Here is a 288,358-nt window from a genome sequence, read left to right on the forward strand (position 1 = left end):
CTCTATCACCATGTCTATTCATCACTGAACTGCAGTTTCTAGTCAGGGCAAAAGATAAGAAAAAGAAATATAGTATAAAGATTAGAATAAAAGAAACAAAATAGTTATTATCCATGGATTAAATGATTATCTAAGAAAAGCCAAGGCAATCTTCAAACTATTAAAAGTAACAAGAGAGTTTATCAAGGTTGTTACATTTAGGATCAATGTATAAAAATCAGTTATGTTTCTATATACCAAAAACTATAATTAGAGAATGTAAAAAAAAATTGTTAAAATCCTGTCCACAACAACAAAAACTAAAGGTATCTAGGCATTCAAAACAACAATCCAGGCTTTCAGGAATAAAATTACAATCTTTCCTAAAGGACATGAATAAAGATCTAAATAGAGAGATATAATTATGGATAAGAATAATTCACACCACAAAGATGTCAATTTTCCTTCCAATTATCCTACAAACCCACTGCTTTTCTAATAGAAATGCCATGAGATCTTTTCAACAAACTTACCGAGATGATCCTAAATTTATAATAGAAGAGCAAAAGGCCAAAAATAGCCAAGGCAATTTTGAGGAAGACTAAGAAGAAATCTTTCAGGGAGATATTGATAAATATTATTACATTAAAACATTTTAAACGTCTGTATTACACAAGAAACCATTAAAGTTAAACAATAACAACAAAAACGCCATAGGCTGAGAGGAGCTATTCACAATGCATATAAGAAGCAAAGGATTAGTATTCAGAATATAGAAAGAACTCAAGAAGGATAACTCAACAGAAAAATGGGCAAAACATACACATATTAATTCATGGAAGAGGAAATATAAATAATCAATACACATATAAAAAATTTCAACAGGAAAATGTAGATTAAACTACATTAAAACTCAAAATGAAGAACATTCTATTAATACACTAGGACTATACTCTTATATTCTTCAGATAGTCTATATTCTTTAAAACAAAGAAAGGCTGAGGATCTGATCCAGATTAAAGATCAAAGACTTGTGACAATCAAATACTATACCTGATTTTGAACAAGGGAGAAAATTGCTATAAAGGACACTATTAGTCAATGGACAAAATTATGAGTGGTAGATTGGATAAAAGTATTATATGTTAGGTTAATTTTCCTGAAGCTGATCATTGTACTGGGATAATATAAGAGTTGTTCTTATTCTTAGGAAATATACATTGAAACATTTAGGTGTAAGGGGGCATAATGCAAACAGCTTAATCTGAAGTGACTTCGAAAAATATGCATATACAGAGAGAATGAAAAAGCAAATAAGGCAAAATGTTAACAATTGGTGAATCTGGGTAAAGAGTATATGAGAGTTCTTTGTACTATTTTCCCCACATTTCTGTAAGTTTGAAAATGTTTCCAAATTAAAATTTTCTTAAAAACCCAACACACAGATACCATTTTACATCCATCAGATTGGCAAAAATTTAAGAGTTGGATAATACCAAATGTTGGTGAGGATGTGGGGACAGCCTTAAAATACATCTGTAAGTTTTTTTCTTAAAAAAAAAAAAAGGAGGGCCTCCCTGGTGGCGCAGTGGTTGAGAGTCCGCCTGCCGATGCAGGGGATACGGGTTCGTGCCCCGGTCTGGGAGGATCCCATATGCCGCGGAGCGGCTGGGCCCGTGAGCCACGGCCGCTGGGCCTGCGCATCCGGAGCCTGTGCTCCGCAACGGGAGAGGCCACAACAGTGAGAGGCCCGCATACCGCAAAAAGAAAAGAAAAAAAAAAAAAGGAGACAGATATGGCAAATTGTTAACAATTATAAAGTTTGTAAAAAAAAAAAAACCAACCTATTTTTTGTGCATGAAATACATATTGAACAATTTAAAACAAAAAAATTTTCAAGAAAGACATAGATGGGTATTATCACTCTTTGGAACTCTACAATATATCCATAATTTCAAAGGAGATTCAATATTTAAAGCACTCTTAAAACTATGATCTAATAATAATATATAATATTTTTAATATCTGTAGCAAGAATAACTCAAGGAAATAAACTTTTTAGGTTTCTACTTTCAGAAGTTGATATAGGTGATTCCTTTTCCCTTAAATTGTTCTTTACAAATCATCAAGTATACACTGAGCTATATTTAAGGTGCTAGTAAGATCTCCAGTGTTTCTGCCCTTTTCCTTTGAAGTCTAAGTATTTTTAGAAAGAGCACTTTAAACTGTGATTAGTATCAATTCCTGCTGTGTGCAGTTAACACACTATGCTGTAACCTCCTTAAGGCATTCCACTACCAAAGAAGAAATACTTTTTTTTCTTCTTTGAAAGATTAAGCTTGTCAAGTTTCTTTAAAATGTTTGCTTTTTAACTTAACATCCATAAGCAGAAATTACATGGTTCATTTAACTTGAATGCACTATTATGAAACAAATAACTTACTTGTTTAGAAACTGCTTTACTTTAGAAAACAAGCTTATATTTCGGAAATAACTTAAAATCACTTTATTTTTTCTTTACCAGATAGGGTGCTTAACGATGCCAGGAATGAAAATCAAGGTGTTTTGATGCCCAGCTTTTCTAGAATTCGGCCACTTAAAACAATCCCTTGATAACAACTTTAAGATAATCTTATAAGAACATAAGAGAAGCTTGGAGGTTTGAAAGAAAAAAAATGTTTACCAGTTGAGTAAAAATGTTTACTCAGTTGTCTGTGATAAATGGAAATGGGCATGACGCAGAAAATATAAATATTTAGTAAACACTTAATGAGTAGTGAACACCCATGAGTGTAAGATGCTGTTTTGTACTTCTAAGAAAAATAGCAGACATGGAACCTTCGTAAAACACAGGGTAAACAGGACAAAGCGAAGGATAAACAATGTTAGAGACAATTATTAGCAAGCAGTGTTCAGAGATGCCAAAGAAATATGGTGCCAGGGAAGTTGAATCAAGTGTAAAGTGTACAAGTTCATAGTAAAGGTGTTTCTAGAAAGAGTGGGCAAAAAAAGTACAGAAGAAAGATGACGTTTGCAGAAAACACCTAAGTATGGAGTGTGTACATGTGGAGGGCACTGGCTGCTCAGTCAGAGCCAGGCAAACTTGGGTGATTCATCACTAGTGAATAAAGAAACACTTGCTTATCTTCAGCTACACATGACATACAGCACCTCACCCAGACTCCTCAGCTGGCCTTAACAGGTGTTTCCCAACCTTCTGATGGAGGCAGGAGACATTCCCATACAGCAAGGGCACAGAGTTTCTGGGAAACGGCAATCAATACATTATAAAATTTAGTTTATTTCCATGAAATAAGACTGGAGAGAAAATATAAATAATATAGATACAACAGCTCAAATAGAAGTAATTGGTGCTGTGAAATACTACTTATAAAATGTAGAATATATACTTGTTCCCATAGCTCATTCATCTATTAAATATTTACTACATGTCTATTATATGGTGGGCAAAGATTTCCAAAACAGTAAACATAAAAGAATTATTAAAGAAAAGATTGATGAATTAATGTCGTATTTGTATATATGCATACACATTATTGGTATATATAAAGATATAAAAGAATGCATATAAATCAATAATTTTAAAAGAAAACGGTCCAGAATATTAATCAGCCACAAAAAAGAGTGAAATAATGCCATTTGCAGCAACATGGATGGACCTAGAGATTGCCATACTGAGTGAAGTAAATCAGACAGAGAAAGACAGATATCATATGATATCGCTTATATGTGGAATCTAAAAAAAAGGGTACAAATGAACTTAACTACAAAACAGAAGTAGAGTCACAGATATAGAAAACAAACTTATGGTTACCGGGGGTAAGGGAGAGGAGGGATAAACTGGGAGACTGGGATTGACATATACACACTACTATATATAAAATAGATAACTAATAAGGACCTACTGTATAGCACAGGGAACTCTCTATTCAATACTCTGTAATGGCCTTCATGGGAAAAGAATCTAAAAAAGAGTGCATATACGTATAACTGGTTCACTTTGCTGTACACCTGAAACTAACACAACATTGTAAATCAACTATACTCCAATAAATTCTAAAAATAAATAGAAAAGAAAACAATCAATTTTTTGAAATGGGTAAAATATTTAATAGTCACTTCACAAAAAAAGGATATCAGGGGCTTCCCTGGTGGCGCAGTGGTTGAGAATCTGCCTGCCAATGCAGGGGACACGGGTTCGAGCCCTGGTCTGGGAAGATCCCACATGCCGCGGAGCAACTGGGCCCGTGAGCCACAATTACTGAGCCTACGCGTCTGGAGCCTGTGCTCTGCAACAAGAGAGGCCACGATAGTGAGAGGCCCGTGCACCGCGATGAAGAGTGGCTCCCGCTTGCCACAACTAGAGAAAGCCCTCGCACAGAAACCAAGACCCAACACAGCCATAAATTAATTAATTAATTTAAAAAAAGGATATCAAATGGCCAGTAAGTTTATGAAAAGGTTTTCAAGATCATTAGTCATCAGGGAAAAGAGATAAATTAAAACCACAATGAGGGACTTCCCTGGCAGTTCAGTGGTTGAGACTTCACCTTCCAATGCAGGGGGTGCAGGTTCGATACCTGGTCAAGGAACTAAGATCCCACATGCCTCACGGCCAAAAACACAAAACATAAAACAGAAGCAATATTGTAACAAATTCGATAAAGACTTTAAAAATGGTGCACATAAAAAAAAAATCTTAAAAAAAAAAAAACACAACAAGATACACTATCAACCACCAGTGCACACCAGAATGGCCAAAATTAAAAGGACTGACAAGCAACCGGGATGCTAATACACTAATGGTGGGAGCGTAAGTTGGTACAATCACTTTGGAAAATAGTTTGGAAGTATCTACTACTCTAAGTATATGTTTGCCTTATGTCCCAGCCATTCAAATATTGAGTATACCCAACAGATATGAGTACAGATATTTATGTTTGTCAAAAGACACGTACAAGAATGCTCATAGGAGCTTTATACATAATAGTGAAAAACTGGGAACAACCCGAAGGTCCAGTGACAATAGAATGTATAAAATAAACTATGACACCGTCATATAATAGAGTATTACACAGCAATAACTATTTTTATGCAAAATATGGATGACTCATAAATATAATACTGAGTGAGAGCCAGACACATACCATATGATTCCAATGATATAAAGATGAAAAGAGTAAAGTTAATTCATGGTGAACAGAGGCCAGAATAGCAGTTATTTTCACATTGGTGGAGGAAGGGGGCATTACACAAGAAAGCCTTCTGGGGTGATGGCATTGTTCTGCATTTTTATCTGAGTTGTGATTACATGGGTACATAAATACATAAAAAATAAACTAGCTGTACTAATAATAAGTAATAGCTGTACTTAATATTTTGGTACTTTGCTCTGTGTAAGCTATACCACAATTAGAAATGAAAGAAGGGAAGAGGAAAGGAAAGTGAAGAAAGAGAGAGGATAGGAAGCGGGGGTGGGGGGGTCATGAGAGCTATTACACCATGCCACTGCCTCAGACACTGAGATTTAATAAGGAAGCACCAAAGAACCTGTGGTAATTTCTACAATAATATTTTCTGCTTTGTTACCAAGCCCTTAAAACCCAGCATCTCCAAATGGTAGAATATTTGTTCTTTGGTAGGTCTAATCAGAATACAGTTTTATTTATAGGTCCATCTTACAAATGATTCATCTTAATACTATTTGTCCTTGAACAATAACAGGCTTCAGGGATAAAATTAATTAAACTATTTATCTAAATCTATGGATTATTTTCAATTAAAATCAATTACAGACATAAAAAATAATAATTTCTTCTGCCAAAAGAGTGAGCACTTAAATTACTTTAACAGTAATTATGAAATAAAGTTGATTTTAACATTAATGACAAGTTATGGCAGCTGAAAAAAAGCCAAAAATCACAATACAACAGAAATACAATACAACCTCTCATTATAGGATTCAATTAGACTAGAAAATCATGCAAAAAATAAAAAGTGATAAAATATTCATATATATATATAATTCATAAAAGTAAATGTCAAAAAGGACTCAATCATCTCTCTCACACACAAAAATATCCAGCTAACATATGTTGTATAAATTACTTCCAATTCCTGCTCAAGAAAGAAAACTCACACTTCTAGTATATAAAGAGGTAAATAATTACTATTTTTCTAAAATATAACTTAAGATGACAAACTAAAAAAAAATACGTGATCTCTGTCTTACCAGGATGCCTTGAATTTTGAAGCAATTGATTGGTTTATTTCATGGTATTTTTTTCAAAGAATTAATTTTGACAAAATTTGGAACACTACTATGGTTCATAAAAAAATTTTAATTGGACATATAGACTTGAATTTTGTAAAAGAAAAGTGGTTCCATTCACCATATTAAGAAAAAGCATATTCCCATAAACGCCCTCTGCCCACTTTAATTTTACTCCTAAACTCTTACAAATCAGTAAGAAAATACAAACACACCAATATTAAAATTGGCAAAGGACATTCCACAAAAGAAGAAATACAAATAAATAGCCAATAAGCATATGAGGCAATTTCTACTTCCCTAGTAATCAAATAAATACAAATCATACATGAACAAAAGGCAATTTTTAACCTAAAAAAAAAGAAAGATTTTTAAAATTATGAAAGAGAGATGAAACTATGAAGGAAGTTTTGGGGAAAGGAATTTTAATTCAAAGTGCAACCTCAGTACTGAGCTGAGGATAAATAGGTGAGCAAAAATATAAACTAAACTCTGGGTATTTAGAAATTGGTGAAATCGGTACCAACTTTATGCCAGTGTTTATTTTTCTGCTTAGGCATTTCCTTTTTTAAAAGTTTAGAAGTACTAAATATTCCTAGGTATCATAGTAAAGAATTCTATTTTTATTTTAACTTGGATAAAACTGTGAAAGACACTGATTTTTCTCTTAGCTAGACACCTCTGTGGTATAAAGCTAGGGTTTTCACAAGATGGCTATAACCCAAATACTGTTTCTTGTATGGTGGCATCTTACTCTAATTATTAGGAGAGTACATAAATAGAAACAGCTTGAGAAATAAACTTGCCAATCTGAACCTATAAAGTGAAAAGTGTAATGCAATTCACAAGGCCATATATCAGATGGTATTTTTCTCTGCACACTGATCGATGGTTGATGCCAGAGATTACTATACTACTCTGAATTGAAGTGTATTTCCCTTTTTATGAGGCTTCTGCTGAAAATGAAATGTCTTAATACACATAAAATTATATAATTAAGGTATTTTTGAAACATAAGAGAGTTTGCTCTGAAATCGCTAATAATAGAGCTAGAAGGAAGTAGTTCAATTAAACAATTGCCAACAATTTATGAAGAATACTTAGTTCCTGGGCCAGGATGGAGGAAAGGGACAGGGTGGAAAAGGGAATCAAATCTCCCCTCCCTTCTTCGCATTTAAGTGCAGTGCATTAGCTCTTGCATTAGCCCCAAGATAGTTCAGGGCCCAGAAATAGTTGGAGGTGCAAAGATGTAGGTAGCAAAAATACCCATCAAGTGATTTTCAGACTTCTGGGGAAGCTTTTTGACAGACACAGAAAAGAAGTGCATGTAATTCACCAGTCTCCCAATGTGGCCGCAGGGCCTTAAGTTTAAGCTTAGAAAAAGCAGTGTAGGGCTTCCCTGGTGGCGCAGTGGTTGGGAGTCTGCCTGCCGATGCAGGGGATGTGGGTTCGTGCCCCAGTCCGGGAAGATCCCACATGCCGTGGAGCGGCTGGGCCCGTGAGCCATGGCCGCTGGGCCTGCGCGTCCGGAGCCTGTGCTCCGCAGCGGGAGAGGCCACGGCAGTGAGAGGCCCGCGTACCACAAAAAAAAAAAAAGGCAGTGTAGTTAGTTCATGGTGGGGTGACCTTATAACTTATCGTTCAAACAAGGATCTTTTCAAGAGTACAAGGGGATGCTGGTAATAAGAGTGCCAGGCAGGGGAGAGGAGGAAGGGCCTCTGGAGGGGTGGGCTGTGAGTACAGAGGAAGGTACAGTTGCCCCATGCTCCAGGCTCCATGAGGAAACTTGGAAACTTCTGTCTCCTGCACATGAAAGGCAAGTTGAGTTTATCTTCCTCAGCTTCTTTTTTCTTCCTCACCTCTCCTCGTATTTGTCAAGATGTTTCTTGCCAAGTAGAGTTCAAAGCATTTTTGCAGTTCCAGTGATAATTAATCTCAGTGTTGGTGGAAATTCTAATAGCTCAACACATTCTTTAAATCCCTACAACTTCATATTGTCATTTTATTAATTTGCATATCAATTCCTAGATTGCTTTGTATTGGCCTCCTGCAGAATCGCCTTAACTAAGTTATATTCCAAGTCAACATTAGGGGTTTTAAGAAACACCCCTCACCCCAGGAAATTTGTTGTTTAGTATTATTTTAAGAAATTGTCAATAACATTGTTCCTTAGATCATAGAATTCTCTTTATAAGGATGCCCCAGAGAGAATTCTAATCTGAATAAAAAGTGTTGTAATTCTCTTTATGGGTCTCTTCTAAATTAAGGACTGAACTGTGTAACTTAAACCATTTCTTGTTTTATGAGAGTGTTAGAAAACTCAGCACCAAATTTGAGGCCCAGTCATACTAGCGGGTAGGTCATTATGATCAGCAAATTTAGTCTTTATTAACTTGGGTCCCACCTTTGTTTTTTCATTGTTGTTTTACTATATTTGTAAATTATGCTACTTTGTTACATTGTATGCCCCCTGGTAAACATTTGAAATCCTTACTGGATTAAGATAAGGTTACAAGAACAAGAAGGAAGGGGAAGAGAGGAGACAAAGTAGAGCAACTGTCTCCCAATTCTATTTTTGCTTTAACCGGTGTCAAAATCAACCCTGGTTCAAAATCAACCTGTCTCGACTCCGTCTCCTCTAAATTAGAGGGCCCAGGTACCTGTGAGAGGCTCCTGGAGGGTCAGAGGGTCACAGAAGATTCTCCGCAGCCTTGTTTAAACTCGTGGAATTTCCCATCCTCAACAAAGGTGACACACTAACCACCCACCATCAGCAGGAAGTACCCTGAAAGTTGCCCTCCTCCCAGAGGTGATGTGCTGAGCTGAGCTGTACACTTGCTCTCACCTGGTGCCTGCACGGCCAACACTGCACATCTTCAGGAAGACTTGCCTTGTGACAAATGCAGTTTATGAACAAGGAAGCATTTTTTTTCTTAGCGCAAAGCTGACTGGTCACATGCAGGAATGAGAACCACAATTACAGCTTCCCTAGCCCCAAGTACTAATCACACAAACTCACCAGCCCAGACAGTCATCAACTACCTGGCTCTGAGCAGTTGATTTGCTGGTTGGAACACGTAGGAGGTTGAATATGAAAAACTGCAGGAGGAAGTTATCTGTGGCAAACTTGCCAAATATGAACAATAGATGTGGGAATGAAGAAGTGATCAGAGGAAAAATATGTGTGACAAATCATATGATACATTCGTATCAGAGCCTTGTTAGAAATCCATTCATACCAGAACTTTTCATTTGTTGTGCTTTGTACTTTTTTTAGGACGTAAAGCCCAGCCTCCCAAAACTGTTCCTATTATTCTAGTCTGCATACATTTCATTTACATATTTATACATATAAGAGGGTTGAGACTTTACACATCTGCTGTATTCGGTTCTGTAGTCAACAATTACTTATGCAAAGGGTAAGTTTGGAATATGGGTTCAAATATTTATAAAAATTATAAATATAAAGAAACGAACTTTAAACTCAAGAGACCTCGTTTTGGCCCCAACTCTGCCACCAGGCAGCTGGGTAACCTTGGGAAGACCCTCTTGAGATTTTTATATCCTAAGCCCCATTGGGCTAGATCTGTGGTTCTCAAACATGGACAGGTGGGTTAAAATGCAGATTCCTAGGCCCTACTCCAAACCTACCAAATTTTAACTCCTGGACGTGGGGACAGGAATCTGCTTTTTTCTGATTTGGATATTTAAGAAACACATTTTGAGAAACACTAGACTAGAAGACCTCCTTACATACTTTTTAAAAATCCATAAAATTCTGCTTCATGATTAGCTCAAGTTCACTTTTCAACATCCTTTCCCCAAAGATCTTACCTAAAGAGTCCATCTGCCCTCTTGATTTCTTATCTGCCTTTCATGGACATGGAGACATGAGAAAACGATTGCAGGATTTCCCATTAGTCCTACCTGGATATCAATAATCTTGTAGTAAGCAGATTACCTAATAGCAATATAGTCATGATGCCTTCATTATCATTTTCTTTTGCAATGTGAATAAATCAAGGACAATTATACACTGGGGCATATTATTGTTAATAATACCTTTTTTATAATAATTGTAAATACACCGATTATCAAAGGTCTTCTGCTAGCTTCTCCATACCAGTAGTACAGAAACCATTTTTAAACACTTAGCTTTTAATTCTGGCCTAAATATTTAATTTTAATTATTACAGAAATATGAAACAAAGTTACATTTCTAACAGAAATACAGTTATATTTTGAAAACACATTTTTCCACTGTATAAATAGCAAAACATAGAAAAAAAGATTGATTTTTAAAAGCCAACTTCACCTAGAAAGCAATAGAGTTTTCACAAAACTTTGGGTGATGCTGAAGGAACAAAAATTTAATGCTCATGCCAAACATTCTATTTTAAAACCCAGATGTTTCAAAATCAGTCAAGGATGTTGCTGACAGCTGGTTTGATTCTCCACAGAACCTGATAGAAGAAAATTCTGTATCTCCTAACATGCTTTTGTAATACCTGAGAGAATGTGCTTTCTCCATCAAAAGGAGAGTTTCTACAAAATAAAAACATATTCCTTGTGAGCTTCACCCTTTGCATCACGAAGTTCTCAAGGATGCTACTCCCTTTAAAGTGTGCCAGATGTAGCCAGCCGGCAACTGGGCCCTGCAATGTTGACTACACTCTTGGCACCCGTACTGTCAGCACGTCTGTTTTCAATGTCCACGGCCTGCCACCCAGATCTACGGTAAACAGGCACTCAGGAGCCTGCCCCTCCCTGGCTGCTACATGTCATTGTGTTTAGGAAAACAGTGTTAGACAAGAAATCTCTGCAGCTGGGAGGGCTGCTCATCACTTCCTGGTGCACTGCTTCAGTGTCCCTTAGTGGTGCATCCTTCTAAACGTGGATGCATACCTACCTTCAGTTGGTGCACCACAGGGCAGTAGTTTCGCTGTACTGCTCTGGCCGTGCCGCTGTAACCAGATTATGGCAGGCACTGTAATGCCCTCAGGGCACTGTGGCCTGGGACCCTGCACTTCCAACCACCAGGGGGCTTTCTGGCCTGCAGCAGTCCACATTGCCTGAGGCAGCAAGTGCCAGAGAAACAATGCCCTGCAGGGGCAGCTCTCAACCAGTGACTTGCAGAACCTGCTGTTCTAATACTCCAATTCCCCTGCCCCAGAGATAGCACAGCTCTGACTTTTACAGTGACATTCAGGATTCCCTGAGGGGACTAACCTCCATTTACCTACAGTGGAAACAGGAGTGATCATTCCCCCTTTACTGGCTGGCTTCCCTTCCCTGCTCACTTTCTCACTCCCTAGAAGTATTTCCTGAGTTCTATCTGTACTTGAATCCTTGTCATAGCATCTGCTTCTGGGAGAACCATCTCCTAGGAACCAGCCCTCAGTTACACTAGCTTTCCCTGGATATGGTTTTTAACATTTGCGATTGGCTGGTGTGTAAATGTTGGAGATAACATTTGCATTTGTTTATGTCCTTCAACCTCCCCAGTAGCAAGCTGGAATCTGTAGACAAACAGAATATAAAATCTGGAAAGAGGTTGATTAAAATCCCTTCATCATCCCACTGGTTCATTTTTCATATTTGAGGGAACTGAGCTCCAAAGAGGTGAAACGATTTGCCTAAGGCAACACAAGCAGAAACGGCTGAACCAGGAGCAGAATTTAGATATTTTGGCCACAAGTTCAGGGCTGAAGACTCTATGCCTCAAACCTGTAAAGAAAGTAGTATGCTATTTTATGAAGTCAAAAGATACGTTATGACTACATAGAAGCCAGACATAGAAATTTTCTACACTTTTCCCCCAAATTTGTGTTGTTAGTAAAGGCTTCTAGGCTGCAAATAGGACTGTCTGCACATTCCTCAGTTGAATTTTATGATCTTAGGCTGCATTAGTGAAATGACGATCAAATATAAAGACACAGATGTATACATGTTAAGAGACTCCTCAAAACAGTATTTATGTGATTCACCCTTCATGTTATATGTCTAAGTTAAACGCATAACTCTTAAAGTTTCCTTCTTTTCCCTTTTGCAGCTGCGCAAGATGTACAAGCTTCCTACTCATAAGAGGTATAGAAACTCTAACCTTGCCAACCTACCTCATGACCTTGATGGCTCTACTTTTCATCAAGGGACACTCTCATTGAAAAGGGTAGAAATAACTACTTATCATTAGAACCAACTCACTTTCTGTATGCCTTACACACTGCTGTTTATTGTACTTAAACCTTGACCAACTTTCCTGGAAAATGATCAACTCCAATACATAATTCAGAGGACATAGACAAGAACAAACTTTATGATGGAAGACCAAATTCACCCCCTCCTACTATAAATGAGGAACCTAAGCTCCAGGAAAGACAACTGATTTTACTGGATTAACATAGCCAATAAGTAGAGATCCAAGTCTTCAGATTTCTGGTTTGGCTCTTTCCCCAAATTGTTATTAATCTCCTTTTATTTTTTTTAAATTCATCTACATGACTGGTACAAAAATACAAAGACTGTGATAGAAACAGCTACATTCTCCTCTCTGTGCTAATTAACCATCAGACTCCTTTAGGTGGCTAGTCCATCAGCCCTCTGATCCACCACCAGGCTTCAATGCTCAGGGAAGTTGACTGCAGCTACTCTGGGTTCCTGTCCATGACCAAGCCTTGGCTTTGGGGCTACAGAATCTCTTAATAATTCACATCGCGAGTTCCCAAATGAAATTACCCTAGGGATATTTTTATTTGTTAAATATTTGAATTTCCTCAATACATTGTGTTCAGTGATACTCAAATTTCCACTTAGGGAAAAAACACAACTGAAGGTGTGTGTTAGGACTTGAACATGAGTAGCTCTGATGGGAAAGGCGTCTGGTGGGGTACTAACTTCTGAGATTTTGCTCCACTGAAGTTGTACAAGTCAGGACAGTGTCTTTGGTTATCCAACTCCAAACACTGAAAGGCCCTAGAGACAACTGTCTTTCACATACAATAGGTAAGAGTCAAACTTGCCGATTCAACAGCCATCCATTTGTTACTCACAAAAATCCATTATTTTCTACATATAGAATTTTCTTAGAAATGTTACCTTAGAAATTTAATATTTATAATAGTGTAATCTTGGGCTTCCCTGGTGGTGCAGTGATGAAGAATCCACCTGCCAATACAGGAGACAGGGGTTTGAGCCCTGGTCTGGGAAGATCCCACATGCCGCGGAGCAACTAAGCCCATGCGCCAGAACTACTGAGCCTGCGCTCTAGAGCCTGCAAGCCACAACTACTGAGCCCGTGTGCCACAACTACTGAAGCCCGCACACCCTAGAGCCCGTGCTCCGCAACAAGAGAAGCCACTGCAATGAGGAGCCCGCGCACCGCAAGGAAGAGCAGCCCCCGCTCACCACAACTAGAGAAAACCAGCACACAGCACCAAAGACCCAACGCAGCCAACAATAAATAAATAAATAAATAATTTTTTTAAAAGTGCAATCTTTAAGTAGAATGTAAGGATAATGTCTTATGCTACTAATCTAATAAATATTTTTCAATTTCCTCTTCTACTTAAATATCATTTTATTCCATTAACTTGACCATGTTAAATTAAAAAAGGGAAGAAAAAGAAAGCACATCACAAAAACCAATAAAGCTACAAACATTTTTTTCTCCATCTACCCTGCTAGGATATCTGTGAAGCTAGAGTGGAAAGAGCACTGGCTACAATTCTGGAGTCCTGGGATATAGTACTCACTTTCATTAAAAAACTTCATGCCTCAACTGTTTAATCTGTTAAATGGAGACAACCAGACCTAACTACTTAGAATTATGTGGGAATCCCATGAGCTTCCTCTGTGAAATACGCTGCATCTGTAAGAGAAAGGCAAATGGTTGGCAGTGGCTGAGGAGGAAATATGGGTGTGTCCATCCAGCTACCACAATTCCCATAGGCATTTAGGTGGCACAGACTGAAGGGATAGGGGAAGAAAGCCGAGAAGGAGGGGCCGTGCAGAACAGCACAAGGATCCACAGAGTCCCCACTTTCGCCTCGTCACTTTGCACAGGGACATGGATGGGAGTGCCCCGTACCAGCTTCAGACCAGAATTCCGGAGATGGGGAGGAATGGACACCGAGGAGATTAGGATGGAGAAAAGATACGGAAAAGTGAATACTGCCACGTATCCACTCAATTTTGAAAAGACCAAAGGAAAAGGGAAAATAATTTACAAGTCTTCCAGAAAAGAAGTGAGGAGAGCCAAGGGATGAGTCAAGGGGTGATGGAGTTTACCGAAAACCTCACGGTTCTCACCAAACTTTTCACACACTGTTTCCAAGGAGCCTCTCAACAGCCTGGTGGGGAGCTAGGCAGGTTGGTATCATTCCCATTTTATTGATGAATACCCTGAGGCTCAAAGAGTTTAGATGATTTGCCCAAAGTTTTCTAATTTGGAACTGAGAAATACAGGATTAAGACCAAAGCCCTCTCATTTCTCTACTGCTGGGTTTTTTGTTTTGTTTTTTTCTTTTCTGCCATCACTGGTAATTATTAAATGGTGAGAAGTTTATACATTAAATTTTAAGTGAATTATCCTTACTCTATACCTGGGGTAGAATATATTCATAGCAATTAACATTCCTAAGAGCATGAAATATAATGTGAATATCAAATCAACAAAGACATTTCCTAAAATACATAAAATTTATTTTTTAAAAGGGACTAGACTTTTGAGCAACCAGGTGAGTCCTTGGATAAGCCTCAATACTCCATGTCAGTCAGGGATCTGGCAGTGATCACCCATTAGCCATGGATGACATTATCATTCGACTGAAAAGATTTGTGAACTAATAACAGCCCCTAGTAAGTTTGATGAACACTTTGGCATTTGTTCTGGAAAATTATAGACTCTAAGATTTCGAAATGAAGCAAAAGCGAATGAAGTTAACCGTTTGCTAGATGCCTTGCTTTTTATTTAAAGACTAAGAAAGTTATCACTCATACATGGAGGAATTCCAAACGCATGGCATCTACTCAGCTCACAAAATCCTAAGTGTGCTTTCTATAAGGAAGAGGTCATAAGAAACATGTAGATGAAAAAGGAATATACTGGGTTGGCCAAAAAGTTTCATAACATCTTATGGAAAAACCCAAACAAACTTTTTGGCCAACACAATGTAAGTGGATATAGAAGGCCGTACATATGAATATGCAAACTGCCAAGAACAGGAGGAAAAATATAAGGGGTGAGCCACAAAATCCCAGAATGAAAATGAATCAACTGAGCCAATAATATCCAAATGCAACATGAGAACTGGAAACATTTGGCAGCTAAGATATCCTCCTTATCTTTTAAGTACAGGCATTTTCAACACAGGGCATGGAAGACTTTATTGCCCCCTTCTCTCTGTTCCAAAAGCAATTTGCTTATATCTCTATGAGAGTAATTTAATTCAATCTAGCACCAGTTTGGTCCTGACCTAATTGAACTTCCCTACCCTATTCTGAATGGTCTTTTACCTTTCTGCAGTGCAAAGACCCTAACTTAAAATATAATAAAAAGAACATACCACTCAGATTTAGATGATGTCAGACAGGATCCCAGCAGGGAAGAGATGGCACACACAGAAGAGATGACTGAAAAGTGTTTAAAGAACTATTTACAAGATGTGGGAAGGTGAAGGAAAATCAATAAAGGGCAGTGGAGCAGCCCAGGGCTCCTAACAGCAGGAAATCATTACTACCTCTAGACAGATAGGCAAGGGGAGGGTGTGAGTACTGGAACTGGCAAGATGTGAGCTGTAGAAGAGGCTGTAGCTTTCAGCAGAGTAACAAAACCACTACCACACTCCAGTGCCACCTCCTGCTCCTGCCCTCTCCTCCAAAGCCTCCCATTGGCTGAACCCAGCTAGAAACCAGAGGGCAGGAGAGCTTGGTCCACACAGTCTATCAATCAGCTCTCAGGAGCACAGAGGAAGGTGGAGAGTGGATCTGGAAGGGCAAACAGAGAATATTCAGAGACTGAGGTTTCACACAGAGATGTTCACTGCAGCATTACTACTAATAATGAAAAATCAGAAAGAACCTAAGTGTCCAGCAATAGGGGAATGAGTAAGAAAATTATTTTACATATTTTAATGACATGAGAATATATTTATGATATAACGCTAAGTGAAAATAAAACAGGACACAAAAGGCATCTAATGCTGCCTTTGTAATTTCATCTTTAGTGCTAAATTATATGAAAATATGCACAGAAAAAGAACAGAAAGTGTTATTCATAAATAGTTATTAAAGCTGCCAAAATAGCTAAAGCAAATGTAGTCTACATCAACAAATAAAACGAGAGTCTCAATCATAAAAGAACAGTCCCTTTGAAGGTTCACTACTCTGACCACTTCCATGGAACTGGACAGGTCATTTGAAAAGTGGTATCAACCAATCAAGCCTTTTCAGGGAAGATAAAATGATATTTTTGGGATCTGGAATACAACTCATGTGAAGAACATGAGAATAAACTGGGCACATTTCTCTCTTACTTTCCATAGTTCACATGATATTTTCCTCCACCCCGCCTAACCTCAACCGGCAGCTCTTTAAACAAGGAATATAGAGAAGTCTGTATAATGATCACTTGAACCACTAAAAAGATTATGCCTCCCTCAACCAATATGTCACTCAAAATAAAAACAATTCTAAACTCTAAAACAAAATTTTGATATTCTGAAATAACATAAAACTTCCAGGCATATTCTGAATTTTTTTCTCTTTCTCATCCCTCCCTGCTTTGCTAATATTGTAAGCACATGCTTAATTTACCAAGTAAGTAATCTAGCACTGAGCACAGATATGAGTACATATGTGTGTATACACACATGCATGTGTGCACACTGAGTACATATAAGTACATATATGTGTGTGCATATAAAGACACACACTGAGTGTATGTATATATACACACACATACATGCCAGCACTAAGTACTTTACACATATATATGTCCATAGAATAGATGGATAGAACATTATCAAGTGGTCTTTGGAAGTCCTTTAGCAGTATCAATGTTGAGACCTCTCAAACATCATAAATCCTTCATCCCCCGTGAGTCTTAAGTTCCTGTATCTCTCAGCCTCTATCTTGTGCATGTTTGAACATTTATTTTTCTACCTTATTATAATGGCAAATGGGCAACTTTTCATTTTAATGGTGAGTATTGCACAGTCTTAGAGACAGGAAAATGAGACTCAGTTTCCCAACAACAGAGCTTGAATTGGTTTGCCAGCCCATACCCCAGGGCCTCACACACAGCAGGTGTCCACATATGTTAAATAAGTGAATTACATCGGTGCACTTTCACTCTCACATTTACTTACCTTCCTAAGTGTGACAGACACCAAAGACCATACATTAAGATGGCTTTTGATAGAGATAACATCTGCTCAGTTGCTTGAGTCACATGAAGGAAGCAAACCTGATGCTTCAATTACCATTATCACTGGATAATTGTTTTTAAAATTGGAGAAAGTCTATAATAAGCAGAACTGAGCAGACAGTGTGGTTCAAGATAAAGTAGCAAATTTCCAGTTGTACTCTGGAAATTAGGCAGTACTAATGACTATAGTAATTTATGCTTTAAAATAACTACAATAAATCTAAGTACCAGAACAGAAGTTTTAGCCTAGTATAATGGAAAAAGAAATTCACTCTCTTCTATGACCTACTGTAAATTAGTTTTGTGCATATAATAATACTCATAGAAATTAATGAACATTCTTAAATGTAATTTTAAGAATAACTCAAACACATAAAAGTCAAAATAAAATTCAATTTTCAGAGAAATGAGCACTAAAGACAAACTTGCCAGCTCCTATAAAGACAAAGATTATTTAAAGGGTTTTCATAATCCTTTTACATCAAACTCTCTAGATCTACATCTTTCAAGCCAACAGTATTTCCTATAAATTCAGACTTTGGTCACCAGCATTTTCTTTCCTCTTCTAGGGCTATGATTAATCTTTGCACAGAGTGAAAAATCCTCAACATTTTTCACCTTAGATTCCTTTGCATACTCTGAATAATCTCAGCAACAGGTAAAGACTTGGTGGCTTTGAGAGTAGATTGGAAATCAGGTGCAACAAGTTTAGCTAACACTTCAGGGACTGAGTCACTGATTCTCGGCAGTATTATCTCAAGTCAAATGTTCCCAAGAAAACAAGAATGCCTCATGGACTTCCCAGCACACATGAATTCTTCATTCTTGGGTATTCCCCTTCTCTAAATAGGACGTGGTAGTATGCAGATAATTAAAAAGGAGAAATGCGTCTTTCCTGGTCTTTGAAAGGGTGATTGCTCTGAGAGTAAATGGATAACTACATTTCTGTTGGATGCTTCTGTTCTTTAACTACCACACACACACACACACACACACACACACACACACACACTCATTCACACATTCTACCAACTGCTCATCCAATCAGCTTTAGTTTTCTCATGGTGTGGTGAAAATATTATGAGCTCTGGAGTCTGAAAGACCTGGGTTCAAATACTGTTCTGTCATTTACCAGCTAAATCAGCTTGGGTAAGCTACTTCCCCTCTTTCAGGTTCTGTGTTCTCAATTGTAAAAATGGGGGTAAAATCACCTACTTGGCAGAGCTATTATGAAGATTAGATGAGATACACTGAATATAAAGGCAACTGTCACATAATAGGTAATCAACAATTCGTGCCCTTTCACCTATGTATTCTTTTTTTTTTTTTCTTTTTGGCTCGTGGGCTCTAGAGCACGGGCTTAGTAGCCGTGCGTATGGGCTCAGTTGCTCCGCAGCATGTGGGATCCTCCCGGACCAGGGATCGAACCCATGTCCCCTGCATTGGTAGGCGGACTCCCAACCACTGTGCCACCAGGTAAGTCCCCACCTACATATTCTTAAATTTCTTATGTTTACTTAACTTATAGGAGAGGTTGGGAATTATTGGGCTGAGGAGAATTCCCCCCCTCCATTCCCCACCTCCGCACCCATTTTCCTTAGAAAACAGCCCAAACCCAACTGGCTGTCTTTTGCTCTTTGTTGATCCGTTCTTGGGTGGCATGAAGATAAAAATTGGTGCTCCCCTTTGTTTAACATCTGCTGGCTTCCTAAATTTGTGGAATTATAACCAGAGTATGATTACACACACAGAAAGCAACCAGGAGTCCTGCAGTGAGCAAGGAAGTCGATGCATAAATTCCTGAGGAGCTTCTCTGTGGGGAACTACATGATGATGCAAACACAGCCTCAATGCATCAACAGTTATCACCTAGATCTAGGACTGATTGTTCCCTTATGGGCATAAAAAAGAGCTTTAAATAAAAGTGAAATAACAAGGAAGGATACAATTAAGCACCGGTAATGCACTAGCTACTATGACTTCTAGGTCAAACTACTTGAAACTTCTTACAGGGTGAGATTAGGACAGTCACAATATGCAAAGTGGTAAAAGTCAAAACTTTGAGCCAATGCTGGATATTCAGTCATACTTGTCATACTTTGCTTTTATCTTGAAAATAAATATCCAAATTCTAGTTTTAGACTAACTTGTTTAAACATGTTTACTGACACATATGGGAATACAAATGTTCTTGTTTCCATCCAAAGTAGCCTCCAATGAAGGATTCCTGATCGATAATTGAGTGTATTCCAGACAAAATTGTTTTGGGGAGTCAATAGTAAGAGAGAATAGTTTTGTAACCCCACCTTGGAGCAACTACATTTTGTTTTGCATATAATAACAGTAAGATAATAGTTCTTGCAGATAATAGCAACCACTTAGTTCTCAGGAGGGGAACAGTGGGGAAGCAAGCCAACCTTTGCAAGTAGAGCCAAGAACGGCTGGCAAGGCCTGGGGCAGCCTCCCCTGCACAGGCTTGAAAAGGGCCAGTTCTTAGGTTTGCACATGGCACTCATGATAAAGGAGACACACTGTATGCCAACATCAATGTCAACAGTTTGGTTCTACTGTCAACTTTTTCTAATAGCAGAGGCAAAAACAATCAAGCTGTACTTTCATAGAATATTTATGAAATTCATCAGTATTATGAAAACATTTAAATGACAGATCATAAATAAAATATATTCCCCGTCTCAGCACCATTATTATGTCAGGCCCCATAAAAGGAATTCTTGAATGGGTACAATATGGATAGACTCTATAATGTTATTTATTTATTTTTTGGATAAAACAACAGAAATTTATTTTCTCACAGTTCTGGAGGCTAGAAATCCAAGACCTAAGTGTTGCCAGGGTTGATTTTCCTGAGGCCTCTCTCCTTGGCTTACAGACAGCTGCTCTCTTGCTGCATCTTCACATGGTTGCTCCTCTGTGCGTACATGCCCCTGGTGTCTCTCTGTGTATCCTAATCTCCTCTTCTTATTATGACACCAGTTAGATTTGATTGGGGCCCACCCTAATGGCCTCATTATTTAACTTTTTCTCTTTAAAGTCCCTCTCTCCAAATACAATCACATTCTGAGGTATTGGAGTTTAGCGCTTCAGTTATGAATTTTAGGGGGACACATTCATATACTCTATAATTTTTTTTTCATTTTTATTTATTTTTTTATGGCTGCATTGGGTCTTCGTTGCTGCATGCAGGCTTTCTCTAGTTGTGGAGAGCAGGGGCTACTCTTCGTTGCGGTGCGTGGGCTTCTCATTGCAGTGGCTTCTCTTGTTGCGGAGCACAGGCTCTAGGCACATGGGCTTCAGTAGTTGTGGCACGCGGGCCCAGTAGTTGTGGATCGTGGGCTCAAGAGCGCAGGCTCAGTAGTTGTGGAGCATGAGCTTAGTTGCTCAGTGGCATGTGGGATCTTCCTGAACCAGGGCTCGAACCCATGTCCCCTGCATTGGCAGGCGGATTCTTAACCACTGTGCCACCAGAAAGTCCCTACTCTATAATTTTAAAGACCATCTTATTATTATAAAGTATGAGTTGTGCAAACTTTAAACATTTTTTGAAAACATGAATTAAGATATTTTGTGTGTGTGTGTGTTTTGGTTTTGGGTTTTTTTTGTTTTTTGTTTTTTAGGTAGTAGGGGAAGTACTAATTGTACCAGGAACTCTGAAAGTATTCAGTATGTCAGTAACCAGACTATAGTGTATATTCCAGCTGAAAAACTAATAACTCAATCTGGGGATCAGACAGTCTCATAGTTGTTGGTTTATGAATCTAGGCAAAGATGTCCCAGAGAATAGTCATCAGGAAGTTAGATGAGTCAGTTGGGCTCCTGCCAGAGTTGGGTAGAGGCCAGGAATGGAGCGGTACAGTCTATAAGCCAAGAGAATCCAAAAGAAAGCTGAGCAGAAAGCAGAAAACCTGGTTTTAGTTGCACTTCCCCATTTGCATTGCATTCTTTGAACTTCAGTTTCCTCATCTATAAAATGAGGGTCTGGGCTTACTGCAGAGAGCCATTATGAGCTTCATGAGGGATAAAATACCAGCAGTAGTTTATAATCCTTAAAGTGTAAGGTCAACATAAGGTGAAACTTGTATTCGTTAACACGGAACCCTCAATGATAAATCAGCAAGTAAAACCAAAGGATTCAAGCAGCAGGACCTCTAGAGACCTAAGTGAGAGTTACTCCTTGAGAAATTCTGACACCCCACTTAGCCTGAGCAGCAACTGTAAATTCTGAGGGCCACCTAGCTAGCCACTTATATCTGACTTTGCACTCTACTGCCTGGGCTGAGACTGTGAGGGAAGAAGAAGGGTGTACCAACCATGTCCCCTTCCAGGTCATGCTGTTTCCTGACGAAGCTTGGGCAGAAGCCCCAGACTAAGGATCTAGACACGGATACTTTTGGATATAACATACACTTTAGAATTTCTGCTTTAAAATTGTTTTTTCTTCCAATAAGTTAACACATTGTATTTTAATGTATTTAAATAGTTTTTCTCTTCACTAATTAATATAGAAATTGTTAGTACCAAAAAGTAACTTGTTTTCCTGTGTATATTATAATTCCTGCATGTGAAATCTACAGCCTACATACACTCACTGTGGGAATACAAAGAAGGTAGCATTAACCACAGTGCTTTCAATTTGCAGTGATTAACTGCAGGACTCAAGACCACCAGCTGGAGAACCCTAGCCCCAACCATAATGAACTCCCTGACGGTCAAATTACCATGCCCCTCTGTGCCTCATTCTTCCTCAAAATAGGAATAATATTGATAAGATTACCTACCTCTCAGGGATGTTATGAATTAACTGTAGTGAGTTAACAGTTGTAAAGTACTTAGAACAGTGTCTGACAGACACAGTGTATGTTAAATAAACTGCATCTTTCAACAGAACCTTGATGGAAAACAAGGTTTTCATAGACATGGTCTAAAGTTATTATAAATCAAATGCCTCCTGTATTTTCTTGTCTTATTCATAGCACATGTTATTTTGCCTTTTGACCCCAACTTCAAGATAAAAAACTATCCAACTAGAGAACCAAACTACAAACCAATATTTTGCCAAGCTTAACAGTAACTTATTTTTACTCATTTAACTTCCATACAGGGGAAGGTAAAAAACGAAAGGCACTTGTTAATTGTTTCATTTTTCTGTGTTAGCTACAGGTTCTACCGGTCCTCGTCTTTGTCTATAACTTGCAGATGAGAGAACCTGGGACACCACAAACGGACTTAGGATTCTCTGCCTCACTTGTGTGTCTCGGGGTCTCCTGGTACTTTGTCAAAATGATCCCTTGTTATGAAGTTTCTCTGTCATTGCTTCACTCCCATTGAATAGGCCAATCCAGGAGACACACAGTGCTGTAAAGACAGCACTAAGCAAGTGCTCATTCTCTAGCATGAAGGCATCTCATAAACCTGAATCCACCGGGGTATTTTCATGAGGCATTTGCGTTGGCTCAATGCAGCTGTGTTTTAAGGGAGCAATCAAGTGAGCTAATGAGACTCAAACAATTGACTGGCCTTTCTTGCCAAAATCCCCACAAATGTCAGATATTTATACATACCTTATCTTGAAAACTCACTTTGGGACAAGATATTGAATTCACATTTCAATCCTCTCTTGGGTAAAAGTCCAGAATTCATTTTTCTAAAGTGAATATATGAAAAGACACCTGTTGCATATGCCAGGAAATTTGGCATGAAAATAAAGATAGGTTGCTCTTGGGCTTCCCTGGTGGCACAGTGGTTGAGAGTCCGCCTGCCAATGCAGGGGACGTGGGTTCGTGCCCTGGTCCGGGAGGATCCCACATGCTGCGGAGCGGCCGGGCCCATGAGCCATGGCCGCTGAGCCTGCGCGTCCGGAGCCTGTGTTCCGCAACAGGAGAGGCCACAGCAGTAAGAGGCCCGCGTACCGCAAAAAAAAAAAAAAAAAAAAAAAAAAAGATAGATTGCTCTTAAGGAAGAACATCTTGCTTTTAGAACACAGGCAATGCTGGACTCTTCCTGAAAGAGCCTCCAGAATCATTCTGACAGAGATTGAGTAGACACCAAGTTAGCTGTGTACCCTAAATAACAATCCTCTTTGGATCTGTAAATCTATCTAAAAAATGTCAAGAACCACTCATTTTCAGCCTGTAATTTTAGAGTATTAATATCATGTTTACCTATAACTTCAGCGAAGGTTTTCAAATCAATGTCACAACTGAAGCCCAATCTTTATTCCTAGGTGCCAAAATGTGATAGAATAGCTGAGATAATCTAAGGCTCTAGATATTTTAAATGGAAAATTATTTAAGCATAATCCTGAATACATGATTCTCTTTGGGTTTTTTTTTTTTTGATTCTCTTTGTTTTAAATGTCACTGAGAAAATAAAAGTTTCCATGATTTTTCTTTTTGTCCAGTATTGGATATAGTTTAAGATGATCATAATCTGAAGAAGATTTAGAGCCTTTTGATGATCTTGATATGAGAGAATAAAAATTCTCATTAATTATTCAGTATGAGTAAAACTTCTTCAGGAGAGAAAAAATTTTCTGCTCCTTCAAGGTAATCCTTCTTCTGACCTCAATGCATTTGATTAAATCTTCTATTTCTGCACTTAATGCATGACATGCTACTTTATTCGTCCGTATGCCCCTCCTCCACTAGACTACAAGTATCTTAGGAGCAGAGGTCATCTCTAATTTCATTGTTCTTTTTCCCAGTGCCTGATACAGAATAAGTGCTCAGTAAGTGTTTGTTGGACATAAGAAACTTCTCTTTAAATTCTGATTGAGAATCATTTCAATTAGATACAGAAAGGAATTTGCTGCCATAGAATAATGTATCATTAATCCTAGAAAAATGATTCTGTAGGTCAGATTGCATTGCTTTTCATGAACAGGCTCTCTAGATCTTCTATACAGTAGCTAAAACATGAAAGGGAGATTAAACAATCGTTTGATAAATTTTTCAAGGTAAACAGAAATGAATACAGTTCAAGATTCAAATAACCTCACCAGACACAATTTTTTTAAATAACGAAATCACTTTTTTCTGCATGGACATTCCTAAAACACAACCAATGCCTTAGGTGAACTAAAAGTTAACACAGATAAGTGTTTTTAATGTTCATAGTAAGATGGGCATTTTGAATGAATATTAGCAGTTAGAAAATAAATTTCAATATTGAGTATCTTTGCTACATGGCTCTAATCATGCATGAACAGTAAAGCAGTGATTCGCTGTCTCATCCTTATAAATAAAATTTATAATTGAAAGCTACAGAAGAAAAAAGAAATAAACCTAAGCGCAGAAGTACTAAAGGTCTCCAAAAGTGTTCACATCACTTGGTTACGGACTAAGAAGATAATGACTAAAAGTGTAGAAATAGAGTGGATAAAGTAATATAATGACAGAGATAAGTGGCAAAGAATTATCCTATACTAAACTTAGACTCCAAAATCACTTTAGGAGAGGGATTTCCCTGGCAGTCCGGTGGTTAAAACTTTGCCTTCCAATGCGGGAGCCGTGGGTTCGATCCCTGGTTGGGGAACTAAAATCCCACATGCCTTGTGGCCGAAAAACCAAAACAGAAAAACAGAAAGCAATAGTGTAACAAATTCAATAAAGACTTAAAAAAAAAAATGGTCCACATTTTTAAAAAATCTAAAAAAACAAAACTAAACCAAAAAATCACTTCAGGAGAAATGCCTCTAACTTCAAGTATAAAGTTTATCTTTGGCTTCTTAAATCAGATGTATGAAGACTTTTCAGTCATTCAATGCACAAAGGGCTGCACTTTTACAACTACAAAGGTATTTCCAGATACCCAAAGGTACTTCATGTCTTGACAGACCTGGTTACAACTTCTCCTGGACTTCTGGAGTTGTTTGACTCCACTTACAAAGTACAAAGGGATTTATGAATGCTACCACCATTACTATGCAGACAACGACAATTACAACATCACTGCCACAATCACTCCCCCTCCCACCACCTTTCATCTGTCCAGCACCTGTTTCGGGTTGGGCCCTGGGCCAGGTGGTTTACATAGATCGTATTTAACCGTCAGAGAGCCCCAGAGCGAAGTTCTATTGTCTCCATTTTACAGAGGAAGCTGAGGCTTAGCAAAACTTATCCAAATAGCAGAGACAAATGTGAAACTGAGTCTGCCCAACACCACAGTCCATGCCTTTTTCACTGCAGCGTGCTCTCAGAGCTATTTATTGAGCCTCTGTTATCTTCCAGGCACTGTGCTAGTCATTGTAAATATATATTTAGAAGTCTCCAGAACAATGCAAGAGGTAGGTCGCAGATCAGGAAATTGAAGTTAGAGCAGTAAAGAAACTTCCCCAGGAGCTCACCGCTAGTAAGTGACAGGCCTAAAATTTTAACTCCTGCTTTATCAGTGGTGAAACGACATAAACTTAAAAATTCAAACTCTTGCCTTTGGCATAAGCTAAATAAGGGAAATAACCCAGTATGTATTAACCAGTTTAGATGCAATATTAGGTAAAACAAACTTAGGCTTATCTAGCTATGTCCTTTATATTAGAAAATAATTAAACCTGTTTTGAGTTCTAAACACTAAACCAGCCACAAAAGACTGAAAACTAGAAACAATTAAGTGACGAAGACTAACACTCTGCAGTTCCAGAATGCTTTCAAATAACATTTTATTGTTCTTTTTCTCATGGAATAAAACAGTAGTTTATGCTCACAACACTCTAGTGATATAAACAGGGAGTAAGTTGTTTTCCCTTTATAGAAGGAAAAGGTCCATGCCAGGACAGAAAAACTAAGGGACTGCTGACAGTCCCAAAACTTGAACCTGAAATGAGGATGCTCTGCTTTCTGGCGCTGGCTGCATTTTTTCCTCCAAATGAAACCAGGTCTGCTGATTTCCAGAGGATTATGGAGCCCACCCATCACCTGAGTTTGGCTTCCCTGCAGAGAGCATTAATGCTTGCTTCTAGGTTTGGAGTTCAGTTCAGTTCGACGGTGATCATTTTTAGTTCACTGTACTGACCTTAGCGAAGAGCCCATTTCTAATCAAAATAACACTGGATGTCTTGATTAGGGAGAATAAAAAGGAAGAACTATTTTCTAGCAGAAAATAAACACACGAAATTACTACTCAAAAGAAAGTATAGGGCTTCCCTGGTGTCACAGTGGTTAAGACTCTGCCTGCCAATGCAGGGACATGGGTTCGAGCCCTGGTCCAGGAAGACCCCACATGCCGCTGAGCAACTAAGCTCGTGTGCCACAACTACTGAGCCTGCGCTCTAGAGCCCACGAGCCACAACGACTGGGCTCGCGTGTCACAACTACTGAAGCTTGTGCGCCTAGAGCCTGTGCTCCACAAGAGAAGCCACCGCAATGAGAAGCCCACACACTGCAACGAAGAGTAGCTCCCACTTACTGCAACTAGAGAAAGCTCGTGCGCAGCAACAAAGACTCAACACAGCCAAAGATAAATAAAATAAAATAAATTTATATAAGAAAAGAAAGTATAGGCAAGATACTAATAAGAAAAAGGAGAAACAGCTCCCATTTATTGAGCAGTCACTTTCCTGAGCACTTGACATGCATTAACTTACTTATTTTTATAACAACGTTTATTATGTCCCTTTTATGGATGAGAAAACTGAAGCACAAAAAGGATAATAACTTGCCCAGGATGACACAGTTCAGTGTCACAGTAAGTAGAACAGGGATTTAAACCCAGATAGAGAATCCACACTCTGAATAAATTGTTTACAAAATGAAGTATAATTCAAGGGCTTCCCTGCTGGCGCAGTGGTTAAGAATCCGCCTGCCAATGCAAGGGGACACGGGTTCGAGCCCTGGTCCGGGAAGATCCCACATGCCGAGGAGCAACTAAGCCCGTGAGCCACAGCTACTGAGCCTGCGCTGAGCCCACAAGCCACAACTACTGAGCCCGTGCGCCTAGAGCCCGTGCTCCGCAACGAGAAGCCACCGCAATGAGACGCCCACGCACTGCAATGAAGAGTAGCCCCCGCTCGCCGCAACTAGAGAAAGACTGCGGGCAGCAACGAAGACCCAACGCAGCCAAAAATAAATACATAAATAAAAAAAATTTTTTTAATGAAGTATAATTCAAAACCTAATAAATGACCGTGCCACTAATGGCTGGTAAGGAAAGTCTGGCCACAGCTCGCCATGCCCTCTCCACACCAGCGTGGTCCCTCTGATGGCAAAAGCAGAATGGACGAGAGAGGAGATGAGGCTGACCCAGAAGGGCGAGGCTCTGTTTCTATGGAAAATAACATATTAACATGTTTACCAAAACCAAGCTGAAAAAAACCTCTAAAGGTGAATTTTAGGAAGAGAGGCAGCCATGTTCAAATTATTTTATGTAAAGAAAGAAAGCAATGGTCACTGAATTTTAGAACACCTACACTGAAAGTCACAAATATTTGCAGAATACAGAAATCTGACATCAATAAACTTTGAACCATCATTGGAGTGGTAAAAGCTCTTATAGGAAGAGAAGCATTTTCCCCCTCCCCAACCCTGCTTTTTCCATTTCTCCCATTAGACCTTTGCATTTATAATAATGATGATGGTGGTGGTGGTGATGGCTTTACATTTACTGAGTTTCTACTTTGTGTCCAGAAGTGTGATAAGTTTTACATTTAATAACATGAATTATCATGTGATATTCATAACAGCCTTACAAAATTAGTATTACTCTTTCCTCCATTTTCCATATGAAGAAACTGAGACTCAGAAAGGTGAAGTAACTTGCGCAAGGTCACGCATCCAGGACATAAATTCACTTTCATTTGCTCTAAAAGCCCACAGTATTAATCGTGTATGCCCAGCAGATACGTGTGGCCATGACTGTCCCATCGTTATGTAGAAACAAAGGCCACAGTGAGTGCTGCACATTCCAGCTGAGGTCCACCACCTCCAAATCCTGGACAGAAATGAACGTACAGGGCAGACGGCCCAAGAGAGCCACATTGGCCAAAGATGGGCCAGAAACCTAAGTGCGCTTTAGCTGCTCTCTTTACTAGAAACAGGTACAATCTCTCAGAAGTAAACAAAATATTTATAAACATGATACAACTAGAAAAACATCCCAAAGACAGACCAGTAAGGTTAGTTCTCAGGACATTTGTTAGTACAAAGTTCATCATAGTTCTGAAGGAAAGAATGGAATGCTTCAAGACTGAACTAAAATACACGAAGCTCGAGGAGAGAAACAAAGGCTCCTATTTTAAGTTTTAATCTAAAAAGTATTTGCATTTGAATAAATTGTTTACAGCTGTGTATTATCTCATTTGATAGATACGAAATGATGCGACCAGGTCAGATAAGAACCACCACTATGGAAGTTTTTAAAATATTTACTGAGGTAATAGGAAAAATGCTTTTATGTTGGATACATCATTATTAAGTAACATATTTTGTTAGAAATTTCAATTAGTAGTTAAGCACAGTAAGTCTTTATGTGGATAAAAATATGTTCTATTACAACCAATTACTACTGGGAATGATAAATATGAGAAAAAATAAAATACCTTCTCTCTTAGCACGCCTCTCCCTATGCCCTCACACATAGACTGCCCCGAACCACCTGTTCAGGAAGTACTTCTCAGAAAGTACCATGTTCTTCCAAGTGTTGGTGATGCTCATAATGCACCTTTGCCTGGAACTTGTTGCTCGTCCCTTTTCTGTCTGATGAAAGCGCTTCAGTCATCCTCCTCCAGGAAACCTCCCTAGATCCCCTCCTCTATGCTAACATCTATCATAGCACTTATCCCACTGTTTACTTTTTGGGCTCCTCAAGACACTAAAAAGTCTTTGACGACAGAGACCATTCTCATTGTTTTTGATATCCCAGCACTTAGTTAATAAAATGTTTGCTAAATAAATGAAAATATGTTGCAAATTAAGACTTTTTTTTAGAAACAAAGGAAAAATATTTCTACAATGCAAATCTTGCACAATATTATTCTCATTGTTCATAAAGGTGTGTTTTAAAAACACACACAGAAGGATACACTGGATATTGCCAACTGTCCTTCATTACAAATATTTCACACACCTGTACCCCATAAATATACTGTTACCACCCAATTGATTATTGTTCAACGAATCCATCAGTTCAGATAGTATAATTGAATAATTATGCCTAAAGGACAAAATCCTCACAAAATCGTGGTAAAGAATTTAAAAGCACAATGGCAGTTACACTTTGAATAACTAGGTTCTGCCTGGTTCTGCCACTGATTCCAATGGGGACAAGCCATTCACCCTTTGGTCTCAGATTCTCCACGCATAAAATGGGGGTAACCATTCCTCCCACTTCTTCCTCCATTCGGGTCCTGTGAGGACAATGGAGATATAACAACTGCAAGAGTGGGACTCTTCACAATTCAGGCACCGCTATCAAGTCTTACGGAATCCCCAGGTGGAGCTCCGATCATCGTTCATTACGGTAATAACCAAACCCACATGCTCTCGTTAGCAAGTTGATAGTATAGACTCTGGTGTAAAGTCTTTGCCAGTCAAAATAAAGGCCACACGGGTGGGCACAAGTTCCTCTCGCTGGAGCTTGGTCTGAGCCAGAAGCCGCGAGGAACCCCGTCACTCGCAGCGGCCACCACATCCCCCCCCCCAACTTGGAGCCCGTTACGCTCCTAACGGGGGAAACGACCCTGGGCCTTTCCCCTTCTCCGAGAGGGGTCGAGCGGGCTGACGGTGGAGAGGACTCCAGGGTCGGCGCAGCAGGAGTAGAAAGGGGGCAGGAGGAGGTGAGACTGTTGGGGGGAGGAGGGAGCTCGGCGAGGGACTTACCTGGCCTCGCCGAGGGGCGCCGGGGGCGGGTGCGGAATGAACACCCCACAGTCAGACCGCGGAGGCTGCTGTTTCTTCTTGGACCGCCAGAAATGGAAAGAGGTGTGCTTTTTGGGGGTCCTGGACGGACTGGACTCCCCGTGGTCGCCCTGAGGTAGCAGCGACAGTGGCATCTTCTCGCCTGCCTCCTCCTCCGGCTGCTCGGATGCTGCCGTCTCCGCCGCCCGGCCCTTATGGAAGAACGCACCTGAGCGCCAACTGGCCCGCCTTTCCCAGCGCGCTGTCCGACCCCGCCCCCTGGTCGCGGGGACGCAGCACAGCGCGCGCCCCCACCCCACCGCGGCGCGGAAGGCACGGGGCGGGAGCGCAGGTGAGGTGCGCGCGCCGGAGCCCCAAGGTAAGGAGGACACGCCCCCGGGCCCGGGCCTCGAGGAGCGCGGCGGCCGCGGGACAGCGACACCTACTGGACGGGCTGGGAACCGCGTCTTCTGACGCTGCATCCTCTGTGGTGGGAGCCAGAGTCGGGTTGGGTTTTGACACCACCTCTGACGCATGTGCCATCGGTCGCCTGAGGAGTTGCTGGTCACTCTTGGGCTGCGCAAGGCTGACAAGAAGAATGCTTAGCCACGAGCCCCGCCTGAAGAAGGATGGGGAGAGGCGCATCCCGTGGCCGGGCTGCTCGGCAATTAGAACTAATCTACTCTGGCCTTCAGGTGTCTTGAGAAATATCATGTGAGGGGTGGCGTCTGTTCCTGTTTGTAATCACGGGTGCCAACTCCTCTCCTCTCCCTTCAAGAGTCTGAAAAATTAATTTGTACTTGGCGCCTCATAAAGCACAAAAGGATAAAAAACAGAAGGGAATGAGGCATATTCCCCAGTTCCTGAGGGCTTAATAGATCCTTCATTGTGAATTAATGCCAGTCCCACAGGCCTCTCCGACATCTGCTTTACTGTTAATGATTTCCTTTTTTAACCTCACAATCCTGGTTAAATAGCAAAGGGGACTAATATTTAAGCAAAAGAAGTCCATGAGCAATTCACTTTGGGCATTATTGGAGTATAAAGTGCTCAAGAACCAAATACTGCTTTAAAATTCAATGCAGTACAAGTCCCTCTTACACTGTAATACTTTCTTCTTTTCTCTTTGAAGACCCAACTTATTCATTCATTCATTCATTCAAGGAACATTCGTTTTTATTTACTTATTTTTATATTTACATTTTTATCAATGTAATCCTACATATAGTAAAAAAAAGCACAAACTATTAAGTATATAACTCAAATTTTTACATATTTATGTGGTTGGGGTATAAAATGTTTTTAAAAAGGACAGTTGACATTGACATTGCCTTAGAAAATCCTTCTGTATGTGAATTTTAAATATGCCATTATAAAAATATAGATCATTTCCCAAACTGCCTTAGTGCCTCTCCTGTCCCCTTCCACTGCCTTACCGCTCCCTTCTGTAAAAGTTTACCATTATTTCAATTTATATCACTAGAGATTAATTTTAACTCTTCTGGAACTTCACTGATGTGGAATCACAAGATGTACCTCTTTGTCTCTGGTTTCTTTTGCTCAATATTAGTCTATGAGAATCATCCATATTGCTTCACATAGCAGTTTTTCATTTAAAAAAATCATTGTGTACTCTCCCATGATATAAATATACCACAATTCACTTGTCTGTTCTACTGTGGATGGACATTTAGGTGTTTCCAGATTGGGGCTATTATAAATAAAGCTGGTGTGAACCTGTTTCACTATAAACATCCATTTCTTTTGGATATGTACCCAGGAGCTCAGCCTCTCGGTAACACGGTGGGCATATGTTCAACTTCAATCGATTTTGCAAACAAATTTTCCAAAATGGTTGTATCAATTTATTCTCCTTTCAGCAATGTTTAAAACTTCCAGTTTTTCTATATTTTCATCAACACTTGATATCAATTTTTAAAATTTTAGCCATTTTGATGGAGGTGTAATGTTATCTCACTGTAGTCTAAAGTTATATTTCCTCAAGAAACATTTATTGAGTTTACTGAGTACTAATTATGTGCCAGGACTTGACTTGGGGGGGAGGGGTGGTTGGTGACTGACAGACACATAGATGATATATGTCAAAGTGTAAGAGAATTAGTAGAGGTACGTGCCAGGCCTTATGGGAGTTTGGAAACATTACGAACCCAGCCTGGGAGTTTGGGAGGGAGGAAGAGGAGTGGTCAGTAAAGGTTTACTATAAAAGTAGCCCTTGAGTTGAATCTTATTTATTTATTTATTTATTTATGGCTGTGTTGGCTCTTTGTTGCTGCGCACGGGCTTTCTCTAGATGCGGCGAGCGGGGGTTACTCTTTGTTGCAGTGCATGGGCTTCTCATTGCGGTGGCTTCCCTTGTTACGGAGCATAGGCGCGCGGGCTTTGGTAGTTGTGGTTCGTGGGCTCTAGAGCGCAGGCTCAGTAGTTGTGGTGCACGGGCTTAGCTGCTCCGTGGCATGTGAGAACTTCCATTACCAGGGCTCGAACCTGTGGGCAGGTGGATTCTTAACCACTGTGCCACTAGGGAAGGGAAGCCCCTTGAGTTGAATCCTAAAGGGCAAAGGGATCAGCAAGAAAAAGGGAAGAGAAGGGAAGAGGGAAAGAGGGAAAAGAGAAGTAAAAGGGATAAAGGGAAAAAAGAGGACATCTTCTCAAGCACACTTGCTCAAATATTACAAGTTCAGTAATTCATTCTTTCATTCCTGACTCCTCCAAACAGATTCTTCATGCTATTCCCTTCTACCATCAAGGAATATGGAACATATTTCAGTTATCAAACTGTCCATATTGCACGGACATTATTTGTTTACGTATGTGTCTCCTATTAGCCTGAGAGAAACGTAAGAACATTTCTCATTTATTTTTACATTTTCAAAATGTAAATATCCATTCATTGAAATAATTAATCAAATGAATTGGTATTTAAACTAACTGGATACCTAGAATGCTTCAGGCACAGATCTTGTAGACTGTATACTTTGTAAGAGCAAAGGTCACATGGGTCTTTTTTACTATTATATCCCCAGTGACTAGCACGGTGCATGGCACAGAGTTGGCACCCAATATAGATTTTTTATCTGAGTGATATAAGAAATTAGAACTATGTATAGGAGGCCTAAGATACAGTACTTGTGATTAATCTAGTGAGGGAAATAGACACTTAAATACAACTTGATAAAATACAACTTGTACCATAAAACTTGATATGTTCTAACCAAAGTGTTTCACTGTTTTCCAGTCATTGCAAAAGCAGACAAACTTTGGCTTGTTTAAGCAATAAATTAACTTATCATGGCATGTGAGATGGCTCACAGACCATCCCACAAAGCTGGAGAGCCAGACTCTGAAGCCCAAACATGCCCAGCCACTCCTGAGAGCTGGTCTAGCAAACACCATACTTATCACCTCTCCGCAGTAGGGGCTACACACAGGCAGCTCTGCTACTGCCATCCCAAGAATCAAAGACTTATTCTGATCCCTCTTGACTGAAGATCAGCCCCACACCTTGCCCCCCTGCACACTAATGCTCACTTCTAAAAAAAAAATGTTCCGTACAGGTACATCTGATTGAGGGAGCTCAGATCCTTTAATGGCTTCTTAGCTTCAAGGGAAATTTGAGTTTTCTGGGTTCTACTTCAGAGAGATGGAATTCATGTGGCTAAAAATTTGCCAAACATAACATCGATACTCAAAAGAATCTAGGCAGCCAAAAGCACGTGAGATGGTCACTGCCGAAGGAAAGGGCAAAAGGCTATAGGAACACAGAAGAAGTGACTAACTCTGGATGGCTCAAGGAAGTCATCAGCAGGGAGGTGATAGGTTGATGAGCTGTGCTGATGAATAAGAATTTATCAGACGGAGAAGAGAGGGCTGGCAATCCAGAAAGGGTAAACAACATGGGCCAAAGCCCAGCATTGTGCAAGGGCATGTGTTGGTGGGGAATAGTGAGTTCAGTGAGGTTGGATAAAAGGGCATGGGGTGGGGCAGGATGGCAGGAGATGATGCTGGTACGATCAGGTGGGGCCAGATTGCTAAGCACTTGGTGAGCCATGCTTTTAAGGAATTGGGACTTAGCTTTGTAGGCAATAGGGACCCAGCTTACATTTTTAAATAGAGTGACATGAACAAACTTGGGTCTTACAACGTCCCTGAATGGAATGGAGTAGCGAAAAACTAGAAAGGTGAAAATATTTGAGGAAGACCAGTTAAGAGGTTGCTGCAAGAGGTCAGGGGAGAGGTGATGAGAGTCCACACCAAGGTGATGGGGTGGAAATGGACTGAAGGGGATGAATACAAAATCATGTAGGAGATGGAATACCAGGAATTGTAGTAAATAAAGAAGAAGTAATCAAGAATGACAATGAGGTTAGATTTCTAGCTTAAGTAAATGGATGAAGGTGAAACCATTAACTAAAAACAGGAAAGCAGGAGAAAGATCAGGGTCTCTGGGCATGAAAATAAATTTGGTCTTGAACATATTGAGGCTGAAGTGCTTGGAGGCTATATAGGCACAGATGTCTAAGAATTCATTGAAACATATGGTTATAGAGGCCACAGGTCAGGGCTACATACATAGATTTGGACTTCATCACTGAATAGGTAGAAGCTGATACCATGAAATCAGGTGAAATTACCTAGGGCAAACGTGTAGAATAAGGATAAAGGAGGAGCAATGACAAAACCCTGAGTAACACTGACATTTAAGTGCTTTGCAGGTAAGGGGGAGCCTACACACAACAGAGGTCAGACAGTGCAGTTAAAGAGGTAGGAGGTTGTCTGGGGCAGAGTGCATCCCTTTGGCAAGGTCATGTGATGCCTATCTTCAAGATTTAGTAGATAGATAGAGGCTGGGTCCTCTATCTTATTATGCCCTTTGCACTCTTCTCCCTCTATCCAGCAATCTCAGGTGCATGTAACATCTCCTCTCATTCTCCAACAGAGAATGAGGCCAAGAGGCCAGCTCTCTCTAACCTACACTGATTTTTTTTTCTTTCTTTAGCCTTCTGTTATATTTTCTATCTGAATTTAAGTTGACATTGAGGTAAACTGTAAAAATGCCCATAACTCTCCACTCTTCCCATAAAGAAGTAGAATCCATTTACTCCTTAAATCTAGGTGAGTTATGTGACTTATTTTGGCAAATGAAACATGAGCACATGTGATGCAAGCAGTACTTGAAAAGAACTTGCACTTTGGGGCTTAATCCCTTGCCTCTCTTGGAATCTTGCTGCTATATGAACATACCTAAACTAGCCTCCAGGATTATAAGAGATGTGTGGCTAAGTCACGCCTATTACCCCCAACGAACAGACAGTGAACCATCAGAAATATGAGTGAGATTATCTGGGACAAGCCAGTCCCCAGTCAAGCCACCAACTGATCCCTGACACATGAAAGAGCCATTGGAGATCAGCTAAGCCTGTCCCAGACCAGAACTTCCCAGCAGATTCATGAGCCAAATAAATAGTGCAGTTTTAAGCCGCTAGTTTTTTGTCTAAAAACATTTGCTTAAGAAAAAGCAGTGACCTGGCACAAGGTCAATAAACAGCCAACTCAGTTATGAGCACCTTTTGTATCTTAACCTCAGAGATGTGCAATGAATGTAGGCAATGGAAAAATCCTGAACTACCACATAAAGACTCAATTATGTCCAAACTACTTGGTAAGAAAATGCATCTGTTTCTATGAGACAACATATTCTAAATTTTAAACAACTGACTTACAAAATGCAGCTAATTTGTAATTTGGAGACTTCAAAGATGTGACTTGATCTTCCTACTTGAACAGACCAATACTCTAGTACCTGTATCAGTTTTCTCTTGTCTCTTGCTGCATAACAAACCACCCCCAAATTTAGTAGTTAAATTGAACACTGTCTTTCTAATATACTACAAATACAAAATGTTTATTATATTAAGGCTACTTTGAGGATTCCCTGTTCCATCTATTAGAATTATTTTTAAGTAGATTTTTAATTTATCTAATTCAGCAAAACACTCTGTAACTGATTTAGGCTAAGATGCATCATGTTAGAACTCTAAATAAAACCATAATGCAGGTAATCGTTTTATCTGTGAGATTCAGTGGTAAGCTACCTGAGGACAGGAACTGTCTGGGTCTGACGTGTCAGGCAGCAACGAACCCCCAAATTTTATCCTAGGATATTCCTAGATTCAAGTAGCTAATAGAGTCCTCAGTTGTGAAGTAAAATTAAAACTCACAACTACTAAAATATTTACTACCTTATCAATAAACCATATCAATGAACCAAAAATTTACTTGCTTTTAATCTTATGCAATAGAGTATATACCTCTAGTTTGACATAAAATGTATCTTATAATTCATTTACCCTATTCTTAGTATTTTTGAAAGGTTCTTTTTTTTTTTTTTTTTTTTTTTTTTTGCGGTACGCGGGCCTCTCACTGTTGTGGCCTCTCCCGTTGCGGAGCACAGGCTCCGGACGCGCAGGCTCAGCGGCCATGGCTCACAGGCCCAGCCGCTCCGCGGCATGTGGGATCTTCCCAGACCAGGGCACGAACCCGTGTCCTCTGCATTGGCAGGCGGACTCTCAACCATTGCGCCACCAGGGAAGCCCAACATTGTAATTTTTAATAAATATTCAGTCAGTAAGCATGGCTCAGAGCACTGCTAAGTGCTAAGTGGGGCCCACAACATCCTTTAGGAATTTAACATCTAGTATAACAGGTAAGACTAAATATTAAATGATAAGGGTCAAAATTTTAAAGTTGTTGCTCTAATGTGAGCCTTTAATCATTATTTTATCATTAGCTTACTAATCTAATGCATAAAAAGTAATACATTTTATTTTGTCTCGTTCCTTGGCTGCACCTTCGTCCACCATTATTCCTCTGCTCCTAAATAACTATTCAGGACAACACCCACACCTGATTTACATTCAGATTGCTTGGAGGCGGTCCCATCCTACAACTAAGACATAGTAATCCACATACCACCCAGGTTAAGCATTGCCCATCCGTAGTAAATTGAGAGCATTATATAATTCTTCCAGATGAATGAGGACTTTGCGAGAGAAGACATAATTATTATATAGAGAAACAAAAATAATATTTATTCTCATATGCAATGCTTATTAAATTATATGAATTACGTATTACTGGAGTTTTTCCTCATATTTGTCTTGTTCCAGAAAAGAATTTGAGGTAGATGAGTAAACTATAGATAATTCATAAGCAATGGGCTATGTAGGTTGATTTCCCCACTCAAAAACATAGATTACTTCATACACTATAGTGACAGCATAATAAAAGTCGCTTAAATGTTTAAGCAACCAGATTCAAACACTAGTTATGGGTAATTTATACTTGGGACAATCTAGCCCATTAGTCACTACTATATTTAGCACCCAGAGCAATTCATATCAATGTGGGCGAATTATTCTGACTAAATGGATCAGTCAATTCAATTCAAAAGTTAGTATAATTGATTTTCCTCCTACTGAATTGATATTGGCTGTGATGTTTCCATTACCTGAATTATGGCATTCCAGATCAAGCCCATAGTACTAGATCTTAAACCTCAACCCCCTCAAAAGCACCGTCTTCCAGTCAGTCACTACTTCTCCTTCCCACCCTTCCTTTCCATCCCACACCATTATCTTTCTTGTCATTTCTCAGTTGACTCTAGTAGCTTTTCAGATGCTCCCATTGCCCCCATCGCTGGCCAAAATACCCTTCATGCCATGGTCTGAGGAAGTTTCCCAAACCACAGATCTGATCATATCACATCCTTAATTGAAACCCTTCACAACGGCTCCCCTGTGGTTACAGCAGGAGCTTTAGAACCTTCTTGACTTAATCTATTGGAAGAAATAATCACGACTCAAGGCACACATACTAGTTCAGGGTGTGCATATATATGCATGATACGCATAACTGAAGTAAAAGTTTTATGAAACAAACTTACCCTTGCTTCTTGTGACGCACTCTGATCTATTCTATTCTTCTGTTCTATAAAATTCTATTTCACATAAAAAAATTATTGCAAACCACTAAATTGATCTCACAATCCACTAATAGGTCATAAGGTACAGTTTGGAAAATCCTGGTCTAGGGGATATAGTTCAAACCACTTACCTCGGTTTCCAAGCCTTTTTCTGCTCTAGCCCTAGGTGACAATTCTGGCTTCATTCATTTATCCATCTAACCAGTAAGTAGCGGCCCAACGCCCACTACTGTCAGGCCCTATGTGGGGAATTAAACAGTGGGTAAAGGCTCAGTGCGGACCAGAGAAAAGAGCGCAGACCAGTAAAAAGTCTATTACCATTCCGTGATAAAAGGAAGGCAAGACTCGCCGGTCGCAGGGAAAAGGCGGAGGCGGCGGCCACCACGGCTCGGCCGGGGTTCCCAGCGCCACGTCCGCCGCACCCCCTCCCCGTCTTCCGCGCCCGCGAAGCCTGATGCGACTCCAGCCGGACCCGCTGGCTGCCCCTGTCACCGCCACCACACCCCACCCCCAGCACCGCGAGCAACCTGATGCCGGACCGCGCGCCCAGCGCCCACACGGCTCGCACGGAGGAGGCGCTCCGGACCCTGTTCGCCAGTGGCCTCCCTGTGGACATTCAACCCAAAGAACTCTACCTGCTCTTCAGGCCGTTCAAGGGGTATGAAGCGTCCCCGATCAAGCTCACATCGAGGCAGCCTGCCGGTTTTGCGATCTTTGACAACGGGGCAGGAGCAGAAGCCGCCCAGAAGGCATTGAACTGTATTCGCTTTGATCCTGAGAACCCGCAGACCCTGAGGCTAGAGTGTGCCAAAGCCAACACCAAGACGGCCAAGAACAAGCTGACGGCTATGCCAAATCCCACCAACGCTCACCCCTCCCCAGGAGCACACTCAGAGCTGATGGGGGCCCCTCTGATCCCCGCATACCCAGGGTCCTGGGCCCCCTACCCTCTGTACACCACAGAGCTGACCCCAGCCACCTCACCTGCTGCGTTCACCTACCCCACTGCCACTACCGCTGCCGCCGCTGCCCTACATGCTCAGAGGATGCAGATCAGGTGGCGCTTTCCCATTTTCAGGATGAAGAAACTGATGTCCAGAGGTGCGCTGGTACCCTTCCTCTGATACCACCCAGCAAGGTTGGAAGTCTTGTCCGTTCTGTTAGTTCTTCAGTCTTGTCACCACAGCTCGAGGCCCCCGCCCCACTGGGGAGGAAGCCGCCCTGAGCTTCCACTGCCCCCAGGCAGCCCGTGCAGAGCTGCTGCTTCCCTCCAAAACCTGAGAATTTTAAGCCTGACTCAGTGCACTGTTTCCTGTTTCCTTCCTCTCCTCTTCCTCAGCCCTGTCCTGCCCCAAAACCCCTCTTCAAGGTGGGTTCCTTCATGGCAGGATTCAGGGGCCTTATCTCTGGGACACCCAGACCCAGCTCAGAGGCCTCCCTGGGACTGAGCGAGGCCTGACCTCCAGTCCAAATTTGCTTCCGTAGCTCCATCTCAAAGAAACGACGCGTTTTATTTTGCATGTTTTCTGGCATGGATTAAGACACTTAAACTTGGGTATATGTGAGTGTACCGTTTGTTCTCACATTGTGTCACCATAGCAACAGGTCCTGACCACGAATGGTTCATCATTCCCAGCCCCTCTGTCCACACCCCTCCCCGCACCCACCCTGCTTCAGTGAGGACCAAGCCCTGCAGCCAGTTCCGCCCCACAGGAAGGACCACCCAGCCAAGGCAGAGCGTTTCCCTGGTCATTTCAAATCGGGGTCCTCTGCTTCCTCCTCCTCAGATGGGCCAACAGCCGTTAAGAAAATCCTTTCTCGGGACTTCCCTGGTGGTCCAGTGGTTAAGAATCCCCCTGCCAATGCAGGGGACATGGGTTTGATCCCTGGTCCAGGAAGATCCCGCGTGCCGCAGAGCAACTAAGCCCATGTGCCACAACTACTGAAGCCAGTGTGCTGCAACTACTGAAGTCCCCGCCTAAAGCCCTGGCTCGGCAACAAGAGAAGCCACTGCAATAGGAAGCCCGCACACCGCAACGAAGAGTAGCCCCCGCTCGCTGCAACCAGAGAAAGCCCACGTGCAGCAACGAAGACCCAAAGCAGCCAAAAAAAAAAAAAAAAAAAAAAAAATCCTTTCTCTGCCCGTTTTGCATACCTCTCCACATCACACCCCACCCCTGCTGTGACTCATCATCCTTTTCAAACTTTGAAACCAACCAAAACGTGAAAGTATTTTTGTACCTTGTGTAACAAAATATTTATGCCACATAAAGGAGAAAAAAAAAAAAAGAAGGTAAATACAGGCTGTTAAGGCAACACATAGGAGAGATATTTGGGCCATTCTTGTGGGGAGTAGGACTTCCCAGAGGAAGAGACCTCTAAACTAACACCTAACAGGTAAGTAGGTGTTAACCAGGAAAAAGGAGTGGTGAGAAGTAGAGTCCCAAGCAGAAAAAATAGCTTGTATACCCCCAGAGGTGATAGAGGGCAGGATCTTTATTAAAGTGAAAAGTGTTTCTGTGAGGCTGGAGGACAGAGCTCAGGGAATATGATAGAAGATAAGGATGGAGAGGTATTACTGCCCCATGGAGGGTGTTGAAAGCCACACTTGCTCTTTTAGGCCAGGGGTTTCCAGATCTGTCCGAGGGATCCCAAGGCTCCTTGATCTTGCCTCTGCCTGCAGAGGCAATATCAAGGCCAAGCAGGCTGGGCTCCCCGATCCCCTTCAACCAGAATAGCAGTGACACAATATCAGCTTTGGGAATATGGATTCCCAATAGTGGGAAGTGTGGAAAATAGATTGGAAGAGGGCCAAATGGACAGGTGTCCCAAACTAGGGGAGTGGCAGAAAGAGGAGTGGGAAGAATTCAGAGTCAAGAGAAAGAAAAGGCAGCACTGGTGACTGAATTCTTGAACAAGTCCTCATCTTTAAACTTGCTGTGTCTTTTTTTTTTTTTTTTTGGCTGTGTTGGGTCTTTGTTGCTGCGTGCGGGCTTTCTCTAGTTGCGGCGAGCGGGGGCCACTCTTTGTTGCGGCGTGCAGTCTTCTCATTGCGGTGGCTTCTCTTGTTGCGGAGCCCGGGCTCTAGGCATGCAGGCTTCAGTAGTTGTGGCATGTGGGCTCAGTAGTTGTGGCCCGCGGGCTCTAGAGCGCAGGTTCAGTAGTTGCGGTGCATGGGCTTAGTTGCTCTGTGGCATGTGGGATCTTCCTGGACGAGGGATCAAACCCGTGTCCCCTGCATCGGCAGGCGGATTCTTAACCACTGCACCACCGGGGAAGTCCCAAACTTGCTGTGTCTTCTGTTCCCTTTGCCTGGAACAGCGGTTCTTAACCTTACTTTTATTCTTTTTTCACAATGAATCTCTTAGACAGTCTGGTGAAGTCTGTGGAGCCCTTCTCAGAATAATATATTTAAATGCATAAACATACATATTATTACATAGACATATGTGTTACTACAAAGAGATAATTGTATATTCCTATACAATTATCAGAATGTTAGGAAAACAAATTTGTGTTATATAGTATGCAGTAAATAATAAGGTCTTGCAATAAGTCTAATTCCTACTGTAATTTCAAAGTAGCAATATGTGTAAAATAATGTTTCAAGAATCTGAGTCAACTGCAATATGAATATATCTATGTTGAATATATCTATGTTACTATTGGTGACAAGTTACAAGTATTGCTAATACTACTCCAGTTTGTGACCTATATTTATAATGGAAAAGAATGCTAAATTTCAAATTGGAGGTTAGTGAAAATAAAGACGTACTCATTTTCTTATCCAAATTCTTCAGGCTCCGTAATTTGAACCATGGACCCCTTGGTTAAGAGCCCCTGGCTTAAAAGCCCTTTCTTTCCTTGTCCACATGTTGTATCTATTTATCCTCTAAGATTTATTTTATACGTTGCTACTGGTTCTCAAAGCTAGGTTCCCATAACAGTTGTACATATTCCTACTACAGCCAGTTAGGGACTATTGCAATCATTTGTTTACTTATCAGTTCTCTGCCAAACTGGAATGTGAGTTTCCTGAGGGAAGAAATTATTTCTGATGCATCTTAGTATCCTGAGTACCTGGTACAGCCTGGCACATAAAAGCCTATTAAGTGAATGAACACACTGTTCTGTGAGAACACTAATCATTTTATAAATTGCTGGGAAAGTGTGGAGAGGGGGCAAAAAGGATACTTTATTCGTATCCGTCTTTCTGGAATACAGAAATTTCATGTTATGGTTTGATGAAAGATGAAAAGAATGTTAGAAAATCTGCCTAGAATAAGGCAGTGAATAAAATCAGTGCATAAATGGTGGCTAGAAATGTGTGGCAAGCAGAACATGAAAGCTTCTTGTTTAATTTTGCCCTTTGCTCTAATGGCAATATAACTGAGCTCTTCTAGGGAGAAATGGAGATCGTGGGACAAGAAGCAGTCTTGGATACCTGTGAGAGGTGAAGAATTGGGCTGCCTGAAGCTTACTTCTTCACTTCAGTCTCTCAGTCATGGGAAATGGAGGTGAGTTTACTGTGAAGCTTAATTTTCAGGTCTCTTCACTTACATGGGTCCTTTCTAGGGCCACCTAATTTTGTATTTGTAATTTCTTTGTATGTGTGCTTTCCAAAGAGGACCTCCCAAATTGTATGAGGTTAGAATATTAGAAAAGTGTTATAGAATCATGCCCAGCACATAGTATGTTCTGTAAATGTTAACTATCTAACTAACTAACTAGATAAGCGCATGGGCTTAGTTGCTCTGCTGCTTGTGGGATCTTCCTGGACCAGGGATCAAACCCGTGTCCCCTGCATTGGCAGGCGGATTCTTAACCACTGCGGCACCAGGGAAGTCCTAAACCTACTTTTTAAAGTAAAAAATTAGTACTCTGTGTAATTAAATGTGACTTTCATTTAAAATTTTATTTAAAAAACATTGCACCCTGAAAAGATGTGAAGAAGATTTAATTGCATATTACTAACTGAAAGAAACCAATCTAAAAAGGCCTCACACTTGATGATTTCAACTATACAACATTCTCAAAAACTCAAAACTATGGAGACATAAGAGGATCAGTGGTTGCCAAGTGTTCAGAGGAGGGAGGGATGAATAGACAGCACAGAGCGTTTTTAAGGCAATGAAACAACTCTGTATGATACTATAATGGTGAATACCTGTCATTATACATTTGACTAAACTCATGTTTAGCCTCTCTGACTAAATCAAGAGTGAACCATAATGTAAATATGGACTTCAGGTGATACAGATGTGTCAGTGTAGGTTCATCAATTGTAACAAACGTACTGTTGCAGGATGTGATAGTGGAAGAAGTTGCGTGTGTGTGGAGATGGCATATGGGAACTCCGGACTTTCTGCTCAATTTTGCTGTAAACCTAAAACTGCTCTAAAAATAATTAATTAAAAGTATATATTGCCCCTGCTTTTAAGTTTAGCATTTAATAACTGAGGGACATGAATTATATTTTTGAAAAAGAATCTATGGAGCTCTGCGTTTTGATACATATAACATAGAGTCTGTGCATAATATAGTAACCATTAATAAACTATGAAATGAAATGCTTTAAAAAGTGCCATTTCAGTCACGGCTTCTACTTCTGAACTTCTAAGACATTTTTTTCCTTGACCATTCTTTTCACCTTGTCTTGCGTTCTTGCTGAATCTCTGTGTAATATTGTTTCCCACTCTATATTGTAAACAGCTCTAAGGCAGAACTGTGACTGTTATTCTTGTATTTCCCCTACAGTCCTGGGGAGAGGGCATTTCGAGCAGAAGGAACAGCATCAGCAAAGATGCAGGATGTGAGGCAGAGGTCAGAGAGAGACCAGGGAGCCAGACAAGTGATGGGTGATGAAGCTGGAAAACTGGATTAGGTTAGTCCAAGAAATTTGGGTTTTATTCTGTAGGCAGTGAGGTTTTGGCTTTTGTAAAAAACAGGGCAGCGACATAATTAGAACTGTGCTAAAGAAGATTACTCTGGCAGAAGATTGTTAAATGGGTTGGTGCAGGGGAAGGGAGGCACAGAGCCTGATGAAGGACGTAAAAACAACAGCTCCTGTTTATTGAGAGCTCACCATTTACCAAGCACTGTGGTAAATGTTTTATGTGCATCATCCTCCCTAACCTTCACAACGAGCCTATGAAGCAGGTGCTATCATTATCCTCATTTAACCGTGAGGAAAATGGAGAAATGGAGGCTTGGAGAAGTTACATAAGAGTCAGGTTCTTGGGCATGTGACCTGTCGTACGCACAGCGCTTGATTTAATGCTCTGCTGTCGCCATCTTCAAATTCCTTTCCTTAACAAAGGGCCCTCATTTTCATTTTGCACTGGTCCTGTGGAATTATGTAGCCAGTCCTGGTTAAATAATTTTTTTTCTGGGGCCACACAGATAATAGATGTCGGATATGGGATTTAAGAGCACATCCTCAGCTATGCTATACTGCACTAGTTTATGATCGAAGAACAAACACAGGTGAAGGAAAGGGAATGGATTTGAAGGAAATTTTGTCAGTACTGACAAGGTTTAGAAAGTGTTTGATTTTTTTTTCAAATTAAAATAATTTTGTTGTGAAAACTTTTTTAGGATTTCACAAAATCTCTTGAGATAACTTGAACTTGCCTATTGGGAAACAGTCTATTACATCACTGAGGGTGCTATTGACTGGCCTTGCTGGTTGGGGAGCTCTGAGCTTTGTGTCAGGTTGATTGTGACACCTGGTGACAGCAACGTATTATTGCAAGGATTTATTTTGCTGTTTCAAGAATCAGGCTGTTCAGTTTGGTTTTGTTTTTTTAAGACTTTCCCTTCAATTTTATACATCCCAGACTATTTTTCTTCTGCACACATTGAGAAAACAGATTGAAAAACTGCTTGACTAATTTTTCCCAGTTTTTAATAGGAGCTATTTATAGAAAATATTCCTATGGGAACAGCCAAATAATCTAATTCAAAGATTTTTTAAGAATAATAGTCATTTGGGGGATCAAAAATTAAAACACAAATGCATACAAGTTATGAATGTATATATTTTTTCCAAAGAATATTTGGCATATTGTTTTGATTCATTCCTATACAATCTATGTAGGCAAGTAGATAGAGAGTACTGAGTAACTGGAATCATAGTCTTATAACACAATATTTTCAACAAAAACCCACATTTTATCTGTAGCAGTCCTGGAATTACATATGGTGTTATATAGTTGACATGGTAGTCATAAGAAAACTGCTCCAAATTGTGATTTTAAAATATATATTCATGTAATGAAATTTGGGAGGTTCCTTTGTTGCTGCTTAAGAGTTCTTATTTTCACTTTACCAAGCACCTAATTATGTGAACTCAAGAAATGTTTAAATGACTGAATGAAGACTTGTCACAGTGAATGAAAGGCTGTCACTGAAGCTAAAAGAGTCTATCCATCCGGCTCCTGGATTCATTTTAGAATGTCAGTTAAATAGACACAAATGGGATGTCTATGATTGTTCAGCATTGAAAGCCTCAAAATAATATTTGAATCCTCCAAATGCTCTCTCACCTCACAGGACAGAACACCGTATAAGGATACTTTCCCGACTTTCAAGTGTGTGTCCTTAGAATTGCCTAAAGGTAAAAACTTAGAACTATAAATATGGTCACAATCACAGTCAAATGTGTATTATTCAGTATAATGCATTCTGGCCTGGTTGTTTTGGTCTTTTGTTCAAAATGAATATTTACGTGCAAAGAACTGAGGTAGGCAGTGCCTTAGAAACATGAAGAGCTATAGAGGAGTGTTATGCTCCAAAGCCTTTAGCATCCAGATAGGTAATCTAAAGTCTAAATAAGTGATAGTGTGGGGACAGTGAGAAACTGAAGAGGGCATTCCCAGCCTAAAAGGGGGCAGCTGCAGCTCCACTCCAGCACTTGGTTGCCATGTGGGAATGTGGTCCCAGGGTTGTCAGATTCCAGGATAAGTCAGAAATCCAAATTTTTGAAAGCTGTCACCATTTTTTTTTCTTTTTTTAGAGTTTAAGAAACATTTTAAAGGACAGAGTGGATATCTGTCACTCTTGGTAACTGATTGAGAGAGACGATATAACATTAACAAATGGAAATGATGGAGGACAAATATAGAATTCCTCTTATTTCCAAATTTTTGCTCAAGGAGCATAATCATGAGATGGGAAAGAGTACAACAACTGGACCATATCCAGAGGAGAGATATGTCATGTGAAGAATGGCTGAAAGAACTGACAGTGTTTATCCTGAGTGGGTTATGAGGCATATCTTTTCATAGCTGAAGTGCTGTCTATCAGAACAAGAGTTAGCTACTTCTATTGTAGGTTGGGGGTGGGGTAGAGGAGGGACAAGGGGAGGAAGGAAATAAACAGGGTCAATTCTTAAAGGTTACAAGAAGCTGGATTTTAGCTCAATATAATCACTTTCTACCCATTAGGGTTCTCCATAAATAGTTTCTCTGCCCCCTCTCCAAACATTTTATTAGGAAAAATTTTAAGCATAACAGCAAAGTTGAAATAATTTTACAGTGAACACCCATATGCTCACCACCTAGATTCTACCATTAACATTTTACTGTACTTGCATTATCACATATTTATCCATCTATCCATCCTTCTAGCCATTCGTCCACCCATCTAATTTTTTCAATACATTTCAGAGTAAATTCCATTTAGTTTTGCCTACCATTGGAAAGTGGGGGCAACTTTATCCCAAGAGCTTTTTTACAGAGGCTAATGGCTGTCTGCTGGGGATGCTATAGAGAGGATTTCTGCATTAAGTAAGTGGAGTGGACTGGACTGTGGCTTTCAATTTTTTTTTGACCGTTACCCGTATCAAGAAATGTATTTCACATTCCTACACAGTGTAAACCATGTACATAATAAAGTAAAAACTTCAGGAAACAATATTTACCTTTAATATGTGTGAAGCATGACAATTTTTTTTAACTTAAAAATTGCTAGTCATGACCCACTAACTTGATTTGATGACCCACCAATGAGTTGTGATTCACCACTGTAAAATCATTGGGCTAGACAATCTCCAGGAGGGTTTGCCTTTTTTTTTTTCGGCTGCGCTGCACGGGCCTGTGGGATCTTAGTTCCCCGACTAGGGATTGAACCCATGCCCTCAAGCAGTGAAAGCATGGAGTCCTAGCCACTGGACAGCCAGGGAATTCCTAGAAGATTCTTCCTTTAAAAAGAATCCTGTGGCTAATACTAGGATTTTCCTAGTCTTCCCACTTATCAGGAACCTATCATGAGTCTCAGCACAGTAGTATTCACTTGGCATGCATAGCGTTATGTTGAAAGCCATGTGTAATGAAGAGAAAAACGCTAAATGCCTGCTAAGACTTCTGGATAGACCTAATGCAAACACTTTTTAGGAGTAAGTTGACTAATTGCTTGTCGTTTTCACTAACAGGAAGACATAGGTACGTACAATTGGAGGGATGGCTGGGCTTCAGTATTCAAGTGTTTTAGTCTTTTGTTAAATGCGGCTCTTAATCCGTGCTGGGGCTCTGACAAAGTGGAGAAGATCAAATGAGAAAATAGATATGAAAACACTTTGAAAACCAACGTTTTCTTAATTTTACTGTGTGAAGCCAGGACAGGGATGCTGCGATGAAGCTCTAGTGAGGCAGTGACTCAGTATTTGTAAAACTCTCTGCTCTCACCGAACTGTTATATTAACCTCCCTAAACAACAATGACTATGCCAAAAGCACAGGACTCTCGGAAGAGGGTAGAAGCGGGGAACTTGCCAGCGGTTTGACCGAACATCCACGCTCTCTACTCTGTCCGCGCATGCTCAAGCGCGGTTCCGGCCTCCTCACGGGGTTGGGCCGAACTGGGAGGGCGGAGGGCGGGCCACGTGGGGTCCCGTGACGTCATCTCCGGGCGCCGAGGGTGACTACACTTGCGGTGGGCTTCCAGAGGTCCGCGGCGCTGCGGGCTGTCTTCGCTGGTTACGGGAGGGCGGAAGTGCAGCAGGTTTCGATTCCGACCTCCGCGCAGGTGCCTTCTGCGGCTGCGCGGGCCAGCGGGACTCCAGTCTGGCGCGTCTCTGCGGGACTGTGTGTCTGGCGCTCTCCGCCGCCGCCCAGCCAGAGCCCGAGACCCGAGCGTCCTCACCGGTGCAGGAAGGCGTAGGAGAAGCCTGAGCTTCTGGTAGGGTATGTGTGTGTCTGTCACCCCAGTGTGAAGAAATGCCCAGAGGAAAAGGGTTGGGGAAGTGCTAGGTAGGTGTGGTTAGAAGGAGGGGCGTGTGCGGCGAGAGGAGCGCTCCCCCGGCCGGTGGTGGAGGGTGAAGGTGGCTCCTCCGGGGGAGGTGGCGTTGGCCAAGCGCCGACCTCGGAGCCCTAGTGCCGGCTGGAGGGTGTAGCCTGCGCGGTCTCTCGGGGAATACGTCCCTTCCTTACTAAGGTGGGAAGCTTGGGTCTCGTCGCAGGCTCTAGAGTTTAGTTCGGGACCTGCATTTTTCGTGGAATAGTTATTTAGATCATAGTTATTTTTACAGGCGGTTCGATTCTATCCGAAATCGGTGGGGTTTCTCCCCAGTTTATCTTCTTAGACGCATTCATTGTCTCATTTTAATAATAATATTTAGTGCCAACAAAGCCATTTTCCCTTGGCAGAGCACTTTCACATACTTTATAGTTTGGATTATTTTCAAGTCACACCTGAACTTGGGGAACCTAGGGAAAGTGGATTGGTTCTAGATTTTTCTGAGGGATGGGGAGGCACAGCATGTTTTCAGCAAGAATCAGAACCCAGAGGCTATCAAACAACACTGAATTTCCAAGGCCTTCCTGAGTTTACTTGATAAATTTTAGTCTTTTGGACTGTGTGTACTTGGATCTGAACGGATTTATTTTGTGATTTCCATAAAGGGAGTTGTTGGTTGAATTTTGAATTTGAAAGTAAAGATGTTGGGCTGAGGGTAGCAGTGGAGGGAAATTTTAGAATTTTATATTGGATTTAAGTAGGTGCTTTGATCCTCAAAGGTATGCTGATTAAAATTGTGGAAAAGTGAACAGAATGGTACTATATGGTTAAGAGTTTTTAGGATAATGTACAAGCTTCAAGTGTAGGTTCACTTTATTAATTTAACAGATACAAAGTGCTAGTTATGTTCCAGGCACTGAACAAAAAGTAAACAAAACAGTAAACAGTGAGGAAGACAATAAAAATCCCTGCCATCATGAAGTTCACTTTGAGGGTTGAGGGGGGAGACATTAATTTAAAAGTGAATTAAAATATGTGTCAGGTAATGAAAAGTGCTATGGAGAAAAAATAAAGTAATGAAGGGGAATGAGGAGTGCTGGTAGCATGCATGGGAAATTATAGTGGTGGCCTTAGAAAAGATGACATTTGAGCAGAGACCTAATAGTGATAAAGAAGGGTGCCAGTGGATGTAGTGGAGAGGGCCATCAGAGCAACCACAGAGTCCCTGAGGCGGGAGCACATCAGCAAGTTTGGTTGGAACTGGGGGAGCAAGTTGCGGAGAGAAGTAGATAAGCAAGTCAGAGTGGGGTCAGGTCACATAGGGCCTGCTAACACCTTGTAAGACTTTAGTTTTTACTTTGAATGAGATGGTGGGGTTTTGAGTAAAGGAGTGAACTGATCTGACTTGTGTTTTAAAGGATTTTTCTGATTACTTTGTTGCCTCTCTGCAGCAAGGGCAGAAACGTTGAGACCTCTGTTTGTAGGCCATTGCATTTATCTGGGTTAAAGGTCAAGGTGACTTGGATCAGTGTGGTAAGAGTGGAGGTGGTGAGAAATGGCCAGATTCTAGATTTATATCTAGAATTAATATTTATATCTAGAAAATTTTATATCTTTATATCTAGATATATATCTATATATTTATATCTAGAATTATATTTATATTAAATTTATAAAATTTATAGAATTTATATCTAGAATTATATCTAGAATTAATATATATTAATCTAAGCTAGAGCCATCAAGTGTGAAGAGGGGTCATGGATGACTCCCAGATTTATGGCCTGAGAAGCTAAAGAATGGAGTTAACCACTCAGTGATGTGGGGAAGACCACAGAGTAATAGGGAGAGGAGGGAGGAAGATCTGCAAACATTTTCAGTTTTGCACTTGCTGAATTTTCAAATGAAATGTCAGTATACAGTAGTATATATGAAACTGGAGTTCAGAAGAGAAGTCTAGGCTGAAGATGTAAATATGGGAATTGTTAATGTGTAAGTGATATTTAAAGCTCTGAGAGATCTCCAAAGGCAGGGTTCAAGGACCGTGGGGCACTTCAGCATTTGGAGATTGGAGGGAGTTATGACCTATCCCCCAGGGTGGAGGTGGGGCCGTTCCTTAAAACCCCTGTTCAGAACCAATGATCCTCAGTAACCAGATAGAAGGAAGTAGAAAGCCAGGTCATTAGCTGAGAGAGAGTGAGGAAGGAGATGTGAAAATTTGAGGAGGGGGAGTTGATTTAGGACAGTGGAAGAATAAATGGACTAGGGAAGTAAGAGAATACTGGACAATACTAAGAGCCCACTTTTGAGGTCAGTGTTCATGAATTTAAAGGGAGACCAGCCAGCATATATATTTTTAGATGTTTACAAATTTACTACTGGTAGGTATTTGATATTTTAAGTAATTTCTGAGTAGTTGGGGATTTTGTCAGCAAAACAGCTTCAGGTAATAGGTTGGCCTGTCTTGGTTTGTAGTGTAAAAGGGACTGTTAACAGTGCATTATATTGGGTTGGCCAAAAAGTTCCTTCAGGTTTCTGTAACAGGTTACGGAAAAACCCAAACGAACGTTTTGGCCAGCCCAATATTTTTTATCATACTCACTGTGCTGTTTGCTAAGTGTTGTTGGTTGGGCACCTGCCTCTCTTCCAGGCCATGAATTAGATGCAGAGAATACAGCAGTCAAGAAGTAGTCCCTGCCCTCAGGAAGCTTACTTCTAGTACACTGCATCATGGGTTGGGATTTCTATTCTTCCAAAACATTGCCTTCAAGTTGGATGCATGGTGTTGATATCGTAGTATATGTATGAGAGGGAAAAATAGTGAAATTCGCTGAATATGAAGTGTGATTGTACAGATTTAGGAAAGAGTTTAGGTGGAAAAGTTTCTTAAGTAGCTAGTATAACTTTTGGATTTACACATTTTATTTATTTATATATTTTCCAGTTGTTTTAACAAAAATTCCAGAGCCTATTATGTGCTGATTATGCTAACATCCTGGATACAAAGGTATATATGACTCAGGAGTCATATATATGGTATATATGCTGTCAAGGAACTGATGTGGGGAGGGGCAAGAGACAGATAAGATACACAGCTGCAATGCATTGTTATACCATATAACAATAAAGATATAATAACAGAAGCAATTAGATTATAGTTTGCTTAGTGGAAAGCTTCCCAAGGAGTTAATGTTAAGCTGACTCTTAAAAGAGGATTAAGAGTTGGCCAAGAGAAGGGGCAAATGGTATTCAAGCAGAGGGGCCGTGGAAGCACAGGGAAACCATGTATTAAATACATTTACCATTTTTCCAGTGGTTGGTTACTAGGTGCTAAATACCCAACAACCCTGTGAAATTAGAATTATCTTCAGTTTATAGATATGAGGTTTAGAGATGTCAGGTTTGTTGTCCAAGGACGTACAGCTTATATGTGGAAGTCAGGGTTGAAACCTATGTCAGTCTGATTTCAGAACCCCTCAACTACCTTACTATATAGGCTGCTGTAAGCATTTAAATCTTCTTTGTCCTTGTTCTTTGTCCTTCAGCCAGTCTTTTTACCAACTTCTATTCATTCTTCCTTGGAAAGCCCTCCTGTCTCTCATCAATCCACTGCTACCAGTCTAGGTCAGGCACTCATTATATGCCTTAGTTGCTGAAATTGCTTCCTGGCTAGCCTCTCTCTGGCTCTGGATCCCCTTTTGTGCACTGCTACCAGATAATTGTTTTTATTTCACCATTATAAAACCTTTCTAGGCTTGTTGGAAGAAATTGAAAACCCACAAGTTTCTATTTGGTGTACTTCATGATCCAGTTACATTTTATATTTACAAATTTGACATTAAAAGAATAATAATTGCTTTTCTTTCTCAGCACATGCTGTGTCCATTACCATGTCAAATACTTTATAGATTTTTTTTTTTTCTAGAACAACCTGGTGACTTTTACAGGTAAGGAAATTTAGACTTAGTGAAGTAAAGTGACTTACCTAGGATCAGGTATGATAGTAAAACATGTCACAGGTCAGCTCTTTCATTATCTACTACTCCTCCCAACACAAAGTTTCCTAAAAAGTTGGTACACATACTGCTCCTGCCACTTCCTGCCTTTGCTGATGCTATTTTGCCTTGCTTGGAATATTTGTCTTCTTTTTGTCTGTCCATATTCTACTCATTCTTCAAGTTCAATATCTTTTAAGATTCTTCCCTGAACACTATAGGTTCTGTTAATATTTAACTTCTTCCCCTCCTGCATTATGAAAGCTCTCACAAAGTAACATTTAGTTATAACCATGGACATTTTGGCATGGGAAGGGATGTTTGGCAATACGTATGGTATGATGGAAAAAATATGAGATTGGAAATCCTGCTGTAGGAGAGGAGAAGTAGAGGCACAGTGAGGTAACAGAGATTCTGTCTGATTCATGCATAGAAGAAAGGTTATTCTGAGCAGGGTCCTGAATGATGTGTAAGTTGGAAGGCGAGGTGGGGAAGGCTACTTTAGGGTAAGGAACCACCGGCATGAGCAAAGCCATGCAAAGGACATGAAAGTGCGTGGTATGTTTAGCAGATTTGTAAATAATACCTTCTGGGCAATGCCTGAGGTTTTTAAAAAGTTGTTATCACCACCATCATCATCATCATCTTGTATGCCCTCAGCACCTGCCACAGAGCTGGGCATATCAAATGATCAAATATTTATTGACTCTTTATTGAATGTTATTAGCAATGTTCAATGTATAATTTTTAGTTATTTTCCTTTACTCTCATAATTCCAGTTTACACTAAATAATGCTTTTGATTATTCTAAGTTCTTTGAACATTTTTTGAGACATGTTCTGGTTGGTTCTATAAATTATGATGATAAATACACTTTATAGTACTGTGTTATAGGCATTGTTCTAAGTGTTCTACATGTATTAATTTAATTTTCATATCTATCTTATATGGTCAGTGCTGTTATTCCCATTTTACAGATGAGAAAACTGAGACACAGAAGTTATAGGTGAAGGGTTCACTTTAGATAAGCGGTAGACTCTTTTGGGGCTTGAGAGAATGATGCAAGTATAGTTTCACTTTGGCTGTGTTTCATTAGTTGTATATGTAATTTTGAAATGGTTACTTCCGTGATCTCTTTAAATAAATAATAGCTCCACATTTAGAATTTGTTGTACTGATTTTTGCATTCATTCTAAGGAATGCCCATCACGGAGTTTTTGTTTTTTTTTTTCTTTTTCTTTTTCTTTTTGCGGTATGCGGGCCTCTCACTGTTGTGGCCTCTCCCGTTGCGGAGCACAGGCTCCGGACGCGCAGGCCCAGCGGCCATGGCTCACGGGCCCAGCCGCTCCGCGGCATATGGGATCCTCCCAGACCGGGGCACGAACCCGTATCCCCTGCATCAGCAGGCGGACTCTCAACCACTGCGCCACCAGGGAGGCCCTTCACGGAGTTTTTTGAAGTGAATAATCTTTATGCATTCTTTTTTTCCTATAATCTTTCTTTGTTTTGGAGCAGGTTCATTTATACCTGCAAGGATCTAATACTCTTTGTTTTATTTTCAGTTTGGCTTTGGCTGGAAAAGAATTTAGCCTATATGTACTGCTTTAACCACTGGAAGAATGACAGATGACAAAGATGTGCTTCGAGATGTGTGGTTTGGACGAATTCCAACTTGCTTCACCCTCTATCAGGATGAGATAACTGAACGGGAGGCAGAACCATATTATGTAAGTATGTTGATGGTGGCAAATGGGATACCATAACTTTGTCCATTTTTGTAAATAAAGCTCTAAGAACCTGGAGGCTGGTTTTCAACATTTTATATACAATTAGTATGTGCTTATTGTGGAAAAAAATTAGGAGACAGATCTATGAAAAGAAGGAAATAAGAATTACCTCTAATCCTACTACTCAGAGGAAGAAAACACTGTTGGCATGTTGATGTGGGACCTTCTTGACGTTCTTTTTCTTATGCATATATAGTATATGATAATGAATCATAAGTTATGTGTGGTTTTTTAACAGGAAGCTATTTTGAAAATGCTAGGTTCAGACTTGATTCTTTTGTATGTAGGTGGTTCAAAGCAACTATTTAAATTCTTTTTGCAAGCTGAGTGAACCTATGAATGTGTGTGTGACTTCATATGTTCATGAGCTAATATAGATTATATGAAATATATTGTTTAATAACATAAATCACTGTATATAGGCCTGTAGGTTTGAGTTAGTGTATTATCTGTTCTAAAAAAAAAAGAGTATCAATTATCTTCTGATTTTAGTCTGCTTTTTTTTCTTTTCTAATTGCATATATGATCCAAACGTAAGCATGTGTCAGTCAGACATAATAGTATCTTGCCTTTTTACTGAATAGTCCCTAGTAGTCAAAGACATTCTCAATTGTTATTTTAGTTTTTTTTTTTTTTTTCATCTCAGGTACACATAATATTGTTTACTCAGGAAGATCTGGAGAAGTGGAAATGTATCTGTGGTTCTGGATTATTTCTTGTTTTGCTTTTTAAAAATATTAATTAATTAATTAATTAATTAATTTTTTGGGCTGCATTGGGTCTTCGTTGCTGCGCGCAGGCTTTCTCTAGTTGTGGCAAGTGGGGGCTTCTCTTCATTGCAGCGCACTGGCTTTTCATTGCAGTGGCTTCTCTTGTTGCGGTGCACGGGCTCTAGGCGCGAGGGCTTCAGTAGTTGTGGCTCACGAGCTCTAGAGCTCAGGCTCAGTAGTTGTGGCACACGGGCTTAGTTGCTCCGCGGCATGTGGGATCTTCCCGGACCAGGGCTCGAACCCGTGTCCCCTGCATTGGCAGGTGGATCTTAACCAGTGCACCACCAGAGAAGTCCTCTTGTTTCACTTAAGTAAAGCTTGCGCTTGGCTTTATTCCTGTCTGTTGGAGGGGCAGCAGTATTCCACAGCCTTCTCCAGCTGTGGGAAGTCAGACTGCTGGAAGAAGCTCCTTCAGGGGCCCATTCACTAAATTTTTGGGTAGAGGAACTTGCATTTTTCTCTGCACATTCTCGAATCTGGCATAGGTCATGCAACTGGTAGATACTCAGTGCATGAAAGCCTCTCCACACCCATGTTAGGGGTTTGTTTTAAATTCTCTGGGTTTTCTTAATGAATGATAATTTCAGAGAAATTGGGCAGTCTTTTGTACTAGTATTTAGGTAGTCGTAGCTGATTATATTTATAAATTTGAGTCGTTTTAATTTTGGAAACCTCAACAGTTTTCTGCCTTTAGAAAAACTTCCATGGTTAAAAACGAGGTGTGATCATAGTTTATTTTTAGAGACATTTCATTTGTTAGATGTATTTTTCCTCTTCTCCCCCTGTAGCATGGGTTAAGATATCATTTATGTTTGTTTCCAAACTAGCTTTTGCTATTTTAATGAAAACTTTTAACTTTGCGTAGCTTTCTAATAGTATATGTGTCCAGTTGGTCAAAGTGGCAAAAACTAAGAAATATATAATTTAAGACTGTTTACTTTTAAGTCAGAGTATGATGTTTGACACACTTTCTGCAGTTAAAAAAAAATCCAAGTAAAGAATATAACATTTTTCCTTCCTTATATATGAATCTGTTTAAATATGAAAAGACTGTTGTGAGACCTAAAGGGTAAGTTTTTTCTGTCTGTTTCTAATCGAATTAAAAATGGCAAAGAGTAACGGGGGATAACTGTTGGAGGAAGAGGATTGTTTTGTCTAATAGTAATTGATTTTTTTCTTGAATTCTTCCTAATTCTTCACCCAAAAGAAACTCATTACATAGTCATTGTGATTATGTTTTTGCAGAATATTGGGTGATAGGCATATAATAAATATTAAACAAAGAACTGGATTTTAAAACCATGCAGCATAATTCAGATTTTGTTCTTTAAATACATACATACTTAATAAACACATACGTACTTAAGTATAAGAAAGACAATATACAAAACCACTAGCAGTGGTTACCCTTAGAATTATTATAGGTGAGCATTTTAGTGCCAACATGATTTTAGTTCACCTGTCTCTTGGTTGTAAATTAAACTTGAATGTATTTTTTAATTGCTTTGAGTTATAATAATGATAACGTTTTAAAGATTCTGGATGAAATGAGATGAAAATATCATAGCCTGAGAGCCAGTAGACCTCTTCCCCAGACATTCTCAAAGTTCAGGTGAAGTAACGTAACAGGGTTGTCACCAAGGGTTGAAGAGTCCATTCACATTCACATGGAGGTGCAGGAAGGATGGGTGAAAGGGAATGTAGTTTATTTTTATTAATGTTTATAGCTTATTTCTTAGAAACTAGATTTTAAAATATCCACTTGTACCAAATTTATAAATTATTATTCATATAGTCTTCTGGAATTTCCTGTTTCCATTGGAAAAGCATGTTAATATTAGACATATTCCTGTCTATTTGTTGGCTCCGTATACATCTTTCAGCCATCATCCTATATGTATATCATTGAGAATTACATCTTATTTTACAGGGAGTATTAGGAAGGAAATTTGTTAGAAAATAGGCAACTTTAAAAAAAAAAAGGCAACTTTTCAATTTTTGTTGTTTCTGTTATATTCATTTGAACTGTTGCTTTTCATTTAGATTATCCAGTATGAAACATACGTACTAAAGTGCATTCATAGTTTGTGACCTGTTACCAGAGGAAATCACATAGATACGTGGTCATTGATTTGAGTGGACCCTAAACATTTCCCAGCATTCCTTTTATGTTTCCTTAGCTGTCTCTGTTCTTCTCTGCTAGGACTATTTCTCTGAGTCCTGACCTCATCTTTCTTGACAGGTGACCTCACTTTCTACTTCACAAAGGAAATAGAAACCATACAGTAGGACCTTCCTTAACTTTCTGCCACCAAGTCTGTAAAACATATCTGCACTCAACATATTTTTACTTTTTCTCTCTCCTGTTTTAATGGAAGAGGTGTCCTTTCTTCCTAGACAAGGCCCAGCCTTCCATCTATGTTCTGGATCCCATCTCCTGCTTCTCTATTTACTTTACTTTCAAATTTTTCTATCTACTGACTTCTTCTTTGCAGCATTTATATTGTCTCAAATCCTTTCTATCCTAAAACAACCCTCTGTTGACCCCATCCTCCTTACAACTGCTTGCTTTTTCTTCACAGCCAGACTTTTTTTTTTTTTTTTTTTTGCGGTATGCGGGCCTCTCACTGTTGTGGCCTCTCCCGTTGCGGAGCACAGGCTCCGGATGCGCAGGCTCAGCGGCCATGGCTCACGGGCCCAGCCGCTCCGCGGCATATGGGATCCTCCCAGACCGGGGCACGAACCCGTATCCCCTGCATCGGCAGGTGGACTCTCAACCACTGCGCCACCAGGGAGGCCCCAGACTTATTAAAAAGACCGTCTGTACTCATTGTTTCCTTCCCATCTCCCACTACTTAATTCACTGTAATCATATTTCACCCTTCTGCAACAGAACTGTTCTTGTCACTGTCACTAATGACATCTTTTTTTTTTTTTACCAGCCAATTTGATGTCATTGGCTGTTTTCTCCATTGCTCTGCAGTGCCTCATTCCTGGTTTTGCTTCTGTGGGCCCCTTTGCCAGGGGACCTCTTTTGCTTGTTGCTCAGTGTTGGCATTCGTTGAGGCTTTGCCTTTTTTTTTTTTCTTTTTCCACTTCACTGTTCCCCCCCCCCCCCAGAGCTTTCACTCGATTTTTATATCTTTGTTGAGCATTTTTATCTTGACAGCTCCCCAGGATTTTTCTCCTGGTCTCCAGACCTATATGTCTTTCTGCTGGATAGCCTCACTTAGATGTCTTGAAGGAACTCAAACTGAGTGTGTTTGAAACTGGACTCATCATCTTTACTCCAGAAAACCTGATTATCTGCCATCTTCCCTTCCTGTTTTATCATCCAGCTAATTAATTACTCTTACAGTAATTAATATGGGACTCATGCTTTGATACTTCCTTCTCCCGTATCCCTGACATTCATTCATAACTTAGTCCATCTGATTTTACATCTCAAATATTTCACGCTTTTCTGATTCCTTTCATACCCACTGATACAGCCTAGTTCAGGCCACCATTTAAAAACTAGTGTATTGGGCTTCCCTGGTGGCGCAGTGGTTGAGAGTCCACCTGCCGATGCAGGGGACACTGGTTCGTGCCCCGGTCTGGGAAGATCCCACATGCCGCGGAGCGGCTGGGCCCGTGAGCCATGGCCGCTGAGCCTGCGCATCCGGAGCCTGTGCTCCGCAGCGGGAGAGGCCACAACAGTGAGAGGCCCGCATACTGCAAAAAAATAAAAAATAAAAAATAAAAAAAAATAAAAAATAAAATAAAAACTAGTGTATTGGGACTTCCCTGGTGGCACAGTGGTTAAGAATCCACCTACCAGTGCGGGGGACACGGGTTCGAGCCCCGGTCTGCGAAGGTCCCACATGCTGCGGAGCAAATAAGCCCGTGTGCCACAACTACTGAGCCTGCGCTCTAGAGCCCGCGAGCCACAGCTACTGAGCCCACATGCCACAACTACTGAAGCCTGCATGCCTAGAGCCCATGCTCCACAATGAGAGAAGCCACCGCAATGAGAAACTCGCGCACCTCAACAAAGAGTAGCCCCCTCTCACCCCCGTGCGTAGCAATGAAGGCCCAATGCAGCCAAATAAATAAATAAATAAATTTATAAAACAACAACAACAAAAAAAAACTAGTGTATTGTATAGTATTAACTAATTTCCCTGGTTTCAGTCTTGCCCATTTTCCAGTCTGCAGTTGGAGTCATCTTTTCAAAACACATATCTGACATTGTCACCTGCCAGCTAGAAACCTTTAGTGGCTTTTCATTGTCTTTAGGATCCTTAATATAGTTTACAAGGTTCTTCATGATCTGGTCCCTTGCTTCTTCAGTACTGTTCTGTCCTAAACCTCTACAGTCCTGTCGTATTCAACTTCTTATAATTCCTCATGTGCCAGTCTTTGTCCTTTTGTATTCACGCCATGCCTTCTTGCAGTTCCCTCTGCTGGAATGAGCAGCAGTATCTCCCACCCCTACTCACACCCAGACATCCACACCAACGCATGTTTGATTCATTCCTGTTTTCCTTTTGACCCTTGCCTTAAAATTGACTTCCTGTCGAGGCTTCCCTGAGCTCCTAGGTTGGGTTAAATTTCTTTGCTACTTGCTCCTATAACGTTCTTTACTTCCTCTTTGCATGCATCATATTTGTAATTTTGTCTTTACTGTCTGCCTCTCAAGCCTGTAAGCTCCCTGAGAGGAAGAATTCTTTCTGTCTCATTCCGTGCTCTATCCTCATCACCTAGAGTGATGCCTCACACATTGAAATGGGACAGAATTCTGGTGTATTTTAATTCTGTTTTTGTTTTTAGATAAGTGAATCTCTAATTTTATCATTGAAAATTGTTGGACAAATAGGATTTGGTGTAAACAAATAATATTACGGGCACTTTTTTTCTGAAACATAAGTAATCTATACAACTATGTAAAACATGTATTACTTATAAGCTGTACAGAGAAAAAAAATGAATCACTTGTGTCATACTGAGTACTTGACAGTGCTGAAAGAGGAATAAGGGAATGACAGAGTCCACGTAGTGGACAATGTCCCTGGGGGGGGGTTAATCCTTTTTGTATTAAAAGAACTTAAAGAACCTTGAAGACATTAATCAAAGTGAAATAAGCCAGACACAAAAGGACAAATATTTCATGATTCCATTTAGATGAGGTACCTAGAATGGTCTAATTCAAAGAGACAGAAAGTAAAAAAGTGATTACAAAGGGCCGGGGGGAAGAGGAGAACGGGGGAATTACTGTTTAATAGGTACAGCGTTTGAGTTTGGGGTGATGAAAAGTTCCGGAGGTGGACAGTGGTGATAGTTGCACAGCAGTGTGAATGTATTTAATGCCACTGAACTATACACTTAAAATGGTTAACCTGGTAAATTTTACACTGGGTATATTTTACCACAGTTTTTAAAAACGAACTTGAAGTAAACCAATTTGATACACCGAAGAAAAACCTTATGTGATACAATCTGGATGTAAAAGGCAGGGTGATGTCTTTTTGCTGTTATTTTCTTTCCCTTTTTACCTATTTAAATATTTACTAGATAAAGTATCTATACCTACTCTAGTTATTTCTTAGTGCTACTATGTATAGATATTTATGTTAGTTACAGATTACTCCCACAGGCTAATTCAGGACAGAAGATTCCAGCTACATTTTAGTGTACCTTCTGTCTGAAGAATGAGCATTCTTTTACAATTTATCACTTTTGACCTTTTGTCCCACTTAACCTTTTGCATCTCCGATTCATTCAGCAAATATTTATTGTATGCCTGCTATGAAGCAGGCACTGTTTTGGGCATTGGGAATGTTAGTTAGCGGTGAACAAAACAGATGAAAACCCCTGTCTTAATGGAGCTTACGTTCTAATGTTCCTCATTCCTTATTGTAAATAAGTTTTTGTTTCATGAAAACCATTTGTGAATTTTTCAGCAAATTTGGTTGAACCCTATGCATGTAGTACAGCTCTTTCCAAAATCAGGAGCTGATATCCATACTCATTTAGTCCTGATATATCTTCCTTCTTATGATCTCCATAGGGTAATATCATTCTCTACAGAATAGATAGCTATGCAATGCCCAACAGACATTTTAAATTAAAGTCCTTGACTTACTAACATAGAACTATTGGACTAATAGAACATACTTATTTATTTTTTAAAAATGGCTAATTTACCATGCTATTTTAATTTCGTAGAGACTGTCCATGATACTTCTGTACTTGATTCTGTCATTTCTGACTCTAATGAATCATTTCTTTGCCATTTATTTAATAGAATATGGTTTTGGCAAGTTATTTAAGCTGTATGTAAAATAGAGGTGATAATAATTCTGCCTGTAAAACAGCTAGTGCTTTTCCTTATACATAGTAAGTATTAGTTTCCTTTTTTTTCCCTTCCCTAATCACATTCTAGTTGTTTCTTTATAAAAGAGGAACTTACGTTCTATTGAACCCACACAGCTATCCAACACCTTGTTCCCAGTATTAGTACCTTTCTTCCATACTGGAGCATGCCAAGTACTACCTATACCCCTGTACCCTGTAGCTCCTAGGAGTACTGTCATGTTCCCTTACCTAACTGGGGCCTGTTACCTTGATCTCCAGTGATTAAGTATTAGTCCCTTTAACCAGAATATTTCTCTTTGTATATATTTCCCAGCCCGCTACATAATTCTACTTGATCTACTGATCAAAAGACATAACCTTGAATAAGCAGCATGAAAAGTGATGTGGAGTTACACTCACAGAAGCAGCTGAAAGAGAGTCACAAAACAGTTTTACCAGCAAAAGAAGACAGAAGCTTAGGAAAACAAGAAATGGCTAGAGAGTCTGCTGCAAAGGAGGAAAATACATGAATTTTTGCCAGTTTCCTCCTTTTACCTACTTGTAGGTTCTTTAAATAAATTCTTGCTCTCTTATGTTTTCTTTCTGGGTACCTTTCCTAGGGGAAAAACGCTGACAGCCTTCATACTATTCCAGTTGAGGCTTTACCAACCTCAGTGTTCTTTTCCAGACTTTTCTCTCTCCAGAGTCCAAGTAGGTCCAGCCTCCGTAAGGACAGATTGAGGGAGTTGATTGACAGTGGCAGGATCATCAGTCCACCAGCATTACACTCTAAGCTTGTACTTTATTGCATTTAAATATTTAAATGTGTAGCTCAAAAGTCAGTCATCTAACTTACCTCTCTCCTTGAGATTTCTTCATTAGTAATCACAAAAATCTGTTCTGACTTCCAGACCTCCCCCACTTTTCCATTCCTTCTTTCTCATCTCATGTAATATTTCCTTAACAGATTTCCTATCTAGAATCTTACCTTATTGCAATTTTTACATACGATGGCTAGAATATTCCTCAAGTACTATTTTTCATCACGCCATTAATGGTATCATAGTGGGCTTCACTGTTTATCAAATGAAAATTTCTATTTCACCTTCAAAGTTCTTTCTATGGCTGCCATGAAGTATTTTTGTAAGTATTTTTTATGAGTTTTTTTTGTTTTGTTTTTAGCCTCCACTTTATTTTAGCCTCATAGAAAAGGATAGATTATGTCCTTGTCTTGGTGTTCTTCACTGCAACTAAGCCAGTACACAGTAGATTATCAAAATGTGATGGACCAATTGAGAAGTCCTGATTGATAAGTCAAGGTGTACATTAGACTGAGTTAATTATCTTCTCAGAAGTTGAATTAACTCAGGTGAATCATATTAATTTTTAAGTTAAATTTGATAGAACTAGTAAGTAGCCTAAATAGTATGACATCTGATTGCGTTGTATTTTTATTTGGAAAAAAGTATTACAGAAAGATTGCATATAAACTTGTGTTGTTTATTATTCTAGGCATTTATCTTATAAGCTATACATAAGTAATGACCTCATAAGAAATTTTAAAACATCTTAGCCTTTAGCCTTTGATTTTCTATAAAAAGCAGTTGACTTTGTGTGGAGTATTCAAAATAATGCAAAGAAAATGGTTGTTTTTCAGAATATTCAAAATATATTAAAAAACCTATTTAGTATATTTCTTTTTGAAAAAATAGTAAATAAATATGGTTTACAAATTTTCATTTCAGTTGCTTTTGCCAAGAGTAAGTTATTTGACGTTGGTAACTGACAAAGTGAAAAAGCACTTTCAGAAGGTTATGAGACAAGAAGACATTAGTGAGATATGGTTTGAATATGAAGGCACACCACTGAAATGGTGAGTGAATTTTTCTGCATTATTAAGCGTTGAGTATATACTAGCTTTAAGAAGGTATAGTGCCTTGAAGCAGTTTTTTTTAAAGTTCTATACAAGAAGTCACTAGTCTAGCTCTATAATGCAGTGAATTTTAAACCAATGCTGGAATATTTTATTGGCAATATTTCTGTCTTCTATTTGGATGCATGGGAGACTGGACAGATTTGTATATTTTCAACAATAGATTTTTTATATGGCATAATAATAGTATATTTGGTTATGGAGTTTTTGTTTTTTATTTTTTATTTTTTTAAACGTGTATTGAAAACTCCCTTATGAATAAGTCACTCTGTGACACTATTCAGTTTTGTTTCTATCTCTAAACTCTTTTTACACAGAACTTTATATACACATGATTCCCTAAAGGGGCATCTTTCAAACTGATTGTCACATATAGTTGACCGCTGTGCCATAAGCATATGTTGTTTAGCCTTGGTTTAGTCTTTAAATTATATTGATTTCCTTTTTGTGTGAAAAATAATTTCGGTAGTATATCGGAATGCCATTTTTTCAGAAACATTTAAAATAAATATCCATTTTCAGATACATAAATCTGGGCTTATCCATGTATAGATGATGTAATTTTGTACTTCCTCTGTAACTGGGAACTTTGGTCATTGTGCTTCCAAAAATATTTAATGAAATTGAAGAAATTACAGGGAGAATGTTAAAAAATGACTCAAGACATGCTGAGATATCGGTGTTGAAATGCTGCCTTATAGATGTAGTTGAATGAGAAAGATACAGGCTGAGTCAAGCTTTAAGTGAAATATGAAAAATATAAATAGTTTAATAATGGACTTGCTCTTTGAGTCTGGGAAGAATAAAGAATGAAGAGTTTTAAAAGAGACTTAAAGCAAATAAAAGGAAGCTAGTAGGTGTGTAGTAAGCGCAGCTGACTTGAATCCAAGGATTACTTAGAAACAAGGAGTCAACTTTTAGAACTCACCTTGTGCTGATGAATTTCCAAGAGTGGGTAGATTTCTCTTAATGATTTAGCAATATGCAAGGTGATATCTTGTATTGAGTTATGGGTCACATCACTAACCTTTTTTTTTCTTTTCTTTTCTTTTGTGTAACGTTCATTTTTTAGTCAAAACAGAATACTGAGCTTCATAATCACATTATCAGCCTCATTATGACTCTTCAATAGTTCTAGACCTCTGGCAGCATAGATAAGTCAATGTTTTCTGTTTCTTTTTATTTCTCAGAAGAATTGGAGGTTTTGGAATGGGAAGGTGGCTTAAAAGAAGTATAAGAGGAGCAAGGAACAGGAGAGTAGAGGGAGAGGAAGGAGGGGGAAAGATTGTGGGTGAGTAGCAATAGGATACCTCTGTGTTCTTGACAGTTCTATCTGTGTTATAGATGGATGTTGAAATTGTATTGCTTTTTGTGTATTAGTTATAGATTCCCTTAAGAACTCATGTGACTGACAGTGGGCTTTTCAGTTTTATCATTGTAAAGCATGGGTTCTCAACGAGGGCCCTACTGACATTTTGGACCCAGATAATTCGTTGATGTAGGAGAGCTACTCTGTATGTTGTAGTGTTTTTAGCAGCAGCCCTGGTCTCTATCCACTATTGCCAGTTGCACGCCCTTCAGTTGTGATAGTAAAAATGTTGCTAAATGTCCTGGGGCAGGGGGTACAAAACCACCCCCAACTGAGAAACTCTGGAAAAGATGGGAAACCTCAATTTAGCTTTTATAGTAAATGATTATTAAGTCATCATCTTTCAGCTGCCGCTTTAATTTATCTTGTGTGGTGATTATTTTTGTATTTGCTGTGATTTGTCTTCTATAGGTTTGTATTCTATATATGATATCAGTAAACAACATTTGGACCCATTCCTCCCTGTTACGACAGAGTGATGATTTTTGGTTTCAAGAGACGTGTTCCTACTTTGTCATTATTTATCCCTTCTGAAAGTCTTTTATTAAAGAGTGAAATTATTTTTCCTTTTAGAGAGCTTAGGTGAAAGCAATTGTGTTCACATATCTTCATTTTAGTTTTTGGGGTGTTAGCTTTTTATGCATGATACCACTTTCATAGCTGCGTCTTGCTGTGCACTCATTGTATTTAATGGCTTTTGATACAACTTTTCCTGTAGTGTTGTTAGGTATTCCATATATTTGAGGAATGAATAACTTATCGAGGCATGAATAAAATTTAGGACCTCTGGGCTAAGTTCTGATCTTTCTCTCTTTGCTCCCAACAATAGCAATTTTCTCTTGTGTGATAAGAGTTATCTTCCTGGAAATAGGCTGTCAATATCTACCTGGCATTTAAGCAGTGGGCTTCATAGGATAGGATAATCATTGTAGGGAAGCAGTTACCACTGAAGTTTTGTAGGACTTGGACTTTTGAGACCATAAATGTGTCTTAAGTGTAGAGAAGCATTTATTTCAGTAGGATGATAATATCTGCCTTATACTTGATTCTTTGGAGTTTTAAGTAAATTCAAGTGAGAAAGGAAATCAAACACCAGTTTAGATAATTCATAAAAGAAGGAAGAAAGCATAAATTGATATTCCTTCTCTCTCTGTAACCCTTCCTCCTATTCATATTAATTATTATTACAAATATTTAATCATCTGTGAGATGCTTGAGCAGGTGCTGTGTACCTTAAGCAGTAGCTCGTAAGAGGTGCTAAGTAAATGTTTGTTGAATGAAAAAATGAATCTAAATAAGTCTCTTTTTTTTATTAAGAAAACTGAGGCTCAAATAAATAACTCACTCAAATGAGCAAGTAGGACCATATTTTGAGGGCTCTTTCTACCATACATGCTGATATTCTGTTTCTTAGTTGTTGTTTTCTCTGATTCTGTATGTTCTAATTACTTATGTTAATTTGTCTATATTAGAATAGAAAAGTATTTAAGAACAGTGGTATGCACATAATGAATACTCAATATGTTGTTGATTTGTAGAGAGATGCCAAAGAGGCCTTATCTGATTAGTGCTTTTAAAAATTATATGGGAAGTGGAAAGTGCTGATCTTAATTCAAATTAAGGGTCTCTTTTTAAAGAGTGATTTGAGTTGATTAGTCAGCAGAGGGTGCTCTAACATTGCATTTTAAGGGATAAAGTTTCTTGTTACATTAACTTAAGTGTTCAAAAGTTGTCTTTGTTACTTTTATATTAGGCTTATCTTAAGAGAAAAGTTCTTGGTTCTTCTAAAGAATACTTTGTTAGTATACCCTAATGCTAGTTAGATCTTAGGCCTCCAGGTACAAAATTCAGAAAAAGGTTCTTTGTCAACTGTAAAATAAGTGTCTCTACAAGGATATTATTATTTTGTGTAAATTGACTTATTTTCAGGACTGATTGTTGAAAATGTTGAAACTACCTTTGGAATTAAAAAAAAAAGGCAGCAAATACTGATGTTGATATTAAATGTAGGCATAATACAGTGACCCAGAATTTAATACTGTACCTATGTGATTTCAAAAGTAAATTTTAACAAAGTAATTTTAACATCTTAATTATAAATATTGTGCAGGCTCTTCTCTTATGTCCAGTCATTTTTCTGAGGTTGTGCATTTTTAGAATTTTATAAATTATTCTGTAAACTAGATTTTTTGAAATGTGGTTTACGTAGCATTTTATACATGTAGTATCCCTTTAGTTGGTTATTTCTGTACTTTTTTCATCCATAAGAATAGGCTTAGAAAGCTGAGAAACACAGCACTGGCCTGTAATTGTCTGTGTTTGTACTATAGACAGAGTAACGCAAAATAGATTGTAATCATTAAATTACTTTGGTTTACATTTGAGTTAAACCCTTATTCATTAGAATGTAATCCTGTTTTCAGTGAATCACTAGTTTAGCAAACTTATGAATAGGATGCATTTATTTCAGTGAAATGGAGTGGGACAATAGTTCTCTAGTATATAGGGAAGATGGCTTTCAATACTGATCTTAAAATACTGGTTTGCTATCTAACTGCAGATGTTTAGACTAGAATGAGCACCCTTGGCTGACCTCAAAGCATATCTGTTACTGCCATGCCATGTGCCAGTATGTATATGTATTTTAGCAGTAATGAAAGGGTAAAGAAGAAACAACTTATGCAAAAAAAAAAAAAAAAGAAAGAAAGAAAACGTTAATTCATTAGAAAAGGCTAGAGCAATTTAAGGAAGAGAAAGAAAATGAATAAAATATGAAAGTACACACATCACTAAATATTCTGGTGCAGTTAATTTTTATAGCACGGTAGATTGAACCTTTACCAGTTTGGTCCTCTTCTGGGGTATTCCAGGTTCAAATCCTCACTGCTTCCTTTTCTTTTAAATTTAGGTTAAAATGGCAGGAGTAGCAATGTAACAGCCAAATGGCTACATTACGATTTACTCACAGTTATGGCTTACATGGTTTCTGTGTTATGGGTTAGGAGCCTTATAACAAAACTACATGGAATATCTGTTTAGAGGAATTGTGCAAATTAGTACTTTGAAATCTTTGACATAAATCAGATTATAGTGTAAGAGAAAGTCAGTACTTTTCATTTTTGCTAGTTCTGTTTTTTAGATTTTCTTGCATATTAATAGATTCATCAGAAATAAGCAATCTTGGAACCAGTTAATTCAGGTGGTGTATTTGTTTGGACTTAGTATAATACTTGCATCAAAATCGTTCTGACATAAGCATCTGCATTGATGATCCACGTATGGTCTATATACCTTGACAATAGATAGAAGTGAATAGTTATTTTACTCCTAAATTTTTCTGGCTTAGTTTCATTTCTAAAGATTGTTACAGGATAATTGTTAGCTATTGTATTATTTAGAATGCTCTTATGTTAATATTTTTTATATTTTTAAATCTTAAATATAAGTTTTAGAAATTATCATACTTAAATTTCCATCCTAACCCTTAGTATATCAGGAAAAAGTCATCATCATTTACTATTTGAGACCAATGAACTTTAAAATATATGTGTGTGTGTGTGTGTATATATATATATATATATATATATTTAAGTCACTTTATAAATAACTTAGAGAAGTATAAAGGAATGGCATATAACAACTTTATTATAGAAATTTTAATAAGCATTTAAATATAGAAATTCAGATTTTCACTCCATGTTTTCCTGGTTTCAAAGATATATATATACCAGAAGTGGGCAATGTCCTCAATGCAAGTTACTGCTCATTAATTGTCAAACATTCAAATAGACCTGTATGAGGTTCCAGCTTGTCATTACTTCTGGCTCTTCTTGCGTTTAACGGCAATGCTTTACGAAATTTAAAAAGCCCTAGATTGTGATTTTGTTGTAAAATAATTTCTTTATTACATGAGTAAACATCCTGAATGAGCAGTCCGATTGTTTTTAATTTCTACATCATCTAATTCCTTCCAGTCATCTTTGTGTACAAATCTGGCTTTAATATTTGCCCACTTACTGTCAAGTAAATTGCAGTGTACAAATGGCATTAAAGATGGGAATACTGATACACATCCTTTTAGCAAAATGGAATGGTCTAGGTTCTAGTCATGAAATACTGTATGAAGAAATCCTTTCTTTTGAATGACTAAGTGGATAAGAATGCCATATGTCCTTAGAAATACATTGTTTATGCATTAGTTCTTGAGTTTTATAAAATTCACCTAGGATATCATCATCTAAAGACTCATAGTCTGAGATTTCACTTATATGATCAGTTTACCAGTGTCATTAAAGTCTAAAGTACTGCTGTTTCTTTGCAAAAATCTTTTGATTTATCTAATTATGTAACATCTTCCTCTGTCAATATAGGTGGAAAATAAGACATTTTGAATTTTCAGCTGTATTAATGAGAGATAAAAGCAGACTCCAAAGATGGGGTCTGCATCCTTATTTTATGCTTTTTGGAATATGATATAATGTTTTAGGTGACAAAGTAAGAAAATGGAAGAAGGATGCATTATTATATCTTTCTTCTAGGCATAACATTATTCTTCCAAATTCTTATTATTTTAATCTTTTTTTTAGTTAGGAATAATTGGTAAGTAATGATGAAATAATCCCTAGAATGATGAAATAGCAAAATGTTTCAAGATAGAGGAAAAAAATAAGATCACTAAGATACCACAATATATCTTAGATTTGTAAAAGGGTCCAGTGAATTCATATGGCAGTTACTAGACAGACTAAGTTTTTTTCTTCTTTTTTTTTAAGTGAGTTTTCTCTGTGACTTTTGGAAGACTTTTAAGAAAGAATAAAAGGGGGGACTTCCCTGGTGGTCCAGTGGGTAAGACTTCACCTTCCAGTGCAGGGGGTGCGGGTTTAATCCCTGGTCGGGGAGCTAAGAGCCCACATGCCTCACGACCCAAAAAATAAAACAGAAGCAATATTGTAACAAATTCAGTAAAGACTTTTAAAATGGTCCATATCAAAAAAAATCTTAAAAAAAGAATAAAAGTTATAAAGTATTAATCTTAAAATAGAGCTGCTCAGAAAAGAAGTTCAGAACCTAAAATTGGGCTCATTGGATCTTCATGGTATACCAAGCGTTAACTATTCTGTGGATCTTTTTTTTTTTTTTTCTTTTTGCGGTATGCGGGCCTCTCACTGTTGTGGCCTCTCCCGTTGCGGAGCACAGGCTCCGGACGCGCAGGCCCAGCGGCCATGGCTCACGGGCCCAGCCGCTCCGCGGCATATGGGATCCTCCCAGACCGGGGCACGAACCCGTATCCCCTGCATCGGCAGGCGGACTCTCAACCACTGCGCCACCAGGGAGGCCCTATTCTGTGGATCTTTGATTTATGCATTCAGCAGCTATTAGCTACTTTGTTCAAGATTCTATGCACTTGCGGGCCTTTTTTTTTTTTTTAATATTGAGGGTAAAAAAATAGCTGATTATTATGAGTCTTTTTATGTTTAAGTTGTATTCTAACTCAAATACTTGTTATTTATTTTTAAGGTTGTACTTTATTTTATGTGACTGTATAGATTACTTTAAGATAATATTTGATTTAACTTTAGAATTTGTATATAGTTCCATTTGTGAATGGTGGAGAACGTGTACAACACTTGAATTGCTAGTCATCTTATGGGGTTACTGGTGAATCTATCCAATAGGTCAACTACATAACTTGCTAAAGGGATTCTATAATTATATCTGCAGTGCCACATAGAGTTTGGAAAGCAGTATGCTCTATTAGTTTAAGTACCATATTCATTCTTAACCTAGTTGCACATAACTCAGAGGGACATGAAGACTAAAAAGTCAAATTTGTAAAAGTGCAGGGCATTATGTAGAGCCTGTGCAATTTTAAGAGGTCAGAGAGAAAGATCAGAATTGGATAGAATCTATAACTTGTTTATAGTGCAATATTTTTGTTTTTTTTTAATTAATATTTTTATTTCAGTTTTTAACTGAGACTGGAGTTTTTCCTGGTTAGAGAATTTCCTAAAGGAAGCATTCTGTAATTTAGTTAATTCAAGATTTACTTCATGTTCATTCCTAGTTATGAAGGATTTGTGTTAGATACTGACTTTCGATGAGAGAGAAGTTTGAGGGTTTTTTGTTTTTTTTTTTACACGGGCCTCTCACTGTTGTGGCCTCTCCCGTTGCGGAGCACAGGCTCCGGACACGCAGGCTCAGCAGCCATGGCTCACGGGCCCAGCCGCTCCGTGGCATGTGGGCTCTTCCCGGACCGGGGCACGAACCCACGCCCCCTGCATCAGCAGGCAGACTCAACCACCGCGCCACCAGGGAAGCCCAGCTTGAGGGTTTTATTAAGAGATACAACACATACATGACTAAAACTACTCACTGTTTTATTTTGCTAGCAGGGCATTCATCTTAAATTCATTCTAAATAAATATATGATCTCTAATGACTGATGATTTTTCCACAATTATATTATGTAGATGTAAGCAAACATAAACAGTATTAGCTAATATTTGAATCTTGATCAGGTCATGTATTTGGGTCACTCATTTGGAAGGAAATTAGATGTATTTTCAAAGTTTTCCACTCTTAAATCTAGGAGTAATTCACTAATGTATTATATAGGAAAGAACGGGACTGTACATAAAACCAGACAGTCTTCTTTTTGTCTTTGTTGGGAGGATTATTTATTCTGATTCACTGATTAAGCTGCTTTAGATTCTTTAAAAGGATGTAAAAAATAAGGTTTGTCCACTGAAATCTGCAAGGTTTGTATTATTAACTTGTTTGTTACTAAATAATTTGCTTCACTGTGAGTAATGGTTATATTAGGAAATGTTCTCTCATTTAGGAAGTCCCAAATTTATTATTATTTTTTAAAAAAACTTTAGAATTAGGCTGCAGAAGAATATTCAGAGACTTTGGAAAATGTTCACCTATTGTTATATGAAAAAAGCAGGTTATAGCAGTCTGTAAAGGATAAGCCTAATGTATATTTAGATATGTATGCATAAAGAAAAGACTGGAAATTTATATACTGTAATGTTAATAGTAATAAGTACAGAATAGGTGATTGCATATGCTCTTTTAAGTGCTCTTTTCAGTTCTTAACATTTTCTAAAATTTTAAGATTTTTTTTAACATCTTTATTGGAGTATAATTGCTTTACAATGGTGTGTTAGTTTCTGCTTTATAACAAAGTGAATCAGCTATACATATACATATGTCCCCATATCTCCTCCCTCTTGCGTCTCCCTCCCTCCCACCTTCCCTATCCCACCCCTCTAGAAAAAAACTGGTTGCCCAATATGAATGCTTGGATGATAATTAGATGTGGCAGTACTGTGACATAACAGTGCTCATGGCTGATAAAAGGTGCCTTAGTACAATTTCATTATGTATATTGAGGATTCCCTGGGGAACGGTATGGTTAGGAAAAAAAAAAACACCTGATGCCTAGAAACTATGCCATATTAGCCCAGGCAAGTAACTGTGTAAAACATTGCCTTTCTGTGATTTGTGGTTAAAGTCCCCTGATATTTGATGTTGAAACATGCTGGAAATTTATTTTGGAGTTGTAGTTTAACTTTAAATATTTATTTTATCTTAAAGTATACTCTTTCATTTTTAGGCATTATCCAATTGGTTTGCTCTTTGATCTTCTTGCATCAAGTTCAGCTCTTCCTTGGAACATCACAGTACATTTTAAGGTATAGTTTAAATAGCATTTCCCATTTGTCCCACTTGTGGTACTACTTAGTAAGTAGACTTAGAGTAGAATTTTTTTTAAGTTGTTTATTGCTTTTCCCATGATACTTTTTACTTGCTAAGCTGCCATTAGTGTTTATAAAATGCCTTCCAATTTCTTCTTAACTCTTGATGGAACCATTTAAACATTTAACGTATAAGTGCCTATTCTTTGTTGGAGCTGGATACACTGTGTTTAAAATTTATAATATTTTGGAATATTTATATTCATTAAAAAAAATCTCAAATAGGAAGAACAAAATCCTGAGTGCATGTGGGCATGGGAATGGGGAAGGAGGCAACCTAACACTGAGTAACTCTAAGGCTCTTTTGATGGAATGAAAAGAAGTGTTAGGAGACAGAAATACAAAGACTTGATTTAAGTCTGTTTTGAGAAATATTAATTCCTGTAGTTTTTAAGAGTCCAGGCTAGGTTTATTGTAACCTAATTTTGTCTCATTATTTTATAAAAATCTCATCCCTCTTTCTCACTAAACACCCTGATTCTCCATCCTCCACCCCACGAGCAAGTACCGCTGAAGGATTGAACCCCCTCTATTAGTTGATCACTAGGCAGTGATTCTCAAATGGTGACATATAGTGGGAGGGAGACATGCTAAGAGTTTGAAAAGTCATTTAGGTGTCTGATTTGCTTTCCCATTAGGGTCACTTATTCAAAGTCATTACCCAAAGGCTCACCCAGTCTTCCTAAGTTACTTTCCTTTCCGTTTTACTGAAACTGGATTTGTGGGGCGTTTGCATTTATTTCCCTATTATTTGCACTGATATACTTTGCACAGCACCATGCTACCACAGATGTTAGTTACCATGGAACCATACAGAGTGAGGACATGGTTCTAATATGCATGAGTTTCAGTTACTATGAAGAACAAGGACTGCCTGTATGTATAATAATTTAAATTTAGAATGGTAGGAAGGTAAAACTACTCCAAGCATAATAAGTGTTCCATATTGCCTAACAGGTCTTTCCCATTATGTTGAAAAGCATTTCCAGTAATTGTGTGTGTGTGTAGAATGCACTCTAAAAGACTTTGAAATCTAGGTTAAAATATATCATAGTTACCCACTTATTTATTCATTCAACAAATACTGAGAGCCTGCTGTGTGCCAGCCAGGCACTGTTCTAGGAGCCTGGGATATATGAGTGAATGATACAAAAGATACTCAAACAAATTTTATGGTACCTAGTTGGCATTGCCTGCTAGGCCCTCTGTAATTATTGGTTGAATTAGTTGATGGATTGTAATAATGATAGGAAAGGCTTAGAATTCTTATGATTGGTATAGTGTTATGGTTCTCAGAGTGCTTGATAGACCCAGATCCCTGGGGATTCCTATTTCCATAATAATATTAAGATGCTATTTGCCCTTTCCACTGTGTTTAAATTTGTACTGATCTGCAAAAGCGATGGTGAGCAAAACTTTTGGCAGCTTAGCACAGAGCAAGGCCCTGTACCAAAATGTGCTAGTGGTCGTTGTATTCTTCACCACCACACACTAGGACTGTCCTGGTTGAAGTGGTACAAATTATTAATTATTATTAATCTGGACTCTTAAGTACATGTCTTTTTACATGTGGTGAAATGGGAATACACATAAAGCACTCCTGCTGTGTGCCAAATACGATGGTTGTCTTAAGGAAAAGCATTGTGCCCGTGTTTACTTTGAGAGCTAAATGAGCCACTTTTCTCATGAAACACCATTTTTTATTTGAAAGAGTGACTGACAAACTGTGGTTTATTCACACTTGGGTATTTGTTAGTTTCTTGAAAACAAACAAAGTGACCTCTCATTGCAGAGAAAACAACTGACGGTATTTGTTTCCAATGATAAGATTTGCACTTTTAAGTGAAAATTAGAATTTTGGAAAACATGTATCTGTCACCATGAGCTTGACAGCTTTATTATTCTCAAAGAATTTTCTGATGAGATTGGTGGTCATTTTAACAAATTGATTTTTAAGAAATTTTATATAGTGAAATGTGAAAACATTTGGAGAAGGCCTACCTTAACTCAATAAACAGATACTTTCCAAATGATCACTGCATTATGTTGAGAAATTATGCATGTGTTAAAGATCTGTTCAAAGTGCACGGCTGGCATCAGGAATTTTAATGTAACAGGTCAAAATGTTTATTGATGTGTTTTCAGATTCCACATTAATGTAATAATAAACTAATTGAATTGATGTAGTATCAAAAAAGAATATCTATAAATCTGAAAAGACTCAAAATACTACTTTTTCCAACTACATATTTTTATAAACCTGTATAATTACATACTTTAATCAAAACAACTGCATAGTATTGAATGTGGAAGCAAATAAGATAACTCCATCTGCTTCCCATTAAGCAGACCTTATAAAGATATTTGCAAAACCTGTACAGCAGTGCCGGTCTTCTCCCTAAATTGTTGTTGTTGTCCTGGAAAATATAGTTATTTTTTACAAAAATACAGTTTTTGTGTTGACAGGTAATGGGTTTATTCTTGATATTTTAAAATGAATTGCTCTTTGAGATCCTTAGTAGGTCATACATTGTCTTCCCCGATGGAAAGTTTATTAGAGAAATTAAATAGAAAGGAGAATGTTAGAGGATGTTTTAAATTTGCTCCAACTACCAGCGTGTTTCTGTCAGCTGCTCTTACTCTTTCTGACCCTGGCCTGTGTTGGAGGAAAATTATTGCCCAGATTTCTTTCTCCCTATACTAAGTTCCCTTTATTGAGGGTTATACGACCTGGTTTACCACAAAGGTCGTCCTCAGGTATTTTATTGATAGCTTATACGGACTGATGCAGGCCCACATCCCCTTGTAGTACCTTATGGCTTTTGATTGATTATAATGAAACTGAGTAAGCATTAAATTTGCAGGTAGAAAAGCAATGCTTTTAGATTGAGGAAGCAGGTTTTCTTTAAGTTTCTAGAAAATACTTTCTCGTCAACAGGTTACATTTATCAAGTAACAACTTTCAGTTGATGCATCAGTATTTTATCTTTTATGATTTTGTATTGAGTGTGTCAGATGATGTGTGTGCTTTAACCAGACTGCTTAGAATTTTTATTTTAGAGTTGCTTTCAAAGATACTGATTTTAATTAGATTTTGTGCAACACTGAAGTCTCCAAGAGATGCCCCCACCTCCATCATACACATTTGGGTCAGTTCATAGTTCACACTGAATTCTTGGGGAGAAAACCTGTTAAAAATTTTTCGGAAGGACATATTTTTTCTAATTTTTAACTGACTTTGATGCTTGTCATTTGAATAGATTCATAATGTTTATAGTAAGTGAATTTTAATGTCTAGAACAGTGCTTTTCAAAATTCAACGAACATACAAATCACATATGTGTCTTGTTAAAGTGCAGATTTTGATTCTGATTCCATAGGTTTGCGTTGAGGGCAGAGGTTCTGCATTTTTAACAGGTTTGCAGTGCTGTTGATCCACCAGACCATGGGCTGAATAACAAGAGTTTAGAAAACAATGCAGATTTAAAAGTTAGTGTTGGACTTCCCTGGTGGCGCAGTGGTTGAGAATCTGCCTGCCAATGCAGGGGATACGGGTTCGAGCCCAGGTCCAGGAAGATCCCACATGCCGTGGAGCAGCTAAGCCTGTGCACCACGACTATTGAGCCTGCACTCTAGAGTCCACAAGCCACAACTACTGAAGCCTGCGTGCCTAGAGCCTGTGCTCCACAACTACTGAAGCCTGCGTGCCTAGAGCCTGTGCTCCACAACAAGAGAAGCCACCGCAATGAGAAGCCCATGCACCAGAACGAAGAGTAGGCCCTGCTCGCCGCAACTAGAGAAAAGTCTGTGTGCAGCAACAAAGACCCAACGCAGCCATAAATAAATAAATATATTTTTTTAAAAAAGTTAGTGTTGTTTACAAAACCAAAAGGTTGTAAAGGATGATTCAGAAAATTGTTTTTGTAGGAATTTTTATATTATTTTTTGAATTCTGAGAGAGAAATATAATGCAATTGTAAAGTGTTAACTACTTTAAAACATGTAGATTTACTTTGCTTTCTTTTTCTGTTTACCAAAACAGGAATGAAAAAGGTATCTTCTTCATGGTTTTCTTAATTAACTTCAAGGACATTTTTGATTCCTAAATCTGATTAGCCTCCTGAGAAAATTATTTTATTTCTCTTTCCTCAGCTTTTATGTTAAAAAATTCAAGCCTGTATTAGAAAGATTGAGAGTCGAACACCCACATACCTTTCACCTGGATTTGCCAATTGTTATTTTGCTACCTTTGCTTTATTTCTCTCTGGTTTTTTCTTTGATATTTCATTATTCCTATAGGCATTTTGCTTGCAAAGCTGCATTATAATCAAAAGGTTGCTCACAGGGTGTGCAGTTTTTAAAGAGGGAAGTTAGTAGTGTGACTCAGAAATTTAGTAACATCAGATGAAGAGAGTGGGCTCTTTAAAATGCTCAGGTCTATTGCATATCTATCCTAAAAAAAAATTAATGGAGTAAAAAAAACCCAACAATAATTCGGTGTTTTTCTTTTTCTCTTAATAAAATGGTGCTAAACTGATTTATTTAGGTTTTGAAAAGAATAGAAATTTAAATTTTAATCTTGACAGTGATTATTAGGGGTCAGAGCTCACATTTGCTAGGCAAAATTGGGTCAGCATTAAGGTAGGTGTTTCTGTGTAAAACACTGCTGAATGATTGTGACCAGACAAACTTAGGTTTTTGGATCAAGGCACTCTATCTTTTCTAAGGTGCATGGGAAGGCACTACCACTGGTCCTGACTATACTTGTAGGACTGACCACACCCTTTTTCTGATGGACAAGTTTTCTTACTAGGCCAAGAGCCACTGTGTCTCTCTCTAAGGTAATTTACCATGTCCCTGCTCCTTCCACCGTGTGTTGATGACATAGATCTGAGGTAGCTTTCCTTGTTCTTAAGTGCACTTCATGGTCTCTCCTATGCTTCTGCTGCCTGTACTTCCCAGCTCTATATATTGGTGGCTGTCTTGAAGTATTTTATCAATAGTGTATTATATTATCTGTCTATCACGGTGGGACAGGTCACCAGAAATGTAGCAGCTTAAAACAGCACACATTTATTATCGCATAGTTTCTGTGGGTCAGGCTTACCTGGATCCTCAGCTTAGTGTCTCACAAGGCTGTAGTCAAGGTTTTGACTGGCCTGTATTCTTGCCTCGAGACTTGAGAATCTGCTTCCAAGTTCACTCAGGTTGCTGGCAGAGTTCATTTCTTTGTGATTGTGGGACTAAGGGATATATCTTCTTGTTGACTGTTAGCTAGAGGCTGTACTCAGCACCTACAGGCTGCTTGAAGTTCCTTGCCATGTGGATTTTCCCAGCATGGTAGCTTACTTCACTGAGTCAACAAAAAGAGCCTCTAGAGCTAGTCTGTTAGCAAGACCAGAGTTATATAACATGACATGACTTAATCACAGGAGTAGTAGCCCATAATCTCTGCCACATTTTTTTTTAAATTTTTAATTTATTTTTGGCTGCTTTGGGTCTTTGTTGTTGCGTGTGGGCTTTCTCTAGTTACGGCGAGCGGGGGCTACTCTTTGTTGTGGTGCGTGGGCTTCTCATTGCGGTGGCTTCTCTTGTTGTGGAGCACGGGCTGTAGGCATGCAGGCTTCAGTAGCTGCAGCATGTGGGCTCAGTAGCTGCGGCGCACAGGCTCTAGAGCGCAGGCTCAGTAGTTGTGGCGCACGGGCTTAGTTTCTCCACGGCATGTGGAATCTTCCCGGACCAAGGATTGAACCCCTGTCCCCTGTACTGGCAGGCGGATTCTTAACCGCTGTGCCACCAGGGAAGTCCCTTTGCCATATTCTTTTGATTAATGCAGATCACAGGTCCTACCTACACTCCAGGGGAAGGGATTACAGAAAGGTGTGGACACCAAGAGGTTGAGATCACAGAGGGTCACACATACTTAAAACTTTATGAAATAAGGTTTGTTTAGTCATTAAATTTTGTATCAAATATTTATTGGAGTTAACATCTGCTTTCATCTCTGACAGAGTAAGTGGATTGTATTTTTCCTCTAGTCATAAGCAGCTATAAAGCCAGACAAAGTATATGAAGTAGAGCTGTTTTCAGGCACTGGATGTAGAGAGAAAGAGAACAAACTAGGTGAGCCCCACATTTAGCCCATCTCTGTGCTTCAGGATAATTGGCTAACTACGTCATGGGGAGTGGAACTCAAGCAGAGCAAGGAAGTTCTACTGAACTGAGGGTGCAGAGATGGGAGTTCTGGGCTGCTGAAGCAGCTGGAACTTGTTAGACAGGTTGTTGAAGAAGAGGGTACGTACAGAAGTATGAGTTCCCCAAGAGTGCTTGGCTGAGGGTTGGGCTGCACACATGTAGGTGATGTTCCTTAAGGCCTAGTAGAGAGTGCATGTTGGGGGTTAAAAGTGGGAGAAATATCATAATACCTGGAGATGTTGGATTTCAAGAGTGGAGAAAGACCTAGTTAATATACCGGATATTAATCTTAGATTTCTGAAAGGCTGTGCTTTTGGAAAGGCTTGGCAAGTTATGGCCTGTGTGCCAAATCTGGCCCACTGACTGTTTTTATATGTCCTATGATCTCAGGATGGTTTTTATATTTGTTAGTGGCTGAAAAGAAATTAAAAGAAGAATAATATTTTGTGACATGTGAAAATGATGTGGAATATAAATTCTAGTGACCGTAAATAATGGATGGATGCAGCCAGCCATGTTAATTCATTTACATACTGCTTTTGGACTACAACAGCAGAGTTGAGTGCTTGCTATAGACATTGTATGGCCCATAAATAATACATTTACCATCTTGCTCTTTAAAGACAAAGTTTAACTCCTCTTACAGAGTAAGGATTGCTCTGGATCTGCCCTGATAAAGCCTAAAATTAAGCCTTTTTAAGATCAAGGAGACGCTCCAGGCAGAACAAACTCAACAAGAAAGACAGTATAATCTAGAATCCTTACACCATATTCACAATGTTTAGCATACAATCGTCTATTACTAGACATGCAAATAAGCAGGGAAACTTGAACCATATCAAGGGGAAAAATGCTGTCAGTAGACATTGACCCTGAGATAACCCACATTTAGAATTAGCAAAAAATGAATTAAAGCAACTATTAAAAACTCAGTGACTTAAGATAACAAAATTGCAGAACTGAAAAGAACAGTATCTGAAATTAAAAGTTCACTGATGGACTTAACAGTGAATTGGAGATGGCATAAGAAAGCTGCTGTGAACTTGACAGATCCATAGAAATTATCCAATGTAAAGAACTGAGAGAAGAAAATTAGAGGGAGGTGGGGACAGAGTCCCAATGACTTCTAGGATAATATCAAGCAGTCTAACATACATGTAATTGGAGTCCTAGAAGGAAAGGAAGGAGGGCATGGGTCAGAAAGAAAATTTTAAGAAATATGATTTGACTCACATTTCCTGGTTTCAAAGCAACAGTAAACACAACTACATGGTACCAGCAACTAAAGTACAAGCAACGAAAGAAAAAAATAGATAAATTGGACTTCATCAAAATGAAATACTTTCTGTGCTTCAAAGGAAGTGAAAAGACAACCCACAGAATAGGAGAAAATATTTGCAAAATTATATATTTAATATGGTCTGGTGTCCCGAATATATAAAGAACTGTTAGAATTTAGTAATAAAAAGGTAAATAACCCAATTAAAAATGGAAAAAGGATTTGAGTAGACATTTCTCCGAAGAAGATATATAAATGGCCAGTAAGCCTATGAAAAGAAACCAAGCATAATTATTTAGAGTTGCCAAGACATGGAGAAAACCTCAGTGTCCATCAACAGATGAATGGATAAGGAAGATGTGGTATATATATACAATGGGATACTACTCAGCCATAAAAAAGAATGAAATTTTGCCATTTGCAGCGACATGGATAGACTTGGAGGGCATTATGCTAAGTGAAATAGGTCAGAGAAAGATAAATACTGTATGATGTCACTTACGTGTGGAATCTAAAAAATAGGATAAACTAGTGAATATGACATAAAAGAAGGAGATTCACAGATATAGAGAACAAACTAGTGGTTACCAGTGTTGGGGGAGAGGAGACATAGAGGTGGGGGAAGTGGGAGGTACAAACTCTTGGGTGTTAGATAGGCTCAAGGATGTACTGTGCAACATGGGGAATATAGCCAGTATTTTGTAATAACTGTAAATGGAAAGTAACCTTTAAAAATTGTATAAAAATAAAAAATGAAAAAAACCCACAAAACCTCAGCATAATTAGTCATTAGGGAACTGCAAAGAAATACCTCAGTGAGTTACCCCTTCATGCCCACTAAAATAGCTATAATCAAAATGTTGGACAATAACAGGTGTTGGAGAGAGTGGGCTAATCGGTACTTTTCATATGTTACATGTTACTGTTGTGAATGTAGAATGCTGCAGCTGCTTTGGAGAACAATCTGGCAATTCCCTCAAATGCCATATGACCCACCAACTCCATTCATAGTTACATACACAAGGGAATTGAAAACATATGTCTACCCATCAACTTGTACATGGTTGTTCATAGCAGCTTTAGTCATAAGAACCAAGAAGTGGAGGCAATCCAGATGCTTATCAACTGATGAATGGATATACAAAATGTATATCCATACAATGGAATATAGTTTGGCCATGAAAAGGAACAGAGTACTGTTATGTGCTATAGCACAGATGAACCTTGAAACATCATACCGAGCCTGAGCCAAAGGAGGCAGACTCAAAAGGCTGCACTTTATATGATTCATTATATGAAATGTCCAAAATACGCAAATCCATAGAGACAGAAAGTTGAATACTGGTTTTCAAGAGCTGGAGGGAGGACAGAATGGGGAGTGACTGCTTACAGATATGAGGTTGGTTTCTTGAGCGTTGAAAATATTATGTAATTAGATAGCAGTAATGGTTGTACAGCTTGTGAATAGAGTTGTCCCTGGGTGTCTGTGGGGGGTTGGTTCCATGACCCCCCTCCCCATAACAAAATCCGCTGGATGCTGAAGTCCCTTATATAAAATGGTGTAGTACAGTCAACCCTCTGTATCCACAAGTTCTGCATCCACAGATAAAACCAACTACATTTTGATCCGTGGTTGGTTGAATACATGGATGAAGAAGCTGCAGGTATGGAGGGCAACTGCATACTGAAAACTACTGAGTTGTAGTCTTTAAAATGGTCAACTTTAAGTGAATTGTATATGAACTATATCTCAATTTTTTTTAAAGAAATAATGATGAATAATTTTGCAAATTTGGGGGAGAACACAGTCTGTGTGTTAAAGAAGGTCAGCAAATCTAAAGCAAGTAACTATATAGAAGACCACATCCAAGCACATCGTAAACTGCTGAAAACCAGTTATAAACAGAAAATCTTGAAAGCAGCCACCAAAAAAATGACACAAGAGAACAGTAGGTTAATGATGGGTGACTTCTCATCAAATAGTGAAGAACAGAAAAAATGGAATGATGTCTTAAAGCACTGGAAGAAGCTACAGGCAGGAATGAAGAACACTAGAAATGGTAAATAAGTGATAAATAGAAAAAATTACCTCTTTTAACTTCTTTAAAAGAGAAATGACAGTTTAAGGCAAGAATAATTTAATTTTAAGGAAGGGTTAATAATGTCTGTAAGTAAAATATGTGGCCGCACTTATCTAAAGGATGAGGCCACTAAATCTTCAATTAGCTATGGGTCAAAGAAGAAACCACAAGGGAAATTTTTAAAATATTTCAAACTGAATGATAATGGAAACACAACATATTAAAGTTTGTGGGAGTCATCCTAAGCAGTGCTTAGAGGGAATTAAAAACTTTCTATAGTAGGAAAACATAATTTCTGATACCAGGAATGAAAAAATGGGATATTTCTACAGATCCTATAAACATTACTAGGATAGTAAGAAATATCGTGAACAACTTTATGCCAGAAAATTTGACAAATGGACAAATTCAATGAAAAGAAGAGGTAGCAGATATGAATAGCCCCTGAATATATGTAGAAGTTAGATTTGTAATTAAAAAAAAAACCCTCACAAAGTAAAATTCCTTGCCTAGTTTCATGATTGGTGAATTCTATCAAACGTTTAAGGAATAAATAATGTCAATCTGTAGGCTTTTTCCAGAAATAGAAGGGGAGGGAATATTTCCCAATTTGTTTTACAGGCCAGAATAACTCTGATACCAAAACCTATTAAAGATATTTAAGGAAAATTGCAGACCAGTATTTCTAATGAACTTAGGTGCAGACACTCTCAAGAAAATACAAGCAAATCGAATGTAGCAACATATAAAAAGGACAATACACCATGACCATGTTGAGATTGTCCCACAAATACAAGGGTGACTCAACTTCATTATCAATGAATCGATTTAATTCATTTCAGCATATTAGCAGAAAAAAGAGAAATCATGATTTGATGAATAGATGCAAAAAAAGCTTTTGACAAAACTCAGTACCCGTTTTTCATCAAAACTCTTAGCAAGCTTAGGAATAGAAGGGAATTGTCTCAATTTGACAAAGACTAAATATGAGAAGCCTACAGCTGAAATCATGCTAAATGGTGGTTTACTGAATGTTTCACCCTAAGATCAGGAAAAAGGCAAGAGTGTCTGCTTTCACCACTTCTACATAGTTTTGCTCTACTGCAAGATACATATTCCTAAAAAGTACTGTGTTGTTAAAAATCAGAGGAAACCCCAAAACTTCATTAATGACAAATGAAAAAGATAGGAACCTAATAAAAGCACAATTTTACGTATGTTAAATGGTTAAGGAATACATAAGTACTACAATGAATATGGCACTCTGTTGAAAAAGACTGGAAATTTGCTTGTTGAAATGAGCATTGGAAAGGATTGCAGCTTGTTAGGTATTGTGAAGTGATAGGAGGAAGGTTATCTGAAATCAGACAAAATTGTAACATAGGATGTGGATGAGTGTAGCTTATAGTATGATTTGAAGTAGTGGATCCATTTCTGAGGTGTGTGTGTGTGTTTTGTGTGTTCTGATGTGGTTTGGTTTAGCTGGGTGCATTTTTTGTCTTCACCTACTATTGTGGACAATGTTTACAAAAGTAAACATGAAATTTACATCGTTCAAATTGTTCCCTAACATATCATTCACTTTGGAACACATCCAAAAGATCTAAACAGACATATATATGCACACACACATATATATGTGTATATATATGAACAGATATATAATATATGTATGCTATGTATATGTATGTTCATATGGGAATAACCAATTAGCACATGAAAAGGTGCTCACCATCATCAGTCATCAGGGAAATGTGTATTAAAAACCAAAATGAGATGTTGCTTCACACTCAGTAGAATAACTGAAATTAAAAATACAGTACCGAGAAAAAAGGAATTCCCTGGTGGTCCAGTGGTTAGGACTTGGCACTTTCACTGCCCTGGGACGGGTTCAATCTCTGGTCAGGGAACTAAGATCCCGCAAGCCACACAGTGTGGCCAAAAAAAAAAAATTCTGACAGTACTAAGTTTGAGGAATGTAGTAACCAGAACTCTCTTACATTGCTGGAGGGAGTGTAAAATTGTACTTTCATCTTGGAAAATAGTTTGGCAGTTTTTAAATAAAGTTAGACATAAACTTTCTTTATGACAACATTTCTATTTCAAGGTATATACTCAAGAAATATGAAAACATGTTCTCAGAAGACTTGTACACTAATGTTCATAGCAACTTTCTTAATAATAGTCAAAATTTGCATATAATCTTAATGTCTACTAACAGGGTTTTGGATTAACAGATGATGGTATATCCATTCAATTGTACACTATGCAATAAAAAGAAACTAACTATGGGTACATGCAGTAACAAACATGAATCTCAAAAGCATGCTAAGTGAAAGATGCTAGAGTACACAGTACTGCACATTGTATGATTCTTTTGATTTGTGATTATATTATAGGCAAACCTAATCTCTGGTGATACAAATCAGATCAGTGGTAGCTGAGGTTCAGAATGGGGGAACTGATTACACAGGGCACCAAGGAACGTTTTAGAAGGTGATGGTAATGTTCTGTATCTTGTTTGGGCTGACAGTTCCGCAGTATCAAAATTCATCTAACTGTACGCGTAAAATTTCTTCATTTGGCTGTATGTGAAATCATATCTCAATAAAGTTACTTATTTTTAAAAGTTTATTGGGATGACACAGACTTGAGAACAGTCTTGGTCTCTGTCTTGTGGAGCTTTAAGAGTATGGTGACATAAGAATATAAATGATATTATAGAGTTAAGTATAAGGACTTTGTGAACATGACCTAGACTTGGGGAGTGAGGGAAATTTCCTGAAGGAAGTAATATCAAAACTGAATCTGGGGCCTCCCTGGTGGCGCAGTGGTTGAGAGTCCGCCTGCCGATGCAGGGGATACGGGTTCGTGCCCCGGTCTGGGAGGATCCCATATGCCGCGGAGCGGCTGGGCCCGTGAGCCATGGCCGCTGGGCCTGCGCATCCGGAGCCTGTGCTCCGCAACGGGAGAGGCCACAACAGTGAGAGGCCCGCATACCGCAAAAAGAAAAAAAAAAAAAAAACTGAATCTGAATTTTGAGGAGGATTTTTTTGGGGGGTAGGCATGTAGGTGGTTGAGAGATAGGCAAGGAGAGTGTGCCAGGCAGAAGAAATAGTTTGTGTAAAGGAACAGAAAAGAGAGTATGGCTGAAAGAATGTCTGAACAGATGACATATTCAGGATCGTTGGAGCAGAGAGACTGTATGTGGGAGAGAAGGGAAAGAGAATGGAGTATGTGAAATGCGAGTAAGACATTATGCTGGAGAGGTTAGCAGAGAGAGAAATCATTCGAATGTTGAAAGCATTAGAAGTTTGATTTTATCCTAAAAGTAGAGCGGAGCAGCTGAGTGAGAAGATCAGATTTGCATTTTAGAAAGATCACCATGACTCCAAATGTGAAAAATGAATTAAAGAGGGTAAGGTTTTGGGCATGGGATCCAGTCACGAGGTTTTTCAGAAATTTCACATAGTTGTTAATTTGTACTAGGAAAGTGGCATTGGGAATGTTGAAAGTGAATGGATTCAGATCTATTTAGGATGTAGATTCAACAGAACTTGATTGGATGTGGGAGATGGGGAGAAGGAGGAATCAGCAGTATATGGGAAATGTTTTTTTGTTTTGCTCTATTGTCATAATAGAGCTTGTAATATTATTATTAATAGACTGAAAAGGCTTTTTTTCCCAGTAACTTTGTAAGTAGTTTCAGTGTTTCGTTTAGTGTTATTTGGTTATCTCTAATGCGTCTGGACATACTGCAGACTGCCTGGATTAATATTTTAATTAAAGGACACAGGTAATAATATATAAGTAAATGGAACCTTTCAGGAAAAAACTGAAATTAGATCTAGTTTATTAGGATTCTGACTTGGAAGATTAATGAAAGCAAGTAAACATGGTGTTAAAGTCGCTGCCTTTATTTGCAAGAATTTGGACTGAAAAGATACGCACTTAAACACAACTGCTCATGTATATGAGAAGAGATTTAGAAATGTAATGTAACAAATCAAGATTCTGCTTGTAATTTTATTGTGAAGCTTTCAAAAAAAAGATTTCCCACCCCAGCCCAAGCTAATCATGGAAAGAAGAGCATTTCATGAGTAGAAGCTGTGGGGGCTTTGGTTGAGACATCTGACACTGTATTCATTGCCACAATTAATTCAACTGCTGTGGCTGCCTAAGCAGTTATCTCCGTTTTTCTGTTACTGCTCTCATGCTTCCCCTGAGTTCATTTCATTAAAGAGTTCATCTGGAGATAGGGCATTCTCTGTTGAAGGGTAGGTGTACAAACATGCACTCTCTTAACAGACCCCCTCTTTTGCTATAAAGACTAGGCATTTGGAATTGTCAGCTATCAATTATAGGTGTCAGCATTGGTTAAGTTTAGAAACCTGCAAAGCAGTGGAAGTCTGGGAAAAGCAAAACCTCAGTAACTTCTCTGGTTACAAGAGCCATTGAAGGAATTAGCAGCCTATGCTGATGCAACACTAAAAAACGGCGGGATTTTTTTCCTCCTGATTTTTCAAACCAGTGGTTTGAGAGATCCTAACTCCTTTTTTTCATAATCAGCTTGTATACAATTTTAAGAAATTCTAACGGTATTTAAGCTTAAATAGGTCATAAATTAAAGTACATGAAGACAATATGAAGACAATATTTTCTTTGGAATATGAACTTTTATATTTTCTGCCACTCATTCATAACCAAAGTGGATAATTAGCAGGGTAGTGAACTGTACAACAAGGGTCCCCAGCCTGTTAGGAACCGGGCCGCACAGCAGGAGGTGAGTGGCGGGCAAGCAAGCGAAGCTTCATTACCCCCTGAACCCACCCCGCCCCGCCCCCCCCACCTACCCAAATCCCTTCCCGGAAAAACCGGTCCCTGGGGACTACTGTACAATAACTGAAAAAGCCCGTCTAGACTTCCCTGGCGGTCCAGTGGCTAAGACTCCGCCCTTCCACTGCAGGGGATTCAGGTTCTATCCCTGTTTGGTTGGGGAGCAAAGATCCTACATGCTGCACGGCCTAAAAAAGTAAAAAATAAAGAAAGCATTGGTCTGAAAAAGCCCTTCTAATTTTATAGATCAAGTATAACAAAATTGGGGCCTCCCTGGTGGCGCAGTGGTTGAGAGTCCGCCTGCCGATGCAGGGGATACGGGTTCGTGCCCCGGTCTGGGAGGATCCCACGTGCCGCGGAGCGGCTGGGCCCGTGAGCCATGGCCGCTGGGCCTGCGCGTCCGGAGCCTGTGCTCCGCAACGGGAGAGGCCACAACAGTGAGAGGCCCGCGTACTGCAAAAAGAAAAAAAAAAAAAAAAAAAAAAGTATAACAAAATTGAAGTTTTCTTAAATCATAATACTAATTATTATCATATTGCTAATCCATTTGACTGTAATAGAATTGATATGATGTACACTTAATTGTTTGTCCTGGTCAGGAATCCAGGGCAAATCCCTTCAGTCTAGCTAATTCAAAGCAAATACAGCTGATTGTAAAGTTGCTTAAGGCAGGGACACTCTCTCTGCTGTCCATATCCTCTCTCATCTTTTAGTTTTATCTGTCCCTCATATTCTCCTTTTGCCTTTTCATTCATAAGACATTTTATATTTTCTCCTATTCTTTGCCTTTGTGTGCCTGTGTTGGAAAGCATCCATCTTAATTCTTTATGGACTTCTAGTTCAAGAGCACCATGAAACTGGAATCCATTTGTACCTAGAGAGACAATTTGATTGTTTCAGCTGTTTACTTCTGCTCTAGGCAACTGTGACCAGCGGGTAGTTATATAGTGGCTTACCATTTACTCAGCAGAAACTGTGAGGCTGGATTCTATGAAAACAGAAGGACGTGTGACTGATTATTTGCGTTTAAAAAATATGCTTTAGGAGATAGCCATAGGTAGTCAAGTGCCTTTTCCTTTGGTAGGAGGGCATCTATGGTAAATTTCCTAATCATTCAGGAGCTTTCCATGACTTGGATAATTGAATGTTGTCTATTAATAACATGAGTAGGCTATAACTCATGCTATTTTCTACCATTATTATTTGACTCCATTTTTATTAAAGGACTTACAGAACAATGTCTTTTTTTGGTAAGATAATGTTCGAATATAATCATTAAGTACATATTTAGGTCTTAGGGAGGAAGTGGTATTGCATGGTGGTTTAAGAGCTGGGACTGTTGAGTCACACTAATTCTAACTCCACCACTAGCAAGCTGTGCAATCCTATCCACTCCCAGAGCTTTATTTATATATGTTTTATCTGTAAAATAGCAATAACAATAGTGTGTACCTCAAGAGTTGTTAGGAAAATTAAGTGATTTAATCCATATTAAAGTCTTAGTACAATGTTTGTCACATACTAAGTGTTCAATTAGAGTTAGCTATTATTGTTAATATCTTTCTTTTGTTTGGTGAAAAGTACATGTCATCTCATTTACATAACTGCTTATTTGTCCAACGATCATTGCCTCAACTGCCTAAAAGATTCAGTGAAGGTAAAGAATGTAAATTTAGCTATTTGACCTTACATTTTAACAGCTTTGTTAAGCTCTGATTGACCTAAAGGAAACTATGCATGTTAAAAGTGTACACTTTGGGGCCTCCCTGGTGGCGCAGTGGTTGAGAGTCCGCCTGCCGATGCAGGGGATACGGGTTCGTGCCCCGGTCTGGGAGGATCCCATATGCCGCGGAGCGGCTGGGCCCGTGAGCCATGGCCGCTGGGCCTGCGCATCCGGAGCCTGTGCTCCGCAACGGGAGAGGCCACAACAGTGAGAGGCCCGCGTACAGCAAAAAAAAAAAAAAAAAAAAAAAAGTGTACACTTTGATAAGTTTATACTGCAGTTTATGTATTTGTTTACCTGTTGACACTTAGGTTGCTTCCTGTGTTGTTACTGCTACAAATAAAGCTGCTGTGAACATTCATGTACAAGTCTTTGTGTAGACATATGCTTTTATTCCTCTTAAGTAAATACCTAGTTGTAGAATGACGGGATCAGATGGTAGGTGTCTGTTTGCTTTTTTAGAAGAAACTACCAAACTGTTTTCCACAGTGTTTGTACCATTTTACATTTCCATCCACATTCTTGCCAATACTAGGTATGGTCAGTCAAAAAGCTATTTTTAAAATTCTTGCTCTTTCATATCTTTTTTCATGTTTTATAAATGCATACCATATCACACAAGGATTACTTGGAAAAAGTGAAGAATATGCCAGACAGCTAAAGATTTTTAAGTTAATTTAAAAAAGTATTTGGAGTTATACTAAAATCTCTTTATTGCAAAGGTAAGAGGTGGTTTGCTTAAAATATTGGAAAATTGCAGGAGATAACAGTTCTTTGAAGAGCTAATTTTGTAATGTGTGTACCTGTTTTATATGTGTATTTCTTCTTCCTTTGATAGAGTTTTCCAGAAAAGGACCTTCTGCACTGTCCATCTAAGGATGTAATTGAAGCTCATTTTATGTCTTGTGTGAAAGAAGCGGATGCTTTAAAGCACAAAAGTCAAGTAATCAATGAAATGCAGAAAAAAGATCACAAGCAGCTCTGGATGGGTTTACAAAATGGTAAATATAACAATGTTTAATTTCATAATACCACATTTTGAAGTATGAAGTAACTATAATCCTGTGAGTAATTGGTACATCTTAGGGTTGGTGGTACAAGTTTAAATTCCAGCCTCTGTGCACAGAATTTCACAAAGAAGCTACCTTTGGTCATACCTTTCTTACATTGTACCCTTCTAGCATCCCTCTCTTCCTGGATTCCCTAGCATTAGACAGATTGCTTTGCCCATAATATAAGACAGTATAAACTTCCTGTGTTTAGCTTCTGGAAAAAGTGCCCTTAGTCCTAGTCACGATCCTTCTGGAATTGCAACTGAATACCCTGTGTATGTACCGAAATACCTCCGCCTGGGTAGGGCACAATCTCTTAAGTCTCTGCTTTCTCAGAACAGGAAGCCTTGCTTTTTGCTCAGATTCTCTCTCTCCTGGCTGAGATTTAGAAAATACACTCAAGGAAAAAGCTGAGGGGAATCTGCAATTTACTGATGTATTCTCCTTCTCTTAGCCATCATAGTTCCTTAATCTTGCCTGCATTGATTGCCCTCCAGTGCCTACACACAGTTCTGTATGTAGGCAGTTCTCACTTTGCATGGGTCAAATATGCATGAATTTCAGTTAACATGCTTTAGTTAAATAATGCCAGTTCCCCAACAATGTGGCTCAAATTTCATTGGTCATGGTGTATTAACTGTGAATAATCACATAAAGTACAGTTACGTAAGAGTTAGCTCTTCGGTTCAGTCATTATGTAACAACAGATACACGTCATGATCAGTGACCAGTCACTTTCTTTGAGTGTCTGTCAGTGAATCGTCGTTATGCCGCTGTTATTTAATTCACTCACAGACAGCAAAGCATGCAGTTGTGTTGCCTCCTTGTGTCCATTGATAAGCCCACATAACATTTTGTAAAACTGGATAATTGAAAGAGGGAATTAGCCAAGAAAGATGAAAATGTAGCAAAGAAACAAAAAGTGATAATGCTGGAAGTGAAATTTGAATAGAAGGTAGTGGAATTATAGAAGACATAGCTAACTGTGGGGCTGTTGACACTACCACCATTTGAGAGACTTTAGATATGCCGCCCCAGGAGCTTAGTGAAGGCAAACTCTTCCACACAAATGAGGGAAGTGGTTGTGATGAAAAGGATGAAGTTATCCCAGAGGGAGTGATACTGGCAAAGATATCACATTAAAGGAACAGGGATATCTCATGGTGTTGAAAGTGCAAGTAACATGCTTGAAGTTGATCCAGACTTAGAAAGGAGTATGATAATTTGCCAAGGTTTAGGAAAGATGCTTGCTTGTAAGAAAGCAGGCACTATTCAAACTGTGCTTAAGATTTTTACAAATAAAGCACTTTAATTCTCCATGTTTCTCATGCTTTAATTAGTGTACTGTTAAACACAGTACTAAATAAATATTAGTTTTATTTACTTTTTTCATTTTCCTGTACATTATAACCATCAGAGTTTTTAATATTTTGACAATTTTCTAAAAGATCACAAAACAATCATAAATTTTCCCATTAACTCTTAAGATCACTTTGCATGGTTTTATGTTGCATGGTCATTTTTCCAGTCCTGCACTACTGTGCAAAGCAAGGACTGTCTGTATTTTGTCCATCTTCGATAGTTGTTTTTGGACAAGGAGTTGGTACAATATAAGCTGCTCTTTCATGGCAACAACTAGAATAAGAGAAGACCCCTCTTTTCCCCTTAAAAAAATTTTTTTTAAATGTGATACAGTTTTATCTTTTGGACTGTATCATTACCATTTCACAGAGTTGTCTGTAGTTATTTAGTATTTATTAAACTTTCATTATGCAAAATACAGGGCATTATCTGTGACTTCATTAGTACAAAAGGTACGTATTTTATGACAGTGTGTCCTGTAAATTAAATTTTCACATTTCTTTTTAAGTTTCTTAGATTTGACCCAAGTTACATGGAGTTGCTCCTTAGTTTCATATTTGTACCTCTGATATTTCTCAATTAGATTGTAAGGTTTGCAAAAGGAAGGCACCAGGCCTTTCACTTCATTTCTATTACTGAGTACACCTATTCTTATTAAGTGATCAAAAGAGTTTACAACCGCTTAAGAAGGTGTACTTTTTCCTTTTCCTGGCTGGCTATTTGTAGATGAAGTGACATTTTAGGAGGCTTGTGAATAAGAGGATTGCTTAAATGGAAGAAGACAGGAATGTTCTAAAGAGAGAAGAGATCTGAGAGTAATTTGTCTTCAGAATTTAAGTAAATAATTTAGATGAACTTTTAAGTAGATGTTCTTGAAATCTATTGTGAGCATGGTGAGTCAGCTATAGAGAGCCCAGGGATTCAGCAGAGGATTCTAAAATGATTGAACTGTTTCAGTTGGGGCATTAGAGGATTAGTTATGGAGGGTGGTGGGTAAGAGTTGTGGAAATAACCAAGATGTGGTTTTTAGTCTCAGCTCTTCTGGTAGCTCCTTAGGGCAAGTCACTCAATCCCTTTTAGCTTCAGTTTCTTTATCTGTAAAATAAGAGAATATCTGCTATGTTTTCCTATAAATGTTTTTAGAAGCTTTAACGAAACACTAATACAGTTTATGTGAAAGTGTTTGAAAGGAAGTAAAGCTGTCTTGATAAAGAGAATTATTGAGAAGTCACTTTGAGACTCTAGAACAGGAGTTGGCAAAAAGTGTGGTCATGAGCCAGCCACCTGTTTTTGTAAATAAAGATTTATTAGAACCCTGCCACAACAATTCATTTCTGTAACATCTGTGGCTACTTTCATGCTACAACAGCTGAGTTAAATAGTTGTGATCAAAAAAACAAACAACCCAGGGCTTCCCTGGTGGCGCAGTGGTTGAGAGTCCGCCTGCTGATGCAGGGGACACGGGTTCGTGCCCCGGTCTGGGAAGATCCCGCATGCCGCGGAGCGGCTGGGCCCGTGAGCCATGGCCACTGAGCCTGTGCGTCAGGAGCCTGTGCTCCGCAACGGGAGAGGCCACAACAGTGAGAGGCCTGCGTACCGCAAAAACAAACAAAAAAACAACCCAATCCAAAAATGGGCAGAAGACCTAAATAGACATTTCTCCAAAGAAGACATACAGATGGCCAACAAACACATGAAAGGGTGCTCAACATCACTAATCATCAGAGAAATGCAAATCAAAACTACAATGAGTTATCACCTCACACCAGTCAGAATGGCCATCATCAAAATGTCTACAAACAATAAATGCTGGAGAGAGAGTGGAGAAAAGGGAACCCTCTTGCACTGTTGGTGGGAATGTAAATTGATACAGCCACTATGGAGAACAGTATGGAGGTTCCTTAAAAAACTAAAAATAGAACTACCATATGACCCAGCAATCCCACTACTGGGCATATACCCTGAGAAAACCATAATTCAAAAAGAGTCATGTACCACAGTGTTCATTGCAGCACCATTTACAATAGACAGGACATGGAAGCAACCTAAGTGTCCATCAACAGATGAATGGATAAAGAAGATGTGGCACATATATACAATGGAATATTAACTCAGCCATAAAAAGAAATGAAACTGAGTTATTTGTAGTGAGGTGGATGGACCTAGAGTCTGTCATACAGAGTGAAGTAAGTCAGAAAGAGAAAAACAAATACCATATGCTAACACATATATATGGAATCTAAAAAAAAAAAAAAAAAAAAAGGTTCTAACGAACCTAGAGGCAGAACAGGAATAAAGACACAGAGGTAGAGAATGAACTTGAGGACACGGGGAGGGGGAAGGGTAAGCTGGGATGAAATGAGAGAGTGGCATGGACATATATACACTACCAAATGTGAAACAGACAGGTAGTGGGAAGCAGGTGCATAACACAGGGAGATCAGCTCGGTGCTTTGTGACCACCTAGAGGGGTGGGATAGGGAGGGTGGGAGGGAGACGCAAAAGGGAGGGGATATGGGGATATATGTATATGTATGGCTGACTCACTTTTGTTATACAGCAGCAGCTAACACAACAATGTAAAGCAATTATACTCCAATAAAGATGTTAAAAAAAAAAAAGTCAAAAAAAAGTAGTTGTGAAAGAGACCATGTGGCCCACAGCTTAAAATATTTACTCTCTAACCCTTTTAGAAAACATTTGCCAGCCTATAGAAGGTTGATTAAACCAACAGCTTGTATTTATCATTGATCTAAAGCATGACTCACAGCGTCACACATTCAGAACTTGGTATAACTTAACATATCAGACTTAGTCTAATAACTGCCTTCATTGCTATTTTTTGTATATAAAAAATATATTTTTTTCTAAAATTCCTTTTTTCCTATTTTTGTCTTAGCTTATATTCTTGCTTGGATATATGACTATTTTAAAGTTATTTTTATTAATTTAACTTTTATTAAGTTACTTTTCAAATTGAGTTTCATTAAATCCAACTTAAAATGGTATGTGGTTAAAATATATTTTGTTCCTTCTTTTAGCTATAAATTATTTTTGTAGCTCTTATGTTTGGTTTTATTGGTACTGCTAATGATTAAGTTTACACACTCAAAATCCTACATGTGGTATCCTGTGGAGACCTTGATAGTTTATTTTCTACTTTTTTAAATTGAAATATACATTTAGAAAATCTTTGGTTGGGTAGAGGTTGTTTGTAGAAAATATATTTTGGGGTAAAATGTTGAATGTTACCTACATTAAGGTAAATTGGTGAAAGGTGGGTATAGTAGTTCATTCTGTTCCTTCTGCCTAGAATAACCTTTCCCTCCCTTTTTGTCTATTTAATTCTTACTTAATGTTTTAATGCTCATCTGTCTTGTCACCCTCTAAGTGAAAACTTCCCTGTTTCAATTTTTTTTTTAGCCAACAAACTATTTATTGAACGTCTAATATGTGCTTGACACTATGCTAGGAGCTAGTGATCATCCAGCAGTGATAGAACAAACATGAATCCTGTTTTTGTGAAGCTACAGCCAAGTGGAGGCAGATCTATTTATATTTTCATGCTCTCACGGCTCCTTGTCCATTCATATGCATTCTTGCTCTCATAATTCACTCTCTGGTATAGTTATGGTTTATGTATTCTGCTAGAATATAAATTTCTCTTGGCTAGAGTGTATCATGCATTTTCTGTATCCCCAGCACCTAGTATATTCTTAGGCATAGAATGGACAAAATAAATATTGACTGAGTGACTCCTTTATTTTAATCCTATCTAGTACAACAAGGAAATACTGTTAACAGCTTTTTATAACTAGGTTAATACTAGTATAAAATTGAGGAAGTACCTTTAAAATTTTTAATTATGGAAGTGGATTTTATGTTTAAGAGTTTTTCCATACAAAAGAAAGTCTTACAGATCTGTTAGGGCAAAGACATTTCACCTGTTGGTTAGTGTAATTGTAAACTGGTCAGAATTGAGACAAAGCAGATGGTAAATTTATTTCATTCAGAACTGCACCTGTACAGCATAGCAACTAAACGATTTAAACAATTTTTGAATACTTTCAAATGCTAATTTTAATTTTTCAGATCTCTGTGAAAAAGAAATAAGAAAAGCTTTTGAAACCAAGAAAGCTCATTTAAGACATACTGTGCCTTTCAGTGTTTTTTATGGGTTTTCATTTTAGATATAAGAGTATTTAACCTCCCTGTGAAACAAAGGTAATGACCACAAAAAAAGAGAAGAAAGTAGCATTTTTATTATTTATGAGGCACTTGTCACTATATTTGCACGCTATTTTCTATTAAATGTCAGGAGGTTTTTCTTATAAGCTAGAGATTTGAGGAAATCTCTAAAAAATATTTTTAACATAATATATGACTTAGTTTTCAGCTTTGGTTTTCTGAGTATACTAAAAAAGAAAAGATGGCATCAAATAAATTCCATAGACCTTCAAATAAATGCAAGTTTTCACCGTTAAATATTGAAAATTTCCATTGTTTATAAAGTATGGTTAATCCTTTTGAGCTAAGTAATTTTTTAGAGAAATCCGTTATTTGGTAGTGTACCATTTTAACTTAAAACTGGTTTTTAAGAGGAAATAGTGGTTAGCTTAAGATGAATTTTATGATAAGTCATAGCATTTTGAAAATACTTTTGTTTGGTGGGTGATGCAAAAGAAACACAATGCTTCTAACTGGCTTATATGACAGAGACAGTTGGGTTGTGATTGCACTGCTTTGTTTTTATCAGTTGCAATATAGTAGGATAAGTAATGGACTGAGAATCTCTTGGTCCGAGAAGGAGCATTGATCTTTCTTTGCTTATCTCCTATTGGTTGTGTGGCCATGGCAGATCACTCTTCTGAGATGGAGTTTCCTTACAAATGTCAAGGTGATGATACCTCACAAGACTCAGATTCAAAGACTGTCCAGTGGTAATCACTTACACCTGAATTCTGGTGATTAGATATTCTTGATTCCAGAGGATTTCCTGGAAGAATAATTATTGTTTATTTCTCTCTCTCTCTCTGTCTCTCTCTCCCTCCCTCCCTCCCTCCCTCCCTCCCTCCCTCTCTCTCTCTCTCCCTCCCTCCCTCGCTCCCTCCCTCCCCATCTTTCTCTCTCTACCTCTCCCTCTTTCCCTCTCTTCCTCCCTGGTCCTTTCAAGCAAGACTTAGGTAAAAGGCAATAGATAACTTTCTAAAAATAAATGTGGTGTCATAGAAAGACTACTAAAACAGAAAGACAAGAGATTTTTGGACTTAACTCTGTATCTTGAAGCTTCCATTTCTGTGCTGTTATCACGGTGTCAGTACTGTTCTAATGTGTAGGTGGTGTGGAAGGAGATTCTTAAGTAGAACTGTCAATAGGAAGCATAAGTATTCTTCTTGAACCTTTTGTCTCAGTGAAAGGTCACTATTTGGTAAGCTTCCTTTCTTTAGAAAAACTCAGATGTTTATCAGTCATGAGAACACCGGGATCACATTGTATAAATAAGAGCAAAGAAAATACTGTAATGAGCATCCACATACCTATCACCCATCTCAGCAGTTATCAGTATATGGTCAGTCTTTTTCATCTGCTCTCACCCCTCCCCCACTTTGAGTTTATAGAAATTTTCATTCTTTAATCTAGCGCTATGAATATTACTCACAAATTTATATTCTTCACAGACTTTATACTCTGTTATTTAATCAAGTCTTGGAAAGAACAATCATTATACGAGAGTTATGCCCAGATCCTGATAGTATGGATTAGCCAATTATAAGAATCTACCACATGCCAGGCACTGTGCTAGGCATAGGGGGCGCTGGGGTGAGTATGACAGCCATGGTTCCTTCCCTCAGAGTTCACATTCTGGTGGGGGAGGCAGACATTAAACAGATAGTCTTTAAATAATTATTACATTTGTATCTTGAGCTATAGAGGAAGGGATAGAGAGCAGTGTGGTTGTGATGAAAGTGTTCCAGGCACAGGGAATGATGTGGGTTAGGCTGAGAAGGAGAAAAGAGCTTAATAAATTCTAGGGGCTCTAAGAAGGCTATTCTTTTTTTTTTTTTTTTTTTCAAAATCAATATTTTATTTAAGGGGTACTTCTACTTCCTTTAAGCAAATCTTTAAAGCCATGTTACTTGGACTTCCCCCTTCAAGCCTCCTGTGGTTCTTCTTTGTTTAATCAGTGGTTCTCCAAGGCCTCAACTTTCTTTATAAGGCTCCAGAAGGCTATTCTGACTAGAGCACGGTGATCAAGATTGAGAGTGGCAAGTAGATAACACTGCACATTGGATAGAGGACCCTATCTATTCAGGGTCTGGTAGGACATTTTAGTGATATTGAACTTAATCTCCAGGAGTGAGGTGAGGTAGATAGGGGACTGCTGAAAGATTATAAGCAGGGATATAAAGGAATCAGATGTTCTTTTTTAAGTTATCTCTGACTACTGTATGGTTAATGAATTAGAAGGGAACAAATATGGAATTAAAAGGCCAAGTACGAGTCCATTCCAGTGGTTAGGTAGCAGATGAATTTTTCTGACTACAGGGCAGTCTTGAAGGTAGAGAGAAGTGGACAGTTTTGAGAAATATTTGAGATGTAGACTTGCTAGGACTTAGTATTTGGTTGAATATGGTGGGTAATAGAATGAAAACTGTCATAGTTGGTTCCCAGACATTTTAGAAACTGTTGAGTGTGCCTAACTACACTCATCCAGCTTATAGACACACCCAGAAGGTGATCTTTATCGTTACATTAAGATAAATCATTTTTTTGGTATCCAGTACCTTAATACTGTCATAAAAAGAAACATGGTCACTTTGATGCTATAAGTATTTTTAAATTTATGCTGATTTCTACTAATTATTGTTTTACTTTCTGAATGCTCAAAAACATTCTAAAACTCTGCTAAAGATTGACGTCAGGCTTACCAGTTGATAAAATCCATTCATATTTTTAGGTTGAAACATTTGCCTGTCTGCTGACCTCAGGCACCTCTCTCGTTTTCCATTGTTTCATAAGATTATTGGCATTGGTTTTGTAATCCTATCTTTAGGTTCTTTTAGTGTCCTCTGAAGTAATTTTCCTTTGTCTGAAGACTTGCATTAATTTAAAGCAGAGTACCTACTGTTATGTCTGAATCTTTTGAAGCATCATTTTTATTTTAGCTAAGTTTTCACACTTTCTTCTTTGAAAATCATTCTCTTGTTGAAGAAAATGGAAACTGAACAGAAGTTGGATAGTTTAGCTTTCTCTCTGTCACCTCTTAATATGATAACCATCTTTCCCAATAATGTTCTCCATGCGTTCGTTCTTTCTTTGCCAAACATGGTTTATAAAGCTCGTTTTGTTTTTCCTCCCTTTTTTTTTTTTTAAATAAACCTCATCTTGTGCTTGGTGTTGACCTTCCTGCCACTCTTCTTACATACTTACATACTCCTTTTATTAGTCAGGATTCTCCAGAGAAATAGAATGAATACACACACGCACATACACACACACACACACACACACACACAGAGATTTATTATGAGGAACTGGTTCATGTGATTTTGGAGTCTTACAAGTCCCACAATCTGCCCCCTGCAAGCTGAAGACTCAGGAAAGTCAGAGGTGTAATTCACTCTGAGTTTCAAGGCCTGAGAACCAAGGATGCTGCTGGTATAAATCCCAGTTCAATGGTAGGAAAAGATGAGATGTCTCAGCTCAAGCAATGGGGCAGGAAAAAGTGGGGCAGATTCCTGTTTCCTCTGCCTTTCCTTTTGTTCTCTTCAGGTTCTCAACTGATTGGACGATGTCCACTCACATTGGGGTGGGCAGTCTACTGAAATGACACATATTTATATGCTAATCTCATCCCAAAACACCCTCACAGGCACACCCAGAAATAATGTTTAATCTGGGCACCTGTGGCCAGTCAAGTTGATGCATAAAATTAACCATCACATGCCTGCTTTAACTTGGTTCATCTTTTATGAGTGTCATTTTAATGTTAATTCATTGAACAGTTAATTATTGAATCCATACTGGAGATAAAGTAGTAAAAAAAAAAAAAAAAAAAAAAAGACTGAATTTCCTGCCCTTATGCAGCTTAAATTATCATGGGGGAGACAGACAATAAGTATATATAAAAGTAAAATACATTATGCGCCTTATGATGACGAGGAGTGCTGTGGGAGAAAAAGCAGGGAAAGATGAGAAAGGACTGTTTTGGGAGAGGGCGTTGCTGTTTTTAATCAGGTGGTCTCAGAAGGCCTCACTGATTGGATGACATTAAATGAAGACCTAAAGCAGGACCATACATTTATCTGGGGTTCATAATACCTTCCTAGGCAGAGGGAATGTCAGGGGCAAAGCCCCTCAGGTGGGGAAAAATGCTAGGTACTTTTGAAGACTTAATCCTATTAGTAGCTTTTACCAAAAGTGAGAGAGAACTAAGTTGTTTTTCCCTAGGATACCGTTTTCCTCTAGTGTGCTTGTCATATTTCCCCTCTACCTGTGAGAACAATCTATAGTATAGTCTCATCATTTAAAAAAAAAATTCTTTGTAGCAGAAATGTCACTTTTCTATTATCTGTTTCTTTCCATAAGTTTCATGTGACAGAAAGCATCCTTTTGGCAGTGATCTTACCCTATTTTGAAAGCAATAAACAGTGCTGAGAATAGAGATCATTAGGGATTGGGCCTGTTTTTATTAAGGTAGTTATAAAAGACCTGTTTGAGAAGATGATATTTAAGCTGAAATCTTAGGGATGAAAGGGAACTAGTCACATTAGGGAATGGCATGTTTTAAGAACATGAGGCAAAAAGTTTGGTATATTTTAAAAAATAGAAAGAAGGCCAGTGTGTCTTGGCCAGTGACCAAGAAGGAAGAGTGACATGCAATGAGGTTAGAGAAATGGGAAAGATCTAGGTGATATAGGGCCTTTCAAGTCAAGGAAAAGAAATTTTTTTTAATTTATTTATTTCATTTATTTTTATTTTTGGCTGTGTTGGGTCTTCATTGCTGCACGCGGGCTTTCTCCAGCTGTGGCAAGTGGGGACCACTCCTCGTTGTGGTGCGCAGGCTCCTCATCGCAGCAGCCTCTCCCATTGCGGAGCACGGGCTCTAGGCGCGTGGGCTTCAATAGATGTGGCATGCAGGCTCAGTAGTTGTGGCTTGTGGGCTCTAGAGCATAGGCTTAGCAGTTGTGGCACACAGGCTTAGTTGCTCAGTGGCATGTGGGATCTTCCTGGACCAGGGCTCAAACCCGTGTCCCCTGCATTGGCAGGCGGACTCAACCACTTCACCACCAGGGAAGCCCAAGGAAAGAATTGTGATATTAAGTGCATTGCAAAGCCATTGGAGGATTTTTAAGCAGGAGAGTGATGAGATGCAGAATATGTTGGAAGAACATTGTAGCTGCTGAATAGAGGGTGGGATAGAGGGAGCCAAGAGTGGAAGTGGAGAGTCTGTAGTAGTAGGTCCAGGTATAAGATGATGGTGGCCTTTAGGGTGATGATGGTAGAGATGGAGAAAGGTCAGTAAATCTGGGGTTTATTTTGGAGGTAGCATTGACAGAATCTATTATTAGATGGGGTGTTAGGTTGTTACTAAACCGAACTTGAGTCTGCTCACCCACACACAGTAAAGCCAATCTACTGACACTGGGTTGTGGTGAAGGAAAGTACATTGTTTACTGCAGGGCACCAAGCAAGGAGAATGGGCAGTTCATGCTCAAAAGACCCAAACTCACCGACGGCTTTCAGGGAAGGGGTTTTAAAGGCAGTGTGAGGGAGGGGCTGCAGGGTGTGTGATCAGCTGTTGCACAATTCTCTGATTGGTTGGCATCAAGGTGAAGTTCCAAGCATCATCAACCTTCTGGTTTCAACCAGACTAGGATCTGTGTTCTTGTGGTCAGCAGTTTCCAACTGGTGGGGGCCTGCTTCCTTTAAAAACAACTCAGGAATGTGTGTCAGGCCTTTATCTGTATCTTTCAGGGACCTGGGAGTTGGGTGACTGTGCTGTGTGGTGGATTTATAGTCTAAATTGTTACCAGTTTCCCAGCCCAACAGCTATTCTTTATTTCTACATCTTCACATTTCCTAATCATTAACTCTTGAGTCAGCCTTTTGAGACACAATGGAGGCCTGGGAGACTAAAGCAAAAGCCTTTTACTTCAAAGGACAGGGACACAGGGGCTTGTGTACGGTTTCAAGTTTAGGTTGAAAGAAAGGAAAGAATCATTCCTGAGTTCTGACTTGGGCAGCTAGATGGATAGTAGTGCTTTATACCATGATATGAAATAACTAGACAAAAAATAGGTTTGGGATGGGGAACAAAGCCAAATTGAGAAGGTCAGCCTTGAAGGCAAAAGTTTGAAATGTGGGCTTCCCTGGTGGTGCAGTGGTTAAGAATGCACCTGCCAGTGCAGGGGACACAGGTTCGAGCCCTGGTCCGGGAAGATCCCACATGCCGTGGAGCAGCTAAGCCTGTGCACCACAACTACTGAGCGTGCACTAGAGCCCGATAACTACTGAGCCTGCGTGCCTAGAGCCTGTGCTGCACAACAGGAGAAGCCACCACAATGAAAAAGCCCACACACCGCAACGAAGAGTAGCCCCTGCTCACCGCAACTAGAGAAAGCCCGTGTGCAGCAACGAAGTCCCAAGGCAGCCAAAAATAAATAAATTAAATAAATTAAAAAAGAAAAGTTTGAAATGTCTCTGAGACATTCACGTGCAGATGCATTGAGTTAGATGTTGATGGAATTAAGTATTGTGAGTGTGTGTCAGTAGATGAAGAAAGCTTAACAGATTTGAATCGAATGCTGCAGCTTCTAATTTCATAGTCATTTACTTTAACAATAAGTGCCCTGTTTATTATTTTATCTTAAAAGATATGACAGTTAATGTCCCAGTGAAGGCAATGAATATGGAGCAATCCCATATATTCCTAATGTTTGAGAGTTCTTTATATCCACTAACCGTGTTTTGCTTTTTTTTCTGCATACAGCTGAGATAGTCGTTTTCCTTATTGTTTTGTCTGCATTATAGTAAGATGAATAAGTTCAGTCTGAAGCTGTGTGTGTGGCTTCAGGAATCTACAACTTTGTGAGAAATTTGCTTAGAGAAAATTTGTGACCTGCTTGAGCATTCAAGTTTTACTGTTGAACAAACAAGCATTTTACTATATTATGCTACATGTTTTAAATCAATCTCTTGGTGTTCTAACTTTCTGTAATTAGAAATAATGATAAAGGTCTAAAAAGTTTATGCATTTGTGTTTTAATATAAAATCATAAAGATACTTTGCTTGGCTTCTGGAGAAAGATTGCTCTCGGGAATTACATGATTTGAATGAGTAAATAAATTTGGTGATAATTTGGATCATAGCTTGTTACAGTGCTTTGGGTATACTTGGCAGTGAACATCATGGATAATAAAACTTGGTGAAAACATTTAGACAGTTATTTCATAATGCACTACAAATTATACTAACATAAGTTTATTGAAAAGAGTCCATTAATTACAGTGAATGGTCATATGTTCCAGAGTTAATCAGTGGTAGAGAGAATACATTTTTTGTGTATGAGATTCAGTTGATAAATGTACAAATCTATGAGACTAGATTTATACCTCAGTCTAAACTCTGAACAGTACTTGAAAATATTTTTAGTGAACTCTTAGTGTTGCAGGAATACAAAGGTTTAGTTTGTAATGTCATTTTAAATAAAATTCCAAATTATCTACAGTAAGAAGACTACTTTATGAGATCTTTTATTTATCTGGTCCAGTTAAAAAAACTAAAAAAATGTATGCCTTGTAACGTACTGTCACTTTTTTGTAAGGTAAGTTTGGGAAGGTTCAAGAAGCTTTTTCTTATGAATGTTGGTACCCTATATAAAGGAAATGCAGATGAACATCTGTCAGATATTGATCCAATATCAATATCCGGATATTGATTTTCACTCTTGGACTCATGACCTATTATTATTATTTGAATTTACAGTATGATTCCTCTTTCTTCTTAAAAAAAAAACAAAACACAGTATACACACAAACACAAAACACACATATATACACAGGTATATATGCATATATAGTTTACCTTTGTTTTTATATTTTTATTTTAGTTTTTAATTTTTTAAATTTAGGTATAATTGACATGTAGCATTATATTATTTTCAGGTGTACAATATAATGATTCAATATTTGTATATATAGCAAAGTGCTCACTACCACAATAAGTCTAGTTAACGTGTCATTTTACATAGTTGTAAAAAATTTTTTTTTGTGATGAGAACTTTTAAGATCTACTCTCTTAGCAACTTTCAAATATGCCATACAGTATTATGAACTGTAGTCATCATGCTGTACCTTACCAGTTACAAAATAACTAAAAATAACTAAAATACTGGCTGCACCAGTTTACATTCCCACCAGCAGTGCACAGGGTTTTCTTTTCTCCCTGTCCTTGCCAACACTTGTTATCTCTTTTCTTTTTGACAGTAGCCATTCTGACAGGTGTGAGGTGATATCTTTTTTTTTTTTTTGGCTGTGTTGTATCTTCGTTGCTGTGCGCGGACTTGCTCTAGTTGTGGCGAGCGGGGGCTACTCTTCGTTGAGGTGCGCGGGCTTCTCATTGCGGTGGCTTCTCTTGTTGCGGAGCACGGGCTCTAGGCTCGCGGGCTTCAGTAGTTGTGGCATGCAGGCTCAGTAGTTGTGGCTCGTGGGCTCTAGAGCGCAGGCTCAGTAGTTGTGGTACACAGGCTTAGTTGCTCCGCTGGCATGTGGGATCTTCCCGGACCAGGGCTTGAATGCATGTCCCCTGCATTGGCAGGCGGATTCTTAATCACTGTGCCACCAGGGAGGCCTGTGAGGTGATATCTTATTGTGGTTTTGATTTGTGTTTTCCTTATTAATAGTGATGTTGAGCACTTTTCATCTACCTGTTAGCCATCTATATGTCTTCTTTGAAAATGTCCATTCAGATCTTCTGCCCATTTTAAAATTGGATTGTTTAGGGGTTTTTTGCTATTGAATTGTATGAGTTTTTAAATATATTTTGGATATTAACCTCTTATCAGATACATGATTTGCAAATATTTTTTCCCATTCAGTAGATTGTCTTTTCATTTTGTTGATTTCTTTCGCTGAGCAGAAGCTTTTTACTTTGATGTAGTTCCACTTGTTTATTTTTGCTTTTGTTGGTTTTGCTTTTGATGTCAGACTGAAAAAAATTGCCAAGACCTATGTTAAGGTATATGTGCATATATATTTTAACTTATTTTGTTTTTAAATGAATCTTTTGTTTTGAAACTTAATATCATAATTCTCCTCAAGAGAATGGAAAACCCCAAGTGTACTTACTTTTCGTAATTTTTTTTTTGTTTTGTCAATTAGCTCCTGATCACTTTTCTCTAGAGCAGTGTTTCTCAAAGTGTAGACAATGGGACAGAAGTATCAGTTTTAGCTAGGAACTGATTAGAAATGTATCCTAAACCAACTGAGTCAGAAACTCTGGGGCAGATCCCAGTAACTTGTGGTCCAGCACCCCTCCAGGTGATTGTGATGCACTAAAGTTTGAGAGCCATTCCTCTTGAGCAGGATTTCTCATTGTTGGCACCATTAGATGTTTTGGACTGGATAATTCTTTGATGTTGGGGTGGTGGCAGGGAGGGGCTGTCCTGTGCACTATAGGATGTTTGGCAGCATTCCTGGTCTCTGCCCACTCACTAGATGCCAGGAGCACACTACTCCCCGTTCTCAATCATCACATTAAAAAATGTCTCCAGACATTGCCAGATATCCCCTAAGCGGCAGAATCACCCCATTTGAGTACCACTGCTCTGAGAGAGGTGATGTAGAATTTTTTTTTTTGGATTTAATAAAGTTTTATTTTTCAAAATATACAGCTGGTGGGACCTGTTCATGCATCTTCACCAGCAGCTGGAGCATCTCCACCCTTGCTATTTCTGGTGTACATTACTTGAGCTCTGTGCTTTGAAACCAGTTTAATAAGTCCTTTACTAAGCAGCTCCTGCAGGGCTACCCTGGCCAGGGAGCCACGAATCTTCAGTCTCTCAGAGACGACAGCTGGAGTTGTAAGCTTATAGTTAGGAACTTCTTTACAGAGTTTGTCATACGTTGCTTTGTCAAACAAGACTAGGTTATTGAGCTTGTCCCGAACTTTGCCTTTGGACCACTTCTTCTTTTTGGCCTTGCCCCCAGATTTGTTCACTGGGCCTTTGTCTTTCTTGGCCGACTTTCCGGCATCTTTCTTCTTCTTGTCATCCTTGGGCGGCTTTTGCGCTTTGCGGCTAGTTGTGAGGCAGTCACACGTTGCTGTTTCCTGACACTAAGAACCGGGGAAAAGGGACGGAAAACAATTTTATGGATCCCGACAGCTAACTTCCCGGCATTACTGACAGCGAGACGTGCTCCAAGTGCGCAAGCGCCGCAGCTGTGCTCCGGAGTCCGTGATGTAGAATTAATGCATAAAACTGCTTCTCCATTAAAGTAGCAGTGATCATTTATTGAATCCCCAAGTTCTGTCCTGGGTACTTTACATGAATTATCACTGTCATCACAACAGCCTTGTAAGATGTGTTTGAAAGTCTAAAGCGTGGGCCAATATATTTATGAAGTTTCACATCTGTTCCACCAACTCAGCCTTTGAGAAATACTATGTTCAGTTGTTACAGTGACTCATTTAGGCTGTATTTGGAACTATATTCTTTAAACAAAAGGACTTTGACATGTAAACAAATTAAAAATTTATTTTAATCAGTTAACTCTTCTTGTATAAACATAACCATGTGAACTTCTTATTGTAAACTTAGCTATAATTGTTTCTGGATGATGAGGATTATTTTATTTTTGTTGAGGTGACTACTCAATGACAAATGAATCAATAGTATGCTGTCATTTCAGTAAGACTGTTTACATTTTTAAAAAATTCATTTATTTTATTTTTGGCTGCGTTGGGTCTTCGTTGCTGCATGCGGGGTTTCTCTAGTTGTGGAGAGCAGGGCCTACTCTTTGTTGCGGTGCGCAGGCTTCTCATTGTGGTGGCTTCTCTTGTAGAGGAGCACGGGCTCTAGGCGCACGGGCTTCAGTAGTTGCAGCACACGGGCTCAGTAGTTGTGGCTCGCGGGCTCTAGAGCGCAGGCTCAGTAGTTGTGGCACACGGGCTTAGTTGCTCCGTGGCATGTGGGATCTTCCCGGACCAGGGCTCGAACCCGAGTCCCCTGCATTGGCAGGTGGATTCTTAACCACTGCACCACCAGGGAAGTCCCTGTTTACATTTTTTGAAGTAACATGTGTCTTCCATATTTTTCCTTTTCCTTCTTTTGCTGCCTTTCCTCTCCCTCTCCAGCTTTCTGTGTGGCACTTGATCTAGTTCTGAGTATGTTGATAACACTTCTTTCCCTCTCTTACCTCTCATTTAAACTTTTACCTACTCTCTGACCAATTCTTTCATTATCTTTCTAGGGTCTGGATGACCAGATAAACATTTTAGCTCAACAGTCTAATTAATGCGGGCCAGTGTGTTACCTATTCCCAGGTACCCATTTCATGTACTTTTTAACAAAGACCTAGAAATTACTTTATTGAGAATTCTAGAATTTCCTCCCCCTCCACTCTCCCAGTCCTATCCCCGTGACATTCTATTTACTCTATCTGTGGCTGTGATAACGAGTTCTTGATGTCACAGTTCTCCATATTAATGATGTTTTTTCTGAACCAAAGAAGTAACTGCCATTCTATAGCAGGGCTAATTTGTTATTATTCATTGCATGTGTCTTTTATTGCTTTAGAAACTGTAAAAGATTCAGAAATCCTTTTATGTGAAAATTACATTTAAATATTAAACTATTCCAGTGTTTTAATTAACATTCAGAGAGTTGCACGATTTTAACCCAAATGCTGGAAAACTAGAAAAGAAGCAACCCATAAAAAATGAGTGCAAAATAAACAAATTTGTGTATCTAAGATACAGGGTGTTCAGTCAAGTCCTGATCATTATCTTCAAAGTGGCTTTCTACTTAAGAAGCATTTCTTCCCACAGGGTCCCTTTAGGATCCAGACTATCTCTGGTTCCTGGGCTTTTCTCCATCTAGCTTATTTCTATCTTTCTCTGTAGAGGAATATCAATGAACTATCCCAAATGGTATTTTTAATTGGAGTTTATTTGCATAAAAGATTTAACCAGATTCAGATTTCGCTTTATTTCACATTACCATAAACCACACTCAGAAGTACACTTCAAGATATATGCCTCTTTTTCTTTTTTTTTTTTTTTTTCCGTACGCGGGCCTCTCACTGTTGTGGCCTCTCCCGTTGCGGAGCACAGGCTCCGGACGCTCAGGCTCAGCGGCCATGGCTCACGGGCCCAGCCGCTCCGCGGCATACGGGATCCTCCCAGACCGGGGCACGAGCCCGTATCCCCTGCATCGGCAGGCGGACTCTCAACCACTGCGCCACCAGGGAGGCCCTTATGCCTCTTTTTCTTAAACTAGCTTCTTGTTTTTGTTAATAAACTCAGATTTTTTTTCCTACAAACATATTAACCTGCACTTAACTTTTCGCTTATTTTAAGGTGAAATTATTTTTATGTGGGTTTTTAAAACCCTATAAAAACATTTTTGCAAGAAAAATAATGTATTGCTATTTGTCCACTCAGAATGTAAGGAAGGAGGAGCAGAGGAAGAAAGGCAATCAGTGGACATCTAATATCTGGGAAGGAGGAAGAGAAGAGGGCAATAGCATAGGCTCAGTGAGTGAAGGAGAAAGGCTTTGCATACAGAAGTTTCCCCCCAAAAGTGGCGGGGGAAGGTGTTGGTGGTGATGGGATGAATTGGGAGATTGGGATTGACATATATACACTAATGTGTATAAACTAGGTAACTAATAACAACCTGCTGTACAAAAAATAAATAATATAAAATTCAAAAGAAAGTTTCCCCCCAATATTTTTATCAGCATTTATTTTAAGGTGTTATTACACTCAGAATAATATTCTGTAGGATTCAGATATTTGAGTGTAAATGAATCAGTTGAGAAGATTGGTAGAATAATTTCAACTTTTAATAACTTTATTCTTATTTCTACTGGAATTCTTAGAAATCCTGATTAACTTTTAGGATACATTATGTATATCACTTATTACTAAAACCTACTGAATACATTTAAAATAATAGTATTTATTCTAAAATAAACTCACTACAGGAAGTAATATAGTTTATAAAATATTGGGTGGGCCCTGTTTTGGGGGGTATGTGTATAATTTTACAAATCAACTTTGTTTTGATAGTGAATGAGTTGTTATAATAAATACATTTTGTAGTAATTGCCACCTGAATAATCCTAGTAGCTAAAAGTTAAACTGTGGTTGAATTTTCCAGTTTTACTCATCATTGTCCATGGTAGCTTTTAAGAGGTAGTTCCTAACTGAATGATGTTTTCAATTATCAGTTGCATTTTTCCTTGTTCTCATTGAAAAATAATGCCTTAATGTACATGTTGAAGTAAATTTTTATTTACTTAAATGTTTATTAAGTATTTATTTCTGCAGCAGCTACTGCTAACTGTTCAGTTTGTGATCTGTAACTGCCAAAGGAGACAAGATTTGGTAAACTATTATACTTGACACTACCAAGAATTTTGAAGTATAGGACTGTGGAATTTTTGATAATATGAACATTCTGTTCATTAATAGTTTCTCAGATTCCTGTTAATCATACATCATTGAATTGACTCAACTTGGAGTTTTAACAAGCAAGCAGTGTTTTAATTTATAGAAATGTAACTGAAAGTTTTCTGTGATATGGTAGCATCCCTGAGAATCTACTGGTCTGGTGACCTCAAGCAAATCATTTACCTGCTTTGAACTGCAGCTTCCCTCAGTAAATTGCTTTGAAAATCAAACAACATAATATTCATTTAGGGTTTTAAAAAAACAGTTAAATTCTGTTCAGGTATGTTATTAATAAAAAATGATCTCTGAGGTTCTACTATAATCAGAACCCATGACTTTTCACTCCAGCATCACTTGAGTTATTTTAATACCACTTCTTTACCAGCCTAACTTTAAAAAAATTTTTTATTTTTGGCTGTGTTGGGTCTTTGTTGCTGTGCGCGGGCTTTCTCTGGTTGTGGCGAGCGGGGGCTACTCTTCGTTGCGGTGCGTGGGCTTCTCATTGCGGTGGCCTATCTTGTTGCAGAGCACGGGCCCTAGAGCACGCGGGCTTCAGTAGTTGCCGTGCGTGGGCTCTAGAGCGCAGGCTCAGTAGTTGTGGCGCATGGGCTTAGTTGCTCCATGGCACGTGGGATCTTCCCAGACCAGGGATCGAACCCGTGTCCCCTGCATTGGCAGGCAGATTCTTAACCACTGCGCTACCAGGCCCAGCCTAACTTTTAACATGCTTTTTACTTAAGCATCTGTCACTTGGTCACCTGCATTAGAAGAGAAGTGGGTGGGGAGGACTTGAAGCATCAGGTACTACTAATGCACAATAAAGGACCAACTGGACCCATTAGAAATTGTGATAACTTTATGTATGTCAATTTGGCTTCCCCAACTACACATTAAGTAAAGGAGAGTCTGTGTACTTGTTTTATATTTTGGTTTTTAATTCTCTATAGCTCCCAGTACTCAATTAAGTACATAATGGGAGTAAATAAACACTTTAATAGATTTAACTCTATGCAGAACCTACAAAGTAAAAACTTAATTGAGTACACTGTTACTTCTATCAGTTGTTTTACTTTTTCTTTTCTCTTCCTTGCCTAGAATTAAACTGGAGATTCATAATATGAACTATTTGCAAATGGGGGACTTCTTTTAAAGAGGCATTTTTCATGTAGCCACCTTGGACAGATGAGATGGATTTGAAATAGAACAGAATTTACCTGTAATCATATTACATTTACTAAATTCCTGTGATGTCCCAGTCCTGGATATGCCTTCTTAGTGATTCTTCCCAAGAATTAGATAAACATTATCAACTTTAAAAACGAGGAAAAGAGCTTACAGGGCTAGTAAGAGATGGGACCAGGATTTGATCCTAGATCTCTGATTCTAAAGTCAGTGTATTTTCTATCTGGAGGCTGTTAACTCTGGCTACATATTAGAATCATCTGGGAGTTTCCAAAAAATACAGTTCCAGGGAATCTGAAATAACTGGTCTGGAGTGGATCCTTGACATTAGTATTTTTTTTAAAGTTTCTTAGGTGGTCCAGGTAGGCAGCTAAAGCTGAGAAATGTTGCATTATATATTGCATCTCCAGTGACCGCTGGTGCCCCACCCACCTTTTTAAGCTTTTGTTATTTGTCTATGAATAATTATTAATAAAATTTTCTCATTTACAGTTTCTCATCAGAAGCATGAGGAATTTGTATTAGAATAAAGATAGAGTATCCTGCATAATAAACATTGCAAAGATAATAGTTAATATAATGGAGTATCTTTTTCTCCATTGGTCTTTCAAGAGTTAAAATAGATTTTTGTTTTTGTCTTATGACTTTGGAGTGCTCTGAGTGAAGTAAAAATGGGCTTGATTACATGTTGAATTTGTTTCTGGCCCTCTGAATTTAGGAAAGTGATAAACTGTAACTTAACCTGAGAGGAAAAATATTTTCTCAATTTACAATAGTTTTGAAAGGTAACAAGTCAGGTAATCTGGTTAAAAATCTATAGGTGATTTACACAGGAATACATTTAGTTGATTAGCACTGGCCTGCCACTGGCTATAGCTCTTTAAATCTCTTTTTGGCAAGCAAGCTACTTTAAAAATTGTCTTTTAGAGTCAGTGAAGACTTGAATATAATTGAAGGTCATTCTTCCTTTTTTCAAATTTTTAACATGAGCACATAGAATAAGTTGGGGGTTTTTTATATTATGATTTTTTTTGAATTTTGAATCCCTTTTATGTTGTTACTGGCCCAATTTGAAAATAAATTTGAAGTAAATGTTTCTTAATTGGTTGAAATACAGTAATTGAATTCTGTCTATTAAAATAAAGTCAACTACTGGGATTGACTCTTGGAATGCATTTTAATTGGGGGAGAGAGACAGTAACTAATTAAACATGTAAATAGGGTAATTTCAAAGAACGGTAAGTGTTTAGAAGAAAACAATAATACTTTAGCTAGAATTATGAGGAAATTCTCCCCTGAGGAGGTGACACTCTGTTGAGACTTGGATGAAGACAAAAAAGCAGCTACGTGATGATTAGAAAAGTGGGGGATTCCAAGCCTCTAACTGATATGGGGATAAGCTTGGTGTTTTCTAGGGACAGAAAAGAAAAATAGTGTGATTTGGAGCTTTAGTAAGTAAGCAGATTGGTAGGCAGCGAGATCTCAGAGGGATGCAGGAACCATTGCATTCCAAGGGAGTGGGAGGGGGCTGAAAGGAACCAGCTTCCTGGGAAGGAGGTATTTCATTACCAACATTGTGGTTGCTTGCACGCAGAGTTTGAGTGGCGAGCCAGTCTGCCCCATTTGTAGCCAGTAAGGAGATGCAGTGGATTTTTTCTTTTAATAATGATTCTAGTACTTAACTTCAAATAATCGTATTGTTAAAGTACATTATAAAGCATTATTCCTTATGGCCCATTAGAAAAATGTTTGGAAATTTATTCATTCATGGTATGATTCAATTTATGTTTTAAAAGAGCATTCTGGATGTTGTGTATTATGGATACAAGTGGAAGGGCAGAGACCAATTAGGAGGCTGTCACAGTGGTTCAGATGAGAGTTGATAGTGGTTTAGATGAAAGTTGTAGCAGTGAATACAGAGGGAATTGAACTGTAAAAATATATATTGATTCCTCTCCTTGATGCCAGTTTTCTAGACTGTGTGTTACAGCATCTTTAACGTATTCCGAGAGTGAATCCCAGTAATTGACTTTATTTTAATAGACAGCACTTCTTTTTTAGGGCAGAGGAGTATGGTAGTTCCTCCTTATTCATGGTTTCGTTTTCCACAGTTTCAGTTTCCTGTGGGCATACGTGGTCTGAAGATATTAAATGAAAAATTCCAGAAATCAGTAATTCACAGGTTTTAAATCGTGCACTGTTCTGAGTAGCATGATGAAATCTTGCTCCGTCTCACCTCAGCATGTGAAGTATAGGAGATGATTCCAGTATATCCACACTGTACGTGCTACCCTCCTGTTAGTCACGTAGTAGCCGTCTCAGGTATCACATCAACTGTTGTGGTATTGCTGGGCTTGTGTTCAAATAACCCTTATTTTACTTAATAATGGCCCCCAAATGTTAGTGATGCTGGCAATCAGGATAGTCTCTTACTGTGCCTAATTTATAAATTAAACTTTATTACAGGTATGTAGGTATAGGAAAAAACACAGTATGTATAGGATTCGGTACTATCCGCTGTTTCAGGCATCCACTGGAGGTCTTGGAACGTATCCCCCATGGATAAGGGGAGACTACTATAAATGTCTTCTCTCAGTTTATTCTGAGACAGTGATGCTCCAGGTCAAAGATTTCCTCAGATCCAGGTTTTATTGCTCTTTTGACTCACTCAAACCACAAATTCCCCAGGGTACAATCCTATTGCCAAGATGAGTGTTTACAAACAGGATTAAGAATTGACCTTCTCCTGGTTTGGTTCTCCTCTCAGCCTTAATACAGAGGCCAGCCTGCTGGTCCTGCCTACTTCTGTCTTCATGACAAATTTCCAGGTGTCCTTGAAGCATTTTCAGGACTTCTTTGAAGATATATCACAGTAACTTTAAACCTCAAACAGAAGTTCTCATGGACATGTGTGGGTGTAGTTCTGTTAAGAAGCATCCAAGCACCCGTGGACTTGCTGCTGTACAGAGAATGCTCCCTTCCCTGGGTCAGCCCTAACTGTCCTGTTAACATATGACTCAGAGGACAAATGAGTTTGAAGATACAGGTCACATATTTAACACACCTGTGTTTGGTACCCTACCAGTAATTATTGTTTTTTTTCCCCTCCTATTTTGCTTCACAAAGATGTTAACTATATTACATGTTAAGAAATTAATTCAAATAGGTCTGTACTTGGATATGTTTTCTGCTATAAATTTTGAAAGCCTCTGGTCAAAACACCATGTATATTACATGGCCACCTGTAGTACTGATTTGAATAATACTGTTGATAAATGCAGAATTTTGTGAGGAGTGTGTTCCCTTCAGTAGTGATTTTCAACCATTTGCTTTTCTCTTTAAAGAAATGCTTAAAGCCTGTGTTTGATGGGCCATCATGATCTGACACTTATTTAGGGTGCTGTAAATCTGTTCTTTTTGACATCACAGACTTAAAGAGCAGGAAGTGGATGGTGTGCATGTGGAAGCCATTTCACCCCTTCCCTATGGTTATATCCCAGCCAGCGATACCACATTACTGAATTGAGGCTGCGTCACAGTCCCTTAGATGTCCTCCATGTTTCCTGTGGGATCTTGTAGACGAATACATTGTTTGTGGCATTTGAATATTAAAAATTATTTTGCCTTGAGTTCTTAATAAAGCTTAAGTGGAAGAGCAGAAACATCCTTTAAGATTGCCACTTTTTTCTGCAGCTTTTTCCATGTGAGGAATAAAGAATACAAATGTAATCAATTTATTTTTCATGCTTCTTAGGAAGATCCGATTTGGTTTAAAAAATTTTTTTTTCTGGATTTAAAAAAAATTTCCAAGACCAATATAAAAGCTTAATTCAGCAGAGAGTGAGAAAAAAAAATTGGTGGCCACCAGGATTTTGAGGAATTCTGTTTTTAATATCTTTAAAAAAATAGATTGACTTTCTATAGCACAGCTATAGAAAACAGAAACCAACTTATCAATCATATTCTTTTTTTTTTTTTTTTTTTTTTTTGATTGTGTTGGGTCTTCGTTTCTGTGCGAGGGCTTTCTCTAGTTGCAGCGAGCGGAGGCCACTCTTCATCGCGGTGCGCAGGCCTCTCACTATCGTGGCCTCTCTTGTTGCAGAGCACAGGCTCCAGACGCGCAGGCTCAGTAGTTGTGGCTCACGGGCCCAGTTGCTCCGTGGCATGTGGGATCCTCCCAGACCAGGGCTCGAACCCGTGTCCCCTGCATTGGCAGGCAGCTTCTCAACCACTGCACCACCTGGGAAGTCCCAATCATATTCTTAATAGCTCTGGCAAGAAGTACGTTCAGTTACCTTCTTTCCTCCCATTCTTTGTATAAGCTAAGTGACTGCTAGTTTTAATTTTCTTCTACTTAGTAGTTTGTTTTGTTTTAGAATTAGAATTAAATTAATGTGAAAGCTGTTGAAATAGATGTTCATTTACCTAACTTTACAGTTTAAAAAATGAGCAGCTAAAGACCATTGAGCTTCTTTTACTTGTAGGTACTGTTTTCGTGGCCAATGACACAAATAACTAAATTTACAACTTAATTATAATAACTAATAACATAGTTCCAATATTCAAAGTATTGTTTGGTAACAGGTTAATATGTACTTGATTCATTACCATGTAAGAAGTTAGCAATACATCCTTACTCCAATTTTATTTAATTATTGACTAAGGGATAGAAGAGCTCCTGATGTTACAAAACCCAGTGTGAAAGACATTTGGTTATAAACTGAAACTCAGCACTGATTTTCTTTTAATTTCTTTTATTTGTGTCTTTCTAGTTAATAACTTTGACTTATAAAAGTTAGATTATTCTTGGTTGGAATGTTTTTGGTATTGTTGAGGAAATGCCTATTTTATTTAAGAACATAACATTTTTATAAGAAGATAAAGCTAATCTTAATACAGATTTTTATTATGTCTTTATTCCTTTAAAACATAGTTGTATCAGACTAGGTCCAGTCAGGAGATAGAAACCACACAGAGGGTTAAATAGGTTAAGTATTATATACTGAATGATTAAACTCTGGTAAAAGAGTAGCTGAAGATATAAGAAAATCACATCTGGTACCCTAGGGCTAAAGAGGAAGGTCACACTTAAAAGGAGCCCCTTCCCAGGGCTGGGTTTAGAACTCATTGGAGAACGTATATTCCAGCCCATTGGGTTGGTAGAGAAGTTCACTGTTTTGCCCAGATTGGAGCTGGTCTGCAGTGGCTGGGAAGTCAGGAAAATCTGGAGTGCGGGCCACCAGCAACAAGTGACACAGGAATGCAGAGGGACTGGCGTCTTTGTGGGAAACTGTAGGCCAGCCACCCATATGGGCCTGCAGAGGAAAACAGGGTGCTAATTTGGGCAAGGGGCCTTCAGTGTGTGTGTGTGTGTGTGTAGGCAGGAGCCCCTTTCTCCTGCAGTGTCCTTTCAGTACCCTCTACTGAGAAAGCTTAATGTGATTGTCACGCTAGAAATGCTTAAAGAAATTGTGTCCATTATGCCTGTGTATATATTGAAGGGTGAATTTGGAGCTGAGTGTCAGTAAATTGGTAATGTGCACAGTAATGTTTCTTTTTCCAGTTTACTTTTTTGCAATATAGGTACGTGAAAGCTTTTTACTAATCACCTTTCTGTACCTTTTGTTTGTGTTTGCTTTCCTTCCTTTAGCCCTATGAACATTTTGAGTCAGATAATTCTTGGTTGTGGAGAGCTGTCCTATGCGTTGTGGTATGTTTAGCAGCATCCCTGTCTTTTACCCACTAGATGTTAGTAACACACACATATTGGTGACATCCAAAGATGTCCCCAGACCCACAGGGGAGCAGAATCTTCCCTGGTTAAGGACCACTGCTTTAGCCCATTTTTTTCCCCCTGTTAGAAACAGTATAAGTTTTTCATTTAATAGAGGTTTGCTTGTGGTTTTTAATAAGTTATATTTTGATAAAGAAGGTATCTTAAATAAGTACAAAATTTTATTTTTAGAAGAGGTATTAAAACTATTTAACTCCTTTTATTTCATCTGTAAGTGAATTAGGGCAGAATTTTCAGTTGATTTGTTTCTAGTCTAGCTATTAAGTTGCAGACCTAGGATTAGAATCCAGAAATTTTAATGAAAAGTTATATATGTAGTATTCTGTTATTCATTGATTCAAGAGCATATGTTGTGCATGCACTGTGGTAGGTGTTAGAGATTTAATGATGAGGCAGTGAGTAAAATTTTAGCAGCGCATGAAGAATCACTTTATTTAGCTATCACATTCTTGCTTGATACTTGAAAGTAGAAAGATGCTTTTTAAAAAGCATTGACTGAATAATTGATTCATACATGAAAGAATTGTGGTTAAAGGAGCTACTCTTAGCATTAAGATGCAGTTTTGTGGTTGCAACTGTTGAAACGGTTGTGGGCTTTGAATCAGAAGACCAAGAGTCTTGTCTTGGTTCTTAACTAAACTCATAACAAGCTGGACCTTAGTTGTCATCTGTGAAATTGCCCTGGACTGACTGGGTTCTAAATTCCCTATCCTACCAGTTCTGTTGTAGTATGTGTCTTTCCCCAGATTGGAGTTGAAAATGAGATTAGAGAAGGCCTAGAGCCTGTCACAGTCATCTAAGAAGAAACAACTAAACTTTGTTTTTTATATATAATTATGATGGCTTAAGCAGTATGAATAGATTGCCAGTAAATTGGGTTGAGATGGGTCTAGTAGTAGAGAATCTACCAGGCTGACCTGAGATTCTGGAGTATTCATGTACTTTACAGAGATTTGATTCTGAGATAAATTTCTGTGTATAAAAAATATTTTAAGGTAGAAATCTGGGTGAGTTAAAGCCATTAAAAAACAACACACACGGGCTTCCCTGGTGGCGCAGTGGTTGAGAGTCCGCCTGCCGATGCAGGGAACACGGGTTCGTGCCCCGGTCTGGGAGGATCCCACATGCCGCGGAGCGGCTGGGCCCGTGAGCCATGGCCGCTGGGCCTGCGCGTCCGGAGCCTGTGCTCCGCAGGGGGAGAGGCCACAGCAGTGAGAGGCCCGCCTACCGCAAAAAAAAAAAAAAAAAAAAAAAAAAAAAAAAAAAACACACACAGCAATGGGCAAAAAAAACAGTTGTGTATTATTTATCAGATTAAGGGGCTTATATCCAGAATACATAAAGAACTCTTACAATACTCAACATCAAAAAGATAAACAACCCAGTTAAAAAGAGGACAAAGGATTTGATAGACATTTCTCCAAAAGAAAATATATAAATGGCTAGGAAACAAATGAAAAGGTACTCAGCATAATTAGTCTTTAGGGAAATGGAAATCAAACCATAAGGGGATACCACTTCATACCCACTAGAATGACTATAATAAAGAAGATGGACAATAATGTGTTGGCAAGGATGTGGACAGATCAGAATCCTCATACATTGTTGGTGGGGATGTAAAATGGTGCAGTCTCTTTGGAAAGCAGTTTGGTAGTTCCTCAAAACATAGTTACTGTATGGCAGATAAACAGTTACCGTGTAACTCGGCAGTTCCATTCTTAGGTAGTATGCCCAAGAAAATTGAAAATACGCATCCATACAGAAACTTGTACATGAATATTCATGGTAGCATTAATCATAATAGTCAAAAAGTGGGAACAACCCAGATGTCTACAAACTGATGAATGGGTAAACAAAATGTGGTATCTCCATACAATGACACATTATTTGGTAGTAAAAATGAAGTTCTGATACATGCTACATGTATGAACCTTGAAAACATAGTAAGAAAAAAAATAGATGCAGAAGACCACATATTATATGATTCCATTTATATGAAATCTCTGGAATAGAATAGAGATTAGTGATTTCCAGGGGATGGGCGAGGAGGGCATAATTATTAATGGGTACAGGTTTCTTTTGGGGATGATGAAAATGTTCTGAAATTAGATATTGGCAACTCTGAATATGCTAACAACCACTCAGTTAACACTTCAAAAAGGTGAATTTTATGGTATGTGAATTATATATCAGTAAAGTGGGTGTTTTTTTTGGTTAAAGCAAGCCTTACATTTTTTAAAAGGAGTTTTTTTTTTGGCGGTACGCGGGCCTCTCACCGTCGTGGCCTCTCCCGTTGCGGACACAGGCTCTGGACGCGCAGGCTCAGAGGCCATGGCTCACGGGCCTAGCCGCTCCGTGGCATGTGGGATCTTCCCGGACTGGGGCATGAACTCGTGTCCCCTGCATCGGCAGGCGGACTCTCAACCACTCCGCCACCAGGGAAGCCCTAAAAAGGAATTGTTTAATCAGTCTAAGATTTAACTACAACTGACAGTTATTTAAGTGTCAGTTTCACATTTCTTTCAAAGCCTGTCCTATAATTTTATCTTTTTTCTGCTTAATGTGTACTGTGTTTGGTATTTTTACTTTGTCTCTTTAAACAATTTGTGGTTAAACTTTAGGTCACTTGAAGCTGTGCCCTTATAGTTTAGACAGTAGGAATAGGACCAAGGGAATCGAGACATTCATCTATACCTGATGTTTTTTGCCGTGATGACACCAGTAGTCATAATCTATTTAGGGTTTCTCCTCTGAGAAAAAGTGTCTATGGAGATATCTAGGAAAAGGAAGCAACAATAACGTAGAAAAAAAATTTATATCTTGCTTTATGTTTAGTTATGGAAAGATAAGTTTAAGAAAAAATAATATAGAAATAATGCCCTTTCAGAAACTTCTACTAGAATGGATGCTTAACAACTTTCATCTCTTCATATGAGGTATTAAATTACAATGTTCATTTTTATGAATAATTTATCATTACAGACAGATTTGACCAGTTTTGGGCGATCAATCGGAAACTCATGGAATATCCTGCAGAGGAAAATGGATTTCGTTACATCCCTTTTAGAATATACCAGGTAGGAAGTAACATTTTTAACACTACCAACTCATGAAAGCCTCAGACATCCTACTTCTTGAAGCACTCTAGTCCAAAGTCTTTTCAGTTTGCATGGTAACTGAATAACATTTATTAGGGTTTTCCAGATCTCTTCCTTTTGGTGGCAGTCAAATCAGAGACTGCACTGTGAAAATATGTGACTCATTTAGTTGGTGCTCTTTATTTGCAGATTTTGTATTTGCAGATTAGCCTGCTTGCTAAAATTTATTTGCAACCTCAAAGTCAGTACTCAACAGTACTACCCTGGACATGTGCAGAGTGATGAAAAATTTGATTTGCCCATGTGCACATTTTCAGTGATGCTGTGCCTTCTTGTTTCTGCTCTCATACTGTAAACAAGTGACATTTCCCAGTCTATTTAGTGCCGCGTTCTTCACATTTTTGTGCTTTTTGTTGGTAATACTGATGTTAAAAATGACTCCCAAGCATAGTGCTAAAGTGCTATCTTTATACAGAAACATACATAAAACAAGGTTATGTATTGATGAGTTGAAGACATGTGACCAGAGACTTGCAGTAACCCTTGTAGTCCCCCTAAGAGCAATGGTTCAGTATTTGTTAATTCAGTGTTTGCAGTAACTTTATAAAACATAAGTATCACAGATGAGAATCGACTGTATTTGTTTTAGATGATGGGTCCTCAGTGTTGTACAACAAAATAAATAGTAGCGTCTCATAACTGTACACTTTCATGGGGTTAAGAAACTCCATGTTTCTGTAGAGTACTTTAAAACTACCATGTGTTTCCTATATAGCAATACTGAGTAAATTTTCACTGAATGAATGGTATCCAGAAAGCTAGTTGCCTACGATCATAGAAAAAGCAGTTAAGAATAGGAATTAGAAACACAGTATCACAAACATAGACTCTCATCTAGCAGGCCCTCGATTCAAACTCAAAGAGATTGTGTCATAACTTCCCTCAGTAGCCATTTTTACTATCTCACAGTCTTTACTCATAGTTACTTCTCCAGTTACTTTTTAATCTTTTATAGCGCCATCATATTAGTGTGTGTTCAAAGAGGAAAACAAACTGTCCAATTGAAAAGTAAAAAACAAAAATCCCAATATACTCAAAGAATAAAAAGTTTTTATGACTTACATAAGGTTGCTTCCCATTTATTTCATTAACATAGTGGCAGATAGCCTGTGTTTAGATCATGGATTCATAATATGTACAATAGAAATAAAATGAGGAAAATGCCCGATGGAATGAGACCAGATGATCTAATCAGCCACACACCTCTGCTTCCTTTTTTCAGGAAAGTAAAATTTTAATTCCACGAGTCTTTGTTAAGCACAAATGTTACCCAGTGGGTTTGGCAATACCATAATTTATTTATTTATACTTTATCTTGTATCATGAAGAATCTGAGGCAATTTACAAGAATATATTTTGTATAGTCACAAAATAGAAAAAGTTTGAAATTTAAAATTAGAGCCACCAAAGATATAAAATGGAAACCCGGCATGAAATGACCTACGCTCTGAATAAGTGAGATCATCAAATTTATTAAAATTGACCTATAAATTTGACCCCAAGCTTCCTTGTAGCCAGAGCAAAGGGGAAAGAAATGTGATGAGATATAATTTTGTTTTTCATTTTATATATGATGAAAACCTACTAGGTCATCAGGAAAGCTAACTTTTCTTGGGCACCACCTAGGAAAGAAATTCTCACGTGGCCTCATTTTGAAGGGACAGGGCAATATCCTTTATACTTTACCTACGGTAAAAATATAATAATAGTTTCAGTAAAGCTGCTTCCTAAAGTGTCACTCAGCGGTAGCTAAAGACAATGTGTCATAAGCCACGGATCATCCACAGTATAATAAAGACTTGGCGAAGTAATGCAAAGGCTAAGGCAGAATAAAATTTTAGGTTATTTTATGGAAGAATGTGTTTATCAAATAAGAAGGAAAGTAATTGATGGAGCAAGGCAATTGAGGATTGGGATTAACCAGTAAAGTTTTTAGCCCAAGAGAAGAGAGGTTTGCAGAGACCTGTTAAAGAAAAGGAAGGGAAACATTGTTGCTGCTCACATGAGACAGTCTCAGTCTTCTCTGTATAGGCAGCAGAGCGGTAGAACAGTTTCGGCAACTGTTATGTTAAACAGTGGGCAAATAGGACAGTTACTATAGCTGCATAAAATAATGTGAGAAAGGTGGCAGGAAGCCTAGTTGTATGGAGAGAAGTGTCTCACGTTACATGAATTGGTACTGACCACCTAGGTATTCCCTAAGAGAACTTCAGGAGTGATTTTACAGAACTAGATTCATTAGTGATATGCTTTAGTTATTCCACTGAGGAAAGCCAAAATTGAGTCAGATTTTATGGACTAAGTATAGTACTTATAGTGGGTAGGATCCTTTATGTGGTCTGTAAATCTCATAGGGAGAGGCTGCGTCTTCACCATCACTGAGATAGATACTGGTGATTAAAATACGGATTAAAAACAGTAACAGGTTATTACAGAATTTTAGAGTGGTCCTGAAGTTTTCTGAGTAGATTTCATTTCTTTTTCTTTTTCTTTTTTTTTTTTTTTTTTTTTTTTGCGGTGCGCGGGCCTCTCACTGTTGTGGCCCCTCCCATTGCGGAGCACAGGCTCCAGACGCGCAGGCTCAGCGGCCATGGCTCACGGGCCCAGCCGCTCTGCGGCATGTGGGATCTTCCCGGACCGGGGCACGAACCCATGTCCCCTGCATCGGCAGGCGGACTCTCAACCACTCTGCCACCAGGGAAGCCCCATTTTTTTTTTTTTTAATGCAGCAGCCCACTTTGGGGTTGAACTTGGAAGGGGTGGGTAGATGGGGATAAGCGAGATTGACTCAGGTGGCTTGACTCTGTCCTCCTGGGGACCAGTGGTTATAGCATCACATATTTATGGAAATTCTAAAGCACAGTTCGAAAATCTCTTTATCTAGGCCTGGACAGGTTCATTGATTTGCCCAAGTTAGGTAATTCTTGATCTAACTAGCATTGTGGATACACTAATACACTCAACATGCTAGTGATATCTGAAGGCAAGGTTAGTTTTTTTTGTTTGTTTGGGGTTTTTTGTTTTTTCCTTTTTAAATCTGTGTAGTAGGATTTAGCACAGTGTTACGTACACTGTAGGTGCTTCACAAGTACTTACTTCGTTGAATCGTGGAATATTAAAAGCACCAAAGATCACATAATTCTGAAGCTGAAAAAAAGACTTTATAGTTCAAATCATCCAAAACTGAAAGAACTAGCTGGCTTTAACAAGGATAGTGCTGTTGTAGTAGTTGAAGAAAAAACACTTTTAAAATTAATTCAGATGGTGGGAGAATAGTAGGAGCAAGTGGAAAAGAGCCGTTGGAAGGGTTGCATCCAGAAACATGCATGATAGATCAAGATCACAGTTTTGCCTTATTCACCTAGTCTGACAATTTGTGACTTCATGTAAACCTCTCTGAGCTCGCCAAGTTGTCAGATATTTGAGACATAAAGGCCAAAGCAGTTTCCCTTGAAAAACAGGTTTCCTACTAAGAGCACTGCACTAGAAGGGAGGCCTGTAAGGCTCTGTGGGGGGTGTGGCACTGACTAGTTGCGTGTCCACAGGTGCTTACTGTCTTGCTGGGCCTTCGTTTCCTCATCCACAAAATGAAAAGGGCATGACTGAGTGAATTTACACATCTGATCGGAATTGTTCTTTAAAGAAGCCATATTACAGGTTTATCTAATTATACCAATGATATTCTTTTTCAAACACTTTATACTCCTGATTTCAGAGCAGATTTATTATTTTTACAGTAAGCACAGTTCTTTCCTTTATGGCAGTATTTACCATTCTTTTCTGGGGAATATTGTCAGATGTATCCATACCTGTTACTGTCATATCATAACATAAAAGGATTTAGAGAGAGAATGTGAGAGAGAGAGGGAAAGAGAATGTGTATATGTGAGAGAGAATGGTTTTCATAAAGTTCTATAATTAGATAGAAAGTGGGAAGCTAGAGAATTCTCAAAATTTGCTTGACAAAACCTGGCTGCCAGGTGGTGACTGTTAGGGCAGAGCTTGCTGCCTGATCTTTCCTGTCAAGGCAGTGGCAGCTTTGCCTCAGACAGGGAGAGACAAGAGCCTCAGGGTTTTTTGTTATTTATTTATTTATTTTTGGCTGTGTTGGGTCTTCGTTGCTGCTCATAGGCTTTCTCTAGTTGTGGCGAGCAGGGGCTACTCTTCATTGTGGTGCGCAGGCTTCTCGTTGCGGTGGCTTCTCTTGTTGTGGAGCACAGGCTCTAGGCATGCGGGCTTCAGTAGTTGTGGCTCACGAGCTCTAGAGTGCAGGCTCAGTAGTTGTGGCACATGGGCTTAGTTGCTCTGCGGCATGTGGGATCTTCCTGGACCAGGGATCGAACCCATGTCCCCTGCATTGAAAGGCGGATTCTTAACTGCTGCGCCACCAGAGAAGACCCTGAGCCTCAGGGTTTTATTGGTTCTCTTTATTGACTTTGCTGTTGGCTTTACCCTTATCTGGTTTGGTTTTCTTGAACTTGATTAAAATTTTAGACATGAGATGCATAAGTGAATATAAAAATTTAGGAGTCTTAGTTTTTGTCCATTGTCCATTCTCTGGCTTTTTCCATTTCCCTATTTTGTATTTTTGAATCTTCATTCATACCTTGATGAAAGGAAGATGGGATCTGCTTTCTGTTTTCCTTAATTATATGATCTAAAGGTAATACCATATTTCTGCTGTTGACTCCTTTACAGCTGATTAGTTTGTGTGGTTGGGATAGTCTATTGATTAAGTGTAGCTTTTACTTATGTGGCATTTTGATTAATCTGTACTTTTCATTTCTTTAATATACTAGATATAGATCTCTGGACTATTTGAGACCTTAAATTAGTAAGTAAATTTAAATAAAACCTGAAAATCCAGGTTTATTAATAAGACAAATAAAGGGCATAATTTTACTAAACTTTTTTACTTTGCAGCATTCTAATAGAATTCCTGTATAGCAGGGGGTGAAAAGGATAGGACAGCAAGCATGCTTCAGTGAGGCCCATTTTATCTTTGGAAGCCTCAAAACCATCTTAGGATGTAGGGATCATTATCTGATTTTACATGTCAGGAAACTGAAGCTGAGGAATTTTAAATCACTTGCTCAGGGGCACACATATGAAATGTGGAACAACTAGTATCCAGACATAGGTAAGACTAACAAAGAAAATATAATTTTATTTATAAAAATTAAGCTTACACAATTTTCAAGACATAAGTATCACATAAAGTGAAGTCCACTTTGACCAAACCTAGAAAATCTCTAACTGGTGATATTCTTTAAAGGTTGACTTTTATACAGATTGTTGGAAAACTTTAGTTCTTTTTCATCTGTAATTTGATTACCGCTGGCTCAAAATGGCTATAAATCCAATGACGGAATTTTAGTGGTAAAAGTAAAATAGGTCCAAAAGTAGTTTAGAGATCCATTACAGCCCCCAAAATGCGTCATTTCTGTCATTTACATAACAGTTTACTTTAGCGTCTGTGTTTCAGGTCTGTGTTCCTGAAATCCAGGTGCTTCATATTAGCCAGTATTCTAGAGATGAGGTTAATGGCAGGAAGTGCTTCAAAAATGTAACTAAAATGTTATTGAGACAAGCACAGGTAAACAGATGTGATTAAGGAGGGTATCTGTTAAAAAAGACTTGTAAAGTGACTGTGAAGTCCTTAGGCATTGGTATTTAGGTTGTATAGTAAAAATTAGGCACATATTTTCTGTTTTTCAAGAAGCAATGGATTCATAAGTGTTATCCTGCCAATATGCTACATGTAAGAAAAGGTTGTCTCATTCATTCATTCAAGTTCATTTGTTCACAAACATTGCATGCTATGCCTAATACTGTGCACAGGGGATGCAAGTGGTTATTAATATGGTACATCATGCTTTAAAAGTTTATAATCTAGAGGTGGAAAGAAATTAATCAAATAAGTATACAAACAAATTTTAAATCACAACTGTGGTTGGTTCTGTGAAGGAGAAGTATATAGTGCAATAAAGCCTAATTCCTATAAGGGGAATTTGATCTAGCTTAGTAGGGCAGAGAAGCCTTCTTTGATGAAAGTGTCATGTCTTTTGAGGTCTGACAAGTGGATAGAATTAAGGTAGGCAAAGAGTGATGAGAGGACCTTTGAAGGCAGAGGGGACATTGTAAGTATGAGGACAGCCTGTTGGTCTTGAGCACAGAGTTGAGGGCAAAATAAATATTTTGCTTATTTTTCTTTTGGGTTATTTATCTGATTTTACAAAAATTATTTTTATAGATATTAACCATTTTTCTATCAAACACTTTGTAAAAAATAATCACAACTATAAAATTTGTCTTGATTTTTTTATGGTATCTTTCTGTAAAAAATGTTTACAAACCATTCCATTGGTTTATTTGTATTTTCTTATAACAATATTATTTTTATTTGATTTTAGTCTTCTGATATCTGCTGGGGCAATTCACCCCTTACCTTTTTTTCAGTCTTTTCATGCTTAATAAGTGGAAATACATTTCTGTTTTAATTTTGGTAGAATTCACCTTTTTATATCAAATCTTCCTACATAAGAACATGGAACATCTTTTTTGTTTGTTTGTTTTTGTTTTTGGCTGCATTGGGTCTTAGTTGCAGTGTGTGGGCTTCTCATTGTGGTGGCTTCTCTTGTTGTGGAGCATGGGCTGTAGGCGCACGGGCTTCAGTAGTTGTGGCTTGTGGACTCTAGAGCTCAGGCTCAGTATTTGTGGTGCACGGGCTTAGTTGCTCTGCGGCATGTGGGATCGTCCCGGACCAGGGCTCGAACCCATGGACCCCTGCGTTGGCAGGCGGATTCTTAACCACTGCACTACCAGGGAAGCCCAGGTACATCTTTCTTATTCAGATTTTGTTTTATGTTCTCAAATAGGCCCTGTGCCTTTCTTTTTAATTTATTTCTAGGTGTTTTTTAGATTTTGTTTTTCTTTATTTCATTTCCATTTCTAGATATTTATTTATGGCATCAACCCAAAAAACAACACCTCTTGCTATAATTTTTTCAGCCATTTCTTGTTTGCTTTATCACATTGCTAGTATTGCATTGCCAAGACAGTATTGAATAATAAACGTTACTAGCAGGATTCAGCCTTTTTTCCCAGCTTTTTCCTTAGCCTTTGGGGATCCATAGACTCGTTGGTCCTTAGGCTCATGTCCACCCAGAGGGGAGAATATTGCAGAGGGTTTGTAGCTCCTCCATGTAGGTCCTCCCTGCCTACTCACCCCAATAGGTGCTTTAGCTCAGGAGAGCCACTGTGTTGGGTATGAGATAGATTTGGGAGTAGAAGGGAGAGAGGGGGAAGCGTTAAGCTTCCGTGCTCGCAGAATCCTCTCCATGTATAGTTGTTATTATGCTGTTTTTTCATGTAAAGAATTATATGGCAGTAATCCTTGGGGCAAGGTATCTAATACTTAATTCACATCCTAGCTGTGGTGGTACATGCTACAATGAATATTAAGACATCTGTGCTTAAAAACAGGATTTGTATCTCATATGTAAAGACAAGAAAGTACAGAATGGATGCTCAGTTCTCAAAATAACTTCACTTCTGATCCAAGTGAAGGTAACAGTTATAAAATGATACATAACTTGCAAGTTGAAGGCATATCATTCATTTTCACCTTTCTATGTATAAATTTAAGGTCAGCTTATGACGTTAATTTCTTTCCAGAGTATTTTTTTCTCTCTCTCTTTTTTTTTTTTTTTGTGGTACGCCGGCTTCTCACTGTTGTGGCCTCTCCCGTTGTGGAGCACAGGCTCCGGATGCACAGGCTCAGCAGCCATGGCTTACGGGCCTAGCCACTCCGCGGCATGTGGGATCTTCCCGGACCGGGGCACGAACCCATGTCCCCTGCATCGGCAGGCAGACTCTCAACCACTGTGCCACCAGGGAAGCCCTCTCTTTTTTTTTTAAATAGATCTTTATTGGAGTATAATTGCTTCACATTACCATGTTAGTTTCTGTTGCACAACAAAGCGAATCAGCCATATGCATACATATGTCCCCATATCCCCTCCCTCTTGAGCCTCCCTCCCATCCTCCCTATCCCATCCTTCTAGGTCATCGCAAAGCACCGAGCTGATCTCCCTGGGCTATGCTGCTGCTTCCCACTAGCCAGCTGTTTTACATTCAGTACTGTATATATGTCCATGCTACTCTCACTTCGTCCCAGCTTCGCCCTCCCACCCCATGTCATCAAGTCCATTCTCTATGTCTACCTCTTTATTCCTGCCCTGCAACTAGGTTCATCAGTACCGTTTTTTTTTTTTTTTTTTTTTTAGATTCCATATATATGTGTTAGCATACGGTATTTGTTTTTCTCTTTCTGACTTACTTTACTCTGTGTGACAGACTCTAGGTCCATCTCCCTCACTACAAATAACTCAATTTCATTTCTTTTTATGGCTGAGTATATTCCATTGTATATATGTGCCACATCTTTATCCATTCATGTGTCGATGGGCATTTAGGTTGGTCAGAGTATTTTAAACATTTATTAAACAGCTAAGGAGAATGCCTTCTTTAGTAAACGCAGAGAAGAAGTTGAGCCTCTGTACTGTGCTTATATCTTTATGTTCATCACAGTACCATACACATAATAGGTGCTCACTAAATACACAAACTATATAACAAACTAAGGAAGGTCTCATTATCTATGAAGGTGGCGGTCATTCTGGTCTCATAATAAATTAGACTGTAACATTCATACCATACATTTTTACTACAGAATTCTGGGCTGGATTTTCTGTTGAGTAAACTATCATTCTCTACTATTGCCCTAAAGTAGAACAGAGCTATATGAGATATATAATAATAATAAATCCTATTTGTTTAGCACTTTATATTTTGTAAAATACCTTCACGCTACCTCATTTGATCTTCACAACAGCTTTGTGTGGACAGAACAAATACTATTGTCTTCTTTTAAGGTGGAAGTTAATGACCAGATAAAAGACACAAAGCTAGTGAGCAGTGGAGCAGGGACTAGAGTGCAAATCTATCTCTGTATAGTATATACATGTGCCCATATTATAAAGGGATATCTTTTTTGCAAGAAGATGAATGTTTATTGAGACTTTAGCAGTTGGATATGAGATTAATGTTTTACAGGCATAGGTTGGTTCAATTAATGAAGAATTAATTTGGAACATGATTTGAGTTTTAAAGGATTAAAGAAATAGAGTCCAGCATTCTTTTCTATTTGCATTTGTTGCCTTTGCTTTTGGAGTCAGATCCAAAAAATTATTTGCAAGACCATGTCAAGGAGCTTAGCACTTTTCTTACCATTTACTGATATCTACAAGCTTACTGTTTTCTTCTAAGAGTTTTATGGTTTCAGGTCTTACATTCAAGTCTTTAATCCATTTTGAGTTAATTTTTGTGAATGGTATAAGATAGTGGTCCAGTTTCATTCTTTTGCATGTGGCTGTTCAGTTTTCCCAACACCATTTATTGAAGAGATTATCCTTTCCCCATTGTATATTCTTGGTGCCTTTGTCATAAATTAATTGACCATATATATATCTATGGGTTTATTTCTGGGCTCTCTATTCTATTCCATTGTTCTATGTGTCTGTTTTTTTGCCAGTACTATATTGTTTTGATTACCATAGCTTTGTTATACAGTTTGAAGTCAGGGGGTGTGATGCCTCCAGCTTTGTTCTTCTATTTTTTTTTTTTCTTTTTTTTTTTTTTTGCGGTACACGGTCCTCTCACTGTTGTGGCCTCTCCCATTGCAGAGCACAGGCTCTGGATGCACAGGCTCAGCGGCCATGGCTCACAGGCCTAGCCACTCCGCGGCATGTGAGATCTTCCCAGACCGGGACATGAACCCGTGTCCTCTGCATCAGCAGGCAGACCCTCAACCACTGCGCCACCAGGGAAGCCCTTTGTTCTTCTTAAGATTGCTTTGGCTATTCAGGGTATTTTGTGGTTCCGTATCACAAAATTTTAGGATCAGATATTCTAGTGGGTTATTTTTTTTTTAGATACAATTCACATCCATAAAATTCACCCCTTTAAAGTGTACAGTTTTAGTATTTCACAGTTGTGCAGCCATCACCACTATCTAATTTCAAAACATTTTCATCACCTCAAAAAGAAACTCCATACCCATTAGTAGTCACTTCTCTTCCCTCCTCTCCCTGGCCCCTGGCAACTACTAATTTACTTTCTGTTTCTGTGGATGTGCTACATGGACATATAAATGGAATCACATCATATGTGTCTTTTTGTGTCTGCCTTCTTTCATGTGGCATAATATTTTCAAGGTTCATCTGTCTTGTAGCATGTAGTACCTCATCCTTTTTTTAACTTGAGTAACATTCCATTGTATGGATACATCACATTTTGTTTAACCATTCATCGGGTTGATGAATATTTGGGTGGTTTCCACTTTAGGGCTGTTATGAAGAAAGCTCCTGTGAACATTTATGTACAAATTTGGGGGTGGGCATATGTTTTCACTTTTCCTGAGTATATACCTAGGAGTGGAACTGGTGGGTCATATGATAACTCCACACTGAGCCTTTTGAGGAACCTGCCATATTGTTTTCCAAATCGTTGCACCATTTTACATTCCCACCAGCAGTGAATGAGGGTTTCAGTTTCTCCATGTCCCTGCCAACACTTGTTACTGTACATTGTTTTGATTAGTTATCCTAAGTGGATAAAGGGGTATTTCATTATGATTTTGATTTGCTTTTCCCTAATGACTAATGATGTTGAGCGTCTTTTTATGGGCTTACTGATGGTTTGTATATCTTCTTAGGAAAAATGTCTCTTCTTTGCTTATTTTTAAACTGGGTTGTCTTTTCATTATTGAGTTGTAAAAGTTCTTTATATATTCTGGATCCTAGACCTTTACTAGATATATGCTTTATAAATAGTTACTTCTGTTCTGTGGGCTGTCTTTTTACTTTCGTGGTCATGGCCTTTGAAACACAAAAAAGTTTTTAGTTCTGATGAAGTCCAGTTCTTTTTGTTGTTGTTGTTATTACTTATGCTTTTATGTTATCATATCTAAGAAAACCTTGCCTAATACTAAGTGATGAAGATTTCCTCTTATGTTTTCTTCTAAAGTTTTATAGTTTCGGTTCTTTGATTTAGGTGTTTGATCCATTTTGAGTTAATTTTTTGTATATGGTGCAAGGTAAAGGGGTCCACCTTCATTCTTTTGTATGTAGATATTCCAGTTCTCCCAGCATGATTTGTTGAAGACTTCTCTTTCTCTCATTGGATTGTCTTAGCACTCTTGTTGAAAATTAGTTGTCCACAATGTGTGGATTTGTATCTAGAGTCTCAATTCTATTCCACTGATTATATGTCTATTCTTGAATTCTGTAGCTTTGTGTAGTAAGTTTTGAAATCAAGAGGTATGAGTCCTCCATCTTTGTTCTTTTTTTAAAGATTATTTTGGCTATTCTGGATCTTTTGCATTTCCGTATGAATACTAGGATCAGCTTGTCAGTTTCTACCAAAAAAAAGACAATTGGGATTTTGATAGGAATTGTATTCAATATGTAGATTAATTTCTGGAGTATTGCTATCTTTTTTTTCTTTTTGGCTGCACCACGCAGCTTGCAGGATCTTAGTTCCCTGACCAGGGATCAAACCTGGGCCCGCAGCAGTGAAAGCCCATGTCCTAACCACTGGACTGCCAGGGAATTCCCTGGAGTATTGCTATCTTTACAAACAATATTAAGTCTTCCAATCAGTGAACACAGGATTTTTTCCCATATATGTAGGTCTTCAATGATGTATTGTCGTTTTCAGTGTACAAGTTGCCCGCTTCTTTTTTTTGCGGTACGTGGGCTTCTCACTGTTGTGGCCTCTCCCGTTGCGGAGCACAGGCTCCGGACGCGCAGGCTCAGCGGCCATGGCTCACGGGCCCAGCCACTGTACGGCATGTGGGATCTTCCCGGACCGGGGCACGAACCCGTGTCCCCTGCATCGGCAGGCGGACTCTCAACCACTGTGCCACCAGGGAAGCCCTGCCCGCTTCTTTTGTTAAATTTATTCCTATGTAATTTTTTCTTTTTGATCCAGTTTTTATTATCATTTTTGGACTTTTTGCTAGTGTGTATAAATAGTATTGATTTTTTTGTGTATTGATCTTGTATCCAGTAGCCTCATTGAACTTGTTTCTTACTTCTAACAGTTGTGGGGGATTTTTTGGTTTGGTTTTTGTTTTTGCTGCTTCCTTAGAATTTTCCATATAGAAGGTCATGTCACTACAAATGGAGATAGTTTTACTTCTCCCTTTCCAGTTCGAATGCCTTTTACTTCTTTTTCCTGCCTCATTTCCCTGACTAGAACCTCCAGTACAGAGTCAAAATAAAAGTGGCAAAAGCAGACATCCTTGTTTTATTCCTGATCTTAACAGGGAAGAAAGCTTACAGTCTTTCATTACTGAGTATGATGTTAGCCTGTAAGTTTCTCTTATATGCCCTTTATAAGATTGAGTTCCCTATATTTTGTTGAGTATTTTTTATCATGAAAGGGTGTTGGATTTTGTCAGGTGCTTTTTCTGTGTCTATTCAGGTTCTTATGTGTGTTTTTCCCCTTTTTTCTATTAATATGATGTATTGCATTGCTTGATTTTCTTTGTTGAACCAACCTCGTATTCCTGGTATAGATACCAGTCAGTCAGATTATATAACATATGTAGCTGGGTTTGGTTTGCTGGTTTCTTTCTTTCCTTTTCTTTTTTTAATTTATTTACTTTTTAAAATTTTTGGCTGCTTTGGGTCTTTGTTGCTGCACGTGGGCTTTCTCTAGTTGCAGCGAGCAGGGGCTACTCTTCATTGCTGTGCGCAGGCTTCTCTTGTTGCGGAGCACGGGATCTAAGCGCATGGGCTTCCGTAGTTGCAGCACGCGAGCTCAGTGGTTGGTTGTGGCTCGCAGGCTCTAGGCGCCCAGCTCAGTAGTTGTTGTGCACGGGCTTAGTTGCTCCGTGGCATGTGGGATCTTCCTGGACCAGGGCTTGAACCCGTGTCCCTTGCATTGGCAGGCAGATTCTTAACCACTGTGCCACCAGGGAAGTCCAGGTTTGCTGGTTTCTTGTTGAGGATTTTGTGTCTATATTCATAACGATTGTTGGTCTATTCTTATCTTGTATGTCTTCATCTGATTTTCATATCTGGGTAATACTGGCCTCATAGAATGAGTTGGGTAGTGTTTCCTCTTCTAGTTTTTGGAAGAGTGTGTGAAGGATTTGTGTTAAATCTTGAAATAATTGGTAGAATTCACCTGGGAAGCCATCTGGTTCTGGGTGTTTCTTTGTGGGAAGTTTTAAACATTAATAATTCAGTCTCTCACAGTTATTGCCAGTGTTCTCATTGCTTTTATGGAAGATAGGATATTTGAAGTACTTCATCATTACTGATGACATCACCACTTCTAATAATTCTTAACCTCCAAATTTAGATAGGTGGATTTTGTAGAAATTTGGGGAAGAGAATAAAGACTGTGGAGTTTTCTAAGGTTTTTTTTTTTAATCTGTTCTTTCTAATTATTTCTAAATACAAAAATTTTAGCTTAGCATATTGCTTAAGAACATGAATATTGCTATAAATGATAGATGATTATTACTTTTTCTAAAAGTTGTCTATCCTTGATTATTTTGGAATTTTTTTTCTACATGGGTTCTCCAGTAAAGAACTTTGAAAAATTTGTAGGAATTGAATCTGTAACTTTCATTAATATACCAGGTGGTTAAGATGGAGAAGTTTCATTTAGGCAATTATATCCCAATTAGCTGTGATTTGGGGCATTCACTTCACATCTCTGGACCTCAATTTTATCATTTGTAGAATAGGGATAATAATATTTCATAGGGTTGTTAATGAAAATTAAATGTAATACTTTTTGATATTATGCCTGGCACATAGGAAATAATTTGCAAATTATTTGCTGTAATTATTATTAGATTTTATTGCTGTGAATTATTTTATCAGTGATGATAGGGATTGCCATACCCCCTATGACTAGTGTAACATATGTGACACATAGTTCACTCCATTTATCAGTATATTTCTGGTCTTAGTGTAGTCTTCTCTGTGAGGCTCTGTCTGGTCCCCAAAATCTATTACTCATTACTGCCAAGTACTCACATAACCTACTCTTTCTGTTTCAGTTCCCTGTTTCTTTACCACTTTCTTTCAATTTTCTAGACAAAATGCCTTGGAATCTCTTTTGATTAGTTTCTTAGAATTGTACAGCACCAGAACCATTTGCATTTATCACTTTCTTGCCATTTGCACTAATTTCAGTTACTGTTAATTTGATTTTCATGAGACAAAGCTAGACTCCTACCAAATAACATCATGTATTGTTCCCCTAAACATGCTTGATATTTTTATTTTCTTACTCTGTTCACTCCTGCTAGGAATAGCCCCTATTCCCAGAATGCTTCTTAACTCAGCTCAAATGTCACTTCCCCCAAGAAGTCTTTCTTGATTTCTCCGTATGTGCCCCAACTCTTCATACCATGTAGAAATTATTTCTTCTTTCTCTGAGTTTTGTTTTAAAACATTCCCTTCTGCCTCTTATTATGGCAAATGTAATTATACATTAGGAGGAAACCTTAGGAATCATCTAATTCAGCCCCCTAATTTTAGAAAGCTTGCACAAAACTCTTGCCCAGATGTTCAACTGGATAGTTAATGGCAGAGACAAGAAGAGTAGAACTTGAGTCTTGGATTTCCAGCCTGGTTCTTTTTCTACATGCAACACTGTAATATAGACATTTGTTAAGCTATTTTGCAGTATTTCACCATGGATCTGTTGAAGTCTATGTGATTTCTCTGTAAGATGTAACCTGTGAATTACTGGAGGTCGAGGAATTGTTTCATTTCTCTCTGTATCTTTATAGAGGTTTCTCAGAGACTGTTTCCTGCTAGAATGAATGAATGAATAAAACTTTGCTTTAGAATTAATTAATATTCTTAATGTAAGATTCTAATGATATTCCCTTAGACACCTTTTAAAAGAAATTGGTAAATTGAGGCCTGTAGGGGGCAGCCCAACACAGCAGATTTTGATTGCCCTTGCTAAATAAGCTAGTTACTACTCTCTGGGATTGTTTTAGTCTTAAATTGCTTCCTATGTGGATTTTTGAAAAGAAAGCAACTATTAATTATAAGCTTATTTGGTGGGTATATTTTTTAAAAATTATATTGTATAAGAATGGGAACTTTTTGATGCAGGTGGTTTGCTGTTTTGTTTTTAAGGCATTGGATATATATTAGAGCTTCTTAAAAATTTGCTTTGTTTATTAATTCCAAAATAACACAGATAATATAATGGCAAATGTTGTCCCTAATTTATTGTTAAAGAAGTTAAAATATGCAAATTAATAGTATTATCCCAAAGTACTAAAGTTATTATTAAATGAAGTCAACATTTTCTTATTACTAATTTGTTACACTAAGCTAGGTCATTGTTTCATTTAATATTTTCAAGAATAAAAGACATTGCTGGTAATTAAAGTAAGCTATAGAGAAACACCAGTAATAGCTAACATTTATTGAGTACTTTGTGTGCCAGGTACTATTTGAAATACTACTTTACATGTATTAGTTCATTTACTTCTCACTAGAGTCCTCTGGGACATATGCTGGTACTGTCCCTATTGTATGGATGAAATAATTGGTTGGTTATTGAAAATTGCCTAGGGTCACTCAGGAAGTGGAAGAGCTGGGGTTTGAACCCAGGCAGTCTGGCTCCAGAGCTCTCACTCTTAATCACTATTCCTTTGATACATTGTTGAGTTCATTGCTTTTATTTTCTTACTCCTTTCTATCACAACTTTCCATTTGAGACTGTTTTCCAGTTTTTACACACATCAAGTTACTTATTACTCCACCCTTTCTGTTGCTTCCTGCCTCAGTCCTTTTCTTCTTCTTCTTCTTCTTCTTCTTCTTCTTCTTCTTCTAATAGAGAAAAGGCATGGACAGAAAGTAAAAACATGACATCCTCCCTTTAGTGTGAGGAGACTGAAACAGATAGCTAAAGCTGTGCGGTTTTCTTTCTCTTTTATTTACAGAATGTTCTTTTTCCAGTTACCAATTAAGCGATTTTTAGTGATCACATTAAAGCATAAACTCTCAAATTTAGGAATAGAATAAACTTCACTCCCCTACTTAAGCATGTAGTACTATGGGGTAATTTTAAGAACTGAAAGATTAAATACCTCATTTTACAAAGATAGACAAATTTTGATAAGATGGTCTTAATTATTTCACTAAAAATTATATTTTAGATCCCTCCATAAAAAAATTCTTAGTTTAATAACATGCTTATATTTCATTATGGTATTCTAATATATGTAAAAATTAACATTACAGTCAGTTATTTGTGTGTATTTTCTTTCTCATTCTCTCCTTTTGATAATTTCAACTCTCCTTAAACACTCTTTGAGAATATGAGTAGATATGGTAAAAATAAGTTGAACTCCAGTCAGTTTGAAATTTGAAAAAAGCTTAGGTTAACTGTGAGATGACATAAAAAATTATAATTTGGCTAAAATGAGAATAGAGTTGTTTCATACCTAAGTATTCAATAGTATTTATATGACAAAATAAGATCTTGGTGTATAACTCTTAAGAAAATATTTTCAATTCAAGTTTACTCCTTGGTTTATTATTATTTATTTATTAAGGCACCTCATATTACAGTTAATATTTGAGTTTCTTGGAGGAATTGTCAACCGTATGCCATGGATAACCTACACCTTAGGATGGTCAGCTGCTGCTTTAATGGGTTGATTTACAGCCTTCCCATCTTTTTCTAACTGACATGGCTTTTAGTTTCCTGATTTACTGCTGGCCTAATGAGGTCTTGGCAGATGTTAAGCTCAGTCCCTGTCTAAAGAATGTTTTTTTCCTTCACAAAGTTTTCTACTACCCATATCATCTATGTGTGTGTGTGTCATTATCACATTTTTCTTTCAGTCCCTTTCCATCTAAGAGAATGCCAACATCCAGAAATGATGCCCTATAGGGTGATCATTTAATCTATTGACAATTTCATGGTGTAAGAAAATTTGCTTAATCACTTATCTATTCCAATAATGAAAACTACCTTCTGATTTTTTTTTTCCTGTTCTTCTCATAAATGATTTTCATATAACAGGCCAGAACACACAACACCTGTCCGTTAAGAACAGAATTACTAGGCTTTGATTCTTAGTAGTGGTTCCTTCTTTTGGGTAAATATGAGAATTGCTTTTGGTCTAATTACTCATACTTTTAAAATAACTACTTACTAATAATTTCAAGTAGGTAATGTATGTGTGATTATTTAGGAATATTAAAAGGAAAAACCAATCTAAAAATACACAGGCTAATATCTTATTCTTTATTTCTGGCCTGAACCTAGAAAATTTTGTTTGGTATTTTATATCCTGGTATATTACTCTTTGATGAAGTTTGTGTCTTAGTTGTTGGGTCATACCCATTTTTTTGTTTTTTTTTTAATTTTGTTTTTAATTTTCAAGGTTTTGCGGGGGTTTATATATTTTTGCTTCATGATCCATGCAGATTGTTTATAATAATAAGACAAGTACTGAGGAGATCATGTAAATACAGAGATATATGTGTAGATATATTGATGCATGCATCAGTTGTATTGCTATTACATATAGATGCAGATCTTGATATATACATATTTGAAATTTCTAAATTGTTGGCTAGGCAAGTTGCTCCTTTTGCAGATCGATTGTGATATATTAAAATATTAATTCTCAGTTAAGAAATATCTAAACTATACTAAACAGTCAACTGCATTATCTTTTGATGCCTTGGGAGCATTTTATAGAATATATCTTGTCTCAAACAGGATGTGTCTCTCAAAGGTCTGTTTCAAAAAATCTTGTAAATGTAAAGGAATGTCAATGCTGGTTCAAAGAGCCACTGTTTGTGTTGCTTAGAGTGGGTAGTGGATAGGGAGGGCTATCTAACAATGGAATGATGAGTCTTGATCACAATTAAGTTCAACAGGATTGGGTCTACATTTGGAAACCATATATGAGTAGACCATATGTCTACCTTGGGTGTGATCTTTTCATGAAAGTCACCTATCTGTTATGTTGTGACACAGTTATGTACACGACTTAAATTAATTAAAATCGTATGAATTGTAAAATTCATACAATTGTGAAATCGTATGAATTGTAAAATTCATACAATTGTGAAATCGTATGAATTGTAAAATTCATACAATTGTGAAATTGTATGAATTAGTAAGCTGAGGATTTCAAATGATTATTGAATTCACTGATGAGTGATTTGTATATTAGATGTGTGGTTGAGTTAATGTGCACAAAACTTTGAGAAGTCAAACTTAATATGTTACTTATTGTTGAACTTCATTAACCGTATTTTACACCATATTAAATCTGTCTTCAAAACATTCGTGTAAATGGATATTACATTTCAAATGTAGAAAATTAACATACTAAGAAAGAACATGTCTTCAAAACTAGAGACTCAAAATGTTAAGAATACATACTACATTGGATTTCTGTTTGTCTAGATATTTCAAAGCATAGGTAAGAGAAACGTTGGTTATTTCATGTATATGAGAAGAAAGAATTTCTCCTGCTAGTTTAAAATTTGAAAGAAATAATGTATTTCAGTAGGCACTTCTGTCCTTTTAGTCTTTCCTCCCTTTCTTTTCTTTTCCTCCTCCATTTCTCTTTTTCTTCATCTTTCTATCCCACCTTCTTTTACAGAGCCCCTCCTTTTCTCTGCCTCACTAATCTGAGAAGTTTTTACTATGTAATAAGCATTTCCTATTTTAATTAAAGTTTTGAAGTTTACTTTTAAAAGCAGAGCTTTACTAAAGGAAAAATACCTCTATTAGCTTACATTTAAAATCCTTTTCATCATGATGAGGGTAATTATCTGTTACTTCTAAGAAGTAAGCCACAGCTAATTTCTGACTGCATACATGTTTAAAGTAACTTAGAATCACCTTGGGACAGTTCTGACGTCTGCTTGTGTAATGCAGCATTCGTACTCTTCACTAGGTGTTCATTTTAGCTACAGATGCTTCATATAAAACAGGGTAGAGTAGCTTTCAAAAGGATCCACACATCAAAGTATAACTAGAACTCTGGTTTTTACGTTGCTTAAGGAATCCTTAATGGAGTAGAACTAACAAATTTGCTCTTCCCTGTAACACATTATCGTTTTAAAAACTTTTTTACTTCCATGCCTTCCTGAGTCATATCACATATAATTGAATAGATTTATTACTTTGGAATGTTTTAACAATGTCCACATTAAATAATATAGTAATTTATGTTCTGTGTAAAGAAGGCTTCCTTTAATTGTAATTAATTCTGGGGAATAATGATCTGCTTTTGGAACAATAAATAAAATTCCTTAAATAAAGAACTATTTTTTAAGTTGAAATACACACTCTTTCACCCATTTTGTAGTTCAGCTGGTAAGTCTTCATAAGTGTTGTGATAATAGCTTTTAGCCACAGTTTATTCTCTTCTGCCTCAGCACAGTCTTCCATTTCTCAGCTGGATAAACTGTCACTTAAGTTACACAAGAATTAATCTTTGCTGTCTATGGTCCTCTTAGACCCTTATTTAAAAATCACCACTTCAGTGTACTAAATAGCAAAATGTTTATGCTATTTTAAAACTCCCATTGTGGAAAGAAACCTGCAATTCTGACTTGCTGAATTGGTGGTATTGGAAAATTATCTTGAACTAAAATTCTGATGGGATATATTAGCCTACTTTGGATTCTATAGACAGTCCTTTCTTCATATATTGTGTTCCAAAAATTTGAATCTGTAAAGGAGATAGGACTTGTATTATAAGTAAAAACAATTCCTAGGATAGGCTACATAATTAGTAATGAAATTGAACTATGATATTGGTACTGTAAAGCCTAACCTGCACTTAGAATATCGTTCCTTTACCATTCTAGATTCTAAGTCAAGAATCTGTGAGAGGAAGAGCCCCTCTTATTGCAGAGTCCCTCCTCTCCATTCGGGTCTCAGCAGTGTGGGTTGGAATCAGAGGTTCCAAGCTAGCAGGAAGGAAGTAGGTAGATGAGGAGTTCCTCTCCTACCCTGACTGGTGGAGTGGGTTCTGGGAAAGCTCAGAAATAATAGACGTAATGAGTCTACAAGCTGGGCAACAGTTGATCAATAAGGACATTTTTTATGATCCAGACACCCAATTTGGTAAGATAGATTAATTCTGTTTTATATAACCCTTTATTATTAAATTCTGAATTCATTTTAGTAAGCCCCACCCACCCCACCCCCCTGCCGCACGCCCATGCTTTAAACTAGGTTTTATAATTTCAAAACTTTCGGGCTTCATTTTTTTATTTTTATTTTTTTTTGGTATGCGGGCCTCTCACTGTTGTGGCCTCTCCCGTTGCGGAACACAGGCTCCAGCCGCGCAGGCTCAGCAGCCATGGCTCACGGGCCTAGCCACTCCGCAGCATGTGGGATCTTCCCAGGCTGGGGCACGAACCCCTGTCCCCTGCATCGGCAGGCGGACTCTCAACCACTGCGTTACCAGGGAAGCCCTCGGGCTTCATTTTAAGCATCAGAACATGATTTTAAATGAGTTAAACAAATTAAGGCAGAGTTATTTAGATTCCCACAGGCAACTTTAAAATGGCACGATGCTATACAACTTTTTAAAGAAAAATTTATAATTTTTCTGAATTGATGAGGACAGGGATATTTCTCTGATCCTTATTGTTTGGAAACTCTTGACTTTAAAAATTTTAAATTTGTAGGGGTGGTATAATTATTGTTTTTTAAGAACTCATGAAACAAGCATGGTTTGATGAATAGTTGTAAATCAAACTATGATGAATCTGAATTATCACCCCAGAAGGACTCCCCCCACTGCCCACCCAGTTGAGGACTTTTTACATTATGTTTTCTTTTTAATAATAGCTTTATTAAAGTATAATTTTGATATCATAAAGTTCACCCTTTTTTTTCTTCTGGCTGTGCCGCATGGCATGCGGAATCTTAGTTCCCCAACCAGTGATCAAACCCAGGTCCCCTGCAGCAGAAGTACAGTCTTAACCACTGGGCTGCCAGGGAAGTCCTAAAGTTCACCCTTTTAAAGTGTACTATTCATTGATTTTTTAAGAATATTCACAAAATTGGTGCAACCATCACTGTTATGTAATTTCAGAACACTTTTATCACCCCCAAAAGACCCCATACCTGATTAGCAGTCACTCATTCTTCCTTCCTTCCTTCCTTCCAGCCCATGACAAATTCCCCCTCACCTCCAGTTCATGGCAACCACTAATCTACTTTCTCTCTCTGTCTCTCTATGGATTTGCCTATTCTGAACATTTTGTGTAAATGTAATCTTAAAGTATATGGCCTTTTGTGTCTGGCTTCTTTCACTTTCATTATATTTCCATGGTTCATCAATGTTGTAGCATGTTTCAGTACATTCCTTTTTATGGCCAAGTAATATTCCACTGTTTGGAGATACCACATCTTGTTTATCTATTCACCAATTGATGGTTATTTGGATTGTTTCTACATTTTGGCTGTTACGGATAAACGTTGCTGTACTAGTTTTTGTGTGGACATATACTTTCAGTTCTCTTGGGTAGATACTTAAGAGTGGAATTGCTGGGTTATGCGATAATTCTATGTTTAATCTTTTGAGGAACTGCCAGACTGTTTTCCAAAGCATGTGCACCATTTTACATTTCGCTAGCCGAGTACGAGGGTTCCAATTTGTCTACATCCTTGCCAGCACTTGTTATTTTCTATCATTTTAATTATAGCCATCTTAGTGGGTATGCAGGGGTATATCGTTTTGGTCTCAGTTTTCACTTCCCTAATTACTAAAGATGTTAAACATCTTTTCATATGTTTAGTGGTCATTTGTATGTTATCTTAGGAGAAATATCTTCAAAGCCTTTGTTCTTTTTTAGTTGGGTTGTCTTTTTATTACTGAATTATAAGAGCTCTTTATATCTTCTAGACACTAATTCCTTATCAGATATATGATTTGCATATATTTTCTCCCATACCGTAGATTTTATTTTCATTTTCTTAATAGTGTCCTTTGAAATACAGAGATTTTTAATTTTGATTAAATTCAGCTTATTTTTTCTTTGGTTGCTTGTGCTTTCAGGTTGTCTTGCCAAATCCGAGGCCATAAAGATTTCCTTCTATGTTTTCTTTCAAGAGTTTTATAGTTTTACTACATTGTTTTTCTTCATATGTTTTTTAGAGTAGTCAAGGGCTATGTTTTTTTAATTTCTTAATCAACAGATTACTTTCAACAGTGAGATCTGTAAATTGTTTATCACTAGTTTTTATTTGCTACTTGTAAAAAATTCACAAGAATTTATGAAATCTGCTTTTGATGATACTTCAGTAGGATAATTTTTTAAAATTATTTGTATCAGAAACAAAAATATCAACATTCCCATATTATAAACTTTATTTAGCATTCACTGTAAAACCTACAGACCTTGCTCAGAGGACTGAGGATCTTTAGAGCTTCACTAGCTCCTGGCCCAAGTTTAGAAACACTTTTCTAGTGGATAAGACACTTGACTGGACATCAAGAGAACAGAATTTTAATTCTGAGGTCAACACAACCTCTTTTACCCAGATGTTTCTTCTTGCTACTTGGATTTCTATATTTGTCCAAATTAAATGTGCTGCATAGTTATTTTATGTAATTATACCATAAAGATAGAAATAATCTGCATATAAAAGTATCCTTTGATTCTTTAGTCAAAAACAGTTTATTAATTACATTACTCTTATAGTAGCCTACCTTTTAGTATGGCTTTTAGGTAAAATGAGAAAAGATATTTTAAAGCTCTTATAGATAATGAAATTTAAACTATGATTCCCCAGGTATGGTTTTGAAATCTTTCCAGAGAAACCTTAGAAGAATTAAGATAATTATTACTAAACACATCAATCCTAGCTCTTTTATAGGAAGCTTCTCAGTTGGCCACTCTACTAATAATTTCAAATAAAACATTTTAAAGCCATATAACTTGTTTTATGAATTAGCTCATAAACAGCATCAAATTGATCTCAATCTTGAGTAAGAGGGATATGGTACTTCCCTGTAACACATTTTATTCAGTGAAAGGATATGAGGAAGACACAAACTGTTGCCTGTATTTGAAGAAAATTTGCCTTAATTATTTATGCGGCAAAATATATTTGGTATTGTCTAGGCAGAAATATAATAAATATAACAATTTAAATAAGACAAAACATAAACTTCAAACCATATGTGTGGATATAATTCTGATGGGTGCTTTCATTTAATCATAGTCTCAATTAAGACACTGCTGCTTTGAGGATTAAGTGTCCCTGACTATAATAATGACAGCTTTTCAAATGTTAATTATTATTTTTCAGCGTTGTCGGGAATATTAAAAGTGGACCTCAGACTCTGGTAGCATAACTACAGAAAGTGCTTATTTTCAAGTCTCCTATTTCCCTACATAAAGGATAAAAGTAGTCTGATTAAGTGGCACAGACTCCCCCCTCCCGCTGTCCTCCCTGTCCCCCTACTTCCCACCACCAAAAGGACTGTTTACTGTAAAGGTCTAAAAGCATTCATTTGAAAATGGCCTGTTCTTTTTACTTAATGAGGTATTGTAATTGTGTATATTCTTAAGCTAATTTTAACATGAGGCTTCTTTTGAAAAGCATGTGATGCAAAATTTGACATGCATGAATATATCTAAGGCCAGATATGCATGTGACAGTTTGAAGCATATCATGTGTCATTGTTGGTAAAGTCTGTCAGCATATCCTCTGTAAACCCCTATTTTCTTTTTCTTTGTGCCACATATTTATTCTAATGAACAAGACTTCAAAGGGGACAACTCATGGTTGGATACCAATTATTTTTTATTCTCTCTGTTTTTGGTTCTGTAAAGACTAGATAGCGTTACCTTTCTTTGGTCCACATTTAACCGTGGTTTTAAAGGGAGAAATGAAAGGAATTAATCATTGTTAAAACACCTGTTGCACTAGGTGTTTTGTGTATCTCATCTTCTTTAATTGTTACAACAGTCATTCAAAAATATATATTATTCCCATTTTTCACATTTAGAAACAGACTCCCAAAGGCTGATGCAATTTGCCTTAGGTACCCAGTCAGTTGTGTTGTGAGATGGGATTCCAACCAAGCCCTTGCTAATTCAATGCATTTGACATTCCACGCTTTATGTGCTAAATTTGTAGGCCATTTTGCTCCCCTTATCCACTAATTTCTCACAGGTACTGTTATATTCCATCTGCCTCTGAATATTTTAGTGGGGAGGGGCATATGAAAGGGAAGGATTGGTACTGTACTCTGCCTGAAATAGCCTTGTCTCTTTCTCTGTTTAAAAAAAAAAATTCTCCATTTCAAGTTGGAAATGGAAGACCTATATTCTCTCCTTTGTTTTCATCTTCTTTGGAAACTCCCTACAATTTTATTTAATACATTACATTCTACCACACTTAGCGTATTTTACTTTGAACCTACTGGTATATCTTGCACACTTATAAAGTGAAATTATGTAACCAGTTTTTTGTTTGATGTTTGTTTGTTTGTTTTTTACTTTTGTTTTTGCTCTAGCTGCCAAAAAGTCCAGAGTTAAAAAGTTTATGCTTGGGCTTTTAAATTTTCTCATAGCACTTTGAACATATTTCTGTTATCACTTAACACGGTTACAATTATTTGTTTATGTGTGCATTGTTCCTCTTTGTCTCTACTAGCACAAGTGATACCTTCATAAGTGCTCAACAAATGTATAAGGAATGAAGATTTCTGATATATTTACCCCTGCCCTCTGGGTGTTAGAGATCCTGGACATGGGTACTACTACTGGGATAATTCTTTTTGTTTGTTTGTTTTGTTGTGTTGTGTTGTGTTGTGGCTGGACTCTTGACTGTCTGGGTCTGGGCTGTTTGGGGGCAGGTGGGGAGACAGCCATGAGGACTGTGCCTAGTTGCCAAGACCACAGGGCTTCACTGGTCTAGGCAAAAATTTACCCAAAACACATGAAATCAGCCTAACTCTCTAAAAGTAGGAAGTAGGAAGTGCATCTAAGAAGCCAGAGATGAGAGCTGCCAGTGGGGTGAAGTGGAATCATAGTCAGGAAAAGAAGATGTGATCAGAAACTGGGAGATTTGGGAACAGGCTAGGAAGCAGAATTTGAAAGGATGTGGAGGGAATGTTTCTGGATGGAGGCTGTGAGCACTTTTAGGGGGTGGGACTAATTTTTGAGTTACTGGATTAAAGGAGAGCTACTCAGGGCTGGTCAGAGAGCTCTGTGAGGGGAGTAACCCTGCTCATTTTCTGCTGAATACCTTTAACAACTGCCTGATACAGTAAAAGAGATGAATTAAAGTAAGAATAAACAAATGAATTAAGGAAACAAATCTATTTTCAGATCACACAATCTATCCACATCCCTTATATCCGCTCTCTCTATTTTCTTTGCCACCACACAAGTTCTTATCCTCATTATTTCTCAAGCTAACCGAAGAGACTCCCCAATTCTCCAATCTCTTCCAATTTTAATTTATGTTATAGACTGTAGCAGGATTAGTCCTTTTTTCCCCTCATTCAGTTTCTGTAAACTAAAAACAAAAACAGTTCACCCAATTCTCCCACCCCCACACTCCCCGCCTCTGGCAACCACTGATCTGTTCTCTGGATCAGTGAGCTTCAGGTCTGTTGGTTTGTTGGTTTGTTGTTTTTATTTTTTGGATTCTGCATATAAGAGATGGGATCATTCTATCCAAGACAAAGATGTGTTAATAGTTTTTGTTGTTATTATACGCATGCTTTTGCTATAAGCAATCTCAAATCCTTTTTTTAAAAAAACATTGACAGGAAATAAATGTAGTATTCTTTGTTGCAATTTATTTATCTTTATATCCTTGTAATGCCTGTCACATTACAAGGATTAATGGAATATCAGTGGCCACATGATTCTCAAAAGTAAAGTATTGTGGTTTTTTTCAACGGATATAAGGAAAGTTTTATTGGTGTTCATCATGTCACCATTTTGGCAATAATGAAGGCTTCACTACTTATTATGTAAAGCTTTTAAAATATAGTAAATTTAGTTATTTTAAAATTGTGTCAGTGAAAATGCACTGATTTTGATGGCACTAGTTGGTGGAGTTTTTAATATTGGAAGTAACTTTACAGTTATATGTGTTTTATTGGACTTATAAAATCTAATGTTTCCAGTGCCTTTCAGTTCAATTTATGCTAGTTATAAATATAGTAGGTTTGCATAAAAATCAGAGCAATTTTTTTCACTTCTTGATACTTTTATAATTTATTCCTTTTCCATATTTAATTCTCCTAAAACACATAGTACTATCTATATAGTCAATGAAATAAATCTAATTACATTCTCTATTAATAAGTAGACATTGCTAATTCGTTATAGTTCAGTATAGCTGATTTTTTTTTAAAAATCTAAAAACCTAACAAGTGAACTCCTTTGATATACTTAAGCAAGTCTTGTAAATCAAGTTTTATTTACAAATATAGTAAACCAATTATCCTGACTCATAGGACTTAAAAGCAAAACATACAAAGTAGCTGATGATATCAAAACTTGTTGCTGTACCTGGAGAAATACAACATATATAAAGTATCAATATAATATTTATTTCCTCAGCCCAACCAAGGGCTTAGAATACCAGTCTAAGGCTCACTGGACCAAATGTTATGGATTCAGTTTACAGCGAGTCAGATCAGAGATCCTGAACCTGGGTACTACTACTGGGGTGATTCTATCCAAGCAGTTGTAACAAATGGGGTCCCTTGTCATCATGAGGTACTGCCTGATGTATCAATAGGAGACCCACGCACCCCCAGCCTTTTAATTAAGGGCATTTATAAGTTTCACAAACAAGTGAATCATCACGCATCTACTGGGCATCTTTTAGGTTGTATCCTTTCTGAATTTTTATGTTTTTCTCTTTCATAACTTTTAATCTCTTTGTTTCAGTGAATAGAATCTCCTTTTCCTATTGGATATGATTCTTTCCTCTTTAAGGTCACTAACTCCATGGTCCATGAACCAAATGTGTCCAGCTGTAATTTATCATTTTCAGCAAACTAACATTTCTAACTCATTATATTGATACAATATGTATTACCAAAACAACAAAATCAGCCCTAATGCTATGTAGTAACAGTGTGATGACAAGATTAGTATATCTTCTTATCCATATTTTATATTACAACTCAATATAAAATACATGTTAGTGTTTAATAAATTTCTTTTGACTGTCAAGTCATGCTTAATAAGAACAGTTACAGCACTTATTGAGCAATTACTGTTCACTAGGCATCCTTCTAAATGCTTTTCATAAATTAACATGTATAATCTTCACATGGAGTTGTAACAAATGATACAGAAACATCTGTATACATACTCTTCACCCAGTTCCCCACACTGGTGACATCTTCTATAACTATAGTAAAATATCATAGCCAGGAAAAGTGACGTTGATACAATCCACAAACTTTATTCATATTTCATTAGTTTTGTTCCAACACAAAGGCTACCCTTTTATAGCTCAGCCTCCAACCTCACTTTCTCCTTTCCCTGACCTCTGACAACTACTAATTTGTTCCCCATTTCTAAAATTTTATCATTTTACTAATGTTATATAAGTATAATCATACAGTACATAAGCTTTTGAGATTGGATTTTTTTCACGTAGTGTAATTCCCTTGCACTCCATACAATTTGTTGCATGTATTAATAGGTTTTTACATTATTATTACTGAGTAGTATTCTGTGGTATAGATATACCACAGTTTAACCATTCACCTGTTGAAAGACATTGGGATTGTTTTTACTATGAACATCTGTGTACAATTTTTTTTGAGAACATAAGTTTGCGCTTCTCTGGGAGTACTCAAGAGTACAATTGCTGGGTCATATGGTAAATATATGTTTCGTTTTGTAAAACACTACCTTACCCTTTTCCATAAGAGCTGAGCTATTTTACATTTGTACTAGCGGTGGTACGAGAGATCTCGTTTCTCCACATGCTCACCAGCATTTGGTATTATTACCATTTTAAAATTTTAGACATACTGGTAGGTGTGTAGTGATGTTGTATTGCTTTCATGTGCATTTCCTTAGTGGCTAATGACATGTCAAACATCTTTTTTTATTATTAATTAATTAATTAATTTTATTTATTTATTTTTGGCTGAGTTGGGTCTTTGTTGCTGCGCATGGGCTTTCTCTAGTTGCGGCGAGCGGGGGCTACTCTTTGTTGTGGTGTGCAGGCTTCTCATTGCGGTGGCTTCTCTTGTTGCAGAGCACAGGCTCTAGGCATGCAGGCTTCAGTAGTTGTGGCATGCAGGCTCAGTAGTTGTGGCTCACAGGCTCTAGAGCGCAGACTCAGTAGTTGTGGCACACGGGCTTAGTTGCTCTGTGGCATGTGGGATCTTCCTGCACCAGGGCTCGAACCCACGTCCCCTGCGTTGGCAGGCAGATTCTTAACCACTGCGCCACCGGGGAACCCCTCAAACATCTTTTCATGTGCTTTTTTGCCATATGTATTTCCTCTTTGGTGAAATGTCTGTTGGTGTCTTTTGCTTATTTTCTAATTGAATTCTTTGTGTTCTTTACTGTTGGATTTTTAGAGTTCTTTATATATTCTGGATACAAGACCTTTGTTGGATATGTAGTCTTGCAGATATTTTCTTTCAGTCTTGTCTTTTCCTCTTCTTCACAGACTCTTTTCTAGAGCAAAAGTTTATTTTGATAAGGGTCCAGTTTATCAATATTTCCTTTTATGGATCTTGCTTTTTGGTGTTAAGTTCTAGACTAGTTTTGAATCTAGCCCTAAAGTGACTTTGCTTTTTTTACCCTGCCATATAAAAACATTACAACATAAGCTGAATTTCAGGATTCTGGACCTTGTAGCATCTAGACAAGTGAACTTAGAGAAAGCAGATTAAAACTAAAAAGAAATAAAATTTGAGTCTGCTAAAGTGGGACAGTATTGAGTTAAAATATTCGTTACAGTGCTCTAAAACCGTTGATCGTGGTGGTGTTGCAGTGGTAGTGTGTGTTTTAGTGTGTATTTAGGTGGTTGTGTGTACCATGATTGTACTCTGTATATATTTTACCTCAGAAACTCTGCAGTGTGGATATTACCTCCATTTATACTCATGCATATGTGTGCAAACTTGATTCAGTAAAATCTTACAAATTTAACTTAAAATTTTTACAAATTTAGTTCCTCTGCTTCTGTTCAGTATATCTCCAAGGTAAATCAACAGCATAACTTTTTCATACAGGAAAAAGTTATTGTTACAGTGATGAGGGTGCCTGAGTAAATAAGGGATGGGGCACAGCCAGCCAGTAGCATCCCAATTTTATATACATTTGATGTGTTTAAGAAATGACTAACATATTTAATTTAAAAACTAGCAAGGGCAGTTTCAAATATGACTTTACCAAGTCATATTATTTCTCATGAGAAAGTAATTCTGTTTCTTGAAAGTCCCTGAAATAGTTTGCATATTTACAAATATATGGCTAGATTAAGTGTTGTGGTGTAGTTCTATTACAGTGGCTTTCTTATCTATCAGACTAAGGTTCAGATTACCATGGATGTTGTTAGCATTATCTGGTTTTATGTATACTAAATCAAAGTTTAAAGAATTCATATTCTTGGAGTTTTTGTATTTTTAAAATTCTTGCTATATTCAAAGGGAAAATAGCTTTTAAATACTTCCTAGTATAATTTAGTCTTCTCTGCTTAACTCCAACTTAGGTTTAATGAGATCTGTTAAGAAATTTATATGAATTTACCCTTCATTCCCATTGCCCTTCAGAACCTCTGTACAGTAGTTGAATTCCTGATCTGTCTGTGGAGGGCTTTTGTTTTAAGGCTAAGTAACTCTCAAAATTGAGTACTTTTCATAGTCTTTGGTGTAACTTACTCAGACACTTAATGGCTCTTTTCTAACATACTAAATTTTTAAGAATGAGAATATAAGTTTTTTTAATATGATTTTTTAAATTAATTAATTAATTTATTATTTATCTTTGGCTGCGTTGGGTCTTCGCTGCTACACGCAGGCTTTCTCTCGTGGCGAGCGGGGCTACTCTTCGTTGCGGTGTGCCGGCTTCTCATTGCAGTGGCTTCTCTTGTTGCGGATCACAGGCTCTAGGTGCGCGGGCTTCAGTAGTTGTGGCTCACGGGCTTAGTTGCTCCGCGGCATGTGGGATCTTCCTGGACCAGGGCTCGAACCCGTGTCCCGTGCATTGTCAGGCGGGTTCTTAACCACTGCGCAACCAGGGAAGCCCGAGAACGCAAGTTTTTAAAGGCACTCGAATAAATGTTAAACAGAAAATGTTTATTAGATTTTTTATTGGGGTATCTTAATAAAAGTTTTTATTATTTGAAAAACAGCAGTTTACTTTGATGAGAGTTTTCTTGGTCACCATTCTACAGAATTTACTTAGAATATCTGTTAATAGTACTGGGGCTTTCCCCCTCCCCCCAAGCAAATAGCATTATAAACGTTGTTGAAGTTATACCTTTATTATAACTGCTCCACTTTGGGAGAGAGTTGAAAAAAGAGAAGTACAGGGAAATTACAGGCCATTTTTTCTAGGAATGGGAATAGGGGAGAATTTCTGTTTTTTAATATGTGGCTATGACTACTCAGCCTTTCCTGTTTAGCATATTTTTTCAAATTATTATAATATGTATTATATTATTAGAGCTAAGCCACCTCATAGTTCTGTCACTAAGTAAGGGGCGAATGAATCTTGAAAAGATTTATTTGGCTTTGCTGAAAACCTTAGTATTTTCAGATCAGAGCATGGATGATACATTTTAACTTTTTTTAAATTGGGGGTACAGTCCTGCCCCTCCTTTTCTACTGACCGGGTCCTAGTTGTCATCACATAGGCTTGCATTACTCAGGCAGCCTCTCACCGATCATCCTGATGTTACCTCTTCACCAAGTCATTGTACACAGAGCTGCTTTCCATTAGCCTTCAGAAAAAGCCTCTTTCATCACGTCACTTCCTTTGCTAAAAAGTCTTAAAAGCCTCTTCATTGCCTGGAAGATAGAAAGCCCTAAGTGGGTGGTGGCTATTTTAAATTATTACTGCAGTCCCCTATTCATTTCTTTTTTCTCTGAATTCTTCTAACTTTTATTATCTTCACATAGTTAATCCTTGATTGTGCATGATATCATTCTCAGTTTCACCTGTGGGAAAAGTATGAGCTTCCTAAATTGAAGGATATCGATCACACTTAAAAAAATTTTTTTTATTGGTGTATAATTGATTTACAATGTTGTGTTAGTTTCAGGTGTACAGCAAAGTGAATCTGTTACACAAATACATATATCTACTCTTTTTTGGATTCTTTTCCCATATAGTCCATTACAGAGTATTGAGTAGAGTTCCCTGTTCAATCATACTTTTCAAAAATGAAGAGTTCAATTAGTGAAGTGAATTGCATTGTATTCAGTGCATATTTGTTAAAATTTTAGTTTTTTTCATACTTTCCGTATATGCTCAACTGTGTTATTGTAACACCGTTTTTAACATTTATTATGTATTCACTGAACACACAGTGTAAAGCCAGGAGAGGTACTCACATGCTTGCACCACATCTAGCTTTTCTTACATCGTAGTTTATGTCTGCACTTAAAATCAGATGATTTTTTACCAAATCTGGTAAAAGTTATCTTGAAGAAGTTGAGATATACCTCTGTGATTTAAAAACAAACAAACAAACAGGGACTTCCCTGGTGGTCCAGGGGCTAAAACTCCACACTCCCAATGCAGGGGACCCGGGTTCTATGCCTACTTGGGAAACTAGATCCCACATGCATGCCGCAACTAATGATACCGCATGCTGCAACTAAACATGCCGCAACTAAGACCCAGAGCAGCCTAAATAAATAAATAAATTTAAAAACGAACAAACAAACCAACCAAAAACTTGTCTTTAATGGCTAGGTATTTGAAATCATTTTCTTATAAAATATAAGGTATTACTCTGTTCCTGTAGGTTTTTATGATTTTTCATTCCAGGAAGCTTAAAACAAAAACTTAGCATCTTAAAATGAAATAGCAGTTAAGACTTGTGGTGGGTATTATTCTCCTTATCATTTACTTATTCTGTTCTTGGCAGTTCTCCTATTCCCAGAATAAACTTAAGAGGTATGGAATGTCCCAGATTTCCAAAGAAACTGGGTGCAAGATCATAGAACTCATAAACGACAGTGCTATTTATTCATAGATTGGCTGATTCCAGAGCCTCTGCAGTCTGTCATGGGGAGGCTTCATCATTGTTGTCGTGCTTCTAGAGAGGGAGCTTGAAAAAATAAAACCTAATTTTTTGAATGGGTAAGACGTTGAAAATATTAGCAATAAATTATGACATAGTGCTAATAACAATTGTCAGAGGAAATACATCTACTATTTTGAAATTTGTTGAACCTATAGAAAAGATAAAATAATAAAACAACTAAGACCATATAATACCCTTCACCTGGATTCACCAGTAATTAACATTTTTTCACATTTGCTGTCTCTTTCTACGCACATACTCTTTCTCCCTCCCCTCCCCCAACCATTGGACTGTAGGTTTCAGACATCATGGTACCTTACTCCTAAATACTGGATCATGAATTTCTTAACAATAAGGATATTGTCCTTATAAACATTATCACTCCTAAGAAATTTGACATTAATTTAATAATATTATCTAATGTTCATTTCGTATTTCCCCATTTATTCCAAAAATGTCTTTTATAGCTGATCTTTTTAAATTTCTTTCTCCAATCCAGTATTCAGACTTTGTGTTTTGTATTTAGTTGTTATATCTTGTCAGTCTCTTTTAATCTTTTTGTATTGTTTTTATTTTTTTAATGCCTTTGACTTTTTTGAAGTGTTCAGGCCAGCTGTGTTTAGAATGCTGCACGTTCTGAATTTGTTTTATTGCTTCCTGTGATTAGATTTACTTGAGTTTGTGTTAAGCATTTTGGGCCATAATACCACATTTGTGATGTTATATGCTTCTGATTACACTATATCAGAAGACAGCTAATGCCAGCTTTAAATTTCTGATCTATTAGTTCATAATTCGCAGCAACAGAGACTTAATTGTTTGAAATCTTTTTTCATTTTTCAAATAGACAACAACTGAACGGCCTTTCATTCAGAAGCTTTTTCGTCCTGTGGCTACAGATGGACAATTGCATACACTAGGAGATCTCCTCAAAGAAGTCTGTCCTTCTGCAGTTGCTCCTGAAGGTAGTATAATCAGCAACATTAAAACATTTCTTTCATTTCTCTTTGTTACTGAAGTAACGTAAGCATTCTATATTTATAAATAACATTTATTAGTTACTTCAGGAAGATATTTTCGTTATCTTGTAAGGAAAAATCTTTTGAAATTAGAAGCACTTGATATTTAACTTATTATTTTATAAATTATTGACACTAAGAGAATAAGAATTTCACTCTCTTTAGCAAACTAAAATATACTTTTAAAATTACTCTCATATTTCTGGGGCCTTGCATCTTTCATTGGTGAATTCAGTTCTGGTAAACATTATTTTTAATCTTGCATTGTGTTTCTTCATTATAAAGGAATAAGAGATAGTAAAAAAAAAAAGGGTCTTGCCTTTGGTTGATATTTTAAAATTCAAAATATTGAATAATGGATACGTATTTTGTTTGAATTTTTTGCTACTCTTTAATGTTTTACTCAACATTGTTCTCTGAGGCTTTAACATTTCACAAGTCCAGTCAAGAACTTGTCCTGTTTTGTAGTCCTCATTTTGTAGCTTAGGTTAAGATTGTTTTCCTGTAAGCAGAGGAAAAATATAAAAATCACAATTCTCTTTTCTTAACTGCAACATAAGGAACACTAGGAAAATGCAGAAAACTAGGGGGGAAATGCTATAGACCCCTAACTCATAGAGGCCACTATTGACACACACATGCAGATATACACTTGAATATTTGAGAGGGGGGGGTGGGTGTATAAAATTATATGTCCTGCTGCTTTTTTCACCTAACATAACATGATAGTCATTAAAAATTCTTTAAAGCTATGTTTTTAAATACCAGCACTATGGTCCTTTATATCAGTGTACCATAATTTGACCATCACCCTGTTACTGGATGACTTGTCTTATTATTGGTTACACTAAGCTGTAGGGGAAATTTCAGTGGCATATTGCTGTATTTGTTAATATATTGCCTAGGCTTGGATTTATCATATAGAAAAACATTTAAAACTTGCCACTTTAAATCCTTTATGGGAAGAGGTAAGGCATTAGTAAATACAACGGTAATACTTCAGTAGATAATGCTGTGTTTCTTATTAATATATCCTAAGTTGTGGTGATGGCAGTATTGTTTACATGACTTGTAACTATATCACACAGTTCAAGAATCCTATAGTATCTATGGAAATGGTTTGCCTATTAAGTAGAATTAGAAATAGTAGGATTGAGAGGAATGTTGATATTCTAGCCTAAAGGACTAACCAAAGACTATGGAACTCAAAATGTGTGCTATTTGGCCTGTGAATATAACTCTTTTTCTTAATTAAATATGCTTGCGTTTCCTGGCATTCCTATGTATATCTAGCACTTTGAAAATACACAAAGGCTCAAAAGGAGGGGAGAAGAGGGGCATCTGAAATCCCATGAGAACCAGTTCCAGAAGGGATCGATAAAAAGAATCATTGACCACTACCCAAAATTACGAAAACTGAGCAAGTTTCATTGGTTTACGAGGTTACTAAATAACCTCTTCGTTCTAACCTCCTATAACTAAACCTTATGGTTTACTAAAGGTAGTAAACTGTATGTACTGTGTCATTTGTCACCACTGTGCTATACTCGTCAAGGTTTTTGACACTGTCACGCACATCCTCATATCTCTAATCGGAGGATAATACTATCTTATAATCCTAATCTTCTTTATTGCTACGTAGTTTTCATTTTCATTAGGAGTTTGTGTTAAATAATCTTTTTGCCATTCAGTGATTTTTATTTTTATTAAATTTATAGAGTTGTGCAGCCATCACCACAATCTAGTTTTGGAATATTTCCATCACCTCAAAGTTCCCACGTGCTTGTTTGTAGCTAATTTCTGTCCCTGCTGCTACTTACAGACAGCTACCGGTCTGCTTTCTGTCTCTGTAATTTACCTCTTTTGGATATTTCACATAAAGGGAATTATACAGAATTGCAACTGATTGTTTTCACTTAGCATAATGTTTTTGGGTTTCATTCATATTGTAGTATAAATTAGTAGTTTGTTCCTTTTTATTACTGAGTAGTATTCCATTGGGTGTATGTATCACATTTTGTTTATTCACCAATTGATGGGCATTTGGGTTGTTTCCACCTTTTCACCTTTATGAATGATGGTGCTCTGAACATCCACATACAGGACATATGTTTTCATTTTTCTTGGGTAGATTCCTAGGAGTGGAATGGCTGGGTTGTATGGTAAGTTTATATTTAATTTTTTAAGAAGCTGCTAAACTTTTCCAAAGTGGCTACACCATTTTACAGTTCTACCAGCAATGAATGGGGATTCCAGTTTCTTCACATCTTCATCAATGTATATATTTTTTGTCTTATTATAGCCATCCTAGTGTTGTGTAGTGGTATCTCACGTTGGTTTTTTCAAATCTCCCTAATGACTAATGATGTTGAGTGTTTTCATGTGCTTATTGTTACTCATGGATATATTTGATGAAATGTCTTATGTAAATCCTTTTCTCATTTTTTCATGGATTATATGTCATATAATCCATGAGTTTTGAGAGTTATTTATATATTCTTCATACAAGTACTTTACCAGACATGGTTGGTAATTATTTTCTTCTAGTCTGAGACTTACCTTTTCATTTTCTTTTAATTAATTAATTTATTTATTTATGGCTGTGTTGGGTCTTCGTTTCTGTTCGAGGGCTTTCTCTAGTTGTGGCAAGCGGGGGCCACTCTTCATCTCAGTGCGCGGGCCTCTCACTATCGCGGCCTCTCTTGTTGCAGAGCACAGGCTCCAGACGCGCAGGCTCAGTAATTGTGGCTCACGGGCCCAGTTGCTCTGCGGCATGTGGGATCTTCCCAGACCAGGGCGTGAACCCACATCCCCTGCATTGGCAGGCAGACTCCCAACCACTGTGCCACCAGGGAAGCCCTTCATTTTCTTTTGAAGAGTAAAAAATATTTTATTTTGATGAAGTCCTATTTATCAAGGTTTTTTATACATGTGTTCAGTTAAATAATCAAATATTTTTTCTAGTAGACAATACACTTGTATAGTTCTAAAATCTAAAAGTTTATAAAGGAATTTAGTGAAAGATCTCTATCTCAACTCCTATACATAAAACCCTGACTCAGTTCCCCTCTCCAGAGACAACCAGTGTTGCCATTTTCCTGTAAATTCTCACAGAGATGGTTAAGTAAACTTTTTAGTTTTGAACTCAAGTTATAGAAATTTAGACCGGGATATTCCCAGTAACTTTAGGAATAATCTTATTTTTCCAATCATTTGATCCATGCTATAAGGGTTTTGTGTGTGTTTTTAAAATCTATTTAATGTCTATTTAGCTACATTCTTGAAGATTCGGGAATATAGACTAGCTTTTCCATTTGAAGTATAATTAAGAGATTAATCATTTTTATTGCTGTCGGAGATGGGACCCACAGGCTGCCCCCACTGCAAGCATTGGCCTTCAGTTATTCATTTCTCTGCACTGTATTTTTCTTTCATTTTGAGTACTTTGCAGTATTTTAAAGAACATTGAAAAAATGCTTTTATCAATTAAGAGTAAATTGAAATTTAAGCTAAAGCTTAATGTTGAAATGGCTACCTGATTGTACTTTTCTTAGATGTTTTTTGACAATCTTCTTTCCAGAACATTGTCATGTAAAATGTACTTCTGTATAAAATCCTTGACTATTGAGTGAGAACATCACAATAAGACTAAAAACCTTAATAAAACTGTTCTACTGTAAGGCGCTAGCCCCCCCAACTGGCAGCACAGTTATCAACAAATCCACAGAATGATGAGAGAAAACCTTAGTGGAGGGAGAGCAGGAAGAAATTGGTTGGGTGTTAATTTTGTATTTGACATCTTTAAAGAATCATATAACTGTTGAACCTTAGAGTTATTTTAGTTCAGTCTCTTAGTTTTTTAGATGATTTTCTAAAGGTCTCTTAGCTGCTTAATTGTAGAACTAGGTTTAGAACTCAAGTCTCATCTCCTGGTCCATTGGTTTTTCCACTTTACTATGCTACCATTTATTTTCATTTTCACCTTTTCAATCTTTTTACTTTTTTGTTTATTTTAAGATAACATTCTGGGGGCTTCCCTGGTGGTGCAGTGGTTGAGAGTCCGCCTGCCGATGCAGGGGACGCAGGTTTGTGCCCCGGTCCAGGAAGATCCCACATGCCACGGAGCGGCTGGGCCCGTGAGCCATGGCCGCTGAGCCTGTGCGTCTGGAGCCTGTGCTCCGCAACGGGAGAGGCCACAACAGTGAGAGGCCCGCGTACCGCAAAAAAACAAACAAACAAAAAAAAACATTCTGAAATGTTTGCTTTTTCCTAACTCAGTTTATTCTATGATTTGTGTTTAGTACCTAATCTGGCCTACGTGCAAGACCTACACTTTCTTTCAGTGTTCCCTGCCGTGATACTAGGGACCTGAGCTTCTGTTGTTACTGTAGTGTTCTTGTGTATAATTCTGGCTACTCTTCTTGTTGACTTTATGAAAATGCTGTCTGTGACATTCTGACATGTAAATGAAAAGCAGTCACATGGTTTGAGCTGACACATTTGTCAGAATGCGCCTTTGTGCTTTTTTGCCATTCCTACACCCAGATCACAGTACATATACAAAGTTACTGTGGTCCTGCACAAGAATGGCAAACACATTTGTGAGGCTTTTTTATTCCTTTAAAGACTCTTTATTCTCTCCTAAATTTTTTTAAACATTTTTTTAAAATTTATTTATTTTTGGCTATGTTAGGTCTTTGCTGCTGCGCGCAGGCATTCTCTTGTTGTGGCGAGCGAGGGCTACTCTTCGTTGCGGTGCGTGGGCTTCTCATTGCGGTGGCTTCTCTTGTTGCGGAGCATGGGCTTAGGCGCATGGGCTTCAGTAGTTGTGGCTCATGGGCTCAGTAGTTGTGGTTTGCAGGCTCAGTAGTTGTGGCTCGTGGGCTCTAGAGCACAGGCTCACTAGTTGCGGCCCATGGGCTTAGTTGCTCCGTGGCGTGTGGGATCTTCCTGGACTAGGGCTCGAACCCGTGTCCCCTGTGTTGTCAGGCGGATTCTTAACTACTGCACCACCAGGGAAGCCCTCTCCTAAATTTTTAACCTGCCCTACCTGCCCATCCATTCCTAAAGAATACACAAGGTGACTCCCCTTGTTTTTTGTGTTTTTTTTAAAGGGAGGGCGGTGAGGTAGCCACTCACAGCATTAATCCACTAACCTGCCTCTTAGACGGATATCTTTTTGTGACAGACTTCTGTCACATGTTTGTATCCATCAGAGAACATACACATACCATACACACACTTCATTGAAATGATGTAAATAGTACGTATACTTTTGAGGTACTCTTGATGGTACCTTTCATACCAGGAGGAGGCCACATTTCTAACACCAGTATCTTATCTTTGGAAAAACTTTTATTTGCCTCTTCCTTTTGTCACCTCATTGGAAAATAACTGTCAGTCATTTCAGGATCTATGGGGAGTATTCAAAACATCAAGTCACTCTTTCAGTAAAAAACTTTACTGTCTGGTTCAGTACACCTGTGATATTGTCCGTTGTGAAGCATTTTGAAACACCTGCATTCAACTTAAGTTGAAAGTGAAAGACTTTAAGATTGGGTGTGTATGGATAAGAACTAGCTGTCATCACATGATTACAAGAGAAAGTGCTTCATAAAAGTTATGTGGCACCATTGTCTACTATTCCTTACAACAAGTGATTCATGCATGAAGGAATTTTGCCTTATTTCATCATATGAAGGTAGAATGTACTAATATGCATGAAGATGTGCTTTAGGTCATTATTCTTGTAACTAATGATGAGCTGCTTTATGTGTTTCTTTTTTTTGTTTTGTAAGTGGCGAGATAAGTTAGCCAAGGTAACAGGAAGTAACCAAAGGTGAACTCAGGTAAATTTTTTTCTGTGGTGTCAGCAGTAGTTAAAATGACTAAGAGAGCTAAGCTTCTGTAGCAGGCTTGAAGTGAAATTTCTTTCTTTGTCCATTAGAAACAACATACAAAAATTTTTAAAAACCTAAAACTAAAAATCATAGCTTTTATTCTTTTACTTTGGAGAGTACAAAAATCTTATAAGCTTTGCCCAATCATGTTTCATTGTTCAATTTTCTAATGTAATGTATAAAAACCTAGTAAGTTAGGGTTATAAAAATAATAATGTCCATTCTCACTTTTATAAGTTTATTTCAAAGTTCTGGTTGATCATTCCTCTATAACAGTTGGGCTCTTGTAATCCTGAATTTATATTTGGTATTGTACAAATGGAGTGTGTGTGTAGGGAAAGGCTTACCTTCAGTGGCAAATTAGTCAGGGTTCCCTGCATCTCTCTTACCAGCAAGTTCAGTCTTCTTGCTGCTTGCCTTTTTCCGTTTCTGCCCTGCTTCCTGGGATTTTACTCTTTGAGCCCCTTCCCAACTACTGTTTAACTTTTGGGTTCCATTTGATGTTGTAGCTTTCATTATTCGTCAGTTTCTTCACATCATACTGTCTTCTGACACTGGGGTTACTAAGATGTCCCTGCTTTTGAGAAACTTTAGTCCAGTTGGAGTGGACAGAAAGATGCACAGCTGTGATATGTGTAGGAATGGAGATACGCAAAAGATATTAGGAAGATTTATTGTCTTATCCATTCCAGAGTAGGCAGTAAAGACTGAGCTAAGTCTTAAAAGATGAGCAGAAATTAGTTGCAAAGGAGGGACCAGGTCACAGTGTCCCACTGTAGTAGAATCTTTCACTAGCTACCTAGGGGCTGGTTGCTCAGGGGTAATGTCTGGTCTGAAATGCTGACCTAAAATGTCCCTACTCTATTTCCTGAAAGACTAGCTTTATTTTTCTACTTTTCTCCCATAAATGTGGACAAGACTTTCAATGAGGTCAGAGATGTAGGGGGAAAGTATTGAGGAACTAAGTGACTAAAATTGATCTTTTATTTGCTTAGTACAAATCTTTTTATTTGTACAAGTCTTTTATTGTACAGATCTTTTATTTGTCAGTACATTAGAGTATAATTTTAACAACTGAGGCTAGGTAGTCATAATATCCCATTTAAGTAGTCTAACTTGAAAATTATACTGCTTTATTTTTGACATGCTTTATGAGAAACCACAGAATAGTTTCTATAAAAAGTAAGGAAAGATGGTGCATTCACATTTTTTTCTCCTTGGCCCCATAGCATATGATTAGATTGTTTTATAAAGTAAATCAACTGTTTGTTGTAACAGCTTTTTTCAGACATAAAGCAATTAGAGAAAAGAAACTTCTAAATCTCACATTATTCTTCCAAGGCGGATCCTTCAATTTGAACTTCAAATTGGCACTTTTGTCAGCATGATGACACTGACCCCCAAAGAAGTGGCATTTCAATTTGCCAGTTCATGCCACAGAAACATAAAGCCTTCAAACCCCAAACTTCATCAGAATGAGGGTTTAGGAGTAAGAATAATAATCATTTTACAGTTTCAGTAATCCTTTTTTCACTCATTTAAAATTTGTTTTCATTCTACTATCCTCTTGTACCTTCATACAAAGGTATGATTGATTGATTTAGAAGATCATTTAGTAGTTGCTTTTTTTTTTAATGGTTCTTACTCAATAAAATAAGGGTGTTACCTGCTATGCACCTGATAGGATGGTTGGAGGGTTTAAATGAACAAAAGATTTGTTTAAGTGAGATTTCATAATCTAATATTTTTCACAGTTTTACAATTAACATTTTTTTGTTTTCTTATGGTTTTGTTAGTATTTTTTCACAAATAACTGTACTCATAAGAAACTTACCAAGTGGAGTTAGCAAGAACCAGTTTTATTTTTTCTTGTTGTCATTTGTTGATAATCCCACTCTGCAGAGATAAGTACGTGTTGATATTCAGCCTCTGCACAGAAGATATAGATGTAGGATGAGCTCTAAATGTAAACTGATGTTGGAACCGCTTATACCTCAGGTTATGGCAAGAGTTCCATGCTACTGAGTTTTTAACTGTTTTTAGAAATTACCTTCTGGATGTGATTAGGAATACTCTGGTAAGACATAAGTAAGCTTATCTCCATAGTCACTGCATCCAGCTGGACTAGCATATACTTGTTAAAACATGTTAAAAAGGAAAAATCTTAAGGCAAGAGGTCCGGAAGTGTTGCTGCTAGTGAAAGCTTTTCATTTAAGACTATAAGCAACGAATCACATATTTATTTGAAGTTTCAGCTATTCACAAGTAACCCTGGAAGGCCCATTTGTAACTCCACTGAGGTACCGTGAGCCTGCCATGTGGGACTGGGTCATTGGGCTGCAGTCTCATCCTAACACTCTCTACTCTACATTGTTTTCTCTCTCTGGGTGTAAAAGAAATGATACAGTGTCATTCACAGTGGTAATACAAGAAGTTCTTCAAATGTAGCCCTCATCAACAAAGATCTACTATATTCAAGTCTGGACGGAAGTAACTTATAAGGCTTATTTTAAACTTGGTAGTTATAATATATTTTCTTAAATGTATCATTATGTCATCAAATCTAAACTGAATCGGACTCTTCGCCTTGTTTGTTTGATTCCCCCTCCATCTCTGTGCTTTGTCCCAACACATGGGTAACATGAACTAATTTTGGTGGTACAGAATCTGTTAATGACTTAACCCATTGACACATGTCTTTTCTAAAATGAAAGAAATAATAAACTGATTATTTTCATTATTCTCCATTAGTGAAGATGGGATTACTGGGCCTGTCAGGAGATGCCTCTGATTTCCTTTATCTAGATCCCAAGAAGTTAAATGAATTAACTTGACTCTTTCAAAAGTGGGAACAGATCTTACACAATTAATATTTCATCTTTAGCACTAAAAAACAATTCCCTCAACAAAATAATAACACATGCAGGCAATTAAAAGCAAGTCATCTCTTCATTAAAACAAGTCCTGTGAGACCTTAATCTGACCATATATAACAGTGTAATTACTGCCTGTATTTTAAATAAAGCAATTAGTTTTGAACTATTCTGTAACTCATAATTGACAAATATTAATGGGCCCTATTACACCCAACTAGAATTACTGGATCATTTTATAAAATTAGTTCAAAAACATTTGAACCTATATTTTCAAAGTTTTATTTTTGGGGGCAGGGGTTTCTTGAAGTGAACAAGTTTTAATTTCTAACTTGTACCACACTTTTATCTTATCAGGAGGCATTTAATCAGTTTATGTAAATGGTCTCACAGTCACTTAATACAATGTTCTTTTTATAATTATAGCTAATTTGGGGGGGTTAAGTTTAAATTTTGGTTTATTATCTCCTCATTAAGAAATATAAAGGTTATAAACAAGTCAGTGAAAGAATTAACATAGACATGTTTTGAAAAATCTTACACAAAATGTTAAGAGTCAAGGCTTTGGTAATATTTTGGACAGAAATAATGAAAATATATATAAAGATAAAATTTACGCATGGGAAAAGATATTTGGTATATATTAACTGTGATATTCTATGTTCATTAAAACCTATACTACTAAATGAGCATAGATCCGGAAGAAGTTAATGTAAGTATTTTTAAATGGGTTTGTATTTCTCTGATAAACAGCACTCTCCTTCTGTTTGTGATCATAGGATAAAAGCTCTGTAAGCTTGTATATGTTCATTTTTACTGCTACATCATGTAGTGTGCTCTTAAGATTGAGATCTCATTCCCCAGGAAGCATTTCTGTCTAAGATTAATTGCCCTTTTAAAATCAGCGTTTGATGTATTCCTTTGGCTATATCCTGGCTTGGTTTAACCCTCTTTGACCTGACCTCACTGACTATTATCGCTGAGGCTGAGTCAAAATCCTTCAGCATGATGTATGCACTTCAGATTTCAGCCTGTGGTTTTTCATGTCGATGGACTCAATTAGTTGGCGTTTTACTAATGAACATATCAGAAGTTAAAGAATTTGTCAGAGCAACATTGTTCAGAATAGTGACAGTAAAAAAGTTTATCTCTGTTTTTCAGAAGTATCAAATATTTTTCAGAAGTTTTACCTTCAGCATCACACATTCCAAGATAGCAAATCAAGGCATTTTCTGCTGAGCTATGTAAAATATAAATGTGAAGCCACAAATCTAAACACAGTGGTTACAACCTTTGGCCTTAGATTTCTATTATTCCATATTCACAAGTGTGAACTAAGAAAACAAGTTACCAATCTGAAATGTTCTGATTAAAAGCACTTTCCCTTAAAGATATATCATCCATTTCTCTAGCTTCCTTTAAATTCAAAGAAGTTTCACATATTTAGTTACACGTATTAATAGTAAGAGTGAAACTCATGCATCTCTCTAGAATCTCAAGTAACCTGTTTTTAAAGACATATAGGTCATATTCCTTGTTAATAATTGGCTTAAAAATAATGACTAAGGGCTTCCCTGGTGGCGCAGTGGTTGAGAGTCCGCCTGCCGATGCAGGGGACACGGGTTCGTGCCCCGGTCCGGGAAGATCCCACATGCTGTGGAGTGGCTGGGACCGTGAGCCATGGCCGCTGAGCCTGCGCGTCCGGAACCTGTGCTCCGCAATGGGAGAGGCCACAACAGTGAGAGACCCGCGTACCACAAAAAAAAAAAAAAAAGGCTAAAATGCAGATTGGGATGGAGAAGGCTGTGAGCCATTGCTAATAGAAATCTCTAAAAAGCAGATTCATCACATACTCTTAAGTTCTCAAATAATGATATACTTTAAAATGTATAACAAAGATTTTGGAAGTTTTTTTCCCCCCCTACTTGAATTTTTCATCTTTAAGATAAAATAAGAACCATATCTAAAGTCTAACATCACCATAGTACAGTAGGGCTCATTTGACTTATCCAGGATGTGCTCTGCTGAATATACATATTTAGAGCAGTACTAGATTTATCCAGAGGGTTTACAGTGCTTAATGACTTTTTAAAAATGTCATTCATTTTGTTATTTGCATAATGATAGAGTGTTTGGGTTTTTTTGTTGTTCTCATCTCTCTCTCTTTTTTTTCTTAACACATTCATAAAATCCGTGTGCCACACTGCATAATAATGGGTCTCAGTAATGCAGAGTGTATATTAACATGAGGCCAAATTCTCACAGCCCATTGCATGCCAGTCACTTAATTCAGTCCACAGTTTTTATATATGTTTTGGTATATCACTCACTTTATTGAATGCCTACTATGTCCAAGCCCTGTGCTGAGTGCTTTATTTGGATATCCCATTTGATCCTCTCTGCAACCCTGGAGGTTAGAATTCTTTACCTACATTGTAGGAGGAGGAAACTGGGACTCAAAAGGTTAAGTGATTTGCCTAAGAATTAAAAACTAGTGTATTATGCTGGTTTAAACTCAAAAAGAGGGCTTCCCTGGTGGCGCTAGTGGTTGAGGGTCTGCCTGCCGATGCAGGGGACACGGGTTCGTGCCCCGGTCTGGGAGGATCCCACGTGCCGCGGAGCGGCTGGGCCCGTGAGCCATGGCTGCTGAGCCTGCGCGTCCAGAGCCTGTGCTCCGCAACGGGGGAGGCCACAACGGTGAGAGGCCCATGTACTGCAAAAAAATTAAAAAAAAAAAAATTTAAACTCAAAAAGAAATATTTTGCTGTTTAGGCATAAAAGACTCATGTACTAGAACTGGAAGACATGTTACCAATCCTCTGTTTTAGACCAGTGCTTTACAAACTGATCCATGGAGTTGAATCACAAACTGCCATGGATCGTAAGTCAGCAAGCAGCAGGACTTGGGAGACAGGCTTCAATCCCACATCAACCAAAGCTGCCCCACCTTCACCTGTGTTATATATTGTGGTTCTGCATAAGATTTTGTTTGAAGAAAAATTCTATACCCATATTATTATATGATTTATTTAAGGGAACATTTAAAAAAAGACTTTACCCCAGAGATTGATTCAGATCTGGAGAGGTTATATATTTTAAAAAATCTTTCAAATGATTCTGATGGTCAGTCAGATTTGCAAACCATAGATCTAGACAGACATCTTCATTTTATATATAAGGAAAGAGATGAGTTCTGCCTAGAGTCCTTCATTATCAGAATTGGAATTCAAGTTGCCTCCCTCCCAATTTGTGTCTTTTTTTTTTTTTGCTGTACGCGGGCCTCTCACTGCCGCGGCCTCTCCCGCTGCAGAGCACAGGCTCCGGACGCCCAGGCCCAGCAGCCACGGCTCACGGGCCCAGCCACTCCGTGGCACGTGGGATCCTCCCAGACCGGGGCATGAACCCACGCCCCCCGCATCAGCAGGCGGACTCCCAGCCACTGCGCCACCAGGGAAGCCCTGTGTCTTATTTTAAAGTTCATAATTTTCATTAATGACTTGTTAACTAATATGAATTTTCTTTTCTTTTTGTTTCTATATGTAATTCTTACTGTTTTAATCATACAACCAAAATCTGTCTAAATATATTTTTCTTAAAATGTCACACAGCTCTAAAATTCTCACTTTAAAGTAGATGCTAGAATTAAGTTTGTTTTTATTAGGGTATTGGTGATAATAAAACATTATATGATATGTTTACATTTTTATCTTTCATAATACTGAGGCTTATAAGTAAGATGAATATAAGAAATGAAATTTTATTGTGATATTCTGTGTATTGATTTATGATCTTTTTAGATTTAACATCTAACTCTTAAAGTGAATTTAATTGCTACTCAAAGAAAATGCTTGTCTCTGATATTTTTTTCTGTCCTTTTCCTTAATTCACAAACTCAAAGTATTTATGAATGACTGTCCTTATATTTACAAGATGAATTAAAAGAGTTGTTTTTTTAAATTGCTATGTGGACATTCTACAAAATAATGACATGTATTCTTCAAAATTGTCGAGGTTAAGAAATGCAAGGAAAGGCTAAAAACTATCCAAGTTAAAGGAGAGTATAGAGACCTGAAAATTAAATGCAGTGTGTGGTTCCTGGACTGGATCTTAGACTGGAGAAAAAAATAATTAGGATAGTTAATAACATGTGAAATTATTACATAATAGTATAATATCAATGTTAATGTTTTTTATTTTGATAACTGTACTATGGTTATATAAAAGAATATTTTTATTAGAAAGTATATACTGAAATATTTAACGGTAAAGGACTCTGTTTCTAATTTACTCTCAAATGATTCAGAAAGTAGTTATATATATACACAGAATGATAAAGCAAATGGGGTAAAAATGTAAACAGTTGATGACTCTGGGTGAAGAAGAATTCTTTGTGCTATCCTTGTAACTTTTCTCTAAGTTTGAAATTATATCCAAATCAAAAGTTACCCCCAAAAGTGCCCTGTATGTGAAAATTTCATATAGAATGAGTTCACTTGATAACTGTCTCAAACGTTTGCCTACTTTAAAGCATCAGACTAACGTTTTTAAAAATCTGAGTGGGTGGGATGTGGAGTACATATTTCTCCTGAGTCATTTACTTTGTAGTGACATATTTCTTATACCCAAGTATTAAGTTCTAGATTTCCATTTTGAAACACGAAGATATATTTACCAAAAACACGATTTACTTTAGTAGCAGTATCATCAAGTGTTTCCTTTCTGTTAGGGGAAAAAAAAATCTGCTAAATTTTTACTATTTAGTCTTGTTAGTTTTGATATTGCCAAAATGTCCAGTCATGCTTTGTTGTTATTTGTGGTAGCATCAGTTTTGGTGATGGCATATATACTTCTTGGCTTATTTGGAAACATTTTGACTTTTTGTTGTTTTAATACCCAAAACAGTCTTTATCGGTAGCGCTCATCTACATAGTAGTGGTAGTCATTAGAAACTATTTTCAAAACATTAATTTTGGTAGTGTGTTTTACCAGCAGCAAAATGATCCAAGCTCTGAAAACATTTATTGTCAGGCACCACGCTAGACACTGAGGATACAGTGATAAATATGAGAGAAGTTTCAGTTAATAGTTTCAAGGAAACTGCTCTCCCATTCTAAGAATCCTTCTGGTGAGAGTTACATCATCAGAGAAAGTCAGAAAACCAAAAAGATAAATATACACAGGTGAAATATTTGGACAAATGTAAGCAGTGACAAAATTATATATTTAAAATCTTAAACTGATGTGTTGAGGGATATGACAGTCTAGATCACTTGCTTAGTTGTCTGTGTTTAGCGACACGTTTATGTTCCGGATTAAAAGTGGCCCCAGGTTAAACCAGAGAATCAGGGCTGCCTATTCAGGTTTCTGATAACGGGATTTATTGGGTTTGTTTTACAAAGTGTTTGAATTGTGCTTATGTTCTCCAGCTTCTGCTGTACAGTTCTTAAACTGTCCCCTTGTGGAACAGGGTTAGCCTTTTGCCTTTCAGACACACAATGCGTCAGTGTGCCATATTGTATTTGCTCCCACATTTACATGCTGCTTCAGGCAGAGTATTTTGGATATTCAGCTCTATTTCATAGTATCCAAAGGTGACACTGCTTAAGGAAGAACTTTACAGATAAGGAACTTTGACTCTTACACCACTGCTCTTTCTTTTTTTTTTTTTTTGACTCAGTGCTAAGTAGGAGGAAGATTCTGAGACTATTAAGGTATTTCAAAGAAATATATAAGAATATAAAGAGAACTACAGTGAAAATGTTTTTAAATATTCTAAGAAAGATTTAATACAGTGAAACCTTGGCAGTCTAGAACTTACAAAGTATGAATCATTCCAGATAGCTGAGGGCTTAGCCATTTGAATATCAACATTTTAAAATCTTCTCGAAGTACTAATACTGTGCTTTCTATAGTATTCTGTATATAGCTTAATCTTTTAGTTATAGATGATTCACATCATTATGGAAACCAATCATTGTATTAATACTGTGATCACAACTGTGTAAAAAGTATGTATAGATGCAACAAAGATTGGTGGACAAATCAAAACAATGAGAAATTTTTTTTAAGTTAGTAGTATTATAAGGTGACATCTTTTTCCAAAATTGTTTTAAGCTATGACACAGTGATTCAGGGTTTTTTGGAGACATTTATTTGGTTATCTTTGGGGTTGATAATATGTTTGTTAGGTCTTTATTTTTGGCATTCTTTTAGCAATTCTCTAGTGGTTTTGTGTCCTCTCATTGTCAATCTGTTGACTGTCACTGCCCAGGACTGCACTGCCTCTAATAGGGAGTTTAAATATTTCTTTAAAAGGGTCTCTTGTTTCAGGTGCCAGCCAGGCCATTATCACCATACATCATCAGCCCATTTTGCCTAGACATTAGAGCACTAGGGATGCAAAAGTCATTTTGAACAGAGCAGAAAGGAAAAATAGGGTATTTCCCTCTCATACAGTTCCATGAAATCCCTGTTTCCTTGCTGTCTTCTGTGTCCAGGAAGCTGAGAGATTTAGATGTTGTAGACTGAAGAGACTAAAAGAGACAAACCAAGAATTGTGCTAAAGGAGTGATACAAAGTTTCTTGAAGGTTCTTTGTTTTGTTTTATTTTGTTTTCTGTTTTTAGAAAAAGAGTTTGGTTTTACTTTCTTTGTTTTTTCTGTAGCAACCAAGCATGCTTCCGTTTTCTTTAAAGATCGTCAGTATATCATACAAAAATCATAAAAGACACAAAACTAATCTTAAATTTAATTTGTAATAAAATTTGAACTTCAGAGAAGAGTGTGAATTTCAGCAGCCTTTTAATTAGCGAATGGGTGTTAACAAAAATCAATCAGGTTTCAGTACTCTGAAACAGAAATCCCTGAGTCAGACTCCCAGTTCCTTCTCATTAAAACTTTAACTCTTCCTCTAATAGTCTCTAAAATTTTCTCATACATATATGGACAGCTTTATTGAAAATTAACTTACAGCTCCCATCTGTGTTATTAAACATCTTCCTAAACACTGCTCTTATTCTTGATGACTTCTAGACACATTTCTGTTTTGTATGTTTTAAATATGTATTGACCTACTTCACCCGCCTGTCATTTTTAATAGCCGTATAGTACAGTTTTTAATGTGTAACTAAAATAAATTTTGGTCAGTGGGTACAATGGGCTGTTTTCTCCACTGTGGTTTCATTAACGTCAATCTTAGGTAAGCACAGTAATTAAGAAAGAATGAATACTTTCACATATAGCAACAGAATTTTTATCAGAATTCATTGTAACCCTCAGGTTTCTGTTTTGGGTGATACATATTGCAACATTTGAACTTTCTCCATGTCCACATTTCCTGCTCAGGAAACAGACCAGGTTTTTAACCTGTTAAAGCAGTAAAATCCATTTAATTCACTGAGGATTCTCAAAGGCAACAGATTATTTTTTCTTCAACTGTTTTGACTCTTATCGATTATTGTTGGATTTCTTTCTTGGAATAGATGGGGAAAAAAAGAATCAAGTGATGATTCATGGAATTGAACCAATGTTGGAAACACCTTTGCAGTGGCTGAGTGAACATCTGAGCTACCCGGATAATTTTCTTCATATTAGTATCATCCCGCAACCAACAGATTGAAGGATCAACCATTTGCTTGAACGGAATCACCCTTAAACAGGATTTACCAGAGCATGTCACCTTTCTGCTTCAATCAGGTTTGGTGGAGGCAACCTGACCAGAAACACTGCTACAAGCCAAACAGGAAAAAGATTCCATGTCAGATAAGGGCACTTGGGCTGGTCTTACTTTGCATCACCACTGCTTTCCTCCGCTGCCGTCATTAAACCTCAGCTGCGACATGAAAGACTTTACAGGACCACTGCAAGTCTTCTGTTTTCTTGTAAAATATAATGAAGCTGAAGCCTTTGGCCTAAGAAGAAAATGGAAATATGTGCCACTCAATTTGTATTTCTGATTAACAAATAAACAGGGGTATTTCCTAAGGTGACCATGGTTGAACTTTAGCTCAAGGGAGTGGAAACATTGGTTTAATTTTCTAGAGAATTAGACTTAAGAAAGTAAAAGAGAAATTCTGTTATCAATAACTTTCAGTAATTTTTTGTAAAAGATCAAATTACAGTAAACCCATCTTTCCTTAATGAAAATTTCCTATGTTTACAGTCTGTCTATCGGTATGCAATCTTGTAACTTTGATAATGAACAGTGAGAGATTTTTAAATAAAGCCTCTAAATATGTTTTGTCATTTAATAACATACAATTTTGTCACTTTTCCAGTACTTTCTGACTCACATACATTAGATCACTGTTTTTACTCTGTGTGTTACCTTTCAGACTGGTCATCATTGGCATGGAATGGGTGTAGGGCATAGGATAACTTGTCTCAGGAGCTGTCATAGAATTTCTTGCTGACGATTTTAAAATCTGTGTTATTTACACTAAAAGTATAAATAATGTTGCCATTTATCATTGCTGTTTTATCACTGTAAATCTGTCAAATCATAGTATCTTTAAGCATCTGTATAATTTTACATTTTTTTGGAAAAACTCATTCCTTTTCAAGCTAGTGTTTTTCATTGGCCTCAGGTCTAATGTTTCACGGTGGTCCCTGGTAGCCAATCTTTGAAGTTTAAAGATTACCGATCTCCAGACTGCAATAGCTTTTCCTTAACTTTACCAAAAATATTCAGAGGTTACTAGAGTTCTTATTCAAATAAGGAAATTTTTGCTGCACTTTATTACCACGCTGCTGGGATTCTACCAGCTGAACGTACTTGTGCATTACACTTTGTTTCTTGTGAGCTAGCTTGCTGTTCATATTGAATGTTGACCCATTTGAGTATGCTAAAAGACAGTATCATACCATAATGGTTTTAGATTCCAAAATAAAGATGAATGTTTTTCTCATAAAAAAAAATTGTACGAATGTGAAGTGAGATCCTGCTAGTGCTCACTGCTTCCTTTTTCCTTTTATGATTTTCACTAATCAGCAGCAGACTTATCCACAGAATGAGATAAAGTTAGTCAAAGATCAAATATTCTGGAATGGAAAGTATAAGCCTCAATCAAAAAGAAAAACATAGGGAACCAACATGATCAGAAAAAAATAGAAGCAAGTAGCAAATACTTGGCTAATGTCAATAAAATGAAAAGTGCCATTTTAGTAAGTCAGAAAAAATAGTAATATTTGAGTTACTTAAGGATTAAAAAACCCACTGACTTGTATTTTTTCAAAAGAGGTTGATCTGAATATGATTGTTCACATTAAAAGTGTTTATTCATCTATTCAGTTTGGGGATTTTCCCTCTTGATGTTTTGACAGACTGATGTGAGCTTCAGTGAGCAAAAGGATCAAAATGCCAGGAGTGCTAAGCTGTGAAGAAGATAAGTGTGGTAAGAGCAGTAAGCCATAGTAGTTTTCACAGACAAGACTAATGTATGGTCTCTGCAGTGGGCTCCAGTGAGCTACTGATCTTTACTTCCAGATTTGAAAGTAAGTTTTATCAAGCCATTTCCCATTTTTACCTACTTGTTCATTATTACACCAGCATCATAACTGTATTATTCTACTCTAGTCCCAGGTAAGTCAAGCTTCTGATACCCAGAGAAAGAATAAAAACAGAAATTAGTGCTGGCTTAAATATCTATTTTTGTTTCTTTTTATTTGAATATTTAAATTTAATGGTTTATTAAAAAATTAAATTAATTTTGTGTCTGTCTTTATTTCTAGAAGTTGAAAATGAAATTTACTATAAATCAAGCTACCTGTTGGGGAAATCATTAAAGTTTCCTTATTCTTAACACCTGTCATAAAAGTTTCTCAAAGAAATAAACGGTAGGAGGGTTAAAGGAGAACATATGAAAGAAAACTGGAGAGGACCATAAATCTCAATGTGCTTGTTTAACTCATCCTGGGCAGTGAGCATCCTAAGAAAATGAAAATGTGTTCTTAAGTTATTGGCATTGTTTAACTAGGAAGGAATAAATTCAGCCTAAATAAAGTAAATCATTGCTTGTCCTTCATAATGTTGTTTTTCACTTGGATGACCTAAGTTCATGGATAGAGTGAACTGACCAGGACTTTATGTACCTAAAGACCCAAAGTGGCTTGCTCACAGTGAAACCTGACCTACTAGTCTTCAGAGCATGGTGATGTTCAGAACACATTCCAGTCAGTCGGACGTGAATGCAGGATGGGCTGCTCCTATTATGTTTATTCCCCCATTCACTGGAAGCTAGGTGGGAATGGATGGTTTGCTAAGAAAACAATATACAAGATTTGATATTGAGTGACACTTTTAATGGTTATCTTTCTAGGATATGTTTATATTTTGTAGGCTATATGATGCTAACATTTTTTCTTTCAATTTTCAGAAATTTGGTTTACGTGGGTCATGCCAAAGAATGACAGTCTCATGTTTTATTTATCATACTGTTGATATTTAGGTCTGAGGTAAGTTGGGTTTCCTTTTAGATGTGCCAACACAGTTGAAATAGAAGTGTAGGATCTTGGGGTTTGATAGGAAAAAATCAAGTATGACAATATTTATAGTCCATTCCATTCATGGTCAATCACTGGGGTGGAATCAGTCAAAATACTTACCTGTCTCTTGAGTTCTGTCATCCACTTAAGTTTTTATAAATACAATCATCTCTTGGTCTGAAAGTATTAAAAATTACCGACACGGGTGTTGGAGAGAAGGGAGTCATGCCTCTTTTCAAGTAATTTGAGATTAAATGATTCTTTGTAATAAAAATTCATTTACCACATAGATTTATTTGTCAAATTTTCTCAAACATGAATTACAGATTTGATTCTCCACACTTATTGGCAAATGTAATACTACTGTGGAATCTAGTAGTCACAATATAGGAACCATAGAGTGAAAAAGCACTCTATTTTTAGATCCTTTAGGTGGTTCGTTAAGTATTTAAGTTTTTTAATATTTAACTATTCTTGTCAACTGACAATATGTTGGAATGATCACCAGTGAGATAAAGACTAATCTGAAGATTTAGAAATGTCAACATGTTTCAACATACTAATTGATTCTTCTGAAAGTGATGAATTTGGCTTTCCTTCTATAGCTTCCACACTCCCATATCACAAGAATAAATAAAGCAAAACCAGGCCTTTTCCTCTTTGTTTACCATGGTTCTTAGTAGAGGGTCTTGCACATAGTTGGTGCTTTGCAGCTATGTATAAAAAAGAAAAAAATTAACAGGATTATTTAATGATGCTTTAAAATCAATGTTATGTTTTCCTGTTAAAAATACCAGCTATAAAAATAGGAAGGACCTTGTTGTTTAGAAATCAATATACAAAGTGCAGTGAGTGCAGGTTTGCAGTACTGGTGAAGACTGGCTTACTCAAATTGGCTACTTTCAGCAGGAACCACTGTGGATCCGAACCTTGCGTCAGTCCACATTCATTTTAGCTGTAGCATAGACCACAGCACAGATCTTCTGTTTCAACATCACTCTAATTTAAGCAGCCCCTAAAGTTGGAGCTATTCTCATCAAGCATCTAGAGGTAGTTATTAATTCTGGCCTTTTCATAAATGAGTGGTTTGTGTCTTGCTTTTGCCTTTAGACCTTACTTCTGAAAATGTAATACATTTTTAGCAAGGGAAATGTGTTAGACCTGTGAGCAGGGTTCTTCAAACTGAGGTAGACTCTTAGGACCATGTTTATGAAAAGCTTTAAGAGAAATATTTGTCTTTCAGTCTTTGATATTCAGTGGAAGAGGTATCTGCTTCATGTATTATTTAGAAAATACTGATGAACTTTTCCTTCGTAATGTTTACTGTGGTTTATAATAAATATTTGTATGGTATTTGTTTCTCACACTGAGCATAAACTCCATAAGAGCAGAGACCAGGTCTGTGTGGCCCAGGATTGTATTCTCAGGACCTAGCACTGCAACACAGCGGACTGTACTACATACTTGTTGAATAAAAGGTTGGAAAAGTGTGTAGTACATCTCCCTTTTAGACTCCAAAGCATATTGATACATTAAAGACTTTGAGAAGTTCTAAGGTTAAGAGACCTATTTGATCTAGCATTTCCCAAATTTTCTTGATTATAGGATTTTTCCTCCAGTACCACATCATATTGAACTCTAGTTTGGGAAATACTACATTAAATCGTTATATCCTAATGACCTAGAGTTTAGAGCGTAAGGCTTATCCCTCTTTTTCTGACAACTCCATTTGAAAGTGTCTCTTAAGCTTATGACCCCTCCAAAAAATATCTCGAGTCTATTCATTCCATCCTCTAGATATGTTCCATTTTTGTCAGTATCATTCTTGAAATTCATTCACCAAGTGTATAATGAGTAATATATGCCAAGCTATGTGCAAGAAATACAAGAGGTTAGAATTTGTCATGGTAATGCTGGGTGGATAGTCTGGCTGCACAGCAGTGCCATAATTTGACGGCACATACAGAGTAAGATGTAGTAAAAGGGCTGGGAACCACAGGGTCTCTTTACAAGACTTCCATCCAAGTATAAAAACTAGGCAAATGGTCAATCCTTAGGTGTAAAAGTAAGCAGGAATCAGAAATGAATAATTGCTCTCAGGGAGCCTCCATAAAGGTAGGCAAAAGAGCCATGGAGCTGAAATGTGGCATTCCAGGAAAATAATTACTAGAGCTCCAAATGGAAAGGCCAAGCAGAGAGGCTGGCTGTATAGATGGGTGGTTTTCTGTGGCACTGGTACATGTGGCAGGCATTTCTTATCTCTAGGGAGACACTGTACTTGTTTGGGATGTGGTGACTGTATCTTTGTGCTGTCTAATGCACATTCTCCAAGTAAGCTATGTTGCTGAAAGCTTAACTCCATAATTTGGATGTTGATATTCTTGTTACTCCAAACTGTTGGGTTTTAGCTTTCTTTTACAGAGACAGTAACTCAGTGACCTGTTACCTGTATCTGATCTGTTGTGTGCAGGCCTAGGGAAAAATTTCGTGCCCTGACTACTAGCCTTTTTCTGCGTAGGCCATCTCAACTATGCCCCCCTAAAGAATTTGGTCATTCCTAAGTGCCAATATTTCAATAGTTCCTTTTGTCATGGTTTTGAAATTAATTATCATGTAATATGAAATGTCAACTTACCTGATGTCTCTGATGTTCCATAGTGATGCTAACATTCAAGTGTGACACAGAAAGTTACTGATGATACTGCTGACGTGTGAAGGTATCAACTGGAGCCAACTTTAGATGAGGGCTAGCCAGGTTGGGGCAGAGGTTGGGGAGGAATATAAATATAAGCAAATCAGGTAAAAGTTAAGTTACTTTTGGGTTGTACCATGCATGAAACATTTGAATAAAAAAATAGAAATGCCAGATAGGTTGTGATTAGCTGTAGTTCAACTCTAATTCGGATGCATGGTGGACACCTTTCATTCTAGGCAGAATGAATACCGTTCATTAGCCTTAGAGCATTTAGGATATCTTAGTAAAAACCAACTCTGATTGCTAATTCTGTGTTCTGCATATTCTCCCAGATCTTAAAGAATTCTACATGATTCATCTATTCAAACATTTGTTGAGCAAGTAGGGTAGTGGATATTCTGAGAGAAAAGACGTGGTCTCTGACCTTAAGGGACCTCTGTAAGAGGAGAGAAGACAGAAGTAACTACAACATAATAGTTGGATATTGCAATGAGAATGTACAAATAAACCACTGTGAGAAAAATGGAGCTGAGAGAATGATTTACTTTGAGCGAACTAGATGTTATCTTGCTTGACCTCTCAGAAGCATTTGACAGTTTATCACACCTTCATTCTTGAAACAATTTCTTCACTGGACACCACACCCTCCTGGTTTTCCTCCTACCTCAGCCCCTTTCTCAGTTGTCTTTGATGATTCTTTCGTTTCTTCACTCCTAAATGTTGCAGTACTCTAGGGCTCAGGCTTTGGTCCTCTTCTCTAGCTACACTCAAGTGTGTGAGCTCATCCTATGGCTTTTAACACCATATGTTTTCTGCAATATTAACTTCTCCTGAGTTCTAGACTTCTACCCAACCACTTACTTGACAAACATCTTAGATGTCTAATAGTTCAAATTTTATTGAGTCAAAGCAGAACTCTTGATTTTCTGCCCATACCTGTAGCTCTCTCTTTCCCATCCTAATAAATGCAACCCAGCCCCAAAGCCTAGTATCTTTTTATTTTAAATAAATTTATTTATTTTTGGCTGTGTTGGGTCTTCGTTGCTGCGTGCGGGCTTTCTCTAGTGGCAGCTAGCGGGGGCTACTCGTGGTGGCTTCTCGTTGCGGAGCATGGGTCCTAGGCGCGCAGGCTTCAATAGTTGTGGCTCGTGGGCTCTAGAGCGCAGGCTCAGTAGTTGTGGCGCATGGGCTTAGTTGCTCTGCAGCATGTGGGATCTTCATGGACCAGGGCTCGAACCTGTGTTCGCTGCATTGGCAGGTGGATTCTTTTCTTTTTTTTTTTTTTTTTTGCGGTACGCGGGCCTCTCACTGTTGTGGCCTCTCCCGTTGCAGAGCACAGGCTCCGGACGCGCAGGCTCAGCGGCCATGGCTCACAGGCCCAGCCGCTCCGCGGCATGTGGGATCTTCCTGGACCGGGGCACAAACCCGTGTCCCCTGCATCAGCAGGTGGACTCTCAACCACTGCGCCACCAGGGAAGCCCTGTAGTGAATTACTGATCGGTTATTTTTTTGAGGGATATACTGTTTGTTGATTCAAAGGGACTTCTCAATCTTTTCTACAAGTGTTTTTAGGGTATTAGTATGATTCATTATTAATGGTCTAGATATACTTTTTAAATGTTAACATTTAGCAAAGTAATGCTTTTTTTCCACGAATAAGATCTTTTATTTGTCATCATTAAAAGTGTAAATTTTAAGCAGATTCTTGTACTACTGGCTTATATCCATCAGCTCATTAGACTTTAGCACCTGTCTCATCCGCAGCAGCTTTTCCAGAACTACTACCTTCACCATGAAACTCCATGAGTTTTCCCAATTCAAACTTGGGCTTCTTCAGCATTTTTACTTTCCTAACAAAGACATCATAGAGTAGATAAGTAGACTGGCAAGCCTTTTCTATGTCTTTTCAATGCTGTCTGGAATCAATTTATTGATCACTTCTTTCAAGTCATTTGTCTTCACCTCTTGGGTCATGGTTTCCATCATCATCTTCCAGATTTGGCAGACCTGTTGGTGCTGGGCATAAGAGGTCTTCCGAATCTGATTGTTACATTTTTTTAGTAAAACCCACACAGAATAGACGAAGCAAATATCCATGGGTAGTCTTGACACCAATGTGAGCTTCAACCATGGTCTGCCATTTTTTGACCATGGAGCACATTTTGTCATGGGTAAGATCCATGCCATGGAAATCAGTCAGACAATTTTTTACCCTGAACATCTTCAGTAATTAGCTTGAATTTTCTAAATGCAACTTCATCACCCTGCAGATCAGCAAGGCTCACTTCAAAAACAGAATCCGTAAGGTCATCAGATGTGATTTTGATTTCTTGAGTTTTTGTGACTAGTGTTTTCCCAATATTTCTTATATTGACACATAGCTAGTGCTTTCACATCATACCAATCTTTTTTAGAAAATGAATCAACCACTTTCTTCTTGGCTCCCTTTTTGCCACTTTCGTAAGGTGCTTGTTCTTGCCAACCACTGTGGTGCTGCTCAGAGAGCCAAAAAGCCAACGTAATGCTTTTTAACAGAAAACTGCAATATAGTATAAGCATGCTGTTTACAAAATAACTATAGGACTTATTTTTTTAATTAATTCCTAGTTTTGAACGCATAAACTATGATGAATGTCTTCCTCTTTCAATCCCATCAGCATACTTCTGTCACTTCATGTAAAAGCTTATTTGAGATGATGTTAAAAGCCAGGACTAGCCAGATGGAATAGCCTGCCTGTCACCCGACGTGGGTCAGATCCCGCAGAAAGCAGAGGCTCAAAGATAATCAAGCATAGATCGGAAAAGGAGATTATTATAACCTGAAGACAAAATTCAAAATTTTCTTCCTCTGGAATCGTTTTTAAAAGTTTCTTTCGGGACTTCCCTGGTGGTCCAGTAGTTAAGAATCTGCCTTCCAATGCAGGGGACGTGGGTTTGATCCTTGGTCAGGGAACTAAGATCCCACATGCTGTGGGCAACTGAGCCCGCGCACCACAACTACTGAGCCTGCATGCTTTAGAGCCCGCACACCACAACTAGAGAGCCCACACGCCACAACTACTGAGCACGCGTGCTCTGGAGCCTGCGTGCCACAACTAGAGAGAAGCCTGCGTGCTGCAACGAAAGATCCCACATGCTGCAACGAAGATCCCGCATGCTGCAACTAAGATCTGACTCAGGCAAATAAATACATTAATTATTTTTTAAGTTTTTTTCATTTGTAATACTTTGTACACGTGCAAAATGCAAAAGGTTCCAAGCGTGTACGGTGAAAGTCGCCTCCCTCCCACGCTGTCTTCACAGAGCTCCCCTCTGTCAACCAGTGTCTTGTGTCTATTTCAGAAAACAGCTTTACTTTGTATGTTTAATATTTCATATTAATATATATAGTCTGCGCTATTCTTAATAGCTACATAATTGGATATGATTTTTCCATAATTTTCCCCAAATTTGAATTTTTCTTCATAAAGAAAGTTACATGCAAGTGAATATATTGAGCATTTAGGACCATTAAGGAGGAATGTCAGTAGATGCCTCCAGGGAAATTCAACATCCCTCTAAACTTGTTTCCTTATATTTGTAGAGACCGTATCAAAAACTTGAAGCCCCTGCTAACTCTCCATTCTTATAATTCTAGGAGCCCCTGCTGGGTTTAACAGGACGCTAGAACAGAGCAAAGAGGAGATGCCATTCACTCCTGCGTATCAGCAGACCTACCGGTTAATACCGTCAAGAAATGCTCCAGGGCTTCCCTGGTGGCGCAGTGGTTGGGAGTCCGCCTGCCGATGCAGGGGACATGGGTTCGTGCCCCGGTCCAGGAGGATCCCACGTGCCGCTGAGCGGCTGGGCCTGTGGGCCGTGGCCGCTGGGCCTGGGCGTCCGGAGTCTGTGCTCCGCGGCGGGAGAGGCCACGGCAGTGAGAGGCCCGCGTACTGCAAAAAAAAAGAAAGAAAGAAAGAAAGAAATGCTCCAAGGCACTTCCATGCCCGTGGGTGAACATTAGAACCATTCCAAACCAATGCTAACATCTGCATGCTTTCCAGAAGACCTCTGATGATGCAGAACAATCATCACCATGTATAAAATGCAAAGCCAATGGGCACCTGGGAGACCTCACATGACAGTAGTGGTTCTGGAGTTCAAGTGGAGTTCCAGCAGGACTTTGTCTGTTTATCTAGTCTCTCATCTATTCAGTACACATTTATGAACATTTACTGTGTTCCAGGCACAGTTCTGCTCCTAGGGGTATGAGAAGAGAGACAAAGTTCTTGCCTTCGGGGAACTTACATTCCAGTGGGGAATAGCTGGCTCCACCTCACCAAAGCCAGCCAGCCTTTGTCTTCCTTCCTCATTCTGGTCATTGCTTCCTCTCATTACCAGCTCCGCCCCACCCTTCCACCCCCACTCCCCACACGCCTACCCTCTCTAGTCAACCTGCAAACCTGCCTGCTCTGCTCTTCGTTTCATCACCCCGGATGCCTTGCCTGTGTATATGCATCTATTCATCTCCCATGTGTCTAAGTGTCTTCTTTGTGTCCAGCAGGGTTGGAAGCTCATTGTGGGCACTCCATAAAAGTTACTGAATGAAGGCCCGGCTCTTGGCATTAAGGAACTTTTTTTAAAGTAAGCTTTTAATTTTAAAACGGTTTTTTATTCACAGAATAGTTGCAAAGATAATGTACAGAGTTCCCGTATACCCCTCAGCCAGCTCCTCCTGTCATTAGCATCTGACATTACAATGGTATATTTGTCACAATTAATGAACCAATATTGATACGTTGTTATTAACTAAAGTTTATATCTTACTCAGATTTCCTTAGCTTTTCCACTGATATCCTTTTTTGGTTCCAGGGTCTCATCTAGGATGCCACACCACAAGTTGTTGTTGTGTATCCTTAATCCCTCAGGTCTGTGATAGTTTCTAGTCTTGTTTCTCATGGAGTTTTGACAGATTTGAAGAGCTCTAGTTAGGTATTTTGTAGAATGCCCCTCTAGTTGGGTTCCCCTGATACTTTTTTTATGGTTGCACTGGGGTTGTGGGCTATTGGAGGAAGCCAGCAGAGGTGAAGTGCCCTTCTCACATCTTGTCGGGGGTACATGCCATCCACATGATGGGACAGTAAAATCAATCTTGAACACCTGGCCAAGGTACTGTTTGCCAGCTTTCCTCACTGCAGGTGACCCTGTTCCCCTTTTACCTACTCTGTTGCTTGGAATCAAGTCACTAAGTGCCTTCCGCCTCCCCTCAAGGGGGTAGGGGATGGGGAGAATTAAGCTCCACCTCCTGGAGGGTAGTATTTATGTACGTCATTTAAATTCTTCTGTAAGAAAGATGTAACTCTCCCCCTCTTGATTTATTTAGTCAACCACTAATATCAGTATGGACTCTCATGCATATTTATTTAAAGATTTGGGTTATAATCTGATATTAGGCTATTTATTTTGCTGCTCAAATTGTTCCAATTTTGGCCATTGGGAGTTCTTTTTAGGTTGGCTCCTGTGTCCCTTTGACATGCCCTATCCTTTTGTTTTTTGAGTATTTCTTTACTTTCTGGCACTACTGTATATTTCCTGCCCCAGCCTTAGAATCAGCCATTTCTCCAAGGAACCCTGGTTCCTTTTATTGGGGAGGCCTGTTTTTCAATCCAGACCTCAGCATCACTTACCCACCCACTCAGTCAGCCAGTCAAGGAATACATAGGTATATTCTTCTCTCACGCTGATCATTGAACCAGATGTGGGATATACAGTGGGGAACAGAGCATACAAGTCCCTGCCTTTAAAAGCTAGTGATGTGGCCTACGAGACAGACAATGAGCAAGTCTCAACAAAGAAATACGTAATTATAACTTTGATACATGCTTCAAAGGGAAGGGACATGGCCCTCAGATGAAAAATAATCTAAGTCAGGGACCTGGGTTGCATCAGGTGGCCAGAGAAGCCCCCCATGGGTAGCTAACATTTAGATAGAAAGTTGATGAGAACGATTCAGCCATTCAAAGAGCAGAGGGAGGAGTGTTTTCAAACTGCAGGTTAGTAGGTCATGGCTAGCTTTTTAAAAAAAGGACAGAACATACCAGAAGTATTATGTAAAACTAATGTTGCCTTTATTTATAGGTTGATGTATTTACTGGTTCATGGTATAAAATATTTCTTACTGGGGAGTATTGTCAAAAAAACACGTTGAAAGCAACTGTTTTAGGAGAAAATAAAGGCAGATTGAAAGCTCTGAAAAGAGAAAGAGCCGTAGCATGCTTGAGGATCTGAAAGGAGGCCAGTGTGACTGGGGGGTGAGTCTAGGGTGTGAGAAGAGGCTGTAAATGTAGGGAGGTGCGCAGCCCTCGAACAGGGCCAGGGCCCAGGAAGCCTCGGTATTTTCTTTAAGGAGCAATGGGAAGTCATTGGAGGGTTTCAAACGGGGAAGTGTTGACATTTAAGAAGATCTTTTAGGCTCCTATGTGGAGAATGGAAGGAGAGGGCAAATGAGGAAGCCGGAGCCAGTCAGCGAGAAGGGTCGTACAGAGGGAGGCCCAAGCAAGAAGAGTGACTAGGACGTGCGTTCACATTCCATTGTCAGTCTTGTACTCCCAGCCACTAGAACAGTGCCTGGAACACAGAAGACCTTCAGTGTATACGTGTTGAATGAATAAGTTACATGACTGTAGTAAAGACGGAGAGAAGTGGTTGAGTCAAGACATGTTTGGAAACTGGCAAGTCTTGTTGATAGATTGGGTCTGGGGGAAGTGGACGGGGAGAGTGAGAGCCCTCCCTCACACACTGCACCCCACCAGTGCTCACGTTTGCTTTCTTTCTCTGCTGTTGGGCTACTTTGGGTAGTTACAGGATCCTTTAACTGTTTAGACTGTGTTTCTACCTCTGTGCTTAGTCATAGTGGCCAGAAGTGGAAATAACAGAATTTTTCAAGAGAAACTGAGATTGAGTAGAATCACATAAACACACAGATTTTCAGACCCACAGATTTTATAATCTTTGATGCCAAATCTCTGAAATTCTGTGAGCACCAACCACTAGCAAATAAAGATCCTCAGAGGGGCACCAAACTTCCTGGCGTTTTAGCATTCTGACAGGGAGCTGGCTGGGGGCCGGGGGTAATCGTGCATAGCTATGTGCCGAAGACCCTTCTCCCACCTGATTTTATGTCATATTAAAATATATTGTGGCCAAATCCTTTCCTGATACTCCTTTTCTTGACAGTGCTGATGCCTGCGGTCTGCAGCTGGCTGCCCACTTGGCCGCTAGCTTCCTCAGCAGAGGGCAGCCGCCTCCTGTCACCGTGGAGGGACTGGGACAAGGACAGGCCTAGACAGAGCCAACATGGAGCAGAAAACAGGAGGAGCCAGACCCCAGGAACAGAAAAATGTGAGTCGTCTCTGGCAAGTCGGGCACCAGAGATGGGCGTGCTCCAGAAATGCTGATTAATTTTGAAGGATTGGTCCTTTTGGTCAAATGGGTTTCATGCTCTTGACTGAGAAACCAAAGCAACCATCAGATGTTACTGGAGGGATGCCAGTGGTGTTTGCATTGGTTAAGAATTTTCTTATGACAGAATAACGAACTAAAACGGGCTTAAGCAAACAAAGGGATTGTGTTAGCTTACAGCCTGAAAACTCCAGCACGCAGTCTAGAATTTAAATCTTCCTCACGATACCAGCTCCGTGTCCGTTTTGTTTAGAGCACTGCCTCTTCTGTGTGTCGGCTTCATCCTCAGGCTGGCACTTCTCTTGGTGGCACAAATGGCTGAGGGAATTTTGAACCTTGTATTCTCCAATACACCATTCAGGAGAAGGGGGATTGTCCCCGCTGGTAAACCCACAGAGGGCTGAGGAAGCTTTTTTTTCAGAAGCCCTAGGGAACATTTCCTCAAATCCCACTGGCCTGAATCGGGCTGTATGCCCACGCCTGAACCAATCACCATGGCCAGGTGATAGATACTCTCTGGCTTAAGCACATCAGGGCTACCCCTGGGAGCTGGATGTATCCAGCTGTTAGAGAAGGGGGAGACAGTGAGGGGGTGGGTGGTTCCCTCAAGGCAAAATGTGGGTGCTGTGGCGGGAAAAGGGGGGAGAGGGACGCTAGGGAGGCAACCTATGTATGTTTACTACATCAACATCATTAGTATCGTGATAAAGGCCAAACTGGAGGCAGTGCAGCCATAGATAAGGAAACCTTTGTTCAGAACCCCAGTTCTGCCTGCTTCTAGGTGAGTGACTTAACCTCTTCAGGTCTCAGTTTCTTTATCTGAAAAGATGTGGATGAAAATACCTCAGGGAGGGTAACATTCATATATCTAAATATGTCATATATATATATATATCTCAAAATATATCAGGTTATATATTTGAAAAAGTAAAAATAAAATATGAGGTACTTTTTGTATTTTCTCAAAGTGGCAATTACAGTCAGTCCTGTAGAAGCCAAGATTGAGCCCACGTTTCAGCCTAGTAGGACGGCAGGTGGAAGGAAGGCTTTCCCGGCCACCAAGTGTTGGGCAAGTCAGGGCCCATCTCGTGTCTTCATGGCGAGAAAGAAGTTTCACTGGTTCAGAACCAAACTTAAGCAGCAGGTGTTCAGGGATGGGGTGTTGAAGTTTCAGCTTTGATTTTTCTATGAAATCGTTCAGGTTATTAAAATGTCGGCCCTATTCTCTTGTTTAAGAACTGGTTTCATTTCTAATGACACAGCACCATCATGCCATTCCTTGATTTAGTCACGAGAACCAAAACTAATGTGTGGCTAGTTTCATGTCGTTTTTATAGCAGTTAGTACAGAGAACAACAGGCTCTTGTAAAAACAGATGTATTTGCTATCTGTTTTTCTATCTGCTGCCTCTCAGGCTCAAAACCCTATTTCTAAGATGGCGTGGTCCTCCGGTTGGGCCTTGTGGGAGAGGCTCCTGCGAGGACAAAAACCTCGCTGCTCTTCTCAGTGGGAAACCTTTTCATAAGAAACAAGAGTCTCAGCCCCCAAACATTATAAGAATTGTAAAGGGGTGTCAGACAGAGACCTTTCACCTTTTGAGAGAAGATTCGCTTGGCATTAATGTCTACTGTGAACCCAGAGGAGGGGGTTTTATTTTATTTTATTTATTTATTTTTACATCTTTATTGGAGTATAATTGCTTTAAATGATGTGTTAGTTTCTGCTTTATAATAAAGTGAATCAGCTCTGCATATACATATATCCCCATATCCCCTCCCTTTTGCGTCTCCCTCCCACCCTCCCTATCCCACCCCTCTAGGTGGTCACAAAGCACCGAGCTGATCTCCCTGTGCTATGTGGCTGCTTCCCACTAGCTATCTATTTTACGTTTGGTAGTATATATATGTCAGTGCCACTCTCTCACTTCTTCCCAGCTTACCCTTCCCCCTCCCCATATCCTCAGGTCCATTCTCAAGTAGATCTGTATCTTTATTCCTATTTTACCCCTGGGTTCTTCATGACATTTTTTCTTTTTCTTAAATTCCATATATATGTGTTAACATACGGTATTTGTCTTTCTCTTTCTGACTTACTTCACTCTGTATGACAGACTCTAGGTCCATCCACCTCATGAGCCTCTGTAAACTTCTTCAAGGCCTTGTGGTATTAACATGAAAAAGTGAGCATATATTTAGCATTCCTGGAAAAAGCATGGCCTTCCTATTAATGCTAATACTCTCATAATGACACTACAGCCAGTCTCCTCACAGAGGCTTTATCATCTACAGTGTCTCTATAAGCAGGTTAGATAACAAATGTTTACAGATGAGGAAACAGAGACATTGAATTTTCCATGGCTTCAGAGAGAGAGTGTTGTGGAATTTAGTTAGAGTCCTGGGCTAACCTCTACTGTGTAATTGCTTGATCTCTCTGTGCCTGAGTTTCCTCACATATAAAATGCAAATAATAATAATAATAATAATAATAATAATAAAATCCCTCATGGGTGGTAGTGAGGATCATGTAAACGAATGCATGTAAAGTGTTTAGACCAGCACCTGGCACATAGTTTTCACTCGATAAATGTTTGTTGTTGTAATTATCATTACCTTCCCTATCCTTTTTTCTCAATCGCAAGTTAAATGACCTTGCCTCTTTGACTCACACATATACAACCCACCTACTGGGTCTCCCCCCAACCTCAGTTATTCATTTGATCTTGATCTCAGTTTGTCTTCCAGCATCTGTCTCAGACTAGGGCAAGTCTTGCTTCCATGCTAGAAAGCTGGCCTCCTCTAGGGCCATCTCACCAATCTTTTCTTGTTGCCTTTTAATGCTAAATATGACTCCTAGGGCACCAGTGTTTTTTAAAATGTTGAATATTGAACTGAATTTCATGTTACGTAGATCCAACTCACGTGGAAGACCGGATTGGGCAGTGATGCCTCCTGTTCTTTGCTTTGATTCGGAGCCTGTGCTATGCTGTAGTCAAGCCCAGGTCACCTTCTTGGCCCAGTTTTAAATGTTTCATCCAGTTCAACCAACATCATTTCACTTAATTCCTGCATTTTAAAAAATTTCCACATGGGAACATTGTCAAGAAAGCCTTTCTGTAGTTCATTTCTTTATCTTAATTCAATCTTTGTTTGTTTCAACCAATATTCTTTACTGTGTTCACCTGAGCAGTCCCACTAATATTGCTGGTATTTATTGCTTCGCATATGTACATCTTGTCCCTTCTCTCAGATTGTGAATTTCTTGAGGCCAAAATCCATTGCTTCTATTTCTTTGCATCACCTGCAAGACCATGGGCAGGTCAGCCTGGGGATTAACTTGTGGAAGGGCTGTGACTGCATCTATGGATCTCCCTGCTTACAGCCTCTTTCTTTTCTCCTAAGTGTCTCACTAGGCCCTAAGCAAGCAGAGACGTAGATTTCATTGTCAGGGCTGATCTGTCCTGTATTGGGGGCTTTGACGGTGATACACCCCGGGGCGTCCTTGGACCAGGCCTCCAACACCCTCTGTTGGTGTATGTGTTGGCAAATTACCTGCCATTTCCTCCAACAAACGATCACATCTCCCGTTCATGTCTCATTGTTTTTTCCTTTAATCTCTCTCCTCCTACCCACAGTCTTGTCCTGCCTTTCCCTGATTCTCTTGCAGGCCTGTCCCATTTCCTGGCCTCTGTTCGTGCATTGGCCATTACTCTTGCTCGACCCTTCGGTGTGCCTCACTTTGGTTTCTGTTCCCCCTGTTCTTTTTCTTTCACTTTCCCCCGCCCACCAGCCCATTTTAACAGTGTCATCATGACTAGCAGTTTGGGAACATGGCCCTCGCCATCTCCCACATTACACAGCCGCCCCAGCTTTCGTTTGCCCAGCATCCCTCCCCTGAGCCAATCCAGCAGCACGGAAGCTCTGCCACGGCCAGATGCCAGCCAACTCTTACTGTGAGCCCTGCTTCATGCCTGTCTGCGGAAGCAGGGGCAGGGCTGAAGATGGAGGCCACAGAGAAGGACCCCAGACCTCTCCTCAGCTTCTGCTGGGATGTGTGAGTTGGGTGTGACCCCAAGACTCAGAACAGCTTCGCTCTGTGAAAGCGTAAAACAGGGAGGGTTCTCTGAAAGGAATGGTCTGGGCTGCGGGGAAGAGGTGGGGTAGCACATGTGACAGAGACCCAGGAGGTTTCTTGTGCTGACGTGACTTGGCCTCCTAATCCACAAAACTCAGCTGAAACACCCAAGCCAGTGAGTAACAGGGTCCCGGCCATAAGCAGAAAACGCTCTTCCTTTTCCTTCCCTCCACCTCACCCATGCAGCCTTGTGCACTCTGTCCTTATACAAAGGTTTGCAACATTGTCCAAGTGGAGGACAGGTCTGCAGTTTCTTGGCCACACCTCCCTTCCCGGAGGATCAACCAGCACAGCTGGAGCAAGCTGAAGGAGTAGGAGGGGAAGGGGACGGCAAGGATGCTGGGAACGGGGCCTTCTAGGACTCAGTGTCAGAGATCAAGAAAGTGGTCTTCCTATTTCAAACACGCAGACTGAATTTGGTCAAACACTCTCCTTGTGAGGCAGCTGCCCTTTGAAGCTGTGGACCAGGGTGGAAATAAAAGCTCCTGTCTGAGAAAGGATATGTTTCTTTCTTATGCTCTCTCCTGACCATTCTATTTCCTGCTGGTTTGCTGCGTGGACCCTCTGCCGGCAGCATGGGGGGAGCCTCCAGCAGCCAGAGCAGCGGCGCCTGAGTGAAAGTGATTAATACCCTGAGCTCCACAGCTACCTCGGCAACTGCAGCACCCTTCCCCAGCCTGACCTCCCCTTGATGCCTTTCTGCTGCTGCTGTGTGAGCCAAGCTCTTAAGCCAGGCTGAACAGGCTGGTTGAAGAAAGGAGTGAGACAGGTCTTAAGTCCCAGAAAGGCAATGCAGCCCAAATCCTGGTGCTAGTGGTTAAAGCCCACCCATGGGTGCATCTCACCTATGACACAGGCAAGAAAGCAAATACAGCTAAACTCAAGATGGACATCTGTATTCAGAGATCTTTTATATTCATCCATATTACCTGGTATGGTGCTGAGAATGCATTTAATATTTATGGACCCTTTTGGCATTAAGTAAGTCCTGGCCAAGATAAAGGGAAAAAATAATAGGAATTTTGCCAAACAGGACCAAAGAATGCAATTTTTTAAACTCTATTTTTTTCTCTTCCATTATGGCTTATTATAGAATATTGAATATAGTTCCCTGTGCTATATAATATGACCTTGTTGTTTACCCATTTTATATACAATAGTTTGTATCTGCTAATCCCAACTCCTAATTTATCCACCCCCCTTCCCCTTTGATAACCACAAGTTTGTTTTCTATGTCTGTGAGTCTGTTTCTGCTTCATAAATAAGTTCATTTGTGTCATATTTTAGATTCCACATATAAGTGATATCATATGGTATTTGTCTTACTCTTTCTGATGTACTTCCCTTAGTATGATAATCTCTAGTTACATCCATATTGCTGCAAATGGCAAAATTTCATTCTTTTTTATAGCTGAGTAGTATTCCATTGTACTTATACCACATCTTCTTTATCCGTTCATCTGTCAGTGGACATTTAGGTTGCTTACATGTCTTGGCTATTGTAAGTAATGCTGCTATGAACGTTGGGGTGCATGTATCTTCTCAAATTATAGTTTTCTCCAGATATATGCCCAGGAGTGGAATTGCTGGATCATATAACTCTATTTTTAAAGAACTATTTTTATAGAACCTTAGCTTTAGTTTGTATCAGCCAAAGTGTGACAATCTCCTTTCTGACCGTCTTATTTTAGAACTAAATGTATAATGTTACCCATACCAAGTATCTTGGATATCTTTTTCAAGTGATCTTGAAAGTTCACAGAGCTGGGCTTCTGAGGCCTTCTACTCTAGACCCGTGGAGTACACGGATGATCCACTGAAGTGCAAAAAGAAAATATTTTAACTTCTGTTTACATCTATGTTGTTTTTTTTAAAATAAATTTATTTATTTATTTACTTATTTTTGGCTGCGTTGGGTCTTGGCTGGTGCGCGTGGGCTTTCTCTAGTTGCGGCGAGCGAGGGTCACTCTTCCCTGCGGCACGCGGGCTTCTCATTGCGGTGGCCTCTCTTGTTGCGGAGCACAGGCTCCAGGCACGTGGGCCTCAGTAGCTGCGGCACACGGGCTCAGTAGTTGTGGTTCGTGGGCTCTAGAGCACAGGCTCAGTAGTCGTGGCGCACAGGCTCAGTTGCTACGCAGCACGTAGGATCCTCCCGGACCAGGGCCCGAACCCACGTCCCCTGCATTGGCAGGCGGATTCTTAAACACTGTGCCACCAGGGAGGTACCCACATCTATGTTTTAATGCAAGAATGAAGAAAGGAGTTACGCTTTACTAGAACTACTAGTAATAATAATATGACTACTATTTGCAAGTATATGTGTAGAACATTTACAAATAAATATAAATATGATGGGGATACAGGTTCTAATTTAGCAGGGGGTGGGGACTGCATTGTGTGATCAAAGAAGTTTTCTGGGACTGTTGCTTCTGACCATATGGATTAACAGAGACCAAATTTACCCTCCCATCTGAAACAGCCCCCACAAAAAAACAAGATCTAGCATAGGAGTTGTCACATGATAGTTGCTGAATGAACATGAGTTGAGTGAATAACTGAAGCTCCCCAGGGAAGCCCAAGATGGTTAGATCACAGATGATGGGGCGTTAGGGCCCAGTGCACCTTAGCACTGATCTATTCCAGTTTCCTCATTATCTAGATGAGGAAATTGAGGTCCAGAGCCACACAGTGACTTCTCCAAAGTCCCTCAGCCCCTAGTGGTGGAGTTACTGGGAATATTCTTTCCTATAAACCAACCCTAGAGTCAACAAGTCAATAAACCACAACCCCAAGCTGCAGAAGGACTTTTCTATTTTTTTTTCTTTTTAAAAATAAATTTTATTTATTTAGTTTTGGCTGCGTTGGTTCTTCGTTGCTGCACGCGGGCTCTCTCTAGTTGTGGCGAGCAGGGGCTACTCTTCGTTGCGGTGCGTGGGCTTCTCATTGCGGTGGCTTCTCTTGCTGCGGAGCACGGGCTCTAGGCGCACGGGCTTCAGTAGTTGTGTCTCGCGGGCTCTAGAGCGCAGCCTCAGTAGTTGTGGTGCACGGGTCTAGTTGCTCCGCGGCATGTGGGATACTCCCGGACCAGGGCTCGAACCCGTGTCCCCTGCATTGGCAGGCGGATTCTTAACCACTGCGCCACCAGGGAAGCCCCAGAAGGGCCTTTCTTAAAGGGCTAATTCCTGCTACTCACAGAACAGGGACAGGGTGGAGTTTGAGGTGTTAAAGGTAGTATGTTCAGAAACAAAAATAGGCACCAAGAATTATTGCAGACAAAGCCACTTGGAATTGAAGATATGGCCAGACATTGCTCAATTCTAGAAAAAGACTGAAAGAAACTTCCAGGTTGGGTAGAGAGGCCAGAGGAAGATCATTGCTAACATAAGCTCTGGTTGCACCTCAAGACTCTACAGGAGACTTTGGATTCTGGATCACAACAGGCCTATCTACCTAGAAACTCCAGAAGATTCTGGACCTGATCCAGGCCAACCAATACTTCCTAGGATAGCCCGCAGGCCCTGGGTCCGTTCTGGGAGTTGGGGGGCAGGTGGGCCCACAGCGAGCAGTCTCATTTTGGGACCCCACTGCCCAACTGCTTGGCCTGACTGAGACCCCACATGGAGAAGACCCACTCCTGAGGGGGACACGGTCAGTAGTGGAGACCTTCAGGCCACATGACATGTGCATCCCGGGAGGATCTTCCTGCTCTGGACTATAGGAGCTGCTGACATTGTACCCAGCAGGCAGGAGCAAAGCCCCCCCCACCCCCCCTCCAGGCACTTTGTCCTGGGTTTTCTTGGGAAGTGGCAGCTGTGGACAAGCCCTTTCACTTTGGGTTTCTCCTCAGTTCACATTTCTGCCTGCTCCTCAAAGCCCTTGAAAAGGCAACCCAGCTCTTTCAAAGCACTTTTTTTTAGGGCCGGAAAATTCTAAGACATGTCAGTGACTGCCCGCTGGTGTCTTGAGTGTTTAAGCCTTGACCTGGGCCTGTCATAGGAATGGACTTCTGCCCACAGAGGCTTCCTATTGCCTCTCCTACCACCCGGAGTACATCTACGGGTTACACGAGGTGGAGGCTAATGCTTGGCTCTGGTTTCAAAGATTTTTTGGTAGTCTCAGAGTTCAACAGAATTTTCAGCAGTGACATTTGGGCTTCACCTGACAGCGTGAATGACACGGTTTGAAAGTGAATGGTGATTTAAATGAGGCTTATACACACTCCTCTGCCCTGGGATCTCTAGAAGGAGAGTTCCTCCAGAAAGGAATCTAACAGGAGATGATTATACAGCTTAAAGCGAGTCTCCTGAACAACACTTGCCATCTGATGTACACCGGACTTGGAGGTGAATCACCTTAGGCTCGGGGCCCAGCTAGGAGGTGGTCTGAACCAGCCTGACCCAGGGGTGGACATAACCAGCCAAACTTCACCTGTGCTGTGCTCCCTCAGCACGGAATTGTCCACTCGACTCACTAGCAGAGGCCAAACGCAGAGCCCTGGAATGGGAAAGGCATGTTCCTGGCAGCCAGTGACTGGAACGTGATCTCTATGCACTAATTAGACCGAGCAGGACAGGGCTGTCATTAGTCTCCACTTTATAGATAAGGAAACAAAGGCATTGAAAGAGCAAGTAAGGCACCCACTGCCACAGGGTGAGTCAGCAGTAAACTGGACCCAGGACACAAAGTTTGTGCCTCCTGGGCCAGCATTCGGCTCCGCCTCGGCCCCTGTGGTCTCAGAGAAGATGTCTCCTGCTTTATCCATAGCAAGAGTTCTTTGTGACACTCATTCCGTGAATCCTGCCCTAACACTCTCTGTTCTCCTCAGGTTTGCTTGACAGCCTGAGGCCCTGCCTTCCTCAGTCTCCCTTCACACCACCCCTTGGCCGTCTCGTGGGTTGTCCAGCTCCAACTGGCCTCTTACGGACTCGTCCCAGTTGGCCTCCCCACTCACTCCAGCACATCCACCAAGTGGTCCCCTTGCCCTCGGCCTTGGCCATGGTGGCAACTTCCCCACACAGTGTGGCTCAGAAACACAGCCCTGACCTGGGGCTCCCAGGCTTGTTTCCTTCCCTTACCGCTTCTGTCACCCACATTGGTCTCTCTGGTTCCTTCAGCCACTCCCTGCATCCTCTTCCTCATTTCTTTCTCTGCCTGGAAAGACCTCCTCTTCCTGTACCATCAAGGCTCTTTCAGGAATCCTAGGCCCCTCCCCACTCTTCAAGAACTCCTGTTTTTCCTTCTCTGCAATGTCTTCCTGTACTGCCTGAAGAAACATTGTGGTCTCTCCAGCTGCCATTTGCCCCCAAATCTGATTTGGCCTCAACTCTCTCACCAGTATCTCAAATTTATATTTAAGGTGATGTCATAGGCAGAATTCTAAAATGACCCAAGATTTCCTGTTTCCCCACTTGCGTGCACACCCTGTGAATATGATGGATTTTATCTGTGTGATTAGATACGTTTTATGGCACATTTGACCTTAAGGGAGATTATCCCAGTGGCCCTGACCTAATCATAACAGGGACCTCAGTCCTATAACCACAAGGAACTAAATTCTACTACCAAAAAGAAAGTGCTAAAAGTGCCCTGTTTCCCCAGAGCCTCCAGACAAGAGTTCAGCTGCGCCAACACCTTGATTTCAACATTGTGTTACTCTGAGCAGAAGCCCAGGCATGTTGTGCCAGCCTTCTGATTTATAGAATTTAACTGTGAACTAATAAATGGGTATTGTCTTCAGCTGGTAAATTGGTGGTAATTTGTTATGGAGCCATAGAAAACTAATACAGGTAAATATTTAATTGTGTTTGAGTTGTGGATTTTCCACATTTATCCTGGCACCAGAGTCTCAGGTCAGTAGCTACAGCCACACTTGTGTTGATGTCAGCCTTAGGTTGTAGACTCCCAGCAGGAGAGCCTGGCCACCTGGTTCCCTCTGAATATAATTCAGCAATAAGGGGGATTCTTGGTTCTCAGCACTCTGCTGCCAGCTCCGAGGCAAAGACGAACTTGGCCTTCCTGCCCTCAGGGGCTTTTAATATAGTAATTGGACAATCACTGAAAGAGTCTAATACAAAGAAGATCAAGGCAAGGGAAATCACATCCAGTATGTGAAATCAAAAACTTATTAGAGGAAGTGACATTGGACCTGAGCCCTGAAGGCTGAGTGGTGTTTTACTTTAGGGATGGAAATAGGAAATTGAGTGAATTTTTAGAGAAATAGCGTGTTGGACATTTGACACATCAGGGGTAGTGTGAGTTAGGACAGAAACAGTATTCTGGGTCCCCAGTGTGCGAAGGCTCTTGAATCGTCAGGTGTAGTGTGTTTGGGTGATTTGGTGAGGAATTAGGGACCATGGAAAATTTGGAGGCTGGGGCGGGATAGAATCAAGGTGGACTGCGTATGTAAGACGGATTAAAGTAGAGGCAGGTAGGAGATGGGGATTATTTGCAGACCATGAGAGGAGAAGAGGTAAAAGTTAATCAGAGCCCGCATCATGGCTCTGGCAGTAGGGACAGAAGGAAGGAGAGAATGTCGCAGTCACTGGGGAAGATAGAAATTCCACCAGCAGAGCCACGAAATGAACATAGCATCCAGCACAGGTCCATCCATCAGTCCCGCCTTCCTCCACTCATTCCAATATTTAAGGTGTATTGTATGTCTCCTCTACCCAATAATCTGTCCCAGGTGCTGCCCCAAAGGCAAACATCACCACATTTGAGGAGGTAGGAATGACTGTGTTACCAAGAGACAAATGTTAAGTCCTGTAAGAGAAGTGTGGCTCGAGAACTACAGGTTCAGGAGGGAGGAAGATGGCGCCCAGCTGCAGTCAGAGTCTTCAAGAAAGAATGACGTGGAGTCACTGTTTAAGTTGTAGGTGGCAAATTTAAAAGGAAAGGGGTCTTTGCATCTCTTCTCTAAACTACCAATGAAACTTCACCTCATCCTGGTACACACACACACACAACGCACGCACACCCGCACGCAGACACTCACTCAGCTGGAGCCTGCTGAATCGTGCCTCACGAAGACAAACATGGTGAAACAGTTATCCCTGCACATGCTCAGATGGGTTGTTCTAGAAGACAACTGGGTAGCCCTTTGGGCCATTCCTTAGACACTGGCTTCCTCCACCCACCTCCCTGACTGACTGCCCAAGCTGTGGTGGTTATCGTGACGGTACAGGGTAAGAGACATACAACGTCGTTTTTGTTCAGCCACCACCAGAGCAGCCGAGGGCCGACTAGGCCAGCAGGGCTCTTCCTCCTTCCCCCTCGGTTCTGGGTAAGCACACGTCTTCCACCCTTACTTTAAAGGCAGACAATGTTTTTATCATTTGCCAACACAGCTGAGGATGATTATTAATTAATCAAAAACACTGACTTTTAACTTCCCACGCTCTCTCCAGAGATGCTCAAGTGACAGCGTGCATCTGGACTTCAGAGCTGTTTAGATAGAAGTGGGCACCATGCAGCAAAGATTTGTTTTCTTCTGGTTTATTCTTTTTAAAACACAACTCTAGCTTAATCCCATTTAGCCAGTAAACTTGATTTTTAAGGTGGTCTCATTTTGTGGAATTTTCTGCTGGTCTTTATACAGCTTCCTTTGAAACCAGAAATGCTGTGTCAGGATTTCACAAAAGGAAAATGTAAAGAGCACATTTTCTGTTCATCAAAAGCTCAAACCGAAGCACACGAGCAGCATGTTTCCATGCATAATGAAACACCACTGTCCTCCTCTGCCAGCAATCTTATGTAGTGGTAGTGCCCACCAAATTCAGGGCCTCGGCAAGCAATACCTAACAGCTTCTGAGAGCAAGTTTGAAACGTTACAGTTGTAACCTCACAGCAAAGGATGATCCGATTCAGTGGGCTGAGGTTTAAGCAACGGAGTCTTTTTCCGCTGTTCTAAGATGGCGCTGCTGGGGAGCCAGCCTCCCCTCTGAACTTGAGCTTTGTGGCTACACAGTGGTTTTCAGTGAAAAAAGAAAGGGGTGGCAGAAGATAGCTTGCCTCAAATGACACATCAAAGCTGAATGGCTACCTCTAGAGTGAGACGGGGTGCGCTCTGGCTTCATCACTTGGCAGAGGCTAGAGCAAAAACTCCGATGCCTTTTTAGGAGCCGTACCGACGGATAGAAGATTTTAAGCAAAACCAAACTTAGGAGGCAGGTGGGCTTCCCTTCCACTTAGTGAGGGCCACATCTTCAGAATCTCAGATACCTGCGAGGAGTGTGTTGTCTTGTAAATGCAGAGGTGCCGGCTTGGGAAAGGTGTTTTGTGAACTGCGGAGCAAGGGCTCCCCCTCCCCCCTTGTAATTGTGCTCCCCTTCCGGCGGCTTCTCTTCCTCAACCTCGGTGACCCATGTTCCCAAAGCCCCCGACTCCTTTAAGACGACTCCCGGGAGCTGTCTTGCCGGTGCTCGAGCCATCCAGGCTTTGTTTCTCCTCTTTGCTCTCCTGCCACCTGTCTTTTTGTCCTTCCCATTGTTCCTCAGTATCTCCACTGGAGGTGTGCAAGGGGAATAAAAGGGGATAAAAACTCCACCTTGTCACAGTCCATTTGCTTCTTGTCGACAGCTCTGCTAAAAGGCAGAAGAGGAAGCTATTGCCCAAGATAAGAGTTTAGATAAGGTTTGAGGATTATCTGTAAAATTCACTTATTTGTGGTTACCCTCCCGATCACCTGAGGATAATGGGGGGGGTGTCTTTATCAAGCACCTGTTTTTAGGAAGTTAAGAGCAAAATTCTTGAGTCATTTCTAAGAGCTGGTCAAAATAACTTGAGATAAACCTAGCATACCTACTTTATACCTTGTTGACATAAAACTAGCAAGCAGCTAAATATCCACTCCATTGTTTAGCTCTCTGGAGCCAACTGACTTTGGAAGTGGAGAATTTCCTATCTCTTGTTAGTCGGGGAAACAATTTAACTAATTCTCAGGTTAATAGGGGTCCCTGACAGCCCTGCAGTTCTTTTGAATGGCTGGGAAGAAGTAAATTGAATAGATAAGTGAGGGTCTTTGATTACAAGTAATAGAAAGCAACTGAAACTAATTTAAGCCAAAAAGGTCAATTTATTATAAAGACTCAGCAGAGGATCTCATGGGACCCAAGGACCAGGCCTCTGCAAAGGGCTGGGGCTGAGGCCTGGAAGGCTTTAGGATTCTTGGTCCATCTCTCACCACCCACCTCCCCTTTAAAAAAAACTATCGGGGCTTCCCTGGTGGCGCAGTGGTTGAGAGTCCACCTGCTGACGCAGGGGACGCGGGTTCGTGCCCCGGTCCGGGAAGATCCCACATGCTGCGGAGTGGCTGGGCCTGTGAGCCATGGCCGCTGAGCCTGCGCGTCCGGAGCCTGTGCTCCGCAATGGGAGAGGCCACAACAGTGAGAGGCCCGCGTACCGCCAAAAAAAAAAACAATAACCAGGATGACTCTGGGGACAAGGACATCCTCCTAGGGAGTCCCCAACCAGTGAGAGGAGGAATGGGGACATAGCTGGATTTTCTGATATGGGTTACTCAGGAGAGGGTGGCCTGCGAGGGCTGGGGAACGTGGGATGTCCAGGCTACACGCACTCAGCCACAGGAGGAAGTCTTTCAGACACTGTCAATTTAACATTTAATATTAGCATGTAAGTAACATGCTCTGGGTGTGGACTTATACCTGGGGGATTCAACGAGCCCAACAGCCCTCTAGCTGTGTTGTTATCATCCTACCCACTTGTCTTCATCTTTATTTTCTGTAGACTGTTGGGGTTTCTTTTTAATTACAAAAGTTATCTGTACTCCTCATGAAAATCCCAATGATGCAGAAGCCCATTGGAGAACATTTTGTCAAGTGTTACGTTAAAATCAAGAGGCACTAGGCCTCTGGCATTTGCCAGATCTCTGTGGCAGGGAGGTGCTTGTTGGCTTGGTATGCTATCTGCCTTCTTGTTGGCCTGGCTCCCTCTCCCAGCTCTAGAATGTGGTCCTGAGGTCCATGATCATAAGCATCCTGAATGAACGGGATGTGGGCAGACACTTGAACTAGTAAGAGAATCACATTTGCTTTTAGGTTCCTCAAGGTGGTGTTGTCCCTTAGCAATAGTATTTGAGGGCCTAGCTAGGGTTTTATGAGTGGCAATGGAAACAGCATCCAGAAAAATATTCTGTTACTGCATATGGTAAAATGTAGACTTTTAAGTTTTACACAAAGGTAGTAGAGACCTGTTGCTTTTAACTGCCTTACATCCTTTCCCTCTTCTTCAGGCGGAGTGCATGACATTAAATGCAGTTCAGTGCATTAAAGGCAGTTTGGGGGAGCACTGCCTTTCCTCACAGAATGGACACAGCACCACCAGTTCTTGTCTGTTTCAGATGCTGTCCACTCACAGCAGGTGACTGGCAGGCCAGTGCCACCCTCAGTCTATCGTTTTTTCCTGGACTTCTGGGGAAATGCCTTTTTTGATGTGCGTGTATACGTGTGATTTTCTTAAGTCTTTGTTGACTGACAGGTATGATCCAGACCTCAGGCTAAGAGACAGGGACGCCTACATCAGGTATGATATGGAGTCCTTGTGTGGCCTTGAAAAAGCCACTTAACTTCCTGGCCTCCGTTTCCCTGTCTGCAAAACAAGGCTCATAATCCAAATCTAGATGCCTCCCTGGGCTGCCGTGTGCATTAATTACTATTTATCGGGCAAGTGGAAGTTGAGCTGTGTTAATTATTATTATCATTTCTGCGTTTTTCAGCCATGTTGAAGCCAAGCCCTTGCCTTGTTTTCAGTTCCTGAGATCTGACAAGGTATAGCCCCAGGTGGTGAGAAGGGCCATAAATTAAGGCTAATCAGCAGATTTATGCATATCTCACCACAAGGGACTGGCCCTGGGAGGCTCTGCCAGCCACAGGCTTTGGTTCTGGAGTTCCAGGGCAGCCCAGAGACCCACAGGCTTTACTAGAACCTCGTTCGAACAGAGCAAGAGTTGTGAGGCTGCTTCCACACTCCTGTCCCTCGCCTCTTTGTGTACCTGCCATTTAATTTACTAAGGAGACTGGAGATCAATAAGAGACGCTCACCCTGTCATTAGACAAGGCCCTAAATTGCAAGTTACAGGTGGAGAAGCTTCAGAAGTGTTGTGATCACTCATGAAGAAAGATGACTAATCGCTTTCTTCTGGTCACTTATTTGGCTGATGACTTTGGTTTCTACTCTCTAAGTGCAACAGTTATCATATTTCCATGTAAGTAGGTAGCTGACGATTGGCACATCCAGCTTCACTGACTACGCTGGTGGGTTGACCTAGTCGCAGATGCCTCGTTGTGCTTTTCCCAGAGTCATTTAAACTTCAGGTCACGGGTGAAGGAGAGAAAGCTCACCTCACCCCACCTGCTGCCATCTGCTTCCCCACTCAGGATCACTGCTGAGTGTCTGGGAGACACTGCACTTTTAACCCTTTGCAGGGAGGTTAATCTCCTCATATCCAGTGCAAGTTGGATAAACAGTACCAGCAAGTTTGGGTCTTGGCCACGTGTAGAACCCTGGAGTTTAGAAAATGATGCCCAAATCCATGAGCATTCTGAAGAGGAGAAGGGGTGAAGCTGACCATCCAGGGCACAGATGCCACCTATATCCTGTATCATCTCACTTGGCAGGGGCTGGAACAATCTGATTTTAGGAAAATCCTAAGCCCCCTGGTGAAGCACCATGCTTACCCACCAAGGACTGAATCCCATTGTCCAAGTGCAGATCACGTCCCTGCCTGCGTGCTTGACCTCCTCGTCAAGGGACATACCCACATCTATTTGCGCTGATTCATAACCGTCTCCTTCCAAATTTAGTTCTTGGTGTTGATACCACCCCCCCACTCTTCACCCCACATGCCCCGGCCCTCACTTTCCCCAGCTCTGCAATCCCCTGGCAGACAGGCAGGTCCCGCCTGGCTCTTTTGTCTGCTCAGCACAGCAGGCAGACAGCAGGGATAGTGGTGAGTGCTAGTTAACTAATTAATGATTGTAAAGCACTTTGAAAACATAAAGAACTAGATAAATGCCGAGCATTATTGTTGATGAGGAGGCTGTTTAGTCATCCTTTGCCTTGAACTCAGCTCACTGCCCCCACTGTGGCCGCAGGCTGATCTGTGAACTAGGATGAGAGCCCTCCTCCTCTCTGCAGGCGCTGTTTCACACTGAGTCAGTGACCAAGGTGAAGGGCAGGGGCCAGGAAGCCTCTCCCCGTCTCCCACCTGCTCTCGAAGCACTGCCTGCTTTGTGGCTGTCAGGCTAACGTTTACCAGAAAGCCAGGCTCTGAAACTGCCGCTCTGTTTCCCATTCACCTGTTTGGTAAGTTCGCTGATGTTTATTTGATTTCTTGATTACGGTGATTAGAACGTCTCTGTGTGAGGACAGGATGGAGCCCAGAGTGAAGCCCTACTTTCCATTTAGCGGATGGACTCACTTTCACGTGATCTGATCATTCTCTCTTTTACGTATTTTTAGGCCTGAACTCTTTTTCTAGATAGTCCTATGTACACGTGCTCATTGACAGAGTAGCTCTGTGTGCTGGGGAAGGCAGGTGTTGTTTTCCCCCATTTTACAGACATTAAGGCCCCAGGGCATCTAGAACCTAGTGACAGGGTCAGGGTGCACCCAGCTCTCCTGAGCCCCAGACTGAGCAGTGCCCTCCGACACGGGCAGTGATTGCAGCAGACTCCAGACACCTGGCAGGATATGCCAGAAGACGTTGAAGAGGCTCCCTGATACATTTGCCTGAGGCAGACCCTCTCAGGAGCACCTGGTCTCTGGGTGCTGACCGAATCCCCAGCACCGTCCTGCCTGAGGCTTGTGATCCCAGAATCTGACATCCCGTAGAACGGCAGGGCCAGAGAGATCTCAAAATCCGTCTGTGTAATGCCCTCCCTTCACAGGTGACAAATCTGAGATCCAGTCAAACTACTGGTCTAAGATGACAGAGCCGGTTAGGGAATGAGGCTTGAAGCTGGCCTTCCCACTCTGCAGCCTGGCTTCTTCCTCAATAGCCATTTGTAATTCAGGGTGGTGAGGTTTCAGGTGGTGTCATGTTCTTTGTACTTTTCTGTATTTTCCAAAATTTCCTTCTGAAATGATAGAAGTAATCTGAAAACAAATTATTGCTCTATGTGAATAAATGCAAATGTGGAGTGCTGCATTTCTCTTCCCCAAGCACAGAACTCTTCTTGGATCGGTAGATGTTCTTTCAGCAGAGGCTCAGAGGGTGCAGACATTGCTGGTTATCTTAACCCTTTGAGCTGCTATAACAAAATACCACAGTCTGGGTGGCTTATAAACACCAGAAATATATGGCTCCCAATGGTGGAGGCTGAAAGTCTGAGATCAGGGTGCCCACACGGTCGGGTGAAGGCTATCCTCCAGTTTGAAGTCTTCTTTTTGGGTCCTCACATGGCAGAAGGGGCTGGGGGCTGTGTGGAGGCCCCTTTTTATTTTTATTATTATTTTTAAAAAATTAATTTAATTAATTTTATTTATTTGGGGCTATGTTGGGTCTTCGTTGCTGTGTGCGGGCTTTCTCTAGTTGCCGCAAGCGGGGGCTACTCTTTGTTGCGGTGCATGGGCTTCTCATTACACTGGCCTCCCTTGTGTAGCATGGGCTGTAGGCATGAGGGCTTCAGTAGTTGTGGTGCGTGGGCTCAGTAGTTGTGGCTCGTGAGCTCCAGAGCGCAGACTCAGTAGTTGTGGCACACAGACTCAGTTGCTCTGCGACATGTGGGATCTTCCCGGCCCAGGGCTCGAACCTGTGTCCCCTGCACTGGCAGGCGGACTCCCAACCGCTGCGGGAGGCCCCTTTTTAAAGAGCACTAATCCCATTTGTGAGGGCTCCACCCTCATGAGCAAAGCACCTCCCAATCCTAACACATTGCCCTGGGCATTAGGATTTCAACATATGAATTTGGGAGCACACAAACCTTCAAACCATTGCACTGGCTGTCTTCTCCCAGCTTAGTTCCCCAAAGGAGGCATCTCAACAGACCTACTACTTGGTTCTAGGTCTAAACCCTCAAAGGTAGGGCTGTGTGGCCTTGGGGGTGGGAGGGACGGTTGATCTGATCCTACAGCCGGGGGTGCAGCCTCTCCTGACGGGGCCACTGCTGCTGTGGGGAGAGCCTCAGAAACCATTTGAAGGGCCCTTTGGTAACTCTGAGATCCAACTAACACCACACACTGTGTGCGCTCCTGACCAAGCTCTGTGGCCTAGCACTGTGGCCTGAGGTGCTGTGGGATTTCTTTTATTAAATAGTGAGTTTATTACATAGCTCCATTTTTAAAAAATTGCAGCTTCAGAATACATTGAAGGTCAAATGTGCATCGAGAATGCAGGCCTGGCCTGGAGTGGAGCTAGAAAGCAGAGCAAAACCCAGCAAAGCCTCGGGTTCCACCCTCTCCTGCCCCGTCTCAGTTCAGAGCAGCCCCGTGAGTGAGGCCACAGCCCTGCTCACAGCGGCGGGTGAGGTGGGCACTGACAGCAGATTCGATTCTCCTCATGTACTTTTTTTTTTTTTTTTTTTTTTTGCGGTACGCGGGCCTCTCACTGCTGTGGCCTCTCCCGTTGCGGAGCACAGGCTCCGGACGCGCAGGCTCAGCGGCCATGGCTCACGGGCCCAGCCGCTCTGCGGCATGTGGGATCCTCCCGGACCGGGGCATGAACCCGTGTCCCCTGCATCGGCAGGCGGACTCTCAACCACTGCGCCACCAGGGAAGCCCCCTCATGTACTTTTGAGCAGATGCTTTATCCTGAAGAATTCAGGAGCATCTGGAGAGAGCAGAGGAGAGACAGCACCCAGAGGAGGGGTGACTCCTCAGCAGTGAGGCTGACTCCGGAAGAGGCGTCCGACCCACTGGTCATGGGGAAAGTAAGGCAAGCACATCCCAGAAAAATCACCCCCACCCCACCCTGGAGTTTTCTGGCATGAGCTATAGCATGAGCTATAGCATAATTCACATGGCCAAGTGATACAAAAGAAAATTAGCTTCTCAAATCTAGAATCCTCACTCAACACAGCCATCCCTCTCTTCCTTTTTCGGCAGAGCTAACATGAATGGAGCACTTACGGCATGTCAGGCACGATTACATACAGTCTCTCATTTAACCCTCACATCAGCTGAGGAGCTCACTTTTACAGATGAGGAAGCTAAGGCACAGAGAGGTTAAGTGGCCTGCCCAAGGACACACAGCTAGTACGTGGTAGAACAGGGATTTGAACTGTGTCATCCAGTCTCCAAAGCCCAGGCTTCCATCTCTTTGGTATTTAGAGACCACAGTCCCATCCACATCTCAGTAATTAGAGGTTTCACTGGAAGTAGAAAATATTTCGGGATCTCTTATGGTGAAAGAATTGCCCAAGAGGTGTTAGGAAGGCCGAGAAGCCAGTTGAGTCACCTGATGGGGGATTTCTTCCCAGGGATGGTGCTCTTGGTGAAAGAAGGAAGCACACAGAGGAGCTTTGCTGCTGAAGAACAGGATCTGGGTGGGCGTCTGTGTGGAGCCACCATGCTCAGGACACAGAAAGCCAGGCTGGCTCGGCTCGGAGAGAGACTCGTGCAGAATGACGTTAGCTGCCCATGCTTTGAACTCCTCAACGCCATTTCCACTTCCATCAAAATCCACTTACAGACACCGCTTTAGTCAGTTGGACTTTACAAGCATCAAGGCATAGATGCTGGAAAAAAGGGATTTCTGAAATGCTACCACATGTTTGAAAGGTTGTGTGCAGGCTGTTGTGTCGTGTTTGGCTTTGGCTGGACCTGGCCAACTCCCGCCCCCCAGCAATATTTAACAAGCACCTTCCAGAAGATGCAGCTCTGCATAACCTGTGCCAGGAATTTGGGCCTCTGCCCTGAATATTGGTCCTATTTCACATGTGCCTCATCAACCTGATAACATTCCTCCCAGCTGAAGAGTCACGTTGGTGGAGTGTGCAGGGCAGGGAAGCTCAGAAACACAGGACCACAGGACTTACCTACAGAAAGGCTTTCATTCGAGCATCACAAAGCACTGACGGACAGTAATTAATCCTCACAACACCTGTGCTCGGAAGGTGAGTGATCACCTGGTTTTTATAGATTGGGAGGACTTTCTTCAGGCAGTGCCTCCCTCGAGAAGCTGAGACTGGATGGTGGAGCAATCCTACCTCTGAAGTGGGGGAGAGGCAGAGAGGGTGGCTCGGTGGAAGCCAGGCCCGTGTCACCTGGCCACCTTTCCCTCCCCAGGACACACGTTCCCCAGTGCACACTTACTGTGGCTGCGAGCTGGGGAGAGGTGGTTAAGAAGATTCTCAGAGATTCAAGAAACCAAAGATGGGGTGAGGGGTAGAAGAGAAAGAGAATGAAAAGCAAAAAATAGAGCAGGAGGAGGTTAGAGGTTCTCTCTGACTTCCTGTAAGTATAATCCGACTGGCCACATGTGAGGGAAACCAAATGTCATGTGAAGCAGTGCAATTGTCACCCTCAGGAGGTGGGCCTTGTTGGGCAAAAGGTCAGAATAATCCCTTCTCTAGCAAAGCAGAAGTCCCAATGCTATTTTTGGAAACTCCTAGAATTTGCCACCACAACATGGTATGAGAAGAGCCAGAGTTACAGTTCATCACCCTGCAGTGCAGCGTCACCCTTCTCTCCGTTGTGGCCGATAGGCTTCTGAGAAGTGATCAGAGCAGATGTTAGTAAAGTGCATCACACCTCGAGCACACTGGGGCTCCTCGTGGTTACAGGACTTGGCGGGGAGGATCAGGGCAAACAAGTCATGACCCCCCTGAGCAGCGGTTGGAAATGTGGGCTTTTTAGTTCTGCTGAGCTGAGCACCAATCCCAGCCCCACCTCCCGCCATAGCTGGGTCATCTCGGTAAGCAGCTTGATCTCTTTGAGCCTCATTTTCCTCATCTGTTAACTGGGGCTAGTCATGCCGTCCCTCCTGGGATGGTTGGAAGAGTTACCTGCAGGGCTTCCCTGGTGGCACAGTGGTTGAGAATCTGCCTGCTAATGCAGGGGACACGGGTTCGAGCCCTGGTCTGGGAAGATCCCACATGCTGCGGAGCAACTAGGCCCGTGAGCCACAACTACTGAGCCTGCGCGTCTGGAGCCTGTGCTCCACAACAAGAGAGGCTGCGATAGTGAGAGGCCCACGCACTGCGATGAAGAGTGGCCCCTGCTTGCCACAACTAGAGAAAGCCCTAGCACAGAAACGAAGACCCAACTCAGCAAAAATAAATAAATTAATAAAACAAAGGACTAGTCTTTGCCAAAGAATGACTGAAGTTTAAAAAAAAAAAGTTACCTGCAATAATACTAGTTCCTAATAAGCATTCAATGAACAGCAGCTGTTATTATGTTCTTACATTTTACATATTGGTTTGTCTTTACTAATAGGACACCTCCTGTAGATGACAGGAGCGAATGAGAGCACTGTTCCTTTAGGGTTCTAAAACACACCATTCCTCCAAGCTGGTTCACAGTGCCTCTACATTCCAAGTCTATGAAGCATGACTGATTTTGCTTGGCCTAGAACACCCTGGCTTTTCATTCCCTTGGGACGAGCATGGACCAAGATGACAGCCGGGACCATCTGGGGGCTGATCCATCCAGTCATCTGAAAACACTCCCATGGTTTTTCAAGAGGACCAGCATTATTTCTCTTCTAATAGAAGATCTGATGCAATGACTAAACCTTTTTGAATGCCCCCTTGGGAATTTGATAAAAGTCATAGTCCTCTCCCTCTCAAAAAAATGCCAATGCACACAAAAGTTTACAGTCAATTCTTGTTACTTGTGGTGGTTATGTTCTATGACTGCTAGGAATACTGAATTCATGAGTATGGAACCATTGCCCCTAGGGAAGATACAGAGTTAGGGTCCTGCCAGCCTCTGGTCACAACATTTTCATCAACTGATCAATACATAACTTTGTGTTATGTGTGGTTCTGTTTAAAGAACCTGATTTAATAGAAATTGATTAACATTGAACTCACAGCCAGCACTCCAGCACTGTAACTCATGCCTGAATGAAGCTTCTGTAACACACATATTTTCTCTGTAAGGAACATCACAGCCTTCTTGCACTTAGGAACACTAGGCAGCTCTTCAGCACTGTGCCTGGGGCCTTTTTAAACAGTGAAATCACTAACAAAAAGTACAAGAGGCACATAACATGGAATTAAATAGGCTGCAAAAAGTCGCTTGTTTACAGTGTCAGGGCCAAAACAAGGAGACAGTGTTGCCTTGTTCAACTTTAGCTGAAGTGTGCGTATTGGGTGACTCAAAATTTTTGCTGCACTGCACAAGTGTGTGTCCGCAGATGACTACAAAAGCACCAAGAGTATTGATCCTGGGATTACAAATAAATCTTAACAAGTAGATGAATTTGCAAATACAGACTCTGCAAATAATAAGGATTGACTTATATCGTCTCCAGGCATTCAACCCGTGGAAGCCAATTCTGTGGTAACTGGGGCAGAGTGAAGTGTTTTATCTTTCGCAACCGGTAGGAATGTGTCTAATCCAGGAACAAGTAAAATGTCTTCCGGTATAGGTATGGGCATCCTTTACCAGACATTTCCATTATTTTCTTCCTTGATATTTTCTACCTCTGGACTATGTTCAAGGCCAACAATGAAAAACCTAGACTTTTGGGGAAAAAATGAGCATATTATTATAGAAAGTAAAACTACTTGGTGCTTTCTTACATTTATTATTATTGGCTTTAGCAGTAAAACGTTTCTCTTTCTCAAAAATGTCTGATTATAACTACATGAAAAAATACGCATATGCAGAAAGATTGGGAGGAAACGAGAAAAGTGAAAACAGTTGTTAGGGTGGCAGAATATGAAAACATTTCTCCTTCAGAATGTGCTCTTCAGAGTTGATGTTATGTGATCTCAGACATAAACTGGAGAAAAAAAAACTTCAATTAAAACAATATGACCGGGAGTAGAAAAATGACCAATGAAAATATATTTAAACACAGGGGACTTAATAATCTTTCATCATTTGTCCTTTGGAAGTTAGCTCACATTGGCAAAAAAAGATTGTGCATTCCATGTCACCCATCATTTCTGTTCTGCAGCATTCTCTAAGGTCCGTGCTATTCCTCTGCAGGATGGATTTTAATATTCTAAGCCCTTTGGATGCTTTCATTCCTGCAGACACATGATGTTAGACAGAAAGTAGAAAACCAGAAGAGTCAAGATGTAAATGGCGCAGGTAACCAGCACATTATCAGGTGTCTCTGGGAAACAGGAAACTCAGCAACAAGTGATTTTGTGAAAACTACCAAGGAGAAAGTCCAGAGAGAAATTGCCAGCATGCGTGCAAAGTGGCCTGTATAAGGCAGATTGGCCACAGGTGCGACCTACAGCCTTTGAGCACAGAATCTGATGCAGTTCATGGGTGCACATGCCTTAGTAAAATTCCCCCTGAAGGCCATAGCCATCAGCCAATCCAGGATTTATTGAGCATATTTAATATGGCAGGCTGGACAACATGTGGCGGGCACCAAGAAAAATCAGACCCAGTCCTTGGCCTCCAGTTACAATCTGCTTGCGAAGACAGGATTCGGTCATGGAAGGAGCCCTGGGCTCAATGAGCGCCCAGCGCTGATCTCCCACTGGTACCAGACCAGGTCTAGGCTTTTGGGACACACAGTGAATAAGAGAAAGTCCCTGCCTTCAGTTGCTCAGATTTTTGTGGGGGAGACAGACAATAAACATGAAAACAAATCAAGAGGACTGCTTCCGACAGAGATGAAGTGCTACGAAGAAAACCAATGGCAGTGTTATAAAGAGCGCTCGGCCTCTCTGGGGAGATAGCACGTGAGCTCAGGTGATGGGAAGTCAGCCAGCTGCAGCAAGGTCTGAGGGGGGAGATTTCACTGGCAGAGGATCTACGGTATGTGTGGCACATCAGGAGGCCAGTCCAGAGGGAGGAATGACGCCTGTAAGGAGGGAATCCTCCAGGGGGTGGAGGACATGAAGTAAGGTCGGACTTTATTCTGCAGGTCAGGGCTGCCTGCTACTCCCTGCCTTTGCTCTCGGAGCAGATATTGCTAATCTAACCCGGCACTCTCTCCCACCAGGCCCAGGGGCAACCTCTCAAGCAGACACTACTAATCAACTAGAACTGAGGTGTGAGTTAAAGACTATTTGTCACCAGCGCTATAAACAGTGGGAAGCCTTTTAAAGGGTTTGAGCAAGAGACTTTCAAAATAAAAGGAGTGTTTTAAGAAAGATGAATCCAACCATGCTATGCAGGCGAACTTGGAGGGAACTGAAATGAGTGTTCAGCAAGGCCACTCAGAAGAGAATATTAATTGTAGACGTTTATTAAGCACCTACTGTGTCCTAGCACTTTACAACTTTATCCGTTTTTATCAACCTCAAAAGGCAGATATTATTGTTCCCTTTGAGCAGATAAAGAAACTGAAACTCGGAGAAGGAAAGTCAGTGGTTCAAGTGGAGAAATGGAGACCTAAGTCTTTCGGTTCCGAAGCCCTCTCTCATTTCCCTGTGGAACACTGATATTCTGAGCACCCGTCAGTAGGAATTTGGATGGAAAGATATGAGAAACATAAAGGAAAAACTAGGGGGAGTTGATGCAGGCAAGGGTAGGGTCAAAGATGGTGGCCACAACAAAAGAAACTTGGTTTTGGTTGTGGAGAACAAAATGTTGAGTGACACACACACCGGTACTTGGGAGGAGCGGGATGGGGAGTTGGGGCTACAGGGCATAGTTTTAGTTGTTTTATAAGCTTCTGCATTTGTTTTGCAATAAGTGTATAATTTTATAATTTAAAAAGTCAGATTATTTAGAAATCTAAGTCTTTTTCTCCTGGGTAACTGAGAGATGCCACTGACAGAATTCAGGAGATGCTAAGTTTTGGCTTGGGGGTAAGATAATACATCCAATTTAGACCCATTGATTGAGGCGCTGATGGGATAGCCAGGTGACAACGGCCCATGGTGTTTTGGGTTTTTTTAATTTTTATTTTATTTATTTATTTTGGCTGCGTTGGGTCTTTGTTGCTGCACGCAGGCTTTCTCTAGTTGTGGTGAGTAGGGGCTACTCTTCGTTGCGGCATGCGGGCTTCTCATTGCAGTGGCTTCTCTTGTTGTGGACCGTGGGCTCTAGGTGCTCAGGCTTCAGTAGTTGTGGCTCATGGGCTTAGTTGCTCCGCGGCATGTGGGATCTTCCCGGACCAGGGCTCAAACCTGTGTCCCCCTCATTGGCAGGTGGATTCTTAACCACTGCGCCACCAGGGAAGCCCAGCCCATAGTGTTTTAGTTCCAATTCAGGATTCAGGGACATTTGTGGTTCCAAGCTCTGACTCTTCATTTTGGAATGAGGCCAACCTAGGCCATCCTGTCTGCCACTAGGCTAGCCACTCAAGTCGAAAGCTCAGGAGATCCATGGCAAATCTCCAGCACCAGCGTGGCACTGGAGCTGGACCCAGAATGAGGAGGAGTGACACCGCTCTGGGCATATTCTTCATTTGTTCACAGTTCCCAAGACTGCTCCTGGCAGGGCGGTTGGGGAGGGCAGGAGAGGGACCCCCTCTGGCATCCCTGGCCCCGGCGAAATGCTGGCCCTCTAGTCTAGGAGTGGGCCCTGGCCAGGAGAGAACTTCCTGGAGTACTTAACCTCTCCATGCCCTGTTTACCTCAAAGCAGTGGGTTTGTGAGTAATGGCTAATAAAAAGAGCCCTTTGACAACTAGCAGTTTCCATAATCACAACCATAACAAGAACAATCCTAATAATATGTCCAGGAAAAACAACAGTTCATTGAAAATTTGAGAGTAGATTCCTGAGGTGGGAATAAGATGCCCCCATAATCATCTTACTCAAGATGCTTTTTAATAGAAGGTAATAACCAGAAATGAAACCATCAACATAATATACGCCATGTCATAAAATAAAAAATAATTGTCGGGTCGGCCAGCCTCCCTGGAACAAGACTTCCCCTGCCTTACTCCTTCGTTGCCAGCCTCAGACTTCATTCTTTACCGTCACTTAGCAGGTACCTGTCCTCGGTGTCCGGGCTTTCAGAATCGGAGCAGAGAGAGCCCAGTAAGCCGATACACATCGTCCCAGCTCCCAAGCAGCCGGGAAGCTTTGAACTCTGGGAGTGGGCCATTTCCTCTATGGGAGAGAAACGAGTGGAGCCAACCCAGAATGAACATGTTTCCCTCCTGTTTGTTTGCCAGATGTGTGGCTTTCAAGCAAGCTGGCCTGGAATGGGTACATCGCTAACATGGCTGGGGTGGGCCTCTGGGTGGCACTGCCCCACACTGCAAGACTGCAAAGTCTCCCTTGGGCTCTCAAGAAGTCAGTCAAATGGTCATTTTCCAACCCCCAAAGCCTAAATATGTATAATTTCTTTAGAAATTGTCCCGAAACCCAACAGCTGCCTAAACGTACCAGCTGTCTGAATGTGCTAATGGACCCCTGGCCCTGGAGGAACCCGGTGGGTCATGCGCTGCCAGGCCCACACCGTGGGCCATCTTCACAGCTTATAGGCTGACACTTGACCCAAAGTCTCTCTGTCACAGTGGTGCATGTCCTGTGACCCTGGAACTCTATGTTCATTTTAAAAGGCCTAATTCTAAAGCATCACTTCACACTGTGGCCTTTAACAGAAAATTCCTTCCAAGCAGCAGAAGGCAGATCTTGCGGTTGCAGGGCGTGAAGCAGCACTTTTACCTGTGGCGGATCCCCTGGCTGAACCTGTGAAATGTGGGAAATATCCCAGTTCTCTATAGGAAGCAGCAGCCCAAGTGGGGCGGCCCTGCCCTGCATTACTCAGTCTCGAGGTTGATTCATTTCAGTGATACAGACAGTGGGGGAGGCAGGCAGCCACTGCCCATTACCCACCTCTCTGTCGCTTCGAATTTAATCACTTAGAGTCATCTGACATAATTTGGATCGTTTTACAATGTGTTATTTCAAATTCTATTTACGTAAGCTGGAGGGGAGAGTGGACACCCCCAGCTCCCCAAGGCCTCGTGGCTAGAGACAGGGCACTGGCCATGTGGCCCAGCTGGGTCTTTGTGCCGAAGGAGGCCCGCTAGTCTGCACTTCCCCTTGGGTTGTTGAGTGACATTCCTTTCATCCCTAAGGATAAGTCTCTCTGGTGCGGTTGGTGGCTCCTTCCTTCCTTGGCAAGCTCTCCAGCCCAAGGTAGACTGGATCATCTCTAAGGAAGCCCCAAAGTCAGCAATCCCTCCCCGCTAGATTCTGGTGTAGCAAATCCCTTCTCACCCGGCTTCATTTCCTCTTCCTCTCTTGGTTCTGCGTGGGCCTGTCATTCTCTTCCCTGACCGCCCAGACTCCTAACAGCATGACTTAGATTTACAAAATCTCAGAATCTCTGAACCGATAGAGGCTTTCACCTCCCTCTGCCCCAACATTTCTTCCATCACTGACCCTTCTCAGCCGGAAGAGCATTTATTCCGCTCAGCTGGCACCGGGAGGGGCAAGCACTGGACATTGTCCCTTACTTTGGCGCCCAGTACTAAATTCCTGTGGTTAGTGCCCGAGAGGGGCCTCCTCATGTAGCTGCCCACAGTGTCCGCAGCCTGGTGACACACCAGCATCTTCCCAAGGGGCTTCATTTGTGATGTCTGCTATGGCAGCCAGTAGCTACCCTGGCAGTGTGGCTCGTTCGAAGAGAAACATGCTGTAAGGGTAAAACAGCAGACTTCTAAGACTTAGAGCAACAACAGCAAAAAAACCCCTCAAATATCTCATTAATAATTTTTAGATTGATTGTATGTTGAAATGATATTTTGGATACATTAGGTTAAAGAAAATACTAAAATTCTTTAGCCTGTTTCTTTTTACCTTTTAAACGTGGCTACTAGAAAATTTAAAATTACACCTGTGGCTCGCATTGCATTTCTATTGGGTAACGCTGGTCTGGGCTGGCTACCACACGCCATGATTCTATGTACGCTGCTACTATTTGTTTACCAAGTTTTCTGGTTATTTTTATTATTATCTTTTTGTGTGGTACGCGGGCCTCTCACTGCTGTGGCCTCTCCCGTTGCGGAGCACAGGCTCCGGACGCGCAGGCTCAGCGGCCATGGCTCACGGGCCCAGCCGCTCCGCGGCACGTGGGATCGTCCCGGACCGGGGCACGAACCCGTGTCCCCTGCATCGGCAGGCGGACTCCCAACCACTGCGCCACCAGGGAAGCCCTATATTTTCTTTATCCTTTCCATTTCCCCTTGCTCTTTGCCTTCCTATTTTAACCTCTTGTTCCTCCATTCACTCACTACCACGTTCCCACACACATTTCCCCTTTTCTTTTGTCTTTTTCCAGCCTCCCCCAATGGCAGGATTGCCACAAATTATGGAGTAAGAAACAGTAACGGCAGTGACAAAGCAGTGTTTTGGTAGAAGAGCCACCTCCACCCAAATCCTCTCGAAAAGAAACTATCTCAGGCACCAGCCATTACTTCACAGGGCTCCTGGGCCCACAATGCCACCCCTTAGCCCTTTTGAAATAGCTCGAGAATGTGGCCTTAAGGCTGACCCCTCAAGGGGTGATTTCCACCCACACAGTGAAGATGGGATTAAGGGGGAAAGTTAAAAAAAAAAATCCTCCCTAACTGCCTGATTAGCTTGTATTGTAGGTCCCTGGAGACTATGTTCTTTAAGGCCTCAATTGCTATCCATGCAGTGGCCCCCAAGAAACATGTTTATTACTGTGACTAGTATTAGGCCCAATATTAATAATAGCCATAATAATCATCTGTTCAGCCGGAGTGAGTAAAATATTCCACGAGAGTGGGATGTACACCCTTTAACTCAGGGCACTGGATTGTGTGTTTGGAAAATGAGCTCTTCTAGGAACTAAAGGATACTTGAAGTCCTGACAGAGTTCATTGCAAAGGCATGTATCGCCAAGCCATGCTTCCTTAACCCCGCTGGACAGGTACTGCTCTCAAAATCGCCATAGATGGCGTCCATGCAACCCCATTTCTTTGGTGTATTAAAAACAGCTCCAGGGCTTCGCCTGCGCCTCCGGAGCCTGTGCTCCACAACGGGAGAGGCCACAACAGTGAGAAGCCCGCGTACCGCAAAAACAAACAAACAAACAAAAACCAGCTCCAGTGGTGTTATCCCTTCTAATGCAGTAGTGGTTGAACACCCACCTATGGGACTCCCAATTCTGTGACAGTTCCTGGGGAGGGGGACGCAGGAGGTCAAGGGCGATGCTTTCCTCCTGGGGTGGCCTCCTACACGCCCTCCCTTCTCCTGTCCATCAGCCTCGCCCCATGTTCATCCTCCTGAAACATGGAATGCTGCATGTGATCCTGTGCTCAGAAACTTTCCATGAGCTTCTGTTGTCTAAGTCCCCCACTCTGGTCCCTGGTTCCGCCTGTCACTTCCCTTCCCAGCACTCCGCAAACTGTTCTGCCAGCTGGTGGGTCATTTGTTCATTCCTCAGCCAGAGACTGAAGGCTGAGGACGTGCCTTGAGTTCTCCTAGGCTTTGAAGATACAGACAGACTCCATTCCTACCCCCTGGAGTCTACTGTCTAGTGAGGAAATAATTACACAAATCATGGTTTTCCTGGAAACTATGAAGGTCAAGTACAGAGGCTGGAGAAGCCTATCTCAGCTCTCCTTAAGCCTTTGATCTCCACCTCCAGTGGAGGCTCCCGGAGGACAGTCACGTGGTTACCTCCCCAGGAAGTGCCCCCCACCACCACCGCCACATGGCTGAGCAGGAGTCGGTGCTCAGGGAATTCCAGGCAGAGCTTATTGGTGACAAAATATCAGGGGCAGTCAGGCTCTTTCCAGCCATGGACTCGGTGCTTTTCTGTGTCTGTGCTCAGTGGTTCAGGATTCAGAAATGCCTGGCAGAGCAGCAAGAGAGAGTCCAGGGACCCCTGCCAGGCTTTGTGCAAAGCGTCAACGGTAGGACACTTCCTGTGAATTCTTGTCAATACTGTAGATATGATTGTACTCAGTAGAGCACTTTGAGGAGCAACACACTAAAAACTATGTGTAGGACTTCCCTACACATATGTGTAGAATCCACCTGCCAATGCAGGGGACACGGATTTGAGCCCTGGTCCGGGAAGATCCCACATGCCACGGAGCAACTAAGCCCGCGCATTACAACTACTGAGCCTGTGCTCTAGAGCCCACGAGCCACAACTATTGAACCCACATGCCACAACTACTGAAGCCCAGAACACCTAGAGCCTGTGCTCCACAAGAGAAGCCACCACAATGAGCAGCCCACGCACCACAACAAAGAGTAGCCCCCGCTCGCCACAGCTAGAGAAAAGCCCATGCGCAGCAACGAAGACCCAATGCAGCCAAAAATAAATAAATAAATTTATTAAAATAAATTTAAAATATTATATATTTTAGACCTTCTAGCAAGACCCTGCCCCCAAAGGGGAGGGTGACAATCACTGAAGGCGAAGTGATGGTTCCTCCCCTTTGCATGGCTCAGACTCCACCCGGAAGGCATCAGGAAAGTGAGCATATCACCAGGGGAGTTTGGTGGGTGATGCCTGTCAAAGTCACGGTGTCCTGCCCTCAGGTTGTCAGCCAGGAGCGTGTGGAGCAGGAACCAGCGTGACACTGTCGTCATCACCCCATTACATCATCCAAGTCCACGGGGAGGTTCTGTGGAACCAGAACCAGTGAGTTTCTTGCTCGCTGCTGGGAGGCGCTTCCTGAGTTGCAGTGAGCACCATCTTATGAAACCCTAGCTTGGTTTCCTCTTCAGGTGGACTTGCCAGCCTTGCTACAGATTTTATTTTATATTTATTGATTTATTTATTTTTAACATCTTTATTGGAGTAGAATTGCTTTACAATGGTGTGTTAGTTTCTGCTTTACAACAAAGTGAATCAGCTCTGCATATACATACATGCCCATATCTCCTCCCTCTCTTGCTGCAGATTTTAAAGAGAGTCCCTCAGGCTACTTTCAGGCCAGAATCACCTGGGGATTCCTGGGCCTCACCCCGAATCTTCTAAACCAGGTCTGGGGCTGGGGTGAGACCCAGAAATCTGCACTCTGCCTGAGTGCCCCTGGGGACATTTGCGAACCACTGTGGAGAGTGACCTCCCTGACCCTTCCCTCAACCCCCATCTCTCGCTTCCCCCGGCTGTCAGTCCGCCCCCTCATCTTCCCGGAGATGGTGTTCTGCTATCCCTGTTCTTCAAAGCTTATTGTCTGCTAGCCAAACTGCCCATCCTGCTGTCCTCTGGAACTTTCTAGAGTTGTTTTTTGGTAGTGAGTGCCCACCTCTAGGGGAGGCTCTCTTGTGTTCCAGAGGGAAGGAAAGGAGAGGGGAGGAGGAGGGGGAGACAGGTGACCCAGTGGGAGAGGCAGATTCCACCCTAGCAAGATAATTGGGTGAAAAAACGAAAACTCCTACTGTCCTTATATTTCCTAAATAGAAAACAATGCACTTTTATTGTGGAAAAGGTGGACTTTAATAGAACAAAGAAAAGAATAAGGAAGAAAACAAAAATATACTACAAACTCACACTATAGATAAAATAATTAACCCATGAATAAACTTCCCTAGAACCTTTTTCCTAGAAACTTATGCTCTGCTTTACCAGTTTGAGCTACAAAATAATCACAGTTCTTTTAACATTAAAATTGATGAGATTTGAGCCCCCATCCTGCCTATGAGTCTGTCTTTCCTTCCCGCCTATAAGTCTGTCTCTTCCTGTGATAATTTTAAGAACCAGAAGGCTTACTGGTCTTGCTGCTGGATGCAGAGCTGTCAGGCTGTGTGGTTGCTCCCAGACCCACTTTCTCCTGAACAAGACAGACCCAAGCCTGGGTCACCAGTTCAAACTCTTCATCACACCCGCTGAGTTCGCAAGGCCAGGGGTAGGGCAGGCACAGGGTGGAATGCTAGGAGCCTTCCTCACCAGCTGACCTCAATCCAGGCTACATCAATCCATCAGAAATGTTCTTATGATACTGAACCTCAAAGAACAACCAAGAACTCATTCTCTTTCCTCTGGCAGCCCTGACAATGTGTCCACTCCCTGCTGCAGGAATGTCCTAAAACATATACAAAGAGGGACCACTTTATTTTTTCCTTTGGCCACCCCGTGTGGCTTTCAGGATCTTAGTTCCCTAACCAGGAATTGAACTCGGGCCCTCAGCAGTGAAAGCGCTGAGTCCTAACCACTGGACCGTCAGGGAATTCCCAAAGAGGGACCACTTTTGTCAAGCCACACACACATACACACACACAGAAAGTCCTACTAACCGTTTCTCACAGTACATAAGTGAAAAGGACCACCAAAATGATTCTTCCTAAGGTGACCAGCCAGTTGTCACAGCTGCTCAAAATAGAGGTGGCTGGAAACTTTTGAATGTCATTTCACCTTAACTAAAAAGTATTTTTAAATGGTGTGGCTTTAAGCTATTTTTTTAAGTGACAAAAGGACTATCCTTTTTACTACTCCCAAACCCTGATTATTGGTCATAAAAATGTTTCAATTATGAATTTTTTCCAAGGCATTCTCTTAAAGGAAATACTACCAGGGCTAATCCTGGGCGGCACTGTGGATTTGTCTTTCTTACCTCACATTATTCTATTTTCTTTCACCATTTCAGGGCCCTGTGTATCTCCAGACTACAGGGATGTTAGACTGTCTCTCCAAGTCTTCTCTTCTAGAAGAAAATCATTTGATAAAAACCAACTTACTTTGATAAAACCAATTATTAACAAGATTTTTAGGAATTTCCCAGCAGGAGGGCATTTTAAAACAGAACTTTAAAGAGAGAGAGAGCAAGAAGCACAGTGGTACAATGGTTAGCACCAGGAATGTTGGCACGAATGATGGCAGTCATCATCTGGTGGGTACAGAGCCTTTGACATGCTCACAGTCACCCTTGTACTTGGATGCCTGGCTGCTCTGCCCTGCTGGAGGCCAACCCCAAATATTTCCAGCCTGCTGGAAAATGAAAACAGAAGGAGTTTCACGAAGGTGAAACTAAGGTGTACTCTTTTTTTTTTAAAATTTTTTTTTATTTTTGGCCATTTTGCGTCTTCATTGCTGTTCACGGGCCTTCTCTAGTTGCAGCGAGCAGGGACTACTCGTTGTTGCGGTGTGCGGGCTTCCCATTGTGGTGGCTTCTCCTATTGTGGACAGAGCACAGGCTCTAGGTGTGCGGGCTTCAGTAGTTGTGTCACGTGGGCTCAGTAGTTGTGGCTTGCGGGCTCTAGAGCACAGGCTCAGTAGTTGTGGCACACGGGCTTAGTTGCTCCATGGCATGTGGGATCTTCCTGGACCAGGGCTTAAACCCGTGTCCCCTGCATTGGCAGGCAGATTCTTAACCACTGTGCCACCAGGGAAGTCCTAATGTGTACTCTTTAAGACTGACAAAAAACTGACAAAAGTTAAAGCTGGATAATGGGTACATGGAGGTTCATTATACCATTGTCTCTACTTTTATAGATGCTTGGAAATTTCCATAATAGAAAGGCTTAGAATGCTCTTTAACCAGAAACTGTGGTGGTGATGATGTTGGACTTTTGACTCTATGTAGGTTGGAAGAGCGAATAAAAATATTCTGTTGATTTTGAAATATATTATTTCATTTAGTCAGCTCGTAACTGACAGGTGCATTTTGAACACGGGGAATTAAGTTAAATTATTGCACAAAAGTATACCACAAGTCCAGTTCTTTTCTCTTTAGTAAAATAATATTTTTGTAATCCAGGAAGTAAAGCCCCATTATGCAAAAAGGAAGGGATCTTTGGACACAGTCCAGGCCCTTCAAAGAGATGACCAGACTTTTCATGTATGCAAAATAACCACAGTCCGGGCTGACTCCAGCTCTTGCCAGAATCATTCATGAAACCTGTACTAACAGAAATGCAGAGTCTCTTGAAATAGTCAGACATGCTTTGGACACTCATGGCATTAAGGGTAATTATTGTTGCATAATCTGAGAACTTGTCACTGGATGATATAAAAATATGGTCATCAGAAACTAGTTTAAGAGTGACACTGTGGCTTATCTCTGGGATAACTTGCATGTAAACACACAAAGTAAAACTTGGCCAACCAGAAATCTTGGGGAGTGAGTCATTTTTGCTATCTTGGTGTTACTGATATCCTTCAGGCAGTAAAACTCTAACCATTATGTATAGGGATTCCTTGACAAAAGTCGTGACCCTCTTCATCATGTTATAACTGGTCGTGGTTGGTCCTTGTCTTGGCGACTTAGGGATGTGATGATGAACAGTTACTCTGTTTCTGGATGTCAGGGTAGCTGCGGGCGGAGCTCTCACCTCCTACACTAAATGGTCTACGTGTGCTCCTTTGTAAAGCACCTCTTCCTCCTATTCAGATATCGGCCACCTCTTCTGCCCGCTCTAAGAAGCAGGTTTCTAGCGTCTTTCCCTCTGGCTTTGCCTTTTGATTTGCGGTCTCTAGTCTTCTACTGTGGACTGGTAAGAAGATCCCTGGCCCCTTCAGAATTGTGTAGAAAGTAAGAGTGAGTAGAATGTGAATGACTCTAGAGGAGGGGCTCAGCTAATAAGCCGAGGGCTGGAGTTTAGCACTGAACTTTTATGAGACCCTTTCTGGTGTATCAGAGGCCAGTATTCTCAATGGATAAGGTCTTATCATCAAAATAACTTACATGGTGTTGGTAAATATAACATTTCTGTCTTATATTTTGAGCTTTATGTTGTTTCTCCCCCGCCCCCTTATCAACATTTTAGTGTTTTGCACTCCAGACTTCACCCCTGTAGACAATGCCTAGGCTCAAAGATGTCAGCTTATTGAAGGGAGTTAATATCCATGGATCCAAATTACATCAGAGGAATTATTTTTAAATTTAAGTGTGTGTGTGTGTGTGTGTGTGTGTGTGTGTTTTAATTGGCCAAGAGGTGATTGGGCAGCACATAGGTGGTGAGAGGCAGGGTAAGCACAGTATTAAGAACCAGGCCGCCTCCATGGTAAAATGGGGACAAGCACACAGTTGTTGGGAGTTATATGAGTTGGTATTGGTAAAGTATTTGGTAAACTTGAACTTATATTTTTAGTCAGTGAAAGAAATGAGCCAGGGCTGAAGACTGGTTCTAGGTTAGTACAAGAGTAAATTCCCTCTCCCCTACCTTCTTCCTGCTTCAGACAAAGGAAAAAAAGAGAAAAGGGGATGGTAAAAATGGCGGCCAAGGAGAGAGGCCATGGAGGTACTTTGTGACTATTTGTGTCTATTCGTAAAATGACCATTAGCTAAAACAGAACTGTATGTAAATAGTGATGGCAGCACGATCCACCAGTGTCTGGCAAATAAAAATGCAGAGAAGACAAAGGAAGAGAGAGAGAGTGGAAAAAGTCATGGGAACAGAAGCAACGAGGACAGTGCTCCAAAGGTGACTTCTGAAGTGGCAAGCACTCACTGCCCCTACTGGGAGACTTTCCTAGTTAGACGGGGGAGTGCCAGAGAGAACTCAGGAATAAATGCAGCTGGGGTCAGGCAAGGGCCAAGGGCTGGTGAGCAATGAGTGTGGCAGACTTTTTCTTTAATTTTATGATCTCATGAAACACACACTCAACTGCAAGGAAGTGCCGTCTTGAGTTGTTAATTAAACACGATTCAGTAAATGAATCAGGACAAAGCCTGAAGTTGCAGCATAATTAATTCAGTGGTGCAGTTCCCGCCACCCCCCCTTTTGTTAGTTGAGTCATTTCCAAAGGCAGACACCAAAACCCTTGAGCTGTGGCTGGAAATGAAGAATAAAGATTAACTTAGGTGCTGACACTTTTTTATTCATCGAGACCTGAGACACTGGACATAGGGTAGAACTTTCGAACCTTTCAACGAAAGCCAAACAAGCCAAGAAATCAGAGGACCCCCATCTTCTAGGCAGGAATGGAGAGGCTCTCTCCCTGGAGCTCAGCTTCCGGGCTGTCCCAACACGAAAAAACAAGATAGTTGGTGGTTTTCATTGTAAACATTCAGCTCCAAACAAATACCTTCATTTGTTAAGCAGTCGGATGATCCGTTTTGACTCATGCTGCCAAGGTGGCGGAAGTCCCGCTGAGAACAGCAGGAGGAATTAGATGAGACTAAATTAACTCAGGTGTCTGTGGAAATGGGTGGGAAGAGGCAGTGATTCATAGCCAGGACGGAGATAAGCTGGTTCTTGTCTTTATAAACTCCAAGTCCAGAGTCCATTTTCTGCAGTCATCATAAAGGTGGAAATTTATTTTAGTAAATAGAAAGTAAAAGCCGTCAGAGCTGCACAGGTGAGACTCTCAGTAGGGTTAGAGGTCAGCGCCCAGGAGTGATGAGCCATTTGCCAACCCAACCCAGTGGACTCTGATGCCCAGAGACTTAGCTTGATCCCATAGACACAGGGGACTCATACAAATAGCAAAAAGAGAAGTGGTATCAAATGGAGGAGCACATTTAGCCCTTATTATGTTTTTTAAAGTTAGTCCAAGAACTGAGGTTTTATTGTTTTCTTTTTCCAACAGAAAAAAAAAGGACACATTTGTCTATTTTCCTTACTGCTTTGCTCCTATAGTATGGTTTCCAGACCTGAGACTGTAGGAAGTTTTATATAACCCATCACTGATCAAAATTGGTATGTTACATCTTGGGGTGAAGATTTTCTCATGCTGAAGCTTCTAGGTTGGACTTGATCCATGGGGGGAGTGGTGGGTATATATCCTGAAGACTACCTGTCTGGCTGTTGGCTGGGAGTCTGTGTGATCACCCACCTTCTCTCCAGCAGGAAGAGGGAATCTCCTGGTCCCCTTATTCCCACCCTGAAACCTGTCTCAGTAGCCTGGCCTTAGGGAAGCCCTGACTCTGACTTGTCAAGTTTGCCCTCACAGTGTTCAATCCATTTTGGAGGAACAGCTGTCATGGCCTTAGAATCGCCCCAACTGAAAATCCAAGGAGACCCCGTGACTTTATGTAGTGTCATAGAAAGAGCACTGGACTCAGGATTTGAAGAGCAAAGGCACCATCCCAGCTCTGCACCTTATGCCTGATGTGTCCATGGGCGGGTCAGTCTTCCCCAGGGCCTGACTGTAAGATGAGGGCGGTGAGGAGAGTTTCCAGAGTCCTTCCTGCCTCTGAGATTCTACTGGTCTAGGAGATGTTATTGCCAATGGTAACAAAGTTCTGATAAGCTGCCATACCCTCTGGGAATGTGCCAGGAAGAGCTTAGAACCAAGAAGACATGACCCTCCTTATGACAGGAGCCAGGGCTGTCAGTCCCCTTCTTGGCCACAGGTGTCCAGGTGACAAAGGACACCCACAAGTGTGACAGAGTCAGCAGAGGTTCTCAGGGAAGAAAGAACCTTCTACTCAGGGCACATCTGGCTGGCTCTCCTGTGTTCCCCAAATCCTTTCCCTCAACAATGTCCCACATCCTTTTGAATTACCATGTTGAATCAGTTCCCTAAAACTCCAAGTTTAATGGAATGTTAGGTTATAGAAACCCCTTCTGTCCTGCTCTACATGTTAGAAGCATCAGATGGGAACTGACTTGAAGGGAACGCAGCAGTAGATCTTCCAGTTAGGGATTAGGGCACATCTTAAATATTATTATTTTTATTTAAAAATTTGATAATATATGTACCAGGTTGGAAAATTCACAAGTGACAAGAGGATGCTAAAGCTAAGGTGACTCTTCCTCCTTCCCCATTCCTTAGCCTCCCATCTCTTCCCAAGAGCCATTTGCTTTTTCCAGATTCCTGTATATCTGTTCAAAGATATCCAATGCATACATAAGACTTTGTATCTATGCCTATTTTTTTCTTTTTCACAAATGGTAGCACAGGACACACTATTACACACTTGCTTTTTTCTCTTAAAGGTATATTTTGGAGCGCTTCCATTGTAGTAGATGGAGAGCCAGCCCATTCTCTTTTACTAGCTACATAGTATTCCACTGTATAGATGATCATGTTTTGTTTAACCAGTCTTCTGTATTAATGGACATTTAGACGGTTCCCCAAATGTTGTTATAGCAAACAATGCTGCAGTGAATATCCTTGTACCTACAACATTTGTCTTACTGGGCACAATCACATATGGCCTTGCTCTGTTGGTGTTATTTTTATGTGTACATGTCCATCTTTCCAATGAGATTGTAAATTCCAGGGAACAGCAGCAGACACTGTTCTGTCCTGTGTCTCCGAAAACACAAAATGCAGCATCATGCACAAAAGTTTGGGTTTCCTAAACATTGGATGAAAGAATTAAAGCCCCTCATTTGTACCAATGATACTTCAGAGATAAGTAAATGGTAAATCAAAGGTTCAACGACTTGCCTAAAATCACAGAGAACCCGCCAGGCATAGGAAACACCAATAAATTAAAATAGATGCAAATAAAAGCAGATATTTAGAATATTCCCAAAGTAGGCTATTTTTCCAGATTTACATGCACACATAGAAGAGTTCACTCCATTGTCTAGCTCTGCAAGGTGAGTAAATAACTCCTCTGGAAAAACTGGTCGTATTGGGAGGTGGGTAGATGTCTCCAGCTATTGGAATTTCACTCCATAAATGTTGACTGCAGTTCACCCAACAGTGTCCCAGTGACCTGGAAAAGTCAAGCATTGCCCAAAGTGCTTGACTGGTCAGGAGGGAGACATTTCCTCACATGAGGAACCCTAGTTCAACCCAGGGGAAAGTAAAAAAGGAGAAGGAAGGAAAGAGGAAGGAGGAAACATCAGGAGGAGAAAAAATGTTCTCTGACCATTTGACAGCTCTGAAAGGAATCAGGAAGAAAGGGAATGAGTAGATGACTTTAATTGTGCCACATCACCTGTCATCAGTGGTACATGAAGAGAATGCCCCTGTGTTAGCAAAGAAGGAGGGTGCTGTTATCATGATGTTTAATGAACACTCATTGTAACCTGGTAGCATGAAATGTGTGGTCTGATTGGTTGATCTCAAAACAATTATGTCGACATCTCATAGCTTAAAGATTATACAGCCTTGTAGTTTCACAACTTATTACCCACTTAAAAAATAGTTTTCCATACAAATAAGTGTTGTATTAACCTTTACAAAATGTTTCCAGGATTTCCAAGACCCCTGTCTACCAAGGGTGACTCTAGTATTGACACCAATGTTTTTGAGGTGGTAAGTTTCCTTTGTCCTCAAATTGGGAAGAGTGTTGGATTTCTTTTTTCTCTCTCTCTCTCTCTCTTTTTCTCTTTTCTCTTTAGTGACCTGAAAGAGCAGATTCATTGGGTCTAAGAAAAATATCCCAATTCACCCTTATTCCCACCCCCAAGCAATAAAAGCCTTGTCATCAGGTTTATGGGTTAGATGACAACAAGCAAACTGCACAACACCAGGGAAGAGTAAGTGTGGATGCCACATGGCACTGAAATGCAAGACTAATGTGAGAAGCATAATTATCCAAGGTGGCAGTTTGATGAAGGGACGGAGGTTGACACTCCTAAGCTTGAGTAAGGTATCCTGGAATCTGAGTGCTTATGAATGGTCTGCATTTCAAGTTCCTGCCTCACCCCGAAGTGCTGGCAGCTTGCTCCTAACAAGGCCCTCCTGGGCACCTGCAGCCCTGACCACAGGGCAGAGAGCCACGTGCTGAGTCATCAATACCTCCCAAAGCTCTGAGCCAAGAGCTGCAGGGCAACGCCACCCTGTTTTCCTTTGCCACCCTGACCAAAACACCGTGTTTGGCTAAAACACAGAATGGCTAGAAGGGAGGCCACCAGCTGAGTGAGGTTTCCCTGAGATCTTTTCATGTTAATACAGCTTTACTAAAATGAGCAACAAGCTTTTACATCCATTGATTTGTAGAAATGGACTTAGACGTTTAACTACTGCATTTTACAGATGTGGAAACAGACTTGGAGAAGCTACACCTCTTGCTGAAGTAGCCCAGCTGGCCATACCAGGAATAAACCCAGGTGTCCTGATTACCTGTCCCCATACCCCACAACTCCCCCCAGTATAGCACCCCTTCCATTTCAAGACCCCCCACCATTATTGCTGTTTTTCTGGGAATACATCTTTTTGAAAGAAAAAAATGACCTGACATGATTTTATGAATCCTTATGAGATGCTTGGATAGTTAAAGTTAAACCTAGCACATCTCAGCATAGTGTGTTTTATATAATATTAAGAACAAACAAGTTAGAGCTCTCTTTGTTTATGATCTCATCCAGAAACTCACATTTCTGAAGGTAGAAATGATACTGTAGTCCTGTGACCACCTACTCCTAAATTATCACTGATTTATAACAACATTTTTTAAAAATTTTATTTATTTATTTATTTTTGGCTGTGTTGGGTCTTCATTTCTGTGCGAGGGCTTTCTCTAGTTGCAGCAAGCGGGGGCCACTCTTCATCGCGGTGCGTGGGCCTCTCACTGTCGCGGCCTCTCTTGTTGCCGAGCACAGGCTCCAGATGCGCAGGCTCAGTAGCTGTGGCTCACGGGCCCAGTTGCTCCGCGGCATGTGGGATCTTCCCAGACCAGGACTCGAACCCGTGTCCCCTGCATCGGCAGGCGGATTCTTAACCACTGCGCCACCAGGGAAGCCCATAACAAAAATTTTTAATTAAATATTCTGGACTTCCCTGGTGGCGCAGTGGTTGAGAGTCCGCCTGCCGATCCAGGGGACACGGGTTCATGCCCTGGTCTGGGAAGATCCCACATGCCGCGGAGCGGCTGGGCCCATGAGCCATGGCCGATGAGCCTGCACGTCTGGAGCCTGTGCTCCGCAACGGGAGAGGCCACAACAGTGAGAGGCCCGCGTACTGCAAAAAAAAAAAAAAAAAATTCCTTGCAGGCATAGCCAGATTTAACAATGTGTTTTGCTGATATTCAGCTCTAGCACTGCCCCATGGAGGCAGTACAAATGTAAAAAGTGGATATGGAATTCTCTGTTAGACATCCAAACCCAAATATAGTCAGGATGTACACTGTTCTTACTTAAATTATTGTTTTTGAGCCAAAGGTGAATTATATGCAGAAGATACACAAAATACCTATAAAACTAAATGCTTCAAATGAAAGCTAGGAATTTGTGTTTCTAATTCAATTTGATCCCTCTTAGCAGTTATTAATAGAACTAATTTATTTAACATCAATCAAATTGTACATAGCTCTCTCTCTCTCCGGAGGCAGGAAACTCTTTGACATCAAGGTCTTGGTCTTATTCGTACCTGCTCCTGGGTTTATTCCTGGTTTGGCCAGCTGGGATACTTTAGCCTGGCCCAATATATAAAGTATAATAGGCAGGCAATAAATATTGTTGAATGAACAAATGATTGAATACATGAGTCAAAATGCTGGATTTACCTTTCATTATTAGATTGAAAGCCTCACAATTTAAAACATGCCCCCCGCACCCCAAGCTCAGTCATTCTGATAAAATGATTTAAAAATAAGAGGAGCAGTAGGGAGGATTTTCCCAGCGTTTTGTTTTGTTTTTTCCCCCTTGGGGGAAATGGGTTAAAAAACCACAAGGTTGTATGAATTACATTTAGTGACTCCTCAACAAACTAATTCTATAGCTAATACATAATAAAGTGGAAGTTCCAGAAAATGTTTAAAACTAAATCTCTTGTATTTCATGGACTAAGATTGCTATGCTGAGGTGGAGAGAGAAGTTAGTGGCCATGGTTTAGGAAGGTTTTGGTCATAGTTACTAGTGGCGTGATATTAAGCAAGTTACTTAAGAACAGTTACTGTTTTGGAGTACTTTCAATGTGAATTGGGTTAAGGGCTTTTTTCCCTGCATCACCTAATTTATTTGATCTCTCTGGGCCTCTGTTTCCTTGTATGTATAATAGAACCCATCTCAAAGGGTATTCATGAGGGGGCTTCCCTGGTGGCACAGTGGTTGAGAGTCCGCCTGCCGATGTAGGGGATACGGGTTCGTGCCCCGGTCCGGGAAGATCCCACATGCCGCGGAGCGGCTGGGCCCGTGAGCCATGGCCGCTGAGCCTGCGCGTCTGGAGCCTGTGCTCCGCAACGGGAGAGGCCACAACAGTGAGAGGCCCGTGTACCACAAAAAAAAAAAAAAAAGAAAACAAGAAAAAAAGAAAAAGAAAGGGTATTCATGAGGATAAAATGAGAAAATGGCAGTGGCATATCCTAGTAACGTATACAGTATAAATCAAATGAGGCATTATTTTCATAATGATTATTGTACTACAGAAGCACCAAAATCAGTATTTAAGGTACATATTTTACTTTCTGTTTCTTCTACTGGAACAATGCCATTTAAAATGAATACAGTAGAGAAAAAAATAGGCATGACTCATAAATCCTATGTTCTTTGGAACCTTAATCTGTTGCTCTCTTCATTTATCTCATGAAGGAAATGAACCAAAGAAGGAAAAAGTCAAGACAGGAGTGAGAGAAGATGAAAAGTTACTCTAAGAAGTGCCCAGCTAATTTCTAGAAAGCTTCTTATCTGCAAATAGCATGGTCAAATTGTTCAGAGTGTTTTGAAAGCATCCGTAGGACTACTGGAGTGTGATTTGTAATCTATTTCCATATTTTCTTTCCCCTGAATTTCCATTCTCAGGAGTCTCAGAGTAAGAAGTACATCGTAAAAGCCTGGAAGCTTTGTTCTGAGCGGGAGAAAATGGTCTACTGAAAAACAAGCCAACCTCATTCTGGGCCTTGAAGCTTGACCATGTCATTTATGGAGTGACCCAGTCACACTGTAAATGACCAGAGACATTCCAGAGTTCATGACTGTTGTGTAACAACAACACTTCAAGGGTGGCTACAGGCACGAGGCACAACACGCCTGTCCAGTGCGGTGAGTGGGAGGAACCCTCCCCCTGGAATGTGGCTTTGCTCCAAGGCGCGCCCTCCTCACCATCCCCGCCACCAAGTGCTGGGGGTGGGAGACTGGACAGACTGGAGGGACGACTCTATTTTCAGGGAATGACAAACTGATCGTGCTGATTGAGTGAGAGTACTTACCTGCCTCCTGCTCTGACTTCAAGGACAACCTACTGGGAGGATTTGTTTAGACATAACTTGTATGAGGAAGTGGCGCAGAGCCACAAGTGCCCCAACAACCCGCCAGCAGAGAGGACTGCAGCCCAGGCTCCATCAGAAAATTTGAGCAAGGGTCCTTGTCCTCCCCAGGGTCCAGCAGCCACCAAGCTGCTGGAGAGGACATTCCATTCTACTGAGCGAGAGGAGACAAGATGGCAGCTTGAAATTACATGTGCAATAGCCCAGGAAGCTTGTAAACATTTAAGGAGTTGATTGTTATTTTCATTCCTGACTACTTTGGTGGTGTCAATAACAAGTCCATAAACTGCTGAAGCCCAGCCGGAGTGCCGAGGACAAGCATTTGGGAACGTGATCCCCAGTGAGTGATGAATATTCATGGCCGAGTGAATCTGAACTGCTCACTAGACAGGGAGGCTGGTGCATGAACTTGCAACAGGTCTTGGCACGGAAATCAAGTTTATAGATTTAACTAAAAAAAAGGCACTAATGATCAAGACATGTCAGTGCACAGGGGCTCAGGGGGAGGCCAAAGGGGCGCTATTGTTTCACGGGCTTAGAGTTTCAGCTTTGCAAGATGAAAATGTTCTAGAGATCTTTGCACAACAATGTGATGAGAGTGAACACTACTGAACTGTACACTTAAAAACAGTGAAGGTGGTAAATTTTGTGTGTACTTTTTTTTACCATGATTTAAAAAAAGAGAGAGAAGAAACGTCACTATAGAGACTGCCCTAAAACAGCTCAAACCAAATATATAGCTGTGCCCCAGCCTCTCTCCCCTTGTCCTCCCAATATGTCACCTGTCCATCGGGACAGGTGCTAAGGAGTCAGGTATAAGCTATCCTCAGGCTACACAGAAGTCCCCGTGGCCACTCTTCTGGCTTCCCAGAACCACAGAGCTCTGGAAGTGGACGTTCTTTCCTTCGTTGAATGATCTCTTCCTCCATCACCCCAAGGTGATTAGGGGCATTAAAAGACATGCTTTGCAGCTCGGAGGATTGGAGAGACCGGCCGGGGTGGGTACACTGTAGAGGCCAGGAGGAAACCTTATTGATCCCTCCTCTCCCCTCTCCCTACCACCCCCCTTCCTGGCCCCCAACACCCTCTACCCCCATCGAAAGGGACTTTCCCTCTCTAACCACCAGGGTCTCCAGTGGTGAGCAGAGACGGTGACAAAAGACGTGATGTGGTTTCTGCTCAGTTAGAAGCACAGGAAAAACTTTCAAACACCCCTTAGAAGGGAGAAAAACCCAAATACGGAAGGAAGGAAGGAAGTCTGTGCACCTTCAGCACAGACTTTGCCCTGCCTTTTTCTGGTTTTTGTTTATAAGAAATAGATGCTTCTCTTTTGGAGAAGCCCAGTGGCCCTCAGCAGAACTCATGGTGAGCTGGGGTTCAGCATCCCTGCCAGCCAATGCTCATCTCCACCTGATCACGTTCTAACTCATTCCTCTGATGTGAATAAGATTTGGACCTGAATTCAAGAGATGCTTCTCTCATGTCTAAGTTATATAGCTAGTCTTAAAAGATTCCTTTCTTCTCTTCCTTCCTTTCTTCCTTTCTTTCTTTCCTGCCAGTCCTCTTAAGAGCACCTAATTCTTCAGGCTATAGATGAACTGTAATATATGATGTTTTTACACTAAAGTTGGAGGGATGGTTGAAACAGCTGTAACCTATCTAAGATGGGCTGAATGGTTTGCTACAGATAAATGGAATTTTCAGTCTGGAATCCATGTGCAGGTCAAAACTAGAGAAGACAAAAACTACCAGTTTGAAGCAACATGACTATAAATCTACAGGGTTTCTGTTGGTTGCAAAAGCTGTATAACAGGTGGGTATATTGCAAGTCTTCAGATAATTCTTAGTGAAATCGTGCCTTTTGGGATTACATTGCCTGGGAACAAAAAGGTAGAACAGACTGCTCTTTCTCAACTTTCATCTCTGTCTCCAGGTATGTTGGTTAACTATATATGGGCAATATTTAAAACAGAGAACATACCTCCTTAAACTCAGAAGCAACAAAAATATTTTTACGTGTACTCGAAGCAGACAAGATGTCCATTTATGTGTTTCCTCTCCTTTGTAGAAAACACAGACCCTCCATGCTTTTAAAGTGGGATGAGCTTATCCACTTTATCCAAAATAGCAGCTGAATTTTTGCAAGTGCGCAGTGCCTTCTGTCTGAGCATCACTGTGCCCTTCAGCTGTAGTTGTCAGGTCCCTGAGGCATGTCCTGACAGGGAATGAGGAGCTCTCTGCCTCAGTTGCCTCTTTGGAGCACTGCTGACCTGAGGCTGACCCGGAACCACTGAAGCCTGACACCCACCCTCTGTTAATGCACGTGGAACTGCCAACTCAATCTGGCTCTTTGAAGGGAACTGGCTACCCCCAGAGTGATGAAAGCCTTTCAGAAAAGGGGCATCTGGAGGGAGCTTGGTTTCAGAGATGTTAATAATTGTGTTGAAACCTAAGTGTCCATCATCGGATGAATGGATAAAGAAGATGTGGCACATATATACAATGGAATATTACTCAGCCATAAAAAGAAATGAAATTGAGCTATTTGTAATGAGGTGGATGGACCTAGAGTCTGTCATACAGAGTGAAGTAAGTCAGAAAGAGAAAGACAAATACTGTATGCTAACACATATATATGGAATTTAAGAAAAAAAAAATGTCATGAAGAACATAGGGGTAAGACAGGAATAAAGACACAGACCTACTAGAGAATGGACTTGAGGATATGGGGAGGGGGAAGGGTAAGCTGTGACAAAGTGAAAGAGCGGCATGGACATATATACACTACCAAACGTGAGGTAGATAGCTAGTGGGAAGCAGCCGTATAGCACAGGGAGATCAGCTCGGTACTTTGTGACCGCCTGGAGGGGTGGGATAGGGAGGGTGGGAGGGAGACGCAAAAGGGAGGGGATATGGAAACATATGTATATGTATAACTGATTAAATTTGTTATAAAGCAAAAAAATTAAATAAAATAAAATTTAGAAAAAAAAAATCTTAAAAAAAAAAAAAAAAAAAAAAAAAATAATTGTGTTGAGCTGGGATGGATTCAGAATAACTTTGGGCCGTAGTTGGCCACGGTTCTCCAAGGCTTGCTGTCTCCACCTTGCTTTCCTGAAATGTCTGCAGAACTCGTTAAGAGTCAAGCTCCGGACAAGGCAAAAGACAGTAACTTAATGCTGTAAAACCCTGCTGTTTTGGCAAGTCTGCCCTAAGTAAAAACAGCATCAGTGACTCCTGTGGCCCTGCCCCGCTAGGCAATAGCCGTGTTGTGTAACCTGCTAACTTGGGAAGCAGAATCAGGAAGCTGGGATTTGGTTTCCAGGTCCAGCAGGAACTTGTCAGGTGGCTTGGGCCTCTCTCCTGACCTTCCGTGCTTTGACAGTCCCATTTCTAAGATGGAGATGCTCAAAGCCCATCCCTACCTTCCTCCTTTGTGAAAACATTCAAGGACGGAAGCCTTAAACCTTCCACCAGCACAAGGCCAGGTACTTTTTGCAGCAACAGCAAGAGCAGATACTAAGATCTGTGTGAGGCTCTGAGGGAAACCTCAGCCCCATTGGCCAGATGTACAGAACTACAGTCTTACCTTGGTTCTTAAAAATGAAACGGATTCATTAAAATTGGGCCTCATTCTTTGATTTTACAGCTAGCTGTGTGCATCGGCTCACTGCTCCATGGGTCACTTGGGTCAAATGTTCCCTGGACATTTGAACCCTGAACCCTGGCGGGCCACCCACCTCCCTGGAGTCCACTGGAGACAACCAGTGAAGCCCTCGCAAGCAAATTATCTCAGGATTTGTGACCACCCATCTTCCACCTCCTTTCTGTTGAAACAGGATCAAAAGTTAGCTGCACGCAGGCAGCTCCGATAGAGAAGTATGTTCTACACTTGGAAGGAGCAGGGGGGCGACCCTGCAGCGCTGGAGATGGCTTGTACCATTTGTACCGGCGTGATGCTTCCTCGTGATGCTTGACCCGTCTTCCGGTGGGTGCGAGCACTTCCGGTCCTCACGCTTCCGGGAGGCTCGGAGGGTGGGGTCAACCGGTGGAACCGGTTCACTTCCTAGGGCTCCCGATGCTTCTTCAAGTAGGCGGGGACAGAGGCAGTTCTGCTATGATTGGCATTTTCTTTGCTGGCCCTGATGTGCTCCGGAGAGGATATTCTGTCAGCTCTTGGCACAGAAGACATTGTGGGACGGCCACTGTGTCCCTGCCCTGACACACCACGAGGAATGAAAAGGATCACTGAGTATGAACTCACAGCCTCATTTTCAGAAAATGGCAGAGGCAGGCTGAGCGTCCGGGCTGCGTCAACCTCTCTTAGAAGATCTGCTCACCCTCCCCGGCCCTCGGCCCTCGCTCCTTGCCTTGCCTGTGTCCTGTATGTACGGAGAAGCTATCGCCTGCCTTGTAGTGTCAGCAGGTTGGAGAGAGGACCAAGTCATGTTTTCTGTGTTCAAGGCGGTAAAATGGGCCACATGAGTCTGTGATGGCGAGTAATCACAGTGAAACTGACACTCAAGTAGAAAACGGAGTCCGCCCACAGGAGCAGCCCTGCACCAACTGCTGCGTATAGGTTAAGCCTGGAGTCGCAGCTCAGGTCAGCCTCTGGCTGCCACGAGCTGGTGATTCAGTAATAACTGGAAGCACGATTGCTTTTTCACTCACTATTTTTTAACGGTTTATTCATAAAGCAATTTTTCACTTTTCACTTATTTTCAGCCCCTTTCACATCTATCTACTCACAGTTTCTGTCTTGGCTTAACCTTTCCCTCTCCTCCTCCCTCTTGCTGCTTCATTTTTCTTTATTCCCCTTTTTAAACCTTGAACCGTTAGAGCAGTATCGAGGCCTCTATTGCTTTGCTAACCAGAATGTTTCTTTCAACGTCTTCTTGGGTTCTCTCGATTGGCCTCACCTTCTCTTCTTTAGCTCTCATATTTTTGACCCTCTTTCCTTTTTGTGGCAACAAAATTAAATATTTCTTAGTCTTCATACAAGTAAGCCTTTGCATAAAAAGAAAGAAAGAAAGAAAAAAGACGTATAAGAAAAAACAAAAAGCCGCTAAACTAAACAGCCTAGAATTCATGGTACTTGAGCGGAGGTTTGATTTACACACAACTCATTATTTCCATTAAAAGAATCTTGATTCCTTTCAGATGAGCATATTAATTCCTAGGGAAATTTCATGGTTCTCACAAATTAGCAGGACCTTTGCGAGCCCAATCTCTTGCCAAAAGAAGCCACAATAGTTTTTCCATATAAGCCTGCCCCTCATTTCCATTTTCCTCTGACATCTGCTCTCTAAATTACAAATATCTGCCTATAGCAACAATCAGACTTCCAAGGAAAACAAACCAAAAGGAAATAAGAGAAAACGATGGACTTTTAGCATATTAAGAGATGTAATACTTCTGAAAGAGGCAAAGACAACCTAGAAATGACTCCTTCATTTTATGGATCAGGAAACTGAGGCCCAAGAAGTTCCAGGACTTTCTTGAGAGCACACAGGTAACTAGGGGTTGAACCAGGACTAGAACTAAACCCCTAGTTCACTCTTTCCTGCAGAGTAGGAGCACATAATCTCAGTTCCCACCTTGGGTGTATATTTAGACTCTGGCCTGGGGAGCACAGAAGGACTTAAATCACCCCATTCATGATCTTTAGATGGTTAGTCTCACAGCAAATGACCCTCGCGTTAATTGTTCTAAAACTGGGGAGGCAAGAAAGCGTTCCACACAAAGGGATGAGGGTGCATCCCACTTCCTTTGCCTGTGTGGATGGGAAATAGTGCTAAAGGGCAGCCTTGCTATGGAAGGAGGGAGGGTGGAGACGGTCCCTTCTCTTCCCAAGGCGTAACTACACTGACAGGCTGCTAGCCTGGACATTGCTCTGCAGAGTGCTGGCTGCCAGGTGAGAGTGGTACCATGTCTCATTTTCCACCCCCTTTCAGAATCCCTGGGAAGAACTCAAACGGGGAATACGTTTCCAAATATTTTACAAAATATACAGCACAGTTCATTTCGTGGTGTCATGGACTCTTCCTCAGAATTAGACAAGCTCTTCAGATTTGTCTTCCATATAGATTTATATAAATAGTTTCCTAGGAGGCCTCAGGAACATTAAGGAAACTTAAGTTCTCTACCAGAGCCTTAGCTTTGTCTTGTCTCCAGGTGCACCATCGTTTGTAAGGCTGAGAGAAACCTTTGAATTACAGACGTGGGAAGGACTTGCCAGGCATCTTGCTTATCCTGTGCTTTCAAACAAGCTGGCTCCTCTCTAAGCCCTCCCAGCAAGGAGACTACTTCCTCCCTCCCGTGGAAAGGAACCCATTGTGTTACCAACCCTAGAGGTGGGTGTTATTTTTTGTCATTTAAACCAAAGTCCCTTCTGCTCATGATTTAACTTCATTTCTTTCGCTCCACTCCTCACCCTGGCTGCCAGAGCCCACAGATGAATTCTTCAGATACCTAAAGATGGGAAGTTGTACCCCGATTCCATGAGAACAACCCCCTTTTGTTAACACGCTGAAGAATTTCTTACCAAAACTACCCACTGGCATTTACCTGTCACTTCCTCTTTCTTTCTTGATGGGAGTAGGAGAAAACTACACGGTGACTGTGTTCACATTTATGCTAAGTAAAAGCTTCTATCTTAAATTCAGAGAGAAGGAATGTGTACATGACCAACTCTGGTTCGTTATTTATCAAACCTGGAAGGAAGAGCAAACCAGGAGAGGGTTTGTTAGTTTATCGTATTCTGTGAAACTGGGCATGGGGAGTATTTGCATAAATCAGGTTAAAAATAACTTTTTGGAATCTTGCTCTGTTTTTGGCCTAAATTACATGATTAAAGCTATACTGAGATTAAAATCACTTCTCACTTATTGAAGGAGCAGCTGTCAGTAGCACTTTGAGCAAATGGACTTGGGGGTCCTGAGGACTTGAAGCTTAAAAAAGGATGTGATGGGAGGCTTATTCCTGAGTCCTGAAACATTTCTTGCAGCTGCTGTATGCCCAGAAGTGGACTCCAAAGAGGTAGCCAGTGCTCAGGATGATCTGATTTCTTCTGGCCAGACACTGATAATGAAACAGACATGTTATGGAGAAAGAACTCTATGGTCTCATAAAGGAAATAGAAATGTCTTTTCAATTGGTTCAATGATCCCATTCTATGTAACTTCTCTTCTATGCATTAATGTTTTTAGCTGCCAACCTCTGTGGTACAGCCTTCCTTTGTAGACCAGATTATCCCAGAGGCCTGGTTTTACATTAGAAGTCCTCCATGTGCCTCTAATTACTTTCATTTCTCTGCTCTGGCCTTTCCCCATTATCTTCTTTTAAAGAAGGCTTCGCACACACACACACACACACACACAGAGAAATAAGTTCACTTATACAAACTTATGGGTCCTAAATTGGTTTCCTGCCCCTCAAGAGAAAAAATTTGAGATGTGTGCCCATAAACTCCCACGGAACTGTATATTCTATATGTTTTCTTCTGGTGAAGAATTGAATGCATCATTTCTGAACAGGGCTTTTAGTTTAAGGAAAGATTCAAAAAGGTGGCTTCTTCATTTTTGCCTTGCTCTACAAACAGCTGCCCAAAGTCTCAGTTCAACAGGGTGGATGTCGGCCGGCGAGACTTGAACTACTAGTGAATATTATCTTCTCATGTAATGTTTCGTTAAACAGCTAAGTCCGCAAGTGTTCCCGAGATAGGTAACTCTCAAGAAAAAAAGGCATGCTTTGCCAAGTAAAGAACTATGATTTATGGTAGTAACTGTTATACTCTGACTCCTTTTGGGCTTTGTTTTGAAAAATTATTACCACAATGGTTCTGTAGAATTTAGTAGTGCAACCAGCAGCGTTTGGCCCGTTTATGACAATAGGGTTCTGGTTTTCTTAACTCCATGGTTAAATGTTGGCAGCATTTCAAATTCTTGGCACAGATGTTTAAGTGAATATACAGAAGAAGCATTTAAAAAAAGTGGGCAGTTTTGAGTGTCTAAATGTAGGGAGCATTATTTTCTTAACATGCAGTTAGCATGGGCGTGGTACGATGAACTTGGTAGTGGATGAAACGGCAAGCATGAAAACCATTTGAAAAGGGCTTTTAGATTTTTGTTTGTTTCATTGAGGGCAGTAGCACTTTTATACAGGCATCTCTCTTATTCACATCTACCAAGTGAGACTCAAAATAATTTGTGCCTTTTTATTTGTGACTGGAGAAAGATTAGTTACTGGAGCATCAATGGATGAGCAAGTAGACTCACTCCCAACATACGACCCTTGGGACCACATGGCCAAGCCACCATGATCCCTGGGCTTCAGACTAACAATGCCCAGAGGCTGGTCAAACAACAGCTTTCTTGAAATTTGCTTTAAATGCACAAGTGGCAAATCTACTTCCCGAGTTAAGATGTGAAGGACAAAGATACGATGGGATGTAAGGCAGGAAGACTATGCAGAAGCACAAAAGCGCTGATTCCCCATGGGGGTGCTCAAGGCTGGCTACTGAAGCAAAAATGATACCACTAATGGGCAAAATGCCCCTCACCCAGCAGCTGGCTGGGTCCACACACATACACGCTGGATCAAGGCTAGGACGGCATTTCTGGACTTGATCTCAAGTCTTCCTCACCTTGCCACCACCCCACGTCCATCAACAAAGTAAAACAAAAAAGTCCAACAAAAGCAAACAAATCTTCCCCTACTTACTGGCTAATGCTTGAAATGATTTCCTTAGAGGGCACTTCTATAGCTCATAATTAAAGAGAAAAATCTTTGAGTTATGAGAGAAGCAAGAGACCAACCCTGTTAGAGCAGTCGCCGATAGAGGAGGTGAAATTAGGGAATCATCTCTGGGGGGGGATGAAGGGTTGGGGTGGGGATGTGGGCAGGATAGAGGCAAATTGTGTCATGTTCAGAATTTGTTTTGGGGCCACCCTTGCAGTATGGTTAAGGTGTCGTTCACTCACCCTTCACTCAAGACACTAGACAAGCATTGGTAAAGCATGAACATTTATATTTAATTTACATTTTGACAATTTGCACATAAATAACAATGTAAACCAGTACGTAAACATAAGATAGTTTGTTGTTCTAGCAAAGTAAAAAGCCAATAACTTTGGTTGGTTTTAACTTTGAGTAGAAGAAAAAAAAAAAAACCACTGTTGATTGTGGGCTCAACATTCACATGTAAGAGGCCTCAGGGAAAGTCAGAAGGTAAAGAGAATCAAGAAGTCTCAAGCCACTGTGCAGGTCTCAGGAAAAATTCCCATTAATGAGAAAGCATGAAAGGGGAAAAAAAGAACAAATGAGTAATTGAGAATAGGAAGTATTTGGTATCAACGTCAGAATGTGATGCTTTGGTTTACCTACAATTAAGGACTGTGTTTGTCAAACACTGATTAAAAAATACCATAAAGAACTGTCAGTTTTGTTACTTAAAGGAACAGATCAGTAAGGCTCTTAGGTTTCTCTGCATTATCCTAAATTTGTTGTTCTCTTCTGCAGGTTGCCATTAGTTGCCATGGACCAAAATACTGAATATATAAACCAGATTGATGAGTGATACGTCAGTTATTTAGGAAGGAGGGAGAGGAAGAGAGAGAAAAGTTGCAGTGGTCAATGGGATTTTTATTTCTGGGGCTTGGGTGTGACCACATCATCAGAATGTGGCAAAACAAACAAAAAAAACCCCATCTTAGATTGTCCTTAATAGTAAAAAAGTATGTCTCTTTCTCCCTGGTTGTTATGCAGTCCCCACCTTTGCACCAAGGTTTTAGGGTCACTTACAATACCAAGGGGGTGCCCAAGCGCACCAATATGACTGTGAGGTCATCGAGTGCTAATTAAGCAAAGTCTCAGAAAGGGTTTGATTTTTTTTTTTAATGCCATTAGGAAAAGAAGGATCTTTTACATGGTTTGGCTCACAATTTAAGTGGTTATAAATATTATATATACACATGGTATAGTGGTATAAATAGATTTATAAATATACATCATTCTCCGCTACACCTCAAATGCCAACGTGTCATCTTTGGGTTTAGCAGAAGAGGAGACAGAATGCGACGCATTCCAGCTTTCTGGTGCACGCTGGCTCTCTCCTCTTGAGTAGCAAATCATTAGAGAAGCCATCACTTCCTGCACTACTGGACACACTCAATGAGGTAATTGTTGAACAACTCTGCAATGCCCTTTCTTCTTCAATTAAATTAACCATAAAATGTAAAAACACAAATACTGAGAAAAGTCTGAGTTGTACAGAAAAGAAATACAATTGATGTGTTGGGGATAGGAATGTTCATTACCCGCTTTGACCCTAAGACAACGAGAATACCCGTTTTCCGGTTTTTGGTTTTTAAAGTGTGGCCTGAGCCTATCTAACTCAACTCCTTCCCGGTAGAGCACCACGTTTGTGCAATTTTGACAAAACAACAAAAAAGACCCACAACAAAAACACCCAGACTCATGCTCCCTCACCTCACCCATACAAAACCACCTGTGCTTTGGGAATGTTTTGCAGTGGTTTTAAACATGGCATTTTGTCTTCTTCACATTTTCAGATAATACATTGGGATGCCAAAGTCTCGTGGCCACTCTGAATGGTCACATGACTTTGGGGCTGGGGCGACCCTGTTTTTCGGAGAGGGAGACAGATTAGCAAAGCCTTCTTGTCGCCTTTCTGGTAAATCTGTGAGTGGGGGGAAAATGCTGAACTATCTACAGAAACATACAAGATTCTCTCTTTCTTATTTCTTCTACCAGAGTTATTACTGGGTAATTCTGCACACATACCCCCAAGTTATACAGTGCTGTTCAAAATGATACAATCCTATGAATGAACACATCAATTGCCTAACTTTGGCAATACCAAAACCTCATTTTCAAACCATTATTACAGAGGGAGGTCGGCTGACGTAATGTATTTGTTTACTAAATCTTAGGTACTTAAAACAGATGTGCAGAAATTATCTACAAAGAACAGCCACCAGACAAAAATATAACAACTCAAATTACAAGGAATTCTTCCAGTCATTGTAAACTTTTTTTAATTATTGCTTTTTGAATGATAAATTGTATAATAAATTATGAAGGATTATCATTGAAAAAATAATTATGACTAGGCCATAGTCTTAGCAATGGGAGGGCTATGCAAACATATCCACACAAATATTCAAAATACATAGGTTCAAATATATAGATGGGGGTGTAAATAAGTATATATAATATGTATATATATTGTCTTTCCCTCATTTATGCCCTGAGATTTCAGTAACTTTGGGGATCCTTCTTTAATTCCAGAGAGGTGAGGGGAAACCACCTGCCGTCAGGAGAGCTCTGCAGAACTGGAATCATGTACAAGCATTTGCTACAGGCACCCTGACTCGCCAAGTCATAAGTTAAGAAAAAAGACAAAACACCTTTTGTTTTCTGCAAATCTTAAGGATCCATTGGTTCGACTGTTTCTTGTTTGACCTTTACAGGTCCCAGAGGTAGTGGGTTGCTGTGAGGCAACTTCAGGAAGGACGGGTCTGTTGACTCATAGAGGCTACATCCTGAGAGCAGTCCATTCCCCATGTTTCTTTGCAAAGACACTTTCAGGCCAGTTTCTTCTTTCTCTTTTCTGACCACGGCCAGAATCTCCTTCTCCACCACAGAGGTCACGTCAACGTTGTCCTCCATGTCCTCCAGCCGGTCGGCATTGTCGCTGATGTCAAACTTCTCGATTTCTTCGTTGATTCTGGTCAGGTCCTCCAGAGGCAGCCCCGTGGCTGGGGCCACAGGACAATACCCCTTCAGGTGGACCTTGAGGCTGCAGAGATGGATGTAGCTCTTGTGGCAGTGGGCACACTTGTGGGGCCGCTCCCGGGTGTGTAGGCGCTTGTGGAGTTTCAGGTGCACAAACTGGGTGAACTTGGCGGGGCACACCTTGCACTGGTAAGGTTTCTCTCCGGAGTGGAGTCGCAGGTGGGTCTTGAGATTGCTGGTGCTGCTGAATCGCTTGTGGCAAACCTGCAGCGTGGGGAAGGGGGCAGGGAAGGGAGGTGGGAGACCAGAAGGTTAAGAGCTGCCAAGCGGAGGGGCACGCTGCCCACCCACACCCAGCAACCTGGGAGGGGAAAAAACTCCCAGCAGCGTTAGGCAAATAGAGCGATGGGAACGCACCGCCCATGGGGTGGTGTTTCCCTTCCAGACCACTGTCCAACCACTGGAAGCTGGTGTGTCATCATCTCAGCTCATCAGCAGCCCAAAGAAGGCAGAATCCTTGTGCTGGTTTAAACTATGGGCTATGGGATGATGGGAGGACGACTCCTGAGACACTGTCTACAAAGGTCGAAAGTTCTACCGAGAAAACACTGCCCACCTGGCATTCATGTGGCTTCTCTCCCGTGTGTACCAGGTAGTGTTTCTGCAGGTGGGCGAGCTGAGTGAAGCCCTTGTTGCAAGTCTGGCATTTGAAAGGCCGTTCTCCGCTGTGCACTCTGAGGTGGACCTGGGAAGAAGCCACACACGTTAGTTCGGCTGTCACTTGGCTGCAAAATCGAACATTCCCGTGCAAGGACTCGGGCATTTAGGATGCAAACCTCTTTAAAAAAGCATCAAGGTGAAGTCTTAAAACAAATCAAACCCCGATGTGATTTTCAGAACTCTGTTGTGTTGGAGCTAAAGGAACAAAAGTCATAGGCTAAGCGGGGACTTGAAACTGATGTTCTGGCGCAAACCCCACGTGTTTATCATTCAGAAGACACTCAGGAGAGGGGAAGCAACGTGTCCCAAGCGGCGCAGCCAGAGCAGCAAAAGCAAAGCCGCATCGACGGTGCCCAGCCCAGCTCTCACACTGTGGAAGTGGCAATTTATAACCTGCAGGAGGTGAACTAAAGACGCACGCGCGTCGTGCACTCCAGGGGACAGACCCCACGCCAGGCCTACCTTCAGGTTTGAGAGCTGGCCGAAAGTCTTGGCGCAGACGTTGCACTCGTACTTGATCTTGCCGTTCTGCTTCTTCAGGGGGTAGGGGAGCGTCTTGTAGCCGGTCATGTTCCTTTTGTTCTTGATGAGATTCACGGCCTCGTCGCTGCCGCCGCCGCCGCCGGGGGCCGCCGCGGCCGCTGAGGTAGCTTTGGGCTGCACCACGTGCTCGGCCGTGGCGGCGGTGCCGGCCGTCGGGGACCCGCTGGTGGGGCTGCAGGCCTTGTCCTTCAGGCTGGCGGCTGCCCCGGGCAGGGAGAAGGCGCTGTGCGGCGGGGGCACCAGCACCTCCCGAGGGTGCTCGGGCTGCAGCAGGCGGCGCGCCCCCTCCGAGGGCAGCGAGCTGGGGAGGGAGGCGGGCGCCAGCATCGGGGGAGGCAGGCCGCCCCCGCCCAGGAGGCCGCCGTACACGGGGTACAGCCTCGGGAAGAGGCCGAAGCTGCCGAGGCCGTTGATGTTGCCCACGGCGCCCAGGCCGTTGCAGTTCATGCCGTAGGGGGGCAGCAGGAACTTGGGGTAGTGCGCGTTGTAGGAAGGGATGAAGGCGGGCGGCAGGTGCGGGGGCGGTGCGTAGCCGGGGTAGGAGCCCAGCCCCTCGGCGGCGGCGGCGGCGTACGGAGCGTTCAAGTAGGCGTAAGGGTCCCGGTGCTCCTGGGAGACGGGGGCCCGCGGCGACACGGTGTTCCCCGGGCTGCTGTGCAGGCTCCGGTCCGGGCTGCTGCGCGCCGACGGGCTGGGCGTCGTGGAGGACGGGATGGGGGAGTGCGCGATGTAGGGCGGCCGCTCCATCCCGTAGGCCAGGGAAGCTTTCAGAAAGTCTTCCGGGAGAGGGGCCCGGATCGGGTACACCACCCGCGGGTAGAAGGGCATCTCGGGGCTCCCATTTTTCCGGAAGTCGGGGCTCCCATGTTTCCGGAAGTCATCCGCGTCCTTTTCCAAAGTGAGGGGTGAAATGTTGGAGCGGTATAAGTCCTTCCCTTTGGAGGGGTAGGAGTCCAATTTTAGTATTTCTTTCACGCTGTACTCTCTCTTCGGGACATTCTTTGGGCAAAGTTCATGTTTCTCAGTGCTCTGCTGCTTTGGATGGCTCTGGGTTTGCGCTGAAATAAAGAAAGGGGGATTACTCAGAGGGAGACAGAAAATCGGAGCGAGCTGCTCTCTCCTTGAGCAAACCTGAGCCCCAGCTGCCCCAAGAGGGACACCTGGCATCTCAACGCCCACTCATTCTAGAAGGCTCTCGCCACTCCAGTTCCTTCTCAGCAAAACCAGGTCACTGGTGGCATCGATAAAACAAATAGCACCGTTTGTATTATTTTTGTTTCCAATGGTAAAAACCTCATGATAGGACAAGTCCTGTTCGACCTAGAGTAGGAGAGCCTCCATGAAAATGGCGTGGAAAAATACCGGCACGGGGTGTCAACAGGTTAATAAAAGTCATTCTCATGTTCACGGTTTACCTAAAGGAAATCAGCACACCCTGCAAACTAGATGTGCAAGATTAAGACTCATTTCAAGTAATAAGCAGTCATCAATTTTCGCCTCCATTCTTGTTTAATACGAATTTGATAAAACCCTGTTCAAACTGCCTCTCCCAAACAGACAGATTAGCAGTGTGATGCCACCCCTTCCCCTCGATTTGCTGACAACACCAGAATTTCACTGAGGCTCTGGTCTAACCAGGCTCCCAGTAATGCTGTCCCCTGGAATCACAAGGCATGACATAGGCATCTCTGCCAAACCACAACTGGCACTTCCTGAGCCAGTTCAATTACTTAGAGCACCAAAGAAAACAGGCAGCAAAGATGAAAGCATGTATTCCAAAAGACGGCATATTATTACTTGGTAAATAGACTGTTTAGGAACAGCAGCAACGAGAGGACAGGCTCTCCAGGCCATCGCCAGCACTGCCCCTCCTAACACACAGAACAAACGATGCCTTCGGGAAGACACCAGCCAGAGCAGGGAAAACCAAACACTCGCTGCTCAGCCTTCCCTGGAAACCAAAAGTAAAATACATGCTGCTTAGTCGGAGCTCTGGTTGTTGGAGGGCAACCCCTCCAGCCTGCACACCTGCCGTAGGCGTAGGCATCAGCTGTTGGTGTGTGTAGATGCCAGGAGAGGCAGGGACCTCGTGGCCTTAGCCTCAGAAGAGGACAGGCTTGGGGGACTGGGCTGAAGCCTCTGTAAAAGTATCATTCACTGTCTTTAAAAAAGTCCCTGTTCGACTTAACGGAGGAGGAACTCCAGGCTTGATACCTGATAGGTCTAGAAATGAACTCTGTGGAACTCCAGAGTCTGAATTCTTCAAATCCATTCTCTAGACTGACAAGCTTGAGGGATTCGATTCCAGTTTGAGAGCCCCTCAGAGAATGTTATCTCTGCTGGCTGTTATCAGTTACTCGTGGGTGAGCCAGCAACCCCAGAATAAACACAGCCCAGACACTATCAGGGAAGATGCTGATGGGGGCAGTGATGGAAAGCTTGTTGAGGGAGAGGGATTTCTGAAGCCACGAAACCAAAATAAATAGCCCCTTATCAGGCCAATATCAGTCTTTCAGTGAGGCTCAGCAGGCAGGAAGTTCAAATTGTCACTTTTGTTTTTTAAAGCTGAAATGGTAAAGGAAGAGAGACAACTAAGTTGGAAAGCTGATAGGCAAGGCATCTCACACCCACAGGAGGGAATTTTGAGGTGAAAAAGAATGATTTGGAGTCATCCACAGAAAGATGTCACCCTAAAAAAAATGAAAATACAGAAACTTCACCATCATAACTTTCTGCCATTTTTATGTGGCAAGTAACATCTAAGTCTCCTAATTTTCTTCAGTGGCTTCAACACTGTCTTGGTTCTAAAATTCAATAAATTAAAGCCATAAGCAAAAAGTTTAAGTCTGTCCGTAGCACTGTCCCTACTATTTATTTAGTCTGGTGTTCTTACTGAGCACCTCCATAATCCGATTATTGAACTACCACAAAGCTAACGACTGGGGACTTCCCTGGTGGTCCAGCGGGAAAGACTCCACCCTCCCAATGCAGAGGGCCCCGGTTCGATCCCTGGTCGGGGAACTAGATCCCTCATGCATGCCGCAGCTAAGAGTCCACATGCCACAACTAAGAGTCCGCATGCTGCAACTAACACCTGGTGCAGCCAAAATAAAAATTAATTAATTAATTAAAAAAAAAACGTTAAAAAAAGCTAACGATTGGGCCAACAAACCAGAAAGTCGGAATTTATAATTTTCTGTGCAAAATACTGAGCACGGTGTGCCTAGTATATAGTAAATCCATGATATATGTTCGATATCTCTTATGCCTTCATAAAAATACATTTATTTCTTATTACAAAACAATATCCGGAGGGCAACGTCAGCCCCCCTCAGGTGTTCTAAGGTGGCGATCATGGAGTCTATGTGAAAAGGTACGTTTAAAAAAACCATCCTTCAGCAGCTGAGTAATCAGTGGAGCTGGTGTCATTTCTGACTCTCCCACTCAGCAGCAGCTTGAGTTAACATGAAAAAGAAAATCAAGATCTGTTTTTGTTCTTAAATCTTAAATGGCTGTAGGCGGACGGAGTCATTTCAAGAGTGAACTGCTTCTGAAGGCTCTGAATGGCTTAATTATGCCGACTCACATTTTCGATCTATAATAAGAACCCCCAAGACTACAAGAACCTAGAAGTTCTGCAGTAGGCAAAACAAAGCCTGTTTTCAACTGAAACTGAGAAAGCAGATTAACATTTAGAAGTCTATAATCTGGTCAACTGTTTTCTAGATGGGTTAGTTAGATAGATTGAAAAAAACTACCAAAAAAACTTGGGAGGGGTAAGAGTTAAACCTGATAGTTCCTACTCCTTTTCTTTGGTTTTTAAAAAATGCCTACTTATGATTTCTGGCTACTTATTTTTCTTTACCTCAGTTTTCTTCAAATCTCTTCTCCTCAAAACTCTACCAGTTGAACTATCACTGCCATTTTAAAGCCCTCACGGAGATTCTGACACAAGCCTCTATTGTGCTTGAAGCATGGAACCCAACACAACTCTTGTGAAGACGCAATCTACCTATTAGGCCTGATGAAACAGTGGAAATTTTCCTGATCAGCATCTCAATCATCAGTTACCACACCTAAGACAACTGGTTTCACAAGGCAACTGGAGTCTTGGCTTATTGTGACTGGCTATTGTTAACTCTCATTCTTTACTACGAATACTGGACAATGAATGGGTACCTAAAAATGTTAAACCACCATTCAGAAAAAATTCTGCGTAAACAAAAAGGGATATTTGAGGGAACAAAGGTGTCATTTCATAGTATACATGACAGTTGCTTCTGAATACAAAGAATAAGCATTTGAATAAATGCAAGGCCTTTTAAGACCTTTCTTTGACTGGCAGGAGGTAAGGGATGTATGTGAAAAAACTTCTTTGTGGTTGGAGCAAAGTCACCAGGGTGGGTCATCTCAAATGGAGTTACTGTTCAAAAAAAAAGTCTTTTTCTGAATCCGTGAATGATGAAGCTCAAGGAATGGGAGGAGACCCTCAAGAGGAAGTGACCAGCTATGCTGAGAAAGTCAGGAGGAAGCAGCACATCTTCTCGGGAGATGTCCTGCCGGAATATAAGTTGCCTTTTACCACTGGGCCTGGCACCTACAGGTGGTAAAATAGCGGAAGGGCTCCTGGGATGCTTGGCACTAGTGACATGATGGAGACTCTTGGAAGCGCTAAAGAGAGATAAGGGAAAAGAACCGCCACCATTGGCCAGGACCTGATTATACCCACCATGCTCAAGCTGAAAGCCAATTTGTTCCAACTATTCTAAGACTTCTTCCTGAAGCTCAAGGTGCACAATATGTGTGTATGTAAGGACCACAAACACAAATTTAAAGATGATCTTATGGTGGAGGTCCTTAAGCTTTTATAGCCCCAGCTTTTCAGAAAACTACAAATATAGTCTTGGGATCACAGGGAGAGCAAAAGTAAACTAGACAGTGTGGGATGAGTACCAAATAGCTACACAATTGGATTATACCTGACTAGGATAAATAATTGGTCCTAAAGTTTAAGTCAAATTCTAATTTATGTTAATATTAACATTCATCTCAAAGGACAAAGTGTGAACTAAAACAATTTAGCCTCCAGATAAAGCAAGTGGGACAGCATATGGACTACTGATGAATCTGGTTAAAGGGTCTCTGGGAATTCTTTGTACTGTTCTTGCAACTTCTCCTTAGGTTGGAAATGAGATCAAAACAAAAGGTTACAAAAATTTCAGCATTTAGAGGCCAAAACTTTTAAACCAGAAGGAGCTGATTTAAAAAACTGCTTTAAAACTTAGCAGTCTGAGAATATACAACCATAGTTACAACAGGTTGGAATTTTATGGTAAATCTTAAATCATTCATAGAGATCACTTGAGAACGACTAAAATGAAGTAGGGTTTTGCAGAGAGGTCATGATAGCCAACTTTAACCAAATAAAAAAGTAAAAGCTTGCAAACCTAAGGAACTGAGGATTTGTTAAGATAAAGTGATAGGTGGTTACTGTAAACTCATCAGGAGATCAGATGATTAGGTTTTTACCATTAGGAAGGAAGCTAAGATAAAAAATCTTTAGGGTTATCCATATTCAAATAAGATCTGAAAAATTATAGCTCCGAGTTTTTCTAGAAACCTTTTATGTTTCACATCAGACCATAACTTGATAACCAAATGTGCATCTCTGCAATATTTCAATGTACATGTTAAGCACTGACAAATTACCACAAACAAGGAACTATATACCTTGCATTCTTGGCATGTCAGAACCAATCTCTATTATATTATAATCCTACCTGCCCCCTTTTGGATAGATTAGCATTGAACATATATTTCTTCCTGTAACTTTCTGAACATTCAAAGTAGTTCTTAGTATTTTTTAAATGATCCAGTTTCATTATAGGGAATAGAGACTAAAAAAAGCTGTTTTCCTGTTCCCAGTCCCTAGTTTAAGCCACCTCCTTGGCCCATCCGATGAAGCCATGTAATTAAACAACATGTTATTAGCGCAAAGGGGCAGAACTGACATTACTGGCATTTCTAATTTTTTTGTTCTGTAATCCACTTACTGAGATTCATCATTGTCAGCTCTCCAGGATAAGGGTAGTGAAGCCTTTCCGCAAAGTCCCGGCAATACCACACAAGAAGCTCCTGGTTGGCGGGGATGGGCTTAATGGTGTAGAAGTAGATGTTCATGCCGTTCTGACAGGCGGCCAGGTTCTGCTCCCGGGCAGAGTGTGCTGGGTTCACGTAGCGCAGCCAGTTGCTCTTCTCTTCATTAAAGCCATCGATGAAGTGGTGAAGCTCCCCTCGGGAATAGATCTGCCCCAAAGAGAAGACAGACATGGAAAAGACAGCCCCATAGCAAGGGAAAGCTTCCCTGGCACCTCTGAGAATAAACCCAGCAAATACCGGCTTTGATTTCTGGTCCCTTATTGCCTGGTTAGAAAAGGCAATCAGTTTAGCCGGAGTTGTCTTGAATCAGCAGAAATAAGGGCATTAACAGGGAAGGCACACTTTGTCAGTTACCTTTTCCATTTCAGTTTTAGTGTCTTTTCACTTTTGGGGGGAAAAGTAACAGAAGAGTGAAACACAAGATTTCATTTAAGGAGCTGCCTCAGAAGGACCCAACAACCACCGAGTACTGTTTCTGCTACCACAGTGAATGGCACACAGGCAATGCTACTAACTTGAGTTCCGATCATGCAGACTTTTAATGCTTTGAGTCACTGGGTATTAGACCAACCCGACTGAGTACGTCAAACCGAGTCTCTCAACTTTTTCTATGGCCTCTGTACTTGCCGTTTCCTACACCCCCGCCCGAGGCTTAAACTATGCAAACATCCTCCACCCCCAAGCCTCCAAGTCCAGCAGAAACACTTGTTCATATGAATACTTGGAAGCTTGCCTTTTTGGGGAAACGCTGGGTGAGGCCAAGGTGAACTTCACCTGCCATAACAAAGTGAACACTGGGACAGAAGCCAGCATCAGACAGTCTACTGAGAAGCCACTTTTCCTCTTGACAAGCGAGTTCGGCCTTGCACTTTTCTTTCAAGGCAGAGGTGGGGAGAGGGAACCCTCTTATCCATGAGGTGGTTGGGCTAAAACACCACTCACAGAGCCACAGGGTTCGTGTTTTTGGTAAAAGAACAGAAAGAAACCACGTTGTTCTTTAAAGGCAATGCAAAATGAAGAACTCAAAGCCTGCCCTAGAGTCATGCTGCTTTTGGTTAACAGATGCCCTCAGGCCACTCGGTAAAAAGGTAGAGGTAAAAATAGGAAACATTAAAGTATACATTCTTACTGAAGCTTTATAAACAACTTTATAAACAAACGCCTTGCCCTTCCACAGTAAGTTTCTCTCTTTCCCTCTTTTTAAGATGTACCCAACTCGTCTTCAGACTTAAGAGATCCTTAACACATATATAAGAAATACCTGGTAATCTGCAACTTAGAGGTTCCAAGTCATAGGGCCTGGTTCATAGCAGAAGTTTTGCTCTAACCGGACAGCAGGTTATTGCTTTCTTCTTAGTCACATGCTATGTTAGCCTCTAAAGTGTTTCTGTATTCTGCTCAAGTGTTATCAGACAAAAAGGAACTCTGTCCCTTTAACACGGGCAGTAAACACCAGAATCACTTTCTTTTAAGAGTAACTTCCTGTAAATTGTGAAGGGGGAAATACATGTGGCTTCATCAAAGCAGCTTGTGAGAGCTTTTGCGGTGTGTTTTGTTAAGAGAAAATGGAACAAGGCCGGGTGAATTCTGCTATCAAGAGGGGTTTTCAAGTTTGTTTACTCTGATGTGCAAACTTCCAGGAACACGGGGTTCCATCGCTGTTGCACTCTTCGCTGGGCGGGCGGAAACTGCTTTCTAAAGCTACGGGTATGTTGATTCCAGTCAGCCTTCCACGGACTACAATTTACTGTATCCTCATTTAAAAACAGAAATGTCGATGCCATGAAGTCACACACACACACATACACACACACACACACACGAAAATAAAATAAGGATACGTCAGATGCAAACTGCTCCCTATCACCCTCTCTACATTTCCATATATTATCAAGAAGATTAAAAACGTGCTGACTCATAGCACAGTTACAAGAAATGTCACTGGTTTCTCAACTTGAACATCCCTTCTCTTCTTTGACTGTGTAATTTGCATGAAACTTTTTCTTTCCTCACAACAGATGTTCATATTCCTGCCAGCAAAATCAGGATGCTTTTAACAACATGTGGGAAGTTATCTCCTACAATATCCTTTGCATGTGAAGGACCGATTTCAATAAATCCTCCCAAGGAAAGCATTTCAGCTACTTAGAGTGAATCTTCAATGAAGCAGGGAACTGGGACAGAGATAGGAGGTTCTTAAATATTTCTTGTTGTTTTTTTCAAAAGGATCATGAATTAACAAGACTTAGGCTGGATTTTCTTAATTCCGACCTTCAACTCCAAGAACTACACGTGTCTGTGGCTCATTTCTGAGAAGACCTTATTGGCAGTAAAGGGAAAAATGAACTCGCTTACATTTTGCCCATTATTAGTCAGGTATTAAATATATTTTAAGCATGACTAATTATTAAATAAAAATTGTGAGCACACAACTCAGAGTGAAAAATTCTCAGTGATCTCTTTTGTTTGGAAAATAGTAAAATACTAAAACACAAAACTTCCCAAATTAAAAAAAAAAAAAGCTTGTTTCTTAGGAACAGCTTCTGAGTGATCCCCAAATAGAAATCTTTTATAAATATACTTGTCCAAATGATATAAGCATTCTAGGTAAATCTGGCCAGAGTAAGTATAATACAATTTTTGTTGCTACCATGTAGCTGTTTCTTAAAAGAATTTTAGTAACAGTTTCTCAGTAATCATGTACATTTTATGCAAGTATGTATATAAAAAATTGCTTTTAAATTTAGTAAAGGTAGCTTTATTTTCTAATTGAGGAAACCAAGTATCCCAGAGAGATCTATGGGAAAATGGAAAGTAGTCCAATTTTTTCTCTGTTCATCCTAATCCAGGGTCTTTTACTCAAAGATTCCATCTAATTAGTTCACCTGTCAGGTCCTTTTTTATTTTTTTAATTAATTAATTAATTTTTTATTTTTGGCTGTGTTGGATCTTCCTTGCTGTGTACGCTTTCTCTAGTTGCGGCGTGCAGGATTCTCATTGCAGTGGCTTCTCTTTGTTATGGAGCATGGGCTCTAGGCGTGCGGGCTTCGGTAGTCATGGCACATGGGCTCTATAGAGCATAGGCTCAGTAGTTGTGTTGCACGGGCTTAGTTGCTCCGCGGCATGTGGGATCTTCCCAGATCAGGGCTCGAACCCGTGTCTCCTGCATAGGCAGGCGGATTTTTTTCTTTTTTTTTTTTTTTTTGCGGTGCTTGGGCCTCTCACTGTTGTGGCCTCTCCCGTCGCGGAGCACAGGCTCCGACACGCAGGCTCAGCGGCCATGGCTTACGGGCCCAGCCGCTCCGCGGCATGTGGGATCTTCCCAGGCCGGGGCACGAACCCATGTCCCCTGCATCGGCAGGCGGACTCTCAACCACTGCGCCACCAGGGAAGTCCTGTGAGATCCTTTCTAAGTGTGATATTCCAAAGGAGATTGGATTGGCCAGACTCTTTGGATGTTAAAGGAAAGTTTATCATCCCGAATGATTATAAGCATTTCCTTTACGCTATGGGAATAACTTATGTACTGTCAAACCCAATAGTTTCATGGTACAGGTGCATTGAAACAGGACGAGTCTTGTGGTCCATCTCCATTCCCCTAGTACCATCTTCTACCCATCCTTCCTTAAAGGCATTTATTTGTGAGGTAATTCATTTATGATTACTTGTCCATTCAATTAAAGTTAAGTCAGCAAGAAATCAACAAGGGGTGAAATCTAAGGCTTGGTGACTCATTACTACTTCCTTGCACAGAAATGCAAATGAACTTACCCTTGAAGCAAGCAGCAAACTGTTTCCTTTCATCACAAAGCTCTAATGAATTGCAAAAATTAAGATTCACATATAGACCATCTTTCCGTCCCTAACCACCTACATACAGGCTGTGTTTCCCAGGCCAAACATTTAACCAGGTTCATCACGATTGCTTAGAATTCCCTATGTCCTTGGGGACCCTGAATACTTGTGGGGAGCCCCAGGACAGGTTGAAAAAGGAAGTGACCCAGCAATTTTAGTTTCATTTTTTCCCCTAATACTTAATGAGTCTGGAAAAATTTCCCTACTTACCCGCCAAAAATATTTCCTGTTGGCGTTCTTGGGAACTGTATCATTGGTGTAGATTTCACCTATTAGAGGTCCAAAACGTGTCCCCTTTGGTATGTATTCTTTACTCACCACTCCAATAACCTAAAGGGGGTAAAACATATGAAACAATGAGTTCAACTGTAAAATATTAATCAATCTTTTCACTTCAATGAATTGAATCGTCAAATGGTAATATAACCAACAATGATGAAATTGTACTATGGAGAGCGGACATTAATGGTGCCACATAATTAACAACGAGCTTGACTTTTGGGGAAGACCATCTTTTAAACTCGCAGATCATAAGCAAATACACAACCAAGTATAAAACAGTCTAATTCTCCGGTGACTGAGTGTCCTCTATTTTTTATTAATACTTTTTATGTGAGAACGGAGAGGGTAACCATTCCATTTTAGAACGAGTTTCAGATACTGAAGAACTAGACAGTCAAGGTTAGACCACTTCAGCCCGCTCCTAGTTTCCTACTTCTTCTTCTCCCTCAAGCCATAAACAGTGTGCTTAAGGGGAATAAAATAGTTTTAACCTCAGAAACCAAAATAATGTTCTTTGGTTGTTCCACAAAGGCCTAAGGAACCAGAAACAAAATATATTATATTTTTTTTCATTCCAGATGAGGGTTTTTTTTCTCTTCTTATAACTTGTAAGTTCTCTTTAATAGAAGGGAATTCTTTCAAGTAACTTTGTTCTTCTCTAGCATCTTCTGCTCAACAGTGGTCAAAAGTCTTCCTTTGAAGTGGAATTTATACGGAGGAGAGCTGTGGGTTCTAAGATCTGAGGAAATGACCTTCTCAGACTTGGATGTATCACACATTTTGACTTTGTAGGGCCTTGCTAAAGAAACATGTTAACTATACCAGTTCCTCCTGGGTCGTAAATTTCTTTGGGGGGGGGGGTTGAAAAAAAAAGTCACCAACCAGGAATCAGGAAGCAATTCATTACTATTCAAAAGAACTCCTTCTCCTCTGTAATAGTCCCTTATGACATTTTGCAGTACATTTCGTTTTGGTTTTTATTCACTCACTTTCCTCTTTTCATTTTCTTTTTGCTCCAAACAGCCTACAAATCACGTACTGAATACCTTACTGATATGGACCAAGAAGGGAGGTAAAACATATTTATTTCCAGGTTTTATTATCCCTGGTGGCTCCTTTATAATTGTGTACCTGACATGGTAGGCCCCAATACATGAAGCAATAAATGTCTGCAGTGGAATCTAAGATTCTGGTTATGATATACACTGACACCTCACTAATCTCATCAATAATTTGTCTCTGTTTAAATGAATATGGAATAAGCATACCTACATGCTTGTGACAGACCAGGCTTTCTCATGTACGTGACTTAAAGAATTAATGTTAAAAAATTTAGTATTCAGTATACAAGCCAACGGAGCATACCCAGACTGGAAAGACAGAAAAAAAGAAAATTTCCTCTACCTAACACAAGTTGAAACAAGGTTGGTGAGCTAGTGTTATTTTTGGCCCGTTATGAACTTCTGGCAAGAGCTGAAAAAAGCAGATGTTCATTTCATCCTCCTCCTCTGCCTCATTTACATCTATCTGCCCTTTCAATAACAGCTCATCATTATTGGTATACGTTGGCAGTATAGCTCTGGGGGACGGGAGTACTTCAGCACAGTCTTGAGATAAAAATACATCCTAAAGCTTAAGTAGACTTACTTATTCAGAGGCTCATTGTTTATGATATATTATTGAAAATAATTAATTTGAAAAATGCATGGAATTGGCTTCTATGACACAAATCATTTGGCATTCATATCTGAGTGATTATTCCATAATATTAGAATGACAAACAGGAAAAACAAGTAATGTCATTTGTTGGTGAGCCAATAATTAGCAGTTGATATTTTCAACATATCCACTTTAAAGCAGTAATTTTAAAAAAGGGACTCAACTGGTTCATCAACCTTGTTTTAAATTATAGTCTCTCGCAGACAGTGTCTTGGGGGTCAGAGCTTGATTACCAACAAGTAGCACGACATTGAGGCCAGGGTTTTTCTTCTGAATTGCCGTTCTTTTAACCAATGGGCTTTGTGGTATTCAGCTATCAGTCTTACACTAAGAAACATACACCATTTTCTTATGGTCCAGAAGAAGTCAACTAGCATTTTGTTCCCACAAAGGAATCTGAAGTAGACATAAGCCACCTGACACCTTTGAGCACAGCTATAGGCAAGTCACTGGGGAAGCTGTGTGACAGCACTGGAAGTGGCTCTTGTCATCGATAACCTTACAAATGAAACGCAGTGGGCCAGACAGGCGAATAATTTGTTAGGAAAGGGAGGTCTGTGAAAATCCTCAAGTCCCAAACAAATAAAAAGAGCCTCAATATTAGATTATCTTTGCAAGTGAGACAGAACCCTGATATTTTAAGCTGTGTGATGCACAGAGCTTTGGGTACATATAAACTCACACATGTGGATAAACAGAGACACAAAATCACAGAATTTCAAGGTTGGAAGGAACAGTGTAGCTTATATACCATCTCTATCCGTTCCCAGTCCAGCACCCTATCTCACAATCAGCACCTTCACCTCAAATCCATGTCTGAGACATTATTCGAAGAGCACATAAGAGCTGCAACTCTAAGATTCCAATCCTAAGATTCCAGTGCTCAGCCAGGTAACCGGAGTGGGGATCGGAACCAGGGTAGTTTTTCGTGGGAAGTGGGAGACCCAAGTCATACTTCTCCCTCTGGCCCTGGAAAGATCCAGATGTGAATCTTAGCCAACAAAGTTCTATCCTTGGAGCTAGCCTATGATACAGGGGAACCTGGTATGTGCCTTGAATTTCCCAGAGCTAAAAAGACTAAGAATGTGTTCACCTAGTTCAGGAAGGAAACTTCACTGGAACTGACCAGGGTCCTAAAGCATCCTTGCTGGGCACGGACTGCTGTGTGCCTCCCATAAACCTACCAGCGAGAGGACACTGGCCTCAACACTTCCCCGCCTGCCCGCTCTTCCCCACTGTGTGTTATGTGTGGGGCTGACCCCTTCAGATCTGTCAGGGGCCTCAGTTACAGAACATACCCTGAAGTCCATGGCTTGCAGACAAAAAACAGGGCTTGTTTTCCATTTTACAAAATGAAGATGTCACAACTTAGTATAGGTGGACTGGGGGTGCTGAATGAAAGTCTGATAGTAAGGAGAATAAATTTGCTTTTTTTTTTTTTTGAAAGCAAATTCCCTCTTTAGAATATATGAATACACACGCATCGCAGTGAGTTTCAAGCAGAAACATCATTCAGGTCTAAATGTGGTATAAGCATCCTCACCCCAAATTATATTAAAATCATTTAAATTACTAGCTACCTCTTCCCCTCTCCCTCCATAAAAATGACTCATTCGATTAAAATTCTATTTTGAATACAAGGATAGTTGCACTGAGATGACTAGAGCTCTGTAGTGTACTTCAGCCTGTACTTCACCCCATTTTTTAAAAACCAGGGTGGAGTGGATAACGATGTTTTTGGAAAGTTTCCTTCTTAATTATCTTCATATTAAAAGAAATATGGCAATGCCTGGGTACATGGTCTCCAAAATAAAAGGCAGTATGAAGAGGGAATTGCACTTACGGCAAGATGCTTTTTAGAGATGGCTTAATAATGGACTTCAATCAAAATGGACACTGAGTCCCCATCTTCGGCCTGATGTTTCACTGCCACACAACTCTGGAGGTCAGGCTCGGAGCCACAGAGCCTCTGAATTCAACTCAAGCAACCTCAGTACAGGCTACTGCTTCCAGAACAGAAGTGTTTAAATCGATCTTTCTGTATTCAAGTATTCACAGAAAATTATTTCAGGAGGTCAAGGGGAAAATCCCCCTAAAAGAATAACCCAGCAGTTTAAAACGTTTTAAAAGTTTTTGAATAGTATGTCTATATTTGGTTTGAGTTCTGGAAATAGGAAGTAAGAACAGCCTCATTAAAGGTGCACAATGATTCTAAACCAAATCTAAAAATGAGGGTCAAGATCAGAAATATGGTTTGTATGTTTTGTTTTTAAACCAAAAAAAAAAAAAAAAAAGGTGCTGACACATAGCACAAATTCATAATGAAAAATGGTCTTGCTAAAAAAAAAATCCCCAGGATGTCAGAACATCAGTACATAATGTAACATCTTTGCTACTTAAATGAAAACATTTATAGAAGGGCAAGATAAATCAGTCAGATGAAAACTACACGTACAAAGGCTTTTTTCCTCTTTCCACGGCTTGTGGGACTGAAAGAACTAACTGAATAATGATAATGTAAACATTTCACCCATCCTGGAGATTTCTGTTCTAGAACTGGTGTGCAGCTCTCATACTCTCAATGGCTCAATTCCACGGTTCTCTCACCACCTGGAGGGAGCTCTCCTTCCCCAAAGTGCAAAAAGGAAGGAGGGAGAAACAGAATAGCAGGTACATGTTCCAGAGAGAGCTTAAGACAGTATTACATTTAAGTTGGTTTCCTGGTTGCTTTTATGAGGAGGGACTACAGATATACCGCTCTCTTCAAGCATTTCTAGGGGAAAACAGAATAAGAGAAACCTGATTTCTTATTAGGTTCGTTTTGAAGGACCCTCCTTAGGAATACAGGCACTGTATGCTTTTTGGGTGCTGAATATATGAAATAGGGAGTTACACATTTAGAGAAAAAAAACACTAAACAAGCTTAATAAATGATCGTCCTGAAGTTATGTTAAGACGATAAATAAAACCACAGTGACACCAAGAGGGGCCAGTGTAGCACAATCAAGTAGCACTGGTTGGGGAAGTCTGAAGAACTTTGCTCCAAGTCCTGGCTCTGGCTCTAAGTATATACCTTAAGTAAGTGACTATCTTTCTGAACCTTGGACTAAGGGCATTATTCTATTTAGCTATGATTTTACATAGAATGATGAAAATTGAAAAACTTAAGCTAAGAGCTGAACCGAGGATAAGAACACTACAGAACTAAAAGGCAAGGATGACCCACAGAATGGAGGTCTTGATTTCAATCCCAAGGGGCTGGATGGGGCAACACAGCACAATTGAAACCTGGGAACAGATCAATATCTGATCAAATTTGATATGGGAAAAAATGCTACACCTTATAAAGCCACAGCCAAACCTTAAATACCCAAACAAATCCTACACTGATTCCATGGGCCACATATTAAGAGACCTTCTATAGAAAAGGGTGTTACTTTCAGAAAGAGGTGTAATTAAGGCCGATCTCTGGCGTGAAATTTTTGGTAATGTTCACATAAAAATACAATTTAAATTTTGCTTTCTATGAAATCAGCCTCCTCTCTCCCAGCAGGAAAAAAAAAAAAAAAAAGTTGAGCTTTAATGAAACCCAAAGCAGAGCTGCTCTATTTAATTTTAGACAGCTGTGTCACCCCCTCACCAAAAACACTGAACTCAAATACACAAACAGGAAAGAGACAAAGTATTTCCCAAACCAGCTCTCAACTCCTTCAAATGCTGTTCCTTAGGGAAGGAGGAAAGTGATTTGACATGGTTGTTATGAATAGTCCCAGTATAGAATTCTGGGCTCCTACAGCAAATGACCCCCTTTTCGCGACTTTCTGAAGGCAGTGATAGGACGGACGGTGACCTATGGGAATGGTTGTGATGGCAGGGCTGTGGACGGGTGGATTCCTCCAGCTCAGCCCGGCAGGCAGTAGACCAATGAAAGCAGCTGCAGTAGCTGAATTCTCAAAACAAGAGGTGGTTCTGCAAGTTATTTCACAGCCAAACATCACGCCTAGCTACAATCATTATAGAAAAGGGTAAACACAAATCCTTTGCTCATTCCAAGTTTGGGTTTTCAGCCCCTCTGAAACAACAAAGGGTGTACCCACTTCAGAGGCCAAGAAGAAATTGGCCTGCCAGCCCGGTCAGAGCAAAGGAGCTGCCGCAGATAAACAGGGGTTAGCTCTGAAGTCATCCGGACAGAGGGCACTTTTACATGAAACTCTTCTTTGTTTATACCATCACTTCAGTTCATAAACACGTCAAGGTTTTGAGAATAATTTTAGAAACCCGGCTAATAAAGCTGGCTCGTTAAAAAAGTAAATAAATAAAGCCATCTCATGACCAAAAAGAGACAAAAGAAACATGTCAAACATTTTTTCTAAGAAAATTTTCTCTCCCTCAAAAGCTAGTATACTGGGGGACGAGGGCCAGAATAGCCAGAAAACTTTCTCAAAGCTGCTGACAATTTCACCCACCCCATGCTGCAATTCGGCTTTTCCAAGACATGTCAACTTGCCAAAAGATTTCACTGTTTACTAATTCGTATGGAATGGTCGAGAGCTGGAGGAATAAGAAGGGATGGACTTAGGGCAAGAGAAAGCAATGAAAGAAGTGAATTAAGTGATCAGTTATTTACTGATACTTGCAGATTCTCACAGACATACAAGGCCTCAAGGGCAAGTAGGGAGATTTGGCGTCAGGTGCCAATCTTCTTCAACAAGAAACCAGAGGCTTACCTCTTTGCTGTTTGTGGCATATTTGAAAAGCAGATTCCTCGGTAAGGATGCCTCTGCCTGAACCGAAGTGCCTCCTTCGGTGCCAGAATCCCAGGGGTGGTCGTTCACAATGTATGTACACTTCTCCTCAAACTCAGCCTCTGTCCACAGAGTCATGTCCGCGTCCTCCATGTCCATTTTCATGGTCCCCTCAGTCCCCTCTGCCAACCCTGGAACCTTCACAGCACTGGAGTTACACTTAGGGGCAGCCTGGAAGAGAAAGGAAAGGCCTTTAATCCCCATTGTCCTGTGGCTCCTCCGAGAGAGGCTATGACTAATACAGTCGTCTGAAGACTTTAAAAGCAGATGCAGCGTGCTTGGTACAGTTGAGTAAGAGCCAGAAAGCCGTATAAAGATTGCCTTGGAGAAGCAAGGTTTTTAAATGCTATCTTTAGTCAAAAAAAAAAAAAAAAAAAGTGTGGCAACCACATTGGGGGACAAAGTTAAAAAAAAGAAAAAAAGAAAAAAGGAAAAGAACCACCTCCAATCCCTGGCTTTACCTCTCACGGCAGAAAAATGTTGGGGGCGCCTAGTTCTCTGTCCCAGGATGCCTGGGGTCATGGCCGCCAGACCCTCAGCGCTGTGGAAAAGCTGCCTCAGAAAAGTGTCACAAACAAGGAGAGGAAGAGGAAGGAGCTCTGTCTGCCTCTGAATGAAGCTAAAAATGGAAAGCGCGTGTGGTGCAGGAGCGGAACCCAGCCTGCCTTTTCCAAATGGGGAAGACTGAACTTTCCCACCAGCTCCCAACTCAAAACAACTTTCAAAACAACTCCCCCCCCCCTTCTGCAGCGCGATCTCTTTCATCCTCTCACAGGGAAGGCCGAGAAGGGCTGCATCCTGCCAGCATCCCTGAGCTGCAGCTTTTCCGAGATCGTTTGGACCATAGGAAAAGAGAAGGAAAGACGGGGGCGGAAGGGGGGGCAACTCCCCGCAGTTTCTTTTGACCGTGGGCATCTCACGCCAAATTGAAAAAGTAAAAACAAAGCATAAAACTGTTCAATAGAATTCCCTGTAGAGAATTCCTTTAGGAGCCCTCAGCTACAAATAGCACTTTCCATTTAAATCTGAAAGTGTACGAATTCCCAGAAGTCACTGATGGGCTGCAGTTACTGTAACTAAAGTTATAACAAATATAGAAGAGTCAGAAGACGAGCTCTGCTTCCACTTATAAACTGATAAGGGTATTCCCGCAAATCCCCCCTCACACGCAGGAAAAGTGCTTTCCAAAGAGGGGGGAAAAAAGGTAAACAACGTCTGCAGTGTTTTCGCATACAGACGGGTTGGGGAAGCAGCAGGAACGTGGGTATCATTTCCATGTAAGAACATGTCCTTGTTAGAATGTAAACATAACACCGTCCAAGTCCTTCAGGGTGGCTTTTCCATTCTTTTATTTCTTCCCTAAATATGATGCTCTTTAAAAAAAAAAAAAAAGTCGGATGCTAAGTTGTCTTTCCCTCGGCCACGATTTAAACAAACGTGCTTATTTCTACGTAGTTGCAACATGTACAGTCACGATGCCAAATAAGTGTTAAAATAAAACCAAAATTTAAACTTAAGCCAACGCGGAATAGTTACTTTGTTGGACGGGTGTGGGCGGGAGCCACTACCGAAATTTCAATGAACTGACAATTATGCCTAGAACTGAAAGGGTTAATGATTCATAAGGAAAAAGTCTTATAAGTGTTTGACAGTACTAAGCGCCCTAAAGCAGAAGCCCTTCTGGTTTCTACTACGACTACGTTAGCCAAGAGAGAAAAAAAAAAAAAAGTTTTCAGATCAATTTCAGAATGAAAAACAAGATCAAGTTCCTTACCAAGGTCGTACCCACACGTTTTTCCAAGCAAATATCCAACATCTGAGATAAGTGTCGCTCATGCCTACACAGTCCGCATGTGCTCCGCGTCCCCTCCCGGCCGAGGGCTGGCGCGCACCGCGGCGGTGCCCCTCTCCTCCGGCGGCCGGCGCCCGTGTCCCGACTCCCGGCGCAGACAGGTGCCGTGCTGCCCTGCCTCTCCGCAACACTGGAGGGCCGAGTGTCACGGCAGCACGCTCAGTCTGTGTTAACCCGGCCGGCGGCTCGGCCCTTTCCTCCTCCCTGCCGCAGATTTCCCATTCGTGATTCACTCCTACCAGCCGCCCGAAGTGGGGGCGTGGCCACACCTGGCCGAGCCGTGCAGAGCTCACCCCAGGGCTTTCCCCCAGCCCGAGAGCGCCCAGAGCTTCCTCCCTCCGTATGTGAATTTCAACATTTACTTGGAATCTTCTGACTTCCCTTTGAGGGCACAACCTCAGCGTTTACTCGGGCTGTATTGTATTCTAAACACTCCAGACCGCCCTCCTTCCTGCTGCGGCTTTATAAGGGGGCGCACATTCCTTAAATTCAGGGAAACCTAAAAATGACCTAAAATCGTTTGAGTTCCTCGGCTCAGATCCAGTTACAGAACATACAAAACTTACTTGAAAAGATCACGTGAAAAGAGCAATTATTTTTGCATGGAATGGAATAAGATGTAGCTGTCTAGTCCCCAAGCTACTGCCTGGGAAATACACGTTTTCTCCCCGCAAACTTGAAAGCTTCCATGTCTCCTGCTAACTAAAGGGAACTCATCTTTGGTAGAACTGACTTCCCTCTTTCAATTATTTAGTAAATAGGGAAATAGGAAAAAGGTATAATCCTACAGATTAAAATTTCTTTGCCTTTTCTCTCCTCCCCAAAACCCACAGGCAGACTTCCGAGGAGTGTGTTTGCAAAGTGTAGAGCATTAATCGTTTCCTAGTTAAAGGGAATGTGGAACTGATCGCTGCAAGTGGAAGGCAGACGAAGGCAGTAATTAGTGGCGCTCTACGCTGGGAGCCCTGCCCGGCTTTTCCTCCAGCCCCAGTCAGCCCTCTGTTGAAGGAAGGACATCCTGTGATGATGGCATACAATGTCCTGTTTGTTTATTATTAAGAGCGTGGACCTTGCATTCCTGCTTCTCATTACAAAACAAACCAGATGCTTTACTTCCTTCAATGGTCTTGTGCCTTCAGCAAGGAATCGTCTAATTCAGAGAAACAATGATGCAAAGGGTCCATTTAGAGCAGACACCCCATTACAAGGACTGTTTAGGTCACTGTAACACAAGTCTCCCACTATTCCTGCTTGCCTTCTATACGTGGTGGTTTTTAAAATCATCTCTCTCCTTCAACCTTAGGCTGCAATGTATTCTCTAACATTTTAAATACACGTGTGCCTACACACCCACGTCCCGACAGACATGCACACCCCGACATACACACACCCAGTCCCCACCTAATGATACCAAATTAGTCATACAGTGAAGTGGACATGTGAGTATTTGTTTATAGGAAGAAAGAAAACAAAGCAAAAAAAAGCCCAACTCGATCATAAAAATATGTCTGTTTATCTTTAAAATTTCTTTTCTCTCTTTTAGGAAACTTTTCTAGAATTTTTTTTTGGGGGGGGTAGGTGGGAAGTAAAAGACTACTTGCCAGGAAATGGTATTTATGTCTAAAGTCCTTCCTCAATGTCTGTAGTACAGAACAATTAAATTCCCACTAGGGGACATAAGTAACACACTCCCCGCTCACTGCCTGGTGACCTGTGGTTACATGTTATGCCAGAGGGGACGCTAGCACCCAGAGGAAACAGGACTTCGAGTTGGTAGATGTGCTAGGGGTATAAAACTGAATGAACAATTCCTTCAAGTGTTCTCAGAAAGCTCCAAGATGATAATTAAACAAGAGAAATCCAGCCTTCTGGAGAGGGCTTATTAACCGATGCTGAGTCAGCGCCACAATGGACAAAAAAACAATGTAGTCATACTGAAGGCTGGCCTGCTGTTCAAACAGTCTCGCCTGCAGATGTTAAAGAGTATTTCACTTCCCTTTTAGAATCAAACGCTGTTCTTAGGCCACATACACCCTGCAAGCGCTGGTGAGTCAACCACGGTGGAGCAAGGGAAGGGGCGAAAAGTTGGAGAGTTGAGGTGGGAAGAGGCTATTTTAAACCAAATATTTACTTTAATGACTGGAAGATGCCAGTGAATCAACTCTCTGTTAATTGGTATCAGCCTGCACTCACTCACCTTCAGAGGTGGTGAAATGGGCTTGAGTCTAAGGAGGATGCAAACTTCAAATACCAGTGTGGGACTCAGACAGGCAGCCCTAAAATTAGTTCCAGGTGCTCCAGCTGAGCTGGAGAAGGCCAGGAGTGGAGCTTTAAGGAAAAGAGACACACAGAGGATTGGACTAGAAGACCCTGCCAATGATACCAAAAGCACCAAACCCAACCATTTTTATTGCAGTCATAGCATTCAGGGTAGGCCGTAACAGAATTTAACATGAAAGCTGCGAAAAAGGAGGAGGGAATAAAGGAAGGAAGCAGGCCCCAACGTAAGGAAAAGCGTGCTCACACGGTCATATCTAGGTGCGTCCACCATACAAGTGTTAAGGGGGAAGAAGAAGGGGTCTCCCAAACTTCACTCCCCACTTCTAGGAGGCCAGAGCTTGGCATTTAGAATGCTGACAAGCAGGCAGACGTCAGTACTGGTACAGCTGTGCAAAGCTATCTGAGGCTACCACCGTCTGGAATCTTAAGTCTCAAAATGCTTGTTTCTAAGTAGTACCTTGGCGCGTTTGTATAGTCACTATATTATTTCCTTCCCTGTTAGAACACCAAAAAAAAAAAAAAAAAAAAGCCAACCTCAGTTACCTTTTTTTTTTTTTTTTTTGCGGCACGCGGGCCTCTCACTGCCGTGGCCTCTCCCGTCGCGGAGCACAGGCTCCGGATGCACAGGCTCAGCGGCCACGGCTCACGGGCCCAGCCACTCCGCGGCATGTGGGATCTTCCCGGACTGGGACACGAACCCGTGTCCCCTGCATCGGCAGGCCGACTCTCAACCACTGCGCCACCAGGGAAGCCCATCAGTTACCTTTATTAATCAGTATTTCTCAGGCAGAGTTCTCTCCTTACAAGTGTTCACAATGGCAGCAAATTATGAATGATCCCAACAGCTCAGCTCTCAGAAACTCCCATCTATTCCCTTTGATGGTGTCATCACAACGGCTCGACAAGCCTATAATACACAGTCTCAGCTACCAGGCCGGCCCAGTCCTCGGTGGCCCGGGAGTTGCAATGTAGGTGGTCAGATGAGTGTGGGTGAAGACTACTACAGAACGAAGGGAAATTGAGTACCAAACCTGGAGACCTGACTCCACTTGGGAAAAAAAAAAATTTTTTTTTCCTGAGGTAAGTGAAAAATGGGATGAAATGCGCCTAGGAGGAAACGTGTTTTCATTTTCTAATTCAACTCCTGCTCTACCCAGACAAGGTCAACGACAGACTAACCACATCAAGAGAACACCCCACCCTCCTCTCCCCACTCCCCACCCTCCTCTCCCCACTCCCCACCCTCACCCCAACACCCACTTCCCACTTCCTGTAAGTCAGGCATCTTCATGCTGGTAAACATTTGGGGACCAACTGCAAGCCTGAGCTCTAAAAGAGGGGCACTGCGGCTTTGAAGCCCTCCCACATGTCTCAAAGCCATGCTGAGCACTAGAGGGGCACTTGGTTTTTACACTTCAACAGCCTTTTCAACTCAAATCACTGTGCTCGGTGTGCCGGCTGCCTTCCTTTTTTAAAGCTGGACAAGGAGGGCTGGGATGTGTGTGAGTGAGAGAGAATGTATGTATGACACATGCCATGTTACAATGCAGCGTGTGTGTCACTGGTACGATATGTGTATGATATGTTTCAATGATGGGTTGCATCAGTTTAAAAATAGCACAAGGCTTCCTTCCCGTGACACAGCTCACGGCTCCAACACTTTGCACAAACGTATTCAGGGCCTAAACCTCGGGACAGTGATCCTAGGGGGCTGTGGGTGTTTTGAAATGAGGTCAGTATTTTGAATTCTTAAATAAGGGAAGCAAAAATTAAGTAAATTGAAGAACCAAAGCCGAGCTCCCTCCCCTTCCTAGGAATAAAGAACTGGTAAGCGCCATCCAAAGGACTTTATAAAACCCACACAATGTCCGAGGTCTCAGTATTTACAGAACCACCTGTGTCTCATCATACCTAAGTGTCTTGTCAGCCTTCCCTTCAGACAGACACTTATGTTCTTATTGAATCATTTACATATTTTAAACTTATTCATTGAGTTTGACATCCACCCACTTAATAAACAACAGCAGCAACTATAATCATTTCTATGTGATTTGTGGGGAAACCAAGGTGAGTTTCCAATGTCGGTGTTTCTTCCTAATCATGTATCTATTTTATCCAACATTCGGACAAGAGAGGGATTTAAATGTCTGAAAAGGCTATGGGCAAGGACGCGGGAAGGAAGATCATTTCTGAATCCAGAAAACATTTCCTAGTCTTGCATTTGGTGGGACAAAGGACTAAAACAAACTAACAGGAGACAAAATATGGGCTGTAAATAAGGGAGAAAGAGAGCAACGAGAAAGGTGTCCATCCTGAAACTCGGCTTCCTCTTACCTCTTCTCTTCCTTTACGGAAGAGGAAGAGCAGCTGCCACATAGGAGAAGGAACACCTCAGGGCAGAAGTTTGCTTCTCGCACCTTCCAGTGGGAGGAAGAAACCACACCGAAGTGTGGGGGGAAGTAGGGATCCAAGGTGGAAATACAAAGGATGGTTGTAGAGAGGATGTTTTAGCAGATAGAGATGAAAGAGGGGCGAGTTGTCCTAACACAAAGGTGAGCCAGGAGAAGCAGCAGCAGCCGGAAGCGCAGCCCTGAGGCCAGGAGAGCCCGCACAGGCAGGGGCCGTCCCCACAGACCAGGAAAAATGCCCCACGGCTGGGCCTGCCACACTCTGCTTCCCTGAAACCCCAACATGTTCAACAAAGGATCAGGGAAGAATGATTTCTTATTAAAAATGGGACTGACGGTTTCTTCCCATCCTTTCTAAGCAAAGATTCGAGGTTGCGGAGGCTTGATTTTTATGTGCCAGGGTGAGTTAGGAGAGAAGAGACAGAAATAATAGTGAAATCCTTTGAACTCCCCGCCAAACAGAGAGCAGGGCGGGGGCGGGGGGGCGCGGGGGAAAGTAGGACCTTTGTAATTTGTTTAAAGACAGAAAGATGTCCCCCATCCCCCAGTTCTGCTCCAAAGCGGATTTCATATGCCAACGGCAGTGAGGACCATAGACCCAGCCCAACATCTTATTTTCCTGCTGAGGAAGCTGAGGGCCAGAGGTCAGGAAGCAGAAAGCTCATCTCTCCCGGCCCTCCTTCCATACTTGGATCTTACAGACAGCTGGGAACCTGGCAGATGCCAGCCCCTGGGCAGGCCTCAGCTCCCGCAGAGAGCAAAACCAGAACTTGGCTCACTGTTGAGTGCGGAATCCTCATCCTCGTGGATGCTTAAGCACCTGTGAGGCCTAAAGTACAGGTGGGCTAGGAAAGGGGGAGGAAGGAGACTCATCTATTGTAGAATCTTTTAAATGCTAAACTGGTGGTGACAGGAATAAAATTAAACCTGCCTAATTCGGTGCCTGGGTTTGGAGACTGGTGACTGGTCCTTTAAATGCTTTCTTCTCCACCAGAGTTGAGAGGTGATGGAGGAAAGGGAAGGCAATACAATGACAAACCTAATTTAATAGACATCTTATCTTTCGAAAAACTCTCTGATGTTGACAGAAGAATACTAAGAATACCCAGGAAACCTTTCAACAAGAAGATAGTGTGAAAATTGTGAAGCCGGCAGCCCTGGCTTATCTGATCTCCATCTACAGCCCATTGTTTCCTGCAAATACACAGGGGAAGCTGGGGCTGAGGGGTTAATGTTCAATAGGCATCTTCCCCCTTAAGGTGTGCCCCTGGGGACAGAAGGGCAACCCAGCATTACCCTAGAATGGGACCAATCACAGGGAAAGCCAGGGCTTCGTGTTTGTCAGGCTGGCTTCCCAGCAGCTCCTTTTAAAAGAACAGGCACCGTCTTTAGGAGAGATAATCCCACAATGGAGGTCCATTAAAAGTATTAGGATGTAGACCGCCACCATGATCCTCGGGAGGAGAGCTCTGTCCTGACAATAGACAATTAAAGCTGATAAATCCAAGCTACTTGTTGCTGTTCTAATGCCTCCTAATTGTATGCTACTTGTCCCTGGTTCCAGCATTCAGGGATGAAGCACATCACTCTAATCTCCAAAGTACCTGACCTACTTCCTACAGGATCTTTTCAGCATTCTTGTCTCCCCATCTGGACCCCTTTTTCTCTTCTACTTTTCTCCTCTTCCTCATAGCTTGAGGAGAGGAGAAGGAAGGGTGTTGGTGGGGAGGGGGTGTCGGAACAGAAGGTTGCCTCCAAATCAATACCCCTGGGGCCTCAGACAGGTCACTAATCGGTAACAGCTAATCATGCTCACCGACACACCAGTGACTAGCCTGCCCTTCGCATTAGACTCAGTGAGTGGCACGGGGCACGCGGATGATCCAACTGTTAGATCACTGCTGGCTGCCAAATCTGCAAGTGCTCATGTGTGCTGAGCATATGCCTCGGTGATTCTATTTGTAGCTGACATCTCACTAATTATGCTGCCACCACCAGCTACTCAGAGCAAAGCATTCATTTCTCACCCAGCGCTCCAAAGCATATAATTCTATCTCAGCAACAGAGCTTCAAATGCCAGTTTGGTGCCTGCCTGCATGTGTGTGCTCTCCTTCCAGAAACTTAGGAAAGGAGCAAAACTATCTTTGCAATACAATTTTGGCCTTACGGTTTATTTTTTATGTTGAAAAATCTTTATTAGAGCCATCTATACCTTCCCCAGTCAGTATCCTAAAGAGTACGTTGTGGGCTTCCCTGGTGGCGCAGTGTTTGAGAGTCCGCCAGCCGATGCAGGGGACACGGGTTCGTGCCCCGGTCCGGGAAGATCCCACATGTCGCGAAGCGGCTGGGCCCGTGAACCATGGCCGCTGAGCCTGTGCATCCAGAGCCTGTGCTCCGCAACGGGAGAGACCACAACAGTGAGAGGCCCACATACCGCAAAAAAAAAAAAAAAAAAAAAAAAGAAGAGTACTTTGTGATCAGTCCTTAAAAAAATACAATAATTTTTTGGTTGTTTTAAAAATAAATCCTTGTATTTCAGATATACGTACTGAAATACTTATGGGTGAAATCATGCTTTCTGGGATTTGCTTCAAAACCCCTCAGGTTGGGGTACAGATGAAACAATCCAGGTCTTGAGTTGATAATTGTTGAACTGGGTCATAGGGTGCATTATATCATGTTCTTCAGTATTGTAAACAAAATTTTATATTAAAAAGGTGAAAAAAAAACTTTAAAGTTCTGCCTGATTGACCCATGCTGTTGAACTCAAGTTTATCACCTTTTGTTAGTGGGAATGCACGTTGAGAAGCACTGATACAAAATGAAGGAGGCACCTACTTGCTATCCTGCCCCTGTGAAAAGAAGCAGTCTCTGGGATTGCAGTCATTTTGGGGGACAAGTTTTTTTAGTGTTTGGCAAATGTAAGGCATCTTTAGTGCCCTTCAGCATGAGAGGTATAACAGTCACCAAATATGTTTAATTTCGCCCTTCTGATAAAATTGAAAATTGTGCCTCACTGGATGCTGTTTTACAGTGACCCCACTAGGAAATGATTAAGAGCCCGCCTTGGGCTGAAAACATATATGCTACAGGCGGTAAAACAACTCATAGCCATCAGAATCGGTCCCTGAGTCATGCACCCTCCTCCAGATAGAGGGACCAGGAATAAAATATGGCAGATAACTCACTTTTTCTCTGCAGTATTCTGAGCCAGCAGCTGGCAGCACCCAGCAGGGGCTCAACTGATAAACTGTGTCAAAGTCAAACCATTTGTTAGCTCCAAAGGAAGGAGAACAAGCTGAAAGATGGACTCAGGAAGTAGATTTATCTGGTGCAACACATTAACTAGTATAAATACCAGTGGAAAAAGTAAACACATTTACCCAGCAAGAAAGGACTAATCACAAGTACCTCACTGCTTAACTCAATGTTCTCCCGAAGCTTTTCACTCATCAGACAAGTGACACCAATTCGTCTTGATGTTCTACTCAGAATATATTTAAACAAATCAAAGGTTTATCTCCTTATTGACCTCTATTTCATTAACATCTAGTTTACACTAATATAAAAAGGTTCTGCCGGACTAAAGTTTTCTCCAGTGATAATGTCCCTCTGTTCCTTAGGAGAGAACTTTTTCCAAAATACCATTAGAAATAAAAACACAGTGTTTTTCTATTCTTCAAATTGTGATGCATATTAAACATACACATTCATTCATATAATTTTAGACGTTCTTTGAAACATTTTTCATTTCAGAAGCCCCAATCAGCAAAGATCAGCACGAGAGTCAATACACGATATTGGGTTATTGAAGTACATGCTTTGCTAAAGAGTTGCTGGAAGATGGTAACCGTGCCAGGCATGGCCAGGACACCTGGCTTCCAGGCCGGGCTGTGCCTCCAGGCTCCATTTCCTTGTGTGTACCACTTTTTTGCTCATGCTCTACCAATGAATCTATGCACTGAGTGAGGACCTGTCTCTGCAGTCTGCTACCTACTGGCCTGCGAGCAATCCCAGGCATCTTTGCACACCCAACACGCAGCACGGTGCCTGGCGTGTGTTGGATGGTTGACTAATGTGCGCTGCATGAATGATAAAAAATGGCTCTCGGGTCCCACCTGTGAATGAGGCATTGCCATAGGCTCTGGAGATACTTTCTCTTTTTCTAGAGAAGGTATATACTGCTGCTCAGCCCTTGTTCCTGGAACTTTAAAAAATGTTTCTGGATAGAAGCCACAGGCATGGAAATGTGCATATTTATGGGAGAAGGGAGGAACCTACCTCTGACAACAGAGCTTGAAAATAACTTCACCAGCTAAAAACTGTAACAGTTTCCCAGGCCTAAGTGATTTAGCCAGTCCTCGTGGGGTCTGCTTTTGTGCACTCATACAGCACTGGACATCTCCCTAAAATCCTCCCCTGCCAGTCCCTGGGCCTTCCTCCCCTGCACAGCCATTCCACCCCATGGTAATTAGGTTTAACAAGAGCAATTAACAAAACAAACTCCTTGCTGCTTAGTGGGCTGATAATTCTGATTGCAAAATTGTTTTAGGATGTGCAAGCAGTTTAAAACAAAGATAAATAAGTTATGCAGCCATTTTGCATATAATCAATTGTGTGTAGGAAACACACTCCCACGTCTTAAACATGCAGTCTAAAATTACCATTTCAACTATAGTTTACTAAGCATTATGCCTTCTTCAAATAATATTAATTTAGACCTAAAGGATCTAATTAGGATTAGTTTTTCCAGCGTTACAGAGTTTTAAATGCTTCTGACACAAAGGCCTCATTTTTTCCTACTAATAAGTAAATAGCCCTTCTCTGTGTGTGGTTTTCTAAAAAATTAATTTATTTATTTTTGGCTGTGTTGGGTCTTTGCTGTGCGTGGACTTAAGCTGCAGCGAGCAGGGACTACTCTTCGTTGAGGTGCGCGGGCTTCTCATTGTGGTGGCTTCTCCTGTTGTGGAGCACGGGCTCTAGGCGCACGGGCTTCAGTAGTTATGGCTCGCGGGCTCAGTAGTTGTGGCTTCCGGGCTCCAGAGTGCAGGCTCAGTAGCTGTGGCGCACGGGCTTAGTTGCTCTGTGGCATTGGGATCTTCCCGGACCAGGGCTTGAACCTGTGTCCCCTGCATTGGCAGGCGGATTCTTAACCACTGTGCCGCCAGGGAAGTCCCATCTTATGTGTTTTTTAAAAGGAAGATTGATGTAAACATAATTAACACCATCCAATTTCCTGAATGCTTCTACACAAAATACTTGTGTGCCACCTTAATTTAAAAGGGATCAGTGAGGGGTAGACTATTTCAAGTTGAAATTATGATTTTGCCTTCGACCTAGTCACCCAAGCTAGGTCCACTAAACAACACTACCACCTAGAACCTTTCATTCCTTTACCACTCAACCTCACCAGGTCCTGTCAATACTACTTCCAAATTACACAAAATACTGATTTCTAATTTTTTTCTGTCACTATCGTTGTAAAATCTTTTCTCTGTACACCAAAAATGTGGCACAATTCCAATGTTTTGCTTATTATTCAGTACTAGTGTCACATAAGATTTCAAGCATACATTTGGAGTTCTATATACTTTTTTTTTTTTTGCGGTACACGGGCATCTCACTGCTGTGGCCTCTCCAGTTGCGGAGCACAGGCTCCGGACGCACAGGCTGCATGGCCATGGCTCACGGGCCCAGCCGCTCCGCGGCATGTGGGATCTTCCCAGACTGGGGCACGAACCCGTGTCCTCTGCATCAGCAGGCGGACTCTCAATCACTACGCCACCAGGGAAGCCCGGGAGTTCTATATACTTTAATTTGATTTTACCCGTAGTGATTTTTATCATAGTCTTATACCAACTCCCTTGACTTTTGGAATAGGAGCATGGCGATGAAGGAAAAAGAAGCTTTCTGCAACTACACCTGAAAAGGGAAAGCCTACACTTGATTAAAAGTATAGTCTTGGGCTTCCCTGGTGGCACAGTGGTTGAGAGTCCGCCTGCCGATGCAGGGGACGCGGGTTCGGGCCCCGGTCCGGGAGGATCCCACATGCTGCGGAGCGGCTGGCCCCGTGAGCCATGGCCGCTGAGCCTGCGCGTCCGGAGCCTGTGCTCCGCGACGGGAGAGGCCGCAACAGTGAGAGGCCCACGTACCGGAAAAAAAAAAAAAAAAGTATAGTCTTCTTTCCACTAGAAGTCTGCATGAGCATCTGACAGTAACAGAATTCTCAGTGTCTTAAAATGGGGATAATCCTACAGAAAAACAAACACAATAGCCTCTGAGGGCCAAGGAAGAGACTTATCAGAACCAGGGACATTTAATAGTTAATATAAGGCTTTGTAAAGCTTTTTTTATCGCTTGGATTTCCCAAGAAGTCATTGTTGCTAAGTATTATGTCTTTATTCTGAAAGAAACAGATCACTGGAAATAAAAATCCAATTGTCTCAAAATATATAGAATTGGTGAAGAGCTAGAGCTAAAAGAATGGCTAGAATATTACTTTAGCTTCTAGAAATCTAATTTAGTGTAGGAAGTGAAGAGTGTTTGAAAATTAGTTTGCTTAAGAAAGGAAGCCACTGAAGGGCTCCTCTAAATTGTAAATTGTTCTTGCATTAAAAATATGGCTCAATTTATAAAAATTTTGTTTTATACAAATTTTGCAAATGAGATCTGTTGATATAGTAAGAGATATTGATAATTCAAACCAAGTTCTGTTATGATGGTCAAAATTACTTTTTTTTCCCAATTTAGTTGCTAGTTAATACAGCTGATGTTTCTTATTCAATGCAACTAGGATCAGATTTTTTTCTATCAATTTTTAAAAATTGAGGTATGGTTGATTTACAATATTATAAAAGTTTTAGGTGTGCAACATAGTGACTCACAATTTTTAAAGATTATACTCCATTTATAGTTATTATAAAATATTGGTTATATTCCCTGTACTGCACAATATATCCTTGTAGCTTATTTATTTTATACATAGTAGTTTGTTCCCCTTAACCTCCTACCTCTATCTTGCGCCTCCCCAATTCTTAAAAATTATGTAAAGAGTTAAACCAGAGACTCACAAAAAACAATAAATACTAACCTTAAACATTGTATTTAGTAATAGATCAATGAATGTCAATCTTACTGTCTTTGATGCAGGGCCAAGGCCTCTGTCTGAGAATGAACCTCTTCCTTCTGAAGTCCCCAGTGTCTTTCCTGCATAAACCCTCTCATACTTCAATGCCTTTCAGTCTAAAAAACCTGAGGGCAAAAATCCTCCTAGATTTATCCCCCCTCCCCAATATTTTATAATTGTTTCACCCACATCTATTTCAATTATAGGAATTTTTTCAAGTCTTTCCAAAGATTTCTACTTGGTTTTAATGGAACCAAGTCTTAATACTTATATTTCATTGGTTTATATAATATTTAATTAAATTACATAATTACAACTAGCATCATCAAGTTTGGGAACACATACAAGCATCTCCTGGTAAGCATACGAATCAGAAAATACAGAGCAGAAATGCTCAAGGAATGTTAGAGAGGGGTTGATGAGAGAAGCATGAGAGTAAAAAGTCAGTGTGTTTACAGAGGGCACAGAGAATACAAAAACACCCAGCAAGTTATTTAGTGAGATGCGTTAATAGCATTTCTGGGTGATCAGCCCATAACTGAATTCTTCTAAATCACCGCACTTGGGATAATGAATCGTGTTGAAGCAGCTGATACTGAAAAGTAGAACCAAGAAGATGCTGCGATTTAAAAACGTTATTCATTTTTTTCTTATTGTCCACATTTCTTCTGAACTATGAAAAATAATTTTTAATAATTAGTAAACTGGAAATATTGACTCCATAAAATAAGCATTCTGATCTAAAAGGTAAAAGGATATTTATTATATAATACAAAACTATAAAACCTATGCTGAGCGGGCTTCCCTGGTGGCGCAGTGGTTGAGAGTCCGCCTGCCGATGCAGGGGACATGGGTTCGTGCCCCGGTCCGGGAAGATCCCACATGCCGTGGAGTGACTGGGCCTGTGAGCCATGGCTGCTGAGCCTGCGCGTCCAGAGCCTGTGCTCCGCAACGGGAGAGGCCACAACAGTGAGAGGCCCGCGTACCGCAAACAAAACAAAACAAAACAACCTATGCTTAGTTAAGAGAGTATCATACAAAAATATGTCCTTTTTTTCATAGGTAGAGGTAGAGTTATGAGATGCCTTCATTGAATTTAACAACAAATCGTTCCTAGCAGAACTCAAAGCAGAAGCAAGATGTTTCTTAAGGTTCTATTGGAGAAGTGATAAAGGAAGTATTCAGAAATTTAAAAAAACTTACATTTAAAAATAAATTACCCATTTATTTTAATACACAAGGAATCAGTACTCATGGCTAAATTAAAAAAAGAAATGAATATTTTATACACTATCACAGCAGCTTTATTGCATTTGCTTTTGATAGATGGCCATGAGCTTATCTGCTGTGCCCCGTTCGTAAATCTTCAACAAAACGCTTTATACCTGAGATAGTTTAAGTGGGTTTATTATTCCTTGCTACCAAGTGAACCCTAACAAAACAATTATTGTTAACCATTATGGTGTAGATGATTGAGTTTATCCAAGTATCATTTTTAAAATAACATCCTATTGTAAATAGTCTTATAACCCACTTTTTTTCACCTATTACTGCAAACATCTGCCCATGAATGCATCATTTTAAATTGCTATAAAGTATTCCAAAGTGCATATATCATACCATGCTTTATTAATCAACAAACTTACATCACTAATATATTTTTAAACTATTATACAGAATGCTGTGGGCAATTAGTAATTTGAGTCTGAAGTTTAGGAGCATTTGGTCCATGAAAAGTTACAGTCCCTAGAGATCTTATCTAACTTTTTAATTTCATAGGGGAAAAAGGCTGACACAGACAGAGAGGGTAATTTTCTTTTGGTCTAGTTACTGGTATAAGGCCTATAGTATCTTATCTGCCAGCCCCCAATCCAAAAAGCTCTGAAAATTGAAAGTTGTTTCACTTTTTTATTCCTACCACCATGCATCCACTCTCATCACCAAGATACTACAATGGTCTTTGCATTGTTTTCTCCATTTCCGGTTCCACCAGGATTTCATCAACATCACTGCTACTGGAATTATCGCTCTGAATCACAGCCTGCCCATGGCCCTTCCCTCCCTCGAACCCTTGCATGGTCCCCACCCCTGCTGACCCAAGACAGTATGTTGTCTTTGCCTCAATTAGTGAAACGTCATGCTGTTTTCTGCTGCAGAAACACTAATGTTTGAATAAGAACGCCTCACTGGGTGGATATGCATCAATATTACCACCCTAAATTCTCAGAAGTTCCAAAGTCTAAGTTACACCTGGCCCTGAGGGATGCAGACAAAGGAGTAGGACCTGCATCAGGGTCAATTCAAGAGCCAGGTCACGTTTCTCAATTGGTCACTGGGGCTGTGACTCCGTATACAATGATTGACGGTGGCCTAACAAAGATACTGGTTGAGGGACCTCCCTGGAGGTGCAGTGATTAAGAATCCTCCCGCTAATGCAGGGGACACGGGTTTTATCCCTGATCCGGGAAGATCCCACATGCCGCGGAGCAACCAAGTCCGTGTGCCACAACTACCGAGCCTGTGCTCTAGGACCCGAGCCACAACTACTGAGCCCGCGCACCTAGAGCCCGTGCTCCACAACAAGAGAAGCCACCACAATGAGAAGCCCGCGCACCGCAACGAAGAGCAGCCCCCGCTCGCCGCAACTAGAGGAAGTCTGTGCGCAGCAACCAAGACCCAACACAGCCAAAAAAAAAAAAAAATTAAATTAAAAAATTAAAAATTAAAAGAAAACAAAGATACTGGCTGAAATGAGTTACAAAGTTTTAATCTCTTCTCTTCTTATACAAACTTAAAAGTCACAAATAATTTTTAAACAATAGTAAGATACGTAGCCACACGTTATCTAGGCAGAACAATAAATGAAAATAGTAGTTCCTTAATACTGTTCAGCTGATTTGAAGACAGGGACAATAAAATGGCCTCATCAATTTTTTAGACTGAAGAAGATCATATGCTAGGCTATAATATTGCCCTTAATATACGCAATCCAAAGGATACTGAGAGATACGGTGGGTTTAGAATGATACACATGCACACAGACGCACTAATTCACTGACCACTGGGATTCTACGTGCCTACTCCTGGTTGCCTCATGGTGAAGAGAACAGCCAGCAGCCAGTTCTCCTCCCTTCGTCTACACCCTTGTGCCATCCCTGCTTCCCCTTCCCTGGCCCACTGGAGTCAAATCTGCACACAACACAAGCCCAGTCTTCCGGGCAAGCTCAAAGGCCTGTTGGCATAAGGTTCCCTTCAAAGCATACCCTGGAAGTCTTGTCTGGGATAAGAGTATTGAAACCATCCCATTTCCAGGGAAGAGCTAAATCTGCCCCACCATGTTTCTGCTCTCGTTTACTCAGGGTTCATGACATAATGGTTAGAAGGTTGTCCCGAAGCTCCCCGGTGCAGACGGCACTGCAGACGGCACTGCAGACGGCAGGAGAAGCTGCACGCACATCTGGGCAGAGGCTTCCAAACAGGACACACTGAAATGTGGTTCTCCGGCCTTGAGTTTCATTAGAACTGGGTTACAGAGAAAAGACTCACTGTGGGACTGACTGTGGGAAAGAAGAGGGAATTGTTCCATCTCTCTGCTTCCCCCCTGCTCTTCCCCTCTTGCATTGGACCAATACTCAAACTCTACAACAAAGAGGAGAGCTGGGCGTGGAGAATAGGAACTACCTTAGTTGCAGACAAGGCACACCCAATTGTGTGCTATACTTCAGTGTAGAGAGGGCAGAGAGGTCACGATTCCCAGAACCACCTCCTTTATAATCTGCAATTCTGCTTAGGACTCATATATTACTCCCCAAAATATGCCTGCATTATTCTGCTTCCTTTTAGACTATGAATTCCCTCCTCACTTTTCTCCCCTTTTCCTGCCCCCAAAGAAATAACTAAGAAGAATGAAGGCGAGCTTTTCATCACAGTAGGTAAAGAAGATGGATGTCTATGACTTGGTGTGGACATCAATGCAAAAGCCCAGGCAAGGGCATCAGTGAATGGAACACACTGACGGTAGGTCATTATAATATGCCCCACAAAAGCCTTCCCTCAGTGGTCCTCAAACTTTTCTGAATATTAGAATGGGGAACCATAAAAAATTCTGATGGCCAGGTCGCACCTCACACCAGTTAAATCAGAATACTGGCATGGGAGCCAGCAAGCTAGGTTTTAAAGATCTTCAGGTGATTCCAATGTGCTGCCAAGTTTGGGAAGCAAATGATTTATTTAATTAGATGCCCACCTTTTAGATTAAATCTGCACTTGAAATACTGTCTTCCCCCATTGTTCCCTGGCTAAGGAAATGTACCATGGCTGTGGAACGTTCACAGGAATGGCATCTGAATATATGGCTTGGGTTGATCACCAGGTAACAGGCAATCTGCCTCTGAGATTAGCAAAGAAGGGGGGCAGCAAGGCCAAGGACCACAGGGGTCCCTTAGGCTGGCTTGGGTCTGTGGCCGTAGGTTGTGTCCCTAATTCCAGTTATGGAGGAATATTGTGCCTGGAAAAGGAAACCACCACCAAGAGTGTGGATGAGTAAATGCCAATGCAATACCCGATACCAGAAAATCAACTCAGAATTCTACATTCTACTGAAAATGGGTCAGTACTGTCATCTTTGTGTATCAATTATTTGTTGGCCTTTATGTTATTGCTCTTACCAAACTGGATTCTGATCATAGTCTGAATTAAAACATGAATGGATGGTCATGGCAAGGTGCATTCTTAATGTAGATGGTTTGAACCTATTGATATAAGTCATGATTGTTCAAAGAAACAGCCTGGAAGATTGTTTTAAGAATAAATATTTGGGACTTCCCTGGTGGCGCAGTGGATAAGAATCTGCCTGCCAGTGCAGGGGACATGGGTTCGATCCCTGGTCTGGGAAGATCCCACATGCCATGGACAACTAAGCCTGTGAGCCACAACTACTGAGCCCACGTGCCACAACTACTGAAGCTCATGCACTTAAACCCTGTACTCTGCAACAAGAGAAGCCACGGCAATGAGAAGCCTGTACACTGCAATGAAGAGTAGCCCCTGCTACTTCTCCACAAATGGAGAAAGCTTGCACGCAGCAACAAAGAAAACTATTAGAGGAAAACATAGGCAGAACACTCTATGACATAAATCACAGCAAGATCCTTTTTGACTCACCTCCTAGAGAAATGGAAATAAAGACAAAAATAAACACATGGGACCTAATGAAACTTAAAAGCTTTTGCATGGCAAAGGAAACCATAAATAAGACCAAAAGACAACCCTCAGAATGGGAGAAAATATTTGCAAATGAAGCCACTGACAAAGGATTAATCTCCAAAATTTATAAGCAGCTCATGCAGCTCAATATCAAAAAAACAAACAACCCAATCCAAAAATGGGCAGAAGACCTAAATAGACATTTCTCCAAAGAAGATATACAGACTGCCAACAGACACATGAAAGGATGCTCAACATCACTAATCATTAGAGAAATGCAAATCAAACCCACAGTGAGGTATCACCTCATACCAGATGGAATGGCCATCATCAAAAAATCTACAAACAATAAATGCTGGAGAGGGTGTGGAGAAAAGAGAACCCTCTTGCACTGTTGGTGGGAATGTAAACTGATACAGCCACTATGGAGAACAGTATGAGGTTCCTTAAAAAACTAAAAATAGAACTACCATATGACACAGCAATCCCACTCCTGGGCATATACCCTGAGAAAACCATAATTCAAAAAGAGTCATGTACCACAATGTTCATTGCAGCTCTATCTACAATAGCCAGGACATGGAAGCAACCTAAATGTCCATCGACAGATGAATGGATAAAGAAGATGTGGCACATACATACAATGGAATATTATTCAGCCATAAGAAGAAACGAAATTGAGTTATTTGTAGTGAGGTGGATGGACCTAGAGTCTGTCATACAGAGTGAAGTAAGTCAGAAAGAGAAAAACAAACACTGTATGCTAACACATATACATGGAATCTAAAAAAAAAAGGTTCTGATGAACCTAGGGGCAGGACAGGAATAAAGATGCACACATAGAGAATGGACTTGAGGACACGGGAGGGGGAAGGGTGAGCTGGGGCGAAGTGAGAGAGTGGCATGGACATATATACACTACCCAATGTAAAATAGCTAGTGGGAAGCAGCTGCATAGCACAGGGAGATCAGCTCGGTGCTTTGTGACCACCTAGAGGGGTGGGATAGGGAGGGTGAGAGGGAGACGCAAGAGGGAGGAGATATGGGAATATATGTATGTGTATATCTGATTCACTTCGTTATACAGCAACAACTAACACAACATTGTAAAGCAATTATACCCCAACAAAGATGTTAAAAAAATTTTTTTAAAGAAAAAAGAAAAGAAAAGAAAAAAAGAAGAATAAATATTTGAGGGACTTCCCTGGTAGTCTAGTGGGTAAGGCTCCATGCTCCCAATGCAGGGGGCCCGGGTTTGATCCCTGGTTGGGGAACGAGATACCTCATGCGTGCCGCAACTAAGAGTTCGCAACTCTTAGTAACTAAGAAGTCTGCATGCCGTGACTAAGATCCCGGGTGCCGCAACTAAGATCCAGTGCAGCCAAAATAAATAAAAAATAAATTAAAAAAAAAAAAGAAATATTTGAAAGTAGCCAAAAGTACTCCTTGGGGTATGGCATGGTGCCTAGAACACAGAGCCCAATATGTTTGTCAAATGAATAAATGATAGAAGTGCTAAGCCATAGGACAATTTTTCAAATATTACTAATGCCACCAATATTTACATAGAGAAAAATATAAAAACATGGAGATTCTTGACATTTTAAGTTAAATCTAAATGTCCAGATATTTGCAAACTATACTTTGATAGTATAACTTTTCCGGAAAGAGATTCAGCAGTATATACCAAGAGCTTTAAAGATTCATAACCTTTGGTCAGATGATTATACTGATGGAGATATACCGACAAGAAAATAATTTGAGGAGTCAGATTTATATAAACATATTAGTTGCAATGTTGTTTAGAATAATGACAAAATGGAAACAGCCTGAATATTCATATTTATAGAAATTGCCAAATAGGTTATGATACAGCCACATGATATGAGTATTATGTGGCCATTAAAAAAGGGTTTTAAATAAATGTAACATGAGAGAATGCTCATGATATACCACTGAATGAAAAAAGGAGGATACAAGACTGTACTATGATATGATTCCATTCGTATTCCTTTTTACAGCTACTAAAAAGGTCCTATATTTTATGTAAAATAAAAACATCTAAAACAATTAGAAGGGTATATATGAAAGTTGATTCCCAATTCTACCCCTCTAATTAGTCTTAATGAAGTCAGCAGTGTTGTCATAAATTACAATTAACTATAATCCCCATCTGACACGCAGCCGCTGGTCCATATGTTGGGCCTCTTAGTAGACCAAATGTAACAGCCTTTGAAAGTTTATGTAGCTAAAAAACATGCAACAGACACAAAATGACAGCCACCTAGGAAACCTGAAAAGATAATCGTGAAAAGCAAATTGAGGGGGAGTTGGAGGGAGGGGAGAAGGAAGAATTGCATTAAATCTATTTTCCAATTTTCCTCCTTCCTTCAAGCATAAGTTAATCCAATCACAGCTCGTAAATAGCTTAGAATTTTTTTTTAAGGTGAAAAAAACATACACAGGGCATTGAAGCCAGCTCCTTATTCCCCATCCTCCTCACTAAGGCAACCCCTTCCACTGAAGTCAGGCAACTAGTTAAGAGTGTAGCTCACAAGAGTGTATTTTTTATCCAGCAGAAATATTTAGCTTGGCTGTCTGCCAGAGAATGCTGGAAGAACGGACTGAATTAGGGGATTTACCTTCCACGTGTTTGGCACGTGTCGTTTGGAGTATCTGAGACGCTGGTCTCTTTCTCCATGGCATTCAAGCAGTGGAGAGGGCTGCCACACTATCGGAAGAGTAGTGTCACTACTAAGTAGTAAGATACAGCATGATCTGAACTTATAAGTGGGGCATTTTACTCAGCTTCCAGTTTGCTTTTTTTCCATGACTGATACAATAATAAAAGGTTAGCCTAGCTATCTATCACCACTGTAAGAAGAAACATGTAACATTTTCCCTAAATTCTAAAGATGCTTCCATTTCTTTCCTCTTAACACCACTTTGGAGTTGTATGAGTCTATAAACAATTTTTGATAACTGTGATTTCAAAAAAAAGTTCTGCATCACAAGGCAGTTTTAACATCTTCATCTATGCATTCTGAGGAACTGTTACTTTATTTGTTAAACATAGACACCATTGAGAGTTATATACAATCAAGTCCCTGACTTAAGTTTTTTAATTGGTCCGATCCTGTGCTAAGCCATTCTACACTTAGTAGACTCTAGCTGTCAGAAGTGAACCTACTGTCATCTCCCTCATTTTATGAGAAAGGCTAGATGATCGGCTAGCAGAGGAAGAGGTGGCGCCAGATCTGAAATCTTTACACCCATGTCCCTGTGTGCTTTTGGCAACCTCGTGCCAGCAGCCCATTTGGCACAAAGATCAGTGAGTGACGGGAAGTCCCTTGCAGTTGAGGAAGGCTCTGTCTATGCTGACATAACAGCGGCCAAAGGTGGGGGACATCCCACAGCCGCCAAATAGAGAACGTTCATCAAGCACCAATTCCTAAAGAACTTGTTTATTCTCAGAAATCAAACAAGAGAGGATAACGTTCCTCTCTTTAAGTGAAGAAAGAAAATGCCTGTTTGCCTTCTCTTTGCAGGAGGTGCCCATCAGGCTGTCATCGTATCTAGAGTTGGAAAGATTACCCCGAGCCTGCACCACGTCTCCAGACAAGGGGGGGTTCTATCTCTTGGCCAAACCCCCAGCTCAATACAACCTGTTAAATAACAATGTTCAATTGTATGACTATGGATGGGAGAGGGGAAATTTAACCAGGCTTTTAAAAAGTGAATGAAGTGGGAGAGGTTTCTATAGATACAAATTTAACATGAATGTTTTATGAGATACGATTTATGTGAAAAGGAAGGGAGAAGATATACTGCACATATACACAGGGAAGGCTACACAAGAGGCTGAAAAGTCATTACCTCTGGGGAGGAGAACTGGGTGGCTAGTCACGTGCGTGGAGTTTTCATTGTATACCTTTGGCACCTTTTGAATTCTGAACCATGTGTATTTACCCACGCAAAATAAATCAAATATAATTTATATATATGTATATGTATATACATATATGTATTGCTTTCAATTTAAAAAATAATGTTGCTGAAGATATGCTAAATCTTGATTCAGGTCAATTTGACAAACTTATCATACATTTTTAAAATTGTGGTAAATATATAAAACAACTTGGTAATTTTATTTATTTACTTTTGGCTGTGTTGGGTATTCATTGCTGCGCGCGGGCTTTCTCTAGTTTTGAAGAGCGGGAGCTACTCTTTGTTGCGGTGCGCGGGCTTCTCATTGCGGTGGCTTCTCCTGTTGCAGAGCATGGGCTCTAGGCGTGTGAGCTCAGTAGTTGTGACTCACAGACTCTAGAGCGCAGACTCAGTAGTTGTGGCGCACGGGCTTAGTTGCTCCGCGGCATGTGGGATCTTCCTGGACCAGGGCTCGAACCCGTGTCCCCTGGCTGCATTGGCAGGCAGATTCTCCACCACTGCGCCACCAGGGAAGCCCACAACTTGGTAATTTAATCATTTAAGTGTATAATTCAGTGGCATTGATTATATTCACACAATTGTACAATAACCACCGCTATCTATTTCCAACAATTTTCGTCACCTGAAACAGAAACTCTGTATCTATTAGACAATAACTCCTCATTCCCCACCCGCCCCCCAACTCTTCCCCTTCCCAGCCTCTGGTAACCTCTATTCTACTTTCTGTTTCTATGAATTTGCCTATCCCAATTTCCCATATAAGTGAAAACATACAGTATTTGCCTTTCTGTGTCCAGCTTATTTCACTTACCATAAGGTTTTCAGGGTTTATCCACATGTAGTGTGTGTTAGAACTTCATTCCTGTTCATGGCTGACTAATATTCCATTTTGTTTTTCTGTCTGTATATACCATTTCTATATGCCATTTTATTTACTCATCTGATGATGGACACATTATTTCCCTCTTTGGGCTACTGAGAACAATGCTGCTATGAACATCAACATACAAATATCTGAGTCCCTGTTTTCAATTCTTTTGGGTATATCTAGGAGTAGAAATGTTCTGTCATATGGTAATTCTGTTTAGCTTTTTGAGGAAGCAAACTCACATACATTTTAACACAGAAATGATAATTGTAGGAATTTATTCTAGGGAAGTAATTGTAGGTGTTCCCAGATAATTACCTACCAGGTTACTGAACATAAGCACTGTTTATAAAATTGAAAAATTAGAAGCAAGCCAAATGATCAAGTGATATAGGATAGATTAAATGTATTATTTATACAAGCAAAGTCCATGAGGTTGTTCGGGGTAGTGGTTAAGAGAAGTGGCTCTGAGGTCATCCTGCCTGGGTTAAGATCTTGTCTCCACTATCTACATGCTGTCTGACTTTAGGCAAGGTAATTACCTTTTCTACTTCTCATATTCTTCATGAGCAAAATGGAAATAATAATTGTACTATGTTCACTGAGAGGTTGTAAAGACTAACCCAGTTAACATATACATGGAACATTCATGTATAAAAGAGCCTGACACATAGAATGTGCTTAATAAATGTCCATATGTATGGTTAGAATACTTTACAATAAGCATGCCCTAATTTTATAATAAATAATTGCTGCAGAATATGTGTAAAAATGGAGAAAATACTTGGATTTATAGCTGACATTACTATAATGATTTGGGGTGGAAATCTGCATATATATCCAAAAAATTGGAAATAGATACACAAAATATTAATAATTAATTATAACTAAGTGGTGGAAATACAATTCATTTTTTCCTGCATTTTTTCAAGATTTTTCAAATCTTTAAGAATGAATATTACTTTGATAATCAGAAAAAAAAGTTAAAAATATTGGATAGAGGAGCTGTTTTTTGAATATCCATCACATTTTTAATTTGGATTCCTAAAATTAAACAGAGTTTGATGTCCTAGTTTCAGAAATTCTAGATCCTAAAACCCGCTTTGAAGGAAGAATCACGAAGCAGAAAATTCTCCTTTACAAAACTGCCTATGATTAAAATTTTATTTAAAAATCTTTATTAAAATCTGGTAATCATCTTTGACGGTAAAGTTTTAAGACTGACTTGACCAAGCCCCCCTCCTTCAGCTCCCTCCCGCCTTTTGATATGATCAGCTAGCTCTTGTTCCCAGCGTGATGAATTAAATGTATGACAGATATGACAGGTGAGGAGTGCATGGAGGGGCTTAACCAGCAGGGATAAGATAAAGCCCCCATTTGAGAACAAAGCCCCCACCAAAGCTTGCCTGCTAATGACCACGAACAGAATCTCTTCATTTGCCCCCTTTGGAAGGAACAGGCGGAAACCACAACCAGTGCGTGGTTAGGCAGGGAGGCTGTTTCTCCAAGGGTCTCTCAACCAACTAATTGAAAATCCTTGATTTTCTGTTAAACATGTCTGCAAGACAGGCCCCCTTCCACAGACATGAGTGAGGCTGCCTTTCAATGCTGTAGTAATACAAAAGACTTAAATTTACAGCTGGACTAAGTGGAATTACTGTATATAAACCATAATATCTATCTGCAGCTAAGATCCAGCTAAGCCCCAGAGAGACAAGTCCAGCAGGGCAAATACAAGGAATTCTGGAAGTCAATCCATTAGGATTACCAGGCAGCCCCCGATTTTGGAAGTCATAGGCTCAATCTATGGAAGCAATGAAGTCTCAATCTTCTTTTACCCTAACCTCTTATCTGAAGGCCTATTGACCCAGTTTTTATTTAAAATAAACTGATAAACTACAGAGGACATTGTAATCATTTTCTACAATACATAGTGACACTGTATTATTGGGCAGGCAGACCAGTCACATATGAACTTTTGTGCAGTAATTAAAAACAGACTTTTGAAAACTATTTGCATAGCAGAAGTGTAGCCCTCTTCATATATGATTACAATAACCTGAACATTACCAATGACACATGATGCTAACGATACACATAGGAAATGAACTGCTGGTTACCATCTCCTCCTTCAAGACTTTTAGCCACTGTTCATTTCAGCTTGTTAACAACACAGGGCATTGTAAAAAAAAGCTAAGTTATAGGATGCTCTCTGAGAATGTACTGTCTTCTAGGGTCTAGCTCTTGTGGATTGATTTGTGTAGGGGCAGGTCTAAACACAGTAGATACTCAAGAAATACTTGTTGAATAAATAATAGACAAGATGGGGCCTCCCTGGTGGCGCGGTGGCTGGGAGTCCGCCTACCGATGCAGGGGACACGGGTTCGTGCCCTGGTCCGGGAAGACCCCACATGCCGCGGAGCGGCTGGGCCCGTGAGCCATGGCCGCTGGGCCTGCGCATCCGGAGCCTGTGCTCCGCAACGGGAGAGGCCACAGCAGTGAGAGGCCTGCGTACCACGAAAAAAAAAAAAAAGAGAGACAAGATGGACAGAAAACTTTAAAGCCATAGACATCCTCCAGGCACTGTGGAGATGACAGTAAATTTGATGGGTGTCCTGGACCATCCCTGCAGTCTATGCAAGGTTTGTCACATTAACACAGCTTTGGCTGGCTGAAGTCCTACTGAGGACCAGGTAGGCCAATAGCAAGAAGCATTAGCTCTCTTCCACAGGTGAGGAAACACTGACTCAATTAAGCAACTGTCCCAAGTTCAAAGAGCAATTCAGAGACCGGGCTGAGTGAGAACCCACTGGAATCTGTGAGGCACCAAAGGCTATTTCCCTCTGCTGTCCCTCTCACCCCACCCCAGTGGAAAGTTCCCTGATCAATGCTAGCTGTAATTCTGCCTCGGTGAGAACTCAGGCTAAATGTGCATTCTTTCCTTCTCACTAAGGAGAACCAGCTCTGGGAACATCTGAAACATCAGGACCCAACTTAAGCTTCCACTGCCAGGAAAACTAGAGAGAATTTTCCTGCTCATAGAGGTCAGGATAAATGGACGCTGCTTTGCCTGCTCTCAGAAGACAAGCCCTCAAGTACTGCTTCCTTTCTCCAGTTTCACTCAGGAGCAGAATTATTCAGATGTTCCTTAAAATATCAGATTCAAGTCACTTGGCAAATACTCTTCAAGTCTCTGGACTTGGACCCACCGCAAAAACAACCACCTGTGTGTTTTAACAGTCCGGCAGCTTCCCTGCCAGCTGAGCCTCTCACCAAGAACCCGGGAGAGCGATGGATCGCTGTGGGGGCCCTGCGAACAGGTCTGGATTGTGTCTGTCTACGGCTCAACACCCAGAGAGGACATTTTGCAGAAGAGCCAAACAGACGTGGAGGCAAACTCTGGGGGACAAAGGACAATACTTAACTTTCACCACCTGGGCTAGCCTTGCAGAAGAAATGGTCACACTCAGTTATTGTCTTTTCCTCCTAGACAACTACTGTTTAATCCTACCTCCAGCTGACAGAAACTGGTGGAAGACACAATGCTATTTTTAGACAGGACAGTGGATTCTCCCTTTCATCTATGAGATATGTACCTCCTCTTGCATTCGGGTCCCTCCCAGATGCTGGATTTGGGGTAAAATTTTAATATGAGGGCGTTATTACAAAGTGAGTGAGCTTAGAATTCTCTCACAGTTTTAAATCCAAAGACATACCTTCTATACTGAACTCTTTTAAAATGTGAACGTCAGGGCTTCCCTGGTGGCGCAGTGGTTGAGAGTCTGCCTGCCGATGCAGGGGACACGGGTTCGTGCCCCGGTCTGGGAAGATCCCACATGCCGCGGAGCGGCTGGGCCCGTGAGCCATGGCCGCTGAGCCTGCGCGGCCGGAGCCTGTGCTCCGCAACGGTGAGAGGCCCGCGTACCACACACACACACACACACAAAAGTGAAAGTCAACAGAGTATAGGCTAAATCCCTACAAGCCACACTCTTGACACAATGATGAAAGGTCATTTATTTTAAATAAGGCTAGTACACAAGGGGAAATTAACCAACATAACAACAAAAGCTTCTTGACATATTTCTGCCTTCTACCATTCTCAACCATTATCCTCACTCCATCTTTTTAATCTCAGGCTAACAAATGACTTGATCAAGAACTTGATTCAACATGTAGTACACTTAAAATGGAATTTCCAGAGTTGACAAAAAAATATTTTTGGGATTCATCATACTGCCACTCTTTCATATCTTTTTCTATTTTTTAGAAATTATTTTTCAAGGAACTGGGAATTACTAAATTGATATATTATCTTTATGCAATAAGTAACGCTTTAGAGAAAGAACGTATCACACAGAGCAGACAATCAAACCTGATTCTTAAATACCCGAAAATGAGGAGAAAACTCATGCCAGCCACAATTAATGTTCTTGTTTTAAGATGTGACTGCTCATTTTTCAGAGGTGGGGTTGCGGGACATTTATAGGCAGAATATAGATTAAGATCAGGTAAACTCTACCAACTTTGGATCATTCTAGTTGGTGCCAAGACTACCTGCTCTGTAACCAAGAGGTGAAATCCTTGGTGTACAAGGCCGCTTTGGAAAATCCAAGCATGTTATTTCCCCTGGTAATTTTTTTTGCCATTTGAAGAATGATCTGGAAAGGAGGTGTTGAGTTAGTTTACATTAACCTCAGCCTGACCTGGAGGTAGAGGTTTTAGGGGCTGAGCAGCGGCCACAGTCAGGAAAACAGCACAAGGAAAGGGCTGCATTTGCCGGGACCCAAGAATCACCCTGCCATTCTTATTGTGGACGGAGGGCATCCTCTTCGCCCTTTGGGTGGGAGGGAATCCATCCATCTTCATTAGGTTTTTTTGCGGGGTGGAAGGAGGAGGCCTGCCATTTCCTTTGACTTTGAAAAACAGAAGCCAGCAGTGATTATTCATTTCCACCCAGTGCCCCCTACCCAACCCTCATAGGCAACTGGGGAAGAATCAACATGGCCCAACGCATTAGCAGCCATCCTATTAACCACAGCAAGCCACAACCTAGTCAAAACCCATAATTAGAAAAGCTATGTGTGTTGGGGGTGGGGAGGTGTAAACGGTTTTGAAAGCTCTTCCTAACTTTTTCTATCAGGAATCACTTCTGTTAGAGCAAGTCCATATAAAAGCTAGTCCACTCTTAGGAATGGCCGGGTTTGGCCCACGTGTTCTGCACGTATCACATTACAAACACACTGTTGGGATTCTGCTCGTTTGTACTCCCAACAGCAAGTGTGCTGGCAGTGGTATCTGGGGGACTGGAAACGCATCTCAAACTGTTGTGCAGTATAAATCTGTGGAAAAATCAGTTTCAAGACATGAACTTTGGTGCTACAGAGTAACCTCATGAAAGACGGGGTTACACATTTTCCTCCCCTATGAAAAGAAAAACAGATTGAAAATGAATGCTACAGGACAAAAAGACATAGAAAATGACTTAGAGCTTAAGAATAAAAAGAAACACATTGCATTACAGAGATGTGTCCCAATAGATGGAGCAAAAATTTATGTTTTTAAGATTCTATAGCTAGCTCTAAATCTGAAATGATCAAGAACCTCTTTATAAATAGCCTGAGTTGTAAGAACAAGATATGTAGACAGTGGAGCCAGGAGTTGTTTTTTTTTTTTTCTTTTAAATTGTAATATATATGTCCCACTTGCTTTCCAACACTGATGAATGTATTTACAACTTCACCAATAGTTGTTTTTCCCTCACCCTTGCCTATACTGGCATTTTTCAGCTATCATCTTTGCCAATCCGATAAGCAGAATGATATGGGATGGTTAGCTGTACATCAGGATAGATCCCCTCCTGACTATATCTTGAAACTGTGCTTTAAAGCTTGTCCACTTCACTTCTTCTTTGACAGGTCTATATTCTAAGGCCACTCTCTAAAAAGTAGAAACTGATCATGGATGGGCCAGGGCTGAATTTGCCTGTTGACATCATTAGAGTCTCCCAATGCCTCTGCAATGTACAAAGACCTCTGCCCCTAATTAGCTGAAAGCTTCAAGCCCATCAGTCAATGTCTCTGAGCCTCAATTTCCTTATTAAGACCCTCAACTCAAACAAGAAATAGTGTGTCTTTATACCACAGTGCTTGTTGCTAGAGATGACTGAGATGAAGTGGAGGAACTCAGAATCTAACTGCATAATGGAAAATAGATTTGAAATAACACTGAGCTGAGGGACACAATTATCATACCCAAGGCAGATGAATTCAGACATCTGGCTGGGGTGATAACTCTTGAGTCAGGTGCTGAAGGACAAGGTGGATAGGAATTGCTGGAAGGCAATCAGTCCAGGTTCGTCGAACCAGTTAACTGTTCTGGCTAAATCTCAGGACGCTGGCTGAAAACCAAAGAAAGGAATTGGGGCGGTGGGGAGAGAGGGGCAGTCACGGCATTGAGTCTGGGATTCTTCTTGCTTCTCGTGACTGCGTCTAGACCATTTCTCCCCGCCCCCAATCCCTTCTGTTGAAGGACACGACATGCATATGCCACACCTCTGCTCGCTGCCATTATCCACAGACCCCCTGGTCTATCCTCCTCTTACTGACTTTCACACCTGGCTCCCTATCTTCCTTGCTAGTTACTTCTTGTTACTTCCGACATCACCTGATTTTTTCTCGCCTTCTTTCCTACCCCAGCCACCCATTCCCAGTCCACTTAATGGCATCACATCATGAATAACCAAGAAGCATCCTTCCTCCAAGCGCCTGTCTCAATCTCCTCCTCTCCGGTCTTCCCAGCACATTGACTTTACTATCCTGACTCCAAAAATTTCTCAAATCACATCAGATCTTTTAGCCCAATGATGAGTTACCCTACTTTTTCACTCTCTGATATTTACCTCCTGTTCTGACTTCCCTCATCACCCAATGTTGAGTCTATGATCTGGCCTCCCTTGCGTATCATCTTCAATTATATAGTTCCACTTCTGTCACACTTACCAGTGCCCAAGAGAGTCGTCTGTGTCTTCAGACTCTACTTTCTTTCATCCCAATTTCTCCTCAATCCACTGCAATCAAGTTTTCACTCCCACAATTGCACTTGAAATCACATGTTCACCAATGGCTTCCATCTTGCCAAATGAGTGGGCAATGCTCTGTTCTCATCTTGTTTATCTATGAGCATCACTTGACACAATGGCGCACTCCTTCTTGAGGAAATTCTTCATTTGACTTCTAAGCACTACACTCTCCTGTTTTCTTCACTAGCCACTGCTTCTAGCCTTCTTCATTGGATTCTCATCTTCTTCCTTTAAGAGGTGGCGTGAACTAGGGTTCAGCTGCAGCATCTAATGCTTGGATTTAAATAACCATCTATATGCTGACAACTCCCAATTTTAGATCTCTAGCCGGGAACACTCCACTGAGCACCAGACTTCTGTAACCAGCAACCTACCTGACATCTTTACTTGGATGTTTTATGGACGTCTCCTTCTTAACAAACCAAAATAGAATAGATTTTCCCCTCCCAAAATCACTCTTCTCCCTATCTTCCAACCTCAGTGAGTGGCACCTCCATCCACCAAGATCAAACTTAGGAATCATTAATCATTTATGCTTCCCTATTTATCTCTATCCCCTCCCTCCACAGCCAGTCCATCAGCCTGTCTCACTAGCTCTACCTTCCAAATATATCCCAAATCCTTCAACCACATCTCACCACCTCCAGCAGTACTACCCTAGCCCCAGACACTATCATCTCTTGCCTGGACTGTTGAAAGAGCCTACTAGATGGTCTTCTCCCCATCTTGTCCTCCACCATCCATTCTTTACCCAACATTCAGAGAGCTCGTAAAGCATAAATCAGATCATGTCATTCCAATGATAAAACTTGCCAAGGGCTTTCCATCACCCTCAGAATGAAATTAAACTACTTACTTACCATGATAGTCAAGACCTTCCATGTTCTAGCTCTTAAATCTCATCTCCTTTCACTCTCCCGCTGGTTCTCCAGGCTCTAGCCACACTGTCTTTTTTGCTGTTTCTCTAACGAACAAAATCATTCTCACCTTTGAATCTGTGCTCTTCTCTCACCAGACCTTACATGGATTGCTCACTCATTTCATTACAGTCTATACTCAGATGCCACCTCCTCAGGGAGACCTTTCTTGTCTACCTTTCTCTCGAAATAGCACCCTAACTCATCATTCTCTAGTGCTTTACCCTGTTTTAATTCTACTATCATGATCACTGTCTCATTAAAATCTGGAATTGCATTAATTAATTTGTTTATTGATTTATCTGTCATCCCACTAGAATGTAATCCCCATTAAGGTTACAGAATGTATTTTTTGCTTTCGTTTTTTGTCTTTTTACCTCTAGTCCTTAGCACTTAGAACTATGCTTGGTACTTGTAGGTACTCAAGAAATATTTGTTGAACAAGAGAATTACTGAGTGAGTGGATGGAGCAGTTGAATGCTATAAATTTAAATTTTGTTCACTAAGTGATTGTTGAGCATGGTGATCTTTTGGGCAGGAACACTGACGTGATGGAGATGGAGTTAGAGATGGGCTAGCTACTCACGTGAGACGGAAGCAAACGGAGGCCAGAATCACTTGCCCTGAGGCTGTTCTAAGAAGTGCATCTGAAAGTGGGAAAGAACTTTTGCCAGATATTGCTGCAGGATGGTATGTAATGTAAGGAGGGGCCAAGGCGAGGAAAAGTCACGAGGCATTTTAAGAATGTAAACCTATACAACCCAGAAGTGCGGCTGCCCAAGGAGGAACCAGCACGCAGCAAGAGAGGACGATTATATATTAATGTGCATCATGTTCTACCTACTTTTAACAGCAAGAGCTGAACAAAGAATTTCAGAGTTTCTGGAATTTCTGGTTCTGAATTTGGGGCTGGGGTAGAATGCAGCAAGAAAGAGGAGAAGGGGCTCCCATGAGAGGAGGACGCTGGTCCAAGGCTGATGCGTGACTGTGGGAGGAGCTTACCCCAGGTGCCCCTACCACCAGCATCCCTGTGTGTGGCCACGGCCGCACCACTCCCAAGGATGCAGTTGGGGAAAGGACTGTGAGAGCCCTCCCAGGCATGACCATCAGGTGACCATCCTGGGGCCTCAGCACACTCTGCCCCTCCCATCTCCTTTATATTTGTTTATTTAAAAAGAAAACAAATTATCTAAGGTTTAAGGCACATTTTCTTAGAGTAAGAGAAGCACAGAAACGAAAACTGGGTTTTATATAGAGCAGGAACCAAGGACCAAATGATTATTATATCTAGTTTCATTTTAAGAGACAATTTATGGTTCTGGTAGGAATCCTGTCACTCCAAATGATTTTAAATGGTTCTCTGACATGTTTTTCTTTGTAACACAGTGAATTTGGCATAGATATATATAAAGCTGATTTATTAAAAAGAAAAATCAATATTGTGCAATAAACCAGTAAATCATCCTACAAAATCAGAACACACACACACACACATTCCTATTGACTTATACTCTGCTCAGTATGCATCCCAAACCAACAATTGTGGTGAAAAGTTAAGAATCATTGCCTCCTCTCAAGGTCTACAAGAAAAAGCTGCATTTATGTGAATATATTTGGCAGGTGTATGAGGTAAAAAGCTTCTTTTCACCTTTCTGTGCAAATATAACTTTAACAAGAGTGCTTGAACATGCTTTTCTCTAAACCACTCATAAAAATTCTTGAGGTTCTTAACCTTACTGGAAAAGAAAACCTCAGATGACTATAAAGTAAATACACAGCATATTCTCAACATCATGGCCATCTTCAAGCAATTTCTCACAC

At 40.5% G+C, this 288,358-nt stretch overlaps 3 protein-coding genes and 1 pseudogene across 8 annotated transcripts; 1 reads left to right on the plus strand and 3 right to left on the minus strand.

Moving 5' to 3' along the window:
* The first annotated feature begins 48,445 nt into the window (after positions 1-48,445).
* Positions 48,446-170,954, plus strand: ATG5 (autophagy related 5). Of its 5 annotated transcripts, none has more exons than XM_082634005.1 (8): positions 48,446-48,726; positions 54,336-54,500; positions 63,412-63,539; positions 72,590-72,668; positions 89,684-89,846; positions 118,898-118,992; positions 152,291-152,408; positions 168,716-170,953. In XM_082634005.1, the coding sequence occupies exons 2-8, from the start codon at positions 54,393-54,395 to the stop codon at positions 168,850-168,852; spliced, it is 828 nt and encodes a 275-aa protein (XP_082490131.1). In that variant the 5' UTR covers positions 48,446-48,726; positions 54,336-54,392; the 3' UTR covers positions 168,853-170,953. The 5 variants fall into 5 exon arrangements, with proteins under 5 accessions (XP_082490131.1, XP_082490130.1, XP_082490132.1 ...); XM_082634004.1 differs by having other exon boundaries at positions 48,446-48,721; XM_082634006.1 differs by having other exon boundaries at positions 48,446-48,721; positions 170,556-170,950.
* LOC309810897 (small ribosomal subunit protein eS25-like) lies at positions 105,109-105,754 on the minus strand (the record flags this gene model as incomplete). Its single annotated transcript, XM_082633217.1, has 2 exons — positions 105,109-105,597; positions 105,665-105,754. The coding sequence occupies 2 exons, from the start codon at positions 105,752-105,754 to the stop codon at positions 105,169-105,171; spliced, it is 519 nt and encodes a 172-aa protein (XP_082489343.1). The 3' UTR covers positions 105,109-105,168.
* A 4,280-nt stretch (positions 170,955-175,234) lies between the features above and the next one.
* LOC309811188 (small ribosomal subunit protein eS1-like) lies at positions 175,235-178,763 on the minus strand (annotated as a pseudogene). Its single transcript has 2 exons — positions 178,699-178,763; positions 175,235-176,904 (listed from the first exon to the last, which is right to left on the minus strand). The product of its transcript is annotated as a small ribosomal subunit protein eS1-like (transcript).
* Positions 178,764-234,067: 55,304 nt separating this feature from the next.
* PRDM1 (PR/SET domain 1) lies at positions 234,068-256,873 on the minus strand. The gene is made up of 7 exons (XM_082634224.1): positions 256,627-256,873; positions 254,775-255,023; positions 248,257-248,376; positions 244,086-244,338; positions 237,952-239,090; positions 237,386-237,514; positions 234,068-237,033 (listed from the first exon to the last, which is right to left on the minus strand). The coding sequence occupies exons 1-7, from the start codon at positions 256,666-256,668 to the stop codon at positions 236,461-236,463; spliced, it is 2,505 nt and encodes an 834-aa protein (XP_082490350.1). The 5' UTR covers positions 256,669-256,873; the 3' UTR covers positions 234,068-236,460.
* Between the last annotated feature and the right edge of the window lie 31,485 nt (positions 256,874-288,358).

This window comes from Mesoplodon mirus (assembly GCF_964341445.2).
Source record: "Mesoplodon mirus genome assembly, chromosome: 10".
Classification (NCBI taxonomy): domain Eukaryota; kingdom Metazoa; phylum Chordata; class Mammalia; order Artiodactyla; family Ziphiidae; genus Mesoplodon; species Mesoplodon mirus.

Bases quoted from the DNA above. Each gene is read 5' to 3' on its own strand.
- ATG5 (XM_082634005.1), top strand. From the start codon at position 54,393: ATGACAGATGACAAAGATGTGCTTCGAGATGTGTGGTTTGGACGAATT. The intron at 72,669-89,683 runs GTATAGTTTAAA...TTCCTTTGATAG, and splicing joins ACATCACAGTACATTTTAAG to AGTTTTCCAGAAAAGGACCT. The intron at 118,993-152,290 runs GTAGGAAGTAAC...TTTTTCAAATAG, and splicing joins TCCCTTTTAGAATATACCAG to ACAACAACTGAACGGCCTTT.
- PRDM1 (XM_082634224.1), bottom strand. From the start codon at position 256,668: ATGTTGGATATTTGCTTGGAAAAACGTGTGGGTACGACCTTG. The intron at 248,377-254,774 runs GTAAGCCTCTGG...TACCCCCTTTAG, and splicing joins ATGCCACAAACAGCAAAGAG to GTTATTGGAGTGGTGAGTAA. The intron at 239,091-244,085 runs GTAAGTGGATTA...TCTTTATTTCAG, and splicing joins GCTGACAATGATGAATCTCA to CGCAAACCCAGAGCCATCCA.